The sequence below is a fragment of the Eulemur rufifrons genome, chromosome 3 (genome assembly GCF_041146395.1).
Source record: "Eulemur rufifrons isolate Redbay chromosome 3, OSU_ERuf_1, whole genome shotgun sequence".
NCBI classification, from domain to species: Eukaryota; Metazoa; Chordata; class Mammalia; order Primates; family Lemuridae; genus Eulemur; species Eulemur rufifrons.
In genome coordinates this window covers 75,520,100-75,808,457 of record NC_090985.1, presented here as the reverse complement: position 1 = coordinate 75,808,457, position 288,358 = coordinate 75,520,100, and the positions used below count along the sequence as shown (strand labels likewise).

Sequence of the window (288,358 nt, the reverse complement as noted above, 5' to 3'; positions counted from 1 at the left end):
TATCTATAAATTGCTTAGAATAGAGCCTGGAATGCACTGAACCCTCACAAAATGCTACATATCAAATAGTTGGGAATCTAAAAGTCATGCATTTTATGTCAACATAAGTAAACCTTAGAGTTTTATAGATACAGTTGGAAGTTTGCTTATATTTTTCATCTTTTCTTTTCTTTTTGGTCAAGGATAGAGTTGAAACCAGATGGGATATCACACAATTATAAACTTACAAGTTTTCCTGTTACTTTTAGGTAGGTGCCTAATTTGGGAGTATGTGGGTAGGAGAAACCAAAAAATGTTCCCTTGGGTAATACCTGAAAACAGATTTGGATTTTCAGAACAAACAACAAAACAAAAGCCCTGGCTATGTCTACATAAAGTGTTCTTTAAGGCTTTGGAGGATTCTTTGACCTTTGCTTTATGAAACGTGGATAACCTTACATTGGATTGGTGAATTTTCTGTCTTTTTTTTTTTTTTTTTTAAATCATGTTCCCTGCCTGAAAGCTAAACCTATTTCTGGTGAGCACTGTTTTTTCAATTAGGTTTATTTTCATTTTCCCATAGGCCATGTTAGCTGAGAACATCCAAAAGTTTATTTTTCTTCCCTTTACTTTTTATGATGGTTTCAAATAAAATATATAGCCTTACCTAAGTTCTCTTTTGAAATACTGATAGGTCTGAAATAAGTTATTTTTTCCCCCACACGTTTTACGCCGTGTCATAAGAGCTATTCAAAAATGCATTCCATAGTGCAACCATAGTCCATTTTTGTGTGGCAAACTCTTTGAGAGCGAGGATCACATCCGTTTCACTAACTTTGTGAAATGTCGTGCAAGTCGGTGTTATCGCAAATGGTATTTAAGAATGATGATCTGTTTTGTGAATTGGCTATTCTCCAAAATTTTCAGCTAGATATCAGAAAACACTGTTTAAAATTTCAAGCCTAGCATTAGCAATATATTCTCTCCACGAGGTCCCTGATTTGAGACAGGAGGGGTGGGGGTGTAGGAGGGTGGACTCAAAACAAAAACCCACATCACCTTTCTAATAGTTTTGTAACGGAAAATATTCTCTGGCGAAAATACTCGGGGCGAACGCGAACCTCAGCTAAGAACTCTCTGGGCGGCCGGAGTGCCTCTCCTCCGGGAGCCCGGCCGGCAGGCCCTGGGGACCAGCGTCTGCACATCCCCGAGGACTGCGGGCTGCTCTGGGTCCCGGGAGCCGCCCGGCAGGCTGGGAGGCGGCCGCAGCCGGGGAGCGCGGCCGCGGCAGCCGGACCTCGCCACCTCCCGGCCGCCCGGCGCGCCCGCGGCTCCTCCCTGCGCCGGGTGTCCCACGGGCCGCCGCAGTCCCCGCCCGCGGAAGCGCTCGGCCGCCCGCTCGGGCTCCCGCTCCTCCTCCCGCCCCTGGGCAGCTGGGGCAGGACTCCAGCCCGAGAATCCCGCACGGGCGCGGGGCCCCGGAGGGCTGGGCGGGGCCGCGCCCTCTTCCCGGCCCCTTCCCTGCTGCCTCCCTCCGCCCTCCCCGCTCCCCAACTCCTTCCCTGCGTCTCCCAGCTCCCCCCTCCTCTGCTCCTCCCGCCCCCTTCCTCCCTGCACTTCTCCCTGCCCCCACCCACGCTGCTGCTCCCTGCCTTTCTTCCTGCCCCTGCTCCTCCCCCGTCGCTCCTGCTCCCCTCCTTCCTTCCTTCCTTCCTCCCTTCCCTGCACCCTTTCTCTCTGCTGCTCCCTCCTGCTCCCCTCCCCTGCTCCTCTTCCCGGTTTGCCGAGCTCCCACGCTGTTGCTATGGAGGCGCCCGAGGCTGTTCGCGCCCGGGCTAGAGCTGCCCTGGGGCCCCGGGGACAGAGCAGTGACTGCCCCAGGCTTGGGCGCCTCGCCCCGTTGGGGCCTTGGAACAAAGCGCGCCCTCCCCCACCCCGGGAGTTCGCTGTGAGACCCTCAGGCGTCCCAGGCCTGGAGGCTTAAGACCACCGCGAATCTGTTCGCCCCCAAGCTCTGTGGGCAGGACCCCTGGGGCCGGGGTGACAGCTGCGCTCTACCGCGCTACCTTCCGGGACCCCCGAAGATCTCTCCCGCTCGCCCCATCCCGGAGGTGTCTCTGGGGCCGGGAGACGGCCAGATGGCCCCATTTAACACGATTGTCCCTTTTGTTGGGGGCCGAAGTAGAGTCTAGGCCAATTTACATAGGAAAATGGGGTTTGTGTCCCCAATTCAGTGCAGTGCTCCGACAGCTGGTGGCTCTGTCATCATGTCAGGACCCCACAGCATGATGTTTAAAGTGGCTTTATGTGTGCAGATGTGTGAGTGTGAATAGCAATTGAAGGAGGACCAGTAGCTACTAGGTCTGGCTTGGAGGTGCTAAGCTTTCCCAGAGTAAATTTTATCAGCCTGGTCACAGAATAAGACCCTAGAATGGAAAAGTCTTGCTGAAGACTTCTGATGCTCTCTTGCAGAACTTGTAGTTTATAGTTTTATTCAGAACTCTAAAAAGCTAAATTGTTTGGGCCTGAGGAGGGTTTTGAAATCCTTACTATACAACTTGGTCTTTGCTTGTAAAAGTTGTGAGGCTGAACACAAAAAAGACTTAAGGAGGACTGCTAGGACTTTAAAAAAGTATACTGATGAAAGATCTTAACCCAATTCATTTTATTAAACTACTTTGACTCAGCTGGTTTGTGTCCAGGGCTATAGCATAACAGGCTGAAAGTTATCATTTGTTTAATTTGGAATCAGTAGCTTAAACGTGTGTACTTAAATTGTAGAATGTTAGAACAAGGAGGAGCTTCTTCAATTCCATAATTTTACCGGCAAAGAATTTGTGTCTTCAGAGAAGTTAAGTGATTTTCCCAAGATCACACAACTCTGTGAAATATGGTCTCAATTCAAATCCATAAAAGATAAAGGAAAGCGAAACCTGAAAAGACAACAGATTTAGGAGCCTTTGAAATTACCTTAACCAAGCAGCTCTCAAACCTTTCCACCGGTACGCTGGAGCCACCAACAGGTAAGTCCCTAGAAGACAAGGGATCCAGAGCAATTTTTTTCCCTTCACCTTTATACCGTCGTCTTTTGCTGAGTCTGTATTGTAGCCAATTCTAACCAGTAAAGTTTTCTAGAACCTTGTACTGGGACTCGTGACTTTGTTTCCATCAGAGCAATCATTTTGTAACAAAGATGGAAAGTACATGCTTAGGATTTGTAGGAAATGGGAAACCAAAGCTGGGCTAGTAACTTCTTGGTCCCCATTTTCAGGTGGAAGGACATAATGACTATGCTGGAGCCTGTATTCACCTTACCAGAAGGTAGAGTGGTTAATTTGGAAAGACTTTGAGTTCCACAGAATAACAGCACTACCTACTTTTTGTAAGTTAAAAGAATCTTTGAAAGATGATCTCCTTACATCAGGAAGTGTGTTGCAAGAATTCTATTCGCTAAACTTGCCAATAGACTTCTATTGGCTAAACTCTCTGCCTTTAAACCCTAAGTGAGTTTATAATAATTTAGGAAAGAGTATCTCTAGAGAAGCTTTTGCTTGAGCTGTAGTGAACCACAGGATGCCATGTTAAGAAGAGAATGTGAATTCAAACATGAGAAAGAGCAAGAATGTACAACTGGATCAGAACTGGAGATGGGTGTTCATTTCTGCTCTGCTTCTCATACCAGAACAAGTTAGCAAGTTTTTCCTGCCTCGTATTTGTTTGGGTCCACGTAGTACCAGGATGAGAATACCAAATATGTGTTGGGGATGTCAGGTAATGAACGTAAAACTTCTCAATTCTTGGAAAGAGAATTAGCATCACTAATAATGTGTTACATTTTTAAAATAAGTGTATGCAAGGAAGGTATTTGAAATTGACCCCAGCACCACTACTACCACATAGTACTACTGTCTATCCCCCCGCTACTGCTTGACTTTGACTATTCTTCAGCACCTATATTAGTTAGCTGTTGAGGCATAACAAACAGCCCCCAAACTCAACCTCAAAACAATGACCATTTATTATTATAGCTCATGCATCTGGGTCTCCTGGAGGTCAGCAGATCTAGGATGTGCACACTGAGTGGCTCTGCTGATATTGGCTGGGCTCATATGAGCATCTAAGAGTCTTCCAAGGCTCTGCTTTGGACTGAGTTTGGCTGAGGAAGCTTAGCTGCTACCACACCTCTCTTATCCTTCTCCCTGAGCAGCCTAGGCATGTTCTTCTCATGGCAATGGCAAGACAGTAAGAAAGGCATTGGAATCATGACAGCCTCGTGTTTCTCTACAATATATAGCTGGGAGCTGGCACCCTTTCACTTCTATGTCATTCTGTTGGTCAAAGCAGGTCACATGGCCAGCCTCAAGGTCAAGGGGAAGGGAAAAAGCCCCGCTCACTATAGAAAACATGACAAAGGGATGGATAGAGGGAGGGTGACAAACTGGGGCCATTAATGCAATCAACCACGGCACTTGTCTCCATCTAACGTATGTATTTTAATTATTTGTGTTTGTTTCTCTTCTTGCGGGAACGTAAGCTGAAAATGAGCAGGGACTTTTGTCTGCTTTGTTTGTTGCTATATCTTCAATGCCCAGAGCAGTGGCAAATTATAAATGTTTAATAGTGAATGAACCAACTAGGAGGATCACATTAATTATTTTGGCTTATGCATAAAACCAAAATTTCCTGAGATGGAACGTAAGTTTGTTAGTTTACCCTCAATTGGTGGTAAAAATCTTCTGATTTTAAAGATCATTGTCCAAGTTTGCAGAAAGTGCTGGCTGTTTAGGATAAGTGTTGTTTCTTAAACTTTTTTTTAAAAAGTCTAGATTTCAAAATGGCTTAACATAGATTGTTAATGGGCAGAAAGTTAAAAGTAGGGAGACGGAGAATTTTACATGTTTTTGGCAGAGAATATATTGCTTCTTCCTATGTGGAAATAATACTAAAATAAACTTAAGCTTTCAGAACTTGAATCTGAAAAATCTTTGGATTTGAACTGTTCTGTTAGGTGTGGGATATAGGATAGTACCTATCCAAATGACTTTTGCTGGGCTTTTGGGTCCACAGAAATTCAATTCAGTCATTTCTCTCCCCTGTCTACCCCACTTTGCCTAATCCAAAGGAGTTTTCTTCAGGTCATGCTTTCAAGGGGAATTCCTATGCAATATATTTTTTTATTCCCTTGGAATTTGAATTTGTGCTGCCATTTTTTGACTCTGACAGATGATGAGGTAGGAGATACAGTAGGCGTTAATGCTCCGTTACATAAAGGGGAGTTTTGCATATGTCCATACTTAGCAGCAGGCTAATTTGGGACTCCCACAAGAAACCCAAGTCTTGAACGCTGGATTATCTGAAGTTTCAGTGTGCCAAGTGACTAACTCCTCAGACAGGCAGCTTTTACACCTGCAAGCTGGATTTCAGGTGGATATATTATGTTGGGTAAGAGAGGAACTGGAAAGTTAGGGGCCTGGAGACATCGTGAATTATATAGTTCTCTTTGTCTCTCTCTCTGCAGGCTACTGAATAAAATTCCCATAAATAATGAATATTGCAAGTTATAAATTTAAAATGTTGTAACAGACTGGGCGCGATGGCTCACGCCTGTAATCCTAGCACTCTGGGAGGCTGAGGTGGGAGGATCACTCCAGGTCAGGAGTTCGAGACCATCCTGAGCAAGAGCGAGACCCCGTCTCTACTAAAAAACGAAAGAAATTAACCAGACAACTAAAAATATATAGAAAAAATTAGCTGGGCGTGGTGGCACATGCCTGTAGTCCCAGTTACTCGGGAGGCTGAGGCAGAAGGATTACTTGAGCCCAGGAGTTTGAGGTTGCTGTGAGCTAGGCTGGGCAACAGAGACCCCGTCTCTACTAAAAAACGAAAGAAATTAACCAGACAACTAAAAATATATAGAAAAAATTAGCTGGGCGTGGTGGCACATGCCTGTAGTCCCAGTTACTCGGGAGGCTGAGGCAGAAGGATTACTTGAGCCCAGGAGTTTGAGGTTGCTGTGAGCTAGGCTGGGCAACAGAGTGAGACTCTGTCTCAAAAAAAACAAAAAACAAAAAACATGGATATCCTTAAAAAAAAAAATAAAAATAAATGTTGTAACCTCAGGAAGGTTGCATTTACAAATTTATATGAACATGTTTGTCTTATTTTTAGTGAGACCCTAAAAGTGGTTTAATTGGTTTATTTTAACTTTAGTCTTTTGGGCTGGGAGTTCAGAGTTTTAGAGGGTCTTTGTTTCATTCATTCAGCAAACATTCATTGAGGGTCTAGTAGGTGCAGCAAGTATAAGTAGACAGAGCCCTTGGCCCGAAAGCACCCATAGTCTCAGGGGAAGACCTGCAAGTCAAGGGGCGATTTCAGCACAGTAGGCTAAGGGGTATGATTGGGGAAAGGGTGATGTGAGAGTTCAGAGGAGAGGTGCCTAGGGACATCGGGGAGGCAAGGAAAGTAAACTAACATTGGTGGTTGTGTCATGCCTTCCTATTAGCAGAAGTCCTTTTGTATTCATTCTCTCTTCTCATCCTGACAGTAGCCCTCCCTGCGGGCCAGGGCAAGGCATTCTTCCTATGGCACCCTGATTCCTGTGTCAGGCTAAAGCGTGTATAACCTTCTAGGCTGCACACTTTGTAGGGGATGGAACCTACATTCACACCTGAGTCTGCTGACAGAAGGGAGCCTGGTGGATCCTGGGTGGAACAGCTCCTGGGTCCCTAGCTGGTGACAAGGAGACGGTTCTCCCTGTAGTAGTGTTAGTATGAAGATGAGTGGAACCAAAGAAGAGATACTTGAGGCCTCGGAAGAAAAAGCCAATCAAGAAAGAGGCTTGGAATTGGCTGGAAAATTTATTCTTTGGACAAGAAACAAACAACAAAAACAAAACAGGGAGACCAAAGGAGAAAGAAAAGAAGAAAAACAATTAAGCTCATTGAAGGACAAAATGTGCCAGTAAGGTCACCTTGAAGAAATGCATGAAAACAGCTAACATGAGCGAATTATTCATCTCCCCAATCCTCATCTGCAAAATGGGGCTATCTTTCTTATGGAGCAGTTGTGAGGATAAGAGACAATATAATTAAAGACCATACCATGGTGCTATCACAGGTGCTCAGTAACTGTGATAACTCCTAAATGTAGGTGTGGCTGCTTCACTACACACAATAGAAAGTAAAAAATAAATAATTTTGTTTTTTTCTGAGACAGAGTCTTGCTCTGTTGCCTGGGCTAGAGTGCTGTGTCATCAGTCTCGCTCATGGCAACCTTAAACTCCTGGGCTCAAGCAATCCTCCTGCCTCAGCCTCCCGAGTAGCTGGGACTACAGGTGCACACCACAACCCGAGGCTAAGTTTTTCTATTTTTAGTAGAGATAGGATCTCCCTCTTGCTCAGGCTGGTCTTGAACTCCTGACCTAAAGTGATCCTCCTGCCTCAGCCTCCCAGAGTGCTAGGATTACAGGTATGAGCCAAAAATACACGATTTTTTCTGGATCAAATTCTAAGATATCTATACTGTTTGGGTGTTGAAAATGAGTTTTTGAATGTGGGAGCATTTCTCTTCCCAGTTATACGTCAGTCTCCTGGTCCCACAAGGTTACGTAGGGCCGACAATAATTTCCAAAGTAAGTGATTTTTACCATCTCCTAATTATAACAAGGGTTTCGGCTGAACTCACACTGTGGGTTCAGAGTTTGGCTGTTTGCACACCTAACAGGGGTGAACATCAATGAGAGTGGGTTTATTTGGTGGTCATCAGGTTGTTCACAAATGGTCTGGTTCTCTTCCTTCTGAGCACACAGTAGGATTACACTTTTTGTCCTCTTGAAGCTAGGCATGCCCATGGGACTTTCTTGAGCTGATGAAAAGTGTTTAGAAGTGTTTTGTCTCACATCTAAGCAGCCTGTAGGAGCCAGACTGCGGAAGCCATGGGAGCATGTTGAGATGGAGCCTCTGTCAGCTTGGCTTCCTGGGTGACTCAGATGAGCAGGGGGCTGTGACAACCCACATGACACATAGGAGACACAAGAAGTGAATGAACCTTTGCTGTGCTTCCCCACCGGCAGTTCATGTGTCACTGCCACGTACCTTGGCCTATTTTGACTGATATATTGAATATTCTAGAGCCTGTTATGTTTGGGTGTGTGTGTGGAGTACACCATTCCTGGAGGTACTGCAATACCAGGTCGATGTATTGGTGGAGTGGACGGAGCAAGTTCCTGGTCCATCTCCCTGCTCCAAAAATCCATTTAGTACATTATCCTTGGACAGAGGATGTATCAGATATTAAACTGGTAAGAACAAATACTACACTTGATCTTACCCCAAAGGCCGAGAAGTGGTTAGCCTTTTTTTCTAACTTAAGGAGGAGAGAGTTTTTGTTTGTTCTCTGCTGCTTTTGTTGAGGGAAGATGAGGATGGAAGGGACAAGGACCAGGGAAGGAGATGGTACCTGTTCTCCTCAGGCCCTCAGTCTAGTTTGAAGTCCCACTGGGTGTCCAGCAGTGACAGCAGAAGCAGAAAAACATGGGTAGATTTGTCACAGGATATGACTGAGACATCACTATGGAGACTCCCAGAAATGACCGGGGGAGATTTAGGAGGAGTGGCTGAGGTCCCGACGGTGGTGCTAGAAGCCACTGTCATTTGGAATTGATATTAATGTGACCTTACATGTATGCATAGGCTTGGGAGGTGTGGGGACAGTGAGTGAGATTATCATTCAGCTGCCCGGGTTCGCCGAGGCCTGCAGCACGCCTGCCAGCCTGTCACAGTGCACATCTGTAGGTCTTTCTGATTGGCATCTGCTTTCTGCTCTGTCGTCTTCCCATAGACTGCTTTGATCTGGTGGTATGCATTCATGTGTATCGTCTTCAGCAGTAAACTGAATGAACAAAGTATTCATTTCATGAGGAAGAAAACCAAAATGTTTAAATAATTGTTATAAAAAGCCACTATAATTTCTAGACTTCATGATGGGACCAATTTTCTTTCTTTTTTTTTTTTTTTTATGAAATAATTTTCTTTTTGGGTGAGAGTTTGGGGAGTGGTTTGCCAACCTACATTTGTCTTTTCTATGAAATGACTTTAAGAAGCCAACAAACTGTCCCAAGGTTAGTCTTATCAGGTGAAGAGTGTTGGAAAAAAAGAAATAATAAGAGACACTCCTACAGAAGTACAGGTATCTGTTCGCTTCTAAATCATGCAAAAAAAAAAAAATAGAGACTATCTTTTATTATAATCAAACTTAAGTTAGGTTGGGAAGGGCTTCCATTTTAACACGCTGTTACAAATTCACAAATTCAGTTGAACTACCTAGGGGATATTTATAGCTTACATTCATCTTAGGCTATCTGACCCCTGCAGGCACCTTAGAGGATTGACTGTTCAGCTCTCTCTCTCTTCTGTTTTGTCATCTTTGTCCCTGTCTTTAGGCAGCAGCATGGAATTTCCTGGTGACACCTACAGTTGTGACCCCAGCTTTGAGAATCCATTAATTCTCCATCTGCTTGGATCAATAGCTAAGGCAACCCTGACGTCACAGTTTTGTGCACAATAGGGCCATCCATCTTCCTCTTGAAATACAGTGTAAGACTGGGGATAATGTCAACATGGAAAATAGAATTTATTCTTTCAATAGTCAATGGCCAATTATTTTTGTTAATATCATATTTCTTTCAAATATAATACCTTAAAAATTTATGAAGCTCTTTCAAACGAATTAACACAATTTCTCACCCCCAAAATGGTGAAGTCCAATGAAATATTATTATCCTCAATTTACTGAAGAGGACACTGAATCCTGCTCCAGGTTGCTAGTTGGTAGTAGAAATGGAATTCAAACTTTGAACTTCATGCTTCTTGGCCTTCTGCCCTTCCTTCATGGGGGGAGGAGCATTGTTAAATAATTAAAGGGTGACATTTTCTACAATCTTTTAATGCTTCAACACTGTTATTTTGCTTCTACACAAAAAGGATTAAAGAATTTTTTTACACTTTGATGTAAAGTATGATGAAGTGCTACTAATGCATGAATTGCCACATTTCTCTGAATAATAAGTTTCTTTCTTACATTGGCAAAGCAAGCTGTGTCTCTGTGAAGCACCCTACAAAGTCACTCAGAAATCTAGCTGCTGAAAAAAAGCATATATATAAGCAGATATCTATGAGTTGACGATTCAGGATAAAAAATGTTAATCAAAAGAAAAGTAAATAGTTGCCTGTATATTACCTAATCCAAACCCTTCCTTATTAGTTCCAGAAAGAATAACAATAAAATGTTAGCAGCAACCATTTACTGAATGTTTATTCTAGGGCCAAACAGGACCCTTCGTCCAGGCACTGCCGTTTAATGCTCACTATAAGCCCATGATGTCAGTGCTGTTTTGGCCCCATTTTATGGATGAGGAACTGAGGCTTACAGAACTTAGGTAACTTGTCCAAGTTTTACAGCAGGCACAGAGCTGAGCAGTACTCACAGTCACACCACTGACTTTATTCTTATACCCGAGGAACTCTCATTTCATGAAAAACAATTTCCCACAAATAAAAAAAACATTCGCTCAACTCAGAAATGAGCTGAAGAAGCCAAGAGACCCATCTAACAGATTTAAGCTTTGCTCATTGGAACCTGGCCTCAGTGGATACTTATTCATCTTGTCAATTTTCCTACAAAATTAATTTGCCTTGCAGCAAAGCCTAAAGACTGTGTGTATTAAACATTACGACTAAGCCAGATCCTCTAGCCAGGCACAAACTGTACAATTTAGAGGAGGAAAAGTGGCAAATTAAGATAAAGCAATGTGAAACATTTTTCAGTGAAAGAAAAGCTAGCCATGTAATTTATTATTTTTCTAGCTACAGGGTCTTGACCCTTTGGGGATGTTGAAAGGAATAAGAGGATTGATTGAGGAAAGGGAAAAACAGCAACTTGAAAAAGCTCGTGGCAGATTAGATGGTGTTATGATGCCTGGTCATGACTTCCTCCTGCCAAATGAGATTCATTAAAGAAAACTCTTAAGTAAATTAAAACTCTGCTCGCCAGTATCCTCCCCTCCAGATGTGAACAGCCGACTGTGGCTCGTTTGACAACTTGGCTGTGGGTAATCAGTAGAAACATTTCTATTAAGAGGGATGAGGAGAAGCACTGGGAAATATTTTATGTGCTTTTAACCAGAAATGACAAAAACAGCTGACTGATTGATGACTTCTTATATCGGGAACCCAAGATGCTCTCACCACGCGGAGCAATTGCTCATGAGTCCAGACTGTGGTTCCTGACTTACGTATATGACAAGAAGATGGCCAGGAGTGCAGCAGTGCCGGGGAGACGCTGGCCTAGAGAGCGTCAGACCCCTTGTGAGTTGTGGGTTTTTTCTGGACTCATCACCAGGGCAGCTTATTTGTGTTCTAGGTTATAGCAACAGTTCCTCCTTGTTGGGCATTTCAGTTTATGGAAAGTGGCAGAAAACAGAATTGTCCATGTTAAATGAAAACAAACTTCCAGTTCTGCTGTTTTTTATATATATATATATGTGTATATATATATATATATCCATTGAGACAGCACTCAAAGGACACATCTGGTCAGCGGGGCTACAAAATGACACCGTTCCTTCCTAGTGTGGTGGGCTGCACCTGGGAGAGGACAGTGTAGGTCACACACCTTGCCTTGCATCTCTAACGCCGAGGGGGAGTTTAGAGCGCCCCCTCCCATCACCTAAATCCCAGGAAATAGGAATGTTGATGTGAATCAAAGGAATACATTTATTTGCTTGAATCTTTTCCTAGATCGTAAGCTTTTTAAAAACAAGGACTTAATTATATTCACAATTTCTAGTTTAGTGCTTGGCTTATAATAGGAGCATAATAAATATTTTGAATTAAACAATAAAGGAATGGGTTTAGACCTGATTTTAAAATGGAGGAGTTTACTTTTTTCCCTCACTTTGAGGAGCTGTGCTCGCACAGGGTGCAGGGGTGCTTCTCGCAAGAGAAGAGTCCTCCCCTCAGAAGACCAAGTGCGTCCAGGGTGCGCACAAAGGGGAAGGAGGTGTGGAGTGGGCTCCGTGGCTCACTCTACTCCAGTCTTAGTGGGGAAGGTGGCCTTGTAGTTTTCAATTTGTCCTGAAGCTGACTAGGGCATGAAACTCCAATTCAGTGTTCTCAACCTTCACTGAACCTTAGAATCTACTGGGAGTATTTAAAAAAACCAAATACACCAGGATCCCACCCCATATTAATTCAATAAGAATCCAGGGTGGTGAAACCGAAGGGAATGAGTACCGTAAAAAAATCTCTGCCGTGCACCACAGTTGGGGCCACGGCTCCAGTTCGGTGGTTCTCAGCTTGGTGCTATGTCAGAATTACTCGTGAATGTTAAAAATATGTGAATACTGTGCCCCACTTCCAGAGGGGGGACCCAGGGGGTCCGTTTGGGTTCACACTTCTGCATAGACACAGCATTTGGAAGAACATCAGGATTGAGACCAGTCTTTGTTCAGGGTTTTACCTTTCAAAGAACAGATTTCTGGGTTCTTCCTAAATCTACTGACTCAAACCCTTTAAGAGAGGGGCATGGGAACTTGTAGTTTAAAAAGTGCTATGGGAGATACTCACCATTAGGGAAACATCACTCTGGCTCTCTGTTTCTCAAAGCGTGGCCCCCAGACCAGCAGCATCGGTACCACCTGGGGAACTTGTTAGAAGTGCAAATTCTAGGGCTGCACCCCAGACCCACTGAATCAGAAACTGGGGGGGGGGGTTGCCACCCAGCGGTCTGTCATTTAACAAGCTTTAACAAGCCCCGCAGGTGATTCTGATGCCTGCTCCACCTTGAGAACCACTGCTCCTCTTCCCTGCTTCTCAAAGTGTGGGCCCTGCACCAACAGCAATGACATCACCTGGGAGTTTGTTAAAAATGCAGACTCTTAGGCCCCAGCTGGAAGGAGTTAGAATCTACATTTCAAAAAGATCCTCAGGTGAGTCATAAGCACCTAAAGTTTGAGGCTTCTAAAGTTTGAGAAGCCCTGCTTATAACCCAAAATAAATACTTCTTTGCTGTCAAAATAAAAAAAGTAAGCTCCTTTAACGAGAAGCAAAATCCAAAATCAATATGTCTCCTTTTGAGCATAGAATAATAACTTTTACTAATGATGGCTTTAATTATAGAGAAACTATGAATCAAATCACTTGGAACTATACTACTAAAATAAATCCCTGCTTTGTGTTATTCATTAAGCCGAAGTAAAAGATTCAAGTGAAATTAGATGTCAAGTTCTAACCCCTATCCTGTATGACTAGTACTTTCCATAATGTTTCCTAATTCAGTGTAGAGTCTGTCAAATTATTTTACTCCAGAGCCTGATTTTGAAGTGTACATTTGGGGCATACCTTCACATAGGCACATATATACACACATATCCATCTATTGGATTAGTCAGGGTTCTCCACGGAAACAGAACCAGTGGGACATACGGAGCTAGGCAGGGAGCGGGGGAGGTATTTTAAGGAGTTGGCTCACACGACCGTGGGGCAGCGAGTCCAAAATATGCAGGGCTGGGCAGAGGCTGCAGATTCCAGGGAGAGTTGATGTCGCAGCAGGAGTCTGAAGGCAGAATTCCTTCCTCCTTGAGGGACCTCAGTCTTGACTCCTAAGGCCTGAGACTGATTAGCTGAGGCCCACCCACATTAGGGAGGCTACCCTGCTTCGTTCAGATCTACTGATTTAAAAGTTAATAACTTCTAAGAAAATCCCCTCACAGAAATATCCAAACTGATGTTTGACCAAACAACTGAACACCACAGTCAATTTTAAGTTGACACTTAAAATTAACACTCTATCTCCACACACACACACACACACACACACACAGACACACACACACACATACATACATGCACAGACACACACACACATACATATACGTTTATGAAATATATTTTTGAAAGTTTTAGAAAGTCATACAATATAGCTATTATCAGAGCTAGTGATAATTCATAAAGTGTGTCTGTTAGTCATTTGCAATTGAACTCTCTGGGGTTTTTCTTGTTTTCTCCCCTTCCCCGCCTTTTCTCATTTTGCAATAAATCTTGTGTTCAGACAATATAAAATCTTTATATAACCCCTGGTGTTCCAGATGGTTGTCACACTTGCTCAGTCTCTGTTATAACTGTTAACAGCAAATTTGAATTAAGTAAATAATTTCTGATAATTGCAACTTAAAACACATGGTGAATCTTTATTTATTTTACACATGACCCACTGGGTTTAAATAAACTTGGCCTGGACCCACATTTCAAAGCTTGGAGCAGTCAAAAGTCTTTTTTATTCTTTTTCCAAATTACCAGGCTAATGTCCTCACCGCTTTTTCTGCCGTGGCTTCCGTGTCTGTGAGGGCTGTTGAGTTGTGGCCTCTGCTGTCCAAAATGGCAAATCCAAACTAGGTAAAAGCAGTGGGACAGTTGTCATGGACATTGACACCTATTAGTTTTGAGGCCTTTTCAATTAGTGCAGTGTTTTTAAAACAAGAAAAATGATTTCTGTATGATACTATGAAGGTCATTTGTGTAGGTAAGACTGAAGACAGTGTAGTTTTGCATGGCTCAAGGAAAGAAAAGAAGATTAATTTATAAGACAGTGTCTGATAGCTTCTTGGACTTTTGCTTGGGCTTGCCTTAGTTGCTATGCATGCAGATCACTTTAGACCACCACCAAGGTCAGGTTACTGGCTACCAAAAGTCATGCAAAACACCGTGGAAATGACAGCAGGTCTAGAGATGCGTTTGGCCACCATTTGTTTAGGTGGATGATGGTATCAGGCAGGACTCTCAGCTATGACAGAAACTCAACTCATCCAGTTTAAGGAAAAAGGAGGCTTTGTGGGAAGATACCACACAATCGAAGACTGGCTGGAAGGCTGAGGGCAGCTCCAGGCACTTGGGGCCGGCTCCTACATTCCAGGATCGGCTTATCGCTTATCTTTCTCCCAGGCTTCTCCCTAAGGTGGGGTGACTGCTGACCACGCCGAGGTCCCCTGAGTACAACTCAAGGTCAAAGAGGGAACAGGATTTCCTATCAGCTTCAGCAGAAAAATTTCACTAGTTGAGTCACGTGCCCGGCCCTAGCCTGGTCACGACAGGCAGGAAGAGGGTTCTGTGAGGACTCAAGCCCAGGTCATTTACCTTCTTATGGATTTGTCCCTAGAAAAAGTGGGGACAGAGTTGAGCTGGGCAGATAAAAACAAAAGCTACTAGAGTTTAACTAAGAATTTGCTTGTTCATGGATTTTAATAGCTCTGTTGGAAGCCTCCTTCTTCTCTGGGGAAGTTTCTCACCCTTCTGTAAAGAGGTTTTTAGTTTTTTGTAGCATGCTCCCCAGTGCAGCCATTTTTGCTTATGGCAGATTTTTTGTGCTCCATCTCATATTTATTCTTCTCCTTGGGAAACTTTTGCTATGATAGCAAGATGTTCTTTGTATTTGGTATATATTGGGGTTCTGTTTGGTTCTGGTATAATAATTATCTGGCATACGGCATAATTATTTTTAATGGCTTTGTTGAGTAAGTAGGTGTTCTTGTATCAGTATCTTGGACACCTAAATTGTTTCTAATTTGCTCTCTTATATTCCTTTTGCTTTTTTTTTTTTTTTTTACAACAGAATACCTGAGATAATTTGCTGTCTTATAAATGTGGCAATATGGGATTTTCTTTTACCTTCAAATCCATCTTTTCTTTCTCTCTTCACCTTTTGTGTATAACAATGCTTCAAGGCTGGCACGGTGGCCCATGCCTGGAATCCTAGCACTCTGGGAGGCTGAAGTGGGAAGATTGCTGAGTTCAGGAATTCAAGACCAGCCTGAGTAAGAGTGAGACCCCATCTCTACTAAAAATAGAAAAATTAGCCAGGCATCATGGTGCATGCCTGTAGTCCCAGCTACTGGGTAGGCTAAGGCAGGAGGATCTCTTGAGCCCAGGAGTTTGAGGTTGTAGTGAGCTATGATGGTGCCACTGCACTCTACCCAGGGTGACAGACCAAGACTCTTTCTCAAAAAACAAAAACAAAAAAGCCCCCCCAAACCCCACGATACTTCAAAATATTGCTATGATAGGCTGTTGATATGAGGAAGAGAAAGGTTTTGGGGTTTTTTTTTTTTGAGACAAAGTCTTGTTCTGCTGCCCAGGCTAGAGTGCCACGGTATCAGGTTAGCTCACAGCAACCTCAAACTCCTGGGCTCAAGAGATCTTCCTGCCCTAGCCTCCCGAGTAGCTGGAACTACAGGCCTGTGCCACCAGGCCTGACTAATTTTTTTTATTTTTAGTTGTCTGGATAATTTCTTTCTATTTTTAGTAGAGACAGAGTCTCACTCTTGCTGAGGCTGGTCTCAAACTCCTGACCTCAAGTGATCCTCCCATCTCAGCCTCTCAGAGTGCTAGGATTACAGGGGTGAGCCTCTGTGACCAGCCAGTTTGGGTTTTTTTTCCAGTAGAAGTTAGGTGTGTCGTGGGAAAGGTTTGTTTTTCCAGTGGATGTTCTTCCCTAAAGAATCTCAAAAGCCAATGTTTCTCCCATGAAGCATGGTAAGGACCTGATGCTACCTCTCCCAGGTTAGAGATACTAATAACTTTAATGGCAATGCAAGAAGGAGCACGTACTCTGGAGGAAAAGGACAGGAAATTAAAAAAAAAAAAAAAAAAAAAGACAGAATCAGGGAGAACATAGAAAAAACAAATTCTTGGAAACCCATCCATGAAAGACTCTGGATGGACAGTAAGGGGTTTATGGTTTCAAACAATAGAAACCAACTATAGGTAACTTAAGCATTGGAAAGGTACGAATAGGTCATAAGATTTAAAGATAAATTCATGAACTAGACTTAGAGAAGGCAGACATAGAGAAGTTCCAGAAATCCAGTGTGGAGGAACTAATGGGCAGTCTCCGGCACTGGGCCCTCAAGATAAATTAGCTTCAGTCACTGGTTTAGCTGGGCTTGGCCAGGGGAGATCAGACTTCTTGCATGGTCATATCAAGTCTATGTACAATGACAGAGGGGTAATTGCTCAAAGCAAACTAAAGGTGTTGCTACTAGAAGAAAGAGGAATTGATGTTGGACAGGCAGAAACAACAGTTTCCCTTTACAATGTTTAGATAGGAAATGAGAAAATATGTTCATCATCTTCGGGGACCATTTGCCTTTGTGATGGGCCAGTAATAGGACTGCTTTATTTCTTGTAGGGCTGTACTCTAATATAGGCAAAACCATGGAATTACATGAGTAATGAAGATCTTTTGCATTTGTTTTTGTCTTCTTCCGCCGGGTTATTTTCTGGGGCAAAATTCCCAGGAGTGGAATTATCAGGTCAGAGAGGATGATTATGTTTGTAGCTGCACAGCTTCAATTCTAAACAGAAAACAAATGACAGCAAAGATATTCAAGAAAGGGCAAAAAAAAAAAAAAAAGATCAATGTATTTGGCCCACCCTAATTTTGCCAATCATTTTTTTTTTGTTTGTTTTTTACAGTCCTAAACTAGAGACCGATTGTCAATCATGTTTTGTGAAGGATACAAGAAGAGATATGGAATCATAGTTAAGAGATGAAGGAACAATATTATTAAAAATCTGGGGAGTAGCAATCAATCTCGATCTTGATTGTGTTTGGTACTTTAGATTTTGAGCAACAGAGGCATCCTCAGTTTACCTCAGTTGATGGTAGCTTTTTTCTTTTTAATACAAAATTTATTTTGAAGTAAGGGACTAAAAAGTTGCAACTACAGAAAAAACTCTTTTTTTCCTTAACCAGTTGAGGGTAAATTGCCAACCTAATGCTCATCGCTGCTGAGGACATCAATGTTCATTTTGTACAATACAAACAAGGACATTCTCCTGCATAACTATAGCACACCCATCCAAGGTAGGAAACTTATACTGATAACATTTCTACCATCTAATCCTCAGACCCATTCAAGTTTTGCTAATTGTCCCTTACAGGGAAAAAAATCCAGTTTGGAATCAAGCATTGCAGTTAGTTGTCATCTTTTATTATTATTATTATTTCAGAATATTACAGGGGTACAAATGTTTAGGTTACATATATTATCTTTGCCCTGCCCAAGCCAGAACTGCAAGCGTGACCATCCCCCAGATGGTGCGCACTGCACCCATTAGGTGTGAATATACCCATCCCCTTCTCTCCCCCCACCTTCCCGACACCCGATGAATGTTACTACTATATGTGCGCGTGAGTGTTGATTGATTAGTACCAATTTGATGGTGAGTACACGTGTGCTTGTTTTTCCATTCTTGTGATACTTTAGTTGTCATCTTTTTTGTCTTCGTCCATCTGGAATACTTCCACAGTCTTTCCTTGACTTCCATGTCCTTGATACTTTTGAAGAGTATGGACAGTTATTTTACTATTAGAGAAGTGATATTGTATTTTTCTCATTGCATCCCACCAGGTAGTGCCCAATTTTGATGTGTGCCATTTACTATGCTACTTCCTTGGTCACCTGATTAGAAGTGATGTCTGCCAGGCTTCCCCACTGTAAAGTCACTCTTTCACCATATGTGGTTAGTTCATCCCTATTCAGTTAGTAAGTATTTTGTGGGGCAGTACTTTGAAACTATGTAAATAGCTGCTTCCTCTTCAAATTTTGAATTTAATTATATTAATATGGACTAATGATTTTCTATTTCATTCAATGAGTTAGAATACATTATCATTATTTGTTTTGATGCTCAGATTGTCTCAGATTTAGGGCTCCTTCAAGATGGTTCCGGTGTCCTTTTGACATGGCCCATCATTCTTTGAGCATTTACCTGGTTTCTGGATCAATAAGATATTCCAGATCATTCTATAATTTTCCTGCTCCAGCCTTGGAATCAGCCATTTGTGTAAGAAACCCTGGTTTATTTTTAGAGAGAATGGTATTTAAGAACAAGATCTGGGTGCTAGGTGTGCTCATTGCTGATGAGTTGTGTTATCATGATGGGCTCATGACTCCTGGGTCTCTTCAGTAGAGCTAGAGAATACACACACACACACACACACACACACACTCGACATATATACTTGTTTCTGTGTCTATATCTCCATCTCTCTATCATCTGCCTATCTATCAAAAACATAAGGTCACAGTGATATCACAGGGTCTATGCTGGTTCCATTATCCTTAATTTACTTGTTTGTCCCATCTCCCTATATGTAGCCAATCTCCCATCACCCCTGCTGCCTCCTCCCCAGCAAAGACAGCTCCTCATCCCGCCAGTGCTCCGGCCCTCCATCCCCCAGGTGTATACCCTCCCACCCTGCTTGGGCTCCCAAACCTCTCTGACAGCTGCCCTGGCCACCCCCACACGTGGGTGCCCTTTTCATCCTTCTCAGGCTCTGACACCGCTTTCTGGGAAGTCCCTCAGCATGGACAGAAGGAGGTTTCTTTTGAGGGAAAAAACACCAGCAGTGGTTTTCGAAGGGTCTGTTTCCTGGGCCCTTTTCTTTTCTTTCCTTTCCTTTCTCTTTCCTTTCTCTTTCCTTTCTCTCTCTCTCTCTCTCTCTCTCTCTCTCTCTTTCCTTCCTTCCTTCCTTCCTTCCTTCCTTCCTTCCTTCTTTCTTTCTTTCTTTCTTTCTTTCTTTCTTTTTTTGAGACAGAGTCTGGCTCTGTCACCCGGGCTAGAGTACAGCATTATTTGCATTAATAGAACAAGCCATGTGACTGAGTTTTGTAATTCAGCCTGCTCAAGAACTAGAGGGCCTTGCAGTCAGACACCCACTGCTTTCTTTGTTTGTTTGCTCTGAGACAGAGTCTCACTCTGTTGCCCGGGCTAGAGTGCCGTGGTGTCAGCCTAGCTCACAGCAACCTCAAACTCCCAGGCTCAAGTGATCCTCTGCCTCAGCCTCCCCAGTAGCTGGGACTACAGGTGCACACCACAACGCCAGGCTAATTTTTTCTATTTTTAGTAGAAGTGTGGTCTCACTCTTGCTCAGGCTGGTCTCGAACTCCTGACCTCAAGCGATCCTCCTGCCTCGGCCTCCCAGAGTTCTAGGATTACAGGTGTGAGCCATAGCACTGGCCTGGGCCTTTGTCTTAAAAGATCATCGTAAAGACAGGTAACCCAGGGGGCCATTTAGAACCGTTGAAGGCCATGCTAGACTAGTATGCAGCCAAAAAGACCATAAAAGAGCTCAAACTCTTAAGCATTACATAATTTTCGATGCAGATGGCCTCCTAGAGACTGTTTTGTCCTTGAGGAAGCCAAGGCCTTAGCAGGTTGCTCATGCAATACTTCTCCTTTGGTTTTGTCCAGAAGAGCATGGACTTCCAGAAAAATGTCCTGTTACTTGCTGCTGTGCCTTAAGTCCCTAAACTTGTTTCAGTTGGCACATTGAACCTCTCTCCCTATTGAGACTTCAGGGAAACTTGTTGGTGAGACCCTTCTCTGTGAACCTCCACGTGCCTGGAGTAGACAAGTGCAGAGATGGTTGTTCAGCTGAGCATGGGAAGGCATTGAGAGGAAGTGCTGGACAAACCTCCCCACAGCAGATCCCAGAGGGCTTCTGTGGCTTTCTCAAGCCTACAGAGTGATGGGTGGCACATATAGGGCAAGGCTGAGGCCAAGGGTGGAGAGCCTTGTAATGTTGGAAGACCACATTAATTTAGCTGTAATCAAATAAGGCCACATTCAAGAAACTTCAATTAGATATACTTAAAAATGTACATTATTTTGTAAAAATCTAACTACTATGTACTTAATAATTTCGAAAAATCAAAACTATTTGCTAATTTTAAAGTTAACCTTTTAATGACTTTGTTGTGTCTACTTTTTGTTGGAAAGCATTTGAATATTTGGTTGCAGCATGGGGGTCCACAGTTTGAGTTGATCCTCTACATGGGTATCAGTCATTTGTAACCTTAAGGGCATCTTGATTTGGGTTAGGTAGGAAAATGTAGATTTGCACCAGTAAGTGGTTGAAAAGCAAGAAAGCATTTTTTGAGCATGTTGCTGAAGGCATGGGTATTCTACTGCATTTTTCCATATTTCGATTGGATCTTTCTTAGCATCAAACAATGACTTTAAAATGTCATCTGCGGAGAACTCAATCAATTCCATCTGTAGTTCTTTAGGTGTCTTGGTGATATCAACTAGGTGAGGCTGAAATGCTAATTTGAGTATGATGTCATGATTCTCAAAGTCAGTGAAACTTTCATTGTATTCTCCAATTAATAGGTCTGTAACAGCTACATATTCTCCAAATGATTTGCATATATCATCCTGCTCATCAATGATCTTTGCTAATTGGAGAAAATGTTCATCTGAAATTTCCTTTTGAAGAAGTGTTTTGAAAAAAGCTTTTTTTGAAATGCTTGTTTGTGGCTTTTTTTTTTTTTGCCACATATAATATATAGACTTAGTTTTATCTTGCAAAGAAATATTCAAGTCGTTTTGATTTGACATAGTATCACACAGAAATGCTGCATTCCTATTGAAATCTTCTTTCAGTAATTCCCATTACTGATTCTGTTCTTCATGAAATTTAACTATCTGTTCTCACAGAGATAAAATTTTGGCTAATACCTGTCCCTGCGATAGCCAACATACTTTAGAATGACACAGCAAATCCACACTGAATACCTCATCCTTCAACTTTAGCATGTTATGAAACTGATGATGCCGTGTTGCATTTGCAGGAATATAGTTAACAACATTTATAACTTATTTCAAAGTGTCACTAAAAATAGTAGCTTTAGCACAGAGATTTTGCTGATGCAAGATACAATGAAAACAAATGAGAGCATCTGAATCTATTAATCTTTTTAATCTATGCAAAAAAATCCTTCATGTTTTCCTGTCATGGAAGATGCACCTTCTGTGTATGCATTCATTAAATTTACCAAATGCAGTCCAACTTCACATTTATCCTGAAAGTTGTTGATGATATCTATTCCCCATGCTCTGTTTGCAAGAGTCCTCAAGGCAAGTAACTCTTTGTAGCAAAGAAAATCTTCTGTTATGACTCAAATGAAGAATAAAGCCTGCACGAGGTCAGTAGTATCAGTTGACTCATCCAAAGTGATTGAATAATATATATTTTCCTTTTGAAGTATTGCATGAAGTTGTTCTGTTAAGTTGAAGGCTAATTCATGCTGCTGATCAGTTATGGTTCTCCTTGAAAGAGACAATTGTTTGTACTTTGAAACGTTATTGGGGTCTAAAGCATCCTACAACTTTGACAATGCATTCTTTCACAATTTCTACATTACTACTTCCCCTTTTTCCCCAAGTATATAAGTTACTTTATAAGTTGCTTCAATGGCATTGTTTCCAGGTTTTATTGCTGCTTGAAAGAATTGTCTTTGCTTTTGCTTTTCATCTTTTAATTTCTGCAATACAACCTTTCATGCCTCTCCTAATTTAAAATATGTGTGGTCCTTATGAGTGTTATAATGCTGATGAGCATTGAATTTCTTTAATGTTGATATTGTAGTATCACAAGGCAAGCAAATCATCTTATCGTTAGCAGAAACAAGATAATATTGCAATTCCCAATCCTCATTAAACATGTGTTTTCTTCCTTTGGTGTTCTCTTGGTCTTCTTTGACATCATGGGCTGTTAAGCAGACGATTAAAAAATACAGTGGAGCTGTGCAACTATTCACAAATTCCACTTCAAACAGAAACACAATGCACTGTTGTCAAAACCTGATAACAGACTGGCATATTTGACCCCATTAACTCTCGCCAACCAGCCTTGTGCAGTAGTGGTGCCAGTCATTTGGGGAAATTTTGAACTAAATCCTGAGCGAGTGTAATAGCCGTCAATTTAGCCCCATGGCTTACTAATGTTCTAATTGTGCTAGTCAATCTGGGAGGATTATTTCATTCAAACTTATCTTATTCTTTGATATTTTAAATAGGTTCATTTTAAAAATAAAATACAAATATAAAAGATGAACAAAAATGTATTAATTAAAAAAAAGGATTTGTTCTATAAAATTTGGATTCAGTCAAAAGGCCGCACTAAAGGACCTAGAAGGCCACATGTGGCCTTAAGGCCACGGGATCCCCACCTCTGGCTGAGGCTCTTACTTCAACATATCCAGTCCCTACAACTTCAGACTCAGGGTGGTGATTCTGTGAATGAGTCTTGACTGAATTTGAGAAACCATGTGAGAAGCAACAGAATTATTAAATCAAATATTTGGAGGGAAAAACATTATTGATGACAAACGGGTGAGAGTGGGATGGAAACATTTCAAGGGCAGCCTCAGACTGGGAATATAATTGTTAGTGGGAGTTAAAGCAAACAAGGAACGGGGCATCAGCAAAATGCTGCAGGTCTAAAGATGAAGCCCAATGTTTGGATATATAAAGCTGTCCAAAAAAATCCATAAAACATCTGTTGCAGCTCAGGAACAAAGGGGAGGGAGTAACTGTGAGTGTAGCTCCTATAAGATCACAAGTGAGGACTGAGCGCCAGGCGTAAGGCAGGCCCGGACAGGGGTGTCTGCACACTCCAGTGAACCGCAGGCATTTCAGGAGAAACAGGAAGGAAAATCAGGTGAACTGGGTGTTGTCTAGAAAACAAGTGGAAGAAAGAAATTTAAATTAAAGAACTGATGCTTGTTAGTTTATAACCTACTTAAAAGACAATTAGAAGCTCTGGCTATCAGATAGCCAGAAACTAGAGTTTTATCTGTTCTTTAGTTTTACAAACTTTGTTTATAGATCATTATATTTTTTACAGAAAAAGTACATCACGTACATTGTAAAAATTTTAACTATAAATCCCCATTACAGTTCCCAAATCCTCAAACTCTGAAAATTAAAGCTAAAAAAAAAAAAAACTTTTTAAAAATTTTTCTTGAAAAAGGAAAAAAGTGTGGGTGAAGCACACAGGTTATTAGACATGGGTGGTACTTTACAAAATACTCACAAAACCTGAACTGACATGAGGCTCTTTTGGGTTTTAGGTTTCCCATTTAGTGTGATAATTATTTTTTCTTTTTTGCTGTGGAAATATTAATGCGTTTGATTATGGGTGGCTTTTTGGCTCTGCTTTCAAATATATTTTATTGCCTGTGGCTTGAGAAACAGCCATTCAGGATACATCTTGGACCTCACTTTTGGCTTAAAGCAGATGTTTCCATTAACCCGGAATTCTGCCCCAAAGATGGGATGAGAAGGGAACAAGTGCTTAATAGAATGTGGCAGAATAGAGAGGAAGGACAACTTGCCATGTTCTCGATCATTCCCCAGTTGCCTTCTTCTCTAATTCTGATTCTTTAGTCTTCAGTTAGCATTCAGTGGAGTGAGAAAAAGGATCCTTTCCCATCCAGAACTTTTCCCATCCAGAAATTTTAGTAAATCACTTTATATGTCTATTAATACAACCTCTGCACCACTTGCTGCACGGGCTCTCTGCCATGGTTCCTGGGCCATTCCCCTTTGTACCTGGAAATCCTTACCTGCCTGAGCCTTGAAGTGTCCTTCTTCCTCATAGGACCCTCCTTGTGAGTATGCCATCACAGAATAGGTCAAGATATTAAAGCAATAGCATACATTATATAACATGGATATGAATGATCTGTACACAACATATTGAATGAGATATCGCAAATAATGCATGTAGCACATTTCCTGGCATTCTATGAAGACCCCCATAACTGTGCATTATTATTATTATGTTATTAATATTATTGTTCTAATGTCCAGAAGAATCTCCAGGCAACCTTGCCATCTTGCCATGTACATTTACCTCACTAGTGACTCTGGGCTTGTCCATCTGTGTTTTCTGATGCTTGTTGCTTGAGCCAAAGCCAATGGGCTCCCCCATTCTCCTGGAACTTTACAGAGGATGCTTATTTTCAACATCTTTAGGTCTTACCCCGCACTGCATTGTCATCCAGGTAACTGGCACACTTCCTCCCTCAGGGCAGATGATTTTAAACAGCATGCATTTAGAGTAGAAAAGCCTCTCAGATTTATTCCAGAAGAACAGCCACATTCCCTCTTTATAGAGCGTGGCACTATTATCTCTTTTTTTTCCTCTCTTCCAAGAAAGCCCACCTTCCCTATCCCACAAGGGAAAAACAACTCTAACACTGAGAACACCTCCACATGTTCCAAATTTAGCTGCCTTCTTGACTCTCCCAACAGCAAACTCAAAAAAGTTACACCTTTGTTCTCCTGGGATGATTTATATAAGCTATGAATTATTTAGCCTTTTAACCCATATAGAGTCTTTTATTTTTCATTATTATATTAATAACCAATGTTTCTTGTAGGCAAGTTGGAAAATATATGAGTTGCTATAAATGAAAAAAGAAAGGAAAATCATGTATAATCTCAACATCCAGAAACTGCTCTGTTAGCATAGTAATGCGTGGACTTCAGTATTGTCTCACTGAGTCCTCTTCTCGGGGTAGGATTACAGTGTACATACCATTTTAACCTGAATTTTTATATATTTTTTTTTTTTGTTGTTGAGACAGAGTCTCACTTTGTTGCCCAGGCTAGAGTGAGTGCCGTGGCATCAGCTTAGCTCACAGCAACCTCAGACTCCTCGGCTTAAGCGATCCTACTGCCTCAGCCTCCCGAGTAGCTGGGACTACAGGCATGCGCCACTATGCCCGGCTAATTTTTTTCTATATAGATTTTTAGTTGTCCATATAATGTCTTTCTATTTTTAGTAGAGACGGGGTCTCGCTCTTGCTCAGGCTGGTCTCGAACTCCTGACCTCCAGCGATCCACCCGCCTCGGCCTCCCAGAGTGCTAGGATTACAGGCGTGAGCCACCGCGCCCGGCCTGAATTTTTATATTTTAATTTAACATATTTTGAAAAACTTTGCATGTTAATAAATAAAATTTGATAGAATCCCAACATTGAGGTCCAATCATGGAAGGGGAGGAGGTAAGGTTAATGGAAAATAGTCTTACTGTTGACTCATCAGTATCCATATACAGTCCAAAACTGGACAAATGTCACTAAAGCAGAGAGGCCATGTTGAATGACTTAATTAGGTGCACACCACAGTCTGTGATTATCTTCTTGGTTGTTTAATTTCTATCTCATTCATTGTCTATCATCCCCACTAGAATGTAAGCACAACACCCAACACACTGTAGGTCTTCAATTGTCGCGCCGCAGTTGCCAGCAAGTACGACACGACCAGTTGGAGTTCTTCCAGCAGTAGTTTAATGAGGCATCTACAACAGTTACATGGCGAGAGACCTCGAACAGGAAATGCAAGCTGCTTTTATAGCCCCGGATAGGTGTGTCCCACAAGCGTGTCCCACAGGGATAGGTGGAGGGCCTGACTATGCATGTCCTGGGCGGATACACTAGGAGGCCTAGACCGCTCCCCACAGCTCCCCCTTTTGTTTTTGCCTCATGGTGAATGGAAGCCCCAGTCCGGATCTAGGGTCACAGTTCACCAAGGGGCGTATGGTCACCACTCTTCAGTGCAATGAGCAAGAGCTCATGAAGGTGCAAGGGCTGACCACAAAACAGGGGTCGCGCGCCCTTCCCGGTGCAATGGGGACAAGCCCTCGGGGTGCAAGGGCCACACCATGCTGTCAAGGGGAAAAGCGGTAGTTGCCGTCCGTATGTAACATGCTTATCCACACTCCAGGAGGAGAGCCCTCATGAAGGGCAGCAAAGGCTTGAGCCATGACCACTCGATCCCTTTGTTGCTGCCAACGGACACGCATGAGTATCCAGAACACGAGGCCAAAAAGCAAGACATCCCAGCAGGCCCAGGGATCCAAGACCTGCCCATTCCCGAACCCCGTGTAGAAGCGACAAAAAGGTGGGGAGGAGGCCATCAGTAAGCATAGGATCTAACCGGGTAGAATTAATATGGGTGATTTCTAGTTGTAACTGAGTGGCTAGCTTGGAGAAATTGGCAGACCAAGAGCCCTGTAACAGCCGAGAAAGCTCTTTAGAGAGATTGGCCGCCTGGGAAAGGTTAGAATATGGGATCGAAGTAATACACAATCCCGGCAGTCGTTGCTCGCAACCAAGCTGGGCGAGCTGTACCAAACTGTCCACCTGTTCTTGAACCAAGTCCACACGTTGATTTAGGAGCATAATCCCTCCCGCCAGGTGTGAGTTGATAGACCTTTGTGTGTCCAAGGCAGTTGCTACCGTTGCTGACAGGTTATTTAGGACCTGTGCCGTTTGTACGGCGCCCGCCGCCGCGATCGAAGCGGCGGTAAGGGCCGCAGCGGAGGCCGCTGCAATAGCAAAGACAAGAGCTGTCACGCCAAAGTCCCTACGATGTCGAAAGAGAACCAACGAATCCGGTGCGTCAACCGGCCAGGGGACGTACCGGGGCATGCGTGCAACCACGGCCATCCTGTGTTCTGAGGCATTCCAGCAACGTGTATACGTGCAGTTTACGGTTGAGCAGTTAAGGGTGGCCGTATGGTTTTCCAGGTGGGCCACAATCCAGATGAATGGAGGCCAGAGACAAACAGGCGTGGGACCGAAGGTCACGTTGGAAAACTGAGCGCCTGACGCAGCGGTCTCAAATGTTCACAGTTTTGTGTAACGCAGGCCACATCCCTGTCACAAAAGTCCCATTAGCAAAGGTCCCGTTGCGGGGACGCGGCCGGTCCACCCAAGCACCCGTCTGGTTGGCAAGAAGTATACAGGACAGGTTGCCGTTAGTTGGGATAATGGTAGTAAAGCACAAGGACCGAGCAAGGATATAGGATTCATTGCCGGGAACCGCTCCAGACTCGTTGGACCACGGGAGGTAGGGAAGTCCTAGGGAAGCATTGGTAATAAAGAACCGGGGGAATATCTGCGAATCATGAGACACCGGCAGGGGTCTCGGGAATACAGGCAGGATGGCCCAACGACGTTTAGCCCTGGACAGCACTCCCAGGGCGAGGAGGGTCATGGTCAGGGAAAGCAGAATCTGCCACAACAGCATCGTCGTCAGGAGCCGGCGAGGAAGCAGCAGGATGACTGAGGCGTTGCGTGAGGCGTGTCGGAACCCAGATAGGGTCCGGGGCGTCCTGTGGAAAAACACAAACAGCTCCCCTGGATCTGCTGAGAATCAGATCCGGTCCTTTCCATTGATTACAAAGCACATCTTTCCACATCACCCGCTCGGAAAGGGGGGGGCCAGGATCCACATGGCGATCTGCCGCCGAGCGACCACGGTCATCCAGCAGCAAAAAATTTAAAGTATATAGAGTAAGAGATAGGGCAGATTTGGGAGACCTGCCACCGCCCAAAGCCCCAGCCTCCCCCTTTTGTTTTTGTAAGTAGACTTTGATTGTGCCATGGGCGCGTTCTACAATGCCCTGGGCCTGGGGGTTATAGGGCAAGCCAGTGCGATGGGTAACGCCGAGACGGCGGCAAAATTGTTGAAAGGCCCGGGAAGTATAGGCCGGGCCGTTATCAGTCTTAAGGACCTCAGGCTTGCCCCAGGCAGCCCATGCTTCTAGACAGTGCGTGACGACATGACAGGCGCGCTCTCCAGCTAAAGGAGTGGCGTGGATAACCCCAGAACAGGTGTCTACGGACACATGAACATAAGACAACTTACCAAACATGGGAATGTGAGTGACGTCCATCTGTCACACCTGGAGAGGCCGAAGGCCCCGCGGGTTGACGCCCACGGAAGGTTGTGAGCGGAAAGGTGCACAGTCCGCACACTGGAGGACCACTTCCCGCGCAGAGGCGCGGGGGAGACCAAATTTAAGGCGTAAAGTACAAGCTGGGACATGGTACAACGAATGGAAGTTGCGGGCACTTTCCAAAGGAGAAGCAAGCCAACATAATTTCGTGGCCCGATCCGCCAGGGCATTGCCGGCAGCCATAGGTCCAGGCAAGAGCGAGTGGGCCCGAATATGAGTGATAAAGAACCTCGCACTGCGCGAGTGGATGGCTGACCGGACAGCACAGAATAAAGAGAATACCGTGCTCCGTGGGTTCAAGGCGTGAGACACCTCCAACAACCGAACAGCCTGAACGACATAGACAGAATCAGAGACAATGTTGAGTGGTCCTGGGAAAGTACGGAGGACCAACTCAACGATGGCACATTCCACATGCTGAGGGGAAGAGTAAGGAAAAGAAGCGGTGAAGGCCTGGCCATTGACAACATAACTACCCGTACTATTAGAGGACCCATCAGTATAAACTGTAGTAGCATTGGGAAGAGGGTCAGAAGACGTGACACGGGGGAAGATAATCTGATGTCGCAGAGCAAACTGAAGAAGAGGGTGCTTGGGGAAATGATTGTCTATAACACCAGAAAAAGAGCATCGAAGGACTGCCCAACTGTCTACCGAGGCACAGAGAATCTGTACTTGAGCTCTAGTATAGGGGCAATGGAGAACAGAAGGATGGGCCCCAAAATGAGTTAAGGAGAGTTTAAGCACAGACAACGCGAGATCAGCAACCGCGGTAGGATAGTGCTCAATGGCCCGTCGCGGAGAGGTATGCGCGTGAATCCAGAGCAGAGGGCCCTCCTGCCAAAGAACTGCAGTAGGTGTCTCCAAAGAGGGCAAAAGGCAAAGAGAAAAAGGCTGATCAGGCTGGATCCGAACCAACTGGGCGTGCTGTATCGCCTCCTCGACCAGCCGAAGGGCCTGTCGTGCGTCAGGAGTCAGAACGCGAGGGGACAATATGTCTGAATCACCCTCCAGAACCCGGAACAAAGGGCTCAGCTGTGCTGTGGACAGGCGAAGATAAGGGCGAAGCCAATTGATGTCACCTAGTAACTTTTGGAAATCATTTAGGGTGTGAAGACCATCTACCCGAATAGTAATTTTTTGAGGACGAATGGACAAGGGGCCTATATGGGCCCCCAAAAACTCCCCTATATCACCTTCCTGAACCTTTTCGGGTGCTAAGTGCAGCCCGTAGGAAGAGAAATGAGCACACAAAGTGGCATAAGCACGGTGAAGATATGAAGGGTCGGAATGACAAAGAAGAAGATCATCCATGTAATGTAGAATCCTAATCGAAGGAAAGGTGTGGCGCACGGGAGCTACAGCTGCTGCCACATACAGTTGACACATGGTTGGGCTGTTGGCCATCCCCTGAGGTAAGACTCTCCAGTGATAGCGAGAGTCAGGCTCTTCATGATTTGGGGAAGGAACAGTGAAGGCGAAACGTTCTCTATCATCGGGGTGCAGCGGGATAGAGAAAAAACAATCCTTAATATCTACAATAAGGAGATGCCAAAATCGGGGCAAGGTGGAGAGAAGAGGGAGACCGCGCTGCACCGGACCCATGGTTGGCATCCTCAAATACAGGAAAGCACTGGCTGACTTTTCTCCGAACCCGGTCGGACATGAAAGATGTACCTCCCCCGCCATCAACTGGTGGGGGAGGGGCGGAGGCATACGGAGGTGGGTGATAACGCTCCGCCTCATACGCCGTCACCGCCTCCTCCAAGTCCGCCTTACCGGCCGGAGAAAGCTCCGCCTCCCTCTCGCGAGACGAGGAAGAAGAGCGGGACAAGGAAGAGGAAGAAGAAGAAGAAGAAGAAGACAGACGGAGGGTGGCCATTTTACAAGCCACGTCCTCCCTAGATAACGGGCCGGGCAACGGGCGTCCCCGTCGCCTTCCTGAGCGCCCTCCCTTGCGGGCGGCTCCCCGCTTTTCTTCCGACCGGGTTCTCGAACGCCCCGGCCGGTCCGGACCACCCTTATCCCTTTCTGACATACTATCTTGATAGTCACTCAGAGCCTGCTGCCCCTGCTGCACTTGAATACTACAAGGAGAGTCCTCTAGGCAGGTGCGCACCAATGCCCAAATAGGAAGGACGCACTCTCGAAGGGGCCCAGTAGCATGGGCACAGCGAAGGTCCTTCTCTAATTTATCCCAGCTCGGAACGGTGAAAGAGCCCGAGTGGAGAAACCATGGTGCCACACGATCTACTTCCTGCATAAAATGCCGTAAGACACACTCGGCGATTTTCAACTCTCGTGCAGCCAAAAGCTCCTGTAGAGCACGGAGCAGCTGGGCGCTCGGGGAATTTCCCATAGTGAAGCACGATCAAAGGTGGGGGTCCAACTCTACCTCTACTACTGCGGTTCTGAACTCACCTCTAATGAGGTCGTCTCCGCCTGGTGCGAGAGTTCCCGGGTCTCGGCACCACTTGTCGCGCCGCAGTTGCCAGCAAGTACGACACGACCAGTTGGAGTTCTTCCAACAGTAGTTTAATGAGGCATCTACAACAGTTACATGGCGAGAGACCTCGAACAGGAAATGCAAGCTGCTTTTATAGCCCCGGATAGGTGTGTCCCACAAGCGTGTCCCACAGGGATAGGTGGAGGGCCTGACTATGCATGTCCTGGGCGGATACACTAGGAGGCCTAGACCGCTCCCCACATTCAATAAATATGTTTTGGTGAATGAGTGAGTGAATTATTAGATTCATAACCTCACTTGATGTCACATAACCAAGTAGGGTGTGATAAGACAGTGCTTACCAAATCTCCATGGGCTCCCCTACATTTCCCAGCATGCCTTGCAGAGAGATTGTAGCCATGTGACAAGTTCTGGCCAATGGCCTGTGAGTGGGAGTGACCTGTGGTACTTACTTGTGGGCTGGGGCAATTGAGAGCTGGTAATGGGTGGCTCATGCCTGTAATCGTAGCACTCTGGGAGGCCGAGGTGGGAGGATCACTTGAGCTCAGGAGTTTGAGACCAGCCTGAGCAAGAGTGAGACCCTATCTCTATGAAAAATAGAAAAATTAGCTGGGGGTGTTGGTATGCGCCTGTAGTCCCAGCTACTGGGGAGGCTGAGGCAGAGGATCCCTTGAGCCCAGGAGTTTGATGTTGCTGTGAGCTAGGCTGACACCACAGCACTCTAACTGGGGCAACAGAGTGAGACTCCCCTTCAAAAAAAAAGCTGGTAATGTAATGATTCCTGCATCTCTTTCTTTTCCTGACTCAGGACCTTGGAGGCCGGGTGTTTCAGCTGATGTAGCTAGCCAAAACACATTAAGACATCTAAAACATGTTAGGTTTTATATAATTGAGAAATAAAGCTTTTTTGAGTTAAGCCACTGATATTTTAGAGTTTGCCTTTTGGGGAATTACTGAAACGTAGCCAAGACTATTCTGACACATCCAGATAAAAAACCAGAATTAGAAATTTGCTCTTTGGCTGTAAAATTGAACAAATTTAATTGACATAAATAGGATATAGCCTATGATTTTAACCTCATGGTTTTATTTGCTTATTGGATTTTAAAACACCCACCCTGAAGTGGTTGGCCAAAAGCAAAGGATATAAAACCTGAAAATGTTCTGAATATAAATTCAATTTCTTCAGATGTGTCATGGATTTGAAATGAAATATTTTAACTTAATATGCTATTTAGATTATTTCTATTGTAAATTCTAGTTTCACCTAACCCATAGGTTGTTTATAATTTCCAAACAGGAACAATTCCCTTAAAGCTATAAAAGGGAAAAAAGATTTGTGTTCTTGGGGTTTCATATTTTAGGCTGACAGCAGCAACGATGGCAGTAGGAGGAAGAGAGAGAGATTGGTCTGCTGGGCTCTGTCGTTTACCTGTTTCAGAGGGTTCCCAAACTTTCTCAGTTCACCGTTACATTCCCTTGGTAATTTTTTCATGGGTCCCAGGATAAAAAAATATATATATATAACAGTTCAGGTTATTAAAGCACCAATAACTTAATGGTAGAGTTTGTACAGTGCCTGACAGATGTCACTTTGTTTCATCCCAAAATTTAAAACCTCCTGCAGTGTCCATCTGATTCACTGTGGTGACCCAGGGAACCACAGCACACAGTTTGGAAACCATAGACCTTTGACTTAATATTGTGGAATTCGAGGAGCCCTGTCTTTTGAGAAGTTCATGGACCTCCAGCCTTCCAGGAGTCTTTGATTTATGGTAGAGAAATATGAATATTTACTCATAATTTATCAAAAAATAGTAACTTGAACTTCAAGTTGAAATTTGGAGCATTGTAGTCATTGTTGTGTATATTTCACATTTCCCTGAAAGAAGAAGTCACCGGAGAAGATAATAAGAGGTGAGTGTCGCTAGACAAAAGAGTGGAACGAGCAAGCTGGTTAGTCTCTGATAATTTCCAGCCTGTTTACTTGGCTTCTAGGAGTTCATGCTCTTGTGGGTTTTCTGTGGACTCTCTGAATAATCTTTCACATTTCTTTGATTGGCTAATCCTTGCTATGGAGCTTTTAATTACTGACATTCTTCAAGTCTTGGTCCTCAGTTTCTATTATAGTCTATGAGCAGATGATTCCTAAAACTTAACATTTTTTTTCTTCCTATTGGTGTTTCCCTTTTAAAATTTCCTAATCCTTCAGTAAAAGCAAGCCGACCTTGACAGCCAGGTGCAGGGATCTTGGGGAGACAGACAGATGGGGCAGTCAAGGGTGCCTCCCTGGCTTCCTCTTCCTCAGGTCTCATAAACAGCAGCTGGATCCCATGATGAAAACGCAGGTTGCGCGGGGTGGTGGGGGGGTGGTGGTGGTGACCAGCAGTGCAGTGAGGGGACCCACAGTGAAGCAGGACCTGATGGAGGGGACACATGACCTCCACTTTCCACCTCGCATTACAGCAGGTGTTCTCCCCCCTGGGTGCTCAGGAGAATCACCTGGGAGATGTTTAGAATGCCAGTGCCCTACAATGAAACAATGAAACTGGATTTGGGGAGGGGTGCTGGGCATCAGGAAGTTTAGCATGAGTAGCCAGGGTTGAGAACCACCTTGCTAGAGGAAGCTGACCTGAGAGGCAAGTGGAGGTGAGGGTAGGGCAGCGTGAACTTGAATCTCTCCCTGTTCTAACTACAGGTCCAGGAGATGGGAGCCTGGTCCTGCCAGCAGACATCCATGCGCAGCACAGGAATAAACCCAACATAGAAGGCTGCGGAGCTGAGCTAGGAAGACAGTCAAATCTTGATGACATCATTTGAGACATTCCGGAAGCTAGCACTGTTTCTGGAAATGTCAGTTATATATCCCACACCGTCTCTTTTTACTTGAGCCAATATAGTGTGGGTTTTTTGCCTTTGTAAGGGAGACAGGCGAGGGCTACTCCTGTGGAGATTACTTGCTACCTCCTTCTTCAATACCAAAACCTTGAAGGGGTGTTGCATTGTAAGGCTTATATATAACAGTTTTATTTTTGCTTTGGTTGGCAGAGACTGCTCATTGTAGCCCAATATTTGTCAATGTAATAGCATTTTTAGGTGAGCTGCTTAGAAAAATAAAGACTCCAATTCTTAGCCTCCACTGCAGCTGTGCCAATAGGATGCAAGCAGAAGCATGGGGTGGTAGCAAGCAGAAGCATGGGGTGGTAGCACGCAGAGTCCTTAAATGACAGCAAGAACGGGCTTCTTTCCCCATCCTTCCTCTGTTTTGCTCTCTGAAACATGGATGTCTCCATCCTCAACTTGCGGATGAGGCCATACCTCAGGGATGTGGAGTGCTGAGCCAGATGGGGAGCTCGAGTCCTCAGAGCCCCAGGGAGCAGAGCCCTCACATTGACTTTGGCCTCATACTTCCACAGATCATTTATGTGAATGAGAAATAAATTTCTATCTTAATAAGCCAGTGCTATTTTGGGTTTTCTGTCACTCACAGCTGAATCTAATTCTAACTAATATACCCTATTAAGTTTCATCTTGATAGATTTGGACCATCACTTTGTGTCTTTGGGTCCTGATGTCATCATTCAACATCTCCTCTACCCTATCCAGCTCCCTGTCATCTGTTAATGAGATCAACGTGCCATCTGTACCGACGTCCAAGTCATTAATAAAAATAGGATTGGGAGAGCACTAAAGACAGCAGCCTCCAGCCTGCTCCAGAGAGCTCTCACTAGGGGCCTGGCCATCCGTCCACCTTGCCTTGGGACGCAGGAGGGTGGTGTGGAGGGACGCCGAGGAGTTTCAGCCATAGATCAGCGGGTGCCAAGCTCTAGCATCAGGGCCACCCAGAGGGCTGCTAACACAGGTTGCTGGGCCCCGCCCACAGAGTTTCTGATTCAGTACACGTCGGGGGAGGCCCAGGGATCTGCAGTTCTAACAAGTCTCAGGTGATGCTGATACTGACGGTTCAGAAACCACACTTTGACAATGATCACCTGAGCTGGAAGGGGAACTGCAAGAGAGAGGGACTATTTAGAAGTAGTTTGACTATGGAGACAGGACGGGTGGACTGCAGGGTTTCAGGGGATGGTTGGGCTCTGAAGGGACCGGGGTACCGCGTTGCGGCTTCCCGAAGGAGGCCAGCAGAGCCAGGCACAGACGAAGGTAGGTGGGTTGGTCCATTTGACTGGGGGAGGCTGAAAGAGCTGCTGCACAAAGGAGTGAAAAATATGCAAGAACAGGACCTGAACCATTACTCGTTAGCTATGGGAGGAGAAAGTTTGAAGTAAGGAGCAACAGGCAAAGTCAGGCCCAGCTGAGTAGCTATTAAGGGTGTAAATGAACTGACCTTGGTATTAGTAAGTACATCATCAAGAACATCTGAACATGAACCTATAAACACTTGCAGGGAGGAGGCGGCACTGTGTTCATCAAGATGTCTCCGGGCCCAGAGAGGTGCTTGGTGAGTACTCAATGCACATTTAACGATAAATGAGCATGTGCGGTTCGATCTGTAGCTTATATTCCCTCCCAAACAGAACAGCAGTTCGTCAGTTTGTACACGGGTGTGTTTGCTGTAAAGAGTTAAAAATCATTTGTTTCACAGGTAGGCATTACATAGTTAGTATGTGATTGTTTTAAGGGAGGTAATACTTCACAATCGTTAAACTGTTATCACACCTTTAAGATAAAAACCTGTAAAATGTGTAACTACCAAACCCTGAGATGCAGTTTTCTCTCTAATGTTGAGTTACAAGAAACTCCAGTACGTGCTGCCTCACGAGCACAGTTCTGACTCTCTTCTCCCTGGGAACACAAAAAATACGGGAATAAATCTGTGTGCATTTTGAATGGCTTCACACCCAGCCACAGAGATGGGGTTGGCCTAAAATCGCTGCTGGTTGTGAGATGAAGTTAAGACCCGTAGGAAGTCGGAGGACAGCTTTGTCATAACCGCTGGTCTGCACAGCAGAGGGTGGTGACCAACTGTCCTGATTTGCCTGGGACTAAGGGGAATACCAGGATATGGGATTTTCACTGCTACACCTGGGATAGTCCCGGGCAAACCAGGACAAGTTGGTCAGTCTTGCAGGGGTCTGACCATGTTGGAGGAAAAACCCCAAGCAGCAGCGAGCACAGTAGGACTGCTGTTTTGATTTATGGTAGGAAGCAGAATGTGGAACTAGTGTAGTGCAGTTGAATAATACGAAGGACTTAGTTTAATGCTCTGCTATCACTTAAAATTCTTAATAATTTTTGAACAAAGGGCCCTCATTTTCATTTTTTGTTAGGCCCTCTAAGTTATGTAGCTGGTCCGCAAGTTATGCAGGAAGGGAGCTGGGCTTTCCTGTTTTTATTCCTCTTTGGCCTGACAAGAGACAGGTTCTGTCCCGCTTTCTCCTCTCTTCCACTCGTCCTCCTCGCCTCTTTCTGGTTTAAGCAAAACCTATGCAAGGCATTGCTCTATCCGTTAAGTTTTTGAAAAGGCTGCACCACCTAGTCACAAGTGTTAGTGTTTAAAAAAATAAACTTGGTTTAAATGCAGCCCTTCCACCCTGGATGTGTTTCTCCCAGCAAGACAAAGTGAGCAGGGGAGGGAACAGGTAGAGTATTTGGAAGAGTTTGAGGAAGTGTGGCAGAAACATCAGCTGAGGAGTCCCCAGGCCATGGCAGGGGGAGAAGCCACAGGCAACTCCCCATCAAAGGGAAAACCCTGAGCACAGATGAAAGGGGTGATAATTGTAAGTTAAGAGAGAGAGAGTGTTTTATAATGGAGGTGATAATAACAGGCACTTAGCAGGAAACTGAGGGAGAGTTACTTTGGGGAGTGGGCGGAGAGTGGCCCGGGAGGTCCCCTGACAGCCTCTCCTGAAGTTCTGTGCTATGGGAATTTTAATTCTTTGCAAGGTTATTTCTCCTTTCCCTCTTGGATGTTAAAATCGCCATTTTCAAACAAAGGGTGTCTTATTGTGGTATTTACCTATGCTTTTGTCATTTTAAATGTGGAATGTAAGGAGGACAGGGACAGTGCGCAGAGATTCGAAGCATGACGCCGGGTGGCTGAGCTGGGCATAAGGTTGTAAAGGTCACCTTGGGCACCGGCTGAGCCCGGCAGCGTCCTCGCCCTGACCGCGCCCCCTGCGGGGAGAAACATCCGGGGGGCGGGGGGCGCCGCCAGCCCCGCGAAGTGGCGCGGTTCCTGCTGCGCCCGCCGGCGGGGACAGTGTCCGTCTCGCGGCCTCCCCAGAGCCGTCTCGGTCATCTGAGCACCGCAGCTTGGGAAGGTAGGCGGAGCAGGGCCTGCTCAGACGCACTCTTGGAGAGTTGAAGTGTGTTTTTCTTATTGTCTTTGCAGGGCTCTGAAGTCAAAGCCGTCCGGTGGGGTAGGGGGTGAGGCTCGGTCCGGGAGTTGGAATCCGACGTCGGGATTCCGCCCCAGGCGCTGAAGGAGGCTCACCTCTCCCGCTTTCTCTTCCCCCTTCTGTTGCATGCGAATCGCTCCTGAAGGTCTGGGCAGACCACCCTGGCCTTCTCGGGGTGGCGGGGGAGATGGATTCTGTAAGCACAAAGTGTGAGCTGTCTGGAAAAGGATAAATTTTAAAGCTCAGAAAACTTGGCGGGGTGTGTGTGTGTGTGTGTGTGTGTATTTCGCCCCCCAGTTATATTAAACTAAGTGATGAATGACTTCCAGGCAATGAGGCAGAAAGGCAAAATAGTGTTTCCAAGTGGCTGCCAATGCATCCAGGGGAAGGACACCAAACCCAGGTCCCCTGCTGCCTTCTTGCTGAAATGCCCTTGCATTGTAAAAGTTGCTCCTCTTTTAAGCTCTGATTTAACAGTATTAAAACTCAGAACAGGGTGACTGATAGGTGATTTTAAAATTATTATGCATATCCAGACAGTTCTAGGAGTAACTTTTATGAAGTAGTATACATTTAAAAAAATTATTGGGGTATTTGTGAAGTTCACTTAAATATGCCAAGGAAAATAGACTATCTTTGTCTTGTTATGGTAGAACTCTCCCAGCAAGGTAAATATTTAAGAAAATGATGACAATGTCAAAATTTTATGAAAGATGTAATTGAAATGATTGCATGACAAATATTTAATTTCAAAAGATATTCATAAATTAATTTTGTTCTCTTAAAATACATCGTAAGATTTTATTTTCTAGCCTTGGTATGACAACTTTTTTTCATTTTCATCTATTTTTAGCAGAAGGTTTTACTGAATCGTCCACCAGAGGGCAGTATTTGATAAGGGTTTGATAAAAACATACAGCGTAATTCATTGAAATCATGTAAGTTTTATGTTTTATTAACAGTAATAATAGTAGAAAGTACTTCCTTCCATCAACAGAACTGAAGTAAGGAAGCTCTGCATGCTTGGTTTTCACATGGGGTAAATGGTTCTCAAAGCAGCATATACTAAGTTGGAAAGGGTGTGTTTGTTTCATAGTTTTCAAGATGAAAGAAGCAATCAAAGGAACTAAAAACGATTTAGGTAGTACTTTACAAGGCCTGGATTGATCCCATTGGCTTGCTAAAAAGGAGTTTGGTTGTTTTAACTCAATCTCCAACACATTATTTACCCTCCCTGGGAAACCATCCAGATTTGGCTGCATTCCATATGCTAGAAAAAGCTCAGAGCCAGAGCCAACTGTGGCTTTGCCTGAGGTGGCAGAACAGCACGAGGAGAGGTTGCAGGCTGGTTTCTAGGAGCCAGAAACATCATAGCCACACCCATGGGGCCATGGTGATGGGGAGGTGGTAGGGAGTTTATTCCTGGCTCATACAACGTTGTCAATAAATGTTGGTTTCTCTTCTATTCACTTGCTGTGCAATTATTTCCTACCTGGTGGTGTTGCTTTTGTTTTTTGTATTTACAATTAAAAAAATTAAACACATGCACTTGGTAAACAAACATTACAAGATGATATATGATTAAAAATGTCTTTCCAACCCCACATACAAGACTCACTCTCCAGAGGTAAAAACATCAACAATGATTTTTGTACATTATTCAGAAAATTTCCGTGCAAAAACATGTCTATATAGACATATATATATATCTCATACAAATTTTTATACAAATGGGAGAAAACTATACAGACATTAGCCTACATCTTGCTTTTTTTTTTTTTTTTTTTTGGTCAACAGTGCATCCTAGAAATCTTCTCAATCTTATTTCTTTTTCTATTTTATTTCGGTGAGACATATTTCCCCATGGAAGGAATTATTATTTTTTCTTTTCCCCTTTGCCTCATAGTATCAGAAAGAGTACTGTTAACATACTAGGTGTTTAAAAACCACTCTGGGATGGATTAGCTGGCATGGCAGTCTGTTCTTGGCAAGGTGAGGCAAGGAAGAAGGAAGGGTTATAATTGCATTAGAGAATTTGTTTTGTTCATTTCCAAAAAAATGAGAACTGGAAAGAGTACATTGGATCTTGTCTAGTATTTTTCTTGGCCTCTGATCCTTGAACTTGACTGCAAGTGCTTGCATTATTTTGGTGTGTGGGTTGTCCCAGCTTCTCTCATTCGTCATTCAGCAGTGAGCTGTGCCTTTGGATTGGCAAGTCTTCCTAACCTTGTTGTTAATGACTGGATGCTCTGTGATAATGGGGCACAAAGGGATCCCCAGAAACCAAAGATGGCATTCATGTAGGTCTAAGTGGTTCCATATGGTGCAGCCCTGATGATTGTCCTTTATTTTAAAGATTGTATATGAAGATAGTCGAAATCACATACAGAAATCTTACTGCTTTTTACACTGTATCCTTTGTTTAGCTTTTATAGCTAAGTTTCTTAGGTTGGGATACTATTACAGTGAATCCGGAATGTCCGTGTCCCTCCGGGGATCCATGTGTCCACCAACTAGACTGCTTCCAAAATGTGTCCCCACTTTCTTGCCTCTGGGCCTGCTTTTTCTTCTTTGTCCTCAGAAGTTCCACCAGTGCCTTAAGGCACAGCTTCAATGCTACCGTTTGCACTCCAGCCACCAGGGTACACTCTGTGCAGAGACGTGCTCATGGCTCTGGGGAAACACCATGGATAAGGCCTGGTTTCTTCCTGCCAGCAGCTCTGTGGGTAATGGGGACCATGACCATGTGGGCAGTGCTGCAATGGAGGCCTCAGACGGGCAGCAGGAGAAGACAGAGGGAGCCATCAGTTATTAATAGTACTGGGGATTCATTTGTGGTTTCCCAGAGGTGACACTTGAGATGGTTTTTCAAGAGTTTGAAGGCCTTGGTGAGCCATTTGCCATTGTGGGAGGATATTCCAGGTCTGAACAGAAGCTGTAGGTATTTTCTAAGGGTGATGACAGATAGTCTGTGTCTAAAGGCGGGGCGTGTGTGGGAGAGGTTGGAGGCGGACCAGGGTTAGATTCTGAAGAGCCCTGACCGTCATGCTCAGGAGTTTGGAATGGGAAACTGTGGAAGGATTCTGCGGAGGGATGATTGGATGGATGATGATCATGTTACTCGAAACAGGGAGCGTAAGGTGCCCGGAGGGTTTGAGGGTGGGGGAGAGGAGAGAATTACGTGGGTCTTGTACACACTGAATTTATGTTGCATCAGGGACCTCTGATTGGTGATTTCCAGTAAGATTTCGGGAGCTCCGAGGGGTCAGGAATGGGGATGTGTGAGTAAAAGGTTAACAAAAGCATTTTCTCTATGGGGGAAAAAAGAGATCTTGGGTTAACTTCTAGCCCTGTTTGCTTGGAAACCTGAGAGAAGTGCATGGTAGCTACGTTACCTGGCAACACCGCCATGGTAAGAGTGACCTGGGATCATAAACTGCATAGGGACTGGGGAGACCAGGCATGGATATAACTGCGTGGTGAGAAGGCACAGCTTTGCACTTCCTGAATGCACTGACTTGTAGCAGGACACTCCCCTAGTTGGAACCTGGAACTTACGGTTCTGGGACTATTACAATAGAAATGTTCTTGATGTGTGGGGGGCCTGGGAGTCTTTTGCACCCACCTCTATGTTCTTAGGCCCCTGTCTCGGACCTGTGACTCTGATCCTTAAAATGAACCTTTGGTCTGCTGGGGAGCTGTTTCCTCAAGTGAAGCCACCACCAGGTGAAGCTTCTTGGATTCTGTAAGTTCTCCTGGCTGAGCCAAAGACTACCAACGCTAACCACTGCAGGAAGTTGACGCTGGATGTCTTTATGTGTCACATGCAAAACCCAAAATGAAACAAAACGAAACCGAGATCTTCTCTTCCTCCCCATTAAAGAAGATATCCTGGCTTTGCGTCATCAACTTTTTCTTCTGTTGACCCCCGCCAGTGAGCCAGGCATGTGTCCTTAGCATCTAGCATGGTCAGTGCCGGTCATGTGACGGATTATGCTCAGTCAATAACTGTTACATAATTAATATCAATAAATATTTGTTGATTACTTTCCATATTTCAGGTACTATGCTAGTTGCCGAGATACAAATACACGTCACTATACCCTTTCCCTCAAGGAATTCACATTCTGTTAGACAGAAAACAAAATTTTATCATAGTGTGTGGAAAGGGGAATGACGAATGAATGACTCACATGGTTGATATTATCTCAGGGTAGCAGAAAATGAACCCTCAGTGAGGACCCATTTTATGTAGGATGCCTTTGTTGCTTCTCATCGGGTTATATTTAAATGATCAAATTTTCCTCTCTATCCGTACCGAGTCACTAATTATCCTCGTCGTCATCTTCGTTATCATTGTCATCAGCCGCAGCGTCATTATAGTTAGCACTTACCGAGTACAGGTTACTTGCCAGTAACAGTAAGAAGTCCATTATTTGGATCATTTGATTGAATCCTCATTACAGCCTTATGAGGTAACTACTAAAATTATCCCCATTTTACAGCTAAGAAAACTAAGTTGGTAGAACCAGGGTTCAAAACTGGAAGTCTGACTCCAGAGCTCACCCTCTTAGTGACCCCCTTGTCCTGCTTCCCGCTGCCACCACCTGAGAGATGGCTAGGTGGCCTGGGAGATGTATTCTAGGCGTTTATGTGCTTGGGCCATAAAAAGGACAAGACTGCATCTTGCATATGCCTGGAAACAAAGGGAATTAACTTTTCAGACGTTTCATGTGTACGGTGCATTTAGGGTAGGGTAGTAAAAATGTTTAGTTCTTGTTTACAAATATGCTTAGTGAGAAGTCACAAAATGTTACTCCTATGTAGGACTTTCAAAACACACACGAACAGACGGAATGTTGGCTCTAAAGTTAGAAATCGGCGTGTAGTGTATTTTAGTTAAAACTTAGGCTGTAGGACTTTGTGATTTTACTTTGCCATATACAGCTAGCTCAATTTTATTCTATCTGTGGAAAATCTCGGATAATTTTATTTTGAACTTTATGCCTTGAAGAATTTTGCAAGTGTTACAGGTTTAGCTGCAGTGAAGTGTTGTGCATGCTAATACTGGATTTTATCAAGCACAGGAGGGTGGAAAGACATTTAATCTGTCCAGTTTTGCTTGGCAACGCTTGAAAATTCCAGAAAAGTGTTATTTCTTGTCCTCTTTTTGTAATGAGCTCTGTACACATCCCTGCACCCCCTTCCTCTAATTCACTTCGGGAAAGACATTTTGGTCTCGCCCCTGCTCTTCTCCCCTTCCCTCCCACCGCCTGTGTGAGGCTGCTGTGGAGAGGTGGCAGGGAAGGCTGAGCTGCTCCTTACTCTTCTGTCTCTAAACCCCACAGCACCACGAGTACAAGTGCATTTAGGGTAGATGTGTGCCTAAGCAGGGAGTCAATATGATATATTGTCCAAGGGGGACACTTTTCAGAGTGAAGCAGGGACTATTAGTTATTAAGCCAGGACATCGGGTACAAGTGGCAGTCCCAGCAAGCTGAGATGAAGGGTCACCTTAGTATAGAAGACATATATTGAAGGACTGTGGACAACAGAGGGGAAACACAGAGCAGACAACAACTTAACATTGACCTAAGCTGTGTGTAGCGGCATGGGTCTATAATCCCAGCTACTCGGGAGGCTGAGGCAGGAGGATCACATGAGCCCAGGAGTTTGAGACCAGCCTGGGCAATATAGTGAGACCCCATCTCAAAAAACAACAACAACAAAACTGACCTTCTTGAAAGTCCCTTGGCATCCCTACCCTGGGAGATCCTTAGGAGCTCTCTGACTTCTCCAGGTCTCTCCCTGGTGTTAATTTCTTTTTCTTTCTTTCTTTTTTTTTTTGAGACAGAATCTCGCTCTGTTGCCCAGGCTAGAGTGCCATGGCGTCAGCCTAGCTCACAGCAACCTCATATTCTGGGTTCAAGCAATCCTCCTGCCTCAGCCTCCCGAGTAGCTGGGACTACAGGCATGCGCCACCATGCCCGGCTAATTTTTTTCTATATATATTTTTAGCCGTCCAGATCATTTCTTTTTTTTTTTTTTTTAATTTCAGCTTATTATGGGGGTACAAAAGTTCAGGTTATATATATTTCCCATGTCCTGCCCATCCCCCTGAGTCAGAACTTCAAGCATGTCCATTCCCCAGATAGTGCGCATCGCACTCATCATGTAGGTATACCCCCATCCCTTCTATTTTTAGTAGAGACGGGATCTCACTCTTGCTCAGGCTGGTCTCGAACTCCTGACCTTGAGCGACCCTCCCGCCTCGGCCTCCCAGAGTGTTAGGATTACAGGTGTGAGCCACCGCACCCGGCCTCTCCCTGGTGTTTATGGCTTAGTTTTTTGGGGGGGAGGGGCACAGGGGAGGATTGATGTGAAAAGTCATCATCCTACACTGTCCAGTACAGTAGCCACTAGCCACATGTGGCCATTTTAATTTAAATTACAGTTAAAAATTTATTTACCCAGTCATGGCAGCCACAATTCAAGTGTTCAGTAGCCACATGTGGCTGGTGGCTGCTGTATTGGGCAGCATCACTGTGGAACATTTCCATCATCGCAGAAAGTTCTATGAGACGGCACTGCGCTGTCCTCGCATCTCCTTGCTCCTTTTCCTAGTCCCAGGTTCCTCGTCCTCCTCACCCTTCACAAATACACACACACACACAGCCCGACTGGCCAAATACCATTTGTTTGTGACACAGAAAAACTGGCTATTCAGGCTGTGCCCAAAGGGCTTCTTTTCTTTACACTAAAGAACTGTCAAAGCTCTCCGACGTGTTTTCCTAAAAACCAAAGACCTGTCCACCTGGAGAAGAAGTATCCCTCTCGCCTAGAAGGCAGAAGTATCTACAGTCAGTTCTTGTTTGTCTAAAATTATGACACTGATTTTCAGATGTGGCACGTGGAAGCAGTTTTATTACTTCTTCATCATATGATGGATAAAGAAGTACAAGAAGTTCTAAGTCAGAGCCTTTGTTTATTTGGCTATAAAAAGCAAAGAGAAGAAAATGAAAAAAGAATTACGGCTCAGCCTTAGGCACAACATCAACTTAAATAGAACATATTTGACTTGTGCCGAGGAATAGTCCGTCTGCACTGTGTTGAATAATCTGCCAGATGGCTGTCCAAACAAATGAACTGAAGCAAAACAGGCCAGATTTATGGTCTCTTTGCAGTCAAAAATAACTTTTCTATTATTAAAAGTAAATAATTTCATGTTAAGGTGTTGCAGCTTACATAACAACAACTTTGTATTGTGAGGTATGTTAGCAAATAGTCACACTGCAGAAGTTGGTAAACATTTCCCTTGGGGAAGAGATTATTCATTTTGTCTAAGCAATGCCAAGGGTGTATATTTATAATCTAGTTTTTCCAATTGAACATCACATTGTAAAAATTCTAGGACTTAAGCTTCTACTCTGAGACACTTATTGCCGTGGTTTTCTCAGAAAACCATCTTCCTTCCATTGCTACCAGCTCAAAAAAAAAAAAAAAAAAAAGGGGGGGGGGTGAGGGGAGAGAGGCTGCTCTTTTTGCTTGCTCTTTTTGTAACTCACGTTTAAATATTTTGCAGTGAAGATCAGACTCCTTGACTGAAGTGGCCTTGCAGTTTTATTCCATTTATTCACTTAACAAAATTTTAAGTTCACCTTTTTTTTCTGAGACAGAATCTTGCTCTGTTGCCCAGGCTAGAGTGCAGTGGCACCATCATAGCTCACTGCACCTGCAAATTCCTGGGCTCAAGCATCCTCCTACCTTAGCTTCCCAAGTAGCTGAGACTACAGGTGTGTGCCACCACACCCAGCTAATTTTTCTATTTTTTTGTAGAGATGGGGGTCTTGCTCTTACTCAGGCTGTTCTCGAATTCCTGAACTCAAGCAATCCTCCTGCCTCGGCCTCCCAGAGTGCTAGGATTACAGGTGTGAGCCACTACACCTGACCTTTTTTTTTTTTTTTTTTGTTGAGACAGAGTCTCACTTTGTTGCCCAGGCTAGAGTGAGTGCCGTGGCGTCAGCTTAGCTCACAGCAACCTCAAACTCCTGGGCTTAAGCGATCCTACTGCCTCAGCCTCCCGAGTAGCTGGGACTACAGGCATGCGCCACTATGCCCGGCTAATTTTTTCTATATAGATTTTTAGGTGTCCATATAATGTCTTTCTATTTTTAATAGAGACGGGGTCTCGCTCAGGCTGGTCTCGAACTCCTGACCTTGAGCAATCCACCCGCCTCGGCCTCCCAGAGTGCTAGGATTACAGGCGTGAGCCACCGCGCCCGGCCTACACCTGACCTTGAAGTTCATCTTGATGTGTGTGTCATTCTAGGCCTTCTTGCCCTCTTTCTCCCCCTGCAAGTTCGTTTGGAGTGCACTCTTCCTTCCTGCCTTTGGTAAAATAGTTAGATTATGTACAGGGAAAGAAACAGGCCTGATTTTCAACTGGAAATTTTGATCAAGCACAAGCTAAGTGTCACAAGCTAACATGCGCGGTTTGGGAGAATATGTGAGAAAGGATGATGATCAGTATTGAGTAGGGACAAACGTTTCAGGTACCTAAGACTTAGTTCATGTTTCCTGCCTGGATCTCCTGCATCCTGCCCTCGTATCATCCATTCGTTCACAAGCTGTTGTACGCTAAGCGCCAGAGACTTTGAGTAAGATCACAGTAGTCCCTGCCTCCCAGAGCTCAGGGGCAGTGACGGAGACAGACCTGACCTCCTCCGGCAGGCAGCGGGTGACAAGAAAGGCTTCGCTGAGGAAGTGATGAGGAGGAGTTAGCTGGCTGAAGAGCTTTGGATGGAGGTGAGGGCAGGGAAAGGGACAGCGGAGAGCAGGGGAGCTTTCCTGCCCCAGGGGAGAGAGAGAGCGAGGTGTGAAATGGGCGCCAGCGTGTGAGTGTGAGGGGCTGTGGGGCCTGCGGGTGGAAGGTGGGGTCAGGTGCTGTCAGACATGGCCTAATTGGGCAGGGACCCACATGGGCCAGCCTTGGCAGGATTTGGGGCTTCATCCTAAAAGCAAAGGGCATTTGCTCAAGTACATAAAGTATGAGGGCTACATGATCAGGTTTGTGTTTCTAAAAGTTCAGTGGCTTCTGCATGAAGAGTGTGTTGAAAGCGTGCAAAGGTAACTGAGGGACACCCTTTGGGTCCCAGCGAGGAAGTACAGGTGATAGGGAATGGTGGCCTCCACTGGGGCAGGAGTAGTAGAAACAGGGAATTGAGTCTACTTAAGAGACTTTAGGAGGTAAAAATCCATGGGACTTGGTAATGACCTTGCTGTGGAGAGTGAAGGAGAAGGTGGTGTCAAAGGTGACGTGGGCTGGGAGGAGCACATGGCACTGTGAGGTGGGGTCTGGCTGGGGGAGGGGGGGCAGGATAATTCCAGAGAGGCAGGAAGAAGAGCCCAGGAGCCAATCCCTGGTGTGGGCTCTCCAAAGGCGCAGAGGGCTGGAAAGTGGGAGCAACGCGTAATATGTTTAGGGGGATTTCTATGCCCTACTTTTCAGAGCATGCGTCAGGGCCAGGCCATTATGGTGCCAAAGGGGCCGGGTAAAGGAGGTAGTGTGGCGTGTCAGTGTCCAGGGTGGCTTGAGAAAGAGACCAGAAGGGTCCTGGAGGAAGGGACACGGGGTGCTGTCGGTAGATGTGGCGTGCACCGTGCCAACTGGAGGCCGCAGAGCGAGCGTGGACTTCAAGAGTGGACGATGGGTGGTAGCATTGGGAGTCCAAAGACCAGATGGAATGAATTTCTCCTCAGCAGACCACAGCATATGACTTGCGGGGACTAGATATTGTCCATCTCACCAACTCCATGCCTGACCATGTATAAATGGCCAAAGAAAAAGAGGGGACATTGGGTTGACTGAGTTAAATCAGGAACAAAAGAGCCTTGAGAAGATCCTAACCCGATCATGATTCAGTCAACGTCGGCCATGCAAATCTGGAGGAATGGCTGGGTTAGTCACAAATGATGTGACACTAGCCAGCTATTTGGAAGAAAGGAAACATCTTGTTTTGAACCTTATGCCAAAATATTCTAGGTAGTAGAAAAAAATTAGTATAAATAAAAGCTGAAAGAAAATGTAAGGGAGTATTTTCTGATACCTGAATGTGAGAGGCCTGTCTAATCAGTGAGAGAGATGTGAAATGTTAAAGGAAAACATTGACAGGTTTAATGATAAAAAGATTTAAAGATTTGTAAGCAAAAATGTCTTGTACCTGAACTTAAAATGCACATACGTGGGGAAAACAATTGTAGCAAGTAAGATAGACGTCTAAATTCTCACAGTAGAAGGAACTCCTACTGAAGGGGTAAAATTCCAAAAGATAGATATGCCAAACATGTGAATTGATATATTATAAATAGAAATTGTAAATGACTGGCATAGAAGAATATTTAACATGATTAGCTTGTATTAAATATAAATTAAAATAAGAATGACATGCCTTTTAATATCTATCAATCTAGGAAAAATTTAAAAAATATTTAATACTCATTGCAGGTAAGCATACAGAAAGATACCCATTCACTTGGCTATTGGGAGAGTAAACAGCCAAATTTGGATAGTAATTTAGCAATCTATAGTAAGAGTTTAAAAGTAGAAAATTGGAGACAACATACTTTTTCTAAATAGGAGAAGATTTAAGGAAGTCAGTGTATATCTACATGCTGTACTATGACAGAGCCATTAACATGGAGGCATTTGAAAATATTTACTGATATGGGAAAATGCATATGCTATAATGTTAAGTGACGAAAGGCAACACGCTGAATTATAGACACAGTGTGATCACAACTATGCCAATAACTGCATGGAAGTAGTTTGAGAAAAATGCATCAATCTACCAGCACTTATTTTTGAGTGTTGTAATTATCAGTGATTTTATTTTCTTTCTACTTCTCTGTACTTCTGTAGTACAGAATTGTAAATTGGAAAAACTAGAAAATAATCTTAGGAATAAATATGTACTTGGAGCTTACTGCAACTTAACTTATGGCTTCTGCTCTAACGGTTCAAAATGCTTTTCTTGGCTAATGTATTTGTCTCAAGTTACTTACACCTGCGGTCCCCAACCCCTGGGCCACAGACCAGGAACTGGGCCCCACAGCAGGAGGCAAGCGAACAAAGCCCCACCTGCACCCACAGCCGCTCCCCATCGCTGGCATCCCTGCCTGAGCCCCGCCCCATCAGGTCAGCACGACATCAGACCCTCATAGGAGCAGGAACCCTACTGCGAACTGCCAGGTTGTGCACTCTCCATGAGAATCCAACGCCTGATGACCTGAGGTTGGAGCTGTGAGGTGGCCCTGTCGCTCCTGTTTGTGGAAAAATTATCTTCCACGAAACTGGTCCCTTGTCAAAAAGTTTGGGGACCGCTGATTTACATGATGGTACTGTTCATGACTCGGACAATACTTTTATGGCCCTCAGTATGTGCCAGGAACCATACTAAAAACTTTGTACATATTAACTCATTTAGAACTCACAGTTCTCATGAGACAGGTCATATTTTAACCTACATTTTATGGAGCAGAAAATTGAGGCACAGAGAGGTTAAGTGACCTTTGCATGATCACACAGCTAGTAAATGGTGAAGTGGAGCTGGGATTTGAATTCAGGTGGTGTGGCTCCAGTTCTACCTTCTGTGCTCTGTGTTTGAGACAATAGACACCTTTGTCTTTCAGGAAATTAACTAAACAATAAAACCTTATGAAATCAAACTGGCCTCAAACAATACTAAAATGTTAAATGACATTCCTGGATCATGAATCTCATCTAGGAACTAAGAGTTAGATGATCTTTAAGATTTTTCCTGGTAGTAATATTGATTATGATTGTATTTATTAGAAATAAATATAATTGTACTTATTAGCAAGAAAAACGGACTTTTTGTGTACAGTACTAGGATTGCTGATTATTTCCTCCTCCATCATTTCCTTCCCAACCTCACACCTTTTTATCAGCAAACCTCCCCTGTAATCTCTGGCACTGCCCCTCTACCCCAGCCCAGGTGGTTGGGGCAGGGGAAGATATCTTGCCTGTGGTAGGCCAACCAGATTCTCTCCTGAGTTTGGAATGGCCGCTCCAAGATTCTAGTCCCCTCTCGACTGCATGTGCTAGGAGGTCATGTAGGCCAATGGTGCCCATTTTCCACCATGTGCTAGAGAAGCAAAGAAGGCGGCTCTGTAGAGCGAGAAGGAAAGTGACTCACAGAGAAGAGTCGAGTCCTGATCCTGTAGCCCACAGAGGCTGGATGACAGGATGGGACTGGAGGGCTGCAGAGTGTGGTTCCCTTTTCCCCCAGAGGCTTTCTCACTCCTGGCGTCTCCATAGGGCCTGGTAACATTGTCTGACCTGGGTCTCACAAAGATACCCTGTGTCCTTTCCATAAATCCCCACTTGAGTTTCCTTAATCCAGTTCCAGTGGGATTATTACTTCCACCAACCACACAGGACATATGTGTGCAGCTGGTTCCCAGCACCTTAAGGTGAACAGCGAGCAAGGTTTGCATTGAGCTATTCTGCAACATCTGACTTGAAATGCTTTCCTCTGATGATTTGAGCATTACAGTGAAATTGGCTAAAGCAAGGAATGCGCTGAAAACTAGGGCTTGCTGTGGAGGTGATATTAAAAGAGATGGTGAGAGACCTGCTAGCTAGCTGGCTGGCTGGAGGCTTTGGTCTGGGGGTGGGGTTTGCAGGTTACGAGGCTAGTTTGCAGGTTTAATTTGGAGGCGAGGACACTTGCTTGTTTTCAGGTTACCCAGGGCTTACCATGCTTTGGGGAAGTAATTCACCATCAACAAACTCATAAGAGACTCGGGGATCAGCCCGCAGGCCAAGGTCTTGATACCCAGGGAGATGTACATGTTGCTTAGAACAGGCGCTCTCAACCGCATGCAGGGGGCACCCCTTGTAATGGGTGACATGTCCCCATGCCAGGTCCCGTGCAGTGCTCTGCAGCCCCATGCTGTACCCTGTCCCCTTAGCTCTTGATACTGTAGATGCCTTGGCCAGTGCTGGTTTTCCTGTTTTCTAGGCAATACTTGCATATAACAAAAATTTTCAAAACGCAATCAAGTATCAGAAGAAACAGTTAAACTTGTTGAAAGTGGCTGCTTCTAAGAGTGTGATGAAAGGGTGGAAAGGGCAGAGCAGCAGGGACCTGCTCTCACTGTAAGCTTTTTACTACCCTATTTTTTTATTTTACTATGTGCATATATTACTCAGATACAAACAAATAAACACTATAACACCCATATCCCCCTCATAAAATAATGTCTATTATATCTTAACACCAGCCTAGATTCCCTCTTCTGTGTTACTGACACAAATCCTAGTGGTCTCATTCCATTTGCTCTGTTTTTAATAGCACAGACCTCTGTTGAATTTATTTCATTTAGAAGCATTCATTTTGGTTCATCCATATTTATTTATTTATTTTTGTCTCACTCTGTTGCCTGGGCTAGAGTGCCATAGTGTCAGCCTAGCTCACAGCAACCTCAAACTCCTGGGCTCAAGTGATCCTTCTGCCTCGGCCTCCTGAGTAGCTGGGACTACAGGCATGCACCACCATGCCCGGCTAATTTTTTTTTCTATATATTTTCAGTTGTCCGGTTAATTTCTTTCTATTTTTTTTGGTACAGACAGGGTCTCGCTCTTGCTCAGGCTGGTCTCAAACTCCTGACCTTGAGCGATCTTCCCGCCTTGGCCTCCCAGAGTGCTAGGATTACAGGCGTGAGCCACTGCTCCCGGCTCATTTATTTATTGAATTCTTGATATGGGCAAGGCATTTCTACACAAAACAATATGTTACTGTACACTTTGTCCTGTATTTGCTAATTATTAGGTAATCAATATAGTCCCTGGAAGTTGGCAATTTTGAGAATGTACATATTCTAAAGAAGCTTTAAAAATGCTTAGTGCAAATAAACGTCTATGTCTGTCTTTAAAATGTTTACCTCTTTCCTCTTGCTTTGTTCCTGCACTGGTAGGTTGAAAGCAGAGAGCATATCTAAAGCCTGAAAAATTGCTGTCTGAACAATTTGCTCATTTAAAAACTTATTGATCACCTCTTATATGCCCGGTAGTGTGGAGACAACAGGTAGGACATGGTCTGTGCTTTCAAGAAATGTAATTTCTTGGAGGATATTTTTTGAGAGGAAGATAGCTCTCGCTTTTACATGAAAAGAATTCATTGCTTCATCGGCTCTTTGCTGTAGCGTCCCTTTGGATAGTAAGCACTTAGTAACAACTTGTTTTGGCCAATATATGATTTCCACACAACTCTGCAGGACATCCACAGCCCAGATCCCGCCGCCCCACCCGAGGGCTCTGCAGTGTCCCCCGGAGCCCCGGGCAGAGGCACGTGTGCAATGTGAGCACCGTTTGTGGAGTAGCTATGCCCGCCTCTCACGGCACAGATGTGGGCACAGTCGTCCAGAAACAAACCTCTGGGAGCCCTGAGGCTGATGTGCTTGTGGAGGGAGGCGAGGCTGGCATCCGACGGGGCCGTGGGTCCAGCAGACGAGCCGTGGGGCAGCACAAGAAGAGCTTAGGGCTTGTCTGTGGCTGCGAATGCAGCACCGGCCTTGCCTGCAGTGGCTTTGGATGTGGGGGGGGACTGGAGACAGAAGAGATGAGGATGAACAGCGGGAAAGAGGTGGAGGACAGGGTGGCGATGGAAGGCAGGAATGGGTGGATGGCAGCCCCCACCTGACTCGCAAGTAGAGGAAAGCCGGTAGGCAGGAAACAGGTTAGCTCTGCCTTGGAGAACTCATCGGGATCCGTATCCTCCTAGCCCCTAGAAACAGACTGAACACTGGGTGGGCTCAGGGTAGGGGGTGCCCAAACCCAGCTGGGCTGTGTGGCCTTGGTAGGTCTGTCTCAGTGTTCCCTCGTCCTTGATTCCCAGTGTCAAGGGTGAGTGCGGGTGCTGAGCTGGGCCGATGACAGAGTGATCATAAATCCAAAGCAAACGGTTTATTACAGAAAAGAAAGAAACTGTACAAAGTGAAAGAAGGAAGCTACCCAAGTGAAAATACGTTCCAGAGAGAAATGGGTCAGTTTCCACAAGGGGAGAAAGATCCACATTGAGGACTCCCAGGTGGTTTCTTTGTAGTGGCCTGATGGGGGGTGGGGCTTACAGGAGGTATGGGATATTAGCAAATGATTATCAGGTGTTCTGCGTTTTCCTGCAGTCCTGCCTCTTATTGGTCCCCGCACTCCCCCCACCCCCAACGACTAGGAATCATCCTGCGGTCTACACCTACCACCTGCAGATTTGATCCCTACCTAACAGCCTTGGGCCGGTTGCTTAACCTTCATGAAGGTGTCTCCTCCTGGATAAAATGGGGTAACAGTTCCCACGCACAGAATTAGATGAGAGAATCCCATGAAAGCATCTGGTACATCCCCCCTGCACACTGTAGGAGCTCAGGAAGCTTCGTCCTATCTCCTGCGCTGCCACATCTCAGGAAGGTCAGAGAGCTCAATGTCCCCTATGCTGAATACCAGGAAACCTTAGAGGTTCAGGGACTGGGAGCTGGGCTGGGCTGGGGATGTGTGAAAGAAAGCACTGGGTGAGGCTGGGCGCGGTGGCTCACGCCTGTAATCCCAGCACTCTGGTAGGCCCAGGCGGGAGGATCACTTGAGGCCTAGAGTTGGAGATCAGTCTGAGCAAGAGTGAGACCTCATCTTTACAAAAAATAGAAAAATTAGCTGGTCAGGGTGGAGCGCCTATACTCCCAGCTACTCAGGAGGCTGAGGCAGGAGGACCACTTGAGCCCAGGAGTCTGAGGTTGCTGTGAGCTATGGTGATGCCACTGCACTCTAGCCAGGGTGACAGAATGAGACTCTGTTTCAGAGCAAACAAAGAAAGCAGTGGGTATCTGACTGCAAGGCCCTCTAGTTCTTGAGCAGGTTGAACTATAAAACTCAGTCACATGGTTTATTCTATTAATTGATGCAAATAATCATGACCAGGAGTCACCAAGAAAACTTTCAGATGTTGTGTGTATGCTATTTAATAAGGCAGGATATTTTCATTTTAGAAAAAATCTTCTTAAGAAATTGAAACAAAGATATTCTGGTATTTGAAGGCACTCGTCCTAGAAATCTGAGGGATCTGGATGGTTGTGTATTTTGGCTTCCATTTGTGGAACACTTCTCTGCACCGTGACATATATCATTCCAGGTAATCCTCACAATAGCCCTAGAACATGGGAACTTCTGACTTAGGTGGTAGGCTATAAATAACAGTTCTCCCCACCTCCAGCTGAGGCTCATTGCATTAGGATCAAAGACATTGTCCAAGCCAGGCTAATCAATTTTCCTCTTTATCATTCCCATTATAAGGATGAGACTTACAAAGGTTAAACCACTTGTCCAGTTAGCCATCTTGTAAGAAGCAAAACTCAGATTTGTGCCCAAGCCTGCTACCTTGCTGAATACATGGGTGTATCTGGCTTTTGTAGGTGAATATATCAAGTTCTAGTGGATACACACTGGCCTAGGGCAGTGTCAGCAGGCTGGCTTAGCACCAGAGAGGATCTCGTTTTTCCTCTGTTTGCCACATTGTGTCTACTTGCTTAGGACACCAGGATCAGCAGCACAGGGTGCACAGCTGATGTAGCTGGGCAGTCACCGCCAAGCAAATGGGTTTAAGTCGTCATTAGCAGGGCGCAACACTAGAAGAGATACATGCCTTCTACACATCTCTAAATATGGCCTTGATGGTGAAGAGTTGAATAGTTTCCTTGGTTTTTAATTATTTTTACAACTCTAGGTAAAGCCCCAAACCCTCTAACACCAGTGAGCATTTCTTTGTATAAATTAGTTATTCTTCACTTAAATAAAAGGCCCCCAAATAGAAGCAGATACACAAAAACTTTTATTAAGTGGAAGTCAGACTTACTTCATGGTAATCAACCAGTTACAAGTGCATTTAAATTCATGTGTGTGGACACTGTAGCAGTCAGAATGGTCTATCTTACTGAAAGTCCAGTGTTCTGGCCCGGTTCGTGCCAGTACAACCCAAGGTAGAACCATACACAGAGTAAGTACAGGTCAACGATGATGTCAGACTAGATTGGCAACACCATAGTCATTGTCACAGCTAAGCATTACAGAACATAAAAGTCCAAAGACCAGAAGACTATTACTAAAGTGGTTCTTACTACAAGCCTTTTCTTCTACTTAAATGCTTCCAGAGGACCAGTGTAGCAAATCCTCAACTCTGGGGGGACAGAGCCACAGAAACTGTAAACATTGGGTGGTCATCCCGATGCCTGTTGCAGGTAGATGCCAGCTGTCCCCTCGGGAAAGTGCAGTTTAACTGGTGTGAACATTTTCTATTGTACATCTTCAATCCACAAATTTTCTTCTGTTTCAATTAGCACCAGTTTATTTTAAAATATTTTTCCTGGTGTTAAATATTTAGGAAACATTTTTTTTTTTTTAAAAAACTAACACACAAAGTCCAAAACAATGGAAAGCAAAAAACATTCAAAAGATTGTTTTAGAGAACAGCATTTAGAAAAACAACATCATTTAAACATTCAACAAATCTATGTACAATGTGCCAAAAGTTGGCAAGGAGCATGGCTGAGGAACAGTCATGGAAAAGGTTTATCAACCTGAACCTCCACAGGCTGTATTTACAGTCAGATAGGTATTCAGAAATGTAGTATCAGAACATCTGGATTTGGCTAAAAATCATATAAAAAGACACATTGCCCTCCCACAATAACTTCTTATTAGGTAGCAAACAATCCAGTATAACCTTAAGTACCAGGCTTAGAAGTGTTTTCTTCATATTTTACACACAAGCAGTTGATAAACTTTCTCAATGGACATAGAAGAGAACCGGGATGGCAGAGAAATGGAGTTCTTTATTTCCACATTGTCAGATGAAAGAATATTTTTTCATGCTGAGTAACATAGTAAAGCAATGATTAAAGAGCAAAGACAAATTATTAGGAGAAAAAGTTTCATGAAAATATGAAATCAACAAGAGGGCTGAAGAAATTTGTGTATGTTCTATATAGACTTTCTAAAATATAAGTAATTATATAATTTTGAAAAAAGATCAGTGATTTGCTTTTCTGGACAGTGTGTTCATATTTTGTTCTTTGAAGCTATATAAATCAAATTCTTTGAAGAATATTTTTTTCATGGATTGAGAATTAAACACAACAGACAAAACCTATGCTCATTTATCCAATGCGATCCTCGTTCATTTTATGCACTTTTGTTTGCTTGTTAATCCAACATTACTAGAACATCCACCTATAGAGAACTGGGCACATTTTGTAACAGCCAACACTTCCCATTTATGCTTAAGAAGTAAAATATATACTGCTACCCCCTTGTTCACCTTAATGGTGGAATGTTTTTAGAGCCTGAAGTTTCAGGGTAAAGTTTCAAACACCGTCTTTAAAAACATCAACTAGGAGAATGGAGATGGGTGTCCCACATGCCCATAAGCATATGTGTTCAAGTTTATTTTGGATAATTTGCAGTTGTGATAAGTAGCTATGAAAAAAATTTGCTTGGATTAGATACAAAATACATGTTACTCTTTGAAAATGCATAGTTTATAATTTTATACATTCATTCACTAATACTAAAGACTTTTGTAAGCAAGTACTTACCTCCGAATGGTGGTAAGATTGCAGTTCGAAAGAGCTCTAAACGTTGGATAGCATTGCCATCTGGCTTCCGAATTAGTGCCCATAATGACGTCTGTCATTTTCACATCACAAAGGAAGGACTGCTGCCTTGCCTCTGGTCTGTGTCTCCCTTCCTCTGTGTGTAGCAGGCACTAAAAAGCAATGTTTCAACTGATTGCATTTCCACTAACTACCCCATTTAAAATACTTAATAATATCATTTTAATATTTTAGATTTGGTGTAGAAAACAATTTGAAAGATGGCTTAATGTTTAAAAGCAGAGTCTTCTTAAACCTTATCATGGGCTAAGGGCAACCGAGGTTTTGTGATTACTCTTGTTCTCTCTCTCCAGTCTTCTCATTTGAAAAAAAAAAAAAAAAATGACCGTTGGCCACTCAGCAGTTGCATTTGATGATAGTCATGAACCCTTTGGGACCTAGCGATTTTTTTTTCTTATCCTGAGTTCTTCTTCTAAGTATATAGGATTTTGATACACAAAACACTTTGGAAACTATTCTAATGTCTGGTTATTCCAGAGAGTGTACGTTTAAATGGCTGACCATTATCCAACCATTAATTACAAAAATAAGAATTTTAGGGTATGTTGTAGGAAAATATTGATTAATGGCATTTTTTTTTTTTTTACATATATGATCCACATTCCTGGATTAATTTACACCCAGGGCATTTTCAGTTATTGAAGTCATGGGACTAGTAAATTTTGGGGATTTTTGAGTTCTTCCCTAAAAATCTAAGTCTATTCTAAAGCTTTCTACCAGTGATCAAGGAGGTTCCCCAAACGGTGGGGATAGTGTGGAAAGGAGAGGCTTTGCTGTCATCACAGGGGTGGGTCAAATCACAGCCACTGATTTCCAATACGCAGAGTATGGAACAAAAGGTTTAAAAAGTAAAACAAGGGTTTGTAATCTGCAAAGTTATGCTTTGCTCCTCCACCCTTTTGTGGGGTAGGTGGGGTAGTTTATCATTAAGCTCCGCTGGAGTTAAGATCCATTGACTGTGGATCCCTGAGGGGCAATTCAAACTCTGGCAGCCGCTGGCCCTAAGAGCTCTGGCTCTGTCCTCTTGGCCCCGTGCATCTGTGCCCAGCACGTGGGAAGGAGCCCCACTGGAGTGAGACAAGTGCTTAACGTGAGCGGCTTGGAGTCATTTTCTTTCTCCATAAATATAAAATTAAAACAACTATGCCCTGCAGGAACTTCTTCCTTTGCACATACTAAAGGCCGATTCTGTTTTCATGCTCTGTAATTGTGGGCAGAGGTCAGAGCCTGGAGTAATTCGAAGTGGAGCCCTCTCACCCTGCCCTCTCGGCCCCTCCTAACGTGTGCCGATCTGCTGGTTCTGATCTCTGTATGAGCCTCGAGTGTCGGGGGACTGGTGGGGGAGGTGACTTGCACTCGGCTTTGAGGCACAGTGGATGGAAGGGTCGGGTCTCTGCCCTGCTACTCTTTATCGTGACTCTGAACAAAGCTCCTGTGCCGAGTGTGGCCGGTTGTCCAGTGACCGAGCCGCTCTCCTCCGGACGGCCTCAAACTGTGCAGACAGACAGAAATTCCTCCCCCGCCACCAAGGAAGGTGGTAGCCACGTTGACTGAGCCTAATGTGTCAACCACAGTGACATTTATCTATCCATTTGGGCCTTAAACCTTAATGTGAAAGAGAGAAATCAGCACAGAAGCAAGAATGTCCCATCAGGGGCTTTGGAAGCAAACACACACTACAGCCTTGGCCTCTGGCTTGGGGAGGTGAGGGCAAGGAGGGGAGAGTAACGTTCTTCTAGCAAATTCTTAGGGGCCCTGTGGACAAAACAAGACTAGTAACCAGAATCGGGACTGTTCTTGTCTCTCTGTCTCTCTTATAGCTCAATTTTTTCTCCAGAGTGCTGATTTTCCTCTTTAGTTAGGGATGTAGAGAGAATTCAGAAGAAAACAGATGAGTACCTTTGCTTTTTATTTTTTTTCTTTAAAGAGCATTTCCTTCTTTAATGACAGCTCTTACTTTTTTTAGGAGTTGCTGCTTTCTACTCTAATTTTCTGAATTAAAAACTTAGGGAATTGGCCCTTATAAGAGAATTTCATAGTTAATTAGACTTGAGAATCAATCTTTCATATTTTCATAATCTAAAGGGGATCTTCTCTTTAGAAGTTGGTAGTTAATATTTATGTGGATGGTGCCCAACACGAAAGAACATTTTTAAAAAAACAAGCACTATAATTTAACTACCTTCTCCACCTTTTTTTCAAAATTGATAATTATCTGCTTTTGGAACCATAGTTTTCTTCTTGTCCCCTAAAGCTTGGGTCTTTTTAAGTCTTGCCACTGTCACGGGATGGCGCTAACCTTTGCAAAATGGGCTGCTTTTCCCTCACAGGAGGAAAGTGCTAAACCATTTCTTCCTCCAGCACTGTATTACTTCAGAAACATGATAAAAGTACCATTAATCAAAATGAATGCTAATGAAGTAGGTGTCAGGCCAAATTGGTTTTCTCAGACTCCTTCTAGCTCCATGGCTAAGCTCCCTGTGAGTGGCTTTGCTCTAAACTCGAGATGGTAAACTAATGGGTGAAGGGTAAGATGAAATCCGCTCATATTGGACTGCCTTTTAATCATTCACTACCAAGAAATCTCAGGCATTGCCAATTTCATGTAAATTGCATTCATATTTAAACATGACTTAACCATATTACCAGGCGTTTCCAACTTTGAGTTTACATTTTGATTTGATCATTACAAATTTATAAATTTGAGCTGGTTTTAAATTTTCTGGCATCAGTTTAAGTTTCTACAGATGGCAAATGTTGTATACTAGCAGCAAAACAGTTTTCCCAAGGAGTCAAAACTTTTACTCAGAACATCGCATTAGCTAGGAAAATCTGATAATTAACCACTTAGTTGGTTAGAATTTAGGGATTGGGGATTAGCTGCAGTAAAGGGATATGTTTGGGGATAATTAGGTTTGTACTTGGCCACATGAATGAGTGAATGAGTGAATTACTGCTATGCTGAAAGTCCTGGACTGAATGGATGGTTTGAAAACATGGTGGGTCCCCAGGTCTTCTCAGGTCTCGAGTCATTCTGGAAGACTGAGGTCTGAGATAGCCCTTTATTGAGCCCTTTCCCTCCTCACAAGCAAAATTGAGGCTGACTCTCAGGTTCGAGATTACGCTGGGTTGGCCTTGGAGGTGGGTAATGGTGATTCTAAATATCCCTATTCTACACTGGATTCTCATGAAGATCAAATGAAATAACGTGTCTGAAAGAGACATATTTTATTACATCTGTGAAAGGGTTAGTGATTATCCTGATGCCATCAGAATGTAAGATACAGTTTAAAATGAGTTAGTCCATCCAAACCAGGGAAGCAACTTCTAATTTTTTTTCATGACATGTTTATTCCCATTTTGCTTTTGCCCTCAGACAAAGATGTTAAGGTTTTGTATGGGGAAAAACACCCTTTGGAGGTTAGTGGACACTCCAAAATATCTAAGTGGCTACCAGTTCTGAAGCAAGGACTTTGCCATATCAGAGGTGAAACAATGGTAATTTGACCCTGGAATGAAGACTCATGAGGGGAGATGGGGAGGGAAGGGTGTGGAGAGGTTGGCAAAGGGCTTTGGCACAAGAAGGTGTGTGCTATCTTAAAATGTCAGGGGCTCCTGCCAGCCTTCTCTGAAGGCACAAGGCTGCTCTTTGCCAGCCCCTCATCACAGTGGTCACGGCAGTGAAAACAGTATGAAAATTAGGATTACAGTTATTCAATGCTTCGGGGCATGGCCTGGGCACGCCAGAAGGAGGCAGAGTGCGAGAGCTGGATAACTCACTATATTGTGATCCGAGGCAAGGCTAAAGACGTTACATTTCTATATCCAAGTCTTCCAGGAGAATGATTTCTAGGGAGAAATGACCTCTTTCCCTTCTTTTATTTTAGTTGTTTAGATAGTGACAACATGTGAGTTTGTGGGGCTGATGGATGAACTTGGCCTTACAGCCATGGAACGTGAAATCTGTTTTCTCCAACAGGTGAAACTGGTGGCCACAGGCTGCACTCACCCACATGCAGGTTCTCTTTGGTCTGTACCATGTTGGCCAAAAACTTGAGTTAGTTGTCAACACTTCAAGTGTCAGGTAATATATTTCCAAGTCAGAAGATCTGGCAGCCCCACGCCTGATTTCTTCATGGTTCTGATTGTCTAGAGCTGAGTATTCCTTCAAAGGGGGCAAGTGTTCTCCATTTCCACAGGATCTCACGTTCCTAGTGTCCCTTTTTGTCTGATTTACATGGATCATCATAGAACTTGCTTTGCCCTTCTAAGGCATCTAAATTGGCAAACTCTGCTTTATACTATTAGGAAGCTTCTATTTAAAGATGAAAGGAGACTCATTTGATTCACAACTATACAGCAATAAACATTTCTTGGGGACTTCAAGACTAAAATGGAAATATTCCAAGGGAATGAAGATAGAGATTTGCAGGTTGACTCATTTCAAAGACCAGGAGCCAAGGCTGTACACAGTTTTCCCTAACTCTGTGCATTTCTGGTTGGTCTTCGTGTGTGCAGATTCCAAAGCCTATTTGAAACCAAGGTCGGAGTGACCTTCTGACCACCTCCCAAGAGTTGCCCAGTAGGTGTATGGCCATTCTGTCTCAGCTTTTCTTTTGATGTTATCTGTGTTCATGGCTAATTAGGCTAGCTTTTGGATTACCAAAATCTTAGAACAATGGTTTCTTGTTTTAATAGTGAGTGGGCTTGAATAAAACTGTACACCATTATGAAATGGTTTTGGCAATGTTCGGAATTATGCAGTTATAATACACTCTCCACAGCTTCCCTCCTTGCTTCCTGACTCTTGGGAACACAGTCACTTTCAGATCACAACCTTGTGTGCCTGTCAGTGTTTCACAGTGAAAAATCAAGCACTTGTTCTGATAAGGAAATTAAAGTTAGTGCTGAGGACAAAATTAAACGCTACTGATCACCTAAGAATTCTATCTTTGGACCTACATACTATGATTTTAGAAATTTCTACCAAATGATTCTTACTAGTTAAATATAGGTTTGTGGTTCTGGTAGGTCAAGTGGTAAACTTGTCTTTTTGACGCGTAATTTATCATTTTACCCTAAGGAATTTATAAGAATATTTCTCCCATGGCCTGTAAGCCTATCTGTTAACATTTTTTTAGATTTAAAATATATAGGCTGATTCTTCAAGTGTCTTTCCCATAATTCTTTGAAAATTAAGTAATGGTAATTAATGGTAAATTAATAGACTGGTAATGAATGATAAAAGGAGTAGCTGTTGCTATCTTGATTCTCTTGTAATAACCATTCCATCTGATCCGCATTTCTACCCTTGCTGCAGAGGGTTAATTGAAAAGATATGCATCAAAACACTTGCTTAAAAGAGGCATAGCCCTTTGTTTGGTGAGCAGGAATTGCTTATAATATTAACACTTCCTGTCTGGTAAAATACTATATTTTAAAAAATAAGCTACAATGTATAAAACCAAGGTCATTTCCCACAAAATGTTCATGTTCTTTGTGATTACAAAACACGGCATCTTGTAAAATATCTCCAGTTGTGTTAACTTGAGAAGTTGAGTACTAATGTTTATTATAAAAGTGTCATGTTTCTTAGAATTGTAGAAGCCTAAGCAGTATATTTGTTTTATTTGGAAAATTAAGTTCTCATTATTATTGTCTTTAAGATTACATTTTGCCACAACATATCACCATTGTGATTCTCAGACCCACAACAAAAGTTATAAAACATGAGATTGTCTTCAAAAAAAGGAACTATTTACAAAACAGGACCGGAAGTAAAATTCCCATTTTGATTGCTAGTCCTATGATGGACACACCTTTTAAAGCATATATATCATTGGATATGGGCTTTTTCAAAGTTAAGTTATACTAAGCAAACCAGTTGGTCTTAAGTATAATACATTTTATACTTTCTTGTTCTATTGGTGTGCATTCCTCAGTGATACAATTGGTACCTAAATTTGCTAATCTCATTTCATTTACTGATTTCAGGTTTGGTAGTTACAATGCGAAAAAGACACAATGAACCAGTTTCGATGCAGAAGCATCCCCACAGGTTTGAGGAACCGGAGAGTCTGTGTGCTGCTGGCAGGATTACTTTCTTAGAGAAATGAAATTTCCAGTTGACCCGGGTGCCCAGTGCATTCTCCAGAATGATCCACATTCTCATGCATATTCATGAATCCTGCTCTGTTTCCACTCATTTGTATGCAGAAATTCTTCCCCGAGTTCACACAGGTCAATGCTACAGATGATGTGGTCGATGGAAATTCTACAGGGTCTCATGAGAAAAAGCAGCACCTTCTCCACAAAAGTCCGTGGAAGTTTATTCCTTAACATGCTATTAAAGCAAAATGCACATCTTTAACGGCTTGCTTTCACCTACAGAATTCTGCTTATAGCTAATAAACAGTCACCCCATGGGGTAATTATAGAAAGGAACAGCAAGGCTTTGTATTCACAATTACATTCAGAAAAAGCCTTACAAGAGTCTATGAATACCCCCCAGGCATCGTGCCTGTGGTTCCAATGTCAGGCTGAGACTACAGGTCAGCTACAAAGAAAACAGCTCCAGTTCATGGGCCATTCCCCTCCGCCTCGCAAAGTCGGTCCCGTCCAGGTCACTGAAATTTGCCTTGAAATGATACCACGTTCACTTGAAAAAACTTGTTCTGACTAGAAAGGACTTTAGAGAGAATAAAATTCTTCCTGGTCTTAGGATTCTCCAGACCTATTTTTCACATGCCCTTTATTTTTCCCTGAGGAAATGAATGTAATTTACAGTATTTTGCTACTATGCTCCAGGCATTCTCTCCTATATGTACAGTTCTTGCCACCTTTCTCTGAACCTTCTCTAGTGAATGCTGCACTTTCACTTTCCGACGGAGTCTGAGGAAGCGGGGATGAGAATTCAGCAGAGCTGGCTAATTCGTAACCCAGGGCTGCTTTCAGAAGTGTGGCTTGGTGTGACACCAGAAACAGCAGACGTAAAACTTGAGCGATCTTGAAATGTAATGGAGGACATTTCAGTTTCGGAAATCTTTTGTAACAGACACGTGACTATCTCTTTTGGAAAGCCCAAGAACTGCAACACGGGCCATTCTCTACTGAAAATTGTCATCTGCACTGTGGTTATGGCCAGGCAAGGAACTGTCTAATAAAGGGCACCTGGTTGTACGTGGAGCTGCCGACAGGCACTTTGCAGCCGGGTGTGCGCCTTCCCGGTCAGAAACCCACTGCTCTCTTCCTGGCACTGGCTTTGCCAGCCAAGGGGGGAAACTTTCCTCCAAATGAGGTGGAGAGAAGTCCATGTCCGACAGAGGGTGCCTGCTACAGACGGGCAGGGCAGCCCTGCACTCTCGGCCTGGAGCTACTGCCCTGAAGGTGCCCTCTCCTTGCTTTGGGAGCTGCTTCCAGAGGGAGGACATGGCAGTTCCTGGGGAAGGTGCTCAGGGACAGTTACCACTGGCTGATTAGCACCAAGATGAGCGGGACCAGGTGTCCACAGGCCTCTTGTATCTCCTCCCTGACCCTTTTGCCACCCAGGTGTTTTCTCCAAGTTGTCACACTGCCTCCCACAAATTGAGCGCATGTCACCTGGGAAGGACTAAGTCTTAAAACTACTGCCTGGAGAATGCCCTGTCAGTACTATGAAATGCTTTCTTTGGAGAGAGAGAAGAAACCTTTTTTTTCAAGGAAGTGGTGTCAAGGGAGCAAAAAATCAAAAGGCTACAACATGTCTTATTTAGAAATATTTGGGGACCGGAATCCATTGTATCGCCACTCCCTTGGCACAGACAGGCCTCGGGGCTCCCTGGGATGGACAGGGCCCCGGCCAGCTTGCCGTCTTCCCACCCTTCCCCCTCCCCCTGCCCAGTGAACACACACACAAAACAACTTGGTTCCACAGGGATGGCATCAAATGAAAGTCTGGGTTAATTTGGCACTTCATTTAGTTCCAAGATATAACAAAATAACTCTACATCAACAAAAAATTTAACAGCAGCTGTAGATTGAAATTCATAGCTTTCTGGGTGGCTTGTACGAAGTATAATCCCTTTTCTTCAACGCCAACCAGGTGTAGCTTGGTGGACTCCTATTTATTACATGCCTTGGTGTAAGAAATGTATGTCTGTGTGTCCAGGAGAGGGTCTGTCCGTACCCGAAGGCAGAGAAGAAAGTACACAGAGCCCTGGGCTAGCCAGCAGAAAGGAGCCCCCGCTCGGGCAGGAGATTCAGAAAAGGTTGTGTGAAGAAGGCTTTAGAGAGGAGAAGAAATCCCAGGGAAGCTGTATTCACCTCTACAGTTCTGCTCACACCTGTGCACTGGCTAAAAACCAGGTAAGGAGCGAGTTTGCCTCAGGTAAGCCACAGCTCAGAATACTCATGGGCTGCGTCTTTGGGGCTGAGAGTCATAGGGCCTTGCTCCAGGACTACTCCACAGTAAAGTAAAATCTTTCCCTTCTTGTGTCCCAAAGTTCTGGGAGGGGTGGATTTCACTCCTCATCACTTGAGTCTTTTTTGATTAGTGACTTAATCCAAGGATCAAGGGCCAGAGCCTTGCTCAGTCTGGATTTTGCCAAAGAGAAAAACCTCTGGTCCAGGGTTGTCCCCTGACTCTCACTTACACAGTGAACTTGCTCAGTTGACCAGCCTTGGCCTCCCCATGCCCACCGGGCAATCTGCCCGTCGTTCAGGGCCTCCTGGACCAGGCCAGAGCATCATCTCATCTGCAGTGGTGCTGCAGGTGAAGTGACAGGACACCAGGAGGAGAAAGGACATGCTAGGGTAGAGGAAGCAAACATAGTTCCGCATTTAAAAACATGCCCTATCCTGGCTGACCTTGTAAAAGTACTAAAGATATGATATAGCTGGTGCTGTGCCTAGTATTGATTGGTAATCAAGATGTGAAATTAGATCTGCTCTTTCGAAATAGAAATAAATGTTTTTAAAGAAAAAAGGAAAAAAGCCAGAATCTCTTCCAAGGAATAATTTTTAAAAAAGTTACATGACAGTTTAAAAAATAAATTGCCAAAATATATGAATGCACAGATTGCAGATGTTGCGCTGTAGAACCTCCTGATATTTTCCCTTGCTTACATATAAAAAAAGGATATCTGTTATTACTAGATGACTTCTTTCTACTCTTTTTTTAAAAAGTATATGTACAAGCTCAAAACATATATTAGACTTCCCTCTGTGCAATTTCATTGAACATTTCTATGGCTGATCCCTCGTTCCTTGTCCCTCACAGTACCTCCTCTAAGGTGCTCTTGCTTCTTTGCATAGGTATAGGAGAAAGGACTCTTTAGCAGGGCAATCGAGAGTAGGGGAGATAGAAAATGAGCTTATTTATAGGGTTTGACAACTACTCCCCTCTCCCTACATCATGAACACCAGAACCAACGACAGCAAGCAAATACACCAAATCAGAAAGCCCCATCCGTGGGACACAGTGCAAGCTCCGACCCTGCTAAACCGAGAGATTCCTATACCGATATGCATTTTCCTTTTGGTGTTCTGTATGTTCCCTTTTGAGTAAATTCTTACTGAATAGCTCCAATATTTTCATAAGAAAAATAAAGGTTTGGACCTCCCATTTACCCATATAACATTTATATTGTTCGTTAACCCACCTCCCAGACATGCTAAAGCATAAAACCCATAAAAGTGCACTCAGAATGGAAGTGGTTTATGGACCTAACGTGACTTTCTGAACAGATGGGACATGTCGGCTGTGTCCTTTATCTAAAGCAGACCTGCTGGGAGAGTTTGGAGTTCTCTACCTTTTCTGCAATCAGTCAGTGGTGGAGTCTGGAGGGAAGGACCCATTAACCTGGCTACAGTCTTGACAGACACGTGGTAACACACAGATCCGAGCTGCCGTTTGTATCACATCCCTGAAAGAAGCATCAAGGCTTACCCAGATGGCTACGGGGCCAGTTCTTGACTGAGTCGTGGCAGGTAGAGAATTAGCTGTGCTGCCTCTTGGGGAAGAGCTTCTTATAAATCCAAGGAAGACTCCTAGATGGTTCCCAACGGTGACAGCTGGATTTCCTGAACTTAGCTTGGGGCTGATGTCTGCTGGTGATTTCCACGGCCAATTGCTTTTCAAGTTTGTGCCATCGGGGGCCCACCAAGCTAACAGCTCTACCATGGTTCAGTTTGGAGCCATTCTTAAAAACAAAACAAACAAACAAACAAAAAGACATAGAAAAGATACCCAGCGTGCTGCACTTTCTTGCAACACATCATGATGTGTACTGCTCCAAGAAGTCAAATGGAAAACAGGGAAAAGATTATTCACAACAAAAGCAGGTATTGTTCTTTGTACAATTGCTACTGAATAATGTGTAGCTTATTTTTTTGTGTGTTTGTCAAAAAAATCTCAGAAACGGCATAATTCAGAAAGCTTATCAAAATATGCCTTTCTAGGTAAAACGGGCTTTGTTGGTTCAATTGTTTCAGAAGTCCACGGTTTTAAGACCTAGACATACAGCAAAAAAGTTGACTTTTCTTTTGAAGGAAAAAAAAAAATAGTTATAGCTGCTCCAGGCTGGGTTCTCAGGAAGAGCAGTAAGGGTGGTGACTGTTGTTGTTGCTGTTACTCCACCAAGGTTTCTGGAAGTGCTTTTCCTGGGCTTCAAGTGTGTTTTATTCGGAAGGAAAAGCTCTTTCCAACACCTACACCGGAAGGCCAGGGCAGGCGTGGCTCAGGCCTGGGCCCCTCTGCCTGGGCATCTCTCAGTCGATGAACCTCTGGCAGGCCTTCTTCCAGCGGCAGGAGGTGCACCACATGTCTCGATTCTCCATCCCATACACCTTCCGGCATTTTTTGCCCTCTCCCCTGGGCTTCCTGTAAGACAAACAAGGAAGATTAGTTCAGTGGGAAGAATTCGAAAGGCATTCTATGGAGAGCTCAAAATCTTGAGTGAGAGAGAAAGGGAAATATAGTAGAGGTTCTCTCTAGGTTCAGACTTTAATATATGCTGGATGTTTTCATGGCCACTATGCTTAGCTGTTACAATTTTGCTACTGCAAGCTTGCTACGACTAAGCTTTTATTTGTCTGTTTGGGGACATGTCCATCTGGCCATCTTCATAAAAGTGAATGAAATAAGTAAACATAAGAAATGCCAATGGAGAACACCATTGCTCTTTCAAGTTTTTATTTTTATTTTTTTATTTATTTTATTTTATTTTTTTGAGACAGAGTCTCACTCTGTTGCCCAGGCTAGAGTGAGTGCCGTGGCGTCAGCCTAGCTCACAGCAACCTCAAACTCCTGAGCTCAAGCGATCCTCCTGTCTCAGCCTCCCGAGTAGCTGGGACTACAGGCATGTACCACCATGCCTGGCTAATTTTTTCTATATATATTTTTAGCTGTCCATATAATTTCTTTCTATTTTTAGTAGAGACAGGGTCTCGCTCTTGCTCAGGCTGGTCTCGAACTCCTGAGCTCAAACGATCCGCCCACCTCGGCCTCCCAGAGTGCTAGGATTATAGGCGTGAGCCACTGCGCCCGGCCTCAAGTTTTTAAATATGTACTTCCAAGTGCTCCCTTCTCCAATTTCTAGTACAGTAGTCCCCACCTACCCACAAGGGACACGTTCCAAGACCTCCAGTGGATGCTTGAAACCTTGGATAGTCCTGAACCCTATATGTATACACACACACACACAAATTTCTTTTTCCTTCTTCATAATTTCATGGGGAGAAGATTCATTCCCACTGTAGATCTTAGCAACTTCAGCATATTATTTTTTTTTTCTTTCCTAATGTATTCAGTCGAAAACTTTCCCCTTTTCATCTAAAGGAAGCACTGTAATAACTCCTCTTTGGCATGTCTACATTGCCAACATCACCACTCTTGCTCTTTGGGGCCATTATTAAGTAAAATGACTTAAACACAAGCACTGCGACACTGCAGCAGTTGATCTGATAACCAAGATGGCTACTTAGTAAGTGACTAACGATGGGATGCATAGACAGTGGGGACAGGCTGGACAAAGGGAGGGTTCATGCCCTGGGCAGGACGGTGCCTGAGATCTCGTCATGCTACTCAGAATGGCATGCAATTCAAAACTATGCATTGTTTATTTCTGGAGTTTTCCTTTAATATTTTTGAGCTGTGGTTGACTGTGGGTAACTGAAACTGCAGAAAGAGAAACCACAGATAAAAGGGGACTACTGTGTTCTCCCAGGGAGACCCTGCTTGGTCTGTATTAAAAACTATATCTTGGAGCTCCTTTAATACAGAGGCTAATACAACGTGACTCTAACCCCAATAATCAGTATTACCTATTCTGCAAGAAAACTTACTGTAAACCATTACCACCCCCCCCCATCTTCATTAATAGTTAATGAATGGAAAAACCATGGGGAAAAAAGAAAGGGTGATTCCTCGATTGTGGATACATTTTATGGACAATCATCTCTTTGGTTTCTCTTTGTTGTTGTCCTATTTTTACAGTCAATTCCCTTGAGATGAGGTGTGTGGAGTTCTGAGCAGTTGTACCTTAGGCTGACGGTGCCCCTGGGTGGGGAGGACAGGATCGTGTGGCCATGCTGTCTCTGCTCTCCTGTGCCCACTGGATGATGATGTGTTGGTGACACCTGGTAAATAATAGATGGAAAACAAAGTTGATGGGGTGGATTCTCCACCCTTGCATTTGTTTAGCCTTTGCCCTGTGGGCAGTGGTCCTTGGCCATTGTAAGTGGAGATGAAATGCTTTCTTCACAGAGATCACATGTAGAATGAGGAGGGATGCTCACGGCAGAATTTGAATGCATTCGCAAACAGAACAGATCCATCACCAACCAATATTTTAAAAATCTTTGTTACTTCATATCTATGCATTCCAAGTTGCCCATAATACCATTATTTTCACTTGAATAATATTTTAAACCTTAAAGCATTTTTAAATTTCATTTAATCCTCATAAACTCTGTCAAATAGGGCAAGTCTCATGATTCCCTTTTCAGAAGATGTAAACTACCTAGAGAGGTGAAGAGATTTATCTAAGATTACAGAGCTGATCAGTGCCAGTGACACAACGTGGGCCTAGGCCTTCTGTTTGCTCTATTAGATCAATCACAACCACTAAATAAACATATTTGTGCATAAGTCATCCCCACAGCAGACTCTGGGGTCCAAACAGGAACAAATGCAAGAAGCAAAGCGCCTGAGCCAATCAAGAATGTCTGCCATGCGTGGAACACTGACTGGGCACTCACTATGTACCAGGTATGCTGACAACAGCTTTGATTTTCACAGCGGCCCTATACAGTAAGTACTGTTATTGTTCCCCATTGTATAGATTAACCAAGGCAGAGGAAGGTTAAGTAACTTGCCCAAGGTCACGGTGCATGCAGTGGCAGAGCCAAGGCTGTGCTGCAGCTCTCCTGATGCAGAGCATGTGTTTGACCTGTCTCACTCTGCCTCTCAGGAGTAAGAATAGGAGGGCCTCTGTTGTCCCGGATCCCTCCTGGAGTACTCTGCCCCTTTGCATCACCTGCTCCCATAAAACTTAATATCTTCCCAGCTCCCGGAATTCTTAAAAGCTGCAAAAAAATTTTCATAACAGGAGAAAAATGATGTTTCAAGTAATTAAAAAGTATTGCCATATGTGGGAAAGCAGACATTTAATAAATTTAAAAACTCAGTCACCTAGGCCAGGCGCGGTGGCTCACGCCTGTAATCCTAGCACTTTGGGAGGCCGAGGTGGGCAGATCATTTGAGCTCAGGAGTTCGAGACCAGCCTGAGCAAGAGCGAGACCCCATCTCTACTAAAAATAGAAAGAAATTATATGGACAGCTAAAAATATATATAGAAAAAATTAGCCGGGCATGGTGGTGCATGCCTGTAGTCCCAGCTACTCGGGAGGCTGAGACAGGAGGATCCCTTGAGCTCAGGAGTTTGAGGTTGCTGTGAGCTAGGCTGACGCCACGGCACTCACTCTAGCCTGGGCAACAGAGTGAGACTCTGTCTCAAAAAAAAAAAAAAAAAAAAACAAAACCAGTCACCTAGAAGCCGCTGTGGTCACAGAAATACCATTAATGCTAATTAATAGTCATGGAGCATTCCCGAGGCATACATATAGCACTGATTTTCTCCAGTATGGGAACTAATACTATCTCTCTTCTTTCAATGTAAAGTAATGTACATTAGTGTTATTTTCCCAGACATTAATTTTAATGCTGTGGTTTGAATGTCCCGTCTAAAACTCATGTTGAAATTTAATTGCCATTGCAACAGTATTAACAGGTGGGACCCTTATGGGGTGATGAGACCATGAGGGCTCCATTCTCATGGGTGGGATTGGTGTCATTGTAAAAGGGTGAGTCTGGCCCCCTCAGCCCTCTCTCACCCTCTCACCTTCCGCCATGTGATGACACAGCAAGAAGGCCCTCGCCAGACGCCGGCATTTTGATGTTGGACTTCCCAGCCTCCAGACTGTTAGCCAATACATTTCAGTTCATTATAAATTATCTAGCCTAAAGTATTCTGTCATAGCACAGAAAGAACTAAGACACTTAAAAAATTATACAGGTAGGTAAAAATCTAACATTTTAAACTTTTGTTGCTTTGAGTCTGAATTATTCTGTACCACTGGTCTTTCTGCTAAAGTTGAGTGGAACAAGGACCAGCAGATGTGATTAATATACAGAATTTAAAAAAAATGAAAGCTTTTGGGAGGCTGAGGCAGGAGGATCGCTTGAGCCCAGGTGTTTGAGGTTGCCGTGAGCTAGGCTGACACCATGGCACTCTAGCCAGGGCAACAGAGTGAGACTCTGTCTCAAAAACAAAAACAAAACAAAAAAATCTTTAGAGTTTCAGTGCATTCATTTTATGTATATAGATATGTAGGTCCTTCCAGGAGCAGAAGGCTCCTCACCCCGATCCTATATGGACTTGGTTTTGTACAGGATGCATAGTAGAGGGGGTGAATACCTCAGATGCCCATGGCCACTGTAGATGATCTAGACTATGTGCCTATGAGCTGTTTTAAATTATCAGAGCAATAAAAATAAAAATTTAAAAGTTTAAAAATTACTGTAGACCTTATAGAATCCCAAGAATACAGCCTCATTTAGTCAGAGAACTGGAGTTCAGTTGACAGGACAGTGACACTATTTCTATCAGCTGAGGATAATGTGGAAGGTTCTAGATTGTACAAAGTTGCAATAGTCCTTGTACATGAGGTGATATGAGCTTACTGGATGTTCTTCATTCAATAAATATTTTTAAGTACTTACTATGCTCCAGGCATTGTTCTAGATTCTGAGGATACAGCCATGAACAAAATAAAGTCTCTGCCCTCAAAGAGCTTACATTCTAGTGGGGAGACAGACAGTAAACACAAACACAGACAAGATCATTTTAGTGATAAGTACCTGAAAGGAATAAAATAGGGCAATAAGCTAAAGTGTAATCAAAGGAGAGGACATTTATCTACAGGGCATTCCAGAAAAGGGGAGAGCAAGGACCAAGGCCTCCAAGCACACACAGCCTCCCCATGGGCCAGAGGGTGGTCTGGGAGGAGAGGAGATGGTAGCCTCAGCTTATGCCTCTGAGCTGCGAAAAGGGATCTGAATGTTATTCCAAGTGCAATGGCAGCCACTGGAGAGTTTAAAAAAATGAGACATCTGATTCATGCTTTAAAAAGATCTCTTTGGCTCCTTGGGGAATGGACAGGAGACAGCCTGGAAAGAAGCCCTGCAGACTAGTTAAGAGGCTTTTGCAGGATTCCAGGCAAAAAACATACCAGTGGTTTAGACCAGGTGTGGCGGTAGTTGTGGGAAGGGGCTGGATTCCTGTCCTTTAGAGGCACAGCTGAGGACTTGTGGATGGATGGGATGTGGGATGAAGAAAATGCAGACGGATCTTTAGATGAATGAAAGATGAGTCAAGAGGATGCAAAGAGAAATCCTAGGTTCTGGCCGAGCGGCTGGGGGGGTGGTGGTGCCACGTACTGAGATGGGAAAATTGGAGAAGTGCTGGGTTTGGCGGGTGGGGGCGTGAGGAACAGGTTTTTGAAAATTCCATGAGCAGAGTTTGAGGAATGTGGATTGGTTTGAGGAATATGGACTGTCCTGGTCCATTTTGTCCTGATATAAAAGAATACCTGAGACTGGTAATTTATAATAAACAGAAATTCATTTCTTACCGTTCTGGAGGCTGGGAAGTCCAAGGTCAGGGGGCTGCTTCTGGCAAGGGCCTTCTTGCTGCATCATCCCATCGCACTTGAGAGCGGGCCAAACTTTTTTTTTTAACAAATACACTTTTGCAGTAATGACATCATTCCATGAGGGCTCTGTCCTCATGACCTGATCATTTCTTAAAGGTCCCACCTTTCAATATTGTTGCATTGGGGATTAAGTTTCCAACACATCAACTTTGGGGGACACATTCAAACCACAGCATAGTCCTATGGCAGGAGTGACCCCCTCCACAGCTGTTATTCCTGCTAATGGCTCTCTTAACGCTGGAGTTCTGGGAATGTACTTACGTGTGTAGCCTCTCCTCATTCCACAACAGACGTGGGTTTCCACAGGGTACAACATAACAAGAGACAGAGAGGATGCATTTCATACTTTGGTGTGTGGCTTTGCTCTGTGGGAGGCTCAATATGACTTGTGAGTTTTCCTTGAGACTTTAAAATAGCAAGACAATCATGTCTTAGCTTCTTATTTTAGTTGGGGACGAGGGTGGAGAAATTAGCATGGGGAACTACTATTTATTCAGTGCTTGCAAATGTGAACGATGGGCACCTAGGTTACTTACTACCTCTTTTAATCCTCACAGCAAGCCTGCAAAATAAGTGATCTATAGGTGCATCTTGTAGATAAAGAACCTTAGGCTTTGAGCAGGGAAGTGGCCTGCACAGATCCCAGAGGTAAAAGAAGCTCTAGCAGCAGTTTACTGTGATCTTGCTATGTGAGCTGAGTACCTTCTGTACATTATCTAATTTAATCTTTGCAATGGCCCTATCATATATATTGTTTCCATTCTATAGATGAGGAAATGGAGAAGGTAAGTGCATTGTCCAGACCACACAGTTAGTAAATGGCAGACCCAGGATTTGAACATGGTGTCCGATATCAGCTGGCCTTGGAACTTACTTCTGAATGATGTCGAAGCCCTATCCTTTCCACTCTTCCATCCTGCCTCATAATTAAGGGAAATAATGTGTGGTCTAAAATAAAGCTCTATAAAGCATTATTTTGGCGCTTTCTCCTAGTGGTCTTTGGATTTCAATCTTTGTTTTATTTCTCTAACCATTTCTAAGTTCTATTTTGCAGCATGTTTTATAAAGTATAGAATATACTTGGAAAGTATTATATGATATGACCTCTAAATAAATAAAATTATTGGGTTATGTTTTCATAATTTGTCTACCTATTAGGTGTGACCTCAGAAGAACTCTGAACTATTACAGTCTGCAAAAATTGTGGCTAATCTCTCCCATGTGTTGAGAATATTGGTGTTATGAATTAATCAAATAGGGAGACTCCCCTTTCTCTAACTGCTGTTTTACAGGAATGGGACATGTCAAAGGTAGCAATCACAGTAAGTGCCGCATAATATTAGCCTGTATCAGGCACTGTCTGAATAACACAACTCTACAAGGTAGTATTAGAGTAGAGGACATTACTTTAGAAAGGCCACATGATTGGCTAGAGGTCACAGTTCCTAAATGCCAGAGCCAGGATTTTTAACTAAGTCTCACATCAGGGGAGTAATACAGGTGTTGTGCCCTTCTGCAAATATGCTGCAGAAATATCTTCTTTGTGATTTTCCTTCTCTCAAGAGGGAAAAAAAAAGACCTTTGGTTTGGTTTTAACCTCTTATACTATTCTGAATCCTCCCACAAAGCATTAAAAAAAAAAAGAGGAAAAAACAAAAACAAACAAAAAAAAACCCCCACCAGCTAAGCCTCTAACAATTAAGCACTGCTCTTTCAAGTTTGGAGACCCTTCCCAACAGCCTGAAGCCTGGAACTGCCCTTGGGCAGCAGGCTGACTAGCTGCTACTTGCTTGTTGGGGGCCGTTAGGGAATGAATGTTTGCATCCTCCCAAAATTCATATGTTGAAGTTCTAACCCCCCAGTGTGGCTGTATTTGGAGACTTAAGGAAGTAATTAAGATTAAATGTGGTCATAATGGTGGGGCTCCAAGCCAATAGGATTAGTGTTCTTATAAGAAGAAACACCACGGTGCTGGTACACCCACCCATACGTGCATGCTTGCTCCCTTGCTCGCTCTCAACTGTGCATACCCAGAGGTTAGGCCATCTCCAAGCTAGGAAGACAGCCTTCACCAGGAACTGAATTGGATGACACCTTGATCTTGGACTTGTAGCATCCAGAACTGTGAGAAGATAAATTTCTGTTGTTTAAGCCACCAAGTCTATGATATTTTGTTATGGCAGCCTGAGCTGATTAATAAGCCAAAAGCTCTTAGTTTTCTGCCATGAAAAGACAGAGAAAGAAATGGAGATAATTAGAAGAAAAGGTAGGTCATTAGGGAAAAACCGGTCAAAGAAAGTTGTAATTAATGAGGGTCTCCTTCCCACCCCTCTCCCCACAGCCTTAGGCTAGAAAAGACTGAACTTCCAGTTACATTTGTAAATATGCAGTTCAGCCTTCTTGGCTATACACCTCCGGGAAGACGTCTTACCCTGGGAACTTATTAAAGCCCACAATGTTCAGGAACTCTACCATAGGCAAATGAGTAAATAAAAGCCTGCCACCCTTGGGATTTCTCAGAAAGGAATTTTTCAAAGACGGGGGAGAAAAGTAAATCCTAATCGGGGTTGACAACCTCGGTGCATTTGTTTTGGAGTACAAAGAGAAAGGTGTTTTTTTTAAAAAAAATTTAATATGAAAACTGGTAAATCCTTCAGTTTGGATATAGCTGAAGCCCTCATTAATACTAATTCATTATAATTTAAAATTTTTTTTAGCGCTTCTATCTGAAAACCCTATTACACCAATTTAGAAAGTATGAATTCACATGTTCTTAGATCCCACCTGGCTCCTCGTCTTCTAAGGGGCCGAACTGAAACTCTTGGAGAATTCAGGGATAGTTGCTGGCACCCAGACAGTGGGCATGTGACCGTCCTATGTCTGTGGTGTGGACCGTCAGGAGCCAGCCCACCAGGAGAAGGAAGAGGACAAGAAGCACCCACTTACTTTTTAAAAGCACGGATAGAGAGTTTAGCAACATAAAGAACATTCCTAGTTGTAATGTTCTTGTTTTTCTAGAGTAGAACAAAAGCCTTTGAAAATACCACCACCACACTTATCTTACCTTTACATCGGAATGGCAAGCTTGACTGCCTTAACAGTCTGAAGTCTTTGCTGAAACAGATTACGTCACCAGAAAGATTGGAAATTTTCTGGTGAAAGAATAAATTAGAAGCTGGCATAGCCAGTGAACCCAATCACTCTATACTTTGTCAAAGCTCTTCTCTAGAATGCCCTTGGTAAACAGAGAGTGAAATGAGGGACTTCTGTGAAAAATCGAGGGTATTGAGATGAGGGAAGAGGTATACACAGTGTCCACAGCAGAGTTTTAAAATTTCATTGTTGAAAAACAAACAATAGAAGGCATCCTGGTGATGTCCTACTGTGTAAGACATTTAGGAACTGTGGAGGACATGTAGCTATTAATGGTAAAGACTATTCAGAATGATTTTTCTATACTTCAGAAGGAGATGATTTAATTAAGAAAGCAAAGGGGAAAAAAAATACTCCAGTTTGGTTGGTCCCAGAGGTAATTTGAAAAGAGGGTAGAGCTGGGCTACTCCATCTACACGCTATGCTTGTCTTTGTAGCAGTGAGCAATATGGTGCATGCTCGTGAAAATTCTTCCCAAGCCAAGGCAGGAGTTAACAGGATGCAGAACAGCAGGTCTCCATAATTCTGGAATTGCAGCTGCCATTCTAGGTGAACACGAAAGGGTTTTCTCGAATGTAATATTGAGAGCCACTCTGGGTCTTTTCCTACCCAAGAAAAAAGTCCCCAAAAGGACAGATTGTTAACCTCTGACACCCACTTCAGTGGATCAATGTTCTTGCCAGAAGCAAAACTAATACTGACAGATCTAAACTGCTCTCTTCTAATGCCTACCAACAAGGTCACTCTTGGAGAGCTACTAGTAGTTACTACTATTCAATGAAACAAGAGACTTTACTCCAGATCCATGGTATTGTTTAAAAATCTCATTCCAGGAGTATTTTCTGGAAGCCACCATTTCCCAAATTGCTGCCAGCAGGATGCTTTTTATTGTTGGCTATTCTATGAAATTTAATAAATATTCATTGACAGAGCACAGCATAATTCATTCATCCGCTTTCATTTTTATCAGCTCCACAGAAGGCGTTAGACTTTGCTAGAAACCTCTGGGAGTTACCAGTGATTGACAATAAGAAGCTTTTGTGAGGTCCTTAGGGAGTGGGGAGGAGAAGAGAAAATAAGGTTAAGATCTGTTATCATAAGCCACTTTCTAAACCTTATCAGGAGTGATACACCTCTGTGAACATCAACAGTGTGCAGGTCTATGGCTACTCCATGATAAGCTATAAAAGACCCAATATATTGTTAAATGAATGGTTAGGAATCAAGTTAATTCATGGTGATTTATCAGACAGCAATAATTTAATATGTCAAATCAATTCTTATGTACTACTTAAATCTGATTGCATATTTCAGCACCCATTTATTTTCAAATTATCCATCAGCATGGATTATTCAGACTTTGAAAGAAAAAAATGATTTCAATTTATTTTTTTTGAGCCTTCAAAATGACATACCTACAAAATAATAATTTCAAAGTAATAAATTTTACAAAGTTACTTATAATGATAAGTACCATCTTTTCTATACAAAGTCTGAGTTTAGCTATTAATTTTATAGTCTTTGGAAACAAATATACTACCAACACAAAAAATTTCAATATATTTCCAAGTTGTTTATCAAAAGTTGAAATTCTCTACTAGTTTTCTAAAATACCAGTCAAAACACCTTTTTGCAGAGAAGCTGGGCCTGTGTGGACCATAAGATACCTTGTTGATAAGTTTACAAATATCATTTAAGAAATATAGTACTTCTGGCATTCTGACTTTTGTCTTTTTCTTGCATCTTTCCTCAGTTTGTTCTCTAAATTTACTCTAAATTGACTTTGACCAGATTTCTGGCTTTTTTGTTTTTCTACTTACTGGAATGCCTGTGAAAGTGACCGGAGGAGACTGCCAGGAAATGCTGAAGCTGCTGCCATTGGGGGTGAACTTGGCAGATCCTGGAATGGTCACAGGGGGTGTGGCCTGTTAAATAAAAAACAGAGAAAGCTGTTATGAAGCAACATTTGCCCTCAGAGCCTGAAGCTCTCATTACCAAAGGAGGACCTCAGAAATGGTTTCAGCTGTATTAATAACTTAGACTAATTGTATAATAGGAAGAGATTAAACAGGGTCAAAGAGAGTAGCTAGAAATAAACTTTTTATATATGTAAGCAACCTAGCTAACGTATAAAAGGAGATGGGTTTTGATTGCTAATACTGGAAAAGAAATTTTATTCATATAGAAATATACCTATTTTATTATCCCTGTGAGATACAATTCCTACCATATTGGGAAATATATATTTTTATACTGTGATGGTGGGTGTGTAAATTGGTACATCATTTTGGGAGGGTAATTTGGTAATATGTGTCAAAATTCTTATTCTGTGTATTAGATATTCCACTTCTAGGAATTCTTTCTAAGGAAATGGACATAAGGATATTCTTTGCACAACCATATATTATTAAAAAAAAACTGGAAACAAAACAAATGCCCAGTAATAGGGAAAGAGGTAAATATTAGGCCGTTAAGCATGAAATGTCTGATTTTGAATCAAAGTTTAGTTTATTATATCTCAAACAAGAAGCAATACAATTAATCAAAGGATGCACCTAAACTACTGACACAGTTTTGCCATCTTAACGGTAGCTTGTTTATGCCAGCAGTGAAGAAGCCTGGAGAGCGAGTAGTGATGAAATCACAAAAGAAGTTTTCCACAGCTTGCTGAGAATTGAGTATTTTTCCTTGCAAGAAGTGGTCCAAAGCCTGGAAGAAGTGGTAGTCAGTTGGTGCAAGGTCTGGTGAATATGGTGGATGACAGAGAGTTTCCAAGTCCAGCCTTGTAGTTTGAGCAGCATTGTTTGTGTGACATGTGGTCCAGCGTTGTCTTGCAAGAGGATTGGCCTATTTGTATTGGCCAATCTTGGCTGCTTAATCAAAAGCATCCTCATCATTTCATCCAGTTGTTGCAGTTGACATCTGCTATAATGGACTGACCAGGTTTCGTGAAGCTGTAGTGGATAATATCAGTGCTAGACCACCAAACAGACATCATTAGCTTTTTTTGATGAAGATTCCATTTTGGACTGTGTTTCGGCACTTCATTTTTATCTAACTATTGTGCTGAACACTTGCAATTATCAAAAAGAATCCATTTTTCATCACACGTAACAATATGGTGTAGAAATGGTTCACCTTTATTGTTGTGACAGCAAAAAGAGGCAAGCTTTGAGATGGTTTCTCTTCGGGTGCTCGTTTAATTCACACACGGAATCCATCTACCCAGTGTCTTTACCTTGCCGATTTGTTTCAAATAGTCCAATATTGTTGGAATAGTAATGTCAAACCTTGCTGCTAATTCACGCATAGGTTGAGATGGATTCACTTCCACTACAGCTTTCAGCTCATCATTATCCACCTTGGTCTCAGGTCACCCACATGGCTCATTTTCAAGATTACAATCACCAGAATGGAATTTCTCAAACCATCGACGTACTGTGCGTTCATTAGCCACATCCTTCCTAAATACTCCATTGATATTTTGAGCCGTCTGTGCAGCTTTGGTTCCACGATGGAACTCTCATATTCAAAAATGACACAAATTTTTGACTTGTCCATGGTTCCCAAATTTTTTTCAAAAAAATTTTGATAATCACAAGCCAAACCATGTATTTGAAAGAATGAGGATGTACCTTTCACAATAAAAATAAAGCAAGAAGTGTCAAAGTGAAATGTCAGAGATATCAACTGTCAAACTTAGTACTTAAGGAAATCGGACATTTCATACTTATTACTATAAGACACTCAACAGCAGAAATCAAATAATCCCATGAAAAAGTGGGCAAAGGATCTGAATAGACATTTCTCAAAAGAATATATATAAATGGCCAATAGGTACATGAAAAAATGCTCAACATCACTAATCATCAGGGAAATGCAAATCAAAACCACGTGAGATATCATCTTACCCCAGTTAGAATGGCTATTAGATAAAATATAACAGATGCTGGTGAGGATGCAGAGAAGAGAGAACATTTATACAATGTTGGTAGGAACGTAAATTAGTACAGCCAGTATGGAAAACAGTATGGAGATTTCTCAAAAAACTAAAAATAAAACTATCACACAATCCAGCAATCCTGTTACTGTATATTTATCCAAAGGAAAGTAAGTCAGCATATCAAAGGGATACCTAAACCCCCAAGTTTATTGTAGCACTATTCATAATAGCAAAGATATGAAATCAATCTAAGTGTTCATCAGTGGATGAATGGATAAAGAAAATGTGGTATATGTACACAATGGAGTACTATTTGGCCATAAAAAGGAAAGAAATCCTGTCATTTGCAGCAACATGGATGGAACTGGAGGTCATTATGTTAAGTGAAATAAGCCAGGCACAGAAAGACAAGCATTGAATGTTCTCACTCATATGTGGGATCTAAAAAATTGATCTCATGCAGGTAGAAAGTAGACTGATAAGTTACTAGAGGTGGAGAAAGACGTGGGTGGGGGGCAATGAGAGAGGTTGGTTAATGGGTACAAAAATACAGTTAGAAGGAATAAGATCTAATGTTCAATAGCACAACTGGGTGACTATAATTAACAACAATATATTTTATATTTCAAGATAGCTAGAAGAAAGGACTTGAAATGTCCCTAACACATAGGTGGATATCCTAAATACCCTGACTTGATCCCTCCACACTCTCTGCATGTAACAAAGTATTACATGTACCCCATAAATGTGCACAAATATTATGTATCAATTAAAAATGCTGTTGCTAAAGAAGACTCATTGGCATGGGAAAATATTCATGATATACTAAGTAGAAAAAACAAAGCCATCATAAAAACAGTACCACAATGGATCCCTTTTGAAAAATGTGTATATATAGACAGAGAACAAAATCTTGCAGGACATACAAAATATATTAACCAAGGGGCTCTCTGGAATTAGGGATGAATTTTCATTCTTTGCTGCATTTTTAATATTTTCTATGCTGAACATTTATAATATCTATAAACAGAAAAGTCCCAATATCATAAAAGGTCCTTCCTTTGGGAAGGACCTGCTAGTTCACCTAGTGTGTGTTCCAACTCTCTCATTATATAGATGAGCAAAATGATTTAATTAAGTTGGTTCAAGCCCATGATTTCTGACCAAAGTGCAATGTTGAAAAATAAGAATAAATTAATTATAATAAAATTTATTGTGCCAACTAATCATTAGCTTTATTCCATTGCTCTTAAGTCTGCTATATAAATGGCTGAATTCTTCCTCTATAGGTTTAGTTTTTCTAATCACAATATATTTTCTAGTGACAGTGGTTTTGTAATTGGCACCACTGGAAAATATTCTGGCAATACATAGCAAAGGCCATAAATTGCTCAATCATATTATATCCTCTAACTCAATAATTACTCTTTTGAGAATTTAAAGAAAAAAAATAAAAGCTGAAGGCACAGAACACAGAGATGTTCCTAATGGAGTTATTAATGATGGTGAAAAAATTGGATAGATTAAAAAGTAAATACCTAACAATATGAATGATTACAATAATTTTGTGCTTCAATTTAATTGGATACTATTCAGTCATATGGAAAGGTTTTTTTGTAAAACAAGGGTGGGAGAACACCCTTTACAAGTATGTAAAGGAGATTTTTGAAAGTTATATGAGGCAGTTAAGAATTATGGAAAAAATATTTTCTTAAAATTTGAATGTGTTGAGGGGAAAAAAAGGAGTCTTAACCATGTCCTGAATTTGCAGGATTTGTCCCTGTGGTCTCGTCGGACTTTAGCATGATTGAGAATCCCTGGAGGGCCTGTCATGACACAGAAAGCTGGGCTCCATCCCCAGCTTCTGATCCAGTAGGTCTGCAGGGGCCCCAAGAATTTACATTTCTAACCGGCTCCCAGGTGATGCTGACACTGTTGATCTGCGGAACACTGGAAACCACTACTCTAATCTGAGAGGTTTAGTTACCCATTTAGAAGTCCCAGACTCAGGGTGCAGGGTGATTGTGTCATTGTGCCAAAGCTTTCCCATGCTCACCTTTTCGTTTATTCTATTTTTTATTTAACACACACATGTAATGTGCCAGGCACCATCCTGGGGGCTTTCCAACATTAAGGATTTTAATCCTCACAGCTACTTCTAAGGGATTGGATCTGCAGTCAGCATTGAGGAGTCTGAGAATAACCCACAGGGACCCCATCTGTGTGAGACCTTGGTTTTTAAAAGGAGAAAAAGAAAAAGAAACGAAGCTGCCAGGCTGCAGTGTGTGGTGCTATTTTTCTACCGAGTTATCGTTCACTCACAGGCCAGATGGTTACTACTTTTGGTCAAGGTCAGAGTGATTACGCTCACGTCCCCTGCAAGTCACCTGGTAAGCATGGTCGGTGTGCACGAGGTAGAGGGTGGTGGGAGCTGAGCGGCTCAAGGGCGTCATCAGTTTAGTCTCGGTTTTGGCACAAGGAGTTTCTGTTCGGCTTGAATCTGGGATGGGGAAAGTAGGAGGCGAAGCCAGGGACTGGGAAGGTGAGACCGGGGCCAGGCTGCTCAGTCCTTCGGCCACTGAATCTGTGTTGAGCTTGATCTCAGTGTAGTAAAAGTCCTCTTCTCCATCACTGTAGTCAGAGTCCCCGACACGCCTAGCACAAAGACAGCAAAACAAATGTACTAAGCCAATCTGTTTTTTTTGCCTCGAAATCTTGCATGTGCTGTTAACCTCTGTCTAGAGTGCTTTTCCTCTCTCTTGTCTGCCTGGCAAATTCTTGCTTATCCTATAACACTCAACTATCTACTTCCAGAGAAGCCTTCATGACCTCTTAAAGCAATTCATTCATTCAATCAATAATTCAACAACGATTTATTGAGACTCTATTATGTCCAGGCACTGTTCTAGGGTCTCCTGATATCACAGTGAACAAAGCATAGACCTTGCCCTGATGGAACTTTCAGTCTAGTCGGGGAGGCAGACAAGGAACACATAAAGAAATAGATATTTAATATATCGGGTGTTGATAAGTCCCAGAAAGAAAAATTAAGCAGCAAAAGAGTGACCTTAATTAGAGAAGTGATTGGGCAGGGGGCGCTATTTTAAATATTCAGGGGAAGCCCCTTGAGGAGGTGACATCTGAGCAAGGACCCGCCTAAATGCAGTGCAGGAGAGGCTATGCTGGGACCCTTGGGAAGAACATACCAGGGAAGAGCAACACAGAGCCCCCAGGTGGGCAGGCCTGGTGTTTGCCAAGAAGGCCGAGAGGCCAGAGCACAAGGGAGTGATGGAGCTCAGGGCACAAGGGAGTGATGAGAAGAGCGAGGACCAGGCAGGGGCCAGATCACATAGGCCTTTGTAGCCCACGGCAATGGCTGAGCTTATATTTTGAATGTGATTTGATGGGAGCCACTGGGGGTTTTAAGAAATCTAACTTATTTTGAAAAGAAATATCCAAATCGCTATGGATTTTGTCTAGAAAATAGAGGGCAGGAGGGCAAGAGCAGGAGCAAGAAGCCACGGAGGAGCTGCTGTTGGCAATAATCCAGATGAGCACTGGCGGGGCCTGGCAAGGGCTGCAGCCACAGAAGAGATGAGAAATCACGTTCTGGATGTATTCTGAAGGTTAGGTGCTAGGGCTTAACTCCTATCTGTTAGTTCTCTGTGCTCCCTTTGAAGAGTATTCACTCTTTAGTTAATGACTTGCCACCTTTCTGTAATTTTTTTAGACCCCTTTGTTGCCTCACTGTGACGGTGGTTCTCCAGGGCTGTCCTGTTCATCTTTGTGTCACCCCACACATACCACGGTACTTGGCATAGAGGAGATGCCTATTAAATGTTGGACGGAGGCATGAATGAATGAATGAAAGCAGCTGAGGTTGGAGCATAGTGATTAAGAGCACGGATGCTGGGCTTGGACTTCCTAGGTTCAAATCCTGGCTCTGACCCTTTCTAGCTGTGTGTGTGATTTTGGCAGCCTCTGCATAGCTTCTGTGCCTCGGTTTCTTTATTTGGAAAATGATTGTTGTGAGGATCAAGCAGATAAATATAAAGTGCTTAGAAATGTACCCGACACATAATAAGCACTATGTGTTTATTAAATAAAAATAAGGACGATGTCAGCAGGTCTTAATTTTCACTATGATCAGGAAAAGTATCTTTCTGGGTGCTTTCAAAGTTCTTCTTCCTGAGACACGCTACATTGTACTTTTCCACAGAAAGTTTTGACTAAAATAACTGTCGGTAACCTCAGAAAACATTTATTAGATTTGTTAATTTCTAAAAGAGCATATCACTGGTTCAGAACAAACTTTTCCTGATTAATGATCCCTATGTAGAACCTAAAATAAAAATCCACCCCCTATCTCTCCTCAGGCCTTTCCGGCTTGTCCCAGCCTAGTTCCATTTCCCCTGAGCTCTCGGGGCTCTCAGGCTGAGGCGTCTGGGGAGGTGTCTTTGTACCATATCAGGTCTGGCGGGCTTGGCTTTCAGACCAGCATACCATTAAAGACCCCAGAGAGTGGGACAAAGAATGAGCGTCTGTTCTATTCCTGTCCCCACTTCCTTTCCAGTTAAAGGCTGGCTGAGTTGCTGCTGGCTGCCAAGTGCTACTAATAGACACACAGGCCTGGGGGAAACCGTATGTCCTACATGGGGATAAATCAGGACCAGCCCTGGTATACGAGAATGGAGTGAGATTCAAGAGAAAAACAGTGTATTTTTTATACTGGCAAGGTGCGCCCTGAAGCTACATCAGATGCAAGGATGCGTCTCCTTTGGGCTTTGCTATGCTTCCCTTCTCACCTCCTCCCCCAACAGCCAATACTCATTAAAAATGTCCCATCATCCTGGAGTCATGCACCTGAGCTCGGGGATTAAGGCAGAGGCACGTTCTCTCTTCCATGTCATGACAGAGCTCCAGCCCCGGGCTTCATAAACACAGACTGCCTGTGCAGTCCTGCACACCCAGGGCTGTTCCTGCGTGGTGGCTGGCAGGGCTGTGAACCATAATTCACCAAGGCAAGTCTAAAAGCACATCAGTAAGAAGGGGGACTTAGGAAAGCAAATAAAGTGGCTGCATTTTGAGTTCCACCCACTGTGAGAGCACCCTGGGAGCTCACAGGAAAATCAGGTGATGCCACTTACAGTCTATAAATACATATATACAGCGTGTGCTTCTGAGTGGGGCTGAATAGGATTCAATTTTCTGGGCAGGCATACTTTAAAACAAATACTCTACCCCTTGGCTATAGCTTTGGGGAGTTCTCAAAACCTGTAAATAACCAAGCGGTTTACATTGTGAACTGTCTGGACAATGAGGTTTGCGGGGAGACACAGGCTTTCCTTCCCTGAAGGTTTGAGGAACTGGAATGAGGGCGTTCTGCTGCCTGCAGGTATTTCAGCGTGGTATTTCTAGACATGAAGGCAGACCCTCTGGCTAGGGGAGCAGAAGCCCAGCCTTGCTGGGCCACATTCCAGTCCTTGGTGACCTCCTGGGTGCTCTGGAAAGCTCTGGTGTATCCCTAAACATCAGCCTAAAGGGTTAGAAAAGTAGATCCCTGTTTCTCTCCAGTTACTGACAAAGCAACCCTCACAGACTAGCAACATCACCTTAGAACCTGTTTTTACCTTCTGCTTATACCACTTGTTATGGACGATGCATTTCCTAAATTTCTTCCTTGCTGGGTAAAGTGACTATTTCGTTTTATTTCTCTACACTTACCTTGTTGAAAGGACTCTTCTGTGTCCAAGCATGTGAGCTCCTGGTCATGCATTTGTGTTTGCCTATGAACACTGGTGATGGCTTATGGCGTCTCAAGGTCCCTTCTAAGTCCCAGCTCCCTGGACAAGAAAGACTCAGGGTGACAGCACAAGACTGCTGGACCATCACTGCCCCCATGGGGTGACCCCTAACCACTGTGGCTCGTAAAGATTCCTTTCATCTTTCCTTTAGAAAGGTTGTTATATCATACAAAGAAAAGTGTAGATTTTTACAAATAAAGGGCTTATTTAAGCAAAAGAAAGTGATCGAACCAGATCATGAGGATTTATAAGAACAGCAACAGCAGAATTGATTGGTATGATTCTTCAACCCTTTTTAGACTATATATGCCTTTGAGGCTCAAAATCATGAATATTCTCCATGGGAAAATGAAATGCACATTTCATTTTACAGATAATTTCAGGGGGTTCAAGGACCCCTTGAAGTCCAACCACAGATTCCAGGTGAAAAACCCCTACCCTAGTATTTTATACTTTACAAGTATCTCTCACATAGATTTTTGTCTTTGAACTTCACACATGACCCTGCAGAGCTGACAGTATTATTCATTTTCAGAGGGAACTGGGGCTCAGAGCAGTGACTCAGTAAGTAAACTTGGGAGGCTTTACGATGTTAAATCCTTGTTCTTTCTGCTGTGCCACAGTGGCCTATATTATCTGTAGTGGCCGTCTTTCTAGAGATCAGCAAGACCAAGCCATCCCAGGGTCCAGAACTCTCAAGGCACAGTGTGGTGTGCAATTGCTGAGTGCGGGTGGCCCCAGCCTGAGCCGACAGAGACTGCACGCAGCTCTGCAGGGAGGGACGCCTCACCCCAGATGGATGGTCCGGATGTGTTTCTGGATACCAGCCGCAGTGCTCAGCACTTTTCCGCAGTTTTTCCACAGGCATTTGAACATCACCTTCATGGAGTTCTATAAAGGGGAGAGAAAGTTACATTAACATGAAAACTATTTTCTCTCAATATTTTCTTTCTGTCATCACAACATACTTTTCCCTTCATTAGAAAAGTAACAGCTTCCCATCGCTTGACTATAACTCAGCACACTGTTCTAGGACCCCCCTCCCCCCAACCAGGCTGGTGAGTGTCTTGGTGACCTCAGATATTTTCCCACATCCTTCTTGAGAATTGAGCTCTGCTGGAATATTCCAGATCACATTCATGCCCTTTAGACTGTAAAAATAGTGGCTAACATCCACTGGGAGTGTTCACTATGTGCCAGGTGCTGTTTTAGGTGTTTACCTCATTTAATCCTAAGAGATAGGTGCTATTATTATTATTTTATTTTTGAGACAGAGTCTCACTCTGTTGCCCAGGCTAGAGTGCCGTGGCGTCAGCCTAGCTCACAGCAACCTCAAACGCCTAGGCTCAAGCGATCCTCCTGCCTCAGCCTCCTGAGTAGCTGGGACTACAGGCATGTGCCACCATGCCCGGCTAATTTTTTCTATATATGTTTTTAGCTGTCCATATAATTTCCTTCTATTTTTAGTAGACACGGGGTCTTGCTCTTGCTCAGGCTGGTCTCGAATTCCTGAGCTCAAACAATCCAACCGCCTCGGCCTCCCAGAGTGCTAGGATTACAGGCATGAGCCACCACGCCCGGCCAGGTGCTATTATTAATCTCCATTTTACAGGTGCATAGAGAGCTTCAGTGAAAAGCATCCAGTCAATGCACTGGCTGCTGGCAACACTGGAATACGAATCCAGGGAGTCTGGCTCCAGAAAGCATCCTCTCCACCGTTACACAATTCTACCTTCTTCAATGAGGGTCCCAGTATTTTCCAAAACAGTCCAGTGCTGCAATTGAGAGCACTGATTTAGGACTTATTTATTAAGTCCTCAGTGCTCTTATTTATAAAGTAGGAACAGTAATAGTACCTGTCTCACAGGGTTATTGTGAGGATTAAATGAGGTCGTGGAAGTGAATCAGTTAGCAGAATGTGGACAGGAGTAATCATTCAGCCAATAGCAGCCATTACGGTATCATTATGATTGTGCTTCCTGCAGTGAATTTTATAGGGAATGAGTTTTCTCCAGGGAGGTCCCTTGTCATTGGGATCTCTTTGCTGACTGTTCCCTTGAGCTTGGTGACAGTTCCTTCCGTGTACTCACTAAGCACCATGTCCTTTTTCTCCTGGGCACACGGCTGGACCTCATTTCCCAGCCTTTTTTGCAGTCAAGTGGGCTCATATGACTGAATTAGGGACGTTGGAATGTGGGCAGAAGTGACATTCCTCCTAAGTCTCAACCTACACTACTTCCCAATGTCACCCCCAAGCCCATTCTGTTGACTAGATGCAAAGGGCACCCAAGGATTGAGGGGGCAGCAGAACCACTGGATCAGGGATTCTTAATCTTTTGCTTGCCATGAGCCCTTTTGGAAGTCTGGTGAAACCTATGGACCCTTGCTCAGAATAGTATGTTTAATGTTTAAAATACATAAATTACAAAGAAAAGTAAGTGTACTGAAATACAGTTACAACGTTAAGAATATTTTGTGATATGGCAATATGTATACTCCCTAACAGACTAAATAACAAGACCTTGAAGTGGGTCTACTATCATAATTTCAAAGTAGTGTTAAGCATAAATGATATTTCATGATAGCTACTAAAATTATGTGATATAAAATATCTATGATTTCTACTGGGATTAAAGTCATAGGTGGTGCTATTATTATTACAGATTGATGCCTTCAATCATAATTGCAGGAAATGTTAAATTACAGTTAAAAGGTTGGTGACAATAAGGATATAAGGATATACTTTTTTCCCCCATCCAAGTTGAGAGACACCCTGAATTCTGTGCATCCCTTTGGGGATCTGTGGACTCCAGGGTAAGAACCCCCACACCATAAGGAGGAGCCTGGGTCCCTGGAGAGCTGTTTGGAGCAGAGACGCCCCACCTTCTTCCCCATCCCCACTGACCTGACTGGATTGTGACACGAGAAATAAATAAACCTTTATTGCATTTAAGCTACTGAGGTTTGAAAATGGGTTGTTCTGACCGTAAGCCTACCCTGACCGACAAACATAGCGGCGACACCTTCCCTGAACTGATGTAGCTTGGTTTACGTGTCTACTAGGATTCCTGCCATCGAGTACTTGCAGTTCCCAATGTCATACTCCCAGTTCTCCAAAGCAATCGTACGCACATTTAGAAGGTGGCTTATCTGGCTACTACTGTTGGTATCAACATCCAGATGACTTATCTAGATAGCCACTGCCACTGAAGACTTTCCCTAGGTTTCTGAATTGAAAAAGGCACTTGGAAGCTTCCAGAATTAAGGAGTGTCTGCGTGTTGGTGAATGGTCGCTTTTAGCATGGCAAGCAGAGGACAGAGCCTGGCAGCACGCTGCTGCAGTCTGCTAGCGCAGATCAATGACAATGGAAAAAGCCCACCGTTCCTGTGAGCTTCATGAGCCCGGTGGCCTGCTGTGCCCCAGAGGCTTTGCCCGGGCCCTGGCATTCACAGGACAGCAACCTAGCTCTTCCTCCTACAGCGCCTGGCACCACACTCAGCTCAGCGATGCTCCCCCTGCAGTGTGTGGTGTTGAGCTGTAGAAGTCAGCTACAAGGAGATAGAGCTGAAGCTCTTAGAGGGATGTGAAGAATCTGAGAAACAAAGATGTAATTAGGAGACTTTATAATACATGATCCTGGTGAGTCTGAGTTTATTCTAAGGAGATAGTTCACAAGTTTCAGGCTCCTTAATCTCCTTGGGCCACTAAATCTAAACACAAAGGATGTAAGATGAACTGGAATGGGTGATTTAAATCCCACCCCCAACCTCCAAGGTTCACAAAAAGGAATCCTGCTTGATATTTTTAATTCAAAGCATTATTTTATTTAAAGCATATAACTTAACACTATTATCTTAGGCCATTTTGTGTTGCCATCAAGGAATACCCGAGGCTAGTAATTTGTAAAGGAAAGAGGTTTGTTTAGCTTTGGGTTCTGCAGGCTGTATAAGAAGCATGGTGCCCGCATCTGCTTGGTGTCTGGTGAGGGCTTTTGGGTGAGTCACATGATGGTGGAGGAGGCCAAAGGGGAAGCAGGAATGTGTGAAGAGGGACCAGACCTAAGGAGGCATCCTAGCTTTATGACAACCCACTCTCCTGGGAACTAATCCATTCCTCCCACCCCACAAGAACCAATCTAGTCCCATGAGAGCAAGAACTCACTCATTACCAGGGAGGGTGGATCCTCCCAACACCACCACATTGGAGATCAAATTTCAACCTGAGACTTGGTGGGGACAAACCAACCCTATCAAACTATGGAAAGTATTAATGAACAAATCCTTACACTAGGAATGCTTTCTGCCCATTTTTCAAACAATGAAACTATAGTATAGAAAATGTCTTCCACTTAAGGGAATTAATGACTCAAACTAAAATTACAGGTACCTGATAGTCCAAGTATCTGTCTGGAAATGAAGTCATGATAGATGAAAATACTTTATGGCTTTTTGGTTCATTCCTAACCCTTTTGCTGATGACATTCTTTCATTCATAAACTAAACATATATTTAGCAAGGAATACTAGGTTCTGGGGATAGAGAACAAAAAAAGTGGCTGCTCTCAAGGAACTGAAATTCTTATTGGGGAGAGATAGAAATTACAATGACGACCATTTCAGATACAGGATGAGGCCTCCAAAAGGTGACTTTTAAGCCGGGATCTGAAGGTTGGAAAAGGAGTCAGCCAAGCTAAGAGCTACAGTATTGCAGCTAGAGTGAAGAGTGAAATGTAAAGGCCTGAAGATGAGAAAGAGCGTAGCATGTCAGGGGGCCAGAAAGAAGGACCTGTGTTCAGCGTGAAATGAGGGAGGGAGTGATCTTTTTGAGACAAGGTGGAAAGGCAGGGCCAGACCCTGTGGGGTTTTTAGGTAAAGAATTTGGATTTTATCCTAAAATAAAAGAGAAGTTACTGAAGGAGGGGAGTGACACCATACAGTTTAGGTTTTTAAAATACATTACTCATTTTTGGGAAGAGAGCAAATGAGGTCACCAGTGTGGATGCTACTGCAAGTTAGAGGAGACAGTGGCTTAGAAGGTTTGGGCAGCAAGGATGGAGAACAGTGGACACATTCCAGACACATTTTGGAGGCAGATCCAACAGTACTTGTTGTTGGGTTGAACATGAAGAATGATAAAAAGGCTGGTATTAAAAATGACTTCTATGTTTCAGGTTTGAATGACTGGGTGAATTGTGATTCTGTTTTGGATATGTTAATTTTGAGACACCTATCATATGTCAAAAGGAGGTAGCAAGCAGGACACTGGACACATGAGCGTGGCATCCGGGAAAATCAGGCTAGAGATTAAATTTGGAGTTAGGAGCTGAAGGAGCATTTAAGACGTGATGGGCTTCAGATGAGACCATCTAGGGAAAAATGTAGCTAGAGATGATCAGAGGGCCCAGGACACGGCAGCATCCAGTATTTTATGTTGGAGATCGAGAAGGAGCAGTCAGAAGTAATCAGGACAGTGTGGGATTAAAAGCACAAACAGAAGAAAGTGTTTCAGGAAGGAAGATGTGACCAACTGCGTTGATGACTGAGACATGCTCTTTGGGTTCAGTATTTGGAGGCTGCTGGTGGCCCAGATGGCAGCAGGTCTCCCAGAGTGGCGGGAAGGGAAGTCGGACTGGCAGGGACTGAAGAGGAAGTGGGATGTAAGGACATGGACAGAGTAAGTGCCAATGTTTTCAAGAAGTTTTGCTGATCTATGAGCAACCAAGGGAGGGTTTATAAAGATGAGTGATACTAAAGGAAGTTTTTATGCTGATGGGAATGACCGCAAAGACAGGGAGAAGCCGAAGGTGCAGTAGAGATGTGGATGGGAACTACAGGTTCTTTGGGAGGCGGGAGGGGAGCAGCGCTCACGCCCCTGGCACAGGTGGAGGAGGGGCGGCCTCGGACCAGACAGGACGGGTTGCCACTAGAGAAGGAGAGAAACCAGATGGTGGCTGCAGATGCCGTTAGCTTGCTGATTCGGTGCAGGAGGAGAAAAAGGCATCCTGTCTGAATGCTTCTAATTTTCCAGTGAGGTCAAAGCCGAGGACAAGAAGGGGAGGCTGTGCGTGAGGTCTGAGGAGACCTGAGAAGGATAACATAGTTGCCTTAGAGAGTCGGGAAGGAACGAGCAAAGCACAGGATACTATTTCCATATTCGCGATGGGAAATATGATTCCAAAAAGTCATGAGACTTATCCAGTGTCATTTGATGGTTCTTACCAGTCAGTTAGATGTAGGCTTTCATAATTAATATTTTTTACACAAACTATAAAGCCAAATTCCTTGTACATCAGGAATTTTTTAAGGCCTCAAATTGCTGATTGCTTTAGGAGATGACAATCACAGTGGTATTTTTGTGCCATAACAAATATTATTTATAAGATTACTGTTCCTCATCCTTGTAATAATACATCAAGCATTTTTTTTTTAAGCTGATAAGTAGCAAAGCTTGGTTCTAATTATAGAAAAATAAATGTCACCGGCTCAACTCCTTTCCTTAGTTCTCGTTCATTAGTTCAAGTAGATGATAAAGAAGTATCACACCCTCAAATGTGATGAAGCTGACCAATGTCCTCTAAGTCCTTTGGAGTTAGTATAACTACCAACTGCAATTGTTTATCCCCTCCTCAATTACCCTTCTGCTAAGGGCTCCAGAAGAAATCTGTTGCCCAAAGAAAATTAGGTAATGGATATGAAGAAATATGATGAACTTTGCCTCCTTTTTTCCTTCTCTTTCTCTTTTGCTGGGTTTTCAAGAGGCAAGTTGGGGACATACTAAGTAGTTTTTATTATAGCATGGTGTGCATTTTAAGAGCAAGAACCTAGACTTCTTGCCCAGCGTGCTTTCCCGGTGACTAAACAGTGTCTGGATCAATAAGCATTTGTTACGCTCAACCTCAGGAAAGTTGTGTTTTGGGGCCTAAAGAGATAAGCCATATTTGAGACATCTCAATTTATTTATGCATTTTGTGAAATTCGCTTAGAAAATGATGCTCTGTTCAAAGAATGTTTGTCACAAAAGATTATTGTTCTATAGAATTTATACTTCCCAGCACAATTAACACTTGCTTATCTTACCTGGCTGTAAATTAACTTCTCAGGGAAGGTCCACGGTGATGCCCTGCGTGGCAGAGACTGAATTATAGACAGTTTTCTCTTCACTCTATACAGTACATTTCTCTTCCAACCTTACACACCCTGTACTGGTAGCTACTTGTAGAAGTCTAAATTCACCAGAAGAGAATAGAAAATCTGCTACAGGAGATACTATTGTCCAATTTTTGATGACTTGGGTCATAGCATGAGCAATGAGAAGGCAACATTGCATTCTAGAGGTACAGCTAGAGAAAGTTCCTGTTGATTTGCAAGGCAGTTGCAAATGGGGACTCAGAAACATAATTGCATGTAGTGGGCAGACCATAAACATTTTTGGGAGGTGGCACTCCCAAAAATCTTTCAGAGAGGGGAAGCTCTGCTTTCTACTCTACCTCGTCCTTTTGACATTCCTTTTGAATAATACATCTCACATTTATTATCCTATTTGATACCAACCTATCAGAGCTCTGCCCTTGTAATTTGCTCATGCAAAGATAACTTTCATTACTAAATTTGGAGGCAATACAGATTAAAAGCTTCCGAAATGCCTACAACTTTGACAATTCAACTTTTAAGAATCTATCCAAAGAAAATAATGCAAAATGCCTGCAAAGATATATGTATAAAGGTATTCATCACACCGATGTTTTTAGACTAAGGACAAATTAGAAATAACCTAGAAGGTGACAACAGGGGATTGGTTCGATTAATTTAATGTAACTAAATATTAAGCAACTTTAAAAATGAAATTGTAAGAAAAGCTTCCTTGATGTGGAAAGGTCCCATCTATAAAGGGAATAATACCTCTATTTGACCCCATAGGTCCACACTGCCCCTTTCTGCGCCGGACTCGGCACCCCAGGAGCTGATCTTTATGCACTGCATCCACGGGTCCCCTTGCCCATGGATTTATGGTTGGATTTGGCCAAAGGGAGGCACTGACAGGAGGCTGGGAGGCAGAAGAGATTGGAAAGCAGGAGGGTATTGATTCCTCCTGACCCGCTTTCTGCTAGGCCTGAAGTGAGCAGTGGCTACATTTCTCCTCTCAAAGCCACCATTTCTGTTGGGTGACCTCCCCCATGGCTATATTTCCAGAGTCGTAGTAACGTTCTGGGTTCTGGAAAGCCCTCTCTTTACTTACCTCTTCAGGCTTAGGAGTGGTAACGGCCTTCCCCGGTTGTTAGCCCCTGGGGTACTGCTCCACACCTACTGCTCACCCCTCCCCTGCCTATACCTATGCAAAGGGTCTCTTCATTAAACTGCTCTCAAGCACTCATTGGAGTGCGCCGCCTGCTCCCTGCTAGGACCTTGACTGATATAGGGGAAAAGCAGGTTATAAAAGAATATGAGTAACATAATCTTTTTTGGGGAGGAATAAGTAATGCAAAGAAAAATATATCACTGCATGGTGGAAATATATTGCAGAGTGGCATTTATGTTAATTTCCAAATTTAAAAATTATCTTATTTTTAACTTAAAAAGTTATTTCTTTTTTTTTTTATTTTTTTATTTTTTTTTTTATTTTTTTTTTTTTTGAGACAGAGTCTCACTCTGTTGCCCAGGGTAGAGTGAGTGCCGTGGCGTCTGCCTAGCTCACAGCAACCTCAAACTCCTGAGCTCAAGCGATCCTCCTATCTCAGCCTCCCGAGTAGCTGGGACTACAGGCATGCGCCACTATGCCCGGCTAATTTTTTCTATATATATTTTTAGCTGTCCATATAATTTCTTTCTATTTTTAGTAGAGGTGGGGTCTCGCTCTTGCTCAGGCTGGTCTCGAACTCCTGAGCTCAAACGATCCGCCCACCTCGGCCTCCCAGAGTGCTAGGAAAAAAGTTATTTCTTTAAAAAATACTGACTTGGCCGGGCACGGTGGCTCACGCCTGTAATCCTAGCACTCTGGGAGGCCAAGGTGGGAGTATCATTTGAGCTCAGGAGTTCGAGACCAGCCTGAGCAAGAGCGAGACCCCATCTCTACTAAAAATAGAAAGAAATTATCTGGACAACTAAAAATATATATACAAAAAACTAGCCGGGCACGGTGGCACATGCCTGTTGTCCCAGCTACTCGGGAGGCTGAGGCAGAAGGATTGCTTGAGCCCAGGAGTTTGAGGTTGCTGTGAGCTAGGCTGATGCCACGGCACTCACTCTAGCCCAGGCAACAGAGTGAGACTCTGTCTCAAAAAAAAAAAAAAAAAAAAAAAAATACTGACTTGACTAATATTGCTTGACTAACTTTGGGAATAAAAGTATACTAGCGGGGTTATCTCAACTTTAATGAAATCAAGGGGCTTCTCTCTACATAGGCCAAGGACGTTCTTGCATCAAAGCATGAGGCCCATGAAATGGTAGTTTAACTTTTCCAAGTCCCCTAACTACATCCAGTTGAAACAAATCCTTTGTCTACAGACAGACTACTTGCTGTTACACTAAAGGAAAGCAAGCCACGGGAGGAGGAGAACATGAAAAAATAGCTAAATAAACAACGCCCCGATTGCCACATGGGTCCCAGCTCGCCCAAGGAAGCCAAACCAAGCAAAGCTGCTGGCAGAGTCACAGCAGCCAAGTTTGAACGGGCCCATCTGTGCTTCAACCCTGGCTTCTCCTCACGGCTCTAACAGATGTTCACAAAGCTGGAATGTCCGCGAGCGCATGGAACGACAGCTGAAAATTCGCCCCTAATGGAAAGCACTTCTGAACACCAAAGCCAATGTCAGCAAAGACTTCAAGTCAAACAGAATGGTCTTCTTCATGTAAAGCAGAGGGAGCAGAGGAAGCATAGAAAGAGGCCGCTGTTGATTGGGAACTGCTCTGTGCCTGGCCCTGTGCTAGGAACTTCCATACATTTACGTTTTTTTAACATTCAGAACCACCCAGGAGCTGAAGCTCTGGGCAGTAGCAAGCAGTTGCAGGAAGACTCGGGGTGTCTCACATATGCCCAATGTGAGATGCTTGGCAGCTCCCAGCCAAGCTCTTTAGAGTCACCCAACTTCGTGCTGGGGGCTACAGTGCTTGGCAGACATTCTTCACTTTTGCAGCAGCTTCCGGGCTGTCTCTGAGCACAACTGCTCGGGGGCTACAGGCTGAGATCTCTGGCCAAGGCTTCCCTGATCTTCTCTCTGCATGCCCTTCTAACGGCAAGCCTCGATCCTTTTCAAATGGTTTCATACTTGGAATATGTGGAGTAGCTTCTATCTTCCTGACAGCACTCAGACCGATCCTAAGGATGGACAAGATGACCGCTGAAGGTTACCTTTAGTTCTAAGAGTGGAAACATGGCTGGATTTTGAAGAATTATATAACATGCCTATACCATATAAGTCCAATTAAAGCTATATTCCAGAAGGTGGGTACATGAGCATCACTTTACCACACAGCAATTGGGGTATGTGTATGTGCATGTTCGTGTGTGTGTGTTGGACTAGGCGGTGGATGCTAATACATCCAAGTCTCCCCAGAGACCACAAGGTCCTTGAAGGACAAAGAAGGTCTAATTACTGTGCAGTTGAGTTAGTTGCATTACACATACGTCCCCAGCCTGTCCCATGGGGACTCACATCCCCTGGCAGAGGCCCCAGTGGCTCTTTCAGGATCAAGAGGTCTATTCAGACCCTTAGCAGTGCCAAGAGATTAATAAATGAACTGGTGTATTTAAAAATGAATAACCACCTAGAAGCTGGTAGAGGTTCCAGTTCTTTCCTTAACTGAAAAAGCAGCCTTATACAGGTTATCTCTTTGGGCTTTATGTCTTTATTTGTAAAATGAGAGGACTGAACAAGATTAGAGGTTTGGGATCTTCGAGATGTGTGGGGCTAAGTAACGGGTGAATTCAAATGTGTACCAAACATAGATTAAAATTCTCTCACCCATATGAACTGTGTATACATGCTGTGGTGAAAAGTAGACAGAAAAATAACAAAAAAGATTTTTATAAACAGGATAACACAGAACACACCCTCTTGTGTCTGGCTTTTTTCCCTCAGCATAATGTTTTCGAGATTCACTGATTGTTCCGTGTGTCAGTGGTTTGTTCCCTTTTATTGTGGTATAGTAGCCCATTGTACGAACAGACCACATTTGCTTATCCAGCTACCTGCTGATGGACATTTGGGTTGCTTCCAGATTGGGGGATAATGAATAAAGCTGTTATAAACATTTGTCTGCAAGTCTTTTTGTGGACATGTGTTTTCTTATCTCTTAGGTAAATATATACCTAAGAGTGGAATTTCTGGGTCATATGGTAAGCATATATTTAACTTTGTAAGAAACTGCCAAACTGTTTTACAAAGTGGTTGTACCGATTTACATTTCCACCAGCAATGAATGAGAGTTCCTGTTGCCAATGCTTGGTATTTTGTACACCAAAAATACACACTGTATGATTCCATTTACTTGAAGTTCTACAATAGGCAACGTTAATCTATAGTGATGGAAGTCAGATCAGTGGTCACCATTTGGGGTGGGGGTGCCTTTGACTGCAGAGGGTCCCGAAGAGTGCTGACCTTGACTACAGAGGTGATTATTCAGATAGAGTCAAAACTCATGGAACAGTATACTTAAAATGGGTTCATTTTATTGTGTGAAAAATTATACCTAAATAAAGTTGATTTAAAGTGATTTCTGTAACAATAACAAAAGGATTCCTGAATGAAGAGAAATCCCTAGTCATTCTGTATTTTCTCAATCAATAAATTCTCAAAGTGCATCTCATATTTGGGAACACCTGCACATTTCTAGACATGGCTGAGTAGTTCTCTAACTTGGAAAGGTTGAGACTGGGCTAGAAGATTTTGAACTCCTTTGAACACCAATGTCCCGGTGCCTATATATCGCATGGAAGATTATTCTAAGATCCTGTTTCTAAGTCGCCTCGATTTTTCTCTTCTTTACCCTCCGTCCTCTCTAAGAGGCCAATCAGCTCCCTTGCTTGGCTGACGATGCTGTGTCATCACCATGAAATCAGTGCAGCTGACCCAGGCTGCTGTTCTGAGCACCGCCCTCCCCAGCAGTTCTAACAGATGGGTCTATTTCTGAAGACGCGGTTCTTGCAGGAGGCATTCTGCTCAAAATTAGTGGGTTAGGAATTAAGTCAGCGGAGAGACTGGCAACATGCTTATTCGTGCGGGCTTTACGAGTTTGTTTTCTTTTCGGAGCAGTCATTCACAATTTAAAGTGATTCATTGCTTTTTGGTTCTGAAAGATGGAAAATGCAGAGTGGAGCAAATGATTAATTCATTGTTTACTACTGTACGACTATTCCTGAAGCACCTTATGTTAAACTCAGTGCTTTCTTCTCTGATTGAGGTTCTCCCTGTACAGGTAAAACTGTTCGTGGTCAAAACACTTGTGAAGTCAATGAAAAGCATGGAGGCTGGAATTTAGTAATTCCCCTTGAGGTGTTGCTGATGTTCTGAAATGTGGAGTCCTGAGTCAGGTTTCCTTGTATGCCCCCAATTTCTGCTACTGCCACTGCTGCGATCACCCAGTGCATTTTACAGGGGCCTCTCAGTGCATGTCCAAATGGGCACAGGGTGAGTGGGGGGTCCAGTCATCCTGTGACGTTGGCACAATGTGGGGCAGGGTGGAGGGTGGAGGCAAGCACCCCCTTCTCTCCACACCCAAGCTTCTCAGATTTCCCATTCAGGCAGTTGGCAAATGGGTCCCCCCCGCCAAAAAAGACGAAAATATTAGCAGTTAACATTCATTGCTCTTCACATGTTTTCTCAAATAATCTTCGTAACAGCCACATCAATATGGTGCCACCATTGTCCACATATTACCTATGAGGGAACTGAGAGAGGCCAATTTCAGAATGCACAGAATCCAGAATCTGACAGAATCGGGAATCTGGCATGGAAAAGAGCACATTGACAATTACTTATCAACATTTCTTGATTTTCTAGGGGTCTTGTAGAATTGATGGTTAACTCTTGGCCTTCCATAAAATTCATTTCTCCCACTGACACTGGAGTGGCTGTAATCAGGGTCACTGCATCACCGTGTGGTCATGATGGGAACTGCATTTCCCCAAAGTCAGCGTCCTGGCTCACATACTGGGGTTTTCTCTGAGCTTGGGAGTTCTGTCAGTCCGTCTTGAAATCCCAGAGGAAAACTTCTGCTAGAACTGGGCTTGACAAAGTTGTCCAGCTGACCTCCAAAGTTGGGAGAGAGAAGGCTTTCACTTCCCTTCTCACATTCTCACCTGCTTTGGCTGCAGGTTCTGTTAAGAGCGACGGATGCTTCATGCAGGAAGTGAGCCCTCCAGTAGTGGACAGCCTGGAGTTCCTGTCTCAGCTCTCAATTTCTTTCTGAACCTTCTACACCCTCCTCCCGCCTGCCATGGAGTGTTGGCTGTAGCTGTGTCTCATTAGTTTCCCTCCGTGTTTACTCTCCTCTGTGGGCAGAGAGAAACATGGATTCTTTGAATTAACTTGCCTGAAGAGAGTTTCCTCTTTGCTGCTTCAGCTAAGCTGATCTTATCTCTGCCACATTGTAAGTTACACAACCTTGGACAATTCACATAATCTCAATGACCCTCTTCTGCAAAATGGGGATAGGAATATGGATTTTGGTGATGATTAAGTGAAATGCTGCATTTAAAAGCATTTGGTAAACTGTAACTACATATGCAAATATAGTGATTATCAGCAAATCTTCCTTCCTCACTACTGATAGTAAGAGATAAAGTCTGGTCTATGCAATGTGCCTCACATTCTCATCTTTATGTAAGTGGAGCGTGGATCTCCATAAGAGGTGGGAGTGGGCATCTGCGTGTGCGGGGAGGTGGGAGAAGAGATATGATAGCTTCCACAATGAGGAGGAAGATCAGGATGATTCATGATTGTGCTGAGAGAGGTGTGATAATACCTGTTTGCCTGTTTTCCAGATGAAGAAGCTGATGATCAGAGAGGTGAAATGATTTTCTTAGGTTCTCAGGACAGCAGAGTGGAGTCAAGAACATGGAGTTTTTGATTTCCAATCAGGGCACCTTAATTTACCATATGTCATATTATCTCTCTATGACATAGAATAGAAGCTTCCAAACTTTTTTGACAACAAGCCACAGTAAGAAATACATTTTTCACACTACACACTCACTCATAAACATACAATTGAAACAAAAACATCAAGGAACAGCACTTACCCTTATCATGTACAATACACTTCATTCTGTCCTATTAATTAAAGAGTGCTGTTCACAACTCACTAAATTCATTCACAACCCACTAATGAATTGAGACTTACAGTTTGGAAAACACTGATCTAGAAGGTTCTCTAACAATCCCCACAGAACGTGGGATCATCAGAATTGCTCATGGTTTCAAATGGATATTATGAATTTAAGGGAATGGAGAGGAAAATAGGATGAACTCAGGAAGTTCTACCAACTGGAACATAGTGTCTGGTTTAAGCAAACTAACTCTTGGAAATCTTCTGAAATGTGATTTTTAAAGAACTCTAAAATAACTGTACTTTGGTTACTATGTTCTACCACATTCATAGACACAGCACTTGTCACTCACAATTATTATTGCCTCTGTACACGTCAGTCTCCACCCACCCCACCTGCCACACCTTGAAGGAGGGAGTTATGCCTTATTCTTAGGGCAAGAAGCATTTTGCCTGATGCTCAGTAAATATTGGTTCACTTACTAATAATAAATAAAAACTGATTAGCAACAGTCTCACTTTCTTGTTATTTTCACTAGTCAAAGTAACTTTAAGTTCCAAAGGCCAAGGCAACAACTTGGTCTGTGTACAAATCATGCATTAAAAATTAGTGGCTATGAGCTTCATCCTACTGGTATCACCCTTGGGAAGTCCAGAGCCTGAATAAAGGGAGAAGTCACAAAGAAGGAAGGATAAACACAGTTCTTATTCATTCATTCATTCCTACCATCCAGCTCTTGTGGAGTAGACCTGTGCCCTTCAGATAAATGCCACTTTTTTTCCTTTGGTGACTAGCCTATCCCCTGATTTAGTTAAAGCCTGTGGACCTTTAATGAGTCTGACTAATGCAACCTAATTGTAATGTAAGAGTGTGAATTTTGGCTCAGCCTCTACATTAGAAATGCAAACCTGTGATAGGCTTTGAGCAATGCACCTTAAAAACCTTGGGGTTGCCTGTGATGTGAGTCCTCGCCACAACACTGGGCCACACTTGGCGAGAATCAGGACTACACATTCAGATAACCCCAGAGAGAAAGTCTGTGCCGCCTGAAGCAACAGGATAAGACTTCAGGTCCACACTGCTGTCCCACCTGCAGGTACCCACTGATTTAAGTGCCAACCTCTCTCCCTGATTGGGCAGCATCCCTGGGGACCCACAGGATGCCAGAATAACTTCAGCCCCCCCCTGCATGATGAGCTGGTGTGAAACAGCAACTCTTCAGGTCACTGCCTCTGGGAAAGGCAGGGGACTACATTCATGTCCTCTTCTCTGGGCAAAAAATGTTGGCCCTTATTCCCATGGACACACCCAGCAGGACAATGCCTGTGCCACCTCCACTGCTCCACATGCTGAGCGATGCTGAGAGATGCAGGGAGGGAAGGTGTTGGACCAATGCCATCTCTTTGTTTTCCTCTTTAAAATGAACTAGGGGAGAAAAAAGGTTGCATTGCAATCCTCAGGGCTTTGCACTGGATTTTTGTTTGTGAGTTGTCGTTAATAATGAGGCTACCAATTTTAGAAAATTAAAAAACTAATATACAAAATAACAGTTTCATATTTACATGGTGACTTTTAAAATAATGCCAAAATGTCTTCTAGATTTAGTGGCAATATTGCTTTATTGTATAAAATAAAAATGTTTTTGAAAAATTGTCAGTGAACATAGTAATTTAAATACACCTGAGGAGAATGAAAAGAATATGAGCTTTTTAGGTTCAGGCAGATCTGGGTTTGAATGGTGGCTCTAGCCCTTTCTAACCTGCCTGATAGGGGCCAGTTCAATGTACACTCTCCCTGGTCCTCAGTTTGCTCATATCAAGATGGAAATACAGTACTTACCACACAGGGCTGCTGGGAAGATTAAATAAAAGTGCAATCAATTAATTTATTAAATCAGTTAAGTAGCTGTCCTTTTTATTTAGTAAATACGTAATTTTCTATATGTAAGTATGGACATATATGTCAGCTTTCATGTATATTTTACATATGGTTGTATAAAAATGAGATACAAAGTACTCTTCCCAATAACCCTTCAGGGCTGATTAAAGCAGAAAAGAGAAATCGATATTAAATACATTTCACATACAAAAAAATAAGTCCCACAAAGAGACTGCGTTAATACCAAACCAAGCCTAAAGTCCAATTTTCTAACTTCCAAACACTGCTTAAGTCTTGGGTAAGCAATGTTTAACCAGAGGATGGGGCATGTGTGTACTCTGAGGAAACATATCAATATTGTAGTCATTTTTAATTGTCTTTAATCATGACAGTTTATTTTGAAATTTCAGAGAACATTCAAGGGGAGCGTAGGCTGCTTCTGTTTACGGAAAGGGGGCCTGGGTGGCAGGAGCCCTTCCTAAGCTCACACAGGTCCTTCAAAGGGGACATCACCCACCTTTATGCAACTCAAAACAGAAAACCAGGCGGCCGACACACCAACCTTTCTTTTCCTGGGAATGGGCTCGTCAAAGAGCAGGTTGCTGGCCTCGGACTCATCGATGCCGTCGTCCGGCTGCGCGGGGCTGCGGAAGGGCTTGAAGCTGTCGGCCGACAGCGGCGGCGACGGCGTGGACGGGTTGGACTGGTCGCTGGGGGCGCTCCAGCTCCAGTAGCCGCTGCTGCTGGTGCTGGAAGGCACGCAGCCCGCCTCCTTCCAGGATCCGCTGAGGCCCTCTGCGTGCACAGACACAAGGGGGAGATGGGGACCTTGGTGCTATTCCAGTCCAACCACCCGCAGCCCACTCAATAATTTGCAACAGCTGGGTATGTAAGTATTTATTCTATTTATACACCCCCCTCCCAAAAGTCACATCACAGTTTATAAACATTCAGTTATTTTAACCACATGATAATAGGTTTTTCTAAGAGTTTTCTGATGTGTGTTATATTGTGCAACACTAGTTCCTTGGAATGGGAGTGGAGATTATGTGAAACAAAGGAAAAAAATAGATTTTCTTGTTCACTAAGTTTGAGGAGCTGTGGGTTTAGCGAGCACAGTATTTCTAAGCGAGGATTGCAGTATTCTCCTAAATCGGTCACAGAGTTTCCTCTCAGCTCCTACCCCTCTAATTTCAACCTTTTTTTTTTTTTTTTTAAAGGCATTTCTTATAGGACTGTAATTCTTAGAATACATTTTTAGGAATTTAGTCCAAGATATAAGCATCTAAGAGAAATAATTTCTGGATAGTTATCTAGAGCCATTTCCCATTCTGCTTATTATAACAAATAATCGTGCCTTACATTTTGTGTTTTATAGCTTACAAAGCTCATTTGCAGGATCGCAAGTGTGCTCACAACATCTATCTCTCAGAGCAAGGATTATCACGTCCATTTTACAGCTGAGGCCCCTGAGGCAGCAGGAAGTGTCTTGCCGGGTGACTAGTAAGTATACCCAGTAGGCCCCAGGCCTAAGCTGGCCTCTTCCCTCGGTGCAGGCCGGCCCTGGGTTGTGGACATCCTCCCTCCTCTCTGGCAAAGCTGGGATAGGATAAGAATTTATTGGCAATAATTACCGGCAAGACTGGTGTTAGATTTTACCTTTCCACTTGTGATGAAAAACATTATGAAATGTTTGCTCATGTAGATTTTGCCCAGTTAGAACGTCTTCTGGGTATTCCTTTAATCACTGAAGATTTGCTTTACCTTTCAAGATGCACAATCTTAATTAGCATTTGTGTAAATTCTACTTTCTTCTTGGATAATTTCTCTTCCATATTTATGTACAGTTTGAATATATTAAAACTATAGTCTAACTACAAGGAGGGAAAAAAAATCCCAAAATACCTCATTAAAAAAATACTGTTAACGTCTGTGTAATTAGTAATGAAGACAAACGGCAGACTAGCATTCACGGAGAAATTTCTTAACTATCTTCACCTAATTATAGATTTCCACTGTATTCCTCAACTATGTCAAGCAAAAAGTTAAGAGAGAGGAGTGAAGTTTTAAGTTGGAATAGAACTGCATCTCATTACAGCGAGGTTCTTTTAGAATCAAATGGTCATTTATGCAGGCTCATGCCCTGCCAGCATCGATGAAACCAAATTACCATCTCCCTCCCTGCAGTCTGGAGAGACTGATGCACTCGCAGGCTGGAGCTGCCTGTTACTAACAAGAAAACTCCATCCAATACGACAGGACTTCAAGAGGAGCCTAATGTAAGGCCTTAGGTGATATTACCTGTGTGACAAACTCACTCGGCAGGCCCAGGTGATTCATATATATACTGCAGCATGCGCTTGTAAAATAAAATAAAGTTTATGGTGCTAGATATATAATCATGGTAAGTATGAGGAACTGAATTTATTTTGAGAACCAACCATTATTACATTGTGGTTACATGGCTTCATGTCAATGCCAAAAGTTCATTTGCTTACTGGCTTGTGAATGACATTTCCTTTAGAAACACTATTTAATCAGAGGGACCAGGTGATATAGAAATAAATTTTTCAGAAAAAAGTCAGGACCAATTCATAATATTCTTAGGGGACGGAGTCTCCTTGAATTAGACAAGTATTTGCCAAGAATGTAGACAAATACTGCTAGACTCTCACCCTCTTTGCAGATTCACATCCTGAGAGAATCTTCCTTCTCAGGCACAGAAAAGGATAACAACAGTTCCCCAAAATTCACTGATATACAATAATTCTAGAGAAAATCTTTTATTCCTAAAAAAAAAAAATAATGCCTTCATTATCATAAATTGTTTTCCCTATCTAAGAATTTGCTTCCTGTTACAGACTAAATGAGAGACAGCAGACAATTTGGGGTTATTAGTTGAGTAGTTATTTTTTAAACCATAAGTGAATACTGAATTACTTGATTAGTGTGCTAACAAAAGTTTGCATTGAAGAACCAAAAGGTTTATTTTAATTCTAACCTTTAAATACAAAGGAACAACTAAAACTGTTCTCAATTTAAAAAAGAATCCAGTGCTAAAAACAATGATTAATTTAAAATATACTCTTTTTTTTTTTTGTTTCTTCCTTTAAGGATCCCATGGAATTTCTGCAATTCCTTTTTCCCAGAATATGTTTTGGGGGTGCCTTCAGTTTTGCTTTTACTGTAAGCCTACTTTAGCAGCGTTGCCAAGCTAAGGAAGGTAAATCAGAACATCTGTTTGCCAAGAAGCCCTCAGGATAGGTCATCGAACAGGAGAGGTCAGGGTCGCCAAGAGCTCCTCATCTGGTGCTATGTGAAGAGGCGGCGTCACCCCAGTTTGTTGGTCAATCATGTTGCTGAGTACTACTGATGCATGACAACCATTTGAATTCCCAGCATCTTGGTCATTCTTACCACTTATAGTGAGGCAGGAGTAAGTTTTGGTGAGGACTCACTGGATGTTCAACAAATGTATCTTAACATCTCGTGCTTACAACCAAATTGTGTGTGAACTGTGGCTCAATCTCACAATTGACCACGCCGGTTTTTGAGAGGTTTCCATTGCTGGGAAGTCTCATTCAGTGGTCCCAGTGCATTACATTTCAGTGAACTGCAATCTGGCTTTCTTCCATGGGGAGTCCTTTGTGAATGCCCTTGCCAAGGCCACCAGTGACCTTCTTTTTTGATGCAAAATTCAGTCCTTTTTATGCATGACCTTCTGAAGCATCAGACGCCTCTCCTTGAAACATGCTTTGCCTTTGGCTTCTATGAAACAACACTCTTTTAGTTTTCTCCTACCTCTCTGGTCACCCCTCAGGCTCTTCCTGGGGGCTTTTTCCTGTGCCTATCTTGTACGCGATGGCGAGCTTCACTGCTTCCCTCTTGGCCATCCTGTCTCCACACTGGGCTTCTGCACAACTCTCTCACGGTGATCTCATCTACTCTCATGGCTTCAAAATGTTGCCTTCCCATTCTGTACTGTCAGCCCAGATTGCCCTTCCAGGCTGTACCCAAGTCTCCACCAGAGGTTACCCCTTGAATGATCCTCAGGAACCGCCTACTTAATGTGTTTCCAACTGGCCCTACTGTGTTCTTCAGCAACCCCCATCTTTCCTCAAACATCTGCCCTGTGCCTTAGTTTCCTGTCTCAGGCAATGGTGTCCCCTTTCTGAAGTACTGGAAGTCACCCCTGACACACCTTCTCCTTCATCCTCTGTCCATCACCAAGCCCTGTTGATTCTACCTTCTTCACATTTCTCAATTATATCCTATTCACCCTGATTGTGACCATCAATGCTTTATCTTTTGTTGTTGTTGTTGTCGTCGTCGGTAGACCTATTTGTAACTTTCCAGTGCTGGTGTTACTGTAATAGTTCTCCCACAGCCCCAGAATAAAGTCCAGACTCCTAGCCAGGCAAACATAACCCTTCCTGATCTTCTGCCAGTCTCTCTAACTTAATCTCCCACTGCCCACCCTCCTGACTTATCATACTGGATTATATGAGGCCATGTTATATCAGCATCAAGAGAACAGATCTGGAATCACAAAGATGGAGTAGAATTTCAGTTCTGCCATTTATGAGCCAATTAATCTCTAATGAGCCTCAGTTTACTAATCTGCGAAACAGGGATAATAACATCTCATGGAGTTGTGGGAATTATAGGAGATAAAGCATGCATAGTACTTGGCACATAGTAAGTGTTCAATAAATGCTAGCCATTACCATGGCTAAGACTGATAGTCTTTTTTTCCTACAGAGATTGTACACTACCTGGGAGTGTGGACACTGTTTTTCAATGATGTATTCAAATCACCTAGCTGGTACCTAGTAAATATATATTGAATGAATGGACTAAATAATTATATTTGATTAAGGAGTCTAGAATAATGCTTTTAAAAATTATTAACTCTTCTGAGAGTTGTTTGATCCAACTACCTTCCCAAACAGAAATAATGCTAAGGAAAATAATTTCATTACATCTATCTCCATTTACTTGGGAAAAAAGGAATATAAGTACTGCAAATATGTATTCTAGAAAGGAAGAAAACAAGTAATGGAACTCAAAAAACATGAGCTATATGGATGGATGTATGAATGAGATGCAGTGGGCTCTCTGGGAAGATGAGGAGGAGGCTGACAGCTCTGGGGTCTCCATTTCCTCCACATTTCCCCTTGCTTCCTGCTAATGGGTGGGGGTTGTTTGTTGTGTTTGACAGGAATGCAACTCAAAGAGAGGCCCTGCTCTTGGTATCAAGGAGCCCTTCCCCAAACTCCACATCCCAGGCTTACCATTTGGCCGCACGGGAGGGCTTCGAACCAAAGGGCTGGTTGACAAGCTGGTCAGTACCATTGCTGCTGTCACCTTGTCCATGTCCAGTTCCTCTGAAGATTTCCTGTAAAACAGGGAGAGAAACTGGTGACTGTGTTCACTATGTCCATGCTGTGGGCCAAGCAAAGTACCACACGCTGCCATACACGTTTGTTCCTCTGACTTATCCCATGAACATCCAATGCTGTTAGCTTTATTTTATAGATGAGGAAGCTGAAGTCCAAGAGGTTAAGCGATGCAGTCAAAGTCATACAGTATTAGGAAGACATGGATTCCTTCATCCATCATTCATCTAACAAGTACATATTGAGAGTGTGCTAATGGGCCAGACCCTGTTCTGGGCACAAGTGACACGTGGTGAACAGCAGACAAGACTCTTGCCTTCATGGGGCTTAGCGGCTGGTGGGAAGAAACACAATTATCAGTAAACAAATAAGCCAAATGGAACAAAACCATTTTTGACAGTGACAAGTGCTATGAAGGTCATAAACAGGTTGACAGCGCATCGATGTGGGGATGCTGCCCTTTGGGTGGTCAGGAAATGTTTCTCCGAGGTAGGGTGTGAGAGTCAGTCCTGAGGGGCAGGGAAGTGCGCTCCAAGCAGAGCCAGCAGCTTGTGGAAAAGTGAGGCGGGGGAGCGTGTGGGTGTTTGAAGGATGACCCGTGCAAGGCTGTTCATATGGGGTCCTGGGCCACAAAACGTTTTGATTTTATTCTAAGTGCAATGGGAAGTCACTGGACGGCTTTAAGCAGGCCTAGGGAAGTAATATGATTAATATTTGTAGTATCATTACCTGAGCTGCTCTATGGAGAATGGATTTTAGGGAAGGCGGAATAAAAGCTGGGAGGCCAGTTAGGAGATGATTGCTAGGAGTCCAGGCGGGGAATTTGCGGCTTGGGCTGGGGTGGGGCCAGTGGCAGGCGACTGGGAGGAGGTGATCCAGGGTGGTTCCAGGTGTTGGCTAGAGCACTAACAGAGCCATTTACTGAGATGAGTGAGACTGGAGGAGACATGCAATTAGGGGTGTTTACACTCCAGTTTTTTTAAACTACACCCTACTACAGGAAGAACAGGTACCATGTTGTTACGGTGAAGAGACATGGGTAATCATTCACCAAGATGAAAAGGTTGCTCTGGTCATTAATTTTGGCCAGTTGGCCCTGAATAAAAGTTCATAAGATAATGATCATGGTGACTGGAGTCAGCTTGTTTTAAGCTTATTTCAATAAAGTTAAAATTAAGAGGAAAAATTTATGTGGTACATTGACATCAAATAAATTGTACCACCTCCTGAGAGATGAACATTTTCAAATTAGAGAACAGTTGAAGAAGCACAACAGAGGATTAATAAGCCATATCCACAAATGAATTGTCACTTTGACAATGTGGCTTTCATTCACAGGTGTGCAGCATAATTTGTAAAAGCAATGAACTCTCAGAGACGGAAACTTTACAGTATGGCTTCACAACACAGTGGGAAAAGAAATTCTTAGGTTGGAGAAAAATCAAATGGTTCCCAATTTGGGAGTGGAGCTGCTCAATTAATTTCATCATGAAATTATAAAAATTATTACAGTTTGGTCCTCTGATGGCCACCATGATACTAAATTATGAAGCAAAGCTTACTCTTTCAGTCCAGGGTACCAAAAGATGGAAATCTATGAAATATTCTTCTGTAATTCTTCTCAAAGCACCTTATGCTCTTTCTCAGCAAATTTTTCCATCAAAAGACAAATTACTTGTTTCAGAGGTTGACAATTAAAATATGTCTATAAAGCAAGCTTGAGAGCGTACAATGAAAATTCACTCTACAGAAGTTTTCAAGACACTTTCATACACGTAGCGGAAAAAAAAAACCATGCTCATTCATTTGGCATATCATCTAAAGATTTTACAATATTCACATTTACAAGAACCCTGCACTTGGGAGTAAAGGTGATGCCAGTTTCTTACAGAAGCAAAGGCTCTTGAAATAGCACCAGGGAAAGAGTGTAAAGCACCTCTGGATAATTTTAAGTGTTTTGCTGGTTCAGTCTCCCCATGTGGTGACAGTCACAGGGGAAGGGATAAGATGGGGGCCTTCAAGACAAAGGCTTGCTCTGTATCCTGCTGACAGACCCTGGAGCTCTGCCGACTGTCCGCCCTCCCCAGAGCCCAGCTGGCAGGATCACCCAGAGCAGGGCACACCTGAGCAGGCCACTGCCCTCATCTCTTCCGAGACTGAACTGCAGGAGCTGCTCACTTCTCTTTCCAACTGTCAGTCTTCTTTTTTTATCCTACTAACCAAAGGTTTAAGAACCAGGAAAAGTGACCCATGTACCTGGTACAGGGGAATGACATGACTTTGTAGAGAGAAGTTCCCCTTCCCCTTCCTCTGATTCCTAAAATGACTGGCTGTAGAGTTGTGCCTTTTTCCTCCACTACATCTTGGCTTCAGGGACCTTTTTGTTCCTCCCTCAACCTGCTTTGTATCTTTTTTGATTTTCCACACCCAAGGTGAACGTTTTGTTTTTGAGATCTAATTGATGATTAACTCAAATACTGGTTTATGTGGCTTTTTCATATGACAATCAATAAAGAATGCATCACTATAAAATATGCATTTATTTTGCATTGCCAAAATCTACCACTACGTTTCAAAATAATTATTGAGCATCATAAAGAGATTTCCAATGAAGAACAAAAAGAGGAATAAACATTAGTATAATCAGAGCGTTTTTGTACTTGGATTTCCTTTAAGTTTCCCATTGGCATTAAAGTCATTAACAACAACAAAGTCAAAGGAATACATGGCTAATGACTCAGTTAACCTATATTTCTCAGGGAGTATTTTAATCACGCTACATGAAATGTTACCAGATGATATGGCCTTGTGCTGAGTTGTGTTTTTGTTTTCATCTTTGTCTAATTTCTTTTGGTACAGTACTATCTAATTACTGATTAATTGGTGCTGCAAATTCAAATCCTTATAATTAAACACGAGATGATATACAAAGTAGAATTTGTTACACTTTTAGAAAACTGCTGCAAAGGCCTTCTGGTAGATTTAGAGTTGCTGAGAAAAACATAAGCCACCAGAGGTGATATTAAATATTCTCTCCTAATTTGAAACTGAATTTGAATCTACTATTGAATACCTTACCGAGCACATGTATATTAAAGGCTGAGACTTTTTCAATTAATCTTTCCTCTAGCCTTACTTGAGTATTATGGAACTTAACATTTGGAATTAATTTTAAAATACAGTTTGAGTATCCCTAATCTGAAATGCTTGCAACCTGAAGTGTTTTGGATTTAGGATTTTTTTTTTTGGATTTTGGAATATTTGCATATCCATAATGAGATATCTTAGGGATGGGACCCAAGTCTAAACATGAAATTCATTTACGTCTCGTATACACCTTATACATACAGCTTGAAGGTAATTTTATTTTTCCCTTGGGGACACTGAATAAACTGTGTGTTACGTGCCTGTGCTTTGACTGTGACCTGTCACATGAGGTCAAGTGTGGAACTGTCCACCCGTGGTGTCATGTTGGCACTCAAAAAGTTTTGGAGTTAGGGGCATTTAATAGTAATAGTAATATTACTGTAATAGTGATATTTGTTGTCACTCTATACATAATTCGTTCCTTAAGTTGACCTGGCTTCCGTGGATGATTGGGATTTTAAGATGGGAGAATCAAATCAGGGAAGGGAAGCAGACAAGTCCTGGGCTTGCAAGAGATCGCTTAGGGGTCCTATGTGAAGGGTGTGGTGGAGATAGGGGTGATAGAGCCTGGGCTAGACTGCGAGGCTGGGCTGGGTGGTTTGTCATATTCTTGTAAGCCAAGAGAAACCATCTGAACATTCATGAACCTGGGAGAGAGATGATCAATCTGTATTTAAGAAACGTGTCATTGGCCGGGCGCGGTGGCTCACGCCTGTAATCCTAGCACTCTGGGAGGCCGAGGTGGGCGGATCGTTTGAGCTCAGGAGTTCGAGACCAGCCTGAGCAAGAGCGAGACCCCATCTCTACTAAAAATAGAAAGAAATTACATGGACAGCTAAAAATATATATAGAAAAAATTAGCCGGGCATGGTGGTGCATGCCTGTAGTCCCAGCTACTCGGGAGGCTGAGACAGGAGGATTGCTTGAGCTCAGGAGTTTGAGGTTGCTGTGAGCTAGGCTGACGCCACGGCACTCACTCTAGCCTAGGCAACAGAGTGAGACTCTGTCTCAAAAAAAAAAAAGAAAAAAGAAACGTGTCATTGTCCAGCATGAAACTAGAGGATCAAAAAGAAAAGAAAACAAACAAACAAACTAAAAAAACCAAAACAGCAACAACAAAAAAAGAAACATGTCAAAATGGAAAATATAATGGAAAGGGAAGAAATAAAAGGCAGGTTATTCAGCTGTTTTTCGTTGAGTAAAGTCTCAATTCAAACTCAGAGTATTAGATTAAGAGGCACAACTTTCTCTCTATGCAGAGATACTGTCCAGTCTGTGAGCACAGACCCTCCTCGGTTTCTGTCGAGGGTGTGCTCTGGACCTTTCCAGGAGAGGCGATGAAGATGATGATTAAGAGTGCAGGCTCTGAAATGAGTTTGATAATGTGGCCTCGGATCCCCTCTCTGCATTACTGCTGGTGTGACCTTGGGCAGATTACTTAAACTCTGTTTCCTCATCTGAAAGGGAGGATAAAAATAGGTTTGTTGAGAGGATTAAGCGAGAAAACGTATGTGAGCACCGGTACAAGCCTTGCCCGTGGTCAGAGTTCCATGGATGTCAGCTATTATTTACCTTCCAATTCATGACTACACCAGAGCATGTATCCCTCAAGAAGAGGAAGGCATTAGACTACTCCACTTGCTGTTCTTGTTCAGCACCACTACTAGCAGTTATTGCTTTTCTCTTTTATGGGCGGTGTGTGTGTGCGTTACTTTTCATAAAGAACAAAACTGTTAAAACTTCCTAGGAGTTACTCTTTAAGAGATTGTACCTGGCACCTGGAGGAGCAGCTGCCAGGCCCTCACTAGAGCTTCCAGTTGGTGCTTTGCAAAGATATAGCTCATTACACAATAAGCCTCAGCCAGACTGTCCACACATGGCCATAGCCTAAAGTGCCTGTCTGGATTTTATGTTGAAGAGTTTACGCTGTCAATACTTACTCTTGGAGCATGATGTGCTAGATAAAACAATTACAGTTTCAATAAAAATTAACAGAGTCTGTGTCCTCTTGAGCTCTAGTGGAGAACCAGAGCTTAATCAAACACACACACACACACACACACACACACACACATAAATATAAAACTTACAAATGTGTACAATTCCAGGCAGGAGTAGTATGGATTTGATGAGGACCTACCTAGGCACTCCCAGCTAATGGGAGAAGGGGGTTGACATTGGAAGTGAGCACGGGTATTGCCTAACCGAGGTGCTACAGCTGGGAAGAGCTTCTAGGCAAGGGCTCCTTGGAAAGGGATGGGAAGACTGACCTAGCATGACAGGCAGGGAGCCTGGGAGGGGACAGCTCGGGGAGGGCCTTCCAAGTTCTATAAGGTTTTATCCTTATCTTAAAGGCCCTGGGAAGCACTGAAGTGTTTCAGGCACAGTGGGGTTGGGAGAGGTTGGGTAAGGTTGGGGTGATGCTATCAGATTAGCTTTTCAAAAAGCTCACTCTGGCTGCCGTGTGGAAAATGAGTTTCTTGGGTTTGACAACCCATCTTTTATCTGAGAAATTGATTGCCTGGTGACTGTGGCAGCGGGTTGCAGGATGACATCATCTGCGACATGAAGAGGCAATCAGCACAGTGCGCAGCAGCAGCAGCAGCAGCGGACACAGCCCGGCCGGGTCTCATGCACGGGCAGGCCCGGCTGGTCTGGCCCTGAGCGCTCAGCCGTGGCCTGTGCTTACAAGGCCAGCTATTGTTTGTGCCGCAAGAAGCCTTTTTCTTCTTTTGAGCCACTTCATGCCTGAACGCTGTCCGCTTGGAGGGTGCAAACAAACATGGTTTCCCTGGCTGGCCCCACCAGCTAAGGGAGAGATGTTTCACACTTAGGAGAGCCATAAAAGACATTAATCTGTCATTAAAGTGCTGTAGTAACAAACGAAAATAAAAATGAATAATACATTCCTTAGATTAGCACTAATCCAGTTCCTTAGCAACTACTGAAATCTGCTGTCTAGACCAAGTTCAGTTGCTTTTAAAACTTCTGACAATCTTAAGATAAGGAATAATATCTGAAAATAAAATCTCTTCTACTGGAAAGGCTACAGTACCATCCCCAATCTTGGAATTCTGGGAAAGCTTTTTGTTAAGAGTTTGGAAAACTGGATTCAGTAACCATTAAATATGATTAAGCACAAAAACTTCATTTTCATTCTAAAGGAATCTTGTAGCAAAAGTGGTAAGTGTTAACTTCTCTCATTTTAGCAGCTATTTCTTTTAAGGCTACAGGGAAGTCAGTATCCATCAAAACTGATGGAAAAAAAAAAAAGACTACAAGGAAGATTAGGAAGCTACGTATTGCAATAAAGAATTTAGTGGCCTTGATCAAACAAGATGGAAAGATTAGAGCAAATACATCATAACACATAAGGCAATATAGGCCAGTACATCTGAAACTACCTGTGGTGAAGGATCATTTTTAAGAAAATTTTAATCTGTCATAGATCGATACTTTCATAAAATATGAAAAAAAAAAAAAAAATAAAGGCCTGTGGAAGTTGCAGCAAATTTCTAAACCACTTCCTCTTAATTTCTGTACCTGGCTCACTGTGGACTGTAACAGAGTTTGCAGATGGGCATTGGCTGACGGACCACACCTTAAGTAGCACGGAGCTGGGCAGTTGTTTTGATTTCCATTAAACTTTGCCTGAAAAGAAAATACTAAATCCTGTCCCTCTTTCTCCCACTTGCTGTTTTCTCCTCTGGGACCCTCCCTGACTTCACTTCCCACCTTGTCACTCTGCCTGCAGGACCCCACATTCCACTGTAAACAGATCGTGCAGGACCTTGCCCTCTCCCCTTTTCTCATAGGGGGCTCTTCCTGAGGGTCAGGCCTCCTTTCCCTTGGAGTTACTCAACCTGCCACCCCCACCGAGATCAGGCAGGGTGTTGGCCTTTTGCCTCCCTCCCCTAGGAGACCAGCCCTCTTCACTCTCACGCAAAAACTCCTGGTCCTTTGAGGCTCAGGCCATGCACTTATCTTGTTCTCTCCTCGTTTCTAAATCAGGCATCGACCAACCTTCTCATCAGCACCTCTCTCCCCTAATATTCATAAAATGTTTTGGCACCTAAATTACAGCCTTTATTTCTTACCCTACCTGGAATTATGATTCTCGATGTATTGAAAGCAACTTCATAATTTCTGCCCCCTTAATCTCAGCAACACTTAGCAGAGCGCTGAGCTTGGGAGGAAAGACGTTGTAGTCAAATAGACTGTTTACTACTTGAGTGCTTTCAGGAAAACCTTGTAGCTTTGCAAAACTTCAGATTCCTCATCTGTAATACGGGAATGATAATAATACAGACGCCAGAGGGTTTTGGAAGAATTAAGATAATACATGTAAAATATCTGGTATATACTAAACACTCAATAGTTACCACTATCATCATCATCCTTTAGTAAAACTCTTATTTCAGTGAACTATTCTCAGGTTAAGAACCTAAATTTTACTTACTGAAGTATTTTTAGGTGAAATAACATGAAAACTGGGATTTGCTTTCATGTACTACAGCCTCCCACAAGCCTACCTGCAAAAGTGTGAGTTGGGGATAATTAGATGGAGTAAGATAGACAAAATGTTGGTAACTGTTGACCTTAGGTGATGGGCACTGAGGATTTATTATTCTATTTTTGTGTGTATTTGAAACTTCCATAATACACAATAAAAACAAGAATGCACCTAGATTTTGGCATGACCTGCTACTGCTCCACCCCAACTTCCCACTCTCCCCCTTTCCTTCTAGCTCACACTGTCTCATTGTCACCGCACCTGTCTCCAGCTCCCGGGGACAGCCAGGCTCTAGTCCCTCCTTTTCCTCCTAGTACTTCTGACTCACAGCCACATTTCACGGCAGACCTGCCGTCTACTTCTTCCCTCCTGTCTGGGCTCACTGGGGGCTCACCTGGATGCTCCTTTCCTGGCATCCCCGAGTCCCTGGCCTTGCTAGCCTTTTGCTCCACTGGCCCTGAAGCACCAAACCCTGGCTGCATCCTCCCTGGCTGCTCTTTCACTCTCCCACTCCCGGGCAGCCATTCGCTGATGGAAACACTGAAAGCCACTGCTGGCTGGCGCCATCCTCAGCGCACGTTCTACCTGTGCTTCGCCTCAACAGGCCCTTCACCTGCCATTTCCTCCCAGGACCACCCCACATCTTCACCTCTGCCTGCCAGCTCAAACAGCAGGATGCCCCTTCCTCCTACATTACAGAGCAAAGTGAGGCCTCCACGCATGGTCTTTGTCACGCTTTGCCTTCCTTACCTCCTTGCTTCATTCTCACAGGGAGGTTAGGGTGGTGCTGTTCCTGTTCAAAGCCACTGCCTCCCCTGTGCTATCTCCATCCTCCTCCAACAAGACCTTGCTCTGACCTCCTCTCTCCTGTTCCCACCAGCCTTTTTCTCTCAGTCTACTGACATGCTGATGTTATTCCCCACCTACACTCAGGGGCACCGAGGAGGAATGGACAGAGAGGTAGAAAAGAAACGAGGAGAGAAGAGTGACTACAGATACAAGAGGGGAGAGAATTTCAAGGAGGGACAAGTGAACAGCATCAAGAAATGTAGAGAGATCAAGCCAGACAGGATAGATGGGGGATGTAATTTAATTCCCTTGATATCAGCAGCAAGGACGTAGGCAGGGACTTTAGCAGGAGTGGAAGCAGATTGGTGGGGCTTGAGAGGTGAATGGAAACTAGGAGGTGAGGAATTGCAGGTGGTGAATGCAAAGGACTCTTTAAAGAAGCTTGGCCATAACCACAGAAGCAGTGTGGTTCCTTGAGGAAGCTCAAGTGTTTAATTTTTCAAATGAAAGGAACTCTAGCATATTTAAATGCTGATAGGAAGGAGCCAGTAGACATGGAGACACTGAAGGTACAGGAGAGAAGGGATAAGAAGTGGACAAGGTCTCTACTGGGGCAGCATAGAAGGGGGTCCTGGGCTGAGATGGAATTAGCCTGAGACCAAAGGAGGTGCAGCCACGCCTTATAATGGGAGTGAAGAGAACAAACGTGGGCTGGGCTCAGGCACGTGTGTGTGTGTGTGTGTGTGTGTCGGTGGGGGGCTCCAGAAGTTGACGCTTCCTTCTGGATCTCTCTCCTCAGAAGTAGGTTAGTTTCTTGCAGGGAGCGGGAGAAGGGACTCTGGAGTGCTGAAGGTTTGGAATCGCTGTTACGAGTGAAGGGAGAGAAAACGGAGCAGGACACCAAAAGTCTGTTAAGCAGTAACAAGCCTCAGCTGAGCTTGGAAACCTTCCTTCTGTCGTGACGTAGCAGGAGAGGGGTCCGACGGCCATGCCGGAGGCCAGGGCAGGAGCACATGAACAGGCTGCTGGACCAGGACTGTGCCAGCTTTCATGAGGCGGGTTCAGTGGATAAGACCACAGGGGGTAGACGGTGTTGGTAAAACTGTCTGGAGAGATGGCCATAGGCTCTTGGCTGGGTTGGGCAGTGAGCGAAGGCTGGAGGGGAAAGACCAGGGAGCAAATGGAGAAAAATCAGAGATCCTGTTGAGGTCAAAATCAGCTGTCATGGAAGCAAGAGAGAGGACGTGCTGGAAGACCAGAGGTTATGGGCAGGAGAGGGGTCCTGGAGGTGGAGTGCTCCCGTGCAGAGATCCTGGGGATGGCCGGGCCCAAGGTGTGGTGTGGGGACAGCAGGCAGAGGAGAGATGAAGGCCACAGGTCAGGAATGGTGAGGCTGATGTCATGCAGGATGAGGGCAGAATTGAGGAGAGAAAGACTGTGGGCAGGTGGCTCACGCCTTCAACAAAGGGCAAATGACCAGGGTGTCAGCAGAGCCAAGGAAAGGAGAGGTGGAAGAGGCCTCAAAGCAGCAGGGGCTTTACATAAGCATGGAGGGGTGACAGCCTGTTGACAGCGATGGGGCACAGAGAAATTCATTCTTGGGAGGTTCCTCTCTGCCTTCAGGATGAGATTCCTGAAAGATTCCTGTGCAGGAAACTCTTGGCCCTCTCTGATCTGAATCTCCCCACTTCTCTGCCCATTTTCCTACAACTCGTGACAGTTCCTAAGAAGACTCACTTTCTCCTCTGCACCCTTGCACAAGCTATGCCCTCTGCTTGGAGCAGGCTCCTCCTCTTTTCCACCTGACCCCTTTCTTCTTATCCTCAGCACTCAGCTCGGTCCCGCTCCTGGAAGCCTCGCCCGCCCAGCGGCGCCCAGGCCCTCGCCCCTGTGTCACGTTGGTGGGTTGCTTGTGCTCGCTCCTCCTGCCCGCTGCGAAGATCAGGGCTCATCTTGCATTTCTCTGTTCCCAACATCTCCAACATCTAGCACAAATCCTTGCTCGAGATAGGTTCGTAATGAAGGATTTGGGAACAAATTAGCATTAAGTGAGGGTGGTGACAGTCGTGGAGGGGTGACTGGGAAAACACAGAAAGCAAGTCTGAAAAGCTTCTGCAGTTGTCCTTTGCTCGCTCTCTGTCATCTTATTAGACCTAGTGATTTATTTGGTCCCTCTTATGGAAAACAATTGCTCAAAAATTCAGCTGTTAGATAAATTGTTCACATGAATATTTTTTTACTGGCTCTAAAAATTGTGGGCCTATCTGGGAAAAATTGATTTTGTTCCAGTGTCTGTGATAATTCCTCTATATACACAAAGGCTCACAGACCCATCAGTGAACTCTAGAATGTCAGCAATAACATTATTAAATAATAAGTTTCAAATCCCCTGAAAACAATTCTGTGTGATTAGTTGGACTTCTTGATGTGAGCAGGCTGCAAAAAGTAGCTCAGGGAGGCATCTCGAACATCCCTCGATGGCCTTTTTGCTTTGTAGGTTTGGCGCTTTTGATTGCAGCCAACGTGTTCTCCTGGGAGTCAACGTGGCCAGTCTTAAACCAACACAAAGCCCTGTGTGCACATGTGAGCTCCAGTGATACTGTGAAGTACATATTTGGTCTATAACCCTGTGTCCTGGCATATAATTCCTAAAATCCTTGGCCTCTCCAAAGTGATAAGTATCTTTTTGTATGCTAATGAGTTGGCTGGTGGCTGGCAGCCCTAGGTATTAGTAGCTTCTGGATGGGGCCAGTCACCAGAAAGACCAAGGCAGGATAACAGGGTTGAGACTTTGAGGCTGTGAGGAGCTTCTGGCTAGCTGAACACGGGGAGGTTCCTGGAGGGTGGGGCACCTGGAGAGGGCATGGAAGCTCCACACCCCTTCTCCCATACCTCACCCTATGTATCTCTTCATCTGTATTCTCTGTACTATCCTTTATAATAAACTGGTAAATATGAGCCTTTCCCTGAATTCTGTAAGCCACTGTAGCAAATTAATCGAACCTGAGGGGGGAGTCGTGGACCATCCCCGATTTATAGTTGGTCGGTCAGAAGCACAGGCAAAACCACCTGGGACTTGCCATTGGCATTGGAAGTAGGGGGCAGTCTTGAGGGACTGAGACGTCAGACTGTGGGATCTGATGCCACCTCCAGGTAGACAGTGACAGAGTGGAATTAGAAGATACCCAGCTGGTGTCCACTGCAGAAATGATTGCTTACTTGATGTGCAGGGGAAAAACTTCCAGGCAGCCGGTGTCGGTCAGGAGCATGGTGTGGGAATACAGTGGGAAAAACTGAGTTTGTTTATTCCCATGTTCTCAGAGTGCCCTTCTGGGCTGCCATTTAGGCACCATGTGATGAAAAAAGAGAAAAGGGAACATAGCAAATTCCTGAATTAATTTCTTTCTTTCTTATTAAAGACGGGGTCTCGCTCTTGCTCAGGCTGGTCTCTAACTCCTGAGCTCAAGTGATCCGCCCGCCTCAGCCTCCCAGACTGCTAGGATTACAGGCGTGAGCCACCGTGCCCGGCCTGAATTTCTTTTGATAGTATGTGTTTTGTGTGTCTGTGTGTGTGTGTACATGCCCGTGTCTATGTCTATGTGGGGTGGTGTCCTGCGTGTGTGTCTGTTTCTATATCTGCATGCATATCTGTGTGTGTTTGTGTCTCTCTGTCTGTGTGGGTCAGTCTTTCTGTGTGGACCGTGTTGCTCTGTGCATGCAGGAGGAGATGAAAGGAGCGGGAGGTGACTGTGTGCCCAGACCCTGTCCCCTGCCCCGGGGGCAGCCAGCCTCTTTCTTCTCAGCATTTCCTCCCTATTCCACTAAGCGTGTACCTGCTACTCGGTAGTGGCCAAAGCACAGTTGTCAAACTCTCTGGAAACGGCTCTTGATTGTTTCAGGAAGCTTTTTGGCTGAGCTGCCTTTGGCCGGGCTGCCGTCTGTCCGGGCTGTCAGCCAGTCAGTCCGTCCCGGTGCCCTCAGGAGCACCTCTTCAGGCAGGGCCTGCCACACATGCAGGGGCAGCCGGGCCCAGGCTAATGGGGTTGAAGTGCCCTGTGTCATTCGGGGAGTCTGTAGGTTAACAGTCCGCCTGATAAATGTCATGGTTATCCTCAAGAAGAAAACTAATCAAAATTACATCTCTCACTCTCACATTTGTGTCCAAGTCGGGTCATTCCAGACTTATTGGTGAGGTTAATCATGTCACTGCTTGGAGGCCTCAAATCCATTTAAGCCCTAATAATGAAAAGAACTTCCAGAGACATTTTATGATGGTAACAGTTATTTTATGAAGGCAGTTGGGTGAAAACAAGTCCAGTGTTTTCTAGTTTGCCAATGCAAGAAAGATAAGGTGATTTTTTTCACCCTAGCTTTTTTTTTTTTTTTTTTTTTATACCAGGTTTAGGCCAGGCATGGTGTAGCTGCTTTGGAGGCTGAGGCAAAAGGATCACTTGAGTCCAGGAGTTCTAGGCTGTAGTGAGCAATGATTGTGCCATTGAACTACAGCCTGGATGACAGAGCAAGAGCCCATCTCTCTCTCTCTCTCTCTCTCTCTCACACACACACAAACCCCCCAAAATCCCTCGGTTTAAAAGGACCATATTTCTTATTTCTGCTGCTTCTCTTACCTGAAATAGTAACATAATTATGTTGGCAACATACTGAAATGTGGGCTAGGAGTGATAGTTGTAGTCTTTTCACCTTTTGTATTTTCTTTTTTTTGAGACAGAGTTTCACTCTGTTGCCCAGGCTAGAGTGTCATGGCGTCAGCCTAGCTCACAGCAACCTCAAACTCCTGGGCTCAAGTGATCCTCCTGCCTCAGCCTCCTGAGTAGCTGGGACTACAGGCATGTGCCACTATGCCTGGCTAATTTTTTATATATATTTTTAGTTGTCTGGTTAATTTCTTTCTATTTTTTAGTAGAGATGGGGTCTTGCTCTTGCTCAGGCTGGTCTCGAACTCCTGACCTCAAGCCATCCTCCCGCCTCGGCCTCCCAGAGTGCTAGGATTACAGGCGTGAGCCACTGAACCGGTCGCCCATCTTTTGTATTTTCAAAGAGAGAAGAGTCACATCATACCAACAGAGCCACCCCTAACAGGCTTCCCAGGAGTGAGAGGGGGAGCTGCCTCTTCCTTCAGTAAAGCAGTGTCAGAGCCGTCATCACCGCCTGTGTCTTACAGAGGCACTGGGGTACGTGCTCTGCGACAAAGGCCTTGACCTTCAAGAGCAGCCACTCCAGTTGGACAGCGGAATGTTATGACTCGAGTCAAGTGGGCTAATTCGCTCACATGCTAGGCTGAGATTTCAGGGATTTTTATTATAACTTTTAATTTAAGTTGATTTCACCTTTAGCCTGTCTGGGACCTGACCTGCCTACAGATTCAGCCACTTCTGGCTATACTGGAGCAGGACCGATGCCTCCACTGTCTTATGCTGTGAAGAGGGGGACAGACGGGCATGAGACTGAATCAATCCCTTTTTAAGCAGCTTAAGTTACAGATTTGGCTTAAAAATGTAATTTAAAAAAACTGTACCTTCTTTTTACTAATAGCTAATATTTATTGAGCATTCATGATGCCAGACACTTGATATACACTATAAATTGCCACCGAGTGTGGATGTTACAGCCCCATTTCCAAATGCAGAGGCTTTGGTCACTTTCCAAGGGCACCCGGCCGGTCAGCCCGGGCTGCCCCATTCAGTGGCCCAATGGGGTTTTCATACCACACACTGATGCTGTTTTCATGACCATCTCTATAACCTTGGGTGTCATCTGAGACATACATGTAATTTTCTATAATCGAAATATGTGAACTAAAGGCAATTCATTTCAGATTACACAGTTAATTTTTTCTTATTCCATTCTAAATCATGTTACAATGAAAAGAATTTCCTTTATATATGGGCGAGTCCACATTAAAAATGAGAACATAGTACATGAAAGTCCAAGTCAACAAAAAAAAATTGATTAAATTATTTAAACTCATTTAAAAAGGAGTGTTTTGTTTTCCAAAGTATTCTCTGTGGGGTTTCTTTAAATAGGATCCTTATAACATGTTTAAGATGTTTTGAACGATTACATTTCAATTCAACTCATACTCAAATTCTAATTCCTACACTGATACCTGTTTTATATTTGGTTTAACTATATGAAATTGCCAGTATTTACTAGTCTGTTTCTCTATAAAAATGGCAATTTCATATGGTTCAACCTGATATTTGTACTAATTCAAGTACTATTTATCTTTAGTTTTACAGGCTTGGAGTGAACCACTTTATATTCATTCTAAATCTGTTGTTTTAATCAGTGAGCCAGACAATGGTTCTCTTTTCTAGAGTGTGTATGGTGGGTAATTTTATTTCTGGAGCTGGCTTTTATTGTACATAATCTATTAATATAATTCAAGCAGGCCTCAATTCAGTAATACCTACCATGTGCAAAGTATTGCCTTAGGCAGAATTCCTTGCCCCACAACTTGTCAATGTTCTACACAAGGCACTTGGAATGTCCAAATTCAGGGAAATCGGTGGAAGCATCTACATTGCCTTCTGGGGGATTCTCGTACACACACATTACTGTCTCCATTTCCTGTGTTCTTTCATTTGTATTTTAACTGTCTTACCAACATATTGTTTCCATCAATTCATACAGCTATTATTTGATGACTGATCAATTCGGACTTTCCATGTAGGTATCTTGTCCTTAGGAAATGGTAATTCTATCAGTGTTTAAATTTGTTCATTATAGCACCATCTAAGCACTATGAAATCAAACCTATTTACTAAACACCCAAAAGCTGGGTAATTGCACATTTAGCTGCGTATACTCTGTGCTCAAGGAACATGACTTCCCCAAAGGAATAAGCACAAGAATCTGATATAGTCAGAAACACAATGCAAAGGTCACTGCTGGGCAAAACAGCAGATCAGTAACACGGCTGGGTGGCTACCGGCCAGGGCATATCCAGTTTCCTGTAAGAAGAGGTGGATGAATACAGGCCAGTAATGCCAAACAGGGCTTAGGCAAAAGCCAAGTGAAGTCTACAGTCCAGGGAAAGCAAAGCATTGCAGCTACTATTTCACACTTCTTCTGAAAACAATATACATGGCTTATAAGCCTAGGATGCTGGAATTAATATTTAATGTAAAAAGCATTGCTAAAAATGATTGTGTAGCTATCACATATAAATAATAATTTCCACCTCTGCTGATAATTTTTCACTCATTTAGGTTGTCATAGTAGGGTAGCAGCAGTTTACAGGAGCACTTACTGTAATAGCATGTTGATTAAACTATGTTGGAATTACCCATTCAATGTATCTTTCAATTCTACACTATTATGAAGTTCTAAATATTTCAGATGCAAATAGGCTTCTATTAGCCAACAGCTCAGTGGTTACTTATTTGTCTTCTTTCCTTTTTTTTTTTAGGAAAGCTGATAAAATTGCCTTTCCGTATACTTCAAATGAACCCAAGAGATTATGATAAGGAATTAGCAAGCATACAGACTACAGAATCTGGATTTATTTGAAATTTGATGGGAAAATGAGCCAATTAAAAATAATTATAAAAATATGGAGAAGAAAATATTTTCAATGTGACACATTACTGACTCCAATACCATTTCTTTTCTCACTCTGCTAGTTCTATAAAGGTTTATCTAGTATAGACAGAAATAAGCACCTGCTTTCTTTTGTAGGTAGGCAAAACTTCTAAAAGTTCAGAAGTAGTAACTGCATGTCAGTTTGACTCCTCTAGGCAGCAGACACCGAGATGGGATCACTTCTGTAAGAGACTTACTGGGGAAGATGCCTGCGAAGGATGGGGAGATCTGGGAAGGCAGGGAGAGCCTGTAGACCACCACGCAGCTCTGAAACCTGTGAGAAGGGAAGGATTGGGTGGGAAGTACTTTGGAGCAGTTCTAAGAAAGTTTCTCTCACGCTGATGGGGTGTCCTGAGCAAAGCTTGCCTGTTGGAGGAGTCTCATTGGGGTAGAGCAGCCTGGCTCTAGTAGCCCTGCTGTGCTAGGTCCTGGGAGGGGAGCCACCATGGGGAAGGATGGCCTCAGTGGCTACCATGGTTCGAAGAAGTGGCAGCAGGAGGCTGTCCACCCACCGTGCTCTCTCTGTAGAAGCAGCTTCTATTGAAAGGAGGTCTCAGCAGTGCACTTCCAGCCCCTCTACAAGTGCTCTTTCTTTCTAGTGATTATGCAATTTTATTACTGGGGTCTCACATCTTTCAAACAAAGCTGAAAAATCCCCAGGCTATACATCTTAACCAGCATCCCTGAGGACCAGCTGTCTGCCTAGGTGCTTTTCCTGACCAGGCAGGGGCTCCATTTGCTGTCACAGTAAAGAGGAATAAGATGATCAGGTCAAATAAAACATCCGAGATGATTTCCCATCTCAAGGACCACTCCAATATTTGCAAGAGTTACCCTTATTAACTCGTTTGGGTTATGTTCCTAGAAGGTCATACCCAGGGTATTATCAACCCCCTTAAATAAATCATCATAGTTCACATTTATGCAGCATTTACTGTGTGTCTGCTCAGCCTGCTCAACCACTGCTCAGCCTGTATGTTCATTAACTCAGGTAATCCTCATAGGTCTATGAGGTCAATACTATTATTATTCTCATTTTCAGGGATGAGGGACTGAGCCACACAGAGGGAAGTAAGTAGAGGGTCTTGGATTCCCATCTAGGCAGCTGAGCACCACAGTACGTGTTTGTTGTGACTGAATGATTGCGTTCCCTCAAAATTCACATGTTGAAGCCCTACCCCCAATGTGATGGTATTTGGAGGTGAGGTTTTAGGAGGTAATTAGGTCTATTTGAGGTCATGAGGGTAAAGCCCCCATGATGGGGTTAGTGCCCTCATTAGAAGGGGAAGAGATACTAGAGCTTCCTCTCTCTACCACGTGAGGATGCACCAAAAGGCAGCTGTCTGAAAACCAGGAAGAGGACCCTTACCAAAAACCAACTCAGCCAGCACCTTGGTATGCTATGCAGCTTGATCTTGGACTTCCCAGCCTCTAGCAGTGTGAGAAATAAATGTCTATTGTTTAAGGCACCCAGTCCATGGTATTTTGTTATAGTAGCCTGAACAAACTAAGATAGTATTTTTATGCGATATGGTAGGGAAGGAGGTTGGCAAGAATTAGGCAAGTGGATAGGGTGCCAGACATGTGAGGGGCAGATTAGTTCCCCTGGGAGGCTGGAATACCAAAAGCTGGAGACCAGTGACACCCCCTGGACAAGCTGGGCCAACATGACAGCAGGGAGGGAGAGGGCTGACCTGGGTAAGCTTGGGGTATGCTGTGGCACTACAAGGCAGGCATCCGAGTTTCAGCCCTATGCTAGCACAACTTTTCCTGACACCACCCAACGGTGGTTCCTTGGGTACTTCCAGTCATAATTGGTTTGAGAGCTATGCATGTTCTAGCCTGCCAGTGACAGATGTCAGACACTGTAGCTAAGCAGCAACAGGGAAGATGGACACTGACAATAGTCCTGTTGGCAGTGATGATTCTGACAGTGGCAGCAAAGGCAACAGAAGAGAACAGTGGCAAGCAGTAGCAGTATCACGGATACTAAGGCTAACAATATTTTTGTCAAGAAAACCCACCATGAATGGCAGGTCAGATGTAAACTCTGTATCAGGAAAGGAAAATGTACATATACATGCAACATAATACTGTATATATGATTTCAGTGGTTGATAGATTCCCTGAAATTGATCCATAACCTCTAGCAGGTTAAAGACTCACTGTTTTAAAGAAACTTAAGGGAGGACCTGTGGAGCTCAAAATATATAACCTTTCTTTAAATGGTTCTATGCTAAAGGGCAGAACACCAGTATAATTGTTTCAGAAGAAGGGTTTCTAGGGAACAGCAGAAACTACCAACTACTGAAGCTCAGCTTTTTGACCTTTTATGCTGGTAAAATTAAACTTGTGGGACCAAAGAACACCAAGTGAACGACATGACTTTTGCAAGAACAAATTATGCCTGTGCCATCTATTATAATTCTCTGAGGAGATAAACAGGCATGTGGATAAGAGGAAGCAGCAAAATAATGGCCCACAGTATCCCATCTTCCCTACTGATGCTTAACTATAGAACCCAGCAGGGTAGACCACAAGCAGCACCCAAGCCAATTCAAACTGTGGCAAGAAGTACTCTGAAGATGACCTCTGCAGTGTTCAAAAATGCCTTTAATAATGTTCTGCCATGTTTTCAATGTGTCCTCAAAGTTCATGGGTTGGAAACTTAATCCTCAATGCAACAGTGTAGAGAGGTAGGAGCTTTAAGAGGTGATTAGGCCAAGAGGGCTTTGCCCTCATGAACGGATGAATGCTCTTCCCGTGGGAGTGGGTTCCTGATAAACAGGCTGAGTTTGGCCCTATTCCCCACCTCTCTTGTGCACTCTCTCACCATGGGATGCCTTCTGGCATGTTATGACACAGCAAGAAGGCCCTCACCAGATGTGGTCCCTTGATCTTGGACTTCCCAGCCTCCAGAACTGTGAGCCAAATAAACCTCTATTGTTTATAAATTACCCAGTCCGTAGTATTCTGTTATAGCAACACAAAATAGACTAAGACAAGCTCGATCTTATAGCCTATTTTTTAAAAAAATAATTAGCATGAAATTGAAGGAGATATTGATAAATAGAGAACTAGTTTCGAGACAGGGTTGGGGGAAGGGTGGAAATGAACAAGTATTTATCTGGATGGAGACATGTCGACAATTGAGTTCCTGCAGAATTGCAGCTTAGGACCATTTTATAAATAATCTGGACGAGGGTACAGGAAAAATTTTCAGTCTGCTGATGGCCCTGACTTCTTAGCTAAGGAGGATAGATTTCAGAAGATATTTTAAGAGCACATTAAATGGACAAAAATATGGGTATGTTTTAATGTGGGAAAGTGCAAGGTAATGAATGAAGGGAAAAAAAGTATCACAAAGTTTACTAGGCATATGAGATCTGAGTGATCAGTTACAACCCAGAAGAGTTTCCTGGGATTAAATGATAGAATCCACTGATAGGAAAACTACCTTGGGGTCAGCTAGGCTGACCTGTCACCTGAAGCCACTGACGCCTTCCACTGTCTCCTCACTAGATGAACACTGAGCTTTGCTGTCACAGTGAGGAACCTGTCTTCCCTGGAGGGAGCCTCTTCTTTTTTTCAGACAGTTCAATGTTTAGAAAGTTGAGGCAACACCAGCCTTTTCTTATGTAGTACAGTGTCCCAGGACAACAGAGAGCAATTCTGATCCCTCTTCCACAAAAATGGTACTCAAATTTGAAAGACTAGAATGCTCACTGGAAGAATTTTTCTTTTTTAAATAAGCTAAACATCCCATATGTCTCCAACGTTTTGCCTGGAACAGTCTAAATGTCCTCATTATCCAAGCTGCTTTCCACTGGTGAAATAAGCTCTCATTTCTTCTGTCCTATATCCAGGGCTGAATTCAATGTTTGAGGCATGATGTGACCTGTGCTGTGTGAAGGGGGTCCTTGTTCTGGGGGGCTTACCTTTTTAAAATAACAGCTTCATTTAGATATAATTTATATACCACAAAACTCATGCTTATGAATTACGCAATTCAGGAGTTTTCAGTATATTTACAGAGTTGTGCAACCATTACAACTTCCAGAACATTTTCATCACTCCAAAAGGAAATCTTGTACCGGTTAGCAGTCATTATCCATTGCCCCGCCTCTGGCAACCACCAATCTACTTTCTGTCTCAATAGATTTGCCTATTCTGGATATTTCATATAAAGGAACTCCCACAATATGTGATATTTTGTGACTGCCTTCATTCACTTAGCATAATGTTTTCAACGTTCACCTCTGTTGTAGCATGTATCAGTACTTCATTTCTCATAGTGCTAAATAATATTCCATTGTATGGATATATCATTTTTTATCCGTGCATCAGCTGATGGACATTTGGGTTATTTCTACTTTTTTGGATATAATGAATAAAGTTTTTATAAATACTCATATACAAGTTTTTCTGTGGGCATGTGTTTTCAATTCTCTCAGGTTTATACTTAGGAGTAGAATTGCTGGATTATATGGTAACTCTATGTTTAACCTTTTGAGGAACTGCAAAACTATGTTCCACAGTGACTGCAGAATTTTATTGGTGACCTCTCCAGCACTTGTTATTGTCCATCTATTTGATTACAGCCCTCACAGTGGGTGTGAGGTCATTTGGATTTGCATTGCCCTGCTGACTAATGATGAGCATCTTTAAATGTGCTTATTTTACATTCGTATATCTTCTTTGTAAAAATGTCTGAGTCTCTTGTCCACTTTTTTCCATGTTAATTTCTCTCTTTTAAACTGCCATATTAAAATCATATATATTTACAGGGTACACAGTAATGTTTGGACACATAATATATAATTATGAGATCGCTTATCATTTCTTTGTGTTGGGAGCATTCAATATCCCTTTTCTAGCTATTTGAAACTATATGATATATTATTGCTAACTGTAGTCATTCTACAGTGCTACAGAACACTAGAAGTTATTCCTCCTTTCCAGTTGTAATTTTGTATCCTTTAACAAATCTTTCCCTATCTACCCTTTCTTGCTCATTTTTAAATTGTATTATTTGTCTTTTTAATATTGAGTTTTAAGAGGTTTTTTTTATGTTCTGGATACTAGACCCTTGTAAGACAGATAATTTGCAAACATTTTCTCCCATTCTGTGGGCTATCTTTCCACTTTCTTGGTAGTGTTCTTTGCAGCACTATTGTTTTTAATTTTGATGAAGTTCAATTTATCTATTTTTTATTTTGCCATTTATGCTTTTGGTGTTATATTTAAGAAACCATTGCCAAATGCATTGTCATGAAATTTACTCCTATGTTTTCTTCTACGAGTTTCATAGTTTTACCTCTTACATTTAGGTCTTTGATCCATTTGAGTTAATTTTTAAATATGGTTGAGGTAGGGGTTCAACTTCATTCTTTTGCATGTGGATATCCAATTGTCTTAGCACCATTTGTTAAGAGGACAATGCTTGAACTGTCTTGGCAGCCTGTTGAAAATTGATTGACTGCAATAGGGACTACTTCTAGTAATGATGTTGACACTTGCTTTTCACACTGTTGACTCATGCTGAGTTTACTTTCACCTAAATCTCCTAAGTGTTTCATAGGTGTTGTTTTTAACCAAGTCTCCCCCATCCTGCCCTTGTGCAGATGTTAACTGGGGCCCAAATAATATATTTCATCTTTATTGCTCTTAAATGTCACCTTTTCAGTTTGGTCATCTCACTAAGTTGAAAGCTTTAGGATATGAAATCCAATGTCCTGTCCAGGTTTGCATCATCTCTATCTTCAGTTATTCATTCAAATAGTTCATATTAGTCATGAACTATTTGATTAACTTCATATCAGGCACCTGAGCTAGGTATTGGTGAATAAGACAAGGCACGTGCCCTTATAGAGGAGGCATGGAGAAAAGACATAATACAGAAGTAAACTAACAGGCAAGATAATTTCAAACAGTGAGCTTTTTCACTGATAGGTCATTTAGGGGAAATTCCTTTAACCTATACATATCTTTTAGCAGCAATGTGTCTTTACTGTCATCACAGAAGCTGGTCATGTCTAAATGTCATTGTTTAAGATTCATTTCAGTGGGTGCTGCCTGCTCAGAAGGGCCTTCCTTCTGTCTGATGCTGACATCAAGGAGGACACCCTCTTCTGTACTACTCAGAGGGATACACCTCGGGGATGGCTGGGCCACGAGCCTCACCCAACAGACTTGCTTTGGGTTCTAAAGGAACACACTGTAATCCTAAAATGACTATTTCAACTTGTTATATTACAGAGGGCCTGATAACACTGCTGTCACTTTTCCCTGGATAAATAATACCAGTTGTTTTGTGTGCTGGTCCAAATTCTTTCACCAGCAGCTGTAGCATCATATGCATGTTCTTTGTCTTTATAAGAACTACCATCTTGGAGGCTGCGTGCGGTGGCTCATGCTTATAATCCTAGCTCTTTGGGAGGCCAGCACAAGAGGACTGCTTGAGGACAGGAGTTCTGAGCAAGAGTGAGACTTTGTCTCTTAAAAAAATATATATAAATTAGCTGGGTGTGGTGCCACACACCTGTAGTCCCAGCTAGTTGGGAGGCTGAGGCAGAGGATCGCCTGGGCCCAGGAGTTTGAGGTTGCAGTGAGCTATGATGATGCCACTGCACTCTAGCCTGGGTGACAGAGAGAGACCCTGTCTCCAAAAAAAAAAAAAGGACCCACAAAAAACAAAACCCCTGCCATCTTGCAGAAAGTTTGTAGAGCCAAATGAGAATAATACTTGACTTAGGGGGAATTCTTGCCGAGGCTAATGGACATGAAACAGACCAGAGGAAAAAACTTTTTGTGAACCTCCATCACATCTTGAGATGAAAGTCTATCAATAGTGATGAAAAGCAGTTGTATCCCTAGAGCTGAGAACAGTGGCTGACATGTAGCATCCAACAAGTACTTGTTGAATGAATGAATGAATCAACGAAAAATTCTGCACTATTCTAAACTTTTGCCTCTTCTATAGATTCTTTCGTCCATGAGAATTTTTTAAAAAGTTCATCCAAATATTAAACTTTCTGGGTTTTTTTGTTTGATTTTGTTTTTAATTTCTTGATCAATAAACCAATGACTATTGCCAAGGCTCTAAGGCGGTATTAGTGACCACCAGGAAGCTCTTGGTGCCTCTCGGCAAGCGTGAATCATTCTATGACATTACTGGACATTCTAATGACCTCCTGCTGCCTCGTTTGTGTGCCTTTGATCTTTTCCTTCCTGGCTTCACATATTTATATGGGCAGCTGTTTTCAAGAAAAGAGGACTCCAAAATGGAACTTCTTTTAGTGCCTACTGGTTTCCATTTCCTTGATAAATCATCTCATAAATGCAATCGCAGGTAACACACTGGTCCTATTCTAGGTCACATGGGCGGGGCGTGTGCCAGCAGGAGGCGGGCAGGGCCAGGACTGTGATCTTTCAGTATAACACAAAATCTCTCTATCACCACTAATCTTTCTTTTCTGCCACTTTGCCTCCACGCACACAAGCAGAAGTCAGATTTAATACTCATCAATTCAACTGATTCCATGGAAACAATAGTGATTTCTAAGATGAAAAAGAATTATAGATGCACATTGATTATATTTTTTGGCAGTGAAAACCAAAACTCTGACTCATCAAATTAAATTACTCATTAAAATACAGGCCAAATAAGTACATTCTGCATTCAGGTACTCATGTCTATCAGATGGGACAGGGAATGAGATAATGTTGCAAAAGAATAATTTACTCCCCTATTCTCATGGGTAGAAACACAGGATGCATTTCTAGGATCACTTATTAATTTATTAAGCCCACACAAGGTGTGAATTAAATTGTCCTCATCCTTTGTTTTCAATAAGACTATCTGAGATGGATGTTTTCACTGCTCCTCAAAGTGAGCATTTTATTCTTTTTCTTATAAGAAGGACACTGATATCCAAAAGGAGGGTTCTGCAAGCCTCAGAACAGGTTCCAGAGAGCACAGAGCTTTGGGACAATATCCCCTGGCAAAAACCCCAGTGATTTTGCTATCTGGATTAGAGTGGCATACTCCTAGGCCCTCTGTGTTTTGTCTTTCAATTTCCGTTTGGGGATGTGAGGCTATGTGGGAACATGAGGCCCAAGGGAGGGGATGAAGCCAGAGGATCCCTCATTCTACCATCCAAAGTCTTGCTTACAAGATTGGTCTGATTCCTGCACTCCTTAAACCTTCTTGAATATTAGACTTCCCTGGAGAACTTTTGAAAATAATATAGATGCTCAACTCCACCCCAGGCTAATTAAATCAGAATGTCTGGAGGTAGGGCTGGAGCACCGATATTTTGAAAACTTGCCAGGAGACACTAAGAAGGAGTTGGGTTAAGAACTGAGTTTGATTCAGAGGTGAACAGGTGAAGAACCTCTCACGACAAGAGCCTGGGGACTCCTATTCTATCGCCACCTTCAGAGGGGCTCTCTCTTTTTTTTTTTTTTTTTGAGACAGAATCTCGCTCTGTTGCCCGGGCTAGAGTGAGTGCCATGGCGTCAGTCCAGCTCACAGCAACCTCAAACTCCTGGGCTTAAGTGATCCTCCTGCCTCAGCCTCCCGAGTAGCTAGGACTACAGGCATGCGCCACCATGCCTGGCTAATTTTTTTTCTATATATACTTTTAGTTGACCAGATAATTTCTTTCTATTTTTAGTACAGACAGGGTCTCACTCTTGCTCGGGCTGGTCTCGAACTCCTGACCTTGAGCAATCCACCCGCCTCGGCCTCCCAGAGTGCTAGGATTACAGGCGTGAGCCACCACACCCGGCCCAGAGGGGCTCTCTTGACATCATCTAATTGCTTTCATCCTTCATTATAAACACTAGGGGAGGAGCATTAAGCCAAAGGACATGACATATCGGAACTATGGGAGTTTAACTTCAGAGGCCTTGGTGTTCACAGGTCAAGAAACTCAGATTCTCTCCAACGCTTAGTAGGATCAATCTCCTGCCCAGCCTGCTTTCTAAAGCCCTGATTTCCCTTGGTAGAGTCAAAGGAAATCACATCATTTCACAAAAGGAATCGTAGTTTCTCTGAGACCCTCTGTCCTTAGATCACCCAAAGATATTGTCTCTTAGCCTTCTAGCATCTGGAGCCCAAGTATTCAAGCTGACGTTGATTCTTAAAGACTGTTAGCTGTGCACAGGAAGTGTATTATGACAGGACCTGATCCACAGGCAGGAGTTTTTGGACAGATGTCTAATTGCATGTTCAGAAAACTTCTAATACATTTTGAGTTTTGAGTCATTTAAACTGTTTTCGTTCATAACTTAGCAATTTTAAGCAAAATAGTTATATTTTTGGCACTGGTCTCTGTTCCATATCCTTAGGATTGCATGTCTGTTCCTAAAATCTGAAAACAAGAACTCAAGAATCTATTCAAACTGGGATTACAATATGCATCAGTTGTAATCTAGTGAAGGAGCTTTATATTAAATTCTACATGGAAGGCATGTGCTGTCAGGAACGATACCTAAGTGCCGATCAGCAAGATTTGTTACTTGCTGCTATTCACTGTCAGCTTCCTCTGCTGGTTTGGTTTATCCGCCTCAGGGAAAACTAAGAAAGGCCAATTAAAACACTGCTTAAAGTTTATCACACTTCCATTTTTAAGTTGCAAAGGCACTCCATACTCTTTAAATAACTTCAGTATTTAAAGCTTCTCTGACACTTTTAGCTAATGTAAAACCCTGGCAGGGAAAAGTTTAAGTAGAAAATGTATGTGTGAAATGTCTGAAGTCCAACTGTAGCCCACCCATCACTCCATGGTCATCGCATTAACAGCAGGACTGTTACTTAACACTGTGAGAAGACGTTCAACTCTCCGGATGCTCTGCCACAATGCCGTTCACGCACACGGAGCCACTTACTCTTTTAATTATTTCTTCTGTAAACATTCATGGGTTCCTACTATGCGCAAGTTTGTGTCTGGCACTGAGCAGGCAGCGAGCTACATTCCTGAAGATTATACTTTAGCAGGAGGATAAGGTGGGACAGAGATGTTACAGCTTGTAGAACTGGGCAGAAGTTTTGTTTTGCTACTTTGTAGCTCAATTTTCTCAACTGATAATGGGAATGGTAACATGTGCTTCTTAGGGCACTGTGAGACTTGAGAGAGAATGTACACAAAAACCTCCGCCGCCTCCCTCTTCCTCTTTGCCAACCTGAACTCCAGGTTCTTTTGATTCTGCTACTGCAAGTTCTTTCCAATCCATTCCCTGATTTTTACATCGCCTTTCCTAGGTATTGTCCTCTTATTAGGATTATTACTGGTTGTCTAACTGGTCTGTCTACCTCTAGTTTTTTCCTTCTTCCTTTCTTTATTCAATTCTTCAAATTACCTCCTATGTGATCTTGCTGAAATTTAGACCTAGATCTCATCATGACACTTCTTCATTTCTAAACCAAAAATCTTTGATGACTCCATAGTACCTGCGGAACAGAGGCTAAACCTCTTGGCATGCATGACATTCAAGGCCATTCATGAGCTGATTCCAGTCTAGAATTGTCTCCTTCTCTCTTATGTATTTACAGGGCTGAACTTGCACACAAATATTTAAGTGTACATATGTGCATTTTTCTAGATAAAGTTTCAGAGCATTCAACAAATTCTCAAATGAACCCAAAATGTTTAAGAACTGCTACCCTGTGCCTTCCCAGTCTTCATTTCCACCTTCCGGTGATCCCTTGTTCTGGGCCCTCAGCCACTCCATAGGATTGTCACCACCTTATTAAAGTCAATATTGTTTATGATTTTCTTTATGGTGCTCACTGTATCTAGAATACCCCAACCCCCAGCTTAGCTTACTGAACTTCTACTCACTTTTCAAGGTTATCTCAAATGCCATGTTCTCCAGAAAGAAAGACTGATTCTCCCATCAAAATTACCTAATCTCTACATTGTACCCCTAATACTTTGAACTTTTATTGTCTTACTGTGGTAGTCTGCATCATTTTTCCCATACCCAAGTCCTCTGTGTCCCCAAGCCCGTGTCAGCTGACACTTTAGTAGAGCATTCTTCCCAACACATTGTTGGGCTTGGCCATCAGACTTGCTTCAGCCAATGAAATCGGGCAGACTCAGTAGTGGTATACAGGTCTGAATCTAGGCTTCAAAGGGCATCACAGGTTTCTGTCTGCCCTTCTCACACTTCTGCCATCATTATGAGAACATGTCCTGGCTTGCTTGCCAATCCAAGGAGTCTGATAGTCACATGGAACAAGCCTGAACCCAGCCTGCAGTTTGAAGCCCAGCCCTGCCAAGTTCAGTCAAGACCAACTCACCCCCAGCCAACCTGCATATGAATTAGTGAGAAAACATCACTCTTGTTTCAATCCATTGAGTCTGGGGTGCTTTGCTACTTAGCATTATCGTGCCAACAGCTAACTGATATAGTTTTTGTACAGTGTCGTATTTTGATTTTCCACGTATAGTACACATGTCTGTTACTCTTCCTCAGTTGTAAACTTCTGGCTGGCAGTAGCCACACTGTCTTCATCTTTGTGTTCTTTAGTGACTTAGTCCATTTCTTGCACAGAGTGGGCACTCTATACATTTTTCTTGGTTTCAATTGGATAACAAAAATTTTACTGATGCTTAAAATCAACAAAGGAAGTCACTAGTGACATCTTGATTATCATCAAAGACTACCCTGTGTGTCACACATGGTGGTACCAGAACAGTTTGACAAGCTTCCACTAAATGCTTCCAGAAAAGATAAAAGTAACAATAACTACTGATTAGTATACACATAACTATTAGTTTCTAGGCCAGTAATGGCAGGGTTACTCTTTTCACAATATGACATGGGTCAATTATCACAAAGCTTTAAGGAGCTGGGACAAAAGAGCTACCACTCATATCGTAAATAGCAGATTTGGGGTCTTTCATGTGTACTCAGAAGGGCGTCTTGCTCCCATAAACCTTCTTTGGGGGAATTTTCTTCCTTTGCATCAAGGATTTCAGCTAATTCATGGATGTTTCACATGGATGTTTGTCATTCTGTTTTTAGAAAATGTGTTAGGAGCTGAGAGCTGGGAGAAAGCGGGTCACGGCTGCAGCTAGCAGAAGCAGGTTACTAAGCACATGAGAAAGGAGCACACTCGACTGAGCTGAGTCTGCCTTCCAGCTCCGGGCTGGTCTCCGCATAACCGACCGTGTGACCTCAGGAAATCGTTTAGCTTAGTTGTAATGGAAGGAACTAAGATTGATGGGATGCAGTCACTGGTCTAATATTCTATACACGTTGTCTCATTTCATCCTCACAATAACACCAGGAGAAAGTGAAGAGCTTTAAAGATGTTAATTTGTCCAAGGTCACACGGCTATTAAATGGCAAAGCCAGGATTTAAATTCAAGCCTGTCTGCCTCTAAAATCCATGCATTTCCCAGGACACCACCACCTCCTGCTGGTGATGCCCACGGCATTCCCCCATCACCCAGATGTGGCTCCTGGGACATCAGCCTCAGTCTGGGTTAAGTCTGAAGTTGACAAGCTCCCCGTACAAAGGGATTTATATATCTGTGCCCTACCTCCTTTAGAAGTCAGCCCTAGGGCTTTCAGCCCCAGCCACCAAGCCATTGTTACTTTCTTTCCTTTTTCCTACCTGTTCTCAAAGTTTCACAGCCAAGGTCACGCAAGTTATAAGAGAACTTCTGAACTTTCTTTTCATAAATGTTTGTATATAGGCCATGCTAAAGTATGAGGTGAATTTTCAAGACTAGTTTATGAAGCAGTCTCTGTTTTGTAGTCACAGGAACTTCCTATATGAACCACTTTCTGTATTAGTCCAGAACGTTCTATTTCACTAACTCAGCATGGAGACGGCTAAGCATCTGGGTAAGGAAAGGGGCTGCTCTCCTGCTGCCTTTGTATGGTCAGTTCTCTTGACAGCAGCAAGAGCCCATGGGGATGGGGGATACGGGAAACCAACACAAGTCTGCTCTCATGCCCCTCCAGGGTAAAGCAGGAGATGCCAGGAAGAACTTGTCTTTCCACAGCCCCCAGTTTCTCATCTAGAAGTGAAAGCTCAAAAGCTGGGACCAAAGCTGTCCAGTAGGCCACAGCCATTCAAAAGGTTAATTGGCAGCAGCCCATTGGTTAGTCTTATCAATCTCAGTCATGCAGCCAGTCCACGAGGGAGTTAGTGAAGTCACTCAGCCGACCAGGCAGTCTGCCATGCCTGGGCCGGGCAGAGGTCAGGGACTTACAGCACAAAGTCTGGTTTTCTCAATGGCTCATCAACTAGGTCCATGGAGTAGCACAACTGCCAGGGCCCCATTCACATGGTGTGGCCACCACCCTTCTCGCATTACTTATCACACCTGTGACTGTGGTTCAATCGCTCATACCCTCTTCCAGATTATAAGATCCGTGAGGAAGGAAGCACTTTCTTCCATGCTCACCGCGCTGCCTTCAGAGTCTAACACAGGTCTGGCCTGCAGTAGATGTTTCAGAAGAGATTTACAATTTCAATGTTAAAACTTGATAAAACTAAATTTACTTTGGGATGATGTGGTAACTTTAAGGAAATAGAAAAGAAGGCTTGAGATTCCTTTATAGGAAAAGGAAGAAAATATGCAGATGCTCATAGTCTGAATATCTCAGACATGCTAAATGAAAGCAGGGAATTGTTGAAGGAGTGGAAGTTGGGCAGAAGAGCATATAAGTAGTCACAGATGTTTTGCATTAGAAGTTGCACAGGCGTTCAATTGCCTGTTTAATTAAAATGTATTGATATTTATATTGTTAACTTTACTCCATGGTGTTGCCTAAAGGTATTCTGAGAATTATTTTTCAAAGGCATAATGAAATGAGAGAAATTTATAACATTTGGCTAAAAATTTTAATTGGTTAAACATCTGTTTAGAGTTGCTTAAAACTTTTTAATATCCACTTTTGCCATGTGTAAAATGATTTATTATGCTTTTCTAAGGAAACTGACTAAACAGTTTTTGGAGACTAAAAGATGCCCCACATCATTCCTGGCTTATTGTTTCAGAAACTTATTATTATTTAACATTTCCAGTCCATTGGAAGACTTCTTAACACATTTGTTTGATCAGTTAATCAAAAAAGTTTATTAAAGAGGAAAATCATAAAAATGCTATACAAATGGACTTTACACACTTTATTTTTAACTCAAAATATAAATATAATCTAGGCTAAGGTCTTAGAGTAGAGGCTTACTTATTAAGAACATAGGTTCTGAAGCCAGACTTCCTGGTTGTGTTTCTTATTAACCATGTGATCTTGAGCTAGTTACATTCTCGGTATCTCAATTTCCTTATCTGTAAAATGGTGATGAAAAGATATTCACCTCATGGGGCTGTCATGAGGATTAACTAAGGTATACAAACAAATTGATTAGGACAGGTCCTGGCACATGCTAACCTCTCAATAAGTGTTAATTATCATCGCACAAATCATGAATTGTATAAAATATTTAGTTGTGATTTAAAATAAAGTAAGCATTTGAAGTCATTTTTCCAAGCAAAAGAAGTGCAAAGTCCTTAATATTTTAAAGATTTTTCATCTTCTGTAGTGTTTGCGGCATCTAGCTGTCATCCATTTTAAAAGCAACTGGCCATTTTCAAAGCAACCGACTTAGTTTTTATAGAAATAATTTGTTTTTACACTCAACTTGTATGTACACTTTCTACAGTGTTCTCTCTCCTACTACTGATCTGAGAATATATTTGCTATTGGGAATAGTATCCCCAAACGACTCTCTCCCACTTTAAGAAAAAAAGACAACCTTTCATCTATCTTTCTGTGAATTGTCCCAAAATGGTTAACACCTCCAGGGTAGCAATTAAGGAGTCAATTAGAAAAATCATTGTTAGTGTTGTAAAAAGTGAATGACTCCAAGCATTGGATAAAAATAATTCTTTTGCAACTCAAGTTGTTTCCAATTCTTTGGTTTCAAGAAAATTAAAAGAGACCCTAATCAAATTAGATCATTAGAACCCACTGGATGATATAGTACTATGTGATATTTGGCATGTATCTCTGTGGAAGCAGTTCAGATAACTGAGTGACACAGATATAACAAAACTCCTTCCACTGCCATCTGCTTGACTACGGGTACAAGTTTTCTTCCCATTAAGAAAGAAAAACAGGAATAAAATCAAGGTTGAATAGTGTCTCATTCTAGTAATATATACTATTCATCCATAGATAAATGAATTTTTAAAAGCTCCTCAATCTCGTTGGGAGATTTTAAGAAAATTTTATTTTTTATAGTCACTTGTTTATCAAACTTTTAATGAATATATGCTGTGTTGATCAAATGTCCACTACAAGTAACTGTAACTCATACTAGAGAAATAATGTTAAGCAGTCAGGATCATATGGTTGAAGGAAATGCAAAATATTTTAATGTAAATTTATACGTATGATTTAGAGAAGTATACTAGGATGACTGATAAAACCTTTAAAGCATTACTATATTATATTAGGATAAAGTTCTGTGGAGAAAGTGGGATGGAAAATGACTTAAAAAGAAGAGAAACAAGTAAAATTTCTGCCAGTTAAAAAAGAGCTTATTGTGTATTTTAAGAAAATGGATGATGGGAGAATCAAATCTCTATGGTATTTAGATTCCACTGGACCCCTTAAGAGCAATGCTACAATTTTTTTCAGTAAAAATATCAATATTACATGCTTTGCAACTATTTAGACCTATAGTGTAAAATTTAAGATTTCAACTTTAAATTGTGTGGGAAGGTACATAGTTTTCAAAATTCTTTTAGAAGACCCATGTGCAAAAAGTTTTGCTGACCACCAATTTGGAGAGTAGCCTGTCAGCTGTGATTTTAAGTATCAGAATGGAAAACACTGGTTACTCCAGGGAGCTGGTTAATAGATGTTCTCCTATTCTAACATTTCAAAAGAACTTTATATAATTGTTATTTAGGTATTGATGAGGGAAATGCTATTTGGTGGTGCCTCCCACACCGATTCTCCTCAGCTTTTATACTTCCAACACCATTGCAAGCCTTTTAGGTGGAACTGTATTATATTTACACAAACACTATACATAAAAATGGTGCTGCTTTGAGGATTCTTGGAAGGAATTACTTTTTTTATGTCATCAATTATCTGATGATGTTGGAATTTTCACTTTTTTTTCTGGTTTACACCCCTCAAAGTACTTTATCTGCCATATTCAATTAGTCTAACAAATCCAGATGAAACATGTAGGAGTTAGTCAGGAAGAGGTTAAGTGATATTCCTTCAGGGAGTCAAAGATGGTGTCAATAATAAACCAAATGAAACCAATGACTCTTCCTATTTACACAAATATTCTGGCTGTAGAATAGCAAGGTCATATTAATGACTCACTATTCCTTTTCCAACCTGATGCTTGGTTTGGGCTCATTCAACCACATGCCTTTTCTTTAATTCACTTATGACAAATACCTATCTGCAAACTGGCATTTCCGAGACCCTCTCTATTTTAATTTTCTACACTCTCTATGGCTAGCTTCATCCATTATCATGGCTTTAACTCTCAAGACTCAGTGATGATTCCCCCAAACATCTCTCCTGTCCAGACCTTGTAAAACTGTCTTCCTGCCTGCCATTAATGGAATCTTCATTAAACAGCTGAAGAATCTGGAAACCTAGGAGCTGTCAGGCTTCATTCCTTTTTACTCCTTACAGCCAATTGATCCCAAGTTCTATTGATTTTACTTCAGAAATAACCCTAAAGTCCTTCTCCCATTCTGATTTTTCACCACCACTGCCTAATTCAGGCTATTTCCTCTCTGCAGAGTCCTTCCTCCCCAAACAATAACCTCTTAACTGGTCTCCCTGCCCTAGTTCTCATTTATTTCAGTCTCCACAGTGCCTCCACCCAGTCTCTTCAGAAGTTCAATGAAATCATGCCATTCCAGGTGTGAAAATTTTCCAATGGCTCTTCATTGTTTATAATTTAGATGCAGATTTCCAAGTGTGGTTTATTAATATAAAGCCCTTTACGATCTGCTGTCTACTTTTAGAGCAACATCTCCCACCCCTTCACCCAAGTGCAAATGCTAAATCCTAGAACTCAAAGAATATGACATACCGTTTGTGTCACAAACTGGTAGGGAGACACACACAAATCACCATAACATGTTGGGGTGCTTATGTATTTTGTTAAAGGTTCCAGCAAAGTGCTGCGGTTGATAGTAGGGTGGAAGGAGGGCACTGGGGAAGGATTTCTGGAAGAAAAGCCAGCTATTGAAGGGTTTCCTTAGGTTAGAAATGCCAGATAAAGCCCAGGACTTGAGTTAAATTTGAATTTCAGATAAACAATGAATAAATTTTATTTTTTTTAATTTTAAAGAGATTTATTCAGAGGCAAATTTGAGGATCATGACCCAGAGCCACGCCCAAGAGGCCCTGAGCAAGTGGACTCCTAAAATTGTTTTTATAAATATATCCCACACAATATTTGGGACATAAACTAAAGATTTATAATCATTGTTTATATGAAATTCAAATTTCACTGGGCCTCCTATATTTTTATTTATTAAATTCAGCAACCCCACCTCAGGTATATGGAATAGCTTGAGAACAATAATGACAGGGACAAGAAAACACAGAGAGAAGGCCAAGCTGTCTAACCGGGTTGGAGTCTCAGGTCTATGAGGGATGGGGAAAAGAGGAAGTTACGGGAGATACTGCTACAAAAGTAATTGGGGCCTGATCATAGAGGCTTTTTAAAATTATTTTTATTTTCATTTTTTTTTCTTAGTGATGGGGTCTCACTCTGCCACCAGGGTGGAGTATAGTGGCGTGATCATAGCTCACTGCAGCCTTGAACTCCTGGCCTCAGGTGATCCTCCCACCCTAGCCTATCCAGTAGCTGGGATTACAGACACAAGCCACCATGCCCGGCTTTCAGAGCCTTTTGAATGACCTTGATTTGTCAAAGAAGAATATGATGTCATCCTGCAAGCTTATATTCAGCAATGAAACATAGACAATATCCTTTATGAAAAATAAAGTGTACATATAAACTTTTATGGACCTAACTCATGTCTCCCTGGAGGCTTATTGTTAACACTGATTATATGAATTCTAAACACATGTGGAGCCATACAGAGCTTGCCCTTAAATGGACAGAGATGTATTTTCTAAAAGTTAAATGTTTGCATTTAAACAAAAACAGCTATTGGCAATACTGAACATTACATATTTTTCTAAACAAATTTCCAATGTAGGTAGTGATTTACACACTTAAAATCTAAGATGAATATCTATAGCAAGGAAAGAGCCAATAAATTATGATCTTGTTTATACATTGTCAATTTAAATAACATTTTAAGTCATACATTTAGATACAGAGCAAATCAAAATACTGGCCATCTGAAGCATAGATATAAAATTAGCAATTATAAAATTAATACATATTTGTTAGTTATCCTAACCAGTACAGAACCTCTTACTTTAATATAAATTATTCAGAATAACAGTGATTTAAAAAAATTAGCAATTTTGGTTTTGTTTTTACTGCATAAATATCAATATATGTGTTTTTAAATCAGTTTGAAATTCAGCTCTGAAACAGCAAGAATTCACATGACATATTTAGAAATCTCTTTTTAAAAACATTTAAGCATTGAGGAATATTTTCTGTGATTTTTATTTAAAAAAGGTATAAAAAGACATTTTTGAGCAATTGGGGAAATTTAAAGATGGAGTGGACATTAGATGATAATAAAGAACTATTTTAATGTTGTGGGGTTTCAGAGTAACTGTGGTCAAATTAAAAATAAAATCCTTTTCTGTTGGAGGTACATATTCAAGTATTATGGGTGCAATGATATGATGTCTGGGATTTGCTCTTAAAATACTCTACTTTGGAAAAAAGGTGGGGAGTCAATAAAACAAAGCTGCCAAAATGTTGATAATTGTTGAAGTGTGATGATGGTCTATGGGGGCTCAGTATATGATTCTATTTCAGTGCATGTTTAAAAATTCCCATAATAAAAAGTAAAAAAAAAAAAAAAAAGCCTTTTTCATGAGTAAATAATTTCCTGGAAAGTACATCATATAATGCCTTTACATCCTCCTTCCAATTAATGTTTATACAAACCAACTCTCTCTCTCTCTCTCTCCCCCTCTTATAATGGCTAATAAAGCAGGTGAACGTGCGTATGTTATTAATGATCACTCATTTATTGAGTACATTCTGTAGACCAGGCACTATGCTTAATAATTATCATGAAATAATCATTTAATGTTTGCAACAATCTTTTGATCTATGTTCGATTATCATCCCCATTTTACAGATGGAGAAACTGAGGCTTGGAGAGGTGACCCAATATCTGTGTTGGAATGCAGACTCAGTTTGGCTGACTCTAACCACAACCTGTACTGCCAGGTAGAATAGCAAGTATATAAATAAAGATATCCACAATCCTTATTATAATGAAAAGAATGTGGAAAATCGCTGACATTCTCCTTTGCTACAGCCCTGTGGCTCAGGGCCAGGCTTGCGATCGGCTCAAACCTAGTACTGGTTCAGTCATTGATCAAGCTGTTGTTTTAAGTAGAACAGGGGAAAGATATTGCTCTGAGACAAAGGAGAAGAAGCAAAGGGAACCAAAAGAAGAGTCTCTTCTGACAATAGCAGTTCTGCAACTGTTTTTTGTTTTTGTTTTTTGTTTTTAAAAAATAATGCAAAATAACCAAAACGCACGGTTTGCTTTTTTCGTGCCTTCTGATGCCTGGGTATATTTTGCAAGAGTTCGCTTCGGGTTTTAAATAATTCATCATGCAGTGCCTCTTGTTTGGCGCAGGCAGGCAGGGGGTGGATGGAGGGGGTAGTGAGGGAGAGGCAGGCTTGGAGGATGCACATCGTACAAGTGAGGAACTGGCACAGCTGCAGCCCTGTGAGACCCCGCCCCGATGAGCTCATCCCTTGGCAGTGCAAATTAGGATGACATAATATTTCTGGAGAGCTCCTTCCAGCCCACTGCAGCAGGAGCGCTCTTGCTTTTCCTGAACACAGGAAAAATTAGCATCAGTATTTCTAGCTGTTCCTGAGGAAATGGCATTTTATTCAAGGGTGTCGTGGGAAACATAGCTCATTGCCTGCGTTAGTATCAGCTCCTGAGCAAAAGGAAAACAGAGCTTATCAGCAAATAAGTCACTGATTACTTCAAATGATGTAGGTAACCTGCATTCTTCAAAAACAGGGTCCAATTACAATGTCATGAGGTATAGTCTCTGTGTTTCTTCAAAGTTTTTTTTTAGCCCAAGAGTGTAAAAAAATAACCATAGCAATAATATTAAATAATGGTAATAATAACTATAATTTATTTGGCTTGTATTTTATGCTAGAAGCTGTTTTACATATATTATCTAATTTAATCCCTATTACAACCCTACAAAGTAGGCATTGCCATCTCCACACATACCACATACTTCACAGAGGAGGAAACTGAGGCCCAGAAAGGTAAGCGATTCGCCCAAGGTCAGACAGCAGCAGTCCAAAAGCCACACTGTTGACTGCTATGCTATGTTGCTCTACAGGCCAGAGCACAGCTCTGATGGATGTATTGCAGTGTTTAACAACTCGAAATAAAATATAGAAGAGGAGACTGTTTTGACCAAGAAATCACAGATGATTGAAGCTGGGATATTTTCCATGCCTGGCATTTCTCACCTCATTAGACATCCCATTTTGTAAAAGAGGTGGGGGAGAGTAGCATTTATTAAGAGTCAACCATGCGGCCAGGCGAGGTGGCTCACGTCTGCAATCCTAGCACTCTGGGAGGCTGAGGTGGGAGGACTGCTTCAGCTCAGGGGTTCAAGACCAGCCTGAACAAGAGCGAGACCCTGTCTCTACTAAAAATAGTAAAATTAGCCAGGCATGGTGGCTGTAGTCCTAGCTACTCAGGAGGCTGAGGCAAGAGGATGACTTGAGCCCAGGAGTTTGAGGGTGCAGTGAGCTATGATGTTGCCACTGCACTCTACCTGGGGTGACAGAGTGAGACTGTCTCAAAAAAAAAAAAAAAAAAAGTCAACCATGAGTTAGGCATTTTGTTATAATGACTGTTCTATGTGTAGTTATCATTAATCCTAATTTATAGATGACAAAAACCAAAGTAGTGAAGTAACTTGTTTAAAGGCACAGAGTAATTGGGAAGCCTGGGGCTTGCAGCCAAGTCTGTTTCTGAAGCAGCATGCTATGGTAAAACATGCAAAGATTTTGGAGTCACTAGATCTGAATTTGAATTATGGCTCCTACACTTGCTTTGCAATCTTGGACAAGTTATTAATCCTCCTGAGTCCCAGCTTCCTCATCTATGAAATGGGAATAACACTTGAAAGGAATGTTGTAAGGAGCAAAGTAATTGAGAAAATATAAACAAAGCAGCCATCACAGAGCCTAGCAATAGGAGGCAGTCATGAAATGCTGATTCCTTTTTTCTTTGCATGAACAGAAACCACCTTTGTGAAAATATTTAAAGGAACATGAGGGAACAAATGGAAACACCTGCAGGTTTCACCATTCCTTCTCCTAACTCCTCAAATAACTTTTGTTTAACTATTTGATCCAGGGTTTGGGGGAAAAGAAAAGTAAATGAAGGGAGGGGAAAGAAAGAATGAAAAAAAAAAAAAAACTGGGACCAGAAGAGGATGAATGAAGGGCAGGCAGAGGAGAAGAAAGAGTGGACAGAGAAGGTGAGATGAAAACTACTAAAAAGGTGGAAATGTGACAAAATGTGCAATTGGGTGGGGGCTCTAAGGTCAGAAGGATTTGGATTTGGGTACAAGCTATACCCCAAAATATGGGTAACCTTGGACAATATATTCAAATGCTCTGAGCCTCAGTTTTCTTAGCTATAAAATGGGGTAATAATATACTCCTCATAGTGTCATTGTGAGGGTCCAATAAGATACTGTACAGTCCTGAACCCAGTGCCTGGTGTACAGTAGGAACTCAATAAAGGGTAGGGTATGAGAACTAAGAATAGGAACCTAGAACCTAGAATCCCCTCCGCTGCAACTGAAACCTTGTCCTCTTCTTGGGTCACAGGGAGTAATACTGGTTCACTGGATTAAGTGGGAGCCAATCATTTTTCTGTACATTTTCTTTTTTTGAAGATTTTCCACCAGAACCCATTTCACTCCCAATCTACTCTCTCTCCAGCATTTTGGTTCCAACACTGGTTGCAGTCTGGGGAAGTGCAGTCTAGTTGGCAGGTAACCGAGCACTTCAACTCAGCTGCAGCGCGGATCAGAAATGCAGTCCTGCCTCTGGAGGATTCCAACTGAAGACAGAATCTATTCTCCATGGGTGAGATTTCATTAAAGCTGGGTTGATTAGGTATAATGAAACCTCACCCAGGGAAAAATAGAGTTTGATTACCACTGGAACCCCCCTGAGCTAGGATCAAATTTCTGATCAGCCTTACGGCAGAGAATCACCTGGATGGAGGGTTCTTATGTGTGGGGGCTATCTGTCCCTAAAATTGCATGGGCAGTTCTAACTCCCGTTAAAATAGGCAGCTTGATATTAATAACACCAAAATCTGTGCCATGGGATGCCAAAAACAGTACACACCTGGGGAGATGCTATAGCAGCGCTAAGAAAGAAACTTTAAACTTCAGTTACATGACAAGGAAGTAGATTTTAAAAACATAATTCCTGGCCAGGCGCGGTGGCTCACGCCTGTAATCCTAGCACTCTGGGAGGCCGAGGCGGGTGGATCGCTCGAGGTCAGGAGTTCGAGACCAGCCTGAGCAAGAGTGAGACCCCGTCTCTACTAAAAATAGAAAGAAATTATATGGACAACTAAAATATATATATACAAAAAATTAGCTGGGCATGGTGGTGCATGCCTGTAGTCCCAGCTACTCGGGAGGCTGAGGCAGGAGGATCGCTTGAGCCCAGGAGTTTGAGGTTGCTGTGAGCTAGGCTGAAGCCACGGCACTCACTCTAGCCCGGGCAACAGAGTGAGACTCTGTCTCAAAAAAAAAAAAAATAAAAAAAAAAATAAAAACATAATTCCTGTGAAACCATTTCTTCTCTTGCAGTTAAAAGAAGAAACACGTATGTGTCCAGAAAATATTGTTTATATACTCCACAACCACATCTAAAATCATGCTGTATTGGTTTAGCAATTCTTCACAAATAGAGGTGCAATTGTTAATTGTGGTTCCAGGTGAGAAAGCATAACGTTATAATTACCAACAGAACAATGTATTTCAATTTCTAAAAAAGAGATTAGATTTTCCTCCAACTGTGGAAGCATCTCCTTCTTACTTTTTAAACGTTGTTTTTTGCAAACAACATTACTTCTAAACTTTGCTCTGCTACAGCAAAGCTGGTAGTTTATACTAGAGAGAAAAGGAAACCACTTGAATAACAAGAACTGAATTCCTTACTAATTGGGAAATGAAGATTGTGACATGAATGTCTCATATGCTCAAGTTTTGATTAACTTTGAAGAAACAAATAGGATCATGTAATTTGATAACTGGAACCAACTTAAGTCATTTATTTCAAATTTATATTTGAAGAAAAACAAGTTCATTTGAGAATGAAAGAAGCCAGTCTAAGAGATAATGGATTAAACCCAATCTGGTTTAAGGTAGCTACATCCTTATGACTTGCCACCAAATCGACATTTGAAGCTGGAATGGCTGTCTGTCCCTACCTGTCATGAATAAGAACCAGGTTCCAACTCTAAATGGACAGCCTTTACTATTTCATAATCCACACCAACATACAGGGAGTTCGATGTTAACTAGAATTTCTGTTGGTAAACCCTATTATTTAAAATACTTACCTTTTAAAAACCACTAGTAAAAGCAAAACTGGCAGTTTTTCTAAACAAAAGAGCCAGGTATATATCAAGTTAACTCCTGCTTGACATAGCATGATCAAAGAATGGTTTGTGTAGGGTTATTCAAATACAATTACCAATGCTATACACACGATTAATTTTTAAAGATCTGGATTACATAATGATATATTTAACAAAAAAATCATAAATACATCATGACATTAAAATAAAGATATTGATGGGATTTTAATACTTTCAAATCATCTTTATGAATTTCAACTATCACTGTTTTCTGTATGTATGGAGCACCAGTTAGTAATAGTTGAATGCTAGAGCTAGACAAGTTCATTGGAGTTTTATTCTCTGTTATAATACACTTTTTCCCTTTTTTATGCTGCTTCACGTTGATCCAAAGGTTAGTTACCAAGGACTAGAAACAATTAAGAATGAAATACAGACCTTGCAAAAATCTCACATCACATTCAGACTTTTCCAAAATAAAAATGAACAGCTTTGTTCAAATCAATAGTAATGTATTCAAACAGAGGCTAAAAATATCAAAGACTAATTGTATGTGCATATAGTGTGGGAGAGACTCTGGTTTTGTACTATCTTTTATCCTGCTTGGAATTCATAGGACTTCTTGAATTTGTACCTTGATATCTTTCATTGCTTTTGGAAGATTTATAGTCATATTCTCTTCAAATAAAGTACTGTTTCTGCCTTAATATCTCTGTTCTCTTCTCTGAAAATCCAATTACATACCGTATCCCCTCTTCTGAATTTTCTATACTTTTGTTTCTTTGTGTTCTATTCTGTTTATAAATTCCCTTTTCCTGTTTATGAAATCTGTCTTTTGCTATGTCTAATCTGTGGTTAAAGCCATCATAGCAGCCAGCCAGCAAGAGGGCCCTGCAAGGATCATCACCATCTAGTATTTATACTCTTGATAGTCTCCCACAGTGGCTCAGGGCTATCTGTGTGAGCAACAGAATACGGCAAAAGTGACATTGTGTCAACTTTTGAGGTTTGGTCACCAAAGGCCTTGCAGCTTCTGCTTTGCTTGCTTGGATTTCTAGTTCTGAGGAAAATCAGCCGTCATGTGATGAGGACACTCAAGCAGTCCCCTGAGGAAGTTCACATTGAAAGGAACCAATTTGCCATCCATATGAGTGAGCCACCTTCAGATGGCTGCTCCCCAGACTAGATCTGATGGCAACCTCATAAGAGACCTCGAGCAAGAACCAGCCAAATTATAGTCCCGAATACCTGACTCACAGTAACTATGGGGAAGATTAAATGATTATTGCTGCTTTAAGTCACTAAGGCTTGGGGTGATTTGTTATGTGGCAATAAAGAACTAACCCACCCACCCATTAAGTTTTAAACTTCAGTTCTTGAATTTTTCACTTGGTTCATTTTGATAGTTTCCAGTTCTCTTCTAAAATGTCCAGTCTCTTTTTTAAATCTCATTGAACATATTAAATTTTTTAAAAAGTCTATCTGCTAAATTCATTATGTGGGACCCTATGTTTCCATTATCTGCTATTTTTCTTGTTTTTTTTTTTTCATTCATACTATCTTATCTATTCATGATTCTAGTTATTACTAGTTGAGTAGTAGACACTATATGTGAAAATTTGTAGAAATAATTTGAGATTTTGATGACATTCTTTTTTTTTTTTTTTTTGAGTCAGAGTCTCGCTCTGTTGCCCGGGCTAGAGTGAGTGCCGTGGCATCAGCCTAGCTCACAGCAACCTCAAACTCCTGGGCTTAAGCGATCCTACTGCCTCAGCCTCCCGAGTAGTTGGGACTACAGGCATGCGCCACCATGCCCGGCTAATTTTTTCTATATATGTTTTTAGTTGTCCATATAATTTCTTTCTATTTTTAGTAGAGACGGGGTCTCGCTCTTGCTCAGGCTGGTCTCGAACTCCTGACCTCGAGCGATCCACCCGCCTCGGCCTCCCAGAGTGCTAGGATTACAGGCATGAGCCACCACGCCCGGCCGACATTCTTTTTTGAGAGATACTTTGCTATTGGTAGGTTTAGAAATCAGCAATCTGAGATAATCTTGATCCAGTTTTAAGGATTAAAAATGGCTTACTGAGCTGTAGGCTCTGAGAGGGCCAGTCTACTTAGAGCTCATTCTCACTCCTACTGGTAGCTATTCAGTGTCTCAATCCAAAGTGTGGGGTACTTACTAGCTCCACCCCCAACTTTGGCAGGTTCTGGACTGCAAGTGTTATTCCCCTGTTCTACACTGCAGTCAAAAGCCCTGCTACATTTCTCAGCTTCTCAGCTACCTCTTTCAGGATCAGTAGACACCTGAGTGGAAAAGTGGCCCCACATGGTAGGCTCATCTCTCTATTTCTTCTTCATTTTTCATATCTTTCTCATAATTCTGCCTTGTTAGATCTCTCATGTCTCCAAGCAATTCCTCTTTAGTATATTTTGTCCATTTTTTATTATTCCTAGTGGGAAGGTTGGTCTAAACTCTGACCATTATAAAAAAGCAGAAGTTCTTATATTGTTTTATTAGCTAATCTAGAATTAATTACACCTAATTAATTTAGGTGACTGTAATATGCCTATGTTTTGCTAACGGCCTATATAGCATAACTTCTTCAAAACTACTCCCACACTACAAGAACCAGCATTCTTTATACAAAGTTGTGAAGAACTGCCAGCCCACTCATTTATGACAAGTCAGATGGTCATAGCAAAATGTGAAAAACTCCTATTGATAGAAACAAATAGTTTCTACAGAGAATGTCAAGCAAATTCCTGCAAGTACAGATCACTAGACAAGCAGGCCATTGCTCCTCACAGTCTTTGGAAAAAGACATAGACTCTAGGTCTGTGGAAAACCAGTGGCCATTATGTATGACCTTCTTTGTCATTTTTTACTGTTTTTGATTTAAAATTTGTTTTATCTGATATAAGTATAGCTATTCCTACTTGAATTTGGTTTCTATTTGTGTGGATTATCTTTTTCCATCCTTTTAGTTTCAGTCTATATGTGTCTTTAGGGGTAAGTCGAGTTTCTTGTAAGCAGCATATATTTGAATCATGCTTTTTTATTCATTCTGCTAATCCATATCTTTTAAGCAGAACATTTAATCCATTTATGTTCAAGGTTAACATTAATATGTGAGGTTTTGTTCTTGTCATATTCTTAATTTTCTAGTTGTTTTATAAATTCTTTGTTTTGTTCTTTTTCACTTTTTGTCTTTGTGGTTTGTTGAACTTCTGTCATGTTGCCATTTAATTCATTTCTCTTCCTCCTCTGTGTGTTTTAGTAGACCCTGGAGTCTTAAATTTTTGTGTGTTTCCATGATGATGAATAATAACCTTTCATTTCCATGTTTAAGACACCTTTGAGAATTTCCTATAGGGGCAATCTAATGGTGATGAATTCTCTCAGCATTTGCTCGTCTGGGAAAGACTTTATTTCTCCTTCATTTATGAAGCTTATTCTGGCAGGATATAAAATTCTTGTCTGACAGTTTTTTCTTTTTCTTCCTTTTCTTTTCTTTCATTTTTTTCCTAACTGGTAGATGATATTGGATGATTTTTTTTTTTCCTTTCAGCATTTGAAAATGCCACCCCATTCTCTTCTGGCTTGTAAGTTTTCTGCTGAGAGGTCTGCTGTTAGTCTGACAGGGTTTCCTTTAAAGGGAACTAGCTGCCTTTCTCTTACTAATTTTAAAATTCTCTTTCACTTTGACTGTAGTCATTCTGATTATAATATGCCATGGTGTAGTGCTTTTTGCAATATATTTGCTTGGGGATCACTGGGCCTCCTGTATCTGAAGGTCTAATTCTTTTGCTAGTCCTAGGAAATTTTCATTGATTATTTCTTTGAATAGGTTTTCTAAACTTTTTGATTTCTTTTCCCTCAGGAATACCAAAAATTTGTAAGTTTGGTCACTTTATGTAGTCCCCCATTTCTTGAAGGCTTTGCTCATTCTTTTTTCTATCTAACTGGATTATTTCCAAAGATCTGTCTTAAGTTATGAGATTCTTTCTTCTGCTTGGTCTAGTCTATTCTTGACGCTTTTGAATATGTTTTATATTTCCTTCAGTGAATTTTTCAGCTACAGAATTTCTGTTTATTTTTTTTTAAATACCTATCTCCTTGGTAAATTTCTCATTCATATCCTGAATTAATTTTCTGATTCCTTTGTATTGGTTTTCAGATTCTCTTGCATCTCACTAGGCTTATTTAGAATCAATATTTCCAATTCTTTATCTAGTATTATGAGGAATTCTTTTTGATTGGCATCTGTTGCTAGACAATTGTTGTGGCCTTTTGGTAGTGTCATATTTCCTTGTTTTTTTTTTTTGTGTTTCCTGTGTCCTTCTGTTCCTATCTGTATATTTGATACAGCAGTCACTTGTTCTGATTTTTTGAAATTGCATTTGAATGTTGAGCCTAAGAATTATTCATTTATAGAAATGCCCCATATGTTTTTAGAGACAGGTATGATTTCAGAAGTCAAGCAAGGCTTTGCCCTAAAGGAAAATGTAAACGTGTTAGTTCGCATATCAAAAGCTGCCTCCCCTCAGGAGGGCGTCTCAATGGTCAGTAGCAGCTGCATTCCAAGGCAATGCTGCAATCTGGGTTTATGGCTCTCACCTGTTTTGAAAGGCAAAGCAGGTCTTGCCTAGAGCCATACGATGCCAGAGCTGATCAACAAAGACATGCCTCCGGAGATGAGAGCTGATCAAATGGATATGCTAAGAGCTGATCAAAAAGATGTGCTGCCCCAGCCAGGCCCAGACGGAACCATGTGGTTAAAGTAAATAACATAAGGCACAGCTCATGTTGACTTCTAAAATCTCTCTTCTAATACACAATAACCAGAGCCACGATGTCTCTGTTTTTGCTAAAGTAATAGCCTTATCATAAAACTTAGAAGTTTGCCCTAAGAGGATTTTATAACTCATTGTTCACCTAGATAGTGTTAGTTAAAGGATCTGTAGTAGCCTTTTAGAAGACTTTGACCCTAAACCAAACTATCTATCATTATGTAAATCCCATTGCCCTTGGCAACCGAGAACCTGTAACTGCCCTATAAGTACCTGAGTAAAACTTCAGTCTTTTCTGATTTTCGTGGGAAGAGATGTAACCATCCCAGCACCCTCCTTTGTCTATCTTCATAAATCTTTACTTTATAAACTGTATCTTTGGCTCTGCGTATTATTTTTATTTTTGTTTCCTACTATTTTTTCATCCTTTGCGATGACCCCTGCCTGAGAGACCCCAACTCCTTGCGGGGAGCGTAGCTAACTCCCCACATTCGAAGATGAGAATTTTTTCCTGAAGATGTGTATGTGTTGTTGGTTGAGTAGGAGACTTTGGCTTTGATTCTGGGCACCTGCAGTAGTGTGATCTTAGTGTGATTTCTTAGGCAGTACACAGGGTGAGTGGTATCTGTGATTTCATTGGTGGCTAAGGGACCAGTTATCAGTTGAGGCTGTGGTGAAGTTTTGCTGGGGACTTGGACACCAGCTGAGCCAGTCTTCGGGCCCCAGTAGTGGCAGCAGTGGGCTACGTGTGCATGACTATTCTGGAACAACTCAGAGCAGCTTACACTGGCAGTGGTGTTAGTGTGTCCTGGGTGGCCAATTCTTGGGCTTTCAGGTGGCTTGCCGAGAAGCTAGTAGGTTGAAGCAGAGGGCCAGGTGTGTGGGTGGGTTCTCAGACCCCTGAGCAGCTGGTCTGATGTGGGAGGTAGCAGTAGTGATGATGGATTCACCTACTAGGACCTAAGTGGTCTGTGTTGGTGTTACTAGTAGCTGTAATAGATTGGGCAGGCTAGTCTTCAGTCCCACAGCTGCCTATAACAGAGTGGTACGTATTGTCCTAAGTGTGCTTAGGACAGCTTGGTCTCTCTTGCTCCTTCCTGGATGGGTGGCAGCTGCTGCTACATCGTCTTGACCGCAGCCTGAGGGCAAGGAGCAGCCCAGTGTTAAACTCTCAAAATGGTGCTGGCTGTGGGCTCTCAATCAAAGAAGGCAGAGCTCCTTTCAGGTAAGTAGCATGGGCAAGAAACTGGGGCGCAGTCTGCTTGCATCTCAGTCTCACAGAAGCCTGTAGCAGAGCGCTGAGAATTGTCCTAGGTATGTGTAGGAGTGCTTGGGCTACCCTGTCCCTTCCTCAGCTAGGTGAGGCTACAGTGGCATCAGCCCAAATTCAACTTGAGGGCAGGGCACCGCCTGGCTTTAAACTCCCAAAATGGCACCTTGGACCTGTGACCAGACAGTGTGGGTCCCTTCTCAGGCAGGCTGAGTTGGCAGGAAACTGTGGGGAGTGAAGTTCACTCGAGACTCAGTCTCACAGCAGCCCATTGCAGGATAATGGGTCTTGTCCTGCACATGTTGGGCAAGTCTGGTTTCCCTGACCCTCCTTAGCCAGGTAGTGGCTGTAGCCTAGAGTACGATGCAGCCTAGTGTCAAATTCTCAAAATGGTGCCTTGGGCCTATGACCAGAAAGGCTGCAGCCCTATCCAGGTAAGTAGCATGGGCAGGAAACTGGAGAATGCTATTTGCTCATGTCTCAGTCTAAACAGCAGCCCACACCAGGGCAGTGGGAACCTTCCCAGGGGTCAGTAGGAACGCCTGGGCTCCTCTATACCTCCTTGGGGCTGCGCAGTGGCAGCAGGTGTGCCCACCATTCTGCAGTATCTAGCCTCCAGAATGGTGCCCAGCTCAAGTGGCTTTAGGCTTGGATGTCTGTGGGATTCTGCAGGGGTTCCCTCCTGGAACAATGTTTTTGTGCAATCTCCAAGAAGTTCCCTATGTTAGGCTTGAGACACGCATGGATTGGGGGATTCTCTTGTAGCCAAGATTGTAAAAACTCATCCTGGAGTGTGGAGCTCTGTGGGGAGGGGGCTTCTCTCTTGTGTTTCCCTGCTCTGAACCCTCTCCTTACCCACTTTTGGTGCTTCTCCTCACTTCCCTGGTGAATCCTAGTGTTCTCTCCTAGAAGATCTGTTTGAAACATGAAAATCTTCTTACTATTCCTGTTCCTCTTTCAAAAGGAGGCACACACTACCCGTGTCTATTCAGTCATCTTGATCCTATCTCCTGTACAGACATATTTTAAAACCACACTAACATTTAATTTTTACAGCAATCCTATAGAGATTATCATTGTTATTGCTTTATAGAAAAGAAATCTATAGTTCAAAACAGTGAAGTGATATGCCCAGAGTGATACAGCTAGTGAGACCTGGCATTTGATGTGCAGCTGGTTTGACTCCAGAGTCTACATTATTCTTACTGAACCCCTTAACCTTTGCATTAATAAGAACCTGTTAATACCATTCAAACATAATTTTAATATTTTACAAAATCCCCAAGAACTTGTTAGAAAGGGCAATACAGAGCTTGTTTGATTATAACTCGTTGACTCTTATTCCCCAGATGAGTACTGACTTCCCCAATCAGACTTTGAAAGCAATAACATAGTGACATACTTTTGTTTCCCCTGAGCATCTAGTACACAGGTACTTAGCAAATACTTATTGGCTAAAAAGAAAATGACTCTTCCTGCTCACAAGTTTCCTACATTGTCCTGAATGTCTATCGTGGGATGTCAAAACTTAAAATGGTGGATCACTTAATGCTCAGACCCAGGGCTGAGATCTGAGATATGACAGGACTCACATCAGAATGACTGACTAGAACCTGCAGGCTAGAACTGTAGAACAAGCAAGAAATGTTAGTTTAATCGTCCCCCACTCATACTTGGATCAACAATTATGATAAAAGAACTGATACCAATTTTGGTTATTTAGAAAATCTTCAGCCCCAAAATCTACCCAGGCAGTAAGTATAATTTTTGGATTTCTAAAGTACTGGGTTGTTTTCATCCCAAAGATTAAGAATCATATTTCTGGGTCATGCATAGTAAGTCATTTTCTCCAAATCTTGGGCATTTGGAAGCCTAGATCCCAGGCAATCTTTTCTCATACAGCAGATGCTCACATGGCTCAAGTGGATGTCCCACACTCGGTTTAATCAGAACCCTCTGTCTCCCTGGGATATAAAAGTGAACCCATGGAGAGGCAGCCAGCAAACTTCCAACTCTGTCTTTCCATCCTTCCACCCTCTTCTATTTGCTGTGTAGATGGACAAATGGAAGCAGCCCAGGGGAAAGGGCTAGCTCCTGCTATGCTCAGCGTGCTAACAAACTCAGGGAGGCTTAGCAAAGCCTTCCATGAGAAGACAGTAGTTCACCTGAGCAATTATACTGAAAAACATTTTCCCTCTCAGCCTTTCAGCAAGAAAGTATGCTCAGAAGCCACCTCTGGTTTCCTTCTTGCCTGTGTCCATGGTTAGGAGATTTCATGTTCCAGATCCCTACTCAGACTCCAGGAAAAAGAAAATGAGTCCTCATCAAACAATGTGGGGCACAGGGACTCAGGCAAATTTATAAACATGCTTAAGGATGTGTCTTTGTGATGTTAGTGGGGTAAGTGTCTTCATATGCCCCACTTAATAAATATGAACTAAAATGTTGTCTGAGAAAAGAGAAGCACTTGCTTGTGATGTTCAGAAAAGCCGGTGGGTTCCAGAGCTGCCCTAGTGGCTCTCCTGGCTGACTGCTGCCAACTGTACACACCCTCTGGCTCATCTGGGAGGGCTCCTGGTGGCTCAGCCCACATGCCTGGAGTCTCTAGTCCCTTTCCCAGCACAGTGAGCTGGGGGTTGGTTCAGCAAACTGGAATTCAAATCCTTACTCTGCCTCCTACTACCTATGTGACTTTATTTTTTATTTTATTTTTTATTTTTCCACACAGTTTTATTCTGTTGCCCTGGGTAAACCAGAGTGGCACCATTGTAGCTTACTGCAGCCTCAAACTCCTGGGTTTAAGCAATCCTCCTGCCTCAGCTTCCCGAGTAGCTGGGACTACAGCTGCGCACCACCACTCCCAGCTAATTATTTTTTCTTTTCTTTTCTTTTTTTTTTTTGAGACAGAGTCTCGCTCTGTTGCCCGGGCTAGAGTGCTGTGGCATCAGCCTAGCTCACAGCAACCTCAAACTCCTGGGCTTAAGCAATCCTTCTCTCTCAGCCTCCTGAGTAGCTGGGACTACAGGCATGTGCCACCATGCCTGGCTAATTTTTTTTCTATATATATTTTTAGTTGTCCAAATCATTTCTTTCTATTTTTAGTAGAGACAGGGTCTCGTTCTTCCTCAGGCTGTTCTCAAACTCCTGACCTCAAGCAATCCTCCTGCCTCGGCCTCCCAGAGTGCTAGGATTACAGGCATGAGCCACCGTGTCCGGCCTACCTATGTGACTTTAAATAGGTAGATTGATCTCTCTGTGTCTCAATTTCCTCATATATGACATAGAGATATAGACTTCTAACTTCATAGGTTCACTGTGTGAAATAAATGAGATAATGAGTGGGTGTAACAAGCTTAACGTGGAGGATGGGTCAATAAGTGCTGGCTTTTATAATTATCAAAACTTCCCTTTCCAATGATCTTAAGACTTAAAGATAGTAAAAAATGACTCTAAATTAAGAAAAGAAAAAAAAACCTCTATAATTTACATGACAAAACCCAGTGAGTGGCTTCCAGGCTTCAAGACAGGGAGACCTGGCCAGGGCTCAGGCACGTCATCCTAGCACTCTGGGAGGCTGAGGCGGGAGTATCACGTGAGCTCAGGAGTTCAAGACCAGCCTGAGCAAGAGTGAGACCCTGTCTCTCCTAAAAATAGGAAAAATTAGGCAGGCGTGGTGGCGTGCATCTGTAGTCCTAGCTTCTTGGAAGGCTGAGGCAGGAGGATCACTTGAGCCCAGGAGTTTGAGGTTGCAGTGAGCTATGATGATACCACTTCACTCTTGCCAGGGTGACAGAGCAAGACTCTATCTCCAAAAAAAACCAAAAAACATAGGGAGATCTCTCTAGACTTGAAATGTGACTAAGTGTAAACATCAGATTTCAAAGACTTATTTGAGTGACGAACCTAAGCTATATCATTAATATTGTTTTTAAAATACTGACTACATGTTGAAATAACATTTTAGACATAGTGGGTTGATTTTATGTTATTAAATTTAGTATTACCTGTTTCTTTTTAGTTCTTTAAGTGTGGCTAGTAGAAAACTTAAAATTACATATGTGTCTCACAATATATTTTTTTGGATAGCCCTATTCTAGAACATTTAAGTTGCATTGAGAGAAGTGCTTCATTGAATTAAATCCTACAGCACTGAAAGAGTTAATGCATCTCCCCAAAGTACTATTTGAGAGTAACTCAATCACAAGGGAACTCAAAGCAAAATATGTCACAAACTACTAATCACATCATTAAATACAGTCTCCCCTGTTGCAGAGTGTAATCATTTATGAGAGCAAAGGGCTCAGGGATTTTCAAATCACAAAAAATTTCAAATATTCATTCAAGAAATCTTCTTGTCATCCCTGCTAAATCTGTCATGATCTAATGTGGCTGCAATTTAGTGCATGACATTTTTATCACAATTCACAAATGCATTCAACTGGCACTAATATACTGCACAGAGCCAGGAAAAGGGTGATCTTTGCTCAAAATAATGCGCTTAACTAATGGACCATCCCTTTTACCATTGGGGAAGCCAGAGGTAATGAAAAGACACACATGAACTAACCAAAATTAAACATTCAAGTAGCTAATTACATGGTTTACTTAAACTAGAAGATAAACAGATATATCTCTATTTTTTATTGATTCTCAAAGCTCAGAAGCTCCTAACTTTTACTTATTCTTTTGTAGCAGTAAATTACTATAAGAAAATGAAAGTAATATAAAACAAACAGAAACAACACTTGTATGCATCGAAACTGTACTTAAAGTCTACGGTCAATAATTTAGAAAAATATTTACAATTTAAATGATCAACTTTTTGAATGTGTAAGTTTAGAATGAAAAATGGTCTGTTTTGCTTAAGATCATACCCATCCCTTCTATTCCTACAACATCTTGTATCATTGCATTTGTTTTTTCCTTGGTTTTGTTATAAGTATAGGTATCATCATCTCAATATACTTGATATAAAAATGTCAAGTTTCAAAATTCATAATTCAGGAACTAAATAATTTTACTTCTTTTTGAGCTCCTATGGAATTTTAAAGAAGTATTACATCATATTTCTGATGGCTGCCCCTACTTCTGCAGTATTATCTACTAGCTTTAGAGATAGTCAAGATAAAAAGAAATTCCAATTCAAGGAATTCCCAAGTGCAGGGGGAAATTCCTCAGTTTTGATTGGTAGGACTGTGGCAATTATGTACCTAAGTTCCAGCACAAGAAAAATGCTCTAGAGGGAAACTTGTGAGTGGAAACGACATCTTCCCGGAAAAATAACACTATGTGTTAATAATGTCCAGTATCTTAGTTTCCCACCTCTCTCACCCAAAGCTGTAAATAAGGGATGTGCCTTAAACTTGTAAAAAATAGAATATTCTATAAAATTTATAATCAACTTTGCTGGAAAGCATACATATTGCAACAGGAGGGATTACTATACATAAGTATGTCCATTAAGAGAATTACTTTGCAATTCCTCTTTCTATAATTTTAGAAGTGCTTTCATATCTTAAAATACCAGTCAATGTACACGAACATGGCACAATTCCACGTATCAGATCACAGCTACAAAAATACTGTATTTTAAAATGAAGTGGAACACGAGCTCAGAACCAAGCAGATTCTAAAGACAGAGTGTACAAAACAGGAACAAGCAGGCCTTTTGGAAAGATAAGAAAAACACCAAAATCATCTCAAATACTTGCAGCTTATTAAATATATTTCTGTCAAGGGAAAGTAGATTTAATTTCCTAGTACAACTCTGACTTTCTCAGGACTGTTGTGAGGACTGTAAAACAGTGCAATCACTTTGGAAAACTGACAATTTCTCATAAAATTGAACAAATAATCTACTCTATGCTTCTAGGTATTTACTCTAGAGAAGTGTAACCTCATGCAAGAATGCTTCCAGGAGTGTTGTGAAGATTAAATATGATCACGAATGTGAAAGAGGCTTACATAGAGTTGTGAGTATGGGAGGAGCTCATGAAATGATATGTTCAATCTCCTTTCACATTTTTGGACGTAGTGGAGAGAGTAGTACAGGATTTCATAGTGTAGACCTGGGTTTCTGTCCTGGCTCTGCTACTCATCCATTGTATTCATACATTCAACCTTTTCAAGACCTACTCTGTGCCAAGCACTCTTCTAGATGTTCAGGATATTGTACTGAATGTGATGGTCCAAGGCTTTATTCTCAGGGGGTTTACCTTCTAGTGCCTTGGGCAAGATGTTTAAGTTTTCTGAACCTCAGTTGCCACCATCAAAATTCAATTCAATTCAGCACCTTTGACGTGCTGGATAGTGTCCTAAGTCTGGGAGCACAAGAACTAACTAATATAAAACCTGTATTCACAAGTCCTTTACAGGTCCAAAGCGAGCAGCCGACATGCAAGCAGGCTGAAGGTGCTGTGAGAGGGTAAGCACCCAGCGCCGTGGGCAGCACCAAACCCAGTCCTGGGTGGCAAGGAGATTGGTCGCAGGAGTGTGTCAGAGAAGGCTTCCTGGAGGAAGGGCATTTAAGTGCAATCCGCAGACTAAACCAGGCAAAAGGTCCTCACAATCTCATATTATTAGTAAGGTGAAATGAGAATATAGTTGTGAAAGCACTAATCAGTCAGTCCATAAAGTCCTTTATAATATAAAGCATCACTATTTCCATTTTAAGGGCCACAGTATTAAACTGGAAAAGCATTGTGCAGTCCTGAATCCAGTTTATACTGTCTTCGACAATATGTTGTCTTCCTAACACATGTGCTTAATCTGGACTTTCCACATTTGTTTCCTCGGTCTCAGCGCTTCTAGCTTTCTGCCTGAAGAAACTGGGTAATTGAATAAATTGTTTTTAATCATATGGGACCAATTCTGACTTCCAGTCAAGTTTCTGGGATTTGCTAACTTCACAGTCTGTGGTGTGGCTCTGTGGTAGGCCACACTGGCCCCAAAGCATGAAACGGGCCTTCAAACAACCAAGTTCTTGTTATTCTGCAACCCACCAAGCACTTAATGATTTTTTTTAATTTAATTGAAAAGCTCTGTTTATGAGACTTGAATATAGTTTATACCATCAATAGCCCGAACTATAAAGCAGTACAGGAAACACCAGCTCTGCTGGAAGACTTTTGATCTACATTCGCTGTTTTATTTTATATGCTACACAAACCTCTGGAAAAAAAAATGAAAGTAGGAAGTGGGACTGGGGACAAGGGCTTAGAAAATTACTCTTTCCAAATACTGTGGCATTAAAATAAACTTGGATGAAGGATGGCATTAGAGAAATACAGACGACATTCAGCACATTCTGGTCGCACGGTGTGCTCTCGGGCCGACTGAAGGCCTTCCTGACTGCATCAGCAATTACGATGAAAGCCACTCCAACCACATGGACCTTGAACCATTTAAGTAGATTTTGAAAAAATGTTTAAAGCACTTCATTCTCCTCTTGAGAAGTTGCAATAATTGTTAAATAGAGCAATACTATTAATGGCAAGGGTTCGTGCGAATGTTATCCTCCATCTTCAGAAACATCTACATTACAGTCAGATGTCAGAGGTATCTCCTGGGTTGTCAGAAGAGAGAGGTTGTGATATTGAGATGCCCCTTCCAAAAATAATGGCAAGTATATGCCCAGAACGAAGTCATTGGTGTATCTAATAAAAGTGGATATGGAGCCCTCTCCCCATCCGGAGTATGCTCAAGGGCCCTCTCATGTGAACAGGTGGAGTGTGTCTGGTGAAGTAAGAATGGGGGTTTTCTTTGTTCCTTGAAAGGACAAGCTGACCAACAACAGGAGGCAGCTGCCTGGGTGCCCAGGGCATCTGGATTAAGCCATCAACCTCTCGGCCCCGACACCAATGCCTTCACACTGTAGGCAACCAACCTTTTGACCTCAGAGTTCTAACTCTGCCCTGGAAGGATCCACAAGGGCCCCTTGGGCCCAGACCAACGCATTAGCAACAGTTTTTTAAATCACTGCATAAAATGCATGTTTTAGATCAGTGGAAATGGTAGGGGAATGGGCAATGACCATAGGAAATAGCAAGAGAGAAAGCAACTTGTTCTTGGGTGGGACAACTCAAGGAGAAAAATTGGGGAACGTTCTGGAAAGACAAAGACTGATTGATGAGGGGGACTTGGCTTAGAGTCAGACAAGGCACCAAATTTTGGAAGGAAGTTAAGAAAGGAAAGAAAGGAAGAAGGGAGAGGGGGAGGAAGTTAGCTAGTTCCAAGACTTCTCCAGCTTCCAGGTCTCCTCTGGGAGACATGGTTGGATCTTTTCTCCAGTGAGGAAGGGGTAGTGCAGAAATACCATCCAAACCATCGTTCACTTAACAAATATTTAGGCAGCACCTAACTGCCCCAATCATTATTGCTGGTGCTGCGGATTCAGCAGTGAACAAACAGAAACTAAAGGTCTAAAGCAATCTGATATCTCGGGTCGTCTACTAAAGAGTGAGGTCTGAGTTCAGCCCGTTTGCCCCACAGAACATCCTCACCTACTTTCTCGAGACGGTATGATTTTATAATAGCTGCCTTCAAAGGACAAGTTTCCTTTGCCTCCCTAGTACATTATGATCCCTTTGAGGTCAGGGACTGTATCTTGTTTTTTTATTTACTCTTTTAATGCATAGAAAGAAACTTAGTGCCTGGCCCATAGTCAGCATTTAATAAAAGTATAGTTAACATTCGGTGAGTATCTTCTGAGGAAAACTGTCCGTGTAGAGTGTAGCAACAGGTAGGCACCTGTGATCTACCACTGTGGTGTCAGTAACTGAACCAGGGATGGGCCCTGCTTCTCTGTTTACCGGAGGTAGTTTAGCAGGCTGAACTCAGCCAGCCTGGATGATTCCAGGTGTGCAGATCTTCCCTCACCTGCACTGCGTAAACTCCTGTAAGGTGTTCCTTCCAACAGAATCATCTTAACTTTGGCTTGAACTTTATCCTGTTTCCTGGAAGCTCCTACTCAACAGTCCTTTAAGCCAATCAAAAACTGCTCCTGAGTGGGCAAGTGAGATTGGGACAGGAGTTCAGGGCATTCTTTCCCACTCAGCCAAGGTGTGGTCTCACGTTCCTTCTCAACACATCACCCCAGGCAACTGCAACAAACACAGCTGGCACCAGAAATGACGCCTCAAGGCCATCGGATGAACCCAGTCTACTCCTAGAAGCAGCAACGATTGCTGACTTGTGTGGCACTGGGCGCTGGGTGTTATTTCCCACTCCCACTGACTTGGAGTGGGGGATCTCCTCAGACTCTAAGGCAGCAGTGCCCAATAGAAATATAATGCAAGCCACATGTGTAATTTTGAATTTTCTAGTAGCCACATAAAAAAATAAAAAGAAATTAATTTTAATAATGCATCTTATTGAGTATATAACACATGCAAAATATTATCATTTCAACATGAAATCAATGTAAAAAATTATTAATGAGGTATTTTACATCCTTTCCTCCATATGAGTCTTCAAAATCCAGCATGTATTCTAAACTTGCAGCACATCCCAATTCCAACTAGCCACATCTCAAGTTCTCCAAAGCCCCATGTGGAGACTGCACAGGACAGCATAGCTCCAAGGACTTTAGGAATCTCTGAGGACACTTGGGGGTGACTGTTCCAAAACAAACCTTTTTGCATAAAAATCAGTATAGGAAAAACAAAAAATGTTTACTAACCAATAGCTCTAATAAATCCTAGGTGGGAAAATGTTTATTCTTGCAACACGGATTACTTTGTTTTAACAAAACAATGCTAATGAGAAAAGTTTTGCTCCTTTTTAACCATTAAAATCTTAATATCTGGACACATCGGAGAAGTGGCAAGGCTGAGGAAGTTTCTGAACTTTCAGCCCGTAATCACACTAATGATCACACTACGAAGCTAAGTGGGCAGCAAGATGCTTCTCACTGCTGGGGCTCCCTGCCCTGCCCAAAGAATAACTCCTTGGGGCAGCCTGCTGATTCTTTCCTGGTCTTTGTTTACAGTGTGACAAGAGCCCTGTAATGAGGCACAGAAACAGACTACATCTTGGTTTCCAACCTGTGGGCCTGAAGTTTTTATCAGTCTGGTTGGCCACGAACAATTGTCCACTGACTGAACAATGTTTAGTTTTCAGTTGAAACTATTTATTGACTGCTAATTATTAGGCAAGCACTGTTTCAGGGGCTGCAATTTGCCTACCACATATTTGCAACTATTTTCCAAATATACACAGAAGATAGTATAATAAGTAAACTAAGAATTCATATAAAAACATTAATGAATTCTAAGTGTCTCTTTTTTCGCATTTTCCCAGTGAATGGAATCTAAAAGTACATGTGAAGATTCTGGAAGTTGCTTGATGCTAAAGTCTGGTCTTTCAGCACCATAAATCACTATTTATGAAGTTGGTCACTATGAGGTCACTGTTTTGCTCTCCTTCGAGTGGTGTGAGCAGTATGGCTTGCTGTCAGCCAGGATTCTCCTAAGACGAGGGCCTCCCAGTGCTTGTTATTGAGTTAATGGTCTCTTGTTAAGAAGCACTGGGTTTTAGAACCAACTACATGCTGAGTTTAATTGCTAAATGTTAATACATTCAACATAGATGATTTCATTATATAAATGCACTGGCTACCTTGCAGTATTTCCTTAGGCATAATAGGCTTTTACCCTAAAAACCAAATCAATGTTAATCTGCAAAGCTGTCATTTTATATCCACTGCCAAGGAAAATGATAAAAAGAAAAAAAAAATCAAAGTGAGATAAAGTAAACCTTTATCAAGGAACTGGACCAAAACAATGATCAAATGATCAAACCAGCTCTCTCCAGCTCTTTGGGGCAATCTGATTTATAAGCTGAGGTTTCAAAGTATATTTTATTTAATTGCCGAGGGCAAGAGAACAGTAGGTGTTTTCGAGCTAAGCTCTTTATGGTGCTGGCCTGCTCTGCTTCTGGGGAAAACCGAACAGACGATCTTTCAAAGTTAGTGTTTTGTAGCTAGTCTAATAACCCACCAGTTCTAATTCCTTTCAGTTCCATCAAGAGTAAACAGGTAGGAAAGAACAAAAAGCTGCCCTGGTCAAGTGAAAAGTATTCAAGTTTCAAAGCTGGCTGGTAGACAGTAGTCAGCAAAATCCTCCTGTTATTTCCAAGCAAACACAAGGCAGAGAAACGTTTTTTACACCTTTTATAAACAATCTGTGTTTAAACAAGCCATACACAATGCTTTCTATCCAGTCTCTAAAAGCTGGCCATTGTTATGTGTTTAATAACACTCCTAAATCCTAAAGAATAAAAACAGCCAGCTAGGCAGTGACTGATCTGCACATCTTGGCTGGAGATGTGAGCGTAACGCAAACCTGCCCAGGCTCCGGTTGCTAAACGCCCGCAGTCAGAAAGCGTGCCTGAGGCTTGCGGGGTGGCACAGCCCAGCTCTTCCCAGCTATTCCCGCTGGAGAGTGGCAGGGAGTACGCAGCACACACCAGTTGCATTCGTGAGGAAACAATCTTCCTGCCTACCCAGCACTATATTTAGAGCCATCTCTTGGCAATGCAAACTTATATTTCTGGGCTTTCTGCCACTCAGACAAAAAAAAAAAAAAAAAAAAAAAAAAGGACAAGAAAAACTGGTTTGGTTCCAGTGTTGAGCCCAAACAACAAAAGTTAAATGTGGCCTTCCCCATTGATGCGCTTCTGTGTCAAACATCACTCTTTCTTCAAAAGCAGTAAACACTGGATGTGGCTCTGAAAAATGCTTTCCCCTCACCAATTTTAATGAGAAAAACGTGTCCCAGTCTCTAAGGGGACATGTTGTGAAGAAGGAAACAATGAAGCAAATTTCTCTGAAAAGGACAGAATGTTTTGAAACTTTTATTTATTTATTTATTTATTTATTTTTGAGACTGAGTCTCGCTCTGTTGTCCAGGCTAGAGTGCCATGGCGTCAGCCTAGCTCACAGCAACCTCAAACTCCTGCCTGGGCTTAAGCGATCCTACAGCCTCAGCCTCCCGAGTAGCTGGGACTACAGGCATGCACCACCATGACAAGCTAAGTTTTTTCTATATATACAATTTTAGCTGTCCAGATAATTTCTTTCTATTTTTAGTAGAGATGGGGTCTCGCTCTTGCTCAGGCTGGTCTTGAACTCCTGACCTCCAGCGATCCTCCTGCCTTGGCCTCCCAGAGTGCTAGGATTACAGACGTGAGCCACCGCGTCCGGCCTGCTTTGAAACTTTTAAAGTAATATCTATTATCCATGCTGGGGCTTTCGACTTCCACAGACATGTGGTAACCCCTGAGAAAAGTTAAAGCCCAAAGCTAGTTGCAGAGTTGGTGGAAAAAGAACACGCGGTGCTAAATCACCAGGCCTCTCTGACCCTCAGATGCAGACGCTGTGAGAGAGCTCTCTAGCATTTTGCTGTTTTGTCACGAGAAGATCTAGCATTTGGGAATATTAGGGCTCTTTACCAAGAGGAGAACTGACAAGGGCAGAGACCTTAATACATACACCCTGAGCAAGCAGCTGCCCGTCTTGCTCACATTGGCTCCAAACTGTGTGCAACGCTCCCCTGTTACCAGAAATGAGCAAAACAAATGTCCCTCCTGTCCACTCCCGAACCTAAAGGGCCTTTCCTGACGTTTTTCTTCCAGTGTTTTTTTTCTGACAATCGTATTTTCTGAACTATTTTTAACAGTTCTTTTATTTCTGTATTCTGTCATGGTGCTGACCGCTTAGCAATGTAGAACACTAGCAGGAGCCAATATCTTCCTAAAAGCAACATCAAGCAGGATGGCCATTTAGTGGTCTGGATAAGTATTTCCTCCACGTTGGTACATGTAGTCACCTCTAACTAGTTTAGCAAATATAGAAAAGGAAAGAACAAAAATATCTTCAGCCTGTTGCCATTTTCCCATGCTAAAATTGTAATAAAAATTTAGAAGTATTAAAATTTTTAAAAAGCCCTCACGTCTCTTAAGAATATTTAGTGTAGCCAGGCGCAGTGGCTCATGCCTGTAATCCCAGCACTCTGGGAGGCCAAGGCAGGAGGATCATTTAAGGTCAGGAGTTTGAGACCAGGTTGAACAAGAGTAAGACCCCATCTCTACAAAAACAGAAAGATTAGCCAGGTGTGGTGGCATGCACCTGTAGTACCAGCTACTCAGGAGACTGAGGCAGGAGGATCGCTTAAGCCTAGGAGTTTGAGGTTGCAGTGAGCTATGTACCACTGTACTCGAGTGTGGGCAACAGAGCAACAGAATGAGACCCTGTCTCCAAAAAAAAAAAAAAAAAAAGAAAAGAAAAACTAAATGATTTGTATATAAATCGATTTCACTTGACATGAAATATGAACACTTGTGAAAGTTCCAGAATAGCTCTATATAATGCCTATTCCAGTTTGGGATTTCATAAACAGATAAATGCAAAAATAAATTGACTTCCTGCCTAACAACAAAAAACCCATTTCTAGTATTCAAACCATAAAAACTGTTCACAAGTCCTCCTCTTTCTAGGCCTAGGGTGGCATTGTAAGCCCCACTCCCCTGACGGTAGGCATGACCACGTGGTCTGCCTGGGTCAGTGGAAGGTGAGCGGAAGTGACATGTCACCTCTCTTGCTGGTGCTCAGCCCTCTGCCTTCTCTTCCTCTCCACATTTACCTGAGTCCTAGATGGACATGAAGCATGAGCCAGAAATATACCTTTGTTTTTTAAGTCCACTGAGATTTTGAGGCTGCTTGTCACCACAGCAGACCTAGCCTAATCTGACCAATACAGTAAATTAATAAAAAATTAACAATAATCAGTAGAAGATAATCATGTAAAACTCCATCGCAGGTTTTGGTACCAAGAAGGAACTCAATCAAGGTGCTCCTTTTATGGTGTCCCTATCCCACCACAGCTTAGGACTTGCATCCACTCAACTTCCAGGATATTTCCTAGCAACTCTACTAAAATCCAAGCAAATAAAACACCTAAGAAAGAACAGAACAGAATGGGTCCAGCTAAGGAAAACAGACGTGACTGCTGAGAAACAGTGCTTCCCAGTGTCTCTAGATCTGTGGTTCTCAGCACTGAGTGCCCATCCAAGCCCAACCCTAAAGATTCAGATTACTCGGTTCCAGGCAGAATCCAGGCATCTGTACCACTTCCCTGTCTCCCCTGCTGACTTCAATGCAGAGCCAGGGTTGAGAACCACGGCTGCACATGACTAGGCTTTACCATTTTCCAAAACTCAGTCCTGGGATATTATGTATTTCAGGAAAAAAAGAAAGGCATAAACATCAGTATCCCATGTTGTAGCAAAATGTAGCTGAAGAGCTATTAATATATTCTATGTTATCATCAGGGCCCCTCAAAGAGGGACTCCATCAGAAACCCAAGTCTCTTGGATATCAAGAGAGAAATATTCCAGGGCTTGTAAGTCACCCCCTCTAGGAACAACCAAAGTCTCTTAGCACCCAGACATGTGAGCATATGAGTTTCCACTATAAAGATGATATTGTTATTTATCATTCATTTACTGATTATTACGCACCAGAAATAGCAATACGTATACGACAGTGGTCTTATGAGATTATAAGGGAGCTGAAAGATTCCTACCACCTAGTATTTACCATGCTATACTTTTGATTGTTATTTTAGAATATACTCTTTCTACTTATATTTAAAAAAGTTAACTGTAAAACAGCTTCAGGCAGGCCCTTTAGGAGGTGTTCCAGAAGAAGGCCTGGTTACGATAGGATATGACAGCTCCACGGGTCTGACTGCCCCTTGAAGACCTTCCAGAGGGACAGGATGTGGGGGTAGAAGACAGTGATATTGATGATCATGATCCTCTGTAGGTCTAGGCTAATGTTTTTGTTTGTGTCTTAGTTTTTAACAGAAAAAAAGTTTAAAAAGTAAAAAAATAAAAAATAAAAATTTAAAATAGAAAAAAGCTTATAAAAGAAGGATATACAGAAAACATTTTTGTACAGCTGTACGATGTGTTTGTGTTTTAGTCTAAGTGTTATTACAAGAGAGTGAAAAAGTTAAAAAGATTTAAAAGTTTATAAAGTAAAAGGATATAGTAAGCTAAGGTTAATGTATTATTGAAGAAGGAGAAAGATGTTTTTATAAATTTAGTGTAGCCTAAGTGCACAGTGTTTATAAAGTCTACAGTAGTGTACAGTAATGTCCCAGGCCTTCACGTTCACTCACCACTCACTCACTGACTCACCCAGAGCAGCGTCCAGTCCTGCAAGCTCCATTCATGGTAAGTGCCCTGTACAGGTGTGCCACTTTGTATCTTTTATACTGCATTTTTACTGTACCTTTTCTATGTTTAAATATGTTTGGATACACAAATACTCACATTGTGTTACAGTTGCTGACAGTATTCAGTACAGTAACATGCTGTAAAGGAGCAATAGGCTATATACCATGTAACCTAGGTATGTAGTAAGCAATACTAAGTTTGTGTAAGTACACTCTAAAGTTCACCCAGAGACAAAGTTGCCTAATGACACATTTCTCAGAATGTGTTCCAATTGTTAAGTGATGCATTTGGCTTTGTTTGTTTTATCTGTTTGTTTTTTGTTTTAGAATTCTTTCGATTTCAATGGCTTTGTTTCTTATACCTGTAACCAATTTAGCAGATGCCCTCTTTGTATAGACTTTGGCCTGCTATGGCGCTGTATCATAGCTATGCCTTTAGAGCAGCCGGTATGAATATCACGTCGCTTCAAATATATCTTCATTGTCATTTGAAGTATTGCGCATAAAGCCCTTCCTTCAGTTCACTGTGGAGCAATTGCTCAGCTAGTCACCAAATTATCAGTTATCACAGGAACAGGCAAGCAGAGCAGAGCTGCATTAAAAGCCGGCTCTCAACCTGTTGAATTACTAAGCATAATTTTGGCCTTTATTCTACCTTCATTTAATAGGCGAAGTGTGGGAAGCATACTTTCCACCAAAAGGCCTTTGTCAAGTGTCACACTTGTTAAGCATTTTGGATAGAACCACAGGTCATTATACATCATCTGCTCTGAGGCAGCCATTTTGCTATCCCACTCATTTGCAAAACCCAACAATGGCTTTGTAACTGCTCTGTAACTCAGTTTCAAATATGAGAAAAGACAGCAAAACACAATGATTCATTTTAGGAGTTTGCAAGAAAATGATTATTAGCAATAGTTGCTAATAATAAAATAGCTAATACTTACTAGGCTCTTACTGTATGAAAGATAATGTATGCTAAGTGTTTTATATGTGCTATCTCATTTAAACTTTATAAAAACCATATAACGTAGGCATCACCATATTTCATCAAATCTAAAGCACCCATTTTAATATTTTTGAAATCAAGGTCCATCTTATAATCAATCAAGTTATATCATAGTTTAATTGGTAGCAATTTTTTTATGAATTACAGAGAAAATAATGCTGTATCTTAAAATCTATGCTGCCTTAGATGCAATAAAATATAGTAGTATTATCCCCACTTTATAGATGAAGAAACTAAGGCTTAGAGAATCTGAATAACTTGCCCAAGATCACATGGCAAGTAAATGGCAGAGCAAGCATACAATCCCAGGTTTTTCTGATTCCAAAGTTCATGCTCGAAACTGTCACACTTCCTACCACATAGAAACAATAGATTTAAAAAACATTCATCCATTCAGCACTTAGCATCTACTATGAGTCAGTCACCACCCTAGGAATGCCAGGGGTACAAAGATGAGTAAGACAGATTTAATGTGACTAATGAGGGATTGTAGGTATCTGAGCAGTTAACTAGAATGTTCAGCTTCACAGACTTTTGATGAACTCTAGAGTAACACCATATTTAAGATTGAGCTTTCTTTTCAGGATATGTTTTTTTCCCCCCAAAAAGGCTATTTTTTTTCCAATAGCAAAATATCTCACTCCTACACACCAGCATTAGACTGGGTGAGTAGTATTCAAATTAATATTTTGGTATGGCAGACAGACTCCAAGATAGTCCCCAATGACATCACCTACTACTGTCCTCACTCTTGTGTAATATCCTCCCAGGAGCATGGCATGACCTGTGCCTTAGCTGTAACCAACAGAGGATGACAAAGATGATAGGATGTTACTTGCACGATTAGGCTACATATGACTGTGGCTTCCATCTTGCTAGCAGACTCTCTGTCTTGCTGGCTTTGATGAAGCAAGTTGCTGGGGTTGGGAGGCCCACATGGCAAGACATTGAGGGCTGCCTCTGGCCAGCAGGAGCTAAGAATGAAGACCCTCAGACCAACAACCCAAAGGGAAGTGAATCTTGCCAACAACCACATAAGTGAGCTTAGGAGAGGGTCCCTCCCCTAGTGAGCCTCCAGTGATACCCCGGCCCTGGCTGACACTTTAAATTCAGCCTCATGATTAAGACCCTGAGAAGTTGACCCAGCTAAAGTGTGCCCAGGTTCCTGACCTACATAAACTGTGAGATAATAAGTATGTGTTGTTTTAAGCTGCTAACATTGTCGTAATTTGTTACGCAGTAATAGATAACACATTTGGTGCTATGTTTTGAATGTATGGGTTCCCCCAAAATTCATATGTTGGAACCTAAGACCCAAAGTATAGTAATAGTATCGAGAGGTGGGGCCTTTACAGGATGATTAGTGAGGCTGAGCCCTCCTGGATGGGATTAGTAACCTTATAAAAGGACTGGAGGGAACTAGATAGGCCCTTTTGCTCTTCCACATTTCCACCATGTGAGGACACAGCAGCAAGGCACCACCTTGGAAGCAGAGAGCAGCCCTCACCAGGCACCGAATGCTGGCACCTTGATCTTGGACTTCCCAGTCTCCAGAACTGTGAGAAACAAATTTCTGTTCTTAGTCTCAGATATTTTGTTATAGCATCAGGAAAGGACTAGGACAATTGGTTAAAAGGTAAATTTCTTTGTGTCATGGACCTTTGTGATGCTCTGAAATAACTGATACTAAAAACTCTAATAGTGAATTTAATTTCTTGGGGGTTTGGGCCATAATCCTGAAAGATACAATCCTGAACACTATAATCCCAAATGCTGAAATCCCAAAAGATCAAAACCATTAAAGTCTAAAATCCTGAAAACCACAACCCTGAAAGATCAAACTCCTGAAAATATAAGTCTGGGAAAAATAAGTATTAAAAATTCTTTAAAAGACATTTGTTTACATTTTTAAAAGAGGATTTATTTGAGAAACATATAAAAACATGACAGAACACTTCATAGGTCACATTACACAATAGGCAATAATGATATATGTATTTCTGCAAGCACAAACACTCAGGTATACTAACTACAGTAGCACAGTATAACCGTTAAGAGTAGACAAAGCATATTCATAAAAACTATTTGATGCAGCAATCCCATTATTGGGCATCTACCCAAAAGAACAAAAGACATTCTATAAAAAAGACATCTGCACTCGAATGTTTATAGCAGCACAATTCACAATTGCAAAGATATGGAAACAACCCAAGTGCCCATCAATACATGAATGGATTAATAAAATGTGGTATATGTATACCATGGAGTATTACTCAGCTATAAGAAATAATGGGGATATAGAATCTCTTATGTTCTCCTGGATAGAGTTGGAACCCATTCTACTAAGTGAAGTATCCCAAGAATGGAAAAATAAGCACCACATGTACTCACCATCAAATTGGTTTCACTGATCATCACCTAAGAGCACATTTGGGAATAACATTAATCAGGTGTCGGGCAGATATGGGGTGGGGGAGGGGATGGGTGTATACATACATAATGAGTGCAATGCGCACTGTCTAGGGGATGGATACCTTTGAAGCCAAGGGCAACATACGTAACTTAAACTTTTGTACCCCCACAATATGCTGAAATAAAAAAAAAAAATAGGTCAAAAAGCAAAACGTATAAACACATGACACTATGGTTGGTAATTGCGTGCACCCAGCTTTATAAGTGTAGTCATCTGAAATACCGTGATGGACAATCTAAGTCTTTTGATAAGATCAATCAAAAACCACGATGGGTCAGCACCACATATGCAGTTGCCCAAAGAGCCGAGATAGCAAGAAATTTTATCTTTCACAAATGCAGGTGTACTAAAGGACATCACTTCATTTTCTGAGGAACTTTCAATGTTTTTACATACATATGCAATGCTTTCACAGGTCAATGTTGTGATGATGCACTGTTGTGGAGTCAAATTTGCAAAAAATGCATAAAACAAACAAGAACTCTCCAACAGTCTGTATGCAATTTATACCTCCAGTGTTGGAAATGATGCAAAGATGAAATACACAGCATATCAAATTGCTGCTAAGTGTGAAAGGGCAGAAGTCATATATGATTGAATAATTTGGCAAGGGAGATTTTGGTATTTTTCGCCTGCATTTTCACTTCTTGCATGATCTTCAAAACACTCAACATGCTTGTATTTGGATAGTAGTTGTGGCCTACAAATTTTCCAAGTATATGCTGTCCATTTGAAAGTCTGGTTATTGCTCGGCCATTGCAATTAAGTGATTTTCTGCTTTCCCAGTACTAATAATAATTAGCTTTTAAACTTTTATCTTTCACCATTAAGTAGCCTTGTACACTTATGACAGCACTTTTGCAAGAGAACAATTTCACAGATCTCTTCCACCGTGTTGTAAGAAATACAGTAAGAAGTAATGATATTTGGCTTCTCCAATACCAAATATGTATTAGTCAGGGTTCTTCAGGGAGAACAGAAGCAATAGGATAAGCATATGGATACATGAGAGGGGATTTATTAGGGCAATTGGGTCACAGGATAATGCTGGCTGAGAAGTCCCACAATAGGCTGTCTGCAAACTGGAGACCTTGGGATGCCAGTAGCATGGCTCAGTCCAAGTCCAAAGGCCTCAGAACCAGAAAAGCCAATAGGGTAATTCTCAGGCTGAGGCTAAAAGCCTCAGAACCTAGGGGGCTGCTGGCATAAATCTTAGAAACCAAAGGCTGGCGAGCCTGGAGTTCTGATGTCTGAGAAAGCAGAAGAAAAGTCTGTCCCAGCTCTCACAGAGAGACCAGTTTGCCTTCTGTATTTGTGCTCTCTGGGCCCCCAGCAGATCGGATGGTGCCCACCAACAGTGAGGGCAGATCTTCCCCACCTGGTCCACTCAGACTCACCCACTGATCTCCTCTAGAAACACCCTCACAGACACACCCCAAACAACCCTTTACCAGGTTTCTAGGTATTCCCTAATCCAGTAAATTGACACCTAAAATTAAGTTCACAAGTCTACGCCTTGTCAGCTTGGCATCCATGCGCATCTCCTTAAACTATAATTGATTTCCTAATGAAGACAATAACAAGGTACTAATTCCACCTAACATGATGCAACCAACATGACACAACTATCCTGCATACAATCAAAAGTACACCAAGTACACTAGTCCATTCCCCAGAAAGGAATTCAGGATTTCAATATTTGGGATTTTTAACCTATTGGGATTATGATTTGGGGGATTTTAGACGTTAGGGATTTTAGATTTTAAGGATTTTGATCTTTTGAGATTTTGACATTTGGGATTGTGTCTTTTGGGATTATGATTGGCACTTATTTCTTTGTTAGATCATAAAAATAACAGCTACCATTTATTGAGCACCCATTAAGAACCAAGTAAATTCTAGCAGGTATTAGTAAAACTATGATCACATTTACCAAGTGAAAATTCATTAGTGTAGTAACTGCATATATAAGAAATATTAAATAATTTCATTTAGCAGTTTTTAAAAAAAGGTTAATGGGCTTTACTCTTTCCTTGTCCAATGACTACTCTTTCCCTTCTTTTGGAAAATGTATCTTTTCCTTCTAGAATATGCTACTTCCCCTAATACCAGTCATATTATTCTTATGGGTCTTTATCTTATATGACCCACTTCCCTGCTCACAGTGACTGATCCAGTGTTGGGCACCTCATCCAGGCTGGGCCAACAAGCATCCTTTCCAGGATTTTAACGTGGGACAGGAGAGAGTAATGGAAACTCAACTGAGTTCTAAAGCAGTGACAGTCAAGCATGAACTTCCACTGGCTACGTTCCCTGCTGTGTGCAGGAAGCCATTCTTCAGGAGACAATGATACAGATACTCAGAAAGCAGCAGAGACAGGCAGGGAGAGTCTGATTCCTTCCAGTCACTGCTGCTATAGTTCCAAAGTCAGGCTGCACACACCCCTGCCCTTTCTTGGGGTCACAGAAGCCTTACTGTAAACTCCCTTTGGGATCCAAGCAAGCATAAATTTAGCTTCAATTACCATCAGTCAAAAGAGACTTAGTTAATACAACAGTTTCCTCATCCATGTTACTGATATTTTGAAATATCTGAGTCCTTCGTATTTGTTTAAAAATTGTTTAAAAATGACTGTGGTGTTACTAATTAGTCCACACCCAGCTGACTGCTGTATCACAGAATGTTAAAGTTAGAGGGACATTAGGGTTATCCAGTGTGACTCCCATTTACAAACGAGGACACTATACCACAAGAGGTTAAGCTACTTTCCAAGATAAAAGTCCATGCCAGAATTTCCTGAAGTTTGATTTTCTACACCCATTCCAGTGAGCGCTATCATACAACATTACTTAGAGGTTCCAGGAATTTGTAGAGGTTCACTTTAAAGAATTTGGCCTTTGTTTTAAAGATCTCTCACAAATCTATCTCTTTCAAAGATGTATATATTGGCCTGGTTAATTAATAAATAACTTATAATAACTAAGAACAGTTTATTTGATGTCACTCATAAAAGTGTTCACTCCCAATTGTAACCATACTGAGACACATGGGCACCAATGTTAAAATCATCGAAAATAAAAGGAACTCTGTGTTTACTCATCTACACTCTGGTTTAGTTTAGCTGTTTCCCTTCTAGACTGTGTAATATTTGCTAAACACATAAGAATAGTTGAAATTTACTATATAATTAGTAACACTGCCTCATTTTTCTACTCATGTATAACTTTTAATCATAAACTTAATAATGCATATTAAAGAAAATATGAAAATATAGAAAAGCAGAAAGAAAACACTCATATTTCATGTCTGAAATTGGTAGAAGCAATGACCTTGAATTATGTAATTCTTTGGCTAGTTTTTGTAAACTTATTATTAAGTGTACAAAAAGGAAATCCAACCCCAAAGAAATAGTCCTTAATATGTTAATTAATACCCCCAGGTGTTCTCTTATAAGCACCATTACAAAGAAATTCTCTCACATCTCTCTACTCAGTCTTCTTGCTGCTTTTAAAATTACTCTCCTTGAAACCCTCTAGAACCAGGGTCAAACTACTTTTCCTAGGAATTCCTTTGCTGACAGTATAAATTTTAAGAATATCTGGGTCTTCTAATCACCTTGAGATTTAGAAGAAACTAAATTGGCTTCCATGAGGTTTTCTTGGACAGTTTAGCTCACTTGAAATCTCTATGGCAACCCAAATGCACAGGTATCTTTGGAATAAATAAACCATGTCAAAGCAAGTAGAGATTGTGGCCCAAGGGCATGTGTGTTGCAACACAAGCTTTGAGTATAGATTATATAGCAGCTGCAAGATAAAGTGAGGAGAAAATATTGTCTATGAGATGGTTTTCAGAAACATTTAACAAGGTTGAAAACAAGAAGCGGGTAAGTGTGATTACTCAGATGTTAGAAGTGATGCTTTAATACTAAGAGACAAGCCTACAGTACAAAACCAACAGGAGATTTTTCCTTTCAGATTCCTTAAAAAGTAAAGCTTTATACGGTATGTTCTTTAAGAAATGTACTTAAAAGGACATATCTCCTATATGTAAATCACCCTCAAGTAGAAATGAAAAGCCTAATCAGGAAAAAATCAGCCTGCTTCCATCATGAGTTGGACACCAGTAAATCACTGTAATTCACACCTTTCCCAGCACTCCACATGAACACAAAAATGTTTGTACTGACCAACAATAAGTTGTATTCTTTTTAATTTTTCTTTTCTGGGTGGAGGCCATGGGTTTGCTTGGAGGCAACTACTGATTCTCGTTGGATCTCTCACATCAATATAACACCCTTAATGGAAAGGCACGAGGCAATAACTTGTGGCCCAGTTTTTCTTTACAATTTTAACTGGACTATACAAGTTTGGAGTCAGAAAATAAAGGCACTCAGCACCACACACTACCTAACTCGGCTCCATTCAGCAGCATGCTGGAGGCAGCTCATGCTGGCTCATGAAGGGCTACTGTTAACATCTCTCCCCAGCCTCCATGTCACATTAGCAACTTGAAATTGGCCATATGGGAGTATTTACACCAGAGAAATCATCCAATGTTACAAATGAAGACTTCATTTTTCTTTTGGAGAGCTAGTTGTTAACCATTTACCTGAACACTACTAGTTTCATCCATTCATCCAATCATGTAACAAAGATTTATTGAAATCTAATGTGTGCTAGCTAACACCTTAGAGTCTCAGGGCTCTGAGACTATACAACCTACAGTCTGTGCCATAAAACAACAGATAGCTTTGTTTACAAAAACGTGTGGACAGGTAAAAATCTTAGTATAGGATTATCTTTCCCAGCTGAGTTAGATGGTCTGTGATGATTATAAAGAACCCCATTAAACAGACAATGAAGTAGAACCTAGGAAAATTGCACTAGTTCTTGCTGGAAAGAATTAAGACTTATTGCTGAAACTTGTGATTTGGTGATTCTGCAGAGGCCCACTTTCTTGGCTATTTTTAAATTAAACTTTTTATTTTGAGATAACTGTAGATTCACACTAAGTTGCAAGAAATAATATAGGGAGATACCATGTATCATTCACCCAGTTTCTCCTCAGAGTAACATCTTGTAAAAACGATAGTACAATATCACAACCAGGATATGACATTGATACAGTCAAGAGAGAACATTTCTATCACGAGGACCCCTTATGATGTCCTGTGATAGCCACAGCCACTTACCTCCCATCTCCACCCCTCCTTATCTCCTGGCAACTACTAATCTGTTCTCCATCTCCATTGTTTTGTCACCTCAAGAGTATCATATAAATTGAATCATACAATATGCAACATTTGGGGATTGGTATTTTTTCACTCAGCATAATTCATTAGCACTTCCTTTTTTAATGTTGAATGATATCACACAGTATGGATGTACCACAGTTTGTTTAACCATTCATCTACTAAAGGACATCTGGCCAGTTTCCAGTGTTTGGCTATTACAAATAAAACTGCTATAAACATTCATGTACAGGTTTTTGTGTGAATGTTCGTCTTCATTTCTCTAAGATAAATACCAGGAGTGTAATTTCTGGATCATGTGGTAGTTGCATGTTTGGATTTTTAAGAAACTGTTTTCTAGAGTGGCACCCTTGCCAGCATTTGGCATGGTCACATTTTTTATTTTAGCCATTTTAATAGATACGTAGTGATATCTCATTGTGGTTTTAGTTTGCATTTCCCTGATGGCTAACGATGTTCAACATCTTTTTGTGTGCTTATTTGCTGTATATCCTCCTCCTTCAGGAACTGTCTGTTCATGTCTTTTGCCCATTTTCTAAATGGATTGCTTTTTTACTGCTGAGTTTTGAGAAACTTTATATATCCTAGATATTATTAGTCTTTTGCAAATATTTTCTCCCACTCTGTAGTTTGTCTTTATATCTTAACAGGGTCTTTTGCAAAGTAAAAAGTTTTTAATTTTGATGAAGTGCAATTTATAATTTTTGTTTTTATGAACTGTGGTTTTGGTGTCAATTCTAAGACCACTTTGCCTAGCCCTAAATCCCAAAGATTTTCTCCTATTTTTTTCTTTTAGGTTTATAGTAATACATTTTATATTTTAAGTCCATGATCCACTTTGAGTTAATTTTGCCTATGGATGTCCAATTACTCCACTGCCATTTGTTGTGAAAGGCTATTTTTCTTGCATTGAATTTCTCTTACACCTTTGTCAAAAACCAGCTAGGCTTATTTGTATGTCTGTTTCTGGATTCTTTATTCTGTTCCATTTATCTATGTGTCTATCTCTCTACAAATAGCACACAGTCTGGATTACTGTAGCTATATAAGTCTTGAAATTTATTCCTCCCACTTTATTCTTCTTTTTCAAAATTGTTTTAACTATTCTACTTCCTTTGCCTTTCTATAAATTTTAGAATAACCTTATCTATATCTACAAAATATCTTGCTGGGATTTTGCTAGGAATTGTATTAAATCTCTATATCAGTTCAGGAGAATTGACTATTACTATTATGTTGAGTCTTCCAATCCATAAACATGGTATGTACACCCATTTATTTAGACCTTCTTTGATTTCTTTCATCAGTTTTGTAGTTTTTAGCATATAAGGCACATAAATATTTTGTTAGATTTACAACTAAGTATATCTTTATTCACTTCAAGTAATTGTAAATGATATATTTTAAATTCCAGTGTTCACTGCTAGTATAAATAAGTACAATTGATTTTTGTATGTTTATCCTGTATCCTGGGACCTTGTTTAACTTTCTTATTAGTTCTAGGAGTTTTTTTGTTGTTGTTGTTTTGGTAGATTCCTTGGAATATACTACATAGACAATTACATCATCTGCAAATCAAGATAGATTTTTTTTTTTTTCTTTTCCAATCTGTGTGCCTTTAGCTCATTTTCTTGACTTATTGCACTGGCTAGAACTTTCAGCAATATGCTGAATAAGAATATTGAGAGCAGACATCTTTGCTTTGTTTCCAATCTTACAAGGAAAGAATTTAGCTGTCCCCAGTATAATGTTAGTGGCTCTTTATCAGGTTTAGGAAGTTCCCTTTATTCTTATTTTTATCAGTGTTTTATTGTGAATGGGTGTTGAATTTTGTCAAATTCTTTTTCTGCACTGATTGATATTAATATAATCATGTGATTTTTCCTCTTTAGCCTGTTAATGTGATGGATTATACTGATTAATTTTAAAATACTGAATCAGCCTTTATTCCTGGAATAAACCCTACTTGGTCACAGGGTACCATTAATTTTATATAATGCTAAATTTTATTTGCTAATATGTTGTTAAGAATTTTTGCATATATATTCACGAGGAATATTTGTACTTTTCTTTTTCTGCATCTTTGTCTGGTTTTGGTATTAGGGTAATACCAGCTTCATAAAATGAACTGGTAAATCTTATCTCATTTTTTTTATTTTCTGGAAGAGATGTGTAGAATTCGTTTGTCAATTTTATTGACCCTTCAAAGAACCAGATACTTGTTTTATTAATTTTCTTCATAGTTTTTCTGGTTTTCATTTCATTTATTTATGCTCCTTATTGTTTCTTTCCTTCTGTCTGCTTTGGGTTTGTTTTGCTCTTCTTTTATTGGATTTTGGAGGTGGGAGCTTTAATTATTGACTTGAAACTTTTCCTCTTTTCTAATATATGCATTTAATGCAATACACTTCCCTCTCAGGACCACTTAGGCTCTGTCCTACAAATTGTGATGTGCTATATTTTAATCTTCATTTAGTATAATGCATTTTAACATTTCTCTTGAGACTTACTCTTTGATTCATGGGTTACCCAGAGGTATGTTATTTAATTTCCAAGTGTTTGGATATTTTCCTTTTATCTTTCTATTATTCATTCCTAGTTTAATTTTATTGTGGTCAAAAAACATACTCTATATGATTTTTTTATTTCAGAATATTACAGGGATACAAATATTTTGGTTAAATGTATTACTTTTATATAGTTTGAGTCAAAGTTATAAGTATGTCCATCACTTAGATAGTGTGCATTATACCCATTAGGTGTAAATTAACCCATTCCCATCTCCCCCCTCTCACCTGCTTGATTTCCATTGAATTTTACTGTCATATGTACACATGGGAATGAATCATTTAATTTCGATTTAATAATGAGTACACATGGTGTTTGTTTTTCCCATTCTTGTAATACTTCACTTAGGAGGATGGTTTCCAGTTCCATCCAGGTTATGACAAAAGGTATTTAGTTCACCACTTTTTTTAATGGTTGAGTACTCCATGGTATACATATACCACATTTTATTAATCTACTCACATATTGATGGGCACTTGGGTTGTTAACACATCTTTGCAATGTTGAGTAGAACTTTATTATTTTGCTTTACTTCTTGAGCCGTCTGGTGTCCGGGCTCTGACCTTCAGTTTTTGGGTGATTTTACACTAGTGGATGTCTACTGTGCTGATATGCGTATAATGCAGTTCTGAGTACTTCCTGCAGGGCAGGTCTAGTCTTAACAAATTCCCTCAGTGTTTGCTTGCCTGAGAAAGTCTTTATTTCTACCACATATAAGACAGTTTTTCAGGAGACAAAATTCTAGGCTGGCCATTATTCTGTTTGAGAAGACCGAGAATGGGGTCCCAATCCCTTTCTGGCTTGTGAGGTCTCAGTTGAGAAGTCTGCAGTTAGGCTAATGGGTTTTCCTTTGTAAGTTATCTGCTGTTTTCACCTTACAGCTTATGTGCCTCTTTCATGTTTCCTTTGGCCAGTCTGATGACTATGCGTAGTGGTGATTACCTCTTCCTGATGAATCTTCCCAGGGTCCTTTGAGCTTCTTGTACCTGGATATCTAGATTTCTAGAAAGGCCAGGGAAATTTTCCTCAATTATTCCCTCAAATAGGTTTTCCAACCTTTGTGTATTGCTTCTTTGTCCTCAGGAATGCCTATGATTCTTATGTTAGGCTTCTTTACATAATCCCATATTTCTTGTAGGTTTTGTTCATTCCTGTTATTTCTCAGATCTTTCTGACTGACTTAACTTGAAGGTGTTGTCTTCAAGCTCCGAGATTCTTTCTTCTGCCTGATATAGCCTATTCTTAAGGCTTTCCACTGTGTTTTGTATTTCCTTAAATGAATTTTTCATTTCCAGAATTTCTGTTCAATTTTTGAAAATAATTTAATTTCCTTAGCAAATTTTTCGTTCATTTCCTACATTGTTTTTGTGGTTTCTTTGTGTTGGGTTTCTATTTTCTCTTGTATTTCATTGAACTTCCTTACAATCCATATTTGAAATTCTTCATCTGTCATTTCAATATTTTCATTTTGTTTGGTATCCATTGATAAGGAGGTATTGTTTTCTTTTGGGGGTGTCCTTTTGCTCTGATTTTTCATGTTTCCAGAGTTCTTTCGCTGATTTGTTCTCATCTGGCCTCTCGGTTAAGACCTGAGGATGCTAGGCCTGCCTTACTGGCCTGTCTCTGGGTCCACAAAGATTGATCCCTGACTGTGCCAGGGAGAGGAGTTGCCTATGGGGTGTTCTAGCAGGTTGGGTGTACCTCTTGGGTTACCTCTGACCCACTGTCTTCACCTCTTCCCAACAGAGTGTAGTGAGTTAGTTTCCCCAGCTTACTCTGGGAGATGGTGGGTGGTACTTGTGAGTGTGAATCAGCCACCCTCTGTTTGCTTGAGTTGGAAGATGCTATGATGAGCTATATCACTGTTCTCTCAGTTGACATTTATGTGATAGAGCCAGCTGCCAAGATGTTCTTTCGTGACAGTGGTAGACTCTGGTCCCCTAGGTGGAATACTTGAGTGCCTCAAGCTTTAGGAGGGACCCTGTAGCTCCCAGGGGTTTCTTGATCTCCACCAGCACTGAGGTGGGGTGGGAGGGCGGTGCAAGGCAGTTCATGGCTAGGTTGTGTGAGCCTGAAAGGCTTTGCAAAGCCTAAGTGGAGCTCAGAAGCTGCTTTCCCGGCCACTCAGGAGAGCCGCTGGTAGGAAGCTCAGGGCAAACTCTCCAAATCAGGAAGGCTGTTCACAGGGGAGGGGGCTAAGTGCTTGCATGCTAAGGCCCCGGGCTAGGTTCTTTTTGACCTTATCCAGTAGTGCAGTTATTCTGTGGGGCGGGATAGGCACTCCCCAAAATGGTCACTCCTTGGACACCCTGTAAAATTGTGTCAGTAAATGCCATAAAGGGCATGCAAATTGACCTCCCTGTCAGTAGGAGGCGCTTGCCAGAAGGAACAAGCTGCAAGGTTATTTTGGGGTCCTGTGACCAGCGTTAGTCACTCAGGAGACACACTCGAATGCCCCAGGCGGTGGACGGGGCCCTGGAACTTCCAGGTGAGTCCTTATTCTCTGCCACAGCAGAGGTGGGTGGGTGGGGATGTGGCTGGATGTGGCTGGGTTGGGCGAGTCTGCCCTCAGGCTACACAAAACCTGGCAAGGTAGCTGTTTTGGCAGGGGTCAAAGGTCTGCTCCCAGCTTCTGGGCAGAGCTGCCAGGGAGGGGCTGAAGTGGCCCATCCCAACAAGAAAGTCTGCTTGTGGAGGCAGGTCCATCTGAGATTCACAAAAACTGGCAGTCTGCAGGCAGCCTTGCCCCTCCCCAACCCCGCTCTACAGGTTTTTTTTGGTGTCTGCCGGCAGGCAGGAGCCCAAGCCAGGATAGCTCCCCAACAATGGTGCTGTAGGCTAGGAGGTTCCCCACCCAGGATTCCTGATGAGCAGAGAATGCAGCTCTCCCTTGGGGGAAAGGGTTCTCTGCGAGCAACCTGCAGCCAGGACCCACACTACACTCTCCCTCCAGATCTGCCCATGTGGGCTCCCTGGCCTCCCAAGACCAAGAAGATCAATCCCTGACCATGCCAGGGAGAAGCATGGTGTTTTCGAGTCACTCATGGGGTGCCCAAGCAGAATCAAAGTCCCTCCGCCTCACCGTGTGCCCTAGTCTGATGGTGCCACAGGGCAAGCAGCACCAGGGAGGGCTGGCGAGCAGGAAGCTCACAGTCTGAGCACTCCTCACTCTGCTGCAGGACCCCATGAGGAAAGGCCTGAGCCCGATTCTCTGTGGAAGCCTCGGTATAGTGGCTTGATTGTCTCTCATGGCAGCCAAAGTGGGGAGAGGAAGAGGAGGAAAAGAGTCTGGATGGAGGGAATGCTGGCACTCTGGTCATCTCCAACTCTCTGGGAGGCAGTCTACCCAGAATGTCCAGGCTCTGGAGTCATACAGATCACCTGGGACCCACTGGACCCCTGTGGCTCCTCAGTCTGGGCTGGAGTTGGGAAATGTCTGTGTGGGAACAAGCAAGATGAAACCTGAGGAGCTGAAGCCCCCTGGGGAGGACAAAGGTGCGCGGTGGATGGAGAAGCAATATGGCGCCTGCCATCCCAGCTCAGGTCTGCGGGGGCAGGAAGTGCCCTAGGGGCTGGGAGCCTTCCTGTCCACAAGAAGCTCCCAGCTCACTGGCGGCAGCAGCCTCTGGGCTCATGTGAGCAGAAAGTCTCTCTAGTAGCTTGGGGACCCACTGATTCAGAGATGCGAGGGAGGGAGAAACAAACTGCCCCACCTTCCCTTCTCGCTGGACTCCAAGCCTTTCAGGGTTGATCTTTGCCAAAGTCTTGCTCCTTATTGTTCTGTGGTGCAACTCCTTCCTCAGGGTTCTCCCAAGGGCTTCGGCACCCTTCCTTCAGACCCACACCCAGTCTATATCTGTCCGTCTGTTTGCTTTTTCTCTTTCATCTAAAACTTCTCCTTTTTATTGAGATGCTCTGGCAGTTGGTGTCATCCATCTTCTCTAGATATTATATGTACACAACTTGTCATCATCTACTTGTGTCATCACTTTACCAGTTCAAGTAAAATATAGAAATCTTACCTTCCTTATGTCCCCGTACTCTCCCCCATTTTTACTTAAGTATTTCCTCTATGTACATTTAGAACATCAGACATTATTATATTTTTTGCTTCAACTATCAAACATAATTTAGGAAACTTAAGAGGAGAAGGAAAGACTATTGTATTTACATGTTTTTGCTTACCATGTTCTTTTTTTTTTCTTTTTCTTTTTGCCATTCCAAGGTTCCTCCTTTTATCCTGTAGAGAACTTCTTTTAGCCATTATTTTAGGGTAGGTCTGCTGGTGACAAACTCTCCTAGTTGTCCTTCATCTGAGAATGTCTTGATTTGCAATTCATTATTGAAGGATATTTTCTCTGGGTATGGATGCTGGATTGACAGTTCTTTTCTTTCAGCACATGAAAAATATTTTGCTATTTTTTTTCACCTCCATGGTTTCTCAGCAGAGACTATTTCTTTCCTTTCTATTTTCTCACTTGTTTCAAGCATATCCCTAATTGTTCACTGAAGCATTTTTATCATGACTGCTGAAAAATCTCTGTCAGATAATTCTAACATCTCTGTCATTTTGGTGTTGGTCTGTACTGACTGCCTTTCTTTCATTCAGTCTGAACTCTTCCTGGCTTTTTATATTATGAGTGATTTTGAATTGAAACCTGGACATTTTTGTGTTATGCAATGAGACTCTGAATGTCATTTAAATGCTCTGTTTTTAACTGGCTTTCTTTGACATGCCTCCGGCAAAGGAAGGAGGGGTGCAGTGCCTTCTTACTGTAAGGTGGGAGTAGAGTCTAGGTTCCTGCCTGGGTCTGTCGACAGCTGAGGAGCAGGGCTCCTGGCTATGGCTACTGCTACTCCCACGCGGTCTCCACGGACACCATGGGGGCAGGGAGTCATTACTGCACAGGAGAGATGAAAATCTAAGCTCCTACCTTGGCCTAATCCGAAACCACCCCAGTAGGAGTGCTGGGGTGCCTCCTTACAGTTTCATGGGGGTGAAGGTCTGGGCTCCCCACGTGGCCTTTGCTGGCACGGGTAGAGCTGGGCCCACGTTTTTTTCTGTAGTGCTCAGCTGGGGTAGAGCAGTTACAGTCTAAAAGTTTTGTCTTGCTAGGATGCCCCTTTCCTGCTCTGTTGGCTGAGAGAGAGCAGGCTTTGTTTGAGGTTTTTTTGTCTATTGGTTTTTTGTCCATTGGCATTTCCAGTTCGCCAGCTTCTTCGCCTCCAGGTCGGGGACATATGAAACAAAATGAAAACCAGGGAACCCACCACTGTGTCATTGTTCAGGTCCCAGGGTCTCTAGCCAGCCTGTCTTCTTCTCTCCACCTTTCATTGTTATGTTTGATTTATATATAATGTCTAAAGTTTTTAATTTTACTTAAAAGAAGAAATAGGGAAAAGTATGTTTATTCAACCTTCTGAAAGTAGAAATATCCCACTCAGTTATTTTTATTAACTGCTTTGACACCTCAGGGATTAAAAAAACAATCACTGGATCTCAACAAAGCAGTTGATATTCTTGCTATAATTACGGTGTATCAAATACCTTGCTTATAAAAACACAATTTAGCGTATATCAACTGCAGAGAATTTACTAGTAATGCATGTAAGGAAGACTGACATTTCCAGCATGTTATTTTTCAGTGTATGGAGTAGACTAGCAGAGCTATACAGACTGTACTCAGATGGGCCTAAATCTAAGGTAGGTAAAAATTTTAGAACAGTAACCATCACTTAAGTTGAATATCCCAAATAAACCATTTGTTGAAAATACCTTCTTTAGTTTGCTTCTTGATTTATTCAGGGTATGACAAAAATGATAAGGTGGAAAAAATGAGAAAAATATACTGCAAGAACAACAATAAATAGTTGTTTGAATACTTATCTTTCTGGACAATTCTAGAGTGAAATTTGCATTTGCTTTAATACATAAAACACCGCCTTAGATGGGAGCCTGCATTGAATTATTTTTCTTCCTTGGAGGGAAAAAAATATACTATAAAAGGCAATAACTTTTGTAAGATGAATGCATATTTTTCCTAGTGCTTAAGAGTAGCTCATAAAGTTAGCATTAACATTGATACCATTTATATGATGCACATAATTTTTCAACTTTTTAAACTTCACATTTCAAAATAACTTTTCCATGTGATCTTTGTAACCATCATTTTTAATAGCTGTATAATAGTCCTTTAGGGATCATACCATAATTCTCTAACTAGTCCATTATTGCTAATATTTAGCTCATTTGTAACATTTCACTTTTATAAATAATATGAGTGACAACTTTTTGTACACAGTTTTCACCCTATCACTGTTTTGGATTATTTACTCAAGCTAGAGTCCCTGCAATGGAATTACTAAATCAATGGTATAATGAGTTCTGTGACTCCTCCTAAGTACTGCTGAATTCTTTCCCTCCAGAGTGGTACTGTCTTGCAATGCCATCAACAAAGTATAACAGGAGCTTGTCTGCACCCTCTCCAGCAAGCCACTGTTATTTTTTTTTAAGGTGATTTTAGAGTTCAAATATTCATTGTTTAATTTGCAATGATTTAATTATCAGTTCATTACTAGCTTTATTTCTTTGGTGAATTGTCTGATGTTGGCCGTTGCCATTCATCCCCGGGATTTGGGGATTTTTAGAAATCAATTTCAATGAATTCTTTATAACAATAAAATTATTAACTTGCAAATTGTTTTCCAGATCACTCTTAGTATCTGTTAATGTAATAAGATTATTATTTTTATTCAGTTAAAATTTATGATTCTTTAGTGATTTGTTCAGTTCATTCTAGGCTTAAAAGCTCATTTACCATAATTCCGTATTTCTTTTTCTTTTTATATTTATTTATTTTTTAAACCTATCCAATATAATTTAGTTCAGTGTTTGTTTTGAGAGGAAGAATTAAGTTGATTTTTCTTTGAAAATTGCTAAGAATGTATCCCAATATGATTTCATAGATAATCTTGCCCTTCCTTATTGATTTATCCTGTGAGAAACTGTTAGTTAGGCCAGATCTTTTGGCTGCTTATTTCAGTCCACTAATCCCTATTTATCCTCGTGCCATTACTATTTTAATAACTGTAGCAATACAGACCAAACCCAGTGGCTCATCCCTGTAATTTCAGCACTCTGGGAGGCTGAGGCAGGATCGCTTGAGGCCAGGAGCTCAAGACCAGCCTGGGAGAGACCCCATCTCCACAAAAAAAAAAAAATAATAATAATTATAGCAATATACAACATAGTATAGTGTGCAGTCAGTATGTGCTTGTTCAATGAATACTGGATCTGGCAGGGCTGACAGCCCTATTACTATTTTTTTAGTTTTACTTAATATTCTCTCTTCTTGTTATTCTTTTTGTCCCCAATATCTTATTTTTAAATAACTTCAAACCTACAGAAAAGCTGAAAGAATAATACAACGAACAGCTGTATACCCTTCACCTTGATTCACCAATATTTTATTACATTTTATCTTTCTCTATACTTGTAAACACACAACACATGCACATACACTTATTTTCCTTGTACTATTTGAAATTAACTCACAAACTCATAATATCTCATCCCTAAATATTTTGATATATAGCTCTTAAGAATAAGGGTATTCTCCTTTATAATCACAATCCAACACTGTGTTCAGTATCATCAAGATGCAAATTTCCACAATGCTCCCACAATTAACTTCAAAGCTTAAAAAAAGAGAACTGATTAAGAATCACCCATTACATTTAATTGTTATGGCTCTTTAAAATCTTTCAATATAGATCCTCTGACCTTCCTTCCTCCCCCTCTCACTCCCTCTCTATCTCTCCCCATCTCTCTCTGTCTTTTATGGCATGACATTTTTTAAAAGCTCAGGCCAGTTGTTTTACAAAATGCTTTTAAATTTACATTTGTCTGATAGTTTCCTCATTCGTATATTATTATTAATAAGTTTGGAAATCCTTTTACATCCCAGTTTCATCTCTTCTTGTCACATGCACCTCAATTTCCAAAATCCTACAGGAATTTTTACCTGTACTCTTATGATATAAATCAAATTTTTAAGTATTTAAAAAAAAACTACATTGAACCTTAAAATCAATGTATGAAGAATGGACATCTTTACATTATTTTAAGGAAAATAATATATATTTCTTTTAGTCATCTTCATTTGTAGCTCAAAATTTTAAAAATTTTTATATAGGTCATATGCTTCTAAGAGTACTCCCAGTTATATTATTTCACTATTGACAATTTTTTAAATTATATTTTCTTACTGGTTATAAATTAGAATCACCCTCTAAGTAGAGGGCAACTGCTTTTTTTAAAATTGATTTTATCTACAATCACTTTACTAGAATTACTTCTATTAATTTCCCATTATTTTTTCTAGGCATATAATCAAAATAGCCAAATATAATTTTATCTTTTTCTCAACATTTATACATATTACCTTACTGATATGTGTAAAACGTTCTAAAACAATATTAAATATGAAGAGAAGAGTGACCACTCTGCTCTATTATTGTAAAGACAATGAGATAAGATGCTTCTAAAAGGAATTCCAAAAGTAATGCTGAATTTTTCCTGCTGAAAACCAGGAAGTATAATTACTTAATGACATGAGATTTTATAATTTTTTTTTTCTTTAAGGAACGCTTCATAAATTTGCGTGTCATCCTTGCACAGGGGCCATGCTAATCTTCTCTGTATCATTCCAATTTTAGTATATGTGCTGCCGAAGTGAGCAAGACATGAGATTTTAATTTATAACTCTTATTTGCTGGAACAAATTCTTGTATTTTTGTTTAATTTGTGTTGCACTTCATATATGTATGTCAGTTCAAATCTAGCACATTTTCAATTTTAAAAACTTTTTAAATGAAAATAATACATGCACCAAGAAAATGTAAAAATTTTAAAAATTATTTTGTGTCTGTACTCAGAAATATGCACTTGTAGACAATGCTTGATGTGCAGTCAAGCTACAGAGCTGCTTGCAAAGCAAAGAGTTGGCCACCTACCCATGCCATCTCTACCCCAACCCACCCACCCCATTCCTGCTTCTCTAGTCACACCGTTGTCCCATAATCCACACAAGTCACCTCCTCTCTTTGCCGAATCACCATTTTTCTCCCTCAGAAACACCATGTACAAGCAGTATTTTCCCTTTTCATTAATCACAACTCACTCAAAGTCACCACAAGCAAACTGTTGTTACTCAGGGCATGAATATCTTCAAGCAAGTTCTCTTTCCACAATCTGACACTCTTTCCTAGATAGCTTGGAAAAATCAACTTTGTTTACTTTACTACATCTATAAGTTAAAAAGCAAGACAGGTAACTAATAAGACTGTACTAGTAATATAAGAAATGAAGTAAAATGAGACTCAATATAGATACAGTATTCAGTTCCTTGGACCTTGGAAGTCCTTAAAAATACTTTAGAATTTGTTTCCTGTAGAATCTCAGAAGTCTCCAACTACAGTCTCGTCTTTCATATTCCTCTGATTAAACTTGTTTTTCTTTCATTATGAGCGTGAAGAATAAGAAAGTTGCATCTTAATGGTTTGTTTTGCTTTGCTTTGTTTTAATGAGTAGTATTGAGCTGGTTTTGGGTTTAGTGATAAGAAGAGTTGGGGTACACCATCTGTTACGATACAGGCAAGGAAGGGAGGAGAACAGATGACGGAGACAAACGGGAGAAGCTGGGGATTGGGAAACCCAGGGCAAAAGCAGCAGCTCTGGGGCAGGGTCGACACTCACCAATCAAATCCAAATGAGAACTGGGGCAATGCAAACGCCTGTGGCAGTCCCAGGCAATGCAATGGCAGGCTGTGGCACTCCCTGGGAATCCCATGTGTGTACGGTTCACTTCCTCCAGGTCAGAACAGAGTGCTTTATGCAGGGTACAGGAGTAACTAGAAATACGCATCTGATGTTGCACAGGGAAGAATGCGTGGCTGGGTCATACCTACTCACGCTGGGACTAGACTGCCTGGGTTGGAATCCCAGGTCTCTTTTTGATAGCTGTTTGATTTTAGCACCTCTCTTAGTCTCTCCATGGTTTAGTTTCCTCATGCAGAAAGTGGTGATAACAAATCTCGGAGTTATAAAGGTTAGATAAAATTAATATATATTAAGCATTTGGTGTATAGTAAGTGCTATAGATGCATTATTTATTATTTCTAAAGTCATTATATAATTATTATGCTTTTAGGCACCAGAGACCCTATATTAGTTGAATGATAAACCTTATGGGCACAAACTTGGCCCCTACTAAAGGAAGCTACATCTGACAGTGTCCCTGCAATCCAGACAGCTTCAGCTTTCAACCAACAGACTTTCCAAACCTACACACAAGGGGAGACTTGGCAAGAAAGATGAAAATGATCTACTTGGCAATTCTTCCCTGGTTCTTTAAAGGGTGAACTGCCTGCTGGGTGGCAGGAGGCTCCATGTGGATAGCAGGGATGGAGCAAAGGCTGGAAAATAATTTTATTGAGAATATATTACACTTTGGCTATATTATAGATTAAATTGGCTTTGGTTTCTTTTTAATTGTCCTTTGAAGTTACCTTAATAACTTTGCTTCCATGGGGGAAATGTACATGGAGTTCCAGAATAAATGACTCCTAAACAAAATCCATTTGTTAGTGGGGGATTCTATGTACGTCTAGAAGAAGTTTAACAATACCTAAAAGCTGTCTGTACATAGGATTGCTTGGTAAAATCCCATGGAACTTCTAAAAAGCAAAATCCTGTGAGGGAGACCAGAAAGCCCAACACCAGAACCCAGTATCAGACTAATCAGGCCTCCACTTTCTAAAATTACAGCGCATTGGGGCAAATTAATCTGGCATTGAAATCCGACTGTATTGCTGAGTTGTATAATGACAGCAGCTCCTCTGAAGTCTGTTTAAAATCTGGTACTAACCCAGAGCTCCATCCACCTTCCTTTACTATGTCCTACCATGACACCTGGACCTAGTGTTTTGAAAAATACCATATACATTTTAAGTCCTCCTTAAAACCATGCTCTCCAACTGAGCGTAGAAGCTTAAAGGCTGCCCACCTTCTAAGCCCCTCCATTTCCAGGATCTGCCAGCACTGGGCACCCCCTGGAGCCACTGAGAGCCACATGTGTTCTCTGCCTGGAACCCTCCAGTCCCACAGCTGAGTTTGTTAGATCACAAATCATGAAGCAAGTGCACACTTCTAGGGCTATTTTTAGTGGGATTTGCCACAAGGGCACTCTCCTTTATGAGTGTGACTACAGTTTGAAAAGAAATCTATAAACTGTTAGCTACTGGCAGGTATCACAGGCCATGGTTCCTTTCTTTTCCCAGGCACTTGCCTCTCTCAATGGACATCACAAAGACGAAAGTCTCTACTCCGTGGTTACTTCAGGCTGATTTAGTATTTGGCTACAAGATAGTCTGTAGGATGGGAATCACTAAAAAATGAAAACCATATTTAGCCACAGCTACTCATTTGATGAAAAGAAACAGTACCAAAAAGAACATTACAACAGGATGTCTAATAATACATCTAGCAAAAGAGAGAAAGGTGGTTTATTTATGCTTGTTCTTACTGGGGACACGTCATACCTACTAGAGTCGATAAACACAGGGTCTAAATAGAAAAACACTAGGCCATCAGCTTCTGGTCTCAGGTTTGAATTTGATGGTTTAAATTCTGTTAAGTATTTATTTATAATAGCACCTACTTATAGAAGTCCTTGTGTTAGTTGTCAGGAAACAGAAATGAGACAATAACAAATAATTATGGCATGCTTCATATGTTCCAGGTACTTTACATGCATTATCTTATTTGACCCCCACAACAATATCAGGGAGTAGTTATCATCATTCCCTTTTTTGATGGAAAACCATAGAGAGGAGAGGCCGAATACACTGTCTACAGAGACACGGCGGTTAGTGACTAAAGTTGTCCTGGGCAGCATAATTCAGAACCCTTGTTCCTAACCACTGTGCAGTGTGAGTACAGATATTATGACATGGGGTAGAACAAGGTACACACCATACAAGGTGCAGAGATTCATACTCAGTGGGGAGGAGCAGCAAAGCTCTCACGGGGAGGTAGGACCTCAGATGGGCTTTGAGAGATGTTTGGGTCTCAGGTGGTGCAAAGGCAGGGGTAGCAGTGATGAGGATGGATGAGGATGGAGGAACCAGCCTTCAAGGAGGAAGGAACTGTATGAGTGGATTCAGGGACAAGGTAGGAGCAGGGTGCTCAGTGGCAAGTAGTACAGAGTGGCTGGAGGGAGGAAGAGGGAGAAGGAAATGAAAATTACACTGGCAACATTCCTGCAGAGAGCCCCAAATTCCAGGCTCAGAAACATGTTCTAAACTTTTCAAAGAGTGGGAAACCATCAGAATTTCAGAGGAAGGGATTTCTATCACAGAAAGAGATCAGAATGGTACAAGTTAGACTGGACAAAAAGGGACAGAATCTTCAAGACTTGGAACCTTGGTTGTTGGGGCAAAAGGAGAACAACAGCATCTGCAGTGAGTTGAATGGTGCCCCCCCCCCAAATATGCCCCTTTTCTAACCCCCGCAAACCTGTGACTGTGACCTTATTTGGAAAAGAGGTCTTCGCAGCTTTCCAGATGTAATTAAGGATCTTGAGAGGGGATCATTTTGGATTATCCATGTGGGCCCTAAATCCAATGACATATGTCCTTATAAGAGAAAGGCAGAGAGAGGAGAGGAGGGGAGGGGAGGGGAGGGGAGGGGAGGGGAGGGGAGGGGAGGGGAGGGGAGGAGGCGAGGCGAGGCAATGAGATCACCAGGGCAGAGATCAGAGTGATACAGTTACAAGTCAAGAATGCTAACAGCCACCGCAAGCTGAAAGAGGCAAAGAATGGATCCTCTCCCTCTTCCCCTCAGAGGGAGCACAGCCTTGCTGGATTTTGGACTTTTGGGCTCCAGAACTGTGAGAGAATAAATTTTTGTTGGTTCAAGCCAACCAACATTTCCTAATCTGTTACAGCAGCTCTAAGAAACTAATACAGCCTTCTTTCCATAAATTATAAACCTTTGTAAGAGAGCTGATTGGAAAGAAGTGTTTAGACACCAATCAATATAATTTATATAGTGCATAGAAAAATTATGGCAAATAGGCTCATAAGAGAATAAGTTGGGCAGAAAAAGCAAGGCAGGGATCCTTTCCTTTCCCGTATCCTTAGCTCATTATCATTAGTCTTGTCTCAGTGTTTGTGTAGGTATGTACTTCAAGAGCTTGCTTAAAATGCACATTCTTGGACCCCATCTGCAGACATTCAGATTCATCTGGTCTGGGTTGAGGCTCAGGAATCCAGAGTTTCAGAAGCATCCCAGGAGAGTATGATGCAGATCTCTGCAGGCAATCCTTTAACACAGGAGTCAAACTTTTCTGTAATGGGCCAGGTAGTAAATATTTTAGGCTTTGTGGGCAATACAGTCTCTGTCCAACTACTCAACTCAGCTACCGTAGTGTAAAAGCAGCCATTGACAATACATAAATGAACATTGGTATGTACAATAAAATTTTATTTATGCACATGAAATTTGAATTTCATATAATTTTCGTGTCATGGAATATTATTCTTCTTTTGATTGTTTTCCCCCCAATCAGTGAACGACGTACAAAAACAGGTGGTGAACCAGATTTGGTCCATGGGCCATAGTTTGCCAACCCCAGCTTTAACATGCAGCAGTTTGCAAATTGCTGCTTTAAATGTTAGAGCTGAGATTTTTTTCAAGCCAGTGGCATGTCATGAACCAGCAGGAGAGAAAGCAGTAGAGGAACATCTGATGCACTAGGATAATCCCCAGCATGCCAGCAGTCTCTCCTAACACAGCAGCCCACAATGTGTCACCACACTCATGAAAGGATGCCACTCACGGGAATATGGTCCTTCAGGCGTGCATGCCATAGACTTAAGCTGAGGGCCACTGTGCTGGCGCAGTGATGGGCAAACCCAGCTTATGGACTGCAGCCTAGATGAGAAAGCTTGGTTTCCACTAGTGTAGTTCTGCTCCTTTTTCTCCCACTGAAGACTGTCTGGAGAATGCAAGGGGGTAGGAGGGATGATAGAGACGGTCTCAAATTCACTCTAATTTATAGAAATAAGTCTGTCAAGAACTTCAGTTTGTTGAATGTAATTAGTAATACATGACTTTTGATATACCTCACAATGTTGGACTGTGAACAGCCACCAAAGATGTTAAGAAATTGGTACTTGGAGAATGGGCAGTTGCCTTCTCCATTCCTGAGCAATCATCACTGCTGTCTCCTCTCTGTACCTCTTGCTTTTCGTTAGCCCAGCTGGGATATATTTATTTGCAAGCCTCCTCTACCTGGGTTGTAGACACAAGCAAGCACGCATAACAGAAATCCACGACAGAACCAAGATTCAATAAGATCTCAACAAGCTGGAATTCTGGGCTCAAAATAACAAGATGAAATTTAACTAGGACAAATGTAATTGTCTGCATTTACATTTAAAGAGATTCAATTATAAAAGCACAAGTTGGAGGAGAGAAGGCTTTACTAGCAGCTGCGTGATGCAGCAGTTCACAAGATAAAGTCCTCAGGGATGTTTTTTTAACTATAGTCTCAATAAGAGCTAGGGAGATGGGCCTGCTAAAGCACTTAATATAATTTTGGCTGCATTAATGCAATTACAACGTCCAGATGAATACAAGAGTCCACTGTACTCTGAAATAATCAGATGACATGTAGAGTACTTCAGCAGTTCTGGGCACTAGTTTTTAAAAGGAATATTAGAATAAAATAGTAGGGAAGATATTTAGTAATGGGAGTGTAACCAGAATGGGAAGAGGACTAGGGTAAAAAAAGAGCCCAGAAAAAAGAGTTTCATTAAGAATATTTGAAGGAGCGGGAGTCGTCAGCAGTGTTTTTGAGGAAGTACTGGCATCACTGCGTCTGCAGGGGGCTTGGCTCCAGGACTCCCTGTGGATACCAGAATCCGCCTATACTCAAGTCCTGCAGTGATGTGAAAAGACCCTCTGTCTATACTGGGTTTGTATCCTGAGAATACTGTACTTTCAATCCGCATTTGGTTGCAGATGTTGAACCCGTGGATATGCAGAAATGACCGTATATATTGGGAAAAAATGTGCATATAAGTGGACTCACACAGTTCAAATGTTTTGTCCAAGGGTGAACTGTACTTGAAATACTTGGAAAAGAGAGAAATGTCAAATTTTGCAAGTTAAACTACAAAATCAAAGCATACTGGGTCAAAGCCATAAGTGGACAAAGTCTATACATTTGGACTCCTGGAAAGCAGACCTGAAGATAACCAGATTGAACATGATGGGCACGTCAGCAGAGGTGTTTACATCTACAGGGAGCAGGAGGGAGTGACAAAGCAAACACATGCCCTGCCCATCCTGCACTGCCCAGCAAGAAGGCCTGTCATCTGAGAAAGACAAGAACATTCAATTACCGGAGTTCGAAGCCATTGCACATTTAAATTGTTACCACTTAAGTTCTTGTTCTGACTCCATTTCTTCCAGCAACCTGGTTAACCTTTGGATAATGTGACTTCCATTCAGCTTGCCGCCTGGAGGAGAGGATATAATCTATTTTTTATTGGCATTTTTAAATTAATAAACTTTATTTTTTAGTTTTAGGTTCACAGCAAAACTGAGAGGAAAATACAGAGGGTTCCCACTTCTCTCCAGCCCCCGAGATGTTCAACCTTGCCCACTATGGACACCCTGCACCAGAGTGGTACATCTGTTACAACTGATGAACCTATACGGAGCCATCATCATCACCCGAAGTCGGTAGTTTACAATAGGGTTCCCTCTTGGTGTCCTGTCCTACATACTGTGGATTTTGACACGTGTATAATGACATGTATCTACCATTACAGTATCATATAGAGTAGTTTCACTGTTCTAAAAATCCGCTGTGCTCTACCTATTCATCCCTCTCTCTCCTCTAACTCTTGGAAACCACTGATATTTTACTGTCTCCACAGTTTTGCCTTTTCCAGAATGTCACATAGTTGCAATAATACAGTATGTAGCCTTTTCAGATTGGATTCTTTCACTTAGTTATGTGAATTTCAGTTTCCTCCATGCCTTTTCATGGCTTGATAGCTCATTTTCTTTTAGTGTTGAATAATATTCTATTTCTGGATATACCACTGCTTATTCATCCATTCAGCTACTGAAGGACACCTTCATTGTTTCCAAGTTTTGGCAATTATTAATAAAGCTGCTACAAAGATCTTCATGCAGGTTTGTTTTCTACACAATTGAGTAAATAACAAGGTGTGTGATTACTGGATTGTATAGTAAGAATATGTTTAGTTTTTTAAGAAACTGCTAAACTGTCTACCAAAGTAGCTGTGCCATTTTGCATTCCCACGTGCAATGAATGAGAGTTCCTGTTGCTCCATATCCTTGTCAGCATTTGGCATTGTCAGTGTTCTGGATTTTGGCCACATTAATAGGTGTGCAGTAGTATCCCACTATTTCAATTTGCACTTTCCTAATGACATATGATGTTGAACTTCTTTTCATACGCTTATCTGCCACCTGTGGATCTTCTTTGGTGAGGTATCTGTTCAGATCTTTTGTCCATTTTTTAATCAGGTTGTTTTCTTACTGTTGAGTTTTAAGAGTTGTTTGTATATTCTGGATAAAAGTCCTTGCAAATATTTTCTCCCAGTCTGTGGCTTGTCTTCTCATTCTCTTAATATCGTCTTTTACAGACCAGAAGTTTTTAATTTTAATGTAGTATAGCTTATTAACTGTTTCTTGCATGGATCTTGCCTTTGGTGTTTCTTAAAAGTCATCACCATATCCAAGGTCATCTAGGCTTTCTCCTAGGTATCTTTTTAAAAAATTTTTTAACTTTATTTTTCAGAAAAGTTTTTAACTGACAGAAAAACTGAGAAAACTGTATGGAGTTTGCATATACCCCCTCATCCAGCTTCCCCTATTATTAACATCTTACATTAGTATGGTACATTTGTCATAATTAATGAACCAATATTGATATATTATCATTATCTAAAGTCCATAATTCATTCAGATTTCCTTGGTTTGCCTAATGTTCTTTCTCTGTTCCAGCATCCCATCCTGGATACCATATTACATTTAGTCTTTGTCTCCTTAGGTTCCTCCTGGCTGTGAGAGTTTCTCAGACTTTCCTTGTTTTTGATGACCTTGCAGTTTTGAGGAGTACAGGTCAGGTATTTTATAGACTATTCCTGAACTGGCATTTGTCTGATGTTATTCTCTTGATTATACTGTGGTTATAGGTCTGGGGGAAGAAGACCACAGAAGTAAAGTGTCACTGAATCAAGGGTACATAGTAGTAACATGACTTATCACTGCTGACGTTGACCTTGATGACCTGGGTGAAGTAGTATTTGTTAGGTTTCTCCACTGTAGGGTTCCTTTTTTCCCTCCTTTCCATACTGTACTCTTTGGAAGGTCACTATGAGCAGCTATACTGAAAGAATGGAGAGTTATGTTCTAATTCCTTGAAGTAGGAATATTTATATTATTTGGAATTCTGCACAGGAAATGAATCCATTTTGCCTCTTTAATTTATTTATCAAATCATTTATTATACATCTGTATGGACTCATGGACATTTATTTTATAGTTTGGATTATAATCCAATACTACTTCATTTTGTGGCTTTAATTGTCCTAGCATTGGCCATTGGGTGCTCCTTCTGTTAGATCTTGTGTTCCTTTGATATATTGCCATAGATAAGCTCTTTTTTTTTTTTTTTTTTTTACTTCCTCATTTAATGGCATGACAAAATTCTCCACTCTCATCTTGTATATTTCCTTCCTCGGTCTTACAGTCAATCACTTTTCCAGGCCCTGATTACTTTTATTAGAGAATAGTATTAAAAACCAAGATCTAAGCTATGTACCTGCAGTCCCAGCTACTTGGGAGGCTGAGGCAGGAGGACTGCTTGAACCTAGGAGTTTGAGTCCAGCCTGGGTAAGACAGTAAGACCCCATTTAAAAAAACAAAACAAAACAAACAAAACAAACAAAGGGGTGGTAGGTGTTGTTCTTGTTTCTAGGGTGTTGTTGCTTTTAGGCCATCTTGGCTGAATATGTACATACGCTAATCCATGTATATACACAGATATAAAAATATGGCATCTTCACTTAAAGCCCCTTTTCATGTGAGCTTCCTAAGTGCTGAGTTGTAGTCAGCTATCTGGTCAATCCTAGAAAGATGCAGCTTCTGTGTCTGCCTGGGGCCTACTGGTTTTTACTTGAAAATTTTTCTGCTACACTGCCACACTATGTTTAGTCTTAAGAAGAAGATATTCAGAAAGGACATAATAATTGCATTCAATTATTTGAGTAACCATCACATAGAAAGTGATATAATCTGGGCAGACCCACAACCAGCCAGTTATATGGAAGATGATGTGAAGTTAATATGAGGAAAAATATGTAAAAATCAGAATTTTATCTTCAAAAGGAATGGGCTGGTCTTACAAAGTCATTAAACTCTGTATAATAAACAGATTTGCTCAGAGACTGGATCACCATCAGCTTGTCCTGGATGTTGTGATGGAGATTCCCATATTGGGTCATAGACTGGACTCACTGATAGCCAAGACTCCTAAAGCAAAAAGTCTTAACTTGTAATACGAGCTGCTTTTTAAGAAATGGTCTTATATACTAAACCCATGTTCTGATAGCCCCAAAGATCAGGATTATCAACAAATTAATAAATAAGACTCCTGAGTATTATTATAAAAAAGAACATATTTTTAGTAAGTCCCCATTAGTTGTTAAATATGGTAGTAAAATATACTAAAGAACAGAAGAGGCTTGTTTTTATTGAATAAGTGTGACTGAAGTAGAGGTGGATAGTATACACTTTAATTGCTAAGATTATGGCAAATATTTGAACCATTGCAATAACCTCATGCAGAGAAAAGATTTTGAGCACTATTTTACATCTGCTGTACTCTGTGCGCTGGTTCATCTGAGGGGATAGCTTCTGGGACAGCATCCAAGGAAATCAGGCAATTCAGAACACCTTTTTTAGAAATGCTGCCAGATTCTTTCTCTTTACTTCTCTTTTTCCTCAAAAACAGTTCATATGAGAGCACATGTGTGTTGTACATGCACATTGCATGTGCACATGTGTGTCTGCACACACACACTTACTCACCTTAAATAAGGAATAAAAGTCTACTTATGTCCCCAATATGTCACCAGCAACCCTGGTGTTCTTACTCAGGAAAACTACCGCACAAAACTCCACAATAATTAGGAGATGAAAGAGCTTCCTAAGCTAAGCTTTCAATAAATATAGCCATGGCATCAGGTGGGTGGTAACTGCATTTTAAACATGCCCCTATAGTCTTACAAACTATGTAGAATGAAAGCATCAGGAATGTAAATGAAAAAAATGTATCTCAACTGAGTCAATGGGAATGGCTGATTCCTTTAATTTTCTATTACAAGTTTTCTTTTTTTAACAGCAAGGCAAATTTTTCTTGCTTCATGTTTACCTCTTCCCTGTATATTTTCTAGTGACAATGACCATAGCTCAGTTCCACTCTCCCTCCCTCCTATTTCTGGGATCTGTAGTACAAAATTAAGTTATTGGTTCACAATGAAGCTTGTAATTAAAAATGCCAGACAAACACAATCAGTATGTTGTAAGAAGAAAAACAAATTATAAAGGAATTTATTTCCTTTAAAAAATTATCTTGTATAAAATCTTAATTATGAAAATTTTCCATGTAAAATTGCCTATTTTGCAAAATCAGAATGTTCCTACACCAAGAAATAACTGTTTGAAGTGATAGATATTCCAATTACCCTGATTCGATCATTACACATTGTATGCCTGTACCAAAACATCACATGTATACCATAAATATATACAACTATTATGTACCCATAATAATTAACAAAAAACTGCCCAGTCTTAGGAGAGAAGGAAACAGTTTCTTTGACATTTTGTAGTTATAATGATTCAAGAGGTTCCTATTTTCTCTTATTAGCAGGATTTCAAATATATTTGCAAATTTCAAAATCAAAACACCAGGCAGCATGAATTATGACACATTTTATTTTTATTAATAAAATTCCATGCATGATAATCATAATTTTGTGCAATATGCAGTGATGTGATTAAAAAATGTGTTGGAACAATTAAAGTAGTTGAATACTTTTAGAAACACAAAAAAGCAAAACCAATAAAGACTTCACTCATTTGAACCAAACACATTTCTAATTTATAAAAATCTAGCAAATGCTGGTCTTGGGTTAATAATTCTTTTAAGACTAGAAAGTTCATAACTTCTAACAACAAATCATGAAGAAAAAGTAATCAATGAACTAGAATGGCAAGAAAAATTAAAATGCTCAATGTACTAGAATGGCAGACACAACCAGCTACTGGTTCTATAACCAGTCTCCATTTCTTTCTTACTAATAGAATGTTTCATTTATTTGGGATGGCAATGTTCCCAGCTAAAAAATTACATTTCTCAGGCTGTAAAAGTGGCCAAGTGACAATTCTATCCAGAGATATAATTGTGAGACATAGGGTGTGAATTCAGGGAAACTTGTTTAAAAGAGCAAACTTAACTTTTCACTTTTCACCTTTTACTCTTTGCCTAGAAAGAAGTGATGTTGGAAGCTATAGAAAGGACCTTAGGTCTATGACGCGATATCACCTATGAACAAAGGTGGAGGATGAAGTCAGTCTCAAGCTACTGTATAAATTATGAATCTGTTTCTTTAAGACTTATTACCTAAAGCAGGGGAGAATAACTTCTTTAAGCCACTCTTTATAGTCAGGTTTCCTCTACAAAATGTGAAATCAGCTCTGATGAAAACAGTGCCACGCACCCTTAAGAATTTCAAATTCCCTACTTAAAAACAACCATATGCTAACCACTACCCATTCTTACCTATTTCTTAAAGCAGATCTCCTAAGGGTCTCTACTTTGAAACACTATGGACTACGTTTGGATAAATATGTGCTCCTGAAAGTAATATACTGTTTTTATCAAAAATATTTTAAATTTAAAATTGTCATTGTTTGGAGGATAACACATAAGAGTTAAAAAATGTTAAAATAAAAATAATATTATATGTACCATTAATTTCAATTAGTTGATTTCCTATACAATGACAATGCTAAAACCAAGAGAAACTATAAGTAAACATACTCCAAAAGCATTCATTAGGAAGAAACTAGAATAATTCTGCAAAAGAGGAAAACAGCATTTTTGATGATAGTTTTAAAGGGAGGAAATGATTAAAAACTGGCATAATTTTCTGAGGATCCACACAGCATGGACATCAACATGCCCTTCTGAGAGTGTCACAGCATTATCATTAAGCTCTGGTGGTAGAAGAACTAGCTATTGATCATGTCCAATTCTAGTTACCATCTTTAAACTGATATTTCAGTAAAGATAAAACATTTCTTAATTTAAATAAGTATTATACATTGACTGTTAAAGATGGTAAATGCCGAAACATTACAAAGATCATAAATAATGTCCAAAAATAACATGTGATGCAGCTTCAACAACAAACAGTGAAATGAATTAAGTATGTTTAAAGTTTCTGCCACTATCTCAGGTTTGTGCTTCCATCTCTGTTTGATGGAGATAAGGATTATTAAACTCAAGAAAAGATGTCAAGAAAAAAATAGTCAGAGGAAGGGTAAGTCTTCATGGATATTTGTATGATAAAATCAAATGGCTTGTCAATGAACAGATATTTCATTTCACCTGACAGGTATTTCCTATATGCTGACAGATATTTACTGACAAGTATGAACTTCAGAATCTGGCAAGGGAACAAAGGTAAACGAGGTGGGAAAAGATCGGTGTGGAAGTGCATGGAGCCGGATGTCAATACCACGGCATTCCCAGTGCGAGGACACTGTTGTCCTCACTCTCCCATGTGCATTGGTACCACCTGGGGGGTATTTTGAAAAACACAAAAATGCTTAAGTCCTACCTGAGAGTCAATTGTTCGAAGATCAAGCCCAGCTAAGATACTACTTTAAAAATACCTCAGGTATTTTTAATGTGTGGTTAGGGTTGAGACTCCTTGGGCTGGCGTGATAGAGGCTGGGCCTTGAGCTAGACCCTGGGGATGGGCAGGACATGGATCAATGGAGAGAAGGAAGATGAGTATTTGCAAAGGGAAAATATGAAAGGATGAGGAAGAAATGACTGAGGGCCAAGGACAGTGATGAAGAGTGGAGATGCTATGTCAGAAATGTTCAAGAAATAAAAATCACCTAATGAATCCATACATAAGATGGGACCAGTTTGCAGACTTTTTTTTTTTTTTTAACAATGGCAGGAAATGGGAAACTATAGGCAAGCAACATGACACTACGGGAAGACCATCATGGCAGGAGCCCCAGGGAAGAGTGCCAGTGCAGGGAGACGCAGGAAGACCAGCTAAAAGAAGGCCCAGGGTGCAATAATGAGATAAAAACTTGAGTGGAGCCACACTAGGCAGAGTGGGCCATCTGGCGGACAGGGACCCTGAGGGCACAAAGCTAAGATTGTTGGATGATGCGCTGGAACACTAAGAAAAAAAAAGAGGTGGAGCAAAATGAGAAGAAGAAATATTGAAGGCACTGCAGACAACTAAGAAAGAGCTCACTAAAAATCCAGCTTGAGATTTCACCCTTGTGAAAAGGGAGAGAGAAATGCACGTTACAATGCCCACGTCTCAGGGGGCAGGGAGGGTGAATGAAGGAACAGAGCTCACACAGTATTTTAAGATGCAGTGCTTGGTTGGGGGTGGGGAGAGGGAAAGGGAGCACTGTCACAAAGCATGACAAGGTGATGTGGCGCTGGGCTAGTAAGTTAATGCATGAAATATTTACAGTTCATGAAGAGTATGAAAGGACTTGTTCTGCCTAATATATTCAGGTAAAATGGAATTAAGATGAGAGTATGGGATGTAAAAGAATATTTTCCGTGTGCAAACCTACTTGCACTTTTCAGGAGGATAATCAACAAGGACCCCCTGTGCACACTCTGTGCTTGTGAGAGACAAGCATGTGCAAAGGTGAAGTGGAATCATAGTGTACCAATAGCTGGAGCAGTCCCTGCCCCCAGAGATTTGCAGGCAGAATCAAACAGTAGTATCTGCCCAGGAAAGGGGGAAAGAGATATGTCTATAATCAAAACAGGTGAGAAATGCAGGACCCAGAGCCACAAATTATCCTAAGAGTGGGCTGTCCCACTTGCAGGAGATGCCTGGAATTTTGGTGGCTCACACAGGGGCATTCTTAGTGGGCAGGTGACAGCTGAATCTCAGCCTGTGGGAACCACAGTCCTAACAGCAGACGCTGATTTGCTGAAGAACATGACTCACTGAGCTCCTCTGTTCCAAAAGTGACTCCTACCTACACACACCGAAACACTTTCTTACACTGTGCAGGGGAGAAGCAGCTGAGGCTCCTGCTGAATAGTCTCCCTCTGTCTACAGTTATTTGGGCTGAAGAAAGTGGTGGCGGCATTGTCAGCAAGGGAGCAAGGAACAGCCGGAAGGGAGGCCAGTCTTGTGGGGGAGGAAGGAGCAAGGCAGCGATGAGTTCCACTGGACACGTTCATTTGGAGGTGTTCCTGGGACATCCAAGCAGCCCTGTGTGGGGGTGGCTGGAACTATGGTAGGGCCCAGGGAAAGGCCAGGTGGGACTGGAATCTTGAGAGTCAGCTCACGATGGTGCTGCCTGAGGCTTAAGAGCAGGGGAGCTCATTACTGGCCCACAAACAGTTGCCGAATGACTGGAGAAGGATAAATAAAAGTCTGAAGGCAGAACCCTGGGGTACATCTGATGTGGGGGTAGGAAGAAGGGTAAGGAAAAGAGACAGAAAGGAAAGGGTCAGTAGGTCGAACTACAGGGAAATTCAGCACCATGAAAAGCAAAGGAAAGAGAGTCAAGGTGGTCTGATTTTCACCTGTTAGACTGATGACGATTTTAAACAGGGAAAGAGAAGAATTGATCAGGTTCTCTGACTGGTGGGAGTGTAATGGCTGAAGGGAATGCAAACTTGAACAAATTCTGGAACGTAATTTGGCAACAGACAACAAAACCCCCCAAAAGTATGCATACCCTTTAATTGGGAATACTTCTTCTCAGATTTAGCATCTAGAAATAGAAAGGATGTACACTAGGCTTAGCAATAAGATGGTCAATGTGGGACTCTAAGATAACCCTAGTGACCCCACCTCCTGGTATTCACCCCTCCTACAGTCCCCTCCCCTTCAGTATGGGCTGGCTTAATGACTTGCTTGTAATAGAGACTATGGCACAGGGGATGGCACAGGATGTCACTTCTTTGATTAGGCTATGAAAGATTGTGACTTCTATCTTGTTAGCAGAGTCTCTTCCTAGCATAGTAAATACATGAGATCCTTTCAACACATCGGTCAGGAATAAAGGAGGATTCTTCTTGCTGGCTTTGCTAAAACAAGTTGGCACACTGGGGAGGCCCACACAGCAAGGAACTGAGAACCACCTCCAGCCAACAGCCACCTGTGGACTGTGGCCCCCAGTCTAACAGCCCTTTAGGAAGTGAATTCTGCCACAATCACGTAAACTTGTTAGTGGATTCATGTCTTGTTGAACCTTCAGATGAGACCCCAGCCCTGGCCAATACCTTAATTGCAGACTTGTGAGGGATCCTGAAGCAGAGGACCCAGTTAAGCCATGCATGCCCAGATTCCTGACCCACAAAAACTGATGTGTGTTGTTTTAATCCAATAGGTTTCAGAGTGATTTGTTACGTGGTTATGTAGCAATAGATAACTAATTCCATACATATTTGTAATAATAAATAAATAGAAACAACCAAAATGTCCACTAGGGTATTTGTTGAATAAAAAAACGGTACACACATTTGATGTAATACAAATAGAAGTATCAGAAGTACCAAATAACGTAGCCTCAGTCAGTTCTTATATACTCTCACATGTGGCTAGTTTATAAGATAAGAATTCAAGGTAGACTTTTATTAATTTGAAATTAAAATAACTTGTGTAGCTATTCATGTCTCTACTCTGCCCCTTGCAAATAGTTGTAATAAAATGAAACTGGTTACCTTTGAAAAAAAAAAATTAAGTTCCATGAAGTCAAAAATCATGTTCCATGAAGTCAAAAATCTGAGCAGGAAAAAAATTAAAATAAAATAAAATTATGCTCCAGGTGAATGTAGATAAATATTCATGAAATATGTTCACAATATATTAATTACAATATATATTAAAAAGTTCAAAACATTATGTGCCATGTAAGCCTATCATATGGAAAAATATGCTTTTTATAAAAAGCATAATATAAAGGAATGAGGAGAATAATAAATAACAAGGTATTAATAGTAGTTATCACTGAATGATTTATGTTTTTCTTTCTTCTGCTTATTTATATTCACAAATTGTTTAAAATGATTGTGTACTGCATTATAATAAAAACACAATTAAATGCATGAGTAAGAAGGAAAGAACAATAAACAAAAAGGGGATCATCAACAATACAGAATGCATAAATTAAGGCAGTTTCATTCATTTTTTTTTTTATTGACTGCTTCCCATGTGCCAGAATGAAAACTGAGAAGAGTTATTTGATTTGATTTGGCAGGAAGAAAGCAACTGGTTATCTAAGACAATGCCAAGTCACCTCTTCGTTAGTGGAAGAGGGTAAGCGATTTTTTTCTCACTTGCTGAATACGCTGAATAGTGTCCAATATAAATAAGGAAATGGAAGAATTTCAAATAATGTGGCAAAGGCATCATAATAAAGTTGCATATGAATAGGAATCATTGCACAGACAACATCTAAAATTTATACTTGATATAAATAAGAAATTAACATTAATTGGAAAAAACAGACAGGTAATGAAGTTACAAAAATGAGAGGGTCTAGGCAGTGAAACTACAAATAAACTAGATGTATATATACCATAGAGGAAGAAAAATGTATTATTTCAAGAAATCTTAAAATTGTTCTGGTAAGTTTTGACTTTTTGTCTGGCTAATATGTTTCTTAAGAATACAAATAGCTTTAGGGCAGAAGCTTGCTTCTTCAATTCTGTTGGCTTTATAAAGAAATACTTATATCGTAATCATTCACAGTTTGATTTTAATGACAACTATGTAAAAAGAACAATTAGATCAACTTAATCATCAGAGAAACTGCTGTTCATCTTGTAGCTCAACATTTCAAAAATCTTTCCAGGAAACAGCCCATAAAAAAGACAACCACCCAATATAAAAACACTCTTCAGAAGACAAATCAACTCTTTCGAGCAGCAAGATATCACACTGAAAGAAACTAAAAAGTTATTTTCATTTCCCAACATGTCTAACTTACTCCCAGGAAGAAAGCTATGCAACATGAAACTAAAGCTTCTGGATGAAGGAGATCAAAACCAGTAAAACTGCCAAGGTCTTTGCAAACAAATGCACAGTTAATTACAGATTCTGCTTCTGTTTGGACACACACAAAGCTGTGCCTGGGAACAAACCCACAAGTGGATGTGAATTTGGCCATTCTGAATGAGCGAGCCATTGATGGGAAGTGTGCACAATGATGAAACTGCAACTAAACTGGGGGCTTAGGTTTGGAGAGAAACTCTAGGATTATTTGTCCTGTCTAGTCCCTATGGTCCCAAGAGTAGAATTCTGAGGAATTTTTCATGTAAGTTTATGAAACCCGAAGTGAAAAGCAGCAGCACAAACGTATGCTATGTGAAGCCTCCCTCACATGGGAACAGCAGAGTACAGGGTATACTAAACTGAGCAAGTCTGTGTTCAAACCAGGAGATGAGCTACGGATTTTATTTCCTGGATGCACCAAGGATCCAGCTGTGGGGGAATCTCCCCAGCCCACCCAACATGCACACTTAGAGCTTAAATGAATAGCAGCAGAGAGACTCAGCAGGACAGCCAAGAAGAACGGGCACCTAAACATGAAGAGACAATGCAAATGAATGACCCTTGGGCTTCTGAATGGAATCTGCCTTTTTCTTTTTAAAAAATGCTGTTCACCCTGTTTTAATGGCATGGAATAAAAATGGCACTGTAACTTGTAATTTTGAGATACAAAATGTGAAACATAAAACAAGGGGTTATAAATCAGCTGGAGACCAATTAAAATACTTAGACTGTCATTCAAAAACATTCCACAGAATGTAATAAAATGAGTGGGTGGTTGGTTCTATTTTAATAACCAAAGCCTGCAGGAAGATTTTATTTCTTCAAACTATCAGCCAAATATATCCAGGACTGACTGGAACATTGAAAATACACTTTTACATTATGTTAAGCTAAAAAAAAACGAAATAAAATGCCTCAAAAGACTGCGTCTGAACAATGTTCTGATTCACAGTAAGCCTCATGTGAGATCAAACTATACTTTATCTTCAGTGTTCTCTGGTACTGATAAATAGTATTTATGCAACTGATGTGCAAATGAACTTATATTTAACTGTTTATGATGAATATGAAATCAACCAATGGTTCTCAATGAGGGTGCACTGGCCTTTGGGGCAGAAGTATGCATTGTGCAGGACTATTTTGCACAACTAAAATCGGCCCTTAGACATTTTCAAATGCCTCTTGTGTGGGTCGAATGGGGCTTGGTGGCGGTGGTGATACTAGTCACTCGTGGAAAATAATTGATTTTCACTGCTACAAAATTTGTGTCCTTCAACTGGAGAACCATAACTATTTCCTTCTTGGAAAAATTGACCCTTATCTAGAAACCAAATAAAACCTGGTATCTTAGTTCATTTCCTATTGCTTATAACAGAATATGTGAAACTGAGTAATTTATAAAGAAAAGGAATTTATTTCTTGCAGTTATGGAGGCTGAGAAGTCCAAGGTCAAAGAGCCACATCTGGTGAGGGCCTTCTTGCTGGGGGTACTCTCTGCAGAGTCCCAAGGGGGTGCAGGGCATCACATGGTGAGGGGGCTCAGTGTGCTACTTCAGGTTTCTCTTCCTCTTCTTATAAAGCCATCTGTCCCACTCCCGTGATAACCCATTAATCCATTAACCCATTAATCAATGAATGGATTAATTCACTCATGAGGGCACAGGCCTCATGACTCAAGCACCTCTTAAAAGCCCACCTTTCAATACTGGCACACTGGGGATTAGTTTTGGAAGGGACGAACATTCAAATCATAGTATTCCACCCATGACCCCCCCACCCTAATCTCATGTCCTTCCTCCATACAAAGACATTCATTCCATCCCTATAGCCCCAAAGTCTTAACTCATCCCAGGATCAACTCAAAAGTCCAGTCTCATCTGTGAAATCAAAACAACATATCTATTTCCAAGATACAATGGTGGGACAGGTACAGGGTAGACATTCCCATTCAAAAAGGGGGAAATAGGCCAAAAGAAAGAAGTAACAGGCCCCAAGCAAGTCTGAAACCCAAGAGGACAGACACTGAATTTTCAAGCTGGAGGATAATCCCCCTTGACTCTGTGTCCAGCATCCTGTGCAGGCTGGTGCAGCGGTGGGGCACCCAAGGCTTGTGTAGCCCTGCCCCACAGCTTCCCTGGGTTCAACTCATGCTTCAGCTCTCCCAGGCTGGTGTTGCACACTGGTAGCCCTACAGTTCTGGGGTCTTGGTGGTGGTCCTGCTCCTATAGCTCCACTAGGCATCGCCCTGGTGGGAACTCTATGGCAAGTTCAATCCCACATGTCTGCTTGGCACTGCCCTAGTGGGGGCCCTCTGTGGTAGCTCTGTCCCTGCAACAAGGCTCTGCCTGGGCCCACAAGCTGTTCCATGCATTCTTTGAAATCTATGCGGAAGCTTCCATGCCTCCACAGCTCTTGCATTCTGTGGGCCTGCAGAATTAACAGCACGTGGACACCCACAAGGTTTATGGCTTGTACCTTTCAGAGTGCTGGGTTGAGCCACACCTAGGATGGCTGAGGGGTGCTAGGCTGGAATTCAGAGAGCAGAGACATGAGGGGGCCCGGAGCAGCAAGCCCATGGAGGACATCCTGGGTCTGGTGCGAGAAACCATTCTGCCTTCCTAGGCCCAAGAGGAGCAGCCTTGAAGATCTCTGAAATGCCTCAGGTCCTTCTTCCATTCTCTTGCTCTTCCCTTCTCTCTGTACTAATCTCCTTAGCTAAGGTCACTGGGCCACACCCAGTGGTTTCTGCTCCTGAACACGCTTTTTCAATCTTTACATGCCCAGGCTGAGAGCTTTCCAAATCTTTCCACTTTGCTTCCCTTTTGATTATAAACTCCATCTTTAAGTCATTTTTTCCCCCCTCTCACAGCTTAATGTAAGTGATTAAAAGTAGCCCTGCTGCAGCCTCAGTGCTTTGCTGCTCAGATATTTCCTCCACCAGATATTCTAATTCATTGATCTTAAGTCCCGCATTCCATAGAGCCCTAGAGCATGGACACAACACAGCCAAGTCCTTTGCCAGTTTATAAAAGGACGGCCTGCACTCAAGTTTCCAATACCTTGTCCCCTAGTTCTATCTGAAACATCATCAGAATGGCGTTTATTGTCCATGTTTCCATCAGCATCCTGGTCACAACCACCGAACCAATCTCTCTAAGGAGTTCCAAATTTTCCCTAGTCTTATATTCTAAGCCCTCATCAGAATCTAGGCTTTTTCAAGCTGTTCCTCTAACTTCTTCCATGCTCTGCTCATGAATAAGTTCTAAAGCCATTTCCATATTTTCAGGTATTAGTTATTAGCAACACCTTATTCTCAGTATCAATTTTCTTAGTCTGTTTTCTGTTGCTTACAAAAGAATACATGTGGGTAATTTATAAAGAAAAGGAATTTAATTTCCTACAGTTATGGAGGCTGATAAGTCCAAGGTCAAGGGGCTGTATCTGGTAAGGGCCTTCTTACTGTGAGGACTCTCTGTAGAGTCCTGAGGCCATCCAGGGCATCACATGATGATGGGCTGAGCATGCTAGCTTAGGTCTTTCTTCCTCTTCTTATAAAGCCACCAGTCCTACTCCCATGATAACCCATTAATCCACTGACCCATGAATGGATTAATCCATTCATGACGGTAGAGGCCTCAAGACCCAATCACCCCTTAAAGGCTTCACCTCAATATTGCCACATCGGAGATTAAGTTTCAACATGAGTTTTGGAAGGAACATTCAGACAAACATTCAGACAATAGCACCTGGAAATTACTGTTAACATTCCAAATTGTAGGATGCTACACAATAATACATACATAAAGTTTTTAAGGACTAATTATAATATTGCATTGTGATGAAGAATTAAATCATAAATTGTTTAGAGTTACCTTTTAATTTTTAGACCTAAAGTAAATGCTGATTCCTCTTGAGACAAGGCAATACTTAATGATGAACTCTAAGGTTTCTTGATTGTCCATGTGAAAGGGAACTTAAGAGCTTGACTGGTACAAGTGCCCAAAACATCTGTAAAAACAGCTGACAAATGGAGATTTTTGTTTACCAAGTACACACAATGAGTGGAGTGGAAGAATCCATGTTTTTTTGACTTTTAGAGCATAAACTTTTCCTCTAGTTTCTAGACTTTGGGATTTCAAGACTCCAAAATACTCAAACAAAACAAAACAAAGCAAAAAACAAAAACCTTAGCAACCAACATGAGATTGCTAAGGTTTTATGTTGCCCATAATTTAAGAATTATCAATGACCTATAATCTATCACGATTTCATAAAAGAAAAGACATTCTAACACTAAAAAATACAAAACTGTCCATCGGACTGAAAATGTCATCATCGTGGGGGGCACTGACCACTTGATTTTTCTATTAATCTCTTACTTCTAATCACCACTGCAGTCACTACTGAGGAGACTACTAGAGTTTATGATTCTTTTAAAATGCTATTGGGATGTAACCATAAGAAACATTATTAAACTGTAAAAATTAAATATCTTACCCCTGAAGTAGGCAAAAACTGGATCTCTAAAACCTTACCCTTTATCAACAGACCAGTTAGCTGCCTGCTGTGAAAGTCTCAAGCTTGGTGACCCACCTTGTCACTTAACAGAATTGCCCTTGTCTTTTAAGCAGTTACTCTGTGCTTTTCCCTAGCACTTCTGGCTGGTGATGCTGTAGCTCTGGGGAGCATGGAGAACAAACTGGACCAAGGAAATTCTTATTCTTTGACAAGATACTGCACTGCATTCCCAAGGCCCACGACCTGGAATCCACTCCAACTCAATTGCAGGGTCTTTGGTGACAAGTCACTGTAGTCATCAACCACCTTATCATTTCTGGAATTACGTGGGACTCAGCTTTAATCTAACATCTCCCCTTAGACAATAGGAAATGTGACTTGGGAGCAATTTCACTCAACTAAGAGAAATAGAGAAAGTCTCCAAGAGTCAAAGAATGAACGTAAAAACTAGATATCATCTTCTTCACCATAGGATTATTACTTTGTTTCTTTTTCAATTAAAAAAAAATGTTCATTTCTAGTGTCCAAAAAGTATAAGAAACAAAGATAAGTTGCCTACTGTTCTACCCATCAAATTCAGCATCACATTTTCCAAAAGATTGATCTTAATTCTGCTTCTAGTAACAGTGGCCTATGTTTTCCTAGCCTGGTCAGATTTGCATAAAAAATGCCTGACTTTGATTTTTTAATTGTTCTCCTTCACCTTAGGATTCTCCCTCGGCTCCTGCTCATCTGCAGACAGCAATGCGCCACACTGGTTGCATTGATCACTCCCTAAGCTGCCACCTGCTATCGCCTCCCACCTTTGATCCTTTGCCATCATCAGTGTTGTCTTCAAACAGCATTGCCGTGTTCTGACTGCAAAAACAAGTGTACTCCTCAGTGGAAAAATACCACATTCCAGCTTGGTGAAGCAGGTGGTGTGTTTCATAGGATGGAACAGAAAGCAGCATCTCTTCCTCTCAAACAAGAAGGAAGTCTATTAGCGCATCAGCACATAAAGTCGTGCACGATGAATTTTAAACGCTGCCTCACAAATGAAAATGTGGTAAAATTTGAAAATCAGCTTTCAGAAAGTGTTTAAGTCCGTTATTCAAACTCAAACTCTTAACTTTTTTTAAAAAACCGTTTTCCCATCTTTCAAATAAGGAGGATGGAGCAGATGATTTTCAAGATGCTCAAAGTTCTTTTTGCTGTATGAGATCTAAAACCTGACCTTGACATAACATGACCATCACACTCAACACTGCCCACAGCACATACACTGGACACCAAACATATTTTACAGCTACCACCCAGACTAAATATCCCATTGCACTTCTAGCCCAGGTAGGCAGAAGACGAAACAGTTTGTATTTTTTCTTTATGTGGACAATTAGAATTAATATAATTAAATTTTCAGAGTCTGGGAAATAAAGAGGAAGCAACAAACTTATTTGGACATCAAAGTTCCAGCTACAGGCTCATAAAAACTCATTTTTAATTTTTATTTTTGGAAGAAGTTTCTTTTTTCCATTAAGGGTGGCTCCTCTGAAGCTAAATAAGACCAAATAGTTTCAATAACGTTGGAGAGAAACCCTCATAACCAAGAGAGGGAGCCGTCCCATGCCACTGACACAGCCTTGCAAATACAGGGAATCCTGCCTGATTCTAACTGGGACTGATAGAGCATAAGGCTGACACCAAATAAGGCACTGTCCTTCATGGACAAGGGCCATTACCACTGGGTCACTTCTAGATGTGACAGCTGCTATTCAAGGCCATACTGTCCTCAGCTAATAACATCTATAGACAAAGAAACAGCTTCTCATGTTTGCACAAAGTTTTCTCACACAATGCTGGACTGGAGCAAAAACTCTATGGTTTTTCTATGCATGCTACAGCAAACTTGCAAACTGGTGTTGTTTCACTGTTAAGCCAACATTAGACTCAGTCCACTCAGCTGGCCATGGTCCCATAGGAAATGCAAGCACCATAATTCTAACATAGTAACGTCTTCCTCTTTTTACAAAGATGGCAACAGAAGGAGTGACTCAGTATATACAATGCTGAGCCCTGAAACATCACACACATCAATGAAAAGCTGTGGAAACCTTTCCTTACTGGCTGGTCCCTTGCTTGTCTAGAAGGTAGGCTATAACACCGTCTCAGGGTGCCACGTTCAAGCAGGTCCAGTGGCTGCTGCTGGTCCCTGCTAAGTGGAGTTTGCCATCATGTGATGAATGAGGCAGGAGCCCTCACAGCCAACTGCAACAGCTAAGAATCCATTTCATCAGATTCTTTAGAACACCTATCCAGTATGTTTTTTAAATAATGAGAAAGCAAGCTGACCATTCTATATAGGATGGGCCTTGAGATAGCACAGCACAACTATTACTTCCAAGTGGGCATCCACAGAACATTTCTAATTGACAAAAAAAAAAAAGTTAGCCAACAGAAAATAAACCAACATTTAAAGAGGAAAATGTGGGCAATACATGCACTAACTTAGCTTATGAATGTAGCAGCTCTGCTTAATGTCTTTTGCTTATGTGCATAGAAAAAAATAGCTGAAGCATGAAAATATAAATGTATATATGGTACACCATTGTCTGATCCATTGATGAGAGGCAATGACCTATCTTCTTGTATCTATTCCAATATTTACAAAAAAATACTGACATTTTATTACGTGAGTAATGCAATCATCAAACTAACTTTATAAACATAAGTTAAATAGTTGAAAAATCACAAAATTGGCTTTTACTTCTTTTTGACCTTAGCAGATTGTTAAGGGTCTTTCTAATTTTGAAGGAGGCAGTGAAGTCCTAAACCTTGTTGGTTTTCTCTGTCCAGCCTGATTTTATCTAAGGAAGAACAGGTTGTTCCACTAGCTTTAGATAAATAGTGTTGGGAGAAAGGAAACTCTACAGCTAGCTGTAGAGGTGCAGAGGCACAGCCAGACAGTATGGTTCCCATGGGGCAGAGGTACACGAGGTGCCTGGCTCTGTGCACACATGGGAGAGGTCAAAGGATTTCCTTAAGACAGCAGTCCCCAACTTTTTTGGCACCAGGGACCATTTTCCTGGAAGACAATTTTTTCCATGGACTATTGGAGGGGGGATGGTTTCAGGATGACTCAAGCACATCACATTTATTGTGCATGTTATTTGTATCATTATTACATTGTAATAGATAATGAAATAATTATACAATTCGCCATAGGTTGGGAACCTCTGCCTTAAGATCAATGAGCAGAACCCCAAATTCCTCCCTCCTAGCTACCAGTTCAATTTTCTAAGCTATTTTACCTCCAGTGTATAAAAGTGCTCTTCAAGAACTCTTTTATTCTTTGAAATTATATTCCTCCCAAAATAATCTGCAACTGAAAGTAGAAAGCAAGTTTTTTTTTTTTTTAAGTTGTAGATTTGGCTTTATTTTGTTTAAATTGCCTGCAAAGAAAGGGACAGTTATTAACTGAATGTGAAGATGGATTTGAGGCTTAACACACTGATGGCAAATCATAAAGTGCATCTCTTTTCAGGTTTGTGGCAACGTCTCCCTTCAATTCCAAATGTCAATTTTCAAGTCCTAACATTGTCTGTGAATATGTGGAAAATATGACTGCATTGTTTTTTAGGAATGAGTCAAAAGGGAAATTTAGTACTGAAAAATAAACATGTGGGAGAACACAATTCTTAAGTATAGCTTTAATGGGGGGTGATGCTTTCTATTCTGGTTCAGAGGCACAATAGAGGCTAAACGCTATGCCCCCTGTGGCCCCTCCTTGAAAAACATGGTGCAGCTGTCTGGCACTTTCAACACGATAGTTTGGTATGATTAACAACACTACCTGCTTAGTATCTGCAGAATTACACTGCCTGTGCAAAGAACTGAGGCGATTTTTGAAAACCATACGGTTAATGTATTTATCAACTGTGGTTAGAAAGAACAGTTCCTCCAAAAATAGTTCACAATTACCAGTCATTTTAGATTCAGTTTTGTGTTTTATTCAGTAGCCTTTGAAGAACATGGTAAAGTCTGATCACATCCAAGTAACATTAAAGATTAAAGTTATTCTGGTATAATCAATCTCGAGGACCAAAAATATATGTTTCTACGGTGATTTGATGAAATCTCACATTCTGCAGATAAAAGCCACCCTTCACTTTAAAAAAATATGTGATAGCAAAGTGGATGTAGAAAATAGCAGATGACCTTATAAGATGTTATTCTTAGAAAGGGGCAACAAATTCCAAAGTAGACTGCTGGGGAAACAAAAAAAAAAAAACAAAGGGGTAACAAAACTAGGCAAATCTATTACAGGATGAATACTATTTTCAGGGTTGATTTAAGAAAGCTGAGCTCGTGAGCTTCATTGAAGAAGTAAATGTTTGCCAAATCCATTTAAAACAAATCCTGAGTGAGGGAGAGCAATCAAACTCCTTTCATCATGTAGGAATTAAGCTGTACAAGTAAAGCTCACCTCAAGAAAAGCCAGTATATGCCAGTCCTACAGCACAGAAATCTTGGCGAAGGCTGGCAATACCCAAGTGGAATGTTCTCCCTTCCTAGTCCACCATCCTACTATTCCATCTGAATTTTTTTTTAATTTCAAAATATTAAGGAGGTGCAAATGTTTTTGTTACATGGATACCTTGTTTAATGCTTAAGTTAGGGCTTTTGGTGTGCTCATCACTGGAATAGTGTTCATTGTACCCAATAGGTAAGATTTTATCTCTCCACCCCCCACCTTAGTTTCCAATGTCCTTTACATCTCTTTGTACCTGTGTGTGCCCATCATATAGCTCCAACTTACTAGTGAGAACATGTGATAGTGTTACCAGCATCGCAGTGGTAACTAGGTTGGAAAATTAATAATGATTGTTGACTTAATTCCTAAAGGTACTTCCTTTATGCTTTGGAACAAAGACCCCAGGTTTTTTTTTTATATAATAATGGGGCAAGATGAGTCCCAAAAATGTCAAAAATCACATTGTTAACCCCCCTGTCCATGTGAGGACTAAAGTATCAAACTGAAGTTGATTTAATGAAAATAAATAAATGCCATCTTATTTCCATTTTAAGATTGTATAATAGATTTAAATTAATACCATTAACTAATTTCATTGGTTTATTTTCTCAATTCTTTTTTTTGACATTTTAGTGGAATAATAGATATTGGAGACTGAGAAGGGTGGGAGGGTGGCAGGGGGATGAGGGATGAGAAATTATTTAATGAGTACAATGTACATTATCTGGTTGATGGTTACACTAAAAGCCCAGACTTCACCGCTACATAATATATCCATGTAATACAACTGCTCTTGTATCCTTTAAATTTATACAAACAAAAAAAAATTTTAATTACTTATTTTCCTTCAAACTACAAAGAAAAGAAAAGGAGAGAGGAGGAGGAGAGGAAAAGGAAAAGGAAGGGGAAAGGGAAAGGAAAAGAAAAGGAAAGAAAAAGCCAGCACATGAAAATCAAGATGCAGAGAGATGATTATTTACTTTAAAACAAAATACCTTAAAATAGCAAGCACTTCTAGTGCATTTATTCACAGTGCGACTGTGAATTGACTATTTACGTTGATCTACATACTGTTCTTTATAAATACCTTTATCGTCCATTTGATTTTTGCTCAAAGTATGCAGGCTTTTGTTATAACTTTACTGTTAAAGGTGCCTTAAATTCAAGATAACTAAAACTGAACCTCTGATTTCCCTCCACCCAGATCTACTTGTTTTTTAATTACTTCTTTTGATTAGCATCCCCAACCATTTTCTCCACCGAGATGCCCAAGCCAGAAATTCTGGAGCCATCCTGAGCACCCCTTTCATCCCTACTAAGCTCTCCACCCACTTCACTCCCACCAAGTTCTATGAAGTCTGTACCTGCCACTCTCCTGAACATAGTCCTCTTCCCTGATGCTTTTGTCCTGGTTAAAGATTTTACAGTTACCGCTCTCCGATTTCTACATCTACTTTCTAATCTTTCTGCTTTTATTGTCAAAACTTGCATGCAATTCCTCCCTATCTCTTCAAACCCACAGGGTACCAGATGACTTTTCTGAAATGCCAATCTAATGGTAACACCTGAAGGGCTCTCCGTGACCTAACAGATAAAAATCAAATTCTAAAAGTATTCCAACTTAAGCCAAACTCTCCAGCCTTATCCCTTATCATTTCTCCACCTAGAACTCTGTTTATAGGAGATCAAAAGAATAAGCGAATATTTAAGAGATGTGTAACAGTTCAAGCCAGTAACAAAATAAATCCTTTGTACTTAAGAGTTTTAAAAAAAATAGTTGATATATATGTTGCATTTCCTAGTTTACAAGTTGTACATATTAATTATTTTCTTACAATATAAAAAAAGCATGAGCAAATGCATTCAGTGTGGTAACCCTGGTCTGACCCTACAGTATGCTTACTTGGCATGTTTTAACCACTGTAATAGCAGCTACAGTAGGGAATGTCAGAGGACTTGGTAATAACTAAAGAGGCTCTCTCAAACTCTGAAAATGAAGCAGCTTTTATGTTTTTAAAGAACAAGAATTGTGATGATACCCATTTAACCTTCCTTTGATTTATATGGAATTTAAACATCTTCATAACAATTATAATTGTATAAAACATCAGTTATGCACAGCTTGGAGTCATTCCCCCTTTAGGGGACATACAGGAATCATGCTGCAGATTTCCAACTCAATCTGTTTAGTTCCAACTATTTGAACCAAATATTCCCTGGCCCACAGTTGATTATCTCCCTCATTCCTGGGGATGCTCTTTCCTCCCCCTGCAACCCTTAAGAAACAAGCCATAGGAAGCTACTGTTCACCCCTCACAGTGTGAGTGAGGCATTTTCTTCATAGGGGGAGAAGGAGAAGGAGGAAAAAGAGGAGGGGGAAAGGAGGGAGGAAGGGAGAGGGAGAGGGAGGGGGGAGAGAGAGAGAGAGACTGAGAGACCACTGCCTTAGGGATAAGTTGGACTGAAATGTAAAATTAACCGAGGAAAGCTGCACTGTCTGATACAGTTGTCACTAGCTACATGTGGCTACAGATCACTTGAAATGTACCTAATCCAGCAAACTAGTACAACCTCTATGGAAAACAGTATGGAGATTCCTCAAAGAACTAAAGTAGACCTACCATTTGATTCAGCAATCCCACTACTGGATATTTACCCAAAGGAAAAAAAGACATTTTATGAAATACACTTGCACTCGAATGTTTATTGCAGCACAATTCACAATCACAAAGATGTGGAGTCAACCCAAGTGTCCATATATTCATGAGTGGATTAATAAAATGTGGTATATATATACCATGGAGTACTACTCAGCCATTAAAATGATGAATTAATACCTTCTGCAACAACCTGGATGAAAGTGGAGACCATTTTCCTAAGTAAAGTATCCCAAGAGTAGAAAAACAAACAGCACATGTACTCACTATTAAATTGGAACTAATCAATCAGCACTCATGTGCACATATGGAAGTAAAACTCAATGGCAATCAAACAGGTAGGAAGAGAGGGAAGGGGATGGGTGAAGTCACACCTAACAGGTACAATGTGCACTATCTGGGTGATGGGCACACTTCTAACTTGACTTAAACTGTACAAAAGCAATTCATGTAACCAAAACACCTGTACCCCCGTAATACTCTGAAATGAAAACAAAAAAAAAAAGAAATGTGCCTAGTCCAAATTGAGATATGCTGTAAGAGGAAATATATACCAAATTTTGAAGACTTAGGATGCAAAAAAGAATGTAAAATATCTCATTACTGACTTTTTATATTGATTACATGTTTAAATAATATTTAGGATATACTGGGTTAAATAACATGTTGTATTAAGATTATTTTCAACTGTTTCTTTTTCCTTTTTTAATGTAGCTATTAAAATGCTTATTTTAATTGTTTATTTGTATAAATTTGTGGGGTATAAGGGAATTTTGTTACATGCATAGATTGTGTAGAGGTGAAGTCAGGACATTTAAATTACAGACGCTGCTCACATTAAGTTTCTGCTGGACAGCAATGCTCAAATGGAATTCTTTTTAAATAAATAAATGACCAACATCTTGTTTAATTATTATTTGCCTTTCTATAATAAAAGCAGAATGCCACCCACATTGGCAAAGGAAGATGAGGAATACGAAGTAGTGAGAATTCAATTATTTCTACTACTTGATTGTTTACATTTTGAACAGGTGAAGGGAGAAAAAAAAGATGTTGTATCAAATCTAAATGTAGGGCCGGGGACAGTGGCTCACGCCTGTAATCCTTGCACTTTGGGAGGCTAAGGTGGGAGGTTCACTTGAGGCCAGGAGTTCAAGACCAGCCTGGGCAACAGTGACAGCCCCATATCTATAAAAAAATTAAAAAAAAAATTAGCAGCGTATGGCTGGTGCACGCCTGTAGTTCCAGCTACTTGGGAGGCTGAAGATCTCTTGAGCCCAGGAGTTTGAGGTTGCAGTGAGCTAAGATGATGCCACTGCACTCTGTGATACCTGGGCACAAGAGCAAGATCCTGTCTCAAAAAAAACAAAACAAAACAAAACAAAAAAAAAACCAAACAAACAAAAAAACAAAATACCCACCTAAATGCAAACCAATTCTGCAGAGGCAACCTATGGCATGAGTACCACAAAAGTGGAATAACGTCACTCCTAAGCATTTTGGAACATTCCCATATACCCAACCTGTGCAATAAAGCCAACGGTCCCCCAGCATAACAGTGCTACTGGAACACCTGAAGTTTCAGTTGTAAAATTTTCTCCATTTTGCTGCCAGCAATGATTTACAGAAGGACATCTACTAATTATCCAAAAACTCTTTGGAAGTGATACTTGCAAATTGCCTGAACTTCACAATTTCGGTATTTTATTTCAAAACTACCTAGTTGATCCAGAGAGCATATCCTTCAATAGCACAATGACACAAATTATTAATTATCTTAAAAATTCATGTTAATGACCAAAATTCCAAATTCACAGTGCAATTCTAAACAGGTGACACATTCTAATTAGGCATCAACTGTGTGGGTATAATAAAGGGCTGTAGTACACAATTATCGGAAACTGATGAATTTTAAATGTCATAAAGTCAACCCAAATAGAGTGTAAAGCTCTCTTTTTAACCCAATGCCAGCAAAAAAGCAGAGTGTAAAATTCTCTTTCAAACACACACATACTACATGAGCCACATTTGTGTCATAGAACACAAGCTTTTCTAAGTCGTAATTAAGAAAATTAAGATAACATCAATCAGCATTATTAGTCTTAGTGAAAGAGAACTGCTGCTTTAGAAAAGTTCTCTGTCTTATCTTATTAACCTCCTTCACATTCTTATAGAATATTAGGAGAGTCGAGTGGCAGCGTATGTACATTTAAATTACAGAAATCCATCTGTAGGTATTTGGCAGGAAGAGAGGGCTATTTTTAAAACAACAAACAAACCCCCCACCATTCCATTCAATGAAATTTTGCCCCAGAGTAAGAAGGAAGACAGAACTGTCTCCTCCTCTTCTTTTTTTTTTCAAGTCACTGATATTTATTTTATTTTATTTTATTTTTTTATTTTAGGATATTACGGGGGTACCAGTTTCAGATCTCAAGTCCTTCATGGTGGGTTCTGGTCTCATAGGTAGTTGAAGACATTGTAAAGAATAATTTTGTCTCTACCTAATCTTGATTTACTTGTTGACTTTCCCCAGCAGGATGGGGCCTGACTGTGTACTGACGGCACCATGTGTGTCATTAAGTCCTAATGTCAATTTTATTAGTTCCTACCATTTTCCTGTCTCCATCCCTCTATCCACATGATTATACTTGAGTTTTAGAAAGATCATTTTGGCTAATGTGTAGGAAAAAGACAGACTGTGGCCAGAAACCAGGAACAACAGTTACTTGCTGACCTGAATTACTGAAATGATGGGAAGGGATGGAAGTGGATAGAGGCTTTCTTGGAAAAGATGCCCTTTACCACTACTTTATGAAGATTGCTTCAGTTTTCAAGGGGAGCCCACAAATTATACAGTATTATTGTTTCTCCAACATGGCTGGGTGCATTTGTAGTCCCCATCCAATATATTTTTTAAACAGAAATGTTCTAAAATTTCAGTGTTCTATTTTTTAAAAAGAAATATTACAGAGTTTGTGACCTGAAAAGTTTTTAATGCATTTAAACATTAAACAGTTGTTCCAGGAATTGCTATTCTAGAGATTCAGAAATAAAAGATACCAATTTTGCCTTATCTCACTTAACTACACATTTGACAAAACAGACTTTCCTACAAATGGTATAAAGTATATAAAAGACGGGAAAATGTAGACAACACAACTGAAAACGGTAGTCAAATTAGTTCACAGTTTTCCATCATACACATAGGGTATTGCTTATAGCTCAGGTCATTTCCTAACTCTGAACTCAAAGGTCAATGAGTTTCTGAAGTTCTTTTAAACTATGCAATTCCCAGCCTGGCATGCTATTAGAAGATGATTTCATTCTATCCAGCAAGTGATAAATATGACATCATTATATTTTAAAACCCTGCAAAACAAACAGTACCATATGGTTTTTTTCCTTCTAACTGCAAACTAACAATCTGTAGTATTCTAATAAACTGCTGTTAGGTCTAGGAATATTTTTGTCCAAATTTTTCCTTTTTCCTTGTTATAACTGGTTTGCTAATAGATTTCTTTAGCTTTAGAGTTATAATTAGAAGACAGTTACTTCTTTGCATAATCAAATTGTAATTGCTATTTGGGTGAAATCCAACCAATTTAAGCATCAGTATCTTCAAAATCATAATGTCTGGCAAAACCAGAATAACAAATGCCATGCTCTGATGATCTAGGTTATCTAATAAGGCTTGCCTAACTGTTGAATTTTTTAGAGGCTGGATAGCCAGTGATATTAGAATTATCAAGGTATTTTAAGGCATCACAGTTGTAAATGACAATAAGTTAATGTTCTCAAAAAAAAAAAAAAAAAAAAAAACACTAATGGTAAAGATAAGGAACAAAAATTCACATGAGGTCAGAAACCTACCCTAGTCTCAGGTCTGTCATTTGTTGAATATGTGTTCCTCGGTGAGTCACATAATGTCTCTGAGTCTGTTTACACATTTGTAAAATGGGAATTAAGATACCTAACAATAATAAGACATCTGTCAATTTTTCAGATGCTTCATGGCTGTATTTGCTTCCTATGTCTGGGGAATCTCCTAGCACGTACATCTCTCACTTTAGAAGCCAAAAAGCCCAATTGCAGGCCCTGGTTCTGCAGAGCCAATGACCATACTATGCCTCTAGCTGCCCACCCTCCTGTCCTTTTTCTGACCCGCTTCCCCAGCCTTTCCAGCATCTCTGTGAGCTACCTGAGAGTCTTCCAAAAAATTTCACTCTTTGTTAAATCAGCCAGAGCCATTTTCTGTTGCTTACAACCACAGCGGCTCACTTCTATTTCAAAAATACACTTGAATTTGTCCACTTCACTTCCTCTCAACTGTCACTCTAGTCCAAACTACCACGCTATCTTGTCTGCACTACTGCAGTGGCTTCCTGACTGTTCTCCCTGTGTCCATTCTTGTCCTCCTCCAACCATTCTACACATACGTAACAGCCAAAGTGATCTTTCATCAATACCAATAAAATCATGTCATTCTCCTCCATAAAAATCCTTCTTGTTGACTTAAAAATATAATTTAAAAATCTTTAGCACAATCAGTATAGCTCAACATGATCTGGCCCTGCCTTTCTTTCCAACCTGAAATGTCCACCAACTGATGAGTGGATAAATAAAATGTGGTCTATCTATGGAACAAAATGCTATTTGGCAAATGAAGTACTGATATATGCTACAACATGGATAAACCTTGAAAACATGCTCTTTTTGTATTCCTGTCCTATACTCTTGAAGTCCATTTTCCTCAACTCTCCATAGGGATCAATGAAGCTAGTATTTTTTCCCATAGAGATACTTCAAAAGTACTTAAAACTACATATTTATAATTAGTAACTATTCATTCTTAATTTACAATCTCTTTTGGAGGGGGCTGTGTTTTACCTTTTATAAACAGGAATTACTAAATTAATGTGATGAAATATTCAGAGAGAGAGAGAGATCAGTCTTTGAGTGACTATTGTCCTCACTGTTAGCATTGACACTTCTAGTATTAATACTTGTTACCCCCCACCCAAATCACTGCTCCCCAATGATCCTAAAAGTTTGGAAAATGTTTCCGTTCTGCTAATGATAGATTTTTAGTTCCAAAGACAAATACTATTCGCTCATGTGCTCTCTCACACGCTCTTGCTCTTTCTTTGTGTTCAGTTTTCTCTACTGAAGAATGTTGAATAAGTTGATGAATATTTTGAGTACCTCAACTCTATAATGTACTCACCCCAGTCACCCTCAAAAAAGCAAACAGTGTTTCTTCTTGAAATCAGTCAGGCAATATCCGCTGGGTAAGTGGACTCTGACATCAAGATTTGTCCCTAGCAACCCTAGGCAACTCAGGAGAGAGAGAGTTATGTTCTTTCCTCTCATGACTCAAAAAAAATTAATCTTGGGATCCTGGAACCAACAATCCGTTGCCATTTTTCACAGGAAGTTTGCAGCCCTCTTAGAAAATGAAGATTCCAGGTGGTCTACACTGATAGCCCAGAGCTGCCAAAGGGCAGAAAAATTGGTCCCTGCCTCAAGCCTGCACAGCACACAGCACTTTTAACATATAAAGAACAATACTGGGGGGCGGGAGGAAGGCAGCCATGACAACGCGCCTCACAGACCCCCAACAATGGGTAGCTGGCTGACCAAGGGCCCAGCTGCTGGGCTCTGAAACCGCTGCCTTTGTGCCAGGGCCACAATCCCCACACGCTGCTCCTAGCCAATGACAGAGCACAGCAGGGATACAAAGGCCTTGCAAGGCCATCTAGGACACTTCCACCCAACTTCCCCTCCCTGTCCCCCTGCAGGGGCTCCGTCTAGCACCCCAGTCTGACTTGCATCTCCCTCCTGCCCTGGCTTCTCCCGCCTGTTTCTCTCAGATGTGTTTTTCCTAATAAACACATGCATCTTGGCATTTGCTTCTCAAATGACTCAGCCTAAACAGACATCTGGATTAAAGACTTAAATTTATATTTTCCCCAAACTAGTAACTTTTAAATGGGTTCTCAGAAAATAGGTAAATAATCAGGGATTCTGTATAGTAGATCTCAGAGTTCCCACTTGTCCGTTCCATTCATCCCTATCTTGAAAAAGATACCAGTAAGACAAAATTAGGCTTTTAAATAGATGTGTCAAATTAATAACTTTCCTAAAAGATTCTCCTTACAAATCTCAAATTCATCCAGTTCTAATGGGAAGGGGGCAAATTAGGAACTGTCATTTAAAATTAGCTCCTTATATATCTGTTTTCTTGATTTCACTCTAAGCTCCTGGAGGGATGGTACCTTGTCTCATTCTTTTTTTTTTTTTTTTTTTTTTCTTTTTTTACTGAGTACTGAATTCATAGCAGGTACTCGATAAATTTCTGTTCAATGGAGGCAAGAGATAGCTAATCTCTATACCATAGTGAGGTATGGAGATTAAGGTGGGGAGAGGTTCCCAGACCTCTCTAGGGACATAAAAGCAAATATTTTAATAAAATACACCTGTTGTTTTCATTACACAAACCACAGAAAATAAACTTCAAGTTTCGTTTTATTTTACAAACCATAAAAAAGTAAAGTTCAACAAAAATCTTAGCTATCGGGGGAATAAGTAAAAGATAAAGTAAGAAACATTACAGAGAACTGATTTTAAACTGTTGAAGAACTCTGCACTCAATTGGCCTAAAATAGTTATCCTGTCTCCCTTGGAATTAGCCAAAACATAATGTCTGGATATAGGAGAGTAAGTTGCAATAATCATGTGAATACATATACATATACAGGTTTTATATATATATATATATATATACACACACACACACACACACACACACATACAAATTTAATATATATAATATATCTTTTATAAGATATGGATATAGTTGTCCTTTGGTATCCGTGAGGGATTGGTTCCAGGACTCCCCATGGATACCAAAATCCACAGATGCTCAAGTCCCTTATGTAAAGTGGCACAGTAGTGCATATAACTTACACACATCCTTCAGTATACTTTATTCTTTTTAATTTTTTTTTTTTTTTTTGGTAGAGATGGAGTCTCGCTCTTGCTCATGTTGGTCTTGAACTCCTGGCCTCCAGCAACTCTCCCAACTCAGTCTTCCAAAGTGCCAGGATTACAGTCTTGAGCCACCACACCCAATCCTCTGGTATACTTTAAATCAGCTCTAGATTACCCAATATAATGTAAATGCCATATAAATTGGTGTTATACATATTGTTTAGGGAATAATCACAAGACAAGAAAATTCTCTACATATTCAGTACAATTTTTTTTTCCAAATATTTTCAGTTGTGGTTGTTTGAATCCATGAGAGCAGAACACATGGATATGGAGAGATGACTATATATAGACTTCCTTATACCAATAAGTTTCATCATACTGTAGATTTACTCAAACTTCATTATTTATACACTGCCAATAAATATAATTATATTTATCCTTAATAAACAAAAGGAAAATCCTTTATCTCCCTACCATATCAGGTAAAGGAGTTTCTTTAAAACAAAATATTGATCTATTTAGATAATAGAAAATTGACGTTTATTAAATAACTTAATAATAGTACGCAGAAATAGAACAGAAAGGGTTTGAGAGTTGAGCATAATACTCCACAATGTCTGATTTCTTCATCATTTTTTTAAAAAAAGCTATTTATTTCACCAACTATTGGCATACTGTATTTATGACGATTAAATTCCTACGATAGCAATGAAAACAAGTGCATTAGTGGACACCCCAACCACTAAAGCTTTAAATAGTATTTCCCATAATAAATTAATACATCTAAATTATACCTTGTCATTGGGGAATTTTGCTGTACATTAATGAATTTAAAACCTAATTAATTTCCCCACCCTGTTTAAGAACCTCACAATTCACTGGCTTGACTCATACACTTTTAAGTACATTCAGTGAATTTGAAAAGGTGGAAAATATTGCACATACCAGAATCAGAGAAAGCAGAAAACATTTTTCTTCCTCCTCTTTTTATTATTTCCCCCAGAAATATTGCAAGTGGGGTGAAATTAAAGAATAAAAGTATACCTAAAACAATCTAAGCAATTTGAAATGATTAATTCCAGGGTTTTTTTTTTTAACATATACAATGGTCTAATGAGAATTTTACATAGAGTAAGTCCTATAGAATTGTAAGTTGGCACTAACCTGACACTGGAAGTCTAACTTTTGCCCTATAGGCTTAGGAAGAAAATAAAAGCATAGCTCTTCACGTTTCAAATTGTTAATATGACATTTTTCCTATCAGTCAACCAAATAACAGATATAAACTGAGGTGCCTATCGGGTTTAGGGTGTTAGAAAACATTTCACGATGAAGCCACTGTAGAAGGGATTACTCCTAAACAATTTAACCTGTACTTAATATGAGAAAAATAGAAAAGCAAATAATTCCGAGTAAATAGAAGTAAATAAATATATAAAAATTTCCAATTAAAGGTTAAGGAAAACAAAGAGGCCTATAATTTTAGAAGGTCTGACAAATTTGATAGCAGGATAGAATAATACTTAATTTTCTAGAGAAGATACTTTTGATTTAATTCAGAACGAAATAAAACTCTAATTACAAAAAGTGAACAGGTGGAAAAGGCACATTTATTCCTTTTCCAAAAATACTGGTTTTCTTGTTAGATGTCAGAAACCACGTGAGCACATGCAGGAATTCTCAAACAATTGCTTATAAAGTTTCATTATAAATGATTTTTGGCAACACATATTAAAAACAAGCAATCTTTCATGCTAAAACATCTCCTTTCTTTCCTTCATCTGACAAATATTAATTGAGTCCCGAGAACATAATTAAGAAAAGGACTAGGTACGCAGCATGTACAGAATGGACTAAAATCCCTGCCAAGGTAAAGCTTACTTTCTAGGTGAGACGTTAAGCACAAAAGTAAGTGACAGGTCTAACGTGTTTATTCCACTGCTGTTCCATTGTCATTCTGCCATGATATTGTCCTTTGGTTCAGTGCTACTAGATATGGGTTAAATGAAATTATAATATGATAAAGGTCTTTTGATATTTCAGATATACTCTCTTGGCCAAGTTTTAAGGTAGATCTGTCTTAAAATGATATCCTGATATAAGCCAGGGATCATCAAACTTTTTTACATATTATAGGCTTTGCAGGACACCAATGGTCTGTGTTATCTATTCTTCATTTCTTTTAACCCTTTAAAAATGTAAAACCATTCTTATCTCACAGGCCACACAAAAAACAGGCCAGGGACCAAACGTGGCCTGCAGCCATAGTTTGCTAACCTCTGACCAAAAGACCTGAGTACACTTGCTTTTAAGCAGCTATGCTCAGTCCTACATTCCATGTTTCATTCTATTTTTTTTTTTTTTGCATTTATTCTTTTGCTCTTTATTATTCATTTACCAAAATCTAATAAAACATTCTTTTCTAGAGCTGCAATAGTTCCAACTACAGCAGCCTCAAAGTCAGTTCTGAAAAGTAGGGCCACCTGCTCTATTTCACACAAGCAACAGAAAAAAATTCTTGGCAGAAAACCTTTCATAAGTCTATATACTGAAGAGAGTCTATACACTGGCAGAGATTATGCATGCTCCCCACCAACTTCCTGGGGCAGAAACATATGAGATCTAACATTCCCTTACCTTGCTGGAGGAACATCAATATTGGAAGAAACAACTTTTCGTTTTTGTTCAAGGAGACAGATGGAGCGAGTGTTTTCTTTTTCATGGTCAAGGGCCCGGTTGGCTTTTTTGGTGTCTGCTGTTTTCACATCTTCCTCCATGGCCAAGGAGAACAAATGTTGTTGAGACATTTTTCTACTAGAGTCACGTTTTAAGTCCTCTGATTGAAATGTGAAGGTCATGTCCCGCTTAATGCTCCCCACCTGTGAAATGAAACACAGACATTCTTACTCACGCAGAACATCAGCTTTGCACGAGCATTGAAGATGGCTGTGAAGAGAGACTACTGACACCGCCCTCTGTGTTCATCTTGAAGATTTTATAGTTTTAATGGGAAAATACAACATAGAAATAAAATAACTAATATTACAAAGTAATAAACGATTGATCTGTCATAATGCAAACAAGAAGCATCAGAGATACAAGAAATGCCTTTCAGGTGTACAAAAGCTCTGAAGATTATAAAGCATAAGAACTCTAAATTTTTTAAAAATTTAAAACATCATTGTTTTCTCTTCCACAACTAAGAAAACTTAAACAGATTGTTAAATATTTCAGGCTGATTATCACATTTAATAAAAGAGAGCTAATATACAAAACCAAATTCTATCTTTGACTATTAATACTGATCTTAACCACACTCTGTCATTTATGAAGAATTGTTTTTTTATCCTTTATCTATAGCAGTTAAGAGCCTAATAAAGTCCCTTCTAAAGCCATATGAGAAAGAAGTCAGACTAATTTTTCTTCTCATTTTTAACTAAATGCAATGATGATTGAGATGTAAGACAAATATCAAAATAAATCTCAGTGAATCGAATCCTGTTAGTTCAGGCTTTGTGATAATTGGAAAAGGAGACTGAAGTTAAAGAAAGGTTTTGTAAGGTAATTGGTATTGCAGATGAGGATTGGAGCAAACCAGTTAAGGTTTTGAACATGCAAAGATGAGTCAGACAATCTGGTAATCTGGAGCCTCACCTATCAGTGGGGTGTATTTCAAAATACGCACAACTATAAGACATTTCACAGGTTCCTAAGACAACCCATCCCCTCAAGTGGAGTCCACTTGTGGACTCAGTAAATCTTCATTCACCCATTTAAACAGAAAATATGCTTGTTTCCTTTTAATTTTAGGTAGGAGAAAAAGCACAAAGCTTTGACCAAATAGATCTAGATGTACAGAATCTAAAGCCATAAGAAGAGGTCATTTTCAGAATAAAATGAGAAAATGTTTGTTTAATATTAACACAGACTGGTAAAGAAAGGTATTAATGACCAGAAATTCTCAGACTGAAGGAAAACTTTAGTTACATGTGCGTTGGAGTCACCAGCCTGTACACGTGTGAGAATTTCCAGAGCCCAGGGATGACTTGAGCTGTGGAATCCACTTGGCTGTCCTGCATCTCTCCTAGAACACACAGAGTGCTCAACAAAGCTTCACTCTCTCCTCAGCCTGTCCTGTCAGGGAGAGGGGAAGATCATCTTCCCATGGTTTTCCTGTCAGACCAATACCAAGCTCCACAGGAAAGTGGTCAGCCACTTTTGGTCTGCTTGTAATTCATTAAAAAGTCGCCATATTTCTTAGAATGTATTAATGAAATAAAATAAGTCCAAGAAAAACTAGTGTCTGCTTTTAAGTATTAACTGTTTTAATGACATCTACACACAATTAGAAAGGAATAAGAAAATATTTAAAACTTCCAAAAATGTAATGAATATTTGATAAAAATGTAGTTTAGAAAATGGACAAATGTAATGACAAATATTTTAACTATCCATCACTAATTAATATTCTATACAACTTTTCATGCCTGGTGGTGGGGTGAGAAGGAAGTGTTTCTCACTTCCCTACCAGCCCATTCCCAATCTGTATTATAACAGGAAAACTCTAAACACCAGGCATAAAAAAAGAAAACAAAGGCTGGTTTTGATAATTATAAATAGTTTCTCCATAAGTGTTATGTATTACATTAATTAAATATTTAAGTAGTAACAGTATTAAGTTGAAGCAATAATTGACATCCACGGCTCCCCTGAGGACAAGTAGACTGGTTGAATGAAGTCCATCCAAAGTTTAAAGGAGGGAAACATTACAGGAAGTCTAGCTTTTGGCTTCAAAAATTTATTAAAAAAAAAAATCCAAAGCAAATTAATATAAATAGAATAAATTTCCTATAGAAATGATGTTATAATTGCATGTCATGCTCTTTGCCAAGGTTTCATAATAAAATAAATTATAGTAATATTCAACAATGCAAGCTATAAATCTTCTATAATACTTTCTAAACTAAACATTAATCTCTTAATAGTAACTAGAGCATTTTAGCAATGTAATGGATTTCAAAGTCAATTTAGCTCAGATTCCTTGTTTAAAAGTAGAATTAAAGTGACCAGAAAGAACCAAAAATAATTGCAGAGATGAGTAAGAGATATTAGATACTTTGAGTCCTGGGTTCCGCTCTTTGTAATGCTGGTGGAAGGGGTACAGGGCAGATGTAGATATTCATTATACCACTTTGCTTTAAAGTTTGCATATACCCATTACATGCTCTTTTTAATGTTATTACATTCATACTAAATGTTATATTTAAAAGACAAAAACAAAAAAGCAAAAAAGGAGAGTTCACAGGAGAGAAGACAGTAGGAAGAATACATGAAGTCAAATCTTCCGAAGTTGGGCTCGGAAATGGCCCCGAGAACTAGGGTGGTGGCTGGAGGGCATGCCAGACAAGAGACTGTTTTCAGATGGGAGGTAGAAGAGCATGTCTGAACACTGAAGCAGAAAGGAAGGGACAAGCAAGGGCTTGCGGCAGCAGCAGAAGGGGAAAGGACTAGCATCCAGCTACTGCAAGAACACTGATTGGAACCCCTGTTAGATTAGCAGAAGAAAGAAGAGAAAGGAAGATATGATCCCATTTATATGAGATTTCCAGAAAAGGCAAATCTACTCCAGAAAAGGCAAATCCACAGAGATAGAAAGCAGATAAGTGATTCCCTAGGGCTGGGGGTAGAAGCAGGAACTGACTGCTCATGGGCATGAGAGAACTTTTTAGGGTGATGTAAAATGTCCTAGAACTACAATGTAGTGATATTTGTATGAGGTATAAGTTTATGAAACATCATTGAACTATATTCTTACAGTGGGATAAATGGTATGGTATGTAAATTATAGCTCAATAGAGCTGTTAAAAAGAAAAAAAAAAAAAAAGAAAGAACCAAACCTGCATTAACTGGTACAGAGGGTGTATTTCTAGGAACCCCTAGACCAAAAATTTAGAAATTGTGGTGCAAAGAGGCAGCCACAAAATCTATAGGTCTTTTTGAAGAAAAAAAAAAAAAAAACCACAGATGATATGACAACCCAAGCTGCTTCAAGCAGGTGAGTGGCCGTACCCTATTCCCTGGAAAGATGGGGCTAAAATCCAGGCCCCATTCAAGCCAGGTCCACAGGCTTTCTCACCCTAGAAAAGAGGGGCATTTTTGTAATTCATTCACCTGGAGAAGACCTTTTTGTACTTCATCTGCCCAAAGGGGGCACTTTTACTCATTTTTTTCCCCAGTTTGCACAATGCCCTGGTGACAAAGCTGTTCCTTGTCTTTTGCGAGGTCTAGGCTAAGTTAACTTCTTTCTTTGAAGCTGGTATCAATTATGTGACTCATGAATATGAGTTGATATTATTAACAGAAAAGTTGAAGCAATCTGAGAAATCACTCCATGCTACAGCTCATAAGCAGGCAGGAGGTTCAATGATAGAAGACAGCTAAGCTAGAAAGAAAAAAAGAATTTGATTGGATGGTGTGAAATCAGCAGCATCAAAGTTGGTAAAGTACAAAAGAAAGAAGAAACAACATGCACAGCACTAAGTAACAAGTAAATTTGCTCACCTCTTGGAGTAAATGGAAATCTGCCAAAGAAGGAAAGAGCTTCTTCTCACAGCTATGGGATTCTTTGTAAATAGCAAGAAGGGAACACAATGTAGGTAAGAAACTGACAATCTCCTCCAAGAGAGATACCTAAGTGTCAAGACAGAGCTGATATTCAAAAGTGTGCTATCGCTTGCCTTCCTGGAACTGAAGTCATTCCCAAAACTCCTGATTCACTACCACCATCAGCTGTGAACAGATAAATAATCTAGAAAAAAAAGCCTAGGAATTATCCTCTGTAACCTTAAAGACTCATCCAGGAAAAGTGAAAGATTTAGGAATTTCTCATAGGGTGTTTTTGTTTTTCTTTTAGCACTTGAAGATTTAGAAGGCAAAGGAAGATACTACAAGCTAAAATTGGCTACACAAATAGTCAAAGATAATGATTTGATTCTCTACACCAGAATAACGCACTCTTGGCAAAAGACAATACGAATCTTTGTCAGGAAATTTGCTGACCTGAAAATAAGGTTTTATCCTAAATTTGAGGAGGAAGGAGGAAAACATCTAACACAGGAAAATTACCAAACTAGAACCCCTGTATGAAAAATAATGAAGAAAAATAGCAAGACTGTTGACTAGTAATTCTCAGAAGAAAATACAAGGCAGAGATTTGAGAAAAATATTAGTCTGGATTTTTTTCTTTCTTAAGCGTCTCTCGCATAAGGAAGAATTATCAACTGTATTCCCAACTGATGAGACTGGAAGCGGAAGGCAGCCTGTATTTGATTCTGGTTGTCACCTTTCAAGACGGAGACTGACAAATCGCAACAAGCACAAGGTAACCTGGATGACAAAAGATCTTATTGAGAAGAACTGGGGATATAATGGCTAGAAAAAAAAGAAAGCTTATGGCCCACACCACATAGCTGCCCCTAAATATGTGTAGGACTCACTGGAAGAAGAGGAATTTGAGTTCTTCTGTGTTCCTCTAGAACCAGGATCAACGGCACCTACTTCTGCTTCCAGCCAACTCCCTTCTGACCTTCTGGTTTACTCTCTCTTCCTTTTTTCCTCTTCTCACTGTTCTACCACATTGCGAATGAAACATTTTATATCTATAACAAATATTTACTACTTTATGTCCAACTGTATTTTCATGGAATTATAAATTATTAAGCAGGAGGAATCCCAGAGACTGCTCAGTCTCACTGAAACATTTTATTTTTCAATGTTTTTACAGAGTTTAAATGTACTTTTCATTTTTAAAATGCTTATTTATTACAAACTATATGCTTGTTAAAATTTCAATAAAAACGTATATAAGGGAAAGCTTTCTATTCCTTCTCATTCTCCTCCCAGCCAAGCCCACACTGCAGTGTTAACTATTTACCACTGCAAAACTTCAAATTACTTACAATGCATTAAACACCTTCCTGTGCATATATACTATTGTATTTAAACATGAATGTGATTAAACTACATATACTATCCTGCAAGCTATGTTTTCACTTCACAATATATCATGAGCATCTCTTCCTATGAGTACAACTACTATGCTTCTTTATTTTGAACAGTATAACATTTCATAAGACGATATATTTTAACCAACTTCTTGATAGACATTAAGGTAATTTTCAATTTTTCATTGTTAAAAATAATGAGCATCCTTGTGTACATATGCATATACTTTTATGTGCTTGTGCAAGCATTTTTGTATGAAAAATCCCTGAAGGCTAGAATTGCTGAATCAAACAACCTAAATTTTCTTTCATAGGTGAACTAAGTATGGAACACCCATATAATGGACATACCATGAAGTCACTATATAGAAGGACATCAGAATATATCCATGACCTACTAAGGGCAGCACATTAGTTCATGATTTAGTTAGAGATGCATATAAGTTACAGCCTGATACAGTAGGCATGATTTCACCGAATGCAAGAAACAAAGTAGTATGCCAAAAAGCTACACACCTCAGGGAACAGAAGACTCGTTGGGCCAAGAAGGCTCTTCCATTTCTTTTCATATATAGTTAAATATCCACATATAGAAACATGCACAATTTTGAGTGGTGAGATTATTAGAGATTTACTTTTTTTTAAGGTTTTCAAATAGAAATATTAAAATAATGAGACAATATTTTGTTTATGAGATTCACAAAAATTATGAAGAATAATGCTCTGCTTTCTAACACATGAGGTAACTGGCACTCTCAGGTACTGTTGGAGAGAATATACATATTTTAGAAGGCAGATATGAAAAAATGTAGCAAAATCTAATTGTGCACCCCTTTGTTACAGGAATTCTACAACAAAGGAAAAAAATAGAAAAGCACACAAGGATATTTATCACACAAATGCTGATAGTATTAGAAAACAAAAATTACCTAAGTAACCATACAATAAAGTCTGGATTAAATATGCACAAATAAAATGCGTGGTTAAAACAATGGCATATCTTTATTGACATGAAAAGACATTTAACATATTAATTGAAAAAAGGAGATCACAAAGAGTATGCATTATATGATCTCAGAGAGGAGGGATGTGAATACATAAAGAGAGGAAAAAATACTGAAAGGGCATTCTAAAATGTTAACAATGGTTTTCTTTAGGTGTAGATTTGATCAGCAAATTTTGCTTTCTATCTTATTTGTATTAATAATTTTTGTGATATCCATGTGTGGTTTGGTATTTTAAAACCTATGAAGTTATCCTATTATGAAAAACTACATATAATGTTTTAAATTCAGTTTCTCAAGAATCTGACATTTATATACCTAATATTTTTTCTTCTACTAGCATTTAGTTATGCATACATACATATATTAAAGGAAAAAATGAATTACTTAAAATAATACATCCACTGGCACTATTACTTCCTTAATTATCAGCACATGTCAGTCATATTGTACTATTAATACAATAACTACCATTGAATTCCTTCTTCCTACTCAACATAGAAGCCCTCCATATAGCATATCACAGACACACACATTATCCAGTGTAATTTCTTACAAGGGAACAAAGCTTCCGTGTTCAATTATATGAGAATACTACCAATTACTGAGTTAACTGACAAATAAAACTCAGAATTTTTATTCCAATGAACAGCTTTTGTTTTCCTAGAAGAAGATAAACAGTGTATGTATAAATATGATATACTTGGGGAAATCGCAATTTTTTTTTAACAAGAATCTATTTAAGTCCTAAATTTCTCTAAATGGTGTCCTTTGTAAATTGGATGCAACTTCCTAAGACAGGGACTGGGGCTCATCAGACTCTCAATACAAAAACATCTGGTTTCCACAGGAAGATGATAACAGCACATCGGAAAGGAAGACGGCTTCTGACTTCAGCCCACTTACTTGATCAATCTTTCCTTCTGTCCACACTCAAGTGCACTCCAGGCCACCTTAATCCTATGGGTTTACAGCAATAAAATGCCAAAAAGCACATGTCAACACTTAGCTCTTGGAAACTGTCCTCAGTTACTCATCCCAACCCAATCAGATTTGAGGAGTTGGCTCTGGAGATTAACTGGATTTCCAGGAATAATCTGCAGAGAGACAGTCCATTTGCCTTCTGGGGCTTTCTGGATAGTAAGAAGTATTACAGCCACTCTGAAAAAGGGCGTGAAATTCAGGCCACAGCAAAACAACGGGAGGCTAGCAAGAGGTTCACTATGCCAAGCAACTCTTTAAGACCGTTCCATTCACCAGGAAACCACAAAGTCACACTCTACGGCAAACTTTATGAGAGAATGTTTCGTATTTCAGATTCTGTTTCCCCACATTAGGATTTATTTAAATAACTTGCTTTCAAGACACATAATAGTACACATTACGTATTTGGTGGCTGATGACACATCAACCACTGTGTGGAGCACAGAATCAGACTGACAGATTTAAAAATATGTTACAAAAGCAGCAGCAAAGTTTATATTAAAAACAGAAACACTTGATTCTCTCAATTAATTTAAAACATTACTGCTAAGAGTCATCCTCAAAGAAAGACCAGAATCTTGGAGTACATTGATAAAAACTACACCCCAAAATAGTCAACAGAACTCTACTCCTTACTTCAGATTAAATTCTTCAAATGCTAGGTACACAGAAAAATAAGGTGGATGGCAAATCCATGCAGTCCTAATGAACAGCTGTAATAGAACCACTTTAAAATCAATTGCTTCCAATTACTGGCCCCTTGATTACATCATTCCTTTAGCCCCCTGAAACCAATCACATGTTTGTCAACTGCTTTTTCTTCAAGTACATACATTATTTTTCCATACCAAGACGGAGTAGCTGGCCGATGAGCATCAGACTGGTTTGGTGGTGGTGGTGATGGGACAACAAGTAAAATTCAGCATGACAGAGTTGAAACCCTGGGTTAGGTTTTGGCATCATACATTCAAAGCACACAACTGCACTATCTCAGCAATCAGTGTTGTCAATGCTGGCTTTACTATAGCAAGTTTTAACTTTAATATCTTGACAATTTAATATTCAACAAAGCATGACTTGGCTTGCTTAATGGAAGATTAGTCAGCAGCACATTTAGGATGGAAAGTTATTGCAAAAATCTTTAGTGGAGAAAGACTTGGCTGAGGTTTCAAGCCTTCTATTAACATTATGCAAGTGAGAACACACAACTTGGGTATTTTTTAAAAAATCCTTTTTGAAAAGCCTCGAATATCCATTTATGTAAAGTCCAATATTAAATTCAAGCTCGACTAAGTTCATTTGTAAATTTTTTTCCAACCACATGTAAGGACAGAGGGAAAATCAGTATGAATAAGGGTTGACCTTATTGGACTTAACTTCAGGATACAGAATTTTGAACTTATCACATTAGTTAACTAGATACTCTATTTGTTTTATATAATTCAAAGTTTAACTCAACCAAGCACAGCCAATGCATGTGGAAATCCTGTGGATTCTACCTTCAGGATATATCCAGAATCCTATCATTTCTCACAACCTCTGCAGTTACCATTTTGGTCAAGCCACCATTGTCTCTTGCCTAGACTTGTATAATCATCTCCTCCTACTGTTTCCACCCATTGCTTATTGTTTAAGCTGGTCCACCAGAATATTAGCTCTATGAGGATAACAGGGAATTTTTGCTCTGGTTACTAATGTAACCCTAGGAACTAAGAAGAGTATCAGAAACAGAGTGGGTACTCTTGCGGAATAAATAAATACATAAATAAAGTTTCAGGTGATTATATGTGTACACAGTAGCACCTACTAATAAAAGGATAAGGAGGATGGATGCCAAGTTCCTGTAGCTGCAAAGTGTGGGGTCACAGAATCCTTCAGTCTAAAAGCAATTTTCTGAGCTACCACGAAGGAAATAGTGAATTGTGTTATAATTTGGGGAAGAAATAGGTGAAGAATATGTATAGAATGGTTAATCTTAATCCTTTCCTTATCAAAGTACTCAACTTTATTTCATGGAGGATTTTATCTCCAGGAATGCAACCCCTACTTTATAATAAAATCTGTGGAGAAAAAAAGGTTTGTTTTACTTTTAAATTTTGGGACTCTGAACCTTCTTTCTAAAAATATTATCAGGTTAATACAGGATATACCCGTAGAGAGATAATAAAGCAGAATTTCAGAAGCAAGTCATGGTTAAAGTTATATAAATATCAAAATCCTGGGGAGTGAAGCTTCTCTCCTCCAGGGTGAAATGTTAGGGGCAGACCATCGAGCAGCCTGGTCCCTAGGTATGCCCTGCAACTCTTCCTCCTCTGTCTAAAGCTCACAGGAAATCTAGCCCACTCACTCGCCCAATAAGTTTTAACATTTATGGTCAAGAATAATCATCATGTAACAGACTTAAACCTTAGGCGTGATACAATCAGAATTCTAGAAGAAAATGTAGGAAAGACTCTTACAGACATTGGCCTAGGCAAAGACTTTATGAAGAAGACCCCCAAGGCAATCACAGCAGCAACAAAAATAAATGAATGGGACATGATTAAATTAAAAAGCTTCTGCACAGCCAAAGAAACAGTCCAGAGAATAAACAGACCACCTACAGAATGGGAAAAAATTTTTGCATACTACACATCAGATAAAGGACTGATAACAAGAATCTATTTAGAACTCAGGAAAATCAGCAAGAAAAAATCAAGCAACCCTATCAAAAAGTGGGCAAAGGACATGAATAGAAATTTTTCAAAAGAAGATATAAAAATGGCTAACAAACATATGAAAAAGTGTTCAACATCTCTAATCATCAGGGAAATGCAAATCAAAACCACAATGAGATATCACTTAACCCCAGTGAGAATGGCCTTTATCAAAAAAACCCAAAACAACACATGTTGGCGTGGGTGTGGAGAGACAGGAACACTAATACACTGCTGGTGGGACTGCAAACTAGTGCAACCCCTGTGGAAAGCATTATGGAGGTATCTTAAACAGATTCAAGTAGACCTGCCATTTGATCCAGCAATCCCATTACTGGGCATATACCCAAAGGAAAAAAGGTCATTCTGTAACAAAGGCACATGTACCCGAATGTTTATAGCAGCACAACTCACAATAGCAAAGATGTGGAAACAACCCAAATGCCCATCAATACATGATTGGATTAGTAAACTGTGGTATATGTATACCATGGAATATTACTCAGCTATAAGGAATGATGAAGATACGACATCTCTATGGTTCTCCTGGAGAGAGTTGGAACCCATTATATTAAGTGAAGTATCCCAAGAATGGAAAAACAAGCATCACATGTACTCACCAGAAAATTGGTTTCCCTGATCATCACCTAAATACAAATCTGGGAACGACACCAATTGGACATCAGACTGAGGTGGGGGGTGGGGGAGGGGATGGGGGTATGCCTACACAATGAGTGCATTGCGCACCGTTTGGGGAGTGGTAACACTTGAAGGTGCTGACTTGGGAAAGGGGGGGGTGGGGAAAAAAATATGAAACCATTGTTTTTAACTTGCAAAAAAAAAAATAAATAAATAAAAAAAATAAAAAAAAAATTTCCAGTAAGTAGGAAAAAAAAAAAAAAAAGAATAATCATCATGGTAATAAATGCACCTTTATTTCCTCATGTTCAGTGTATAGTGACTATTTTATGCAGATGGAATTTAGACCCCAAAGTTTTTTCTCGTAAGTTTCTTTCTGAAGGAGTCCAGGCAACAGTTTTACTGAAGAGCAGTTGGCCTAGAGTATATTCATCCATACTGATAGCTATGACGGCCACCCAGAGCCCTGCTAACTGCCAGTGCCAACGCTGGGCATAGGACAGAACATCTGTCTCTGACCTTCCCCCATTGGAGCTCCTCCCCAGAGAGCCCAAACTCTCCTCCCACCTGAACCCTACCTGACCCCAACACACTGACCAGAGGGGTGGCTCTGGAGACTGTGAACTTTTCTACACCCTCTACTGGAGCCCACTCCCTCTCCCCAAAGCTCTTTGCATCCCCCATGGGGAGTCCCTGAGCTCCCCTGTCCTCCCTGGCCGAATCCTTAGACAAAAGCACACCCAGGGAGAGAGAGGAGATTCCTGGAAACTGAGGCAGTATGTAAGAGTTCATTTTACTCATGGGTTAAATAGTTTCTTGCTGCTGACCCCGGAATCAAAGCACACTTTAAAACACGGTTTCTCTGACCAAACCACACACATCAAAAAAGCAATTAGAATAGAATTTTTGAGTAAGTTGGAGAATGTACTTCTGATACGTATAAATCAAAGGCCAAATCAGTTCTCAAAAAGAATACGGCACAATTTCTCTGGGCAGAATCAGGGTCAAATGAATCCTTTTTTTCAGGAATCTGATCTGAGAAACCCACAGAAACTGATGTCAATTAGTGGTGGTGGCTGGCAGTGACAATGCACACAGACCCAAGCAGCTCCAGTGAGCAGACCAGGCCAACAGGCACACAAAAGAGTGGGGGAAATCAAGAAAGTGGGAGGAGGAGGAGGAGGAGGGAGAGATGCGGCAGGAGGGAGAGGTGGAGGAGGAGGGGTGAGCGCACAGTGGAGAAACGCTGGGACCAGGCTGCAGGGTCCCGGGACAGACCAGCAGTAGGCAGAGCTGAGCCGCCTCCTCCCCCACAGAGCTCCAGTCTGAGTTCACAGAGTCAGCTGGGCCGCCTGGCTGCAGGCTGTTTCTGAGCTTGAATGCCTTGATCTCCCTCTTAATAACTGAAATCCCCACCCACCCACCTCATCTTACCTTTCCACTTTTTTTTTTTTTTTTTAAACCTGAGCTGGCTTCCACTTCTTGCAACAAAAAGAACTGGACTAACTAACCGAGCACTTTTAATTCCTTTGGCAATAAGAACTAGAATTATACCTTTCGAATTCATCAGTGGTTGGCACAGTCTAACACAACATCTTTAAATTTTCATAACAGATTAGAAGCAGATTTTAAGTATAAAAGAATATGGGTTGCTGAAGGCTCTTCCTTCAATATACATTTCATTTAAAAAACAATTTATCATTCCTTTAGGCAGCAAACAGCAGGTGAAATTAAAAACTAAAGTTGAAAACTAATGAATTCACATTTTAGATTGGATTGTGCTCTTAATTCACAGATAGCCAATTATTTTTACTAGCTGCACAGATGACTAAATAAAATCTGTTAATAAATGCAGCTAGAGTGTATTCAAGAAATTAAGCAATACATATTAGAATAAATTTGCATATCTGCTCATCATACGTGTAATCCTTTATAGAAAAGGTCTTATTGGTGTATAAAAGAATAGATGGGAATATGAGGGAGAAACACCTCCTAATTCAACACTGAGGCTTTCATAAAAAGGGAGATGGGCTAGGCGCGGTGGCTCACACCTGTATTCTAGCACTTTGGAAGGCCAAGGTGGAAGAACCCTTGAGACCAGGAATTTGAGACCAGTGGACAACATAGTGAGATCTCATCTCTATTAAAAAAAAAAAAAAATAGAAAAATTACCAGGGTGTGGTGGTGCACACCTATAGTCTCAGCTAGTTGGGAGGCTGAGGCAAAAGGATCTCTAGAGCCTAGGAGTTTGAGGTTGCAGTGAGCTATGATGATGCCACTGCACTCTAGCCTGGGTGATAGAACAAGACTCTGTCTCACAGAAGAAAAAAAAAGAAAGAGAAATGGCTCAAAAGAACTGGGTTAACCCATGATAAATGACGGTGGGAAGACCTTAAGATAAAAAAGTGTGCTGGAGGAGTTCCAGCCTGCTCCTGATCCCTGTGGTGGACTCTGGGCTGCTAAGCCAGCCACAACAAATATACATGTCTGTGTGAATAAATGAATAAATATAATATGTGCGCGTGTGCACACATCTCTTGGTGGTTCTGCTCCTCTGCTAGAACCCTGACTGATGGAATATAAAACTTGCAATAAAGCATTTATTTAAGCTTTACCCATTTCTCTCCCCTAGTGTTCCAGAAGCCATTTAGAGGCACGGCACAAGTTTTGCTCAATTTGTATACCAGGCACCTGATATATTTAAACCCAGGGCATACTGGGTACCTCATAAATGTTTGCTTAATTAATGTAATTACGGGAAGATAATATGGCAGTGGGGCCAGCCTATAAGAGCTGAAAAAAGATCTGTAAAATCAGGAGACAGAAGTGATTGCCATCCCATATTCACAATACTCGGAGGTATACAAAGGACAAAACAACAATAATAATAGTAGTAGCAATGATAATAATTATAGCTTCAGTTATTAAGCCCTTACAAAGTATAGGATACTTTAGTAATATTTCCTTCATACATATGATTTCATTCCAATCTTATAAAATCCCCTGATCCTGCTCAACAACAGCCCCTTTTCTCCATTCCCTGTCAGTATCATAGAGTTATCTACCCGAGCTGTCTTTACTTCCCTGCCTTTCCTATTTATTCTTCGACTTATTATAATTGATTTCTACTTCCACCAAAACAATAACAGACACATTTTTGCTAGGGTCACAAATTAACTACATTATTACTAAATGTAGTAAACATTTTCAATTTCCATTCTGAACAGAGCTAAACATAATTAGCTTCCCTGAAGCACCACCTTTTCTTGGTTTTATGACAGCAGTACCAATCCCAATTCTTACTTGCAGATAACAGCATTCCCTAGCTGGTTAAGCATGAAGAGGATTACTGGTAGTTTTTGAATCTCCTAGAAGCCTGGAGAGTCAGGCTGGGATGATTATCAAGACAACTGCACATAGCCAGGAGAAAGGACCAACCACATCGCGAGTCTAAGCTAGCAAGAAGTACTGCAGGCCGGCGCGGTGGCTCACGCCTGTAATCCTAGCACTCTGGGAGGCCGAGGCGGGTGGATCGTTCGAGGTCAGGAGTTCGAGACCAGCCTGAGCAAGAGCGAGACCCCCATCTCTACTAAAAAAAAATAGAAAGAAATTATCTGGCCAACTAAAAATATATATATAGAAAAAAATTAGCCGGGCATGGTGGCACATGCCTGTAGTCCCAGCTACTCGGGAGGCTGAGGCAGTAGGATTGCTTGAGCCCAGGAGTCTGAGGCTGCTGTGAGCTAGGCGGACGCCACGGCACTCAGCCCAGGCAATAATGCGAGACTCTGTCTCAAAAAATAAAATAAAATAAAATAATAATAAAAAGAAGTACTGCAGCACTGCCTCCCACCACTCAACTCTCGTGACAACAGGGACTCGGAGCTAGAACTTGCACCACAGGTGACTCCACAGCACCAGGAACCTCTGCTACTGTGTTTGCCTGACGATCCCTTCTTCTACCCCTTCACTGACTGTCTTACTTGTGTATCTTGCCACATGCCTCATGAGGGTGCATCGCCTTGGCAGAACCTACATCACACACAGAATTCTAGCCACAATTCTGGTCATAGCAGCACAGGAAAACAACACACGGTGGAGGAGGTATTGAATGAGCCAATCTACAGTATCTGTCACACCACCATATGGTTCTAGATTTCTTCCCCGCCCCCCCGGTAGTCTCCTCTGTCTGCTACTCCAACACATATTTTTAAGCTACATACTTCTTTTGATTTCTATTGCTACCATCATTTTTTACTTGTATTACTGTAATAACTTCTGGCTAGTCTACTCACTTCCACTCTTAACTCCCAAGAGTCCAAATGTTATTAAGAGAATCAAATAAGAAAGACTCTGTAACTTTAATATGCCATGCAAAAACATCATTGCTAATAAACTATTATTCTCAGTTATAAATATTAAACTTTTAAACACATCATTTACATAGGGAGCTACCTCTTTGGCATGAACTAAAGGTGCCAGAAAGATCCTAGTGGATATATGTATCCCAATGGCTAGGAATGATGTCAGAAATTTGATCATTAGGATTAAATCATATTTACATCATTAACCCAGCATTCCTGGTTAAACTATAAATATCCAAGGAAAGGAGTCTGTGTTTGCTATGAAATTATAGAAAGCTGAAATCAAATTCTAGCCCGGCCACTTGCTAGGTTCATCTGAGGAAAGATTTTTAACCTCTCCGCAGTTCAAGGTTTGGTCCTCATCTACAAAATAGGGATGAGAGGTTAGCTGAAAGGATCAAATGGAAATACCTAGTAAAGTAACTGACACACAGTGAACAGGCAATGAACTGTAGCCCCTTCTGTCTGATAATACCTTAGTGAGAATTAGTTTGTGTGTGTGATCAATATCCAGAGTGATGGTTAATGAAGAATGAAACATTGTAGCAATCTGACATGGGTTTAGTGAGCAAAAGGGATCACAAACACACAGAAAAAGGAGGCACTAGAGGGGAAGGAATGGGGCTCTGCTCAGAGAGAATAGCATGGGCCTCCAGGAGCCTGTGTGGGAAGTGGGCCTTAGCAAAGCAAAAACAGTGATAAAGCCAGGAGGAGAGGATGAAACTCATCTCATGCTATTAAAAGCTTCTGCCTGGAGTGAGCCCAGTGGGGTGCCACCAATGCCTCTGACGACAGTCCATAACCTTCTACTTCCTGAGTGCTAACCACACTCAGGAAAGCATAGGAAAAAGGAACCACAGGGGAAGGCGGGCGAGAGGCAAGAAGGGGAAGTGCTTGGCGATGGCACATCATTCTTTGCTTTACACTATGTCTCAGAGCTTGTTGAACAGCAGTAGCAATCTTCCTCAAATCAATGGGATCCCACACTTGTCTCCTCCACAGAGACAGAGGATAAGCCCACAAGCTGGATAACAGACCCAAGAGATGTTTACCTTCTCACCTGCCAACATCTTACTTTCATCTTCAACTTAAGACATGAACCAAAGACAACTCTATTTTGGCTATTGCCAAATGTACCTATGGCTGTGCACCACTGCAAATAATGTAGAAAAAATTATTTTCCACCAATATTTCTCATACATTTGGCCTATGGAGTGACTTAATGTATAGTTTATTTATAACAGCAGGTTCTTTATTAACTTGTATATTCTAGGGTGGTGCCATGTCATTTAGTACTTTCAAAGATTTAGAATCTGTAGAGGGTGAAAATTTTTAAGTAGTTTTACAGACTTCTTACGCTAACATTCTCCTTACAAACACAACCATGTGGCCCTGACAGCCCTCGCGTAAGAAATGAGACTTGGCTGGCAGCCAAACAGTACTTATGACAAGACCGTACAGAGAGTGAGTTATTAATATGTGTTCATGAATGTCAAAGGTCACACATTTGGTTTTTTTAAAAAGTTAAAGTCTTCTGTTCATGTGCTAGCTATCTGAAGGATATTCCACAAAAGAAAGGCAAAATATGCATAAGCCACAATTTACTCTCTAGCTTCAAAAGGCAAATAAGTTGTTTACAGCCAGAAACATGTATATTCTTCCAGGAAAACAGCAGACAAGTGATAGACACTATATAAACACCTTCTGTATCTCTGTATAACACAAAATTCTAAAGTATATGTTAATACATTAATTCTCAACTAAAACACCTCTTAATTTTCTTATTTAAAGATCATTTTCATGGAACTCTTTATAAAAGAGGTTGTATAAAAGATTTCAAAGAAGATAGAAATTCTAAAGCTTGAATATTTATTCCAACCCACACATACACCAGTTTCCTTTTTCCCAGAGATAATAAGGAATAAAGATATTTTAGTAGACCTTTGAAAAGAGTGTTTTCTTGAAAAGTAGTCATGCATTCAACAAATATTTTTACTAGGTATTGTATAGGCACAAGGGATACCAGTGATATATACATATGTATGTGTGTATGTGTGTGTGTCACTGAAGGTCGCTACACTCATGGAGCTTGCAGTGCAGTGGGAAGGAGAAGCATAAATAAAAGAATCACACAAATATAAGTAATATTACAACTTTAACAAGTGCTCTGACAGGCTACGAGCACATAAGAGAAGGGGAAATCAGAGAGGCCTGAGAAGGCACCTCTGAGGAAGTGTCTTCATCAACTCAAGCTGCTGTAACGGAATACCATAGACTGGGTAGCTTACAAACAACATTTGTAAGCTAAATAAATATTATTTATTTATTTATTTATTTTTTTTAGACAGAGTCTCACTCTGTTGCCTGGGCTAGAGTGCCGTGGCATCAGCCTAGCTCACAGCAACCTCAAACTCCTGGGCTCAAGCAATCCTCCTGCCTCAGCCTCCCGAGTAGCTGGGACTACAGGCGTGCACCACCATGCCCGGCTAATTTTTTCTATATATATATTTAGTTGTCCAGCTAATTTCTTTCTATTTTTAATAGAGACGGGGTCTCGCTCTTGCTCAGGCTTGTCTCAAACTCCTGAGCTCACATGATCCACCCACCTCGGCCTCCCAGGATGCTAGGATTATAGGCATGAGCCATAGCACCTGGCCCAAACAACAGAAATTTATTACTCACAGTTCTGGAGGCTGGGAAATCCAAGATCCAGGCACCAGCAGATTAGGTGTCTGGTGAGGGCTCCCTCCCTGGTTCACAGACAACCGTCTTCTCTCTGTGTCCTCATAGGGCAGAAAGAGAGCTAGCCAGCTCTCTGGCCTATTCTTTTAAGGGCATAAATCCCATACATGAGGGTTCCACCCTCATGGCCTAATCACCTGCTAAAAGTCCCACCTCCTAGTACCATCACACTGGAAATTAGGTTTCAACACATGAATTCTGGAAGGACACAAACGTTCAGTCTACAGCACGTCCCTACCACAACAACAACATGGGCAGAGCAGTTGGATTTACCACTCCACTTTGGGAACCAGGAATCCGACTAGGTATTTAAAGATTTGAAGACAGGAGTCAAAAGCTACTTTTCTCATATTACTTAATCATAGAGTTTTTATATTTTCAAAATCTGCCTCCAAACTAAACATGCTATTAAAAATTTATGTGGAGACAACCAAAAGTCTTAGTTTTAAAAATATTTCTGAATGTGGAAACCCAGAATATTTCTTGACTTTGATTTCAAGAAAGTCTGAGTACTTGAGGTATTTACCATGAAGAAATCTGAATGGAAGTTACAGAAGATCTATTCTATTCTATTTGCTTATTATAGATTTCTGCTCCCTCCCATAAATTTTTAGCCTCTCAAGATCATCAAAAACTACAAGGAATCACAATTTAATTTAGCAATATACAGCCCTTACAGTGCTTCAGCCACACCCTTCCTTACTTTTGCACTGATTCTGACCCCACAGAGGTCCGTGTGCTGAGTGGTCAGTCAATGCCAAATCTAATGCAGATAATTTCCTGCGCTTGCACTCTGATTTCCTCACACTGGAAGCTGACCTTGCTGATTAGAAGAGTCTTGGCTACATTTAGGAAGTTTCAGCATTTGATTAAAAGCAGTGCTGATGTGGCTTGTGCTATTTACCTTTCTCCCATTATTTGCCTGTCTTGAATCAAAATCAAAAAGAGTTAGCACACTCTGGTATTCTGCATTCCTCTTTTAAGGATAGAAATACTCCACATGTCTAGATACAAGCTTCTGTAATCATTACGAGACTCTGGAAGGTCTTTCAGCAATGACACAGGAACTATCAGTCTTAAAGACTGTGGACTTCACTGGTAGTATAATAAAACAGTAAGGAGTTATCCTCAGCACCATTAATTTAGACTTGCTAATAAAGTACGATTTTGAAGCAAAAGAGGCATACCTGAATACCCCAAAACAGAGAAAGAACACAAAATATCTGCAAAATTACAGCAATCTGAGTCCATTTTATTCAGGTGTTAATGGCCGAAGTGATGTAAAAGTTCCCATATTAAAACACAGCTTGGTATCTGATGCTCCTAAGTCATGTCTATTATCCTCAAGGGGCAGGGAAGTATGTGCTTCAATTTCAAAAGATTTAAATAAAAATTGTTAAAGTAATGGTTAGGTCCATAACCTCTGCTATACCAAAAACTACCTGACATTATTAATTTCTTATAAATAATACATAAATAAAGAATGTATTTTGATTTTCTATACTGCTGAGTGTCGTGTATAACATTCAAGACTTGGAAGGATGGACCACACAACTATCTTGGATTCCTATCCGGGAATGCTGCTCATGAATCATGCATGAATAAATCAGTTTTCTCGTTTTGCAGAAGTTTGTATCCTCACCTAGTGAATCCAGGGCCAGACTGATATCACTGATGTACTCAATTCATTGACTCATGACTTGCATATCCTTTACTGATGTTTTTTAGCAGTTGTTCTTGAGCGAATCTTACATATAGTTTCCAGCATCAGCTGTTCATTTCCTAAGCAGATACTTTAAAATGTAATTGACATTTTACCTTAGAAGATAAGAACTAAAAGACAGTCCAGATACTGCATAGCCCAGCTTTTTAAATACAGAGATTTAATACACACACATACACACGTGTTACTTCTCTTTTGAGGATATCATTATCAGTTCATTTAAAAATGAATCAGGAGATTTTTAGGGTGCAATGGTGAATGAAATATATTCTCTAAAGCTAAGCATTAGTCTTCCATGGAAAACTAAATAAAAATCTAAGTCAAGCTGTTAATTTTAACATCGTCAGAGCTCTCAAAGAAGGCGGTATTTTCTGGCAGACTATCAAAGTGGTCATGTTTTTGGTTAATAAGTTCTTCTTTAGGTGGAACTAAACCTCTCCAGAAAAACTTAATCTCACTTCCACTCATTGCAACTTCATCGAAGATGAGGAATAATTTGTTAATATCATTTTCAAACTTTAGCTGTTAAAGATACTGAGGCTCAGCAAGATTGGAGTCCAAGATCAACATGCAAAAAACAATCACATCTCTATATACCTACAATAAACATGTGGAAACTGAAATTTAAAACAATACTACTTACAATCACACCAAAAAAAAAAAAAAAAAACCTTGGGTACGAGTCTAACAAAAATATATTCAGGATCTGATTCCTAAAAGTTATGAAACAGTGCTGAAAGAAATCAAGCAAGACCTACTAAATGGAGAAAAATACTGTGGTATTGGATCAAAAGACTCAACATAGTAAAGATGTCAATTCTCCCAAAATGATCTAGAGTTTTAATGTAATTTCTATCGAAATCCCAACAAAGTTTTTGTAGCCATAGACATGCCTGTTCTAAAATGTATATGGAAAGGCACAGGACCTAGAAAAACCAAAACAATTTTGATTTTAAAGAGTAAAATGGGCACACTCTACCCTATTTTAAGGCTTATTTTATAGCTTCTGTTCTCAAGATGGTATGATATGGGCAAAGGGAGAAATACATCAATGAAACAGACCAGAGGACCCAGAGATAGACTCATACAAATATGTCCAGCTGATTTCTGTCAAAGGTGGTAAGCCAGTTCAATGGAAGAAAGATAGTGTTTTAACAAATGGTTCTGACACATTGGACATGCATAGGCAAAAAACACGAACTTCAACCTAAACCTCACATGTTCTACAAAAGATAACTCAAAATACATTGCTGGTACAAATGTGAAATGGCACAGCCACTATGGAAAAGACTATGGCAGTTTCTTATACAACTAAACCTGCACTTACCATAGACTCATCAATTGTACTCTTAGGCATTTATCCCAGAGAAATGAAAACTGAAGTTCACACACAAATGTATACATGCATGTTCTCTGCAGCTTTATTCATAATACCCCCAAATAGGAAACAACCCAAATTGTCCTTCAAGGGTGAACAGTTAAACAACTACTCAGTAATAGAAAGGAATAAACTATTGATACTTGGATGGATCTGAAAGGAATTATGCTGCATGAACAAAAAGCCAATCTCAAAAGGTTACACACTGTATGATTCCATTTATGTAATATTCTCAAAATGACAAAATTCTAGAAATGGAGAACAGACTAGTTATGCTGAGGGCCAGGGATGTAGAGGTGGTACGGAGGGGGCTGTGGCTATAAAAGAGCACCATGCGGGATCCTGTGATGGAACAGTTCCATATCTACACTGTGGTGGTGGCCACACGCCTCTACACATGTGGTAACATTGCGTGCATGCACACACGTGCATACAAAACTGGTAAAGTCTGAATAAGGTCAGTGGATTTTACCAATGTCAATTTCCTGATGGTGATGGTGTATTATAGTTATGCAAGATGTTACCACTGGAGGAACTGGGTGGAGGATATATGGGATCCTTCTGTATTATTTCTTACAACTGCAGATGACTTTACAATTATCTTTTAAAGTTTTTTTTAAAAGCTAAAAAAAGAAAATGTAAAAAAAAAACTGATACATAATCTACCCCCCCCTTTTTTTTTTACAGATCAATAAATAAAGGCACAAGCAGTAAAAGAACTTGCTCAAGATTACACTATTAGTTAAGAGCTAGATCAAAACTAACACTTGGGCCTCTGAATTTTACACTATACCGCCAATCCTTAAAACAAATAATACAATAAGCAGTCCATCTTATTTTGTTCCATCTCATACGGATTAAAAAAATAAAGATACCTTCAAGCAGCTAAAAATCTAGTTGAGGATACATGGAACAATATTAAGGGAAAAATTATTACTAAATTTAAGTATTGTATGGTTCTATCTTAAACATAATGAGAACTCAGAGAAAAAAGGCATACACTAATGTTTGTCACACAGTTCTACTGCAGCATCTGAACAAATCCAAGGCAAATAACTTCATTTATATAGAATACCCATAAGAAAATGTCCTCTCATGTAGATGTACAGACTTATCCCCAAATACAGTCTATGCTTAGGATACCATATTATGGGTAGAAAGGTGACCACCAAGGGAGATGGACGGCTAATGACTCCCAGACGCTATTATGCTACGTCCCCCAACCCTCCTTGCAGCAGGCACAGCAACACAAACATCCCGGGAAACACTGGTTCTTTTCTTCACAGAAATAAACCACATACAACAAATCTAGCCCATCAGAGGTAGAATTTATTTCCTGCAGACTCTAGATTTAAATTTATTACCATCACAACCTGTGGCTCAAAGGTGACAAAGGCACTGCTATAACACTCAGTTTCGGCTTAATAGTATAAACTTGACAACCAAACACTGTAAAAGGACTAGAAAGTGGTATTCTACACATGGGGCTGACTCAATTTGCACTGCAGTGAGTTCCAGTAATAAAGAATATCATTTGGATTCTGGCAGAGATGGTGGATTTTCGGGCTCTGTTTACCTGGCTCTGAAGATGATGCATATTTAAGGTCTGAGGATAAAGACTGAAACTTTTATGATAGTTTTTTTCATATTTGGGGATAGTTTTTTACATTTATATGGTTTAAATGTTCACTGAAATATGTTTTTATTAGAGTTCAATTTTTGTTTCTCCCAATAAAATACTTGCTTTTACTGCACTATGTGCATAACATTGGGATTCTATTAAATTTATTTTATGTTTTGTGTCAGTTTCTTTCTGAAATATTTTATTGCATTCATATGCAATGGTAACTTTTTTTAGGATTTCACACAGATTTATTGTAATGTTGCTGCATCTGTACTTTATTTATATTTGTTTTTCCTGTATGTACTAGATAGAAATTCATTGCTAATCATTTTATATTATGGCTTGTTTTTTAAATTACAGCCTCAGTATTTGCTTTATGACACATGCTTGGTATGGGATTAAATTTACCAGAAACTTCCACTTTAAAATCATTCATAATACATGTATGAGATAAAAAGTACTTAATTATGTGCCCCCAAAAAGAACTCCCTTATAAAACTGAAATGCACCTTATATGACAGCATGACACTGGCATGGAGTGTCCCTCACAAAAAAACAGCAAGGCTTTTTGATAAAGGCCATTCTCACTGGAGTTAAGTGATATCTTATTGTGGTTTTGATTTGCATTTCCCTCATGACTAGGGATGTTGAGCATTTTTTCATATGTTTGTTAGCCATTCTTATATCTTCTTTTGAGAAATTTCTATTCATGTCATTTGCCCACTTGTTGGCATGGATGTGGAGAGACAGGAACACTCATACACTGCTGGTGGGACTGCAAACTAGTGCAACCCCTGTGGAAAGCATTATGGAGGTATCTTAAACAGATTCAAGTAGACCTACCATTTGATCCAGCAATCCCATTATTGGGCATATACCCAAAGGAAAAAAGGTCATTCTATAACAAAGACACCTGTACCCGAATGTTTATAGCAGCACAATTCACAATTGCAAAGATGTGGAAACAACCCAAATGCCCATCAATACATGAATGGATTAGTAAACTGTAGTATATGTATACCATGGAATATTACTCAGCTATAAGAAATAACGGAGACACGACATCTCTATGGTTCTCCTGGAGAGAGTTGGAACCCATTATATTAAGTGAAGTATCCCAAGAATGGAAAAACAAGCATCACATGTACTCACCAGAAAATTGGTTTCCCTGATCATCACCTAAATACACATCTGGGAACGACACCAATCGGACATCAGACTGAGGTGGGGGTGGGGGAGGGGATGGGTGTATGCCTACATGATGAGTGCATTGCGCACCGTTTGGGGAATGGTCATGCTTGAAGGTGCTGACTTGGGGAGGGGGGTGCAAGGAGGGGATGGGTATATACCTACATGATGAGTGCAATTCGCACTGTCTGGGGAATGCACACGCCTGGAGCTTTGACTTGGGGGGACAGGCGGTACATGGGCAATATATGTAACCTGAAATTCTGTATCCCCCATAATAAGATGAAATAAAAAAAAAAAAAAAACAGCAAGGCTAATGCAGTTCTAGCAGGAACACCTGGCTCCACCGGCCATCATCCTGTCCTTCCACCAGGCTCCTTCCTATTCCTTTGGCTCTGCATTCACTAGATGCTTTCTGTCGTTTCATTTTGCTTTTTGCCTAGAGTGCCATTCACCTCATTCTTCACTTTACAATCACTCTCAGCCTTTAAACTTAGCCCTAACATCATTTACTCTGAAGCCTTTGTGGACTTCCCTAAGTAGTTAACTTTCCCTCTTCTGTGTTCCCAGAATCCTTTTGAGCTCCTTACTACAGAACTCACAAGGCTGTACTGCAAATGTCTGTGTGTGTGTTTGTTTCCCCTACTTGATGGAGACACTTCAGGTGGGGACGTGGGAAAGTGTCTGGCATGAAGCAGGTCACAACCTGAGCAGGCTCAATTCCTGACTGTCACAGCTATCAGCTAGGCTATGACAGCCATGCGTCACTAAACAACGGGGATGTGTTCTGCGAAATGTGTCGTTAGGCAATTTTGTTATCTTTTGAATATCATAGGGTGTGCTCACACATACCTAAATGGTCTAGCCTACTACATAGCTAGGCTGTATGGGATAGCCTACAGCTCCTAGACTACAAACCTGTATAGCATGTTATTGTACTGAATACTGTAGGCAACTGTAACACAATGGTAAGTATTTGCATATCTAAACATAGAAAAAGTACAGTAAAAATACAGTATTATAATCTTATATGACCACCATCACACATGCAGTCTGTCAGTGACCAAGATGTCATTATGTGGTGCATGGCTCTATTTTGTTTTTGGAAAACAGGGGCACATCTATTCTCTTGGACTGGGAAAAAGGCATGAGCCCACAAGAAAGGCTGGGACCTCATTTATTTTCCAGCTTACCCGGGCATGGGCCTCTCACGACTCCCATTTAGAGAACAAGGCCTGAGAAGGAAAATCTGTGCTCACTCAGGATCCTGTCTGCTAGTAGCCATACGCAGGGCGGGACTTACTTTTCTGGTAGGTGAGTCTAGAGGGCAATCCCGCTCAGAGAGCAACAGCTAAGAAAGGAATCCAGCGCCCTCAACCAGTAGAGACCCCTTTAACACACTCTATGTTAAATGATCAACTTCCTTTGGACACTAAGGCTAGCATATCATTTCCTGGACCTTTATGATCTGCACTTGAAAAGGAGGGGCAGAAATGCAATATTAGGCTTTCCTGACAAGAACCCTAAGACAACTATTGGGAATGAATGAAGTTATTTGAGGATGTGCTTCTATATTGTCATATTTATGGCAAAAATAATAGCATAGTAATTCCATTAATATTAGTACATACATGCCACATCAATTTTTAATAAAAGAAGTTTATATCATTTTTGACAGATAAATTTTAATAATTTCTGTTGTGAATTTCTCTAAAATGTACTAGTTGATTTCTTGCCTCTCTATTGAGCATAATGAACTTTTCTTGATGGTACAAAGTCATCATTGTGGAAAGGTAATTAAACTGTAGCACAGAGTGATACGCCCTCAGAAGCTGCTTGCTACCACATTACATAAACCCAGAGTGCTATAATTTCTTATTTTGTATGCCCACTTGTGCAGTGTTTGAAATATATATTCCATTTCCTCCATCAACACCAGTTTCACGCTTGCTGCTCTTAGCACAACAACTCTTAGTAGAGGATGTACTTTCTTCCCACTAATTCCCAACCTGTAATCTGTTCTGTGTCAAAAAAACATATGACCGTATTTGTTGGGACGGAGTCTTAAATAAGAGCAAATAGAGCAATAGATTTGTGTTTCCCACTGGATTGAGAACTCTTAGAAATTAACAAAAAATCCTATCTATCTTTGAGTCCCAAGTTGCCTAGTATGGTGTTTTGTATACTAAATAAATGTTTTCTGATTTGAATTAAGTATATGGGCTGCATTTGTTTTGACTACTCAAGCATTGTTTACCTTGCTTTCTTTGTTTTAAGGAAGATCAGCAAGAATAGAGCTCATCAGATGAGTGATCTGCTTATAAGTTACAACACTCTTGTGGCAGGATAGAAACAGCAAGAATCTGACAAATGTGTGAAATTCCAAATGATTATTAGTTCCTTCTTTTTTCTTACCAAGACTCTAACATGTCCTACAAGTATTGCTTCTATAATAAGAAAAAGTTACATAAAACCCAAGATTATTTTAGCAGTTCTGTGGAAAACAGGCTTAAATGAGGAGGCAATGGAGACAAAAAGGAAGCAGTGAAGAAACTACAGGAATCAAGAGAGTAATTATTGGGAAAGAAAAACACATGGTGGAAAAAATAAATAGGCCTTGGTAACAGATGAAAATACAGGGAAGAAAGGTGAGAGGGGAAAGTCTCAGAGACTGTCTACATAATGGCATGCTTGTTCTTTCATTTTTTTATCCACTGAAACATTGATCGAGTGTCCACTCCTAAATAAGTATTTTTATTGGGTACTGATGCCACTAATGATGGAGAAAATGAGAATCAATGGTTGTTTTCTGGGGAAGGGGAGATGACACTGATGACCTGGAAGTCACTGGGAAACAAGAGGACTGTCAGTAGTTTAACAGGGTAAACAGAAGACTGAAGCAGGAGAGCATGGCAGATGAAATAAAGATAGGGAAAAAATTAGAAAGAAATGATGAAAAATCACTTAAGTCAGCCTGAACTATTAATAGTTATTTAGCCTCTATGGCCATGGTTGCCTCATGATTGAACTGAAATAATGATGATGTAAATATCAGAAATTTCAATGGCTGTATTGTAAGAAATACATGAGATACTACACATAAAATGATACTAAAGAGTGTAAAGCACTGTAAAAAGACATAATCAATGTTGTGCTGTCACAAATGCAAGGGTAAAAAAGGACAAAAGCATTCATTTCTCATTACATGTTTACCTTTAAAAGTAAAGGTTCTCTCCCTAGCAATATGCTCCAAGTTCTATACTTTTCTCTACTTCTATTCCCCAGTGCCTTCCTGTCAACTTTACCAACTTTTTAAAAAGGAAGCATCAAAAATGCCCAGCAAAGCAAAGATTAGAGGGACTGCCTGAGCCAGATCTCCTTTCTAACTCACTGGGCATTGCACTGCAAGAGAACATAATTAGAGACACTTGCTTAACCTTGACATTGGCATCATAGTCCGAAGAACTAATCTTCAAACAAAGCTTGTAAGACAGCAATTTTAAAATGGAATTTCTTTAAATAGCTACAATGCCATTTCTCTTCATAGTAAACTAAATCAGAATATAAGTTACTACCTGAACCTAACCCCAAGCTTAAGTTTAAAATTCCACTCCCTTTGCTTAGAACAACAGAAACAAAAAAGAATGATAGAGGCAGGAGTCAGCAAACTGGAGCTTAGACTGGCTTTGCAAGTTAGCAAATAATTAACCACTGCCAGCTTTCTACATTTGCAAAATGAAAACTATAATATGCATCTTGTACTTTCACTATCCTTGTAGTTGTCATTTTAAATTGTAATTACTTATTTGTTAGACTATTTCTCCCACTAAATTGAATGTTCCAGAAGGACCACATCTTTCTTATTCAATAGAATATACTCTGCACCCAGCAAAGTGGCTGGTACAGAGGAAGCACTATATGGATGCAACGTTCTGATATGCCCACATAAAAGTGCCAGCAGAGAAAAATCTATTTAATTCTCAATATGTGTTCTTAATTGTGTCTTTTGATGAGCAAACGTTTTTAATTTTTATAAAGTCTAATTTATCAATTTCTTTTCTTTTGTAGTTAGTGTTATCTGGTTCTTGTCTAAAAAGTCTCTGCCTATCCTAAGGTTGCAAAAATATTTTCCTCTGTTTTCTTCAAGAAGCTTTGTAAGTTTTAGTTTTTACATTGATGTCCATGACTCATTTTGAAATAATTTTTGTGTAGGGTGCAAGGTGGAGGTAACTGAGGTTCTTTTTTTCCCTCCAGAGGGATAGGCTTTCCAGGATTGTAAGTTGAAAAGACTTCTCCACTGAATTTCTTTGGTACCTTCGTCAAACCATTTCTGTGTGGGTCTACTTTTGGGCTCTCTGTTCTATTGCATGAATCTGTATGTCTATCTTGTTGCACCAGCCACACAGTGTTTGGAACACTCTCATTTTATATATAGTAACTCCCCAAATCAAGTTCAGTCCTTCCATTTTGTTCTTATTTTTCAAAATTATTTCGATTATTATAGTTATTTTGCATTTCCATATACCTTTTAGATTAGCTTGTCAATTTCTACAAAAAATCCTGCTGAGATTTTAATCTGGATTGTGCTGACTCTTCATTGATTCCTAGAGAACTGACATCTTAACCATGTTGCATTTTCCAATTGAACATGGTGTATCAGTTCTTTTAATTAGGTCTTCTTTAATTATTCTCCTCAATGTTTTCCAGATTTCACACATCATTTCTGTATACTTTTCATTAATTTTATCCCCAATGTTTAGTGTTTGATGCTATTATAAATAGTATTTTTAATCTCATTTTAGTAGTTTTGTTGATTCCTTACTTAGTATTTTCTCTGTATATGATCATGTCGTCTCCAAACAGAAATAGTTTTATTTTTTTTTCCTAATCTTTATGACTTTCACTTATTTTTCTTGCCTTATCACACTGGCTAAAACCTTTGGGATTATGCTGAATAAGAGAGTTCGAGCAGATATCCTTGGCTTGTTCTAATATTGGTGGAAATGATCTTTTGCTATTAAGTATGATGTTACTTATAGGATTCTTAAATACACTATCAGTTTGAGGAATTTTCATCTTATTTGTAATTTTGCTGAGAGTTTTTTTTTAAATTATGAATGAATGTTTAACTTTATCAAATGCTTTTGTGTGAATCTATTGATATAATCATATGGCTTTTCTCTTTCAATCTCCTAGTACAGTGAATTACATCAGTTGATTATTTTTAAGTGTTTAACCAATCTTATATTCCTGGAAAAAGAAAAAAGAAATTTTGGTCATAATGTATTATACATTTTATTTGGCTAAATTTGATCTGCTAGTATTTTAAATATTTTTTGTCTATGTGCATGGAAGTCTACAATGTTCTTTATTTGTAATGTCATGGTATGGTTTTAGTGTCAAGGTTACGTAGGCCTCATAAAACTTATTGGAAGGATATCATCTTACTCTTTCTTGATAAAGAGTTTTGTAAGATGGTATCTATTTGATAGGTTTCACTGGTGAAGCCAGCTAGGCTTGGAGTTTTCTATGTGCAAAGATTCTTAATCATAAATTACATTTTTTTTTAACAGATGGTGGGTTATTCAGATATCCTGTTACTTCTTATGGTCAGTTATGTTAACTTATGTTTTTCAAGGAATTTGCCCATTTCATCCAAGTTGTCAAATTAATTGGCATAAAGTCCTTTACTGACATAAAGTAATATGTCCTAATTATCCTTTTAAAGCTTGTAGGATCTGTCATGAACTTTCTTTCATTGCTGATATTGGCAATTTGTGCTTCCTCTTTCTCTTTTTAAAATCAGTATAGCTAGGGGGTTATCAATTTTATCAATCTTCTAAAAAAGACTTTCTGCATTGTTTTTTATTTCATTGATTTCCCATAGAATATTTTTTATTTCCTTTCTCTTCATTTTCTAGCTTCTTTGGATGGAACATTAGATCACTGATTTAAAGCTATATATTTCTCTTTAACAACACTGATTTAATTTTCATAAACTTTGATATGATGCACTTTCATTTTGAATCAGTTAAAGCTATTTTCTAATTACTCTTGTGATTTTTGCTTTATCCAACATATTATTTAGAAGAATATTAATTGATTCTCAAATATTTGAAGATTTTCCAGTTAAATTTTAGTTACTGATTTCTAATTTAATTCCTCTGTGTGGTCAAAAGATATGCTCTGTATCATTTCAATCCTTTGAAATTTCCTGAGACTTGGTAAATTACAGTACATAGTATACTTTTGTAAATATTTATTTTACAACTGAAAAAAATGCTTATTTTGAAATTGCTTAGTGTAGTGTTCAATAAATGTTAATTAGATTAAGTTTGTTGATGATGTTCAAATATTCTGTGATCTTACTTTTTTTGTCACCAATTCCTTCAAAATAAAGTAATTAAGATATCCAACTATAACTGTGGCTTTGTCTATTTCTCTTGTTGGTTCTGTGGGCTTTTATTTCATATATTTTGAAGCTCTGTTACTAGGTGTATAAATAATCAGCATTTCTATGTCTTCTTGATAAATTGACTCTTAACATCATGAGATATTCCTCTTTATCTCTGATCACAGCTTTTAGGTTCTAGGGCAAAAAAGTGGCCTGCAAAGGGAAGTTGTTTTCCTTCTGAAGAGTGAGTGATATGTTTCCTATGCTAAAGAATGAAGGTGAAACATGAGACCAGATTAATAAACTCAAAAAGTCACTATTTGTGTGGAAGGAAATCAGGGGTTGGACAGGGTTTTTCCCCATCTTTTCTCTACTATGACCCACTATTGGCACAGGGTGCTAGGGACTATCCTAAGCAATGGGTTGTGATAGTAGAAAAGAGGGTGTCGGGGTAACAGCTGCAGGCCTGCTGCCCCTGGGGTCACTCCCATTCCATTCTGGCCTATTATGATTTTACGTGCTCCCTTGGATAGCTCTAACTTTAATGATGCTTCCCCCCAGGATGCTAACAGCACTAGCTATGTGTGAATGACATTTGTTGTATCCTTTAAATTTTTTCTTTACTTTCCTTAATATAAATATTTGCTCTTGTATTTTTCAGTACATTAGCCTGAGAGACCCTCATTCCTACACTGTGTACTCAGGTATATAAGCAGTCTCAGGGATAAATCAACAGCAGCTCCAGGTCTGCACAGCAGGAGTATTTTTACCCCACAGGACAACTTTGACTTTACCTCTTTCTACTGAGGATTAGGAATGAGCCTGAACAGGAAAGTGACACAGAGAGGTTAAAAGAGGTCAGGGTGGGTGAAAGGAGCGGAGTGAAACAAGAGTCAGGCTCATACATATGCATAAAGTTAAAGATTCCTAATCCAAACCTATAAACCTGGGACACTGGCTTACTTTTCACACAAGAACCATCTTTCATTGGACCAGGCGAAGCCTACACTCCATATGCACACACTTATTTGTGAAAGATCTCAAAATAGTGTTGGGTAAGCAAGATTTTAAGAATGAAACCTCTGTACTCATCCCATGCTGCTAGAGATGTATGTTTGAAGCAAAAACTAGAATCCTTAAACTTTCCAAACTCTGTATTTCTGTGTGGCTTTCAGATGGAACTCCAGACAAGAGGCTCTTTGTGAGTGCCAGGGCCAGTGTCCTCTGCTGCAGTGGTGATAACGGTGTCAGGGTAGCTAATGGAGAAAGGAGGATTTTATGGACAATGTGCAAGATCAGGGCAAATCTACCTCATTGACCACTGTCTGTGTTGAAATAGAGCAAGTGTGATAGAACACACTGGGTGATGTGTGTCTGACCGTGGGTCTAGTCATCTCGAAATCATGCCCCCTCTAGCTTTTGGATCTGACCTTTGTAGAACTTCATAAGTTGCTGGTTGGGTGACTGCTATGGGGTTTAGTTTGTGTAAATATAATGTGTTGGTCTTTCTCCTGTTGTTTTAGGGTATTGCTTACAAACTTTTTGTATTGAAAGAAAAATAACCAAAGCATTTTTGTCAAAAGATTCTGCGCCATGCAAAGGATCTGAAATGTAAGCTTGGGTGCCCCTTTTCACAAACTGAGGGCCTTTACCCTTTTTCTCATTATGCTCCTTTCCTTATCTCCTATTTCAGACAAGATCATCTGTCCTGAAAACTTGACTCCTGTCTTACCCTTAGCCAAAACAGGACACATGTACATAGTGAATTCTTGGGGTGACTCTAAATTCTAAAGGAATTGTGTAAAAATCTAAATAAATTAGGAACTCTGTAGCCCTCATTTCCAATCCCTATCTATCTGGTTGAAGTCCCTTCCTTATTGTGTTCATGTTAAACACTTATACTGCTAGATTTGTATGGACCAAGTCTGGTTACTACTCTCAAAACCTAGGGTAGAGAGAAATGAGGGGTGTATGGTAGGGGAAGGGTCTTCCACTTAGAAACTTGGAGGAGGAGATTGAGAACGGAAGGAAGAATATCTCTCCAATTCACTCAGGAACACTTCTGCTGATGCAAGAAACCAATGACAGAGTAGCCACAACATTATCTAATAGGATGTAGATTGGATGTTATTCAACTCTATGTTTACTGCTAGAAATCAAAGTTTTATCTTGAATTTACAAGAAGGAAGGGTGGGGAAGGAAAATGAGGACCTGTTTGTGTCTTTTTTGCTGATTTCTTCCCCATTATTCCTGAATTGCAGGAGACTGAACCCTCTTGGGCTGTGGTGACCCCATCATTGGAGTGTCTTTATTGGATGGTTGATTTTGCTGTCCTAGATTCTTCCTTTTCCTCACTTCCCCTAATGTTTCTAACACATGTTAACTCTCTACTACCTTCTTTTTTTCCTAGGAAATTACAATGAATGAATAAAGTCTTACACTGAAAACCAAAGTAAAAAACTAGAATGGCTGCACGTAAGGGAGTATGAAGCAGTGACTGCTGACGGGTAGAAGGTTTCTTTCAGAGATGACACTAATGTTCCAAAATTAGGTTGTGGTGATGGCTACACAACTCTGTGAATATACTAAATAACAGTGAACTGTACATTTTTAAAAGGACAGTTATATGGTGTGAATTAAACACAATACACCTGAAAGACAGACAGATGGAACATTGCATTTGAAATGACCCACAGCTCAGTCCTAGTCATCTTCCCTTCTCCACCTGTTAACCCCCTAGGTATTATCCCTCAATCCCATTTTTAAAATATCATCCACAAGCCCAAGACTTCTGAATTTCCATCTCCAGCTCCATCTTCTCCACTGAGCTCCAGCCTACTCAACATCTCCATGTGGAGGTCTAACGGGCATCTCCAGCTTAACACCATTAAGACAGAACTTGAGTCCGCTTTGCAACCTAAATCTTTTCTTCCTCCATACCTTCCCATCTCAGTAACATACCACCATCCACAAAGTTTACTAAAGTCCAATAAACCATGAGACTGAATAGCAAAAAAAAAAAAAAAAAAAAAGTTTTAAACAATCAAATCATCAACTTGTAAATGAGCTTAACCAACATCTTTGAGGTATCTTAATTTTAACACATAAAGATAGGCACAGTTTACAATGACAACCACATCATTTCTATTATAATTTTTAAAGCAAAAATAATTTTCCCAAATAACCCCTGTGCTAGATGGCAAGAAAAATTCACGTGACAAAAATCAATATAGGGAGTTGAGAGAAAGACCTATTTAACAGATCTCTTTTAGAATAAGAATAAAGAATTAAAAGAATTGCTGTCAGCCAACAGATGGCTAACAGTGCATTTTCAGAACCTCTTAAACACCCACCAAGCACTCATGTAACAAGAAATGCAAACAGCAGTTCTGCTCTCTCTCCATAAACCCTACGTCAGGTCATTTCAAACCCTCTAGTGGCTTCTCCCCTACTGCCCACCCCTCACCCCCACCCTAAGATGCCAGAGTGTCCAATGTTTACATAGGTTCAGTGGTCCCTTCCCCCCTTTTCCGAGAATTTTTACTGTAACTAATATATGATGAAACAAAACTCTTCTTCTTTCAAATAGATACTCTTCACATATTCATTTCCATAAATTCTAAGATCCTTTTCTTAATATTTCGACTACTTTTCTAATATTTTGTTAGACTCACTTTGAGTTGGAAGTATATGAACCTGCTAATTGAAAACATTTTCAAAAACTTGAATTTAAAAAAATTGTTTTTAAATCAAACTTTGGATCCTAACTCAAATTAATAGAAATAAGTGAAGCTGAGTCTTCAGTAAGCGCTTGCAGCTGACTTGCAAAGCATGTACAAGCTAAATGAAAGTGTATATGACAACTACAAAAATTGTATTTTACATTGTTTTAATTTATAATTTACTCCAAAATAAAGTCTCCTCTCTCCTTAAATTTCCATTGTTGCTTAGGTACCAATTCCAATTATTTTAAAAATCTGTTGGTCCCAACTGTTTCTGAAATGTTTGACAAATATCTATGTCATTTAGTATAAAATTACTCATGTATATATTTTTTCCACAGAAACTGCCCTGTTCTCTGAGGCTTATCTTCCAAATCTATAAAATGGGGATGACATCTACCTCCCAAGGTTACCGAGTATCAAATGAGGTTAGCTATGAGGACCCTCAATAAATTATAATGCATCATATGTTAGGAAAATGGAAATGCATGCTGAATGCCCAATTAAGAGTCCTTAGATGTGGTATTCAGTGTTCACAAGTGCTTAACCCTTTTACTTGTAAAAATGATAATGCTGTTGATAGAATGTGTGTCAGTCCTACTATCCTGGTAAATTTATATGTTCTTTCATTTAGCCTGTCCTGATGTTTTCAATCCTTTTTTCTTTTAGAATGTGGAAAACATTATTAAATAAACTTTCCTGGGTATGAACACCTTGTGATTTTCTGCTCTCTTGGCACTTTTTAATTCTGGTATGATAACACTTTTCACACCCTCCTATCTGGCCCACTAGACCCATCGTGAGTACTGATTTATCAAGAACGGTCGTGTTCTCTACCAATTTTCAGACTTCACACACAAGAATGGTATTCACAGCAATACAAGTGAAAATTTACCACATGAAGTACTCCTTTTCTTTTTTTAGAAACTCGATACCAAAGAGGTTATCAACTTTATGAGGAAAAATATTTCAAAGCTTATACGACTCACTAACAACACGTTAACCCTTCTCTGTGCTTGTGAAATGTGCTTGACAATTTATTGCTTTAATAGTGTAGTTTCAGTTATTTATCTTAAGCTAAAAGACACTTATCCATGGCTTTGCCAATGAGAAAAGGAATTATAAACCAGAATTTCCCAAAATGCATCCCAAAGGAAAGATGCTCTAGGGAAAAAAAAAAAGTCTCTACAGTCCAATAAATATGTAAATGTCACATCCTATTTCACCCTCTTAGAAACTCAAAATGGCCCTTGGCATATGTAGTTAGTAACTTCTTTATAGGTATATGAGTGCTATATTACTCTTCCAATTTCCTCTGTGTTTAAAATATTTTATAACAAAAATATCTGTATCTCCACTTTTATTAATAAGCAGAATTTCCCGAAGTTGATTAACCACTGAGTCCTTTTCCCCTCCTCTGGACATCTCCCTCACAGTAGAAGCAAGTAGGTATGAGTCTGGAGATACACTTTGGGCTACCCATTCTCATCTACCTAAAGAACAAAGAATGACTCCTTCACCAAACAAAAGTCCAAGTCCAAGACACCAACGCACAGGAGTGGGAAGGGCAAACCCCCACCTCGGAGGTTCTCAGCCACATGTAAACTAAAGTTAGAAGGTGACATCACTTTATTTCCACAGCAGCTTACAGAAAAACGGATTCAATGTGTGTGGTAAGCCTTTCTCACCTACCCTTTTGGATAATAGCCAGGTTTTCTCCAACACAAGAGCTAGAGATCTGAACAGACTGATGAACATAAGAGATAAAATGTCTCTGTCCTTTTTGCACAGGTAGATAAATGACTCACAGCTTCCTGAGCTGAAAGGGAAGATTAAAGCTCACCACATATTATGATGGAACACCACAGAGTTCAGATGAATGAAGTCATTTCAGGAAGCAGCTCTCTGAAATACCTTGGTAGAATGAACAAGGAAGAGGTTGTAACAATCAAATAACTGTAGGATTTGGGATTCTTGCACAAAATTTTACAAATGATTCCTTTCTGAAACCAAAATAAATAAACTACCAACCATGTCTAATTTCAGGAGGCCTCTGGACCATATTCAATAATAGCCAATGATGGAATAATATTATCCCAGTTCTATAGATGATAACACAGAAGCATAGAGGCAGTAAGTAACTTGATAAGGCCACGCCCCTAGCAAGTGGAAAAGCAAGAATTTGAATCCAGAATTGGGCGATATTGCGTCTTGATCTACAGAGAGATAACGTGGGGTGAGGGATGGCAGGAAGGATCATCTGCTTTGACCTAAGCCTGTTCTCTCCCATCTTACTAACACACTCACAATAGAGGTTACATTAATGGACTAAAATTATCCTATCTGCAGGTTTTATCAGGTTTTTTCAGGGTACACAGTTACTTTTTAACACAGTAACTGCCATGTGAGTTGTATCTAACTCACGCTACTTTTGAGCCCAAGGCCTCATGAAACATATGAAGACTCAATTTTCTGAAACAAATTCAATAAGCATGTTGTGAGTCACATACAACTCAACTGGCATGCAGTGTAAAAATTGATTCTAGTGCTGTATGGGTTGCATATAACTTATGCACAGAAAATAATAAAGAAAATAACAAATTTTTCATTAAATTAGAAAGGATCCTTTTGTTTTCAAAGTTTTTATTCTGTTTTTGTAATAAAACACCATGGCCCCAGGGAATTTTTTTTTTTTTCTAGTGTGGCAGTTAATGTGTTAAAAACTGATTTTAATTTAAAATGTAGAAGCATTTTTGACATTCACTTATTTCAACTAGCCATCTCCAATTAGAGTGAATCAAGGAGATCCGACTTTCATTTAACCTTCCATTATCACAAGAACATAAAGAAAGCAAGCATGTCACCGGTAACCACTGTGTGTAGCACAGAAACAAGGCACTTTAAATCAGCCCTCCTGGAGCCCTTCTGTGCTCCTCAAGGCTCCATGGTGTTCTGCAACATGAACAAACCCCTCTTGTATGTCACTGCAAAGCTCTGACCCCAAAATTACAGACCCTCCTTTAAAACTCTAGAGTCAAGCCTGTTTCCTACATATAAATTATAACACTGAATTTTTCAAAACAGAGTCTTCAATGAAGAATTTAATCACTTTAATTCCTCTAACACATATTTCAGGGTTATATTCTATTCCATTTCATCTAGTAAATAAGAGCAACTCAGGTTATCTCCCAAATTTAGTGATCTAAACTCATCTTTTGACCAGCTCTTCAGGAATTACCTCCTGGCCAAACCACAGCATCTTCTTCATATGGACTATTCGGCTACAATTGTTTTAAAGATACATTTCAAAATTACATCCCAAATTGTGGTTACCAAGTAAAGTCTCTGGGAAGATCTAATCTTGATCTTTCTAGGTATAAAGGGGAAAAGAACTTCATATCTCTTTATAGGCAACTTGGCAGGAATGTGCGAGCCGGTGGGCTCCCTGGAAGTGGAAGTCATGCTATTTACTGCTGTTTCCCACCTGTGTATCAGCAACCTGGTAAACAGTGGCCCTCAATACACATCTCCTCACTGCGGAAATGAGTAGAAGCATAGACAACAAACACAAAGAAAATCATCCTTATTTCAACAGCATAGATTTGGCTAGGCCAGAAGGTTGGTTATAAGGGTCTCCAGGTACTCTCAGGTATTTCAGAAAGCCTGATGGAAATCATGATTTACCTTAAGATGAGACAGCACAGGGCAACTGAAAGGTCAGGTTTGCTTGACTTTAGCAAACATTACGTCAAGTCAGTGTGATGAGACCGGTTGCTTCGTGTGTCACACACTGAAGTGAGGAGGAAAAGGTACCCATTCCTTTCCCCTCCAAGGCCTCTTGATGTGGAAGGACACATTATTCTGATAGGGACAAATTTACTAATGAATAGGGCTGCAGAATTTTAAAAGCTCAAACACACACAGGGCTGTGGCTCACTCTGGCTCCTTCTTACTAAGAGGCAGGGGGTAGGGCAGGGCTTGGCTTCTCTATCTTTCTCTTCTTCTCTCTAATGTTTGTGTTATGGGGCACTCCATGATCGACAACTAGTAAAATTTTGGTGAAGAAAAAGAGGCCCTAGTTAAGGTTGACTTTTAATTACATCTCCTAGGCAAGTTTACTACGTGCACCACATCAGGGATTATGGGCGCTTGCTTCACAATGAAATGGGGCTCTTTTCCCATTTGTTGTCATCCTCTGAGTACACATGTCCCCTGGGAACCTCACAGGGAGGGGGACTGGCCCAAGCAGGATTCACAGAGGATCCCACCCATCACAAACCACAGCCACATGTAAGGCCACCTCTACCCGAGGTATTTTACAAAGGACAAGCATTCCAAAAATAGAAGTTCGTAAGCAGGGAGTGATAGATCACTTCAGAAAATTGTGATTTTTCTATCCACAACTCTGACCGCATGAGCTGTAGATCATTCCTGAGCACAAGAAACTAACCTAGAAAGGAGGGCAACAGTTGGCAGACCAGAGCACCAATCTTGGCCCCACCTAACTTGCTGGCAGCCCGAGCCGGACAAGGCATTCCACCTTGCATAGTGTCCGTGCTCTCAGTGGTCAAATGAGGGTATTAGATTACTAGATAATCTCTGTTTCCCTTCCAACTCTGGCAGTCTACGATTCAATGAATGACAACTTTGTCTGGTATCTTAAGCATATGCCTTTTGCTCGAGCCAACACAGACCATTTGTAAGACACATACTTGTTAGAAATTGGAATTCAGTGTTTGCTGCACAGTCCCTGCCAAAGGCTTCTTAAAGTCATCTGATATTCAAAAGATAGTCTAATAGATGTGTTAACCATCCCTGAAGAGCTGGCACACAGGAAACAGACTCCATTCAATTAATATTTATTGAGCACTGGAAGTGGGAACTTTGACATATACTATCTCATTTAAAGGCCTTTCTTCCCAAGTTTTTCAATAGATGAAATCTTGGTAGAACTTCTAGCAGTCTTTTGTGGCCAGGTTTTTCCTACATTTATTTTACCAGCATGTTACCAACCTCTCAGGTTCTTGTGTTCATATCCCTGAACTGTCAGCACTGCAGAGCACAGTCTGGGCCCTGATACCTCAGCCCCACTGCTGTTTTCCCTTCACTGAATTACAACTTATTACTGAATCCTTCCTATGCTTGAAAAACTGCCCTTTTTGTTGTTGTTTTTTAATTAAACTCTAGTTGAAGATATTGTTTACTGTGCTACTCAGTGTACCTTATAAGGGCCCAGGAGATTAGCTGGGGGTTGGGGGGGTTGAGATAGTGTGTGTGTGTGTGTGTGTGTGTGTGTTTGTGCAGGAATCTTACCACTGTAAATAAATGTGTAAGCTTTCTTTCACCAGAAATTGAAAACCATGTAATACAAAGTTTCTCTTGTCTCATTTAAAGCCTAAATCAGTTGTCCACTATAGTAATGAAGCAATACATCTCATATACTTAGTAGCTTCTCTATTTCCTCAGCCATCCCAAATCCTGCTGGAAATAAATGGGCATATAAATTCCAAATAAATATAGGAAGATCCCAGTTCAGTGATTAAAGCACAGGCTATGGATGCAAACCCACGCTCTCCACTTGTGACCATGTGCCCTGAAGTATGACATTTCACCTCTAAGTCAGCATCCTCAGTCGGAGAATCGGAGCCATACTGACTCCCAAGCAATAAATTCTCATCAGATCCTTTTTCATATAGATTCCTGTCTCATAAGTATTCAACAAATATTCATTTGTATGAATATGATTCTTGAGCCCAAATTGTCATGGATTTCATTCCCATTCTTTTGTCGATTTTATTGTTTGTTTTCTCTAACCCACTGACCCATGATGTTTTCACCATCCCTTGCCCTCGTCCTGTCCTCACATTTCTTATATCCCACAGTCCATCATCATAGTCGCAGCTTGCCAATGCCCTCAACAATAAGCCCCTCTCTTTCTTTCCATTGCTCACCCACCTGGCTAAACCCCACCCCTGCTGAATCCAGCTCTCCTCTTTCTCTACAAGAGGCAATGCAGTATAATGCACAAGGCTGATAGCTCTGGAGTTAGACTGCCCAGCGTTCAAATCCCTGCTCTGCCACAGAACAGCTGCGTGTCTTTATGTAAGTTGCTTATCCCTTCTGTAAAATAAGGCGATAACAATAATGCCTGACTCACTGATATGTAATGAAGTTTAAATGAGCATACACACTTTGACTAGTGCTGGCCATGGGAAGCCCTCAATAAATTTAGCTAGGATTATTTTTATTATCATCACTCTATGCAAGAATCAATGGAATAAAGTCAGGGAAAATCACACACACACACACACACACACACACACACAAACTGCTCGCACTGTAAATGTAAAACCACAAACCTCAGGTGGGTACTTGGTACCGCTGGCAACTCTGTCATCGCCTAGTACATGTGCTCTCCTACTCTCCCACGACACTATTTCATGCCTTCAGCTCTCACTTCAAATCTCCCTCGCCCTCAGCTGATGCCCTTCCCTCCTGCTGCATAGGGAAAATAGAAGCCATCAGACAAGTACCGTCAGCTGACCATCATCCAATATAGAAAACATGCCCACATCTGCCCTCGTTTTCGCCCTTCTCTCCAGTTCAATGAAAGAAATGTCCGAAAGGCCAACCCTCTACTTGGGTTCCAGGTCCCCTCCCTTTAGCTTTCAAGCACTTTCCTCCTGCAGTTTCCCTTTTCTCTCTGCCTGGAGGTTCCTCCCTAACATGATCCCCAATGATACTCACCTCCCGGTATTCGTGCCCTGGTATAATTCCCTCCCCTTAAGTGTGGATGGAACCTGTGACTCACCTCTTACCAACAAAATATGTCGAAGATGCTTGAGGATTCCTTCTGTGATTACTGCATTATGGAAGACTCCACCTTGCTGGCAGGCAGGCCCTGAGAGTCTCCTTGCCGGCTTAATGAAGTAAGAGGCCATGCTGAGGAGGCCCACGTGACAAAGAACTGAGGGAAGTGGGCGTGGGGGAACAGGGGCTCTTATGAGCTAACAGCAGGCTCCAGGCAAGAGCTAGCAAGACTCTGGGACCTACACTCCAACAGATGCAAGGAATGAATTCTGCCAACAACTGAGTAAGCCTGAAGTGAATTCTTCCATCGTTAAGCCCCCAGATGAGAACTCAACCCACCTAACACCTTGATTGTAGCCTGTGAGACTCTTAGCAGCAGACCTAATTAAGCTAAGCCTAGACTCCTAACCCATAGAAACTGTGAGAACTGTTAGAAGGCAAAAAGTTTGAGGTAATTTGTTGCATGGCAATAGAAAACTAATACACTTATCTCCTCTTCCAGATAATTCCCAATATGCTTTAGTCACTAGTCTACTGTATCCCATCTTTAAAAAAAACCTGGACCATATGCCTTCCAGCTACTCCCCCTCCTCTCTGTTCTCCTTTCCAACAAAACTTGTCAAAAAGAATTTTTCATATGTGTCCCCTATGTCTTCACCTCCCACTGGATGCTTAGCCCACTCTGGGCACATCACTGAAATTTCTTGTGTCAAAGATGGCAGGAAATTCCATATTATCTAATCCAAATAAACAAGTCTCTCTCCTTTCCTTACCCAATATTCCAGCAGCATTCAATACAGTTCACTACTCCCCACTTTTTGGAAGTATTTCTTCTCTTGGCTTACTGGATTTTACATTTTCTAGTTTTCCTTCCTTCTACTTACCTGGCTGCTACTTCTCAACCATTTTAGCTGGCTTCTCCTCCTACGCCCAAACCTAAGTAGCCCAAAGTCTGGCCCAAGGCTCTCCTCTCTTGGCCCAAGGCACTCTCTTTGCAGTCCCCAAGCTTCATATGACATCAACATGCTGATGACTCCCAAGTTCCTCTCTCCAGGCTTGACCTCTCCCCTTAGCCCCTACATCTACCTACCTAACTGCAACCTCCACCTGGATGTCTGATCGCCATCTCAGACTTCCCAAGTACAAAATAGAACACTTGAGTTTTGCTTTCCTGGTTTTCCCAGTCTCAGCAAATGGCACATCTAACAAACCTGTACATCAGGCCTCATCCTGGGTTCCTCCTTTTCCTTCATCCCTCATCACCCAATCCATCAAGCAGTTCTTGCACATCGATCCTCACAATAGATTTTGAATATGCTCCTTCCTAACTCCACTCCTGCCAACCTCTAACTCCAACTTGCCTTCCCCTCTCCCTTGGACTGCAGCAGGGGCAGTACCCAGCTGGTCTCCCTGCTTGCACTGCTGTCCTCTGGGCTCCACACAGCACAATCTTTTGAAAAAAAAAAACAAAGACATATGCCTTTGCTGCTTAAAACCTTTCAAAGACTTAACACTATACTTTCAAAAGGCCTACCAGGCTCTGTGTTGCTGGTGCCTACCCGCCTTTTTGACACATCTCATACCCACCAAGTTCCAGCCACACTCACCTTTTTCTCCTTCCCACCTCAAGACTTGCAATTGCTACTCCCTCTGCCTGGAAAGATCTTCCAAAGCTAAGTGTCTCAGATCCCCTCCTCAGAGAGGTCTTCCCCCATAGTAGCTTTCTCTTCTTCCCCTGAGACTTACGATATCATTGTTTCGTTCACAGAGTGCATCACAACCAGAAGTGTCATGCTTGCTTGCTTATTTATTTGTTTAATTGTTGCTCTGATGCCTCTCACTAGATGTGAGCACCAGGAAGATGTGTCCACTGCTGTGTTCTACAATAGCACTGGCACATAACAAGTGCTCAATAAATATTTATTGAATAAATGAATACATGAATAGATCTAAGATGTTAACATTCTTATATACATTATAATAAAGTTATCCTGTTATATTCAACTAGAAAATCTCTTCAGATGCAGTGTCTTTAAAATGGTAAAAAATAAAATATTAATAAAATAATACCTCAAACTATGCAATATACTGTATAAGTTTCTGAAAAGTTGTAGGCAAGCCAAAGTGTTATAAAATGAAGCCCACTTTGAAAGAATGTAAAAGAAATTTGTTTGGAGATGTGAAAAATCTTTTTTGATAATGTGAATTATCACACCTGAATTATTCTGTTTTTATAGATTTGATTTTTTTCCTACATTGGGTTTGCTTTGATCATGGAGCATAGATCATTTATTAATGTTTCTATCACAAATTGTGCAAAATCACTATTCAAACCACAAGACACATTTTCAGTATTTCTGGGCAAAAATGCCAAGGAGTCACTACTTTTGTTATTCAATGTCACTATCACCATGTGACTTAATTTCAAACCCAGCTATGTCCTGTAGCCATACAATGCAGGCTTTTCAGCAGATCACGGTAATGAGTGTGGTCACGGTTTGGATTTCAACAAGCAGCTGTCAAAAACTATCACCCCAAATGTCTATTTGCTGAAAATTTCTCACTCCCAGAGCTGGCACTTCCAGGGTGGTCTAGGAAGGAAATCTGTACCCATGTCTACCCTGGGGCTATTCTAATTGCTGATGCTTTAACACTTCTTTGGAAATGCAATTTAAAGTTTTGAGGAGCTCACCTTTTTTGTGTGAGCCCCCAAAGATTTGTCTCTATCTATTAAACTCATTTGTCTATGTATTTTTTCTTCCTGAAATGCCAATGCCATCCGAAAACTCCAGTAAATAGCTTTGGGTTGATTTTTAAGAACCACTCGACAAAAATCACTCATTCCATTGCTTACCACTTGCTGCCCTCAAAACTTCTTAGCAACATGCACCGTGCATGAACCTCAACGTGGTTTGCTTTGTCCAATCGCATGCCTGAAAGCCCAACCAGTCAGTTGTGTAATAATAAACCCCTTATCTCCTGCAGATACACAAACGGAAAGATCTCTCGGTGCTTCAGCGCACAGGGGGACTTCGCTAGAATTCTCAGCAGAAACTCACATCCATTTTAAATGCCAAATTCCCCCGCCCTTTATTTTTCCGATTTCCTCTTTTTTTCTTAATTGCAATTTTGAGGAAGGAAAACCTCACATGCCAAATGATGTCGAGTTTAAACACGGGAGGGCGAGGGGCAATGCCAAAGGCTGCTAGCAAAATGCATGTAGAAACCAAGGGCTTGGTTATTGCTGTACTGGGTTTACCGGTTCTCTCACAAACGCCTGTGATGGAAACTCATCAACAATTGTTCTCGGGTGGAAGAAGGATCTGAGAAATTGACAAGAAAAGCTGCTTTCTAGTTTCAATAAGCTTGAATGGCCCTCAAAATAAGAAGAGGACAGTCCTGCTTCCTTGGGGAAGAATAAAATCTCACTCCCCCCTCCCTCGTCAGTCCCTCCTCGCTCGTCAGTCCCCCCTCCCTCGTCAGTTCCCACCAGGCACAAACCGGCGCCTACCTCGTCCGATCTCCAAGTTCCCCACCCCGCCGGGGAGAAGCGCCCTTTTCCGGCACCCACACCAGGCATCAAACCCGACCCGGCCTTTGAGGAAAGGGGGAGCGGTCGCCTCGGAGAGGTGCAGGGGGCCCGAGGCGCAAGCAAATCAACAGTTCCCTCGCCTTGCCCAGCGCTGCCGCTGGCGCCGCCTGACACACCCCTCCGGGCCGGGTCTCTCTGGGTCGCCAGTCCCCGGCCACAGCCAGGCGCCTCGCCCCGGGGCCCTGGGCAGTTCCCCTCCCCGGGCAGGCGGGTTCCACGCGCAGCACCGCGCCCAGCACGCACCTTCAACGCGCCCCGGGCCGGGCCCTTGGGGACCGCACGGCCGGGTCCGAGGGGCACGAAACGCTCCTCGCCATCCTCGTCGTCGTCGTCGCCGTCCACCACCTCGACGACCACCTCCTCGTCCTCGTCTTCCTCGTCGTCATCCTCCTCCTCCGCGCCCCCTCGGGGCTTCTCTTCCACCCGCCCGAGCCCTCTCCGCCGCCTGCTCCCGCCCTCCTCGTCCTCGTCTTCCTCCCCGAGAAGCAGCAGCACCGGCGACGAGGCGGCGGCGGACCCGGCGGCCCGAGGGGGGCCGGTCCCAGCGCCGCGCGGCGGCGGCAGCGGCGGCCTCCAGCTCTCCCGGGCGGGGGCGGGAGCCGAAGCCGGGCCCGGGGCATGGGGCGGGAGCCCGGGCAGGGAGGCTTCCTTGGCGGGCGCGGACGCGGGCCCGGCCGGCTGCAGCGCGGCGCCCCCCCGGCGGCTGCCCAGGCTGGAGCGCTTGGCTAGACGCCGCGCCTGCATGCCTGAGCGCGGGGCCGCGGGCCGCGGAGCCGGAGAGTTTGTCACCTCCTCTTCCTCCTCTTCCTCTACCGGCGGCCGCTGTGGCCGCAGGCGCCCGGGGCGCAGGGCTGCCAGGGGCTGCAGGAGCCGCCCGCCCGGACTTGCAGCTGCCACTGGCTGCAGAGGCGCGGGCGCCGCCTTCGCTGGACCGGCCCGCGGGGACGCCGGCGGCCGGCGGCTACGGCGGGGCGGCGCGGCGGCCGCGGGCGGGGGTGGGTGTGAGCGAGCGGCGCGCTGCCGCCTCCGCCGCCGCCGCCGCCGCCCGGGAGCCGCGGGCCGCGCTGCGCTCCATGCGGCCGGCGGCCGGGCCCGCGCGCGCCTCTCCCGGCCGGCTGCGCCCGCGCGCTCCGGGCCTACCGCCGCCGTCCTTCGGCGCGAGCTGTTTGTGTTGTGTATTTTCCACCACCGCCCCCCTCTTCGCGAGCCATTCCTCGCAGCCCTCCGGTCCCCCCAGTTCAGACAAAACCCGGACTGGATTTATTTCCCCTACCCTCAGTCTCCGAAAATCTGGCGCTTCAGAGCAGTTGGCTCTGACGCCGGGGCAAACGCTTCAGCCTTAGCGGTTTATTCCCTCTGCGGGGAGGAGAGTAGACTTTACTAGAAGTAAGGTTGTCGGTCAAAGTTAGACTTTGAACGCAGAGCTTTGCTGCAAGTCATTTCAGTGCTCACTGATGTGCATGGAGACTGCTCTGGAGCTTGTGTGAAATGGGGAAGGGTGTACCTATCCGAGGTTTGGGGTCCATTCCTGGACCCCAAATCATCAGAGTCATCTGGATTTTTAAAATACTGTTTCATGGCATTGTCTACCAATCTCTTTGAACACACCAACCTAGGCCGTCCCTGCCCCCTGAGCTGCCTTGGCACTGTGTAACTCTTTCAGCGTTTACTTCAGCATTTCTACCTTGAGTGCCAGGTTATAACGGCTAAATTACAAGCAGCTTTCTGCTCTCACCGCTCAATCTGTAGACTGTCTACTGGCATTGCCCGGGCCTTTGAACAAACAAATAGGGGTGGGGGCTCAAGACTGAATTTGTTATTTAAAAAATTAATATGAGTAAGAGCAAGCCTGGAAATCAAGCACATAACCAGTTTGCCATACAATTAATGACTTTGCCACTTTTTTGAGGATTTTTAGGTGTGACGGAGGAAAGTTGTTTGCAATTGTTTGGGGTTAGGCTATGTAGTAAGCCATACTCTTTACATTCAAATCATACCCCAAATTCCACCCCTGTAGGGGAAGGGCTGAGGAGGATCTTATTTATCATATACTCTGGCAGGCACCTCCATGAGGCCAGTGTAAAAGGTGTTCTCAGCCTCAGCTAATTATTGTTGGAGATTTAACATCATGCGCTCTGTTAGATACTTGAAAGGGACTCATTAAATGCTCACTTAGGGTGTCTTCCAACTGTTGAACACGGATGATGACGAAGATTCTAACGTGAACTTTTTGTTCTCCCTGAATCAGATTAGCTTCCTGAAATACCTATTTCAGGTAATGACACTCTCATTATAATCTTTCGGGCCCAAAATAGCGGCATCATTTTAACTCCCTTCTCTACCTTATCCCTAGAGGCAGTTGCCCACAAGTCCAATCCATTGTTCTTTCTGAAATGCCTTTTGAATCCACCCTTTCCTTTCCATTCCCAAAGCTCTTACAGTATTGTATGACTTCAAAAGTGAAAGTTTCTAACAAAGTTACAAACACCCAATTCTACACGCAGTTTCCCCCCCACACACGCTCCCCTGCTCCCCTTCAGACACCGCCACTGGATTTATAGTCCCCAAACCCCATTTAGATCATGGCATTTTTCTGGTTGGAATTTTTATTTGTAAATATTGCATTTAGGAATTCAGAGAGAGAAAATGGTTTGAGCATTTTAAGAGATGGGTGTGTCTGATTAAAGCATGGAATAGCTGGGGCCAGCCAAGAGGTGAAGGAATCAGTATCAGTGGGTGTTTGCAAAGAATGGGGAGGGGTCCTTAAGGTGGTTTCATCTCCACTGGAAGAAACTTCGCTTAGTTGGTTTGGGAAATGATTATAGATAGAGGCAGCAGGGTCTGTCTCTCTCTGACCAGGAAGAGTCAAGATCAGCGGTAAGAGGTGGGTAGACCGGTACCAGGAAGGTGGTAGAGGAGGACAGAGGTGTGAGGCAGGTGGGCTAGTAGTTAGGCACATGGTCTCAGGAGCCAGAGCACCTGGGCCGGAATCCCAGCACTGGAACTTACTGACTACATGGCCTTACTCATCCTCTTTCTGTGACTCAGTTTCTTCATCTGTAAAATGGAAATCACAGTAGTATCTATCTAACAGTTAAGTTGTTTTGTAGGTTAATGAGTTAATAAATGTAATCAGCTTAGACGAATTCCTGTACAAGGTAAGGTCCATATAAGGGCTTGTTATGCAAAATATGTTGGTGGTATATAAACAAGGTAGCTTAGGATACTCTTGGAGAATAACAAGGTAGCTCTCTTTTAAGTAAGCTCAGAAATGTCAGTAACTAGGAAAATGTGTTTTCAAAGCCCAACTGCATCTTGTCAAGGGGCCATGGTCAGGCCAAAGATAAAGCTTTTTGTGTCCGAAATTGCCATAGATGAAAGAAAGTAAATGTTTTCCTGAGAACTGAGAGGAAAGGCAGACTTAAATGAATCGGTGATTGGTATTTGTGGTTTAGTGGAAGATGGTCCACTATCATATTTTCTTTCAAAATTGCTATGTTACACGTTGAAATCCGCTTGTTCTTTCAGGCCACTTCAGCAGATCCCATATACATCCATTACCTGGCCTCACAGAGCTGGAGAGGCTGCCCCCGGTGCGGCCTTGGTATTCAGATTACTAAATGCAGGCTAATTTTCCAGAAGTTTGGCCTAAGCTGGGCTTTGAGGGATGAGAAGGATCTGGATGGTCAGGGAGAGCAGCATTGTCCAAGCAAGAGCAGGCCACTGAAGACCACTCTCATGCAGTCAGAGGACATCTAGTGGGAATAAAATCAAAAGACCTAATTCATCAGGAATCAACAAAATATCTCATGATATGGGCTCATGACACACTCCACTCATGGCATGGGCTCAGAAGTCAAGAAATATTAATATCTCATGATGCCAAGCAAGCAGGGAGGAGTCACTGCTGCGTCCTTCTCCCACATTCCCTAAATGTCACGCATTTTTTTCTTCCCAAACTAGGAGTGTGCTTGCTGCTGAGGATGAGAATGTATGTCTCTGAGCCGTGGGAGAAAGGAGGCGCACCTTCCAGGACAGTCCGATTCAACACATCCTTGTCTAAAATACTGCATCGTTCATTCCATGTGTATTTATTGAGTCCTGCTAAGTGCCAGGCCTTGTTCTTGGTGCTGGTGTGCAGCAGTGAACTAAATAACCCTCACTGGGGAAGGGAGTAGACAACAATCAAAGAAAATAGGTGAGCTATAGGATTTCATAGAGGCAAGAAGTGCTCTAGAGAAAATAAAGTAGAGGAGGGGGTAGAGAGTGCTGGAGGTTTAAACAAAAGAAATGCTCATTTCCTTATATGAAAACTAAATAAATGCTCATTCCTTTATATTAAAACAAACTGAAGAATAGTATGGAGTATAATGTGAAATTTGAATGAAAAGTTGCATCGGTGGAGTCTGTCTACTTCCCTTGGATATAGTCTGTTCTCCCCTGCTGGCATGTGCTTTGGCTGGACACTTTGAGAAGCCCTGATGAGGAATAGCAAGAGTGGACTTTGGAGTGAGCATCTGTCCATAACCACACAGCAGCTGCCTCATGTCTGGTTTCTTCTGATCCTCAACAGCTCTTAAGCCCTTGAGTTCTGAGCCCCGAAGCTACCCAGAGCATTTTTTTTACATGTATTTGCAAAATTATGTAAAGAAAATCAGGCTCAATTTGACATTATGTTCAGTTTTTTAAAATTTTAAGATTCAGAAAAATAATAATCATGCTCCCCAAATCATGAGGTACAACCCTATCCAGGGCAGAAATACAGCAAACTTTTATCCACCAGTAACAGCTCTTTTATGTCCTTGTGAAACTTAAACAGTTGGATTTGTTGAGAGTGGTAGCTCCTTTTGAAAATGATTTTAAAACCAAAAGTAAAATTTTGCCCTTTAAAAAGGTTATGAAAGTAAAATTAGGTTAGTTTTTCCACACTTCTGGGAAAATTAAAAATGACTTCAGATGATGATTGTCATCACACCGTATGAAAAATAGATTTAAGGTTAAGAGAATCGCTCATCTATTACAACCTTCAGGCTGAAAGCCTGTCTAAGTAAAGCAGAAACTTCCACCCAGATAAATGTTTCTTCCATGAGCAATTAATTTAAACTCTCTTTAACAACACAATGTATTTTGAATATAGTAGTTCTCTATAATATCTCCCAAAGACTTGGATTTTTTTATTGACTATAAAAATGATAGCATTTTTTAATGTAACACATATTTGCTATTTCTGTGTGTGCGCGTGTGTGTGTGTGTGTGTGTGTGTGTGATTTTTGTCTTTGATGTTTCCTGATCAGTTTAGTCATCTGCTATTGGCACTTGAGAGGCAATAGAAAGAACACTGGACTGGAATTCCAGAGACTTGGGTTGAACCCCATTATTGGGATTACTAGCCATGTTACACTAGTTAAGTCTCCTCCTCTTGGCAGAATTCACAGCTCTAATATGAATGAGTTGCACTTTTTAAGATCTTTTAACTCTTGAGTTCCATGATATATCAACCTGAAGTATGTTTTAAGTCAAATTCTCATTACTAAAACCTATAAATGGAGTCTAATATGTATGTTAACAAATGTACATTGATATGTTTATTTGTAGACATATCTTCTAAGCCAATTCTAGGTGCTTTCTGTGTCTTAGGACTGCCATCTCTGTCCCTAACAACGTCACCAAAGCAGCACCCTCCCTGCTTTGTTGGGAATACAGAAATTATAAAATTATGCATTTTCTTGCTACCATCTTATTTTGCTAGTTATTGCTGGTAATAAGATGCCTTATGGCTAAAAATCAAGTAGTTGCTATGTTATATTATTTGTATCAAACCCCCTTTCCACTAAGTGAGGATTGCTTAGTCCAAGATGTATAGTTATTCCCTACTAACAATATTTTCATAACTCTGACGCTTTTCTCTCTTACGGCTTTTTTTACGCAGGGCCCTTTTGGTACCAGTAACTGAAATCTTACTCACATGAAAGAAAAAAAGAGGGGAGGAGAGGGATTTATCAGCTCAGGTAACTCAACCACAGATGAACCTGAGCTTGGGAAAAATTAGACATGGGGCCTTAAGTGATGTGTGCCTTTGTCTTTGTCTTTCTCTCTCTCTCTGAGTGTAGGTGCGTATCACTTGTTTCATTATTTGGTCAGCTGGAAACAAGTCCGCAGACAGCTCTGGCCACACATTCATCAGCCTTGTGGCCAGGGGCAGGGAACCCTCTGCCACCTGTATCAGCTAGAGAAATCCCAGAGAAGGATTTCTAGACAGCCCAGTCTGCATCATGAGCCCACACCTGTGGCCACAGGTGGACTTCTGTGATTGGTGGCCTTCACCAAACCATGTAGTTAAGGAGGAAAAGGATGGTTACCATACCGGGAAGAAAAACAACAAAAAAAGCCACCATATATTATAAAGAAAGCCAATGCTATCAAAAATCTGAAACATACAAATAAGCAGAAGGAAAAAAAATCACATCCAATCTCTCTTCCCAAAGATAACTGTTTTACTATATAATTGTTTTGGTATATTTATTTTCATTTCTCTCCTATGCATCATCTTTTTGTTTCATATTGCTTTTCCATCTAATTTTATAATAACCTGCCGATGCTATAGAGCTAATAGGGCAAAAATAAATCATAAAAATATTAGCAGAAATGTGCATGAATATTTTTCTAATCTCTGGGGAATAATAGCCATTTTAAATTTGATACCAAGTCAGAGCCATAGCAAAAGGGTGATAAATTTCATCACAAGAAACCTTTAAACTTTACCACAAAAGGCACCATTTGAAAGTTTTAAAATAAATGAAAGATAGTTATAAAATATTTTCAACATGGAACCAAGGATTAACATGCAGCAAAATACAAATAATTCAGTATTATTTAAACAATTAGATATATTATTTGTCTACCAGACTGGTAAAAATTTTAAAGCTTTAATAATACTCAGTGTTACCAAGAGTGTGCATACACTGTTGTATGAATCTGTCACATGTCTGTATACTGCTGCAGTAGCTATCATAATTCTAAAATGCACTTGCCACTTGAAGTCAGCAATTCCACCTCTAGCCATCCATCCTCGAGGAACATTGCTATATGAGCACAAAGGAGCACAGAGAAGGTACTTGTTGCAGCACTGATTTTAACGGCAAAATATTGCAAACAGCATAAATAGTCATCAAAAGAAGAATGGTTTAAAAAGAAGACTTTGGCCATGTATGAACCACTATGAAGCTACTCAAAAGAGTGAGGAAAGTTGCTGTATGCTACAAGGGAAAGGACCGATATTTTTAAGTGAAAAGAACAAGTTACAAAATACTTTTTACAGCAAGATCTCACTTGTGTTTAAAACAACACTCTACAAAATATGCTATGTACATCTACATAGTGTGATTTCAGGTGGCTGGCTAGGTGGGTGACAAAGTGTCTATAGGATACCTACTAACCTCCAGGGAGATGAATGGGCCTGAGAGGGTGGGCCAAGGAAATCTCCCCCTTGCTGTATTTTTTGGGTTTTTAGAAAGAATGTTTTCAAATATTATTACATTGTTAACTTAAAAATAAAGAGCAAAAACTTTTCGTAGCATAATTTTTACTACAGACTATTGTGTCGAGCTGGGCCATGATTTCACCATGTCTTGCTATTTGAATATAGTGCTGCCAACCTTTGTGCAGAAAGCATTGTACACCTTTTGGATTCTATCCTTAGGATGAACACCAGGAGTGGAGCCCGAGGTCAAATGGTGAGCGCATTTTCTTGATCCATTTTAGTAGGTGGCTTTAGGAAAGAGCCGGGCCCCTATGTGCACCCTGACAACCATGGGAGAGTGGCTTTGATCATATCTCACTCTTCCCAGCATTCTTGCCCTTTGCTACTTTGACAAGGGTTCCATCAAATCTCATTTTAATTTATTTCTTTGATCATTAATGAAGAAAAGTATTTCCCCATGTGCTCAAGCTTTATTTTCCCTTCTGCAAATTCTTTTCTTATCCTTTGTCCATAAGCCTAATAGAATCAGGGTTTTTCTTATCCACTTGTATGAGCTCTTGACATTAAAAACCCTATTGTTATATTTTCTACAAATACTTTCCTAGCTTTGTTGTTTGTTTCTAAGTTTCTTCCCTCCCCACCCCCCACCAAGTCTTTAGATTTACCTGTGGGTTTTTCTTTTCCTTTTTTTCACTGATTTTATTTATAAATTCTTATCACTGTTTTCCCCCAATGTTTGTACTAATGACCTCTGCTAGACTTCAGTATTGTTTTCCTTCAATTCCTGTTTCCTTTTTAAAATTTTCTTGCAGCAAGACTTCATTTCAACCACTATTACTTTGTTTACATGCTTGTCTCACATAATAATTTCCTTATACTCTAAGGATGTGCTATTGCTGGGGAGAATTATTAAAGTTTAGTTTTCAGATTTGATTCTCATTTACTTAGTTGTTGATCACATGCCTTTCTATCTGTATTTTAGTTAATAACCATTAGTTAATCCTCTCATCCTAATAGAAGTATTTCTAGCCTAAATAATAGTAATCAGCATAATAATATCTCTAGTAAGCAATGTTTTTCAAAATACCTTCTAAAATATATTAAAGTTCCTTTAATATATTTAACATTAATACAAGCACAAGCATACAAATGGCTTATCTTCTAGAACATTCTGCAGTGATGGAAATGGCCTATATCAGTGCTGTTCAATACAGTAGCCGCCAGCCACATGTAGCTATGGAGCACTTAAAATGTGGCGACTACAAGTGAGGAACTCAATTTTAAATTTTATGTAATTTTGATTAAATTTGAATAGCCACTTGTGGCTAGTGTCTACTGTATTGGACGTGCAGGTTCAGACCTTCCAAGGGTCATTTTCTACTTTCCAGATCCATTTTCAGTTGAATCTGACTGAGCTAATTAAGGAAACAGAAATCACACCTGGGATACTTTGCTGCACATCCAAATCCAAACTACCATAACTATGCATATGCCCACCTAATTTTAAAAACTGAATGTTTTGAATTTTTAGCTTATTATTAACAATTCTCATTCATTACTTCATCAGGCTTCCGATTAGGCTGTTTTCAGGTTTGAGGGTAGTGAGACATCTAAAGCTGCCAATCTATCCCCTTTGCCTCCAGTACTATTTTTATCTACACCATTTTAGTTTCTATGTTTGTTATTTTATTCTCAAGCTATTCCAGGGGGAAAAGTACCTGAATTAACCCCAGCAACCTATTATGAGAGTCTTGAAAGCCATAAAATATAATGAGACATCAGCACATGCTGATATAAATGCCCCTGGGATTTCTTAAAAGCTAGTTGTAAGTTTTTGTTGTTATGCCTATTAATATGAAAAAAAAATGAGAGTGAGGTTGAATTTTGTAAAGAGTGTAAAAGCTCCACAGTGCTCACCGTACTTATTAGGTATAGAATTTTCCTTAAACCATTGTAGATATGAAGACTGTCCTGGCCTATAACAAGCATGGATGAAGGAGGGCTGGGATGGGCATAGCAGGCTTGATAATCTTCCATTTCTTTCCCTCTGGATGCAGAGATTACTTGCAGTTTTTTCTCTTGTTCCTGTAAAAAGTGTGGTAGAATTGCATGTCCCACCACCGCCTACATACAAACCCCACTATCCCCATGCCCAGGTGGCTCCATCTAGTCACCTGTCACAGCCACACTGCCACCTGATGCCTTGCTTCCTCTCACCACATGGCAGGCAAAGCGGATCTCCAAGACCCCTGGCCTAAGCTGGAATATCAAACAAAACCTGTTATAAATATTTTTGGGTTTTGTTCCTTTTCAGAACTTAAGAGGAGGGAAGAGATGAAAAATGAAGAACAGGAAAGGAATGAAAAGAAAGAGAAAGAGTTAAGAAGGATGAGCAAAAAGAAAAACATAAGAACAGTCTTGGGTCTTCACTAACACATAACAATATCTAATAATCCACACGTAACCAAAAGGTTTTCTTCTATTTATCCTAAGTGACTATTTTCCCTTATTTAGTTCTCAGTGAAGAGAAGGAATAGCTAGTGATGATCTTGTGTATAAAAATAATGATCTTTAATATTTTTTCTCAATCTTTTCCAATAGGTTTTCAGTTCATTACCCATGTTGTTTCACAGGTTTTTTTCCCTACATTACTTCTATATTACTCTACTATTAGTGAACTATTTCCCTGTCAGTTTTAAATACCTTTCTCAAAGCGGGCCTTGTCTCCAGCTTCACCATGGGACACTGGGAATGTCAGGGACAATGTACTTGAGGCAAAGCTGTGTGCCTTTGGGTCTCTTCCACTTCGTTTTCTTCAGAGTCTTCTCCTTCCTAGAAGGAGAATCCAATGTCAGGAATGGAGTGTTATTTTGTACCTGTCCTAGGAGGACTTTAGGGATCTCACTAGGGAAACTGTGAAGGAGCTTGAGCAGGCGAGGTATGTGTTTCAGTGTGCATGTTGGGATGGTTATTCTGGCAGCAGCATGGGAGAGACCAGAAGGGAGTGATGGCAGCGTCAGGGGGATCTGCCTTCGTTCAGGTAGAAATGAAGAGGGTCTGAACTAAAGCTGCACCAGAGGGTAAAGTGAGGCGAGGATGGATTGGAGAAATAGCTACAAAGCAGACATCAACAAAAGTGGTGACCGCGGAATGTGGGCAGAATGAGAAAAGAAGGAACGAGGGACAATTGTCTGGTTTGGACTCATGGGACTAGTTGATCCTGGTGATAGTCGCTGAAGTAGGGGAAGCAGGCTGGTTGGGAACATGGCACCAATTAGGAAAGGTTGAATTTCAGGGGCCGGTGGACATCCAGGTTAAGTTGTGTGATAGCTTTTCCACATTTAAGAGATAGATCTGCATTGGCTCACTTTGGGAGGCAAGGCAGGAGGATCGCTTGAGCCCAGGAGTTTGAGATCAGCCTGGGCAATGTAGCAAGACCCTGTCTCTACAAAAAAAATAGAGAAATTAGGCAGGTGTGGTGGCTTACACCTATAGTTTCAGGTACTCCGAAGGTTGAGGCAAGAGCATTGCTTGAGCCCAGAAGTTCAAGGTTACAGTAAGCTATGATTTTGCCACTGCACTCCAGCTGGGTGACAGAGCAAGAACCTATCCCTAAAAAGAGAGAGAGAGATCTGGGGGGAAAGCAGGTGTCATGAAGGAGCTGTGCTGCTCCTTGACCTATTTGTCATTGGATCCATTTCTCACTTTCTCACAGGCAGCCAAACTCTGCCAGCTGTTTCTCCCAGGCTCCCTTCTCAGGGGCACTAGTGGGAGATTGGTGAGTTAAGCAGAAGCCAGGGAATTTCTCCCTGTATCTGCTCTAGGGGTGTCTTCCCACTCGACTTTTCCTCCAAGCTCCAGCTCTCCCACAAAGACCAGTGGCTCCAATTTCCACAAGTCAGTGGAGCCATTGGCTATAGTAGCCCCATCTCTTCCTTCTGTCCTTCCCACCTAAAAAGACAGCAGCTTCCTGTCCTTACTAATTTTTGGGTTGTCTCTACACCCTCTGCTTGTTTCCTCAGCTCTTCCATCACCAATAGGGATTAAATTCCTTATATTTTTAGACTTTTTTGTGTTCCTGCTTGGATCCTTCCTGAAATAGGAATCATTAACATACAGTCATGTTTGCTAAAGTAATGGAATATGCCTTGAGATTGTAGGTGGGGACTGAAAATTGCCACAGAATTTGGTAACAAGTTGGTGATGTTAACAAGAGGATGAAAGCCAGATTGCACTGGATTTTTTTACATGTCTGGGAATCAAGGAAGTAATGAATCCACATTTCAGATTCTAATTTTTTTCTAGAAATTTGACTATTAAAGGAAGAAGTAAAGGAAGTAGGATAAAGGATTTTTGATGATGGAAAGACTTGGATATTATTAAAATAAAAGATAGAAGAAATAGGAATTAAGACAGATAAGTAGAGAAGAAAGACCTCCCAGGGGAGTAGGCATAATGAGCCAGAGCTCAAATGGAGTGACTTTGTATATGTGGAGGGACATTTATTTGTCTCCTACAGGATATGGAGCCTCCAGAATATATGTAGATGTGGATATTTTTGTGAGTAGGGGGCCAGACAGAAACTTGAGTTAGTTCCAACCCAAAGGCTTCTGTGTTCTCTGAGAAATATCGGAGGGTGTGCTGGTGGTCGTAGGAGAGCAGAGGAAATCAGCACAGGCCCCCGAGCTGAATGTGAGAAGGAAGAGACACAGGTGAGGGCCATGGCACGCCATGATCAAAGAGCAGCTGACACCGGCTCCCACAAGTGGTGTTTCCACTATAGGACTGCATGATATTCTCCAAATTTGCTCAGGAGTGAGGAAAGCAAACACACTGAATATATAGCTGTGGTTCCTAACATAGGATGCCTGGAAAAGCAAGCAGTGGCATCACCTGGAAAGCTGCTAGATACGCAGAATTTCGGGTGAGCCCCAGACCTACAGAATTAGAAAATCTGGGTGTGGGGCTCAGCCTTCTGGTTTAAGAAGCCCTCCAGGTGATTCTAATGAATGCTAAATTTGAGAAGAACTGCTAGACCATTGATGCCCAAAGTCTGGTCTTCAATCAAGCAGCATCAGTATCACCTGGGAGCTTACTGCAACTGCAGAATCTCAACCCTTTCCGCCCCATCAGAATCTGGGCTTTAACAAGATCCCCAAGTGGTTCCTATGCATATTAAGTTAAGAAGCATTTAACTTGGTGACTAATTTTCCCTAGGGGTATTTGCAGATAGCCAGTGGATCTGTGAGGACCTAAGTGAGAGGGTACTTTTAACGGAATAGTTTCAGGTTCAATTCAGATGACAGGAGATATATTACATTTGGAGGCTGAGAAGTCTCCCTAATAACACTGAAATGACACCATATAGTTGGCCATACCTCCTGTCTCCTCCCAGGGGCTGTACTTGAGATCAATATTTAAAAATATAGTGTAAAACAAGATGCTCCCCTAAAAGTCTAGTTCTTCAACTAAGGTTATTGAGTGTCTACTGTGTGTTCCAAGGTCTTTGGTGGACCCTGAAATGCCCAGATTGTTACTCAGTTCCTGTGCCCAGGAGCTTCCAGTCTAACAGAAGACATAGATGCATAAGCACATTATTACATTTCCTTTGGTAAAGACATGATCATGATCTTTGCATGATCATGCAAGGGCATTGGGGGATCATGGAGAAGAAGGGAGCCAGACAGCTAGGGTGGGTCATGGAAGGCTTGTCGGATGAAATACTACCAGAGCCGAATGAGTGGAACTACCAGATGATGAGGTGGTAGGAAGGACATTCCAGGGAGAGGTGGCCTCGGGAGCAAAGAAACAGGGACAGCACAGAGAGTTGGGAAACTCCACCGTGGGGATGGGAACATATTCATTGCAATGCCAGGATATATCTTCTTTTAAAAAACAGTTCTTTGTGACATATTCAGTCCAAAGACTATGTAGTCTAACTTAAGAGCTCTTTTTGTGTGGGGCTGAGGCTTAGCTGGTGCGATGGAAGGATTCACCAGTGGCAGCAGCATTGACATCAGTGCACATCACATGGGAATCAACAGCCCTGAGAGAAGGAAGTCAAATGCATGTTAGGTGGTCTATAGCGGAACTCTTCTATTGTCACATCACTCTTCTTCTCAACCCAGAAAATGTGATTTTGATGGTACAGAGAAATGTGAATACTCAGGTTGAAAACATTTGACACCCTTATTTCCCCACTCAGCCCAATGTGCCTAAAGGCACCCTGTGTATACCCAGGCCAGCAATGCCAGTCCTCTCTCTCTCTCTCTCTGCACTCCTGGGTTATATAATCTTAGCTGCAATCATGATGAACATATGCCAGAATACACCAGAATGACTATCTGAAAATTCTTCCCCAAGTACCTCAGCCCTTCACCCACTGCAGAAGATGGGCTTGAGTCCCCAGGCACAAGGGTATCCTGCTTCAGTGGTCTTTAGCTTTGACACATTTATGCTGGAAGACATGATGTTTTTAACTCCTAAAATCCTCCTTAAAGAAAGAGGCAAATGCCTTATATTTGGGTCTCACAGCATCTCTCATTTTACAACAGTGCCCACTCAAATAATAAAGTTTGAACGATAAAGTATTATTTGAAGGATGCATATGAGCCTGAAGTAATCTTAATCATTGCTAGTTTGAGATATTTATAGAGGCCACTTGATGCAATCAGTGAAACCAGGAGTCAAAGAAATTTAACTTCAATTTGCCCATTTTTCTGGGATCACCAGTGCTGGATGTTGCTGGAAACAGGACTTCTATATACCAGCTTACAAAGCAGGATGGTGTGTGATTTTGGTGTGGTGATCACAAGTAGTAAATGAATTTCTTGTGGTTGGGATAAAGTATTCCGAGGCACCATCATACACAGATCCAAAAAGTGCTGCAAGTCAAACAGCTCATCTGGAAGTGAGTATGATGTGGTTTGTAGAACTGTTAAAAGATTGGAAAAGTGATTCTCTGAAGGGAAGACCTGATGTAAAAGACCTATGTGGAAAGTTTGAATAAAATAGATTCGAGGAATATGAGAATGGTAAAAAGCAAACTTAATTTACATTATCATTTTATAAAATGCTTACTTTTAAATATTTGCCTGTAACATTTAATGAATAGGGTTTTTTTTTAACTTAATTATGTTACATAGCAATCCAGTTTGGTCAACCTGTTGAGTAGCAGGCTCACACATCTGATATCCTACTCAACACTTTAACATCTAATAAACATCTCAAACTTAACAAGACCAAACAAAATTCTTGGTTTTCTCCTCAAACTTGTTCTTTCCCCAGTTTTGCTCATTTTAATACATGGTACCACAGTTTACCCATTAGTTTAAGATAAAAACTTAGAAATCATTCTTGACTCCTTTTGTTCTCCCACATCTTCAAAATATATCCAACCAATCCCACCTCCACCACTACCGTATTCCCCTAGCGCCTGTCATCTCTACCCTTGACTACCGTGCTAGCATCCTAGCTAGTCTTATTGTTTCACTTTTGTCCTCCCACAGGCAAACCTCCACACAGCAGCCAAACTGTGTTGAATATACAGAAAATGAAGCATGCCCCTCCCCTGTCTGAGAGCCTCCAACAGTCACCCATCACACTAAGAAGAAAGCTAAACCTTCTTCTGAGGACTAGAAGACGCTGTATAATCTAGCCCCATCCCATCTCTCACTAACCTTCTCTCCTTTCCCTCCCCTCTATCCACACCACCTTCTCAGTCTTCTTTGACCACACCAAACTCCTGTTCAGGTCGGGCTGCCGCACTTCCATTCCCCTCTGCCAGAACACCCTTTCTCCAGGTTTTACCATGACCTGCTGCCTCCTGGGCTTCACTCAGGTGTCTGCTCAAATATGTCCTTAAAGAGGCCTTTCCTCACCACCCTGCTAAAATTGCACTCCAAACTTGATACTTTCTTCTTTTTCTTTTGAGAACTTATATTACCAGCAGCTCCATGAAGTTGAAATATTATCTGTTTTGTTCATTTCTCATCCCTGAAATAGTGCCCGGCATATATGGGTGCTCAAACACTTTTTTCCTGAATTTAAAGTAGTATTTGACTGTTCCCTGTAAGAACAGTTCCTCTATATCCCTATAAGAATGATTAACCATTCTAGTGGGCCAACCAATTTATCTCTTTGTTAGATCTAGTGGTTCTCAAATTTCACCATGCATCAGAACAACCTGGAGGGTTTTTGAAAACACAGATTAAGGGTATACATCCTCAGAGTTTGTGATTCAAAAGATGTGGGATGGGGTTGGAAAACTTGCACTCTAACAGGTTGCAAGGTACTGCTGGTGCCGCTGGTCCAGGTGACACAGTTTTAGAACATAAGAGTCAAACATCCCCTCCAGCAACGTCACTTCTTCACATTTTCTCTTCCCTGTCCCTGTACCCTCTTTGCAATTGCCCATCGCATCACAGAAAGCTGCAGAACTGATGCCTCAGATCTGCTCCTCAGCAGAAGGACAATCTTGTGATATGAAACAGTTGAGGATCAAGGCTTCCATTTCCCGACTCCCAGCACTGTGTGCTGTACTTATCAGACTCTGAAAGTCTGTGGGGTGAAAGTGTCTGTGGAACATTATGCATTCTAATTATGTCAAAATTCTTAAGGGGAATGCTTTTCATCCTCATCCCCTGCCAGGCTTTAAGCCAGTGCTTTCTGCACCTTGTAGAATATGTCAGGATCATCAGCACTAAAAGGCTGTGGTTCGGCCCATACAATGAAACGGAGCTCTGCCATAGCAATCGCGAGCCTGGGCAGTGAGTGAGTGTTTAACTTTTGCCCTGTACTATTCACAGGGAGCAGGAATGAGACCCAGTCCTTCAGATGCAGCAGAGAGATTTCTTATTTATTCCAATGGACTATGGTTGGGTGAAGGGGAGAATTTGCTGAAATGTTTCTCATTTTAAAGGTGTGTGCTTATGTGTAAATGTGTGTTTCAGACTTCCACTTAAATGAATCAGCCTGGAGCCCTTTCAGGCTTCTTCTCCACCACCCAACTTTTTTTATGCACCTTTAAAGTTGAGTGAAAATTCTGAGCTCTATTTTCCTTTAGCTGTCTTCCTGATATTCTTCTACTGCTGATTCCCTAGAGTAAAATCATTAAAGGTCTCTCTCTGAGAATGCAATTATCTTGAGAATGAATTCAACAGTCATTGTCCATCAATAACTTAGCCAGAATTTATTTGTGAGAAGCCAAGCAAGCTCTTAGCAAGTCTTTGAACTCAGGAGAAAGTTTTATAGGAAAGTAGTAAGGGGTGTAACTAGTGAAGTCTGGGGTAAAAAGTACAAAAGACACTGCATCCTTGTTCTGTATCTTGACTGTGATGATGATCACATGAATCTACACTTGTGATACAATTACACAGAATTAACCCCCCCACACACAAACACACACACACACACACACACACCCCCCACACACAGACCACTGCATGTAAAACTAGTAAAATCTGAACAAGGTAAAAGTGCATCA

The 288,358-nt window shown here is 41.1% G+C and overlaps 1 protein-coding gene and 2 non-coding genes across 3 annotated transcripts; all 3 read right to left on the bottom strand.

The window, feature by feature from the left end:
• Positions 1-8,132: 8,132 nt before the first annotated feature.
• Positions 8,133-8,327, bottom strand: LOC138382012 (U2 spliceosomal RNA). The gene has a single exon (XR_011233201.1). It is a non-coding gene; the product is annotated as a U2 spliceosomal RNA (small nuclear RNA).
• A 58,427-nt stretch (positions 8,328-66,754) lies between these two features.
• ZNF704 (zinc finger protein 704) lies at positions 66,755-272,138 on the bottom strand. Its single transcript, XM_069465503.1, has 9 exons — positions 271,638-272,138; positions 227,169-227,410; positions 106,781-106,884; positions 102,049-102,281; positions 86,137-86,237; positions 81,930-82,197; positions 77,420-77,524; positions 68,713-68,810; positions 66,755-67,053 (listed from the first exon to the last, which is right to left on the bottom strand). The coding sequence occupies exons 1-9, from the start codon at positions 272,136-272,138 to the stop codon at positions 66,942-66,944; spliced, it is 1,764 nt and encodes a 587-aa protein (XP_069321604.1). The 3' UTR covers positions 66,755-66,941.
• LOC138382058 (U6 spliceosomal RNA) lies at positions 188,023-188,129 on the bottom strand. The gene has a single exon (XR_011233234.1). It is a non-coding gene; the product is annotated as a U6 spliceosomal RNA (small nuclear RNA).
• Positions 272,139-288,358: the final 16,220 nt, after the last annotated feature.

What these genes read in the sequence shown, in the direction of transcription:
- ZNF704 (XM_069465503.1), bottom strand. Translation starts at nt 272,138, where the DNA reads ATGCAGGCGCGGCGTCTAGCCAAGCGCTCCAGCCTGGGCAGCCGCCGG. An exon ending in ATTGATGTTCCTCCAGCAAG is followed by an intron (nt 106,885 to 227,168) that starts GTAAGGGAATGT and finishes CCTGTTTTACAG; the next exon opens with GAAATCTTCAGAGGAACTGG. An exon ending in TCACTTTCACAGGCATTCCA is followed by an intron (nt 68,811 to 77,419) that starts GTAAGTAGAAAA and finishes ATTATTTACCAG; the next exon opens with GTGTCACCAACACATCATCA.